General features: G+C 48.2%; 5 protein-coding genes across 16 annotated transcripts; 2 read left to right on the top strand and 3 right to left on the bottom strand.

Moving 5' to 3' along the window:
- Positions 1-911: 911 nt before the first annotated feature.
- Positions 912-36,110, bottom strand: ABTB1 (ankyrin repeat and BTB domain containing 1). The gene is made up of 12 exons (XM_068694522.1): positions 35,872-36,110; positions 34,216-34,278; positions 33,077-33,132; positions 32,105-32,249; positions 29,955-30,114; positions 28,979-29,024; positions 27,852-27,968; positions 15,754-15,869; positions 10,527-10,625; positions 9,761-9,928; positions 6,362-6,562; positions 912-4,538 (listed from the first exon to the last, which is right to left on the bottom strand). Exons 1-12 carry the CDS (start codon positions 35,925-35,927, stop codon positions 4,332-4,334), a joined length of 1,434 nt encoding a protein of 477 aa, XP_068550623.1. The 5' UTR covers positions 35,928-36,110; the 3' UTR covers positions 912-4,331.
- Positions 36,111-36,983: 873 nt separating this feature from the next.
- On the bottom strand, positions 36,984-69,018 carry PODXL2 (podocalyxin like 2). 2 transcript variants are annotated; one of them, XM_068694374.1, is made up of 8 exons: positions 68,991-69,018; positions 55,673-55,966; positions 47,857-48,752; positions 46,732-46,806; positions 43,905-44,061; positions 42,338-42,399; positions 40,683-40,862; positions 36,984-40,353 (listed from the first exon to the last, which is right to left on the bottom strand). In XM_068694374.1, the coding sequence occupies exons 1-8, from the start codon at positions 69,001-69,003 to the stop codon at positions 40,144-40,146; spliced, it is 1,887 nt and encodes a 628-aa protein (XP_068550475.1). In that variant the 5' UTR covers positions 69,004-69,018; the 3' UTR covers positions 36,984-40,143. The 2 variants fall into 2 exon arrangements, with proteins under 2 accessions (XP_068550475.1, XP_068550474.1); XM_068694373.1 differs by lacking the exon at positions 68,991-69,018 and adding an exon at positions 65,426-65,673.
- Positions 69,019-74,510: 5,492 nt separating this feature from the next.
- Positions 74,511-86,512, bottom strand: MCM2 (minichromosome maintenance complex component 2). The gene is made up of 16 exons (XM_068694111.1): positions 86,437-86,512; positions 85,810-86,000; positions 85,135-85,310; positions 84,377-84,640; positions 83,164-83,383; positions 82,650-82,857; positions 81,886-82,020; positions 81,483-81,674; positions 80,279-80,372; positions 79,382-79,632; positions 79,077-79,203; positions 78,833-78,945; positions 78,468-78,710; positions 77,510-77,692; positions 76,364-76,519; positions 74,511-75,518 (listed from the first exon to the last, which is right to left on the bottom strand). Exons 1-16 carry the CDS (start codon positions 86,440-86,442, stop codon positions 75,408-75,410), a joined length of 2,670 nt encoding a protein of 889 aa, XP_068550212.1. The 5' UTR covers positions 86,443-86,512; the 3' UTR covers positions 74,511-75,407.
- A 3,538-nt stretch (positions 86,513-90,050) lies between these two features.
- On the top strand, positions 90,051-106,751 carry TPRA1 (transmembrane protein adipocyte associated 1). 7 transcript variants are annotated; one of them, XM_068694189.1, is made up of 11 exons: positions 90,051-90,222; positions 93,470-93,672; positions 93,823-93,955; positions 96,432-96,518; positions 98,130-98,202; positions 99,209-99,288; positions 100,440-100,550; positions 100,938-100,998; positions 102,056-102,158; positions 102,771-102,851; positions 103,914-106,751. In XM_068694189.1, the coding sequence occupies exons 2-11, from the start codon at positions 93,482-93,484 to the stop codon at positions 104,146-104,148; spliced, it is 1,155 nt and encodes a 384-aa protein (XP_068550290.1). In that variant the 5' UTR covers positions 90,051-90,222; positions 93,470-93,481; the 3' UTR covers positions 104,149-106,751. The 7 variants fall into 7 exon arrangements, with proteins under 7 accessions (XP_068550290.1, XP_068550292.1, XP_068550294.1 ...); XM_068694191.1 differs by lacking the exon at positions 90,051-90,222 and adding an exon at positions 90,310-90,502; XM_068694193.1 differs by lacking the exon at positions 90,051-90,222 and adding an exon at positions 90,310-90,510 and having other exon boundaries at positions 93,477-93,672.
- A 2,136-nt stretch (positions 106,752-108,887) lies between these two features.
- CHCHD6 (coiled-coil-helix-coiled-coil-helix domain containing 6) lies at positions 108,888-231,504 on the top strand. Of its 5 annotated transcripts, none has more exons than XM_068694117.1 (9): positions 108,888-109,058; positions 110,276-110,399; positions 111,544-111,613; positions 112,866-113,010; positions 142,260-142,280; positions 147,182-147,265; positions 167,261-167,331; positions 182,767-182,902; positions 188,430-188,568. In XM_068694117.1, the coding sequence occupies exons 1-9, from the start codon at positions 108,969-108,971 to the stop codon at positions 188,505-188,507; spliced, it is 819 nt and encodes a 272-aa protein (XP_068550218.1). In that variant the 5' UTR covers positions 108,888-108,968; the 3' UTR covers positions 188,508-188,568. The 5 variants fall into 5 exon arrangements, with proteins under 5 accessions (XP_068550218.1, XP_068550216.1, XP_068550217.1 ...); XM_068694115.1 differs by lacking the exon at positions 188,430-188,568 and adding an exon at positions 231,086-231,504 and having other exon boundaries at positions 108,889-109,058; XM_068694116.1 differs by lacking the exon at positions 188,430-188,568 and adding an exon at positions 197,369-197,506 and having other exon boundaries at positions 108,889-109,058.
- The last annotated feature ends 8,074 nt before the right edge of the window (positions 231,505-239,578 follow it).

Raw genomic sequence — 239,578 nt, 5'->3', positions numbered from 1 at the left:
ACTGTACCAGCGCCGACAGCTCTGACAGATACTCGTCTGGTACTCCAGGCTCTCGCAGCACAATGACACTCCTTATAAGCACCGCTCCTCGAGTCCCAAAAGCCTGATTAGTGCTTGAACTTTGCCAAACCCCGTCCCTCCCTTCAGCAGCATTACTCACTCAGTTACTATTGCTCTCCCCCCTTGAGAGCTGCGCGTTCCTGCAGGGAGCTAGAGGGGGTGCTTGGATCCGTGCTCTCTGAAGCCAAGGCATGCTCTGGAGTCAGCAGGCTGTGCGCAGGCAGCTCGTTGTGCTCGTTGCTGCTAGAACTATCGCAGCCACACAGGCATACAAGAGGGCAGAAGGGAGAATCTGTCCTCGGAGAGGAGAGGAAACATTGCCTGGCACTCCAGCAGGCCTGAGGATTGGAGAAAACATGCTTTGAGGGCACCACGAGTGCACTGAACACGTCAGAGTTAAGCACAGGAAGAGCTTTTCACTGAGGCTGAGAAATCTCCATCCTTGGATTTAACGAGAAGCCAGCAATAACAAAGGCAGGGGGTGACGAGCAGGGAGGAACAGACAACTGACCTCCCAGAGGATCACCCCGAGATAAAAATCATCTCCCTGACACGTCACCAGCACACAGACCACATCAGCACCACGGAGCTGCTCACAAAAACAGTGCTGGCAGAAAAGTTCCGGGAGAAAGGAGTGCACAAAAACGATTTGGTGCTTCACACCGATGGCAGGACTGTCCGCACAGGTCACCAGAAGAGGAGAGCAGTCACATCTTCATTTCTCGGAAGCTTAGTACAGAGCCAGCCCTGGTTCAGGTGCAGGAAAAAGTGCCGAAGAACCCACCAAGTCCTCTCAGAAATAAAGGCACACTGATGTTAGTCGGTAACAAACAGGCTACAGCGGGAACGGATATAGTGAAATATACTATTTTATTGCTGCACACATGCTTATACATTTCTTCTTAAATATATTGTTGCTCTGATAAACTTTACAATCTCCTTAATTCGACAAGTGGCAAGTAGTAAATTAAAAGGACAGAGGCAACAGAACACAAAAAGGACGCCGGCAACAGAAGAAAAATCCTAAGTTTTTTATTTCGTGATAAAATTATATGCAGCAAGAATAAAGTGAATTCCGATCTACTTTTTGACCTGGCTCATGTTAATCAGAGAGCTTGCCTGCATGCTGACCATCTGCTTAGGCATGCTTTTTCACAGCCCTGTTTTGCCAAAAGGGGTGGGGGGGGATAAAGGACCCCGGGTAATTGGCCGATCCAGCGGGGCTCACAGAAGCGGCCGCAGACAGCCGAGGGGTTTGCTCAGCGGTCCGTGAAGAACGGGGCTGCTGGGGGAGCAGATCAAAAGGCCACGCTGACCTTTCCTCCCACGTGTCCATCCGCAGCCTCACTCGCTCCACGCTTAAGGACACGGGAATGGAATTATTTAAGAGCAGCCACATGGAAACACTTCCCAGCACTGCTGCCCCTCCTCTGCTGCCCTCCCGCCTTGCCCACTGCCAGCATCCATCCTGCTGAGGCATCTGCGGAGAAAAGAATGAGCGCATTCCTCGGTAATCCTGTGCCTACATCTTGTTCGGTACAAGCAGAAGGCAAAGGCCACGCTCTGCTCTCTGGGGCTCCGTGCGAGCCTCGTGCAGGGCTGTCACAACCGTTGCTGTGGGAAGCTGCCTACCGAGATGTCAGATGGGGAATTTATGCGGGAGAAGCAGAGGGGACGTGATCAACTAAACATCCTGCTTATGTTCAGTGTCATCTTCAGCCGTAAATGGAGGAGATGCACAGGGGAACTGAACCAGCTGGGCTAAGCTGACGGTTGTTTCTGTGCAGGCTTCATGAGCCTGATGCTTCACTGAACAAGAAAACAGGCAGTTCTGCTCTTCCACCCTTCTTTTCCCCAAATATATGGGGCTTCATATTCCAGCTTTCCAAATAGCCATTCCCCTCCTCAAATCTACTGAGATGTCTTCACCAGTTCAAGTTGTGCTGGTCTCTTTGGTGGTCTTGTCAAAGCCAAACTAAACTTGGAGAGGGACACAGACACGTTCCACGCATCACACAACACACACACAGCTCCTCTCCACGCCACCACCCCAAACAGATGCACCCCTGCTGCTCCCAAACAGCAACACGCCCTGCGCCCACACACCCATTTCCCCCACCCTTGTATGACTGCAGAAAGCAAACCACAACAACTCTGTATGTGTCCTCACGAGCTTTTTGAAACAGAACTGAAGCAGCCATGCAGCCACTATCTCCCACCACAAAGAGACTTGCTGGGCAAGAGAAACCAGTTAAACACAGATGACAAAGTGCACGGGCATCCGGGGTCCAGTTAGCGGCACTGCACCTCATTCCTGCTCTGCCAGCTCTGTCTGCAGCTTGTTAGTGCAACTCAGTCCTGACGTGATTTTGCCAAATCCCAGCTTCTCGAATACACCAGCTAAGCCCAGTGCCACCTTCTCACTGCAGCTGAACCCAGCCTGCTGAGTGCAAGCAGTGCCCAAAGTCTGCCCGCGTGAGCTGCAACATGTGCCATGTAGGGGCAGATGCTCTGGGCAGGGGCAGAGTTTGCAGTTCTCATATGGCAGGAGCATGAGTGCCTCACCAGGTGAGATTAGCGGGGAAGGGAGACCCATCCTCCCAGTATATCTGCACTTTAGCAAGTCCCTGCTAAACACTGCATCTCCAAACCCTTTCCTCATCCGTGTGTAGTGCCACCACCATTATAGGAAACAAGACCCTGGAGCTGCAGGGAATCTGTGCCCAGTTCTCACCTCAAACACTAAAAGCACACTTGACGTGGATTTTAAACTCCTGCTGCACAGCGTGACCAAAATGACAACACGTACTGGTGATGGCAGCCCACCACCTGTGCAAGATTCCCTATGTGCTTCACACAATGCTTTTTGTCCTCCCAGCTCACAGCACTGAAAGTATGCCTGGCTTAAGCCCTGGAGACCTGAGACTCTGGTAACATGCCATTCTGGAGATAAACAGCTCTCAGGGCAGCCTACTTGTGCAGGGCTATCACCTGCTGGTCGGTGCTGAGGAGAAATAACATCATTACCCTCATTAGGAGTCTAATGAGACGAAGAGATAACATGACCTAGTGCAGAACATAGATTGCAAAACATTCATTAGTACAAACAGTGAATTTCCTGGAGAACAATGAACCTACAAGGCTGAAGGCTGAGCAAAGCCAGAAGGTTGAAGAGTGGGACAGCTGCACCATGAGAGACCCAAAAGGCCCCTTCTTCTTTCTCAGAAGACTTCTGTGACCCCTCTCCCCCAGCCCAACCAGCAAGTCAGTTTTTCTCTACCACAATGGACCAAGAGAAAGAGAAAGGTGCTGTTTCCAAGAACAAGTGCTGTTTCCCTCCCCTGTTAGGGAGACAAGGGGCGCTCTCCCTTTTTTATGCATCGAAAGCTACTGCTTTCTAGGAATGGAAGGTCTCTGGTCTCTTCTGTATTACCAAAGACGTTTGTTCAGCAAAGCTTTTACATTCTTAAGTTGTGCATCCCATGCAGCACAAGGAAAACATCAAATCTTTGCTCTGTATTCCCCTCCTGATTGCATATACATTGTCCACCTGTCGGAACTCAGATATTTTAAAAATCTGAGGTTTTCCACTCCTCTGAGCGTGGAAATCCAAATGACAACACTTCAAAGCGATGAAAAGCTAGGGAAGACCTGGAAATCACTTTGGCTTTTTCCACCTAACTAGAATAGCAGGTGAAAACAGCAGCTTCCACACAGCCAAGTGCTTCTGTCCCTCTGTTAGGGAAGTGCTGCTCACCTTTGCCAATCTCATAATGCTGATAGTGAAAAAAAAGAAAGGCCATCTTCTTTCTAATATACTTATTTGAAGAGTTTAATCCAGTTTTCTTCCTCTGCTGCTGGCAGTTCAGCAAATACCCTGGCATGAACCAGTTTCAGCAGTGTATTATTGGGCAACAGAACAGGATGGATCTTAACACCAGGCATAGCAAGTCCCCCCGAGCAACTCCCTCACCCCCACGGCTTGCAGTCTCCTATCAGCATTGCATCGTACAAAGCAGCAGCTACTGAGTTAGGCTGAACTTTGGGAGCTACTTCCGAAAGGAGACACAAAACCAAAATAAAATCAAACACAAACCAGACATGCAAATGTCCAGACGTAAATAAATTAAAAAGAAACCATGCCTGGAAGTGGATGGGAAGGAGGACAAAGTAGAGGAAAAGAAACATTCAGAGACTCAGATGTTCTTGCACTCCGAGCCAACCCACTGGGGGTTACGCAGGCTGCATATGACAGGCAGGGTTTGCACACATCAGCACTCAAGCCCTATACTGGCCAGGAGGTTTTCCAGAGCTTCAAGTTTCTGGTTGGCTTCCTCGATGGCACTATAAGTCTGCACATTGCTGGTGATGTGGAAGCGAATGTCATCGACCAGGGGAATGGAGTCAGTCTCCTGCCGCTCCTCCACAGCTTCTGCATTCTCCTTCACAGCAGCCACAAACTCCTCCGACTCCACCAGCTGGATGGGGCGGACAAAAGCATCGTTAGGAAGACAAGAAGGCAGGCAAAGAGATGTTAACTGTTGGGATAATGGGCTCATCCACTTTTTAGAGATCCACTAGGAGAAGAGGGAATCCTAAGGGCCTCAAATCTTCCCGTGTCTCCTACAGGCACCACTTGGAGATGAGTCCTGCTACCCACCTGAAGGAGGCAGTAATACTCCAACAATGAGAAGCCACAGCTGTGAGTAACCTGCACCTCAAGCAGCACACTGTAATACCCACTAAGAATCCGTAGTTCTGCTATCAGGGCACATGAATATACATAATATTCCTTCCAGAAAAGCTCCCTAGCAGGAACTGGCAGCAGGAACCAGGAGATTCTGCCAGACACCTTTGGGAAACGTCTTGCAACAGGCAAGGCAGCGGGCGCTTGCGCCCAACGCAGAAGCAGGAGACCCAGCTGCCTGCTTCCACCACGGCTCTCATCCCACCACCACCAGCAGATCACAGCAGTGCAGCTGCTCTGTTCTGTGCCCATCCTGACAGAATCAGGTCACCCATGAATGATTTTGCACCGAGTTCCCCAGGAACATGTGGCGTGCTGAGGGGTGAGAGGCAGCTTCCGTCTGTCTGTGCGACACAACTGTGCCTGGGCGCAGTGGGCTGCTGAGCTCTGCTCTGTGCTAGCCACTCTGCCAAAATTTCTCCCCGTTGCTATCATCAGTGCATCTCCACGAGATGCTGGCAGCTGCTGATGTTTTAACAGCTGGGGTTGGCTTCATTTGTGCTAACACCCTTAGAAAGGCACATTGCCAGTACTGGGTCCAAGGATGCCCACTCAGGCTAGAAAAGAGGAAGAGGAACATACAAGCAAAGCCCTACCTTGCCCAGTTACTACTTGGGGTACCAATTCAGCTTTCAAAATGAATTCTCTTTTCTGAAGCCAAAATCTGGGTGCACAATGATGTGTTTATCATCCCCAAGCAACACACTGAACAAAATAACAGCCCTAAAATTACTCCCTTTACTGTTTTCACAAGCTAGAAAGAATTTCACACCTTCCAAGCTGCAGGTGAAAATGTTACATTCCCATGTGAGCTGTATAAGCCACTTAGCGAGACCTGTCTAAGGACATAAAATAAATAAATAAACCCACATGGATTCTAGTTTGTCCTTCTGTATGGCAACTTAATCCATGAGTCCTGACACTTCAGGCTATAATCACTAAGCGTAACGCTTAAATGGAGCCTCATAAAGAAAACTGCAGCATTAGATTAATTGTTTCTGGCTGCTCAACAGACAAGTTTCCCCTGTGAGAACCTCTACAGTCAGATTTGTCATCCTAAAGGAGAGAGATCATACTGATGACTCCAATCGATTGCAGTATGCCAGGAAGAACACCCTTCCCCACCCCGAGCAGGCTATGTGTGAACACTTGCATACATTTCCTGTACCAACCTCCCCTGCCAACCCCATTGGGTTCTCCAGGCTGCAGCTGATGCACTTTGACAACACTGCTGCTACTTTGGCCATGGTGGCTGAAAGCTTGGTGAAAGTCACCTGCCCACAGCACTTAAACTAGTTTTGGGGTAGGTTTTCCAGCCCCCAGGGCTGTGCTAGACAGCCCCCAGCATTTGGCTTACTGCAGTGACATTCCCAAACTCCATCCTAATACACCATGAGCATTCCTACCCAACAGCTGCTCTTCTTCAGGAAGCACATAAAACGAGAGAGGGCAACTATTTATCACAGACCAAGCACAACCATTAAGTCTACAGCTCACTGTGCATTTAAATTTATAGGCACATGTGCTAAGTGCAGCAGGGAGCGTTTCTGCTACCTTCTCGATGATCTTGGCCATGTACTCCGTGCACTGGTCCTCCAGCCGGGTCAGCTGGAACAGCTTTGCAATCCTCCAGATGCTGACAACGTTGTCCTCTTCGAGGATCTGCGCCAAGGTCCTGCCGCACAGGCGCTTGAGCCCGGGCAGCAGGTACATGTCTGCCACACACAGCACGTCGTAGGCATTTTCTGGGGACAGCTGGCAATGGAAAGAGAGAAATTACTGCCCAATAACACCCACCTCACTCGTCCCTTGCAAAATGCCTTCTGTGTCTTAGCAGAGGTTCCCTGAAATGTTACTTAGCCCAAACACTGCTTTGGAAAGAGAGGAGCTCAACCTTTCAGGGCTAGGTCTGCCACTCAGTCACTGTAGAGTTTAAAATGCCACAGAGGCAGCTTGCTCAGCGTAAAGCAAGAAGTTTGCCATCCTGCAGCTGACCCCCTAACTAAGCACAAAGCAATTTGAAACACTGAAGTGTAGCTGCATGCTGGCTGCTCAGAAATACTCAACGTGGCAACAGAAGGAGGCAGCTTGTAGCAGAGGTACTGAAAGCTCTTCAGAGAGATTGGCTGGCAGAACAGAGAATTTTGTCCATACTCGGGCTTTTCCTCCCATTTTCTACTTCTGGATTTCCATTTTGTGAAAAACATGCAAAATTCTCTTAAGTTCCTCCCTCAAACTGGCTCTGTGAAGCCAGCCAGCATATCCTTCTGCCCCCACTGCCATTCTCGTCTCTTTCAGGAACTCCCAATCTTATCAAACAACACCTGGAAGGCGCAAACCAGCCCCCGAAAAGGGGAATGAGAAGCACGATGGAAGCACTGCAGAGATCTAAGATCAAGGAACCCACAGGCAAAAGGACAGCACACGACTCATCTCGACTTCAAAGGCAGCTCTCAAAGCTAGCAGTAATCCCAGCAGGTACTGTCAGGACCGGGGCTCCTTGGAAGCATCGCAGTATCAAAAGGAGGTCAAATCACGTGGGGCTTTCAAGCCACAAGCAAGTATTTCGACATATGCATCAGAGCTAGATGAAGCACACAGAAAATTGTACCCCAAATAAATTGTATGTGAAGCCCAACTAACCGTGGAACAGACTGCACATCAAATATCACTGGAGCTTTGACAGGCATTCAAACTGAACTAAATTCATGTACCAGATGCTCAAGTTCATACTGCTGTTAATGGCCTTTAACATTTTGAGGCTCTTGAGGTAGAGAACCAGCCTCCCATTTCCCTCTTGGATACTTTTGTTCCTTGCAATAGGAGGATAAAAAAATGCCATAGGTAATGCTGGAGACACCACCTCCAGCTTCACTCAATCTATCCTCCCTGGCTGGGCAAATCCTATTTTAGTCAGCCATCTGCGTCACTAACCTGGAGCTAGAGCCACTTTCTGCACAGTTCTGTTCCTGCTAATGTGAAGTGCAAAGAGTGCACTTACCCACATGCATTTTAACAGCCAATTTGCAGGATACAGGGGAGGCTGGGGAGGAAGCAAGATCACTTGTTTCTAGAGACCAAGTCACACTGGTCTAGACTGAGGAACTACAGCTCTAGTGCAAAAATACTGCTATGCACAGCTCCACATGTGGTTGCTCACTCTGACAACTGCAAAAAGCTGATTATTTCCTCCCCTACAGCTGTCCACACCGGTGTTTGGACTGTCTACTCATAGCAAATGTCTCAGCAGTACAACACCCCGCAACAGCTGTGCAGAAGGATGTGTTAGAGGCATGTCATGAATGCTATAGTGCCACAGTGATGTAACAAAGCTTTTGGGATTGCTAATCAAGTGCTGCTTTGTCCTTTCATACAGCTCCAGGAACCTCACAAGCTGGAGGTGTTTGAGTCAGTAGTATTGATGGCAGCAGCTTCCTCCATAAACTCCCCTCGAGCCCACACAATTATTCTGATCAGCAGCTTCTCTTTCTACCTGGAACTCTTCCTGGGCTCTGTACATATTCTTCCCTCCTGCTGCAAGCTTTGTCACTACTACAGAGCAGAAAAACTTTTACATTATTTGGAGAAAGAAAAGTGGAACCAAGAGTGTTGACATCCGTCTGGAGAAATCCAGGGGCCAGGGAGAACACTCCACATATAAGTGTGGAACTTGAGCTATATTCCTGTTTTCTTGACCATTCTTTCCATGCCAGATGAACTCTCCAGAGAAACTCACAACTTGGCTGCTCAGTTTAAAATCCAAGCTAGTGCCAGTGATGGCATCATCCCGCACAGGAAACATGCAAGCAAGACCCTTTCCACTCCTACCTATTGCTATTGGTCTGCCCTGCCCCAAGTCCAGCAAGGGCAGCTGAGGCACCCCTTCGAAAGGTGCAGCTGACTGGGAAACGTCCTTCCTGTGAGCCACCAAGAAGCAGGCAGACTGCAGAGGTGCAAGGCAACAGGGTCCCACTGCAGCGTGGTCTCAAGGTCAGGCGCATCTTCACAACCACAAAACAATTCTTTGCCTCCCTTCCTGCTCCTTCAGAGCACGGCTGAGGGGAGACCACAGACAAGGGAAGCATATGCTCTCTGGCATACCAATGGCAATCCTGCAATTGCTGCCTGCTAAATACATCTCTCCCCACCGTGTATTCCTGGCTGCTGCCCTGAGGTGAACAGATCAGCAGAAACAAGGTCGCAGCTGCATGTGCTCTCTGTACATGGCACCTAACCCAGAGCATGAAAGCTGCTTTGGAAAAATTGACACTGGCAGGTGCAGCAGTCTCTGATCACTGCCCTAATGCCTGAATGTGTCCTGGCATCTTGTAGCTACATTTGTGGAAAGCATTTGCCACAAAATCAAAGCTGCTTAACTAGTGAAATTTGCAGCACCTTCCACTAGACTCAAAATTGTGTGGGTTAGAGCCCTTTTGTCCCTGCTTGCAATACTGAGCACAGCAAGGCCTTGGTCTCCCAGCGGAACCTTTGCCCACCCCAGCAATAAATAACAGTGGCAATAATTACTTACTACGAATGGAAAAGTGGGCCATGATGCCAAGGGTAAGTAAGTAGGAATCTCTTAACCTTTCCACATCTCCAAATGTGTTCGATCTGCCATCTACTGGCAGCTCCCCACCTTGCCCTTCCAGATCCCAAGGGGGAAATCTGCAAAGACCTGCATTTACCAGCCCCACGTACAGCACAAAACCTAATTTCCACACTTTTGTCATTGGATGGAAGAGTGGGGATTTATTCTGAATGTCATGCACATAAGCCATCTCCCTGCAGAGCTCACAGCAAGTCCCAGTACACGGGTTCCTAAGACAGAGATGAAGTAGCAGACTAGGGCAGTATTTATGAAACCATCCCCAGGACGCTGCAGAAAAACTCTGCTGTGCACACCTCCAGAATTAAACAGCGCAGGAGGAAAAGCTCTGTGGCTGGCCTCACCTCTGTATCATCGCTGTAGATGTAGTAGAGGACCCGGATGAAGATGTCTTCTGAGATGTTGTGGAGAGTCACCACAGGGATGCTGGGCTGTGTCTGCAGCTCCTCACTCTCACAGAAATGGTCTTCAAGTAGCGCTTTGAAGTAATCACTGCGACCACAGAAAAATGCCTAGAGAAGGAAGAAAGGCCAAAACACTAGCAATTCACCAAACAGCACTACCTGTCGGAGCAGCTCAAAGATATTTCTGAAGCTCAGACTCTAACTCCAATTCTCCCTATATTCTGAAGCTGCATTTTCACTCTTCAGGTGAGACTTCTTCCTCCCTTTATTCCATACCTTATTTCTAATCCTGCCTAACCTCAGAACCAAAAGCATTCATGAACTTAAGAGATTCACAAGTAGCATGGGACTAGGGCAGGAGCTTGAGTTGAGGTTGGATCTCAAATTCTATTCTTATTGGTGTGTACTTGTAAATCAAACATTCCCCTCTCCAGGCATTGAATTCACAAACCAGCAGCAGGATGTTTTGCAGCTGTGAATGCTGTAGCTGAATTCATAAATTTATCTCCTCACTTCTGCAAGAAAGGCAGGGTTTGCTGTTCTATTAAATGTTTTGAACACAGTTTCCAGCTGCAGCGAGACTTTTGGTTTTCCAGCTGATGAGGCAATGCTGCTTCTGCTGAGTGTATCCAACACTGGATGAGTGGGGAAGACAGCTACACTCAGGGCAAAGAACAGGAGAACGAAATATAGCACAGGCACATACCTTATGGCACAAGAAGTTGTAATCTGCCACCCGGAAACACACGTCAGAACAACTGTTGAAGTTGTCGGTGCTGTCAAACGGCAACTCCCCAAAACCAACCTGGGAAAAGAAACCAGAAAATCCTGCCTTTACTGTTCTTGCCATAAACATGGTCAGGAACCTGAGTTTGGACTTCCTGCTGTTCCCAGATGCAACCATCCATCTGTTCTCTAAGCAAAACACAGAGAACTAGAGATGCTCTGAAGAAAGATTTCAGTGGGAGGGACTGGAGTCCAGTTCTTGCACTCCTGGTAGAGATATTCCTGGTGCAAGTTAGAGCTGCTTCCCTTTTCAATGAAAACACCCTGACCCTTCCATACACCTCCAGAAAGCATTTCTGCACCACCTAGCAAGGCAGCAAACCAAGTGGAGATGACATGTATTTCACAAAGTCGGTATCACAAGCCTACGAGAGCTTAGGACTTATTGTGTAGATCTCCAGGTGGATGTAGTAAAGTATAGGTTACATAGATGTATAAACCATCTTAAAATGGTTTGGCTACAATTACCGCTTCACTTGAATAATCTAACATTTCCAAAGCACATTTTAAATTTCTCATTTGATTTGCAGCCAAAGATAGTGTTGTTGCAGTATTAATACTCCAGTGAATTATTTTAACACCAACACACCTCCTCCCAGTCCCACATGCCAACAAAGACAGCACACACACAAAAAAAAATCTGTTGGCCTTATGTTATTTTAAAGTGACACTTCCAAATATTTTCACTTCTACCTTATTCTGTGTTTGGTTGCTAAAAAAAAAAAAAAAGGTTGTATTCACAGTCACGTAAGCAAGACAATTAATCTCTGGAAATAAAAGTTCCTCCTGGTTCTTGCTTTCCAGACACATGCCCCTGTGCTGCCTGTGACAAGCAGTTTATTACCCCTGTTTCTCATCCAGGAAAGATACATCCCAAATTTGCACCTGGGAAAATCCTGGGATGACCTCAAAGACCAGTCTCCAATCACAGCCTACCTAAGCATCATTTCCAACATGCCTGCCTGGATCCTAACTGGAAGTAACACACTTTCAGCCTTACTAAGGAGCCAGATGACTCCTCCCTCCAAGACTAAACAAAGGCCCAGCCCGCAATACACTGGGGTGGTGCTCTCAGACAGCTCAGTTTGTATGCAGTGGGGTTTCTCTTACACAGGTCCTGGGATGTGGCAAGGCACCAGGCTGGCAAAAGCTCACAACACCGCCAAACGTGGCAATCTGGCCCCATCTGCTGTGCTCTTCGTCTGTCCACAGCAACATTTGGCAGCCTCTGCTTCCTAATCATATGAGAGTAAAGCCAGCAACATTCAAATTGTATGCAGGGCTGTCACAGTAATGCTTCCTCCCTTCTGTGAGCCCTCCCCTTACATCCTCACCAGGGGACTTCTCCCCTAGAACAGATGCAGCCACCAGGGAACACTCCACACCTGATCTATTACCTGCTTCTTACACAGCTCTAACACAAAGGACACCTCCAGTACCAAAGATGAGACAAACTGCCCCATCTGTAGCTTCCCCGGGCTGTTGTTTTGCTGTTATCCATGCCTTGTGTTTGGAGGCAATGAACAAACCCCAGCAGGGGTGCTCTGTGGCATCCCATTATAAAAGCTGGTAGCCATGGTGTGACTGCCTGCTCTGTTTGCCCTGCTGCTATCCTCACCGCTTCCATGTCCTCTCCTAGAAATTCTGATATGAAATTAAAAACAAAAAAAACTTCACAGGCAACTAGAAACAGGCTTTGCATGAGATGCCACTTTTTGCAGCACAAGTTAGATCGAGGCATTAATTTCCCAGCTCCTATGGTCATCCATCCTTTGCTCCTTTCATTCCCCAAATATAAATTTTGAGAAAGAATTCACCCCTCTGGGATGGACATGGGAGTTTGTTTGGCTCAGTTTGTCTCCTGAATTACAAAATCCTACTGGCTCAATTTCCAGCTCCTAGCCTCGCCTGGTCTGCACTCTAATTGCTCAGGTTTACAAGGTCATTTCCAATTCATAAATACAAAAGCAACGTCATGTCATTGTCACTCCTAGTCAGCATGAAGTGGCTCTGCAGATTTTTTCCTTTTTACTCCCCTTTTAAGTCTCTTCTACTTCTACTCTCCTCCCTTGTCACACTTCAGAAATTTCGTCTCGTCTTTTCTTCCCTGCAGAAAAACATTTTATTCCTGTGCCCCCCCATTAAGGCAACCTCTTAACATACTTCTGCTCAGTCAAAGCACAGCTGCAAAGTTAAGTATGCTGCCCAAGAGGCACAGAACAGTCTAGCCTACAAGGTGCAAACACTTTCACAATATCTCATTCACCATACAAAAATATTCTCGACACCTCTGCAGCAAAAGACAGCGCGAACACTCACAGGATCTCCCCGACATCGCAAGGATCAAGCCTTTGCTGCTATGAATTTGCTATTAGTGCTTAAATAGAAATGTTGCTGGAAGCAAAACCACGCAGAACAGCTCAGTGACAGCAATTTGTACCCTGGCCAGGAGATTAGCTCAGCAAGAAGATTCAATTGTAAATAAATGACAACACAAAATACAGGGGTTAGCGATCCAAGAGGAGATTACCAGCCCATAATCAGATGCGAGTGGACTGGATAAAAAATTTTGATGCAAGTTTTTAATAGTTCAGTTCATCTGCCTCTGCCAAACAGAGGAAGCAAAACCCAGGAATAACTACCAAATAACTCCATTACATGGCTGTAGTGACATTACTTCCAAATGTTTCTAAGCCATACAACATTCACCTTTATGCCAAAAATGACAAATGGCCACATTTTTTGTAGCCACACCAAATGTGGCTACAGATGGAAAGAACAGTATTTCTTTCACGCCATGCTGATCCTTCTAAGTCTGATTTCATCTTATGTTGGAAAATAAGATTTCAGTTAAAAAGGAATGAAAAAACAGCTGCAAGGAAGTGATGTGCCTGCAGTCCTCCGTACTGGAAGTCCTGGAGTTTCTAACTCAGAGGTCACTGGGCAGGCATGAGATGAAGAGCGAGATAAAGACATCACATGTAAATTATTTGTTCATAGTGAAATAGAAAGTGGTATACATCCCAATTCCATTTGGTACAGCATTACACAGTATGCAGCAGCTCAGAATGCCTCATCAAATTCTGGTTATTACCTGAACTGCCATCAAAAAATGCTGGATTTTACCCGGAAACCAAACACCAATTGTGTTTTGCATATGCTAGAAAACGTTTATGTTTCTCTAGAGAACATCAATACTTGAACATGACTATTCGGTTGACACTGACATTTTGAGTTAAATGGTTTGTATACTATTCCTTGTAGGATGTGAGACCCTGTAGAAGTGAGGAAGTGGGAATTCTCTGTCCAGGACAAAGATTTCTAATTCACAGAATTTACCAATTTGCAAACGTTAGGAAGAGATAAATGGGAATAGGATGATTACCTTTGTTTATATATTCTTTGTAAATTAATGAAAAAAATATGGAGAGAAACAACATGGAAATCTTTTAGAATTTGACTTTAAAGAAGCACACATATTTGTGCACAGCATACAAAATCCCTACTGAATAGGCATATGCCCATGCCTTCTTCACTTTCACAGCCCTAACAACCCTAACACTGTTGTAGCTGCTTTCTTTCTGGTTTATGAACATAGCAAGAAAGCCACAACTCACAAAGGCATTCACGGCACTGTCAGATGACTGCATTATTCCAAGTTTTGTATTTTCCTTCCAGTTCCTATTCTACATGAAAGAATTACATGCAAAGTGTTTCTAACTCTTGAGGAGAAAACCTTAACTCTGACGGGATTGTGGTATAAAGATCTAGGAACAAGAAATCAAACAGAAAGCATTAGATTTATTTGTGGAGTGACTTAAATTTTATGTAAATCTCACCGTTCTGGGGCCACAATCCATATTTTAATTCCTGGGGAGGTAATACTAGGGATTTATTTTAGTATCACCTCTCTTTATAGCCTGCAAGCATATAGGAAAGCATACTGAGAGCCACAAACAAATGCAGTTATCTGGGGGAGAGAAGTTACATAGGAACGATGCCTGAGTTGGTAGGTGGAAACCTGACAGAGAAAAACTACCTCTATAAAGAGCTCTGTACTCAAAGAAACGTGTCTGCCAAAAGCCAGCACAAAACACACCGGCATATTGCAGGTAAGACTCTGTCCATCAGGTTGATCACTCATACTCTTGCACTTGCATGCACACACACACACTGAGCAAAGGATCCTCTCTGCTTCATCAAATTCCCTGACATCTGCAGCATACAGGTCTATTACAGGTCTATTCAGCAGGAGATGAAAAGAAAAAAAAAAAAAAAAAAGAAGAAGAAAGGCAATAAACTTTGCTACAGCGCTCACTCATACAACCTCTGGGCATAGCAGCCACCAAAGATGAGTTCATGTTATTAAATTCAGTGCTTGGTATGAAAGAGAAAGAAAAAGAGGGCAGACAAAAGCCAAGTGAAACTGCTGGTACTAGAGAAAGCAACAGATGCAAGGAGAATGAAGACCTCTAATATTTAACCTATTCTCCCACAACTAGGTGCAAATATCCACATATCTGAGTCTAACTAATAATCCTGATGGTATTTTAACGTTATGATCATCAATCTGTTGTCTGTGGACCGTTTCTAGGGATCAACAAGACATAATTATGAAAAACAGATCTATTGCCAGTCAAATTAAATTTGCTTCGGAAGGACTCATTTCTGCTGAACATATTTCAGGGTTTGAAAGCAGGGTTTGAAGCTGCAGGGTGTCAGTTCCCAGCAAGTAAGCCCAGCAAGACACCTTCCATCTATGCACCCCTTGGGTAACAGTGCCCACTGATAAAGTATTCCTGGTATTCAAGAAGGGTGGTTGGGGGAAAGAAAAAGAGCTGGGGGGCCAACTCTTGTCCCATTGTAGTCAATGGGGAAATCCCCACCAAGCGCATGGCAAGGGTTTCATTTACCAAGATCCCTGCCGGGGGAGAAATCCGAGTGAAAGGCCCAGCACTGACAGCCTCATTAAATACTTTTACAGCATTTCCAAGCAATAAAATGCTTCAGCATTTATGAAATCAGCTTGGAGCATTAACACCAGCAAACAAGCAAGCATTAAACTCAAATGGAGAGAATGAGACTGAACACATGTGAACACATACCACAGCCCCAGAGAGACCAGAAGTAGGATAAATGCTCCCTACCCGCAGTTCAGCTGGCAGGGCGCAGTCTGCTAGAAGAGCCAGATCTTCCTGCAGCCGGCAGTTACCTGTGGGCTCAATCGTCAGCACTTTCACACAGGTCCCTGGCTTGGAAGAAACTGGAAGAAGCAAAAAACAAAACAGCAGAGATGCCTAAATTCCTATACGAACATTTTCTCCCATTTAGAGAAAAGAAAGAGACTGCAGGAAACATCAGCGTTATTGCTGTGTAGCTTTTACTGCACTGCACAAGTGATGGCCCTACGTGAACATGCACACAGCACCCCTCACTACAGCTCAGGAGCAGGGCAGGAAAGGGATGCCTGTATTGTCTCTCCTCAAACTTATTCCTTGCACCAAAATATGAACGGTAGCAAACACAAAGTTGCTACAGGCATATTTCAAGCTTGTTCTCTGCAATCCTTGTCATCAGGTATAGCCGAGGACTGTCCTACAGGTTGCTGATCCCTGCAAGAGTCACCCATACAGTCACTTCTCCAGCTGGCCATCCTCGCCACTGACAGCACCACCTATGGTGGAGCCCTTGACAAGGGATAAGATGGATAAAATGAAGCTGTCCCCATGCCTCTCCGCTCTGCCACGTGCTTTCATGGGTCTCGTTTCAGCTGTGCCATCCTAACTTCATTCCATGGAACAAAGGGATTTTCTCTTGTTTAGATAATAACTTCTCTGCTCCTAAGTCTGTTCTCTACTCTCTACCTATGGAGATCCCATAGCACAAAGACCCCCAAAACACCTGGTCTCGAGTAAGCCTTGGTTGTTTGCAAACATGAAATAATCACTGCCATCACCACCAAAAAGACCAAATAAACCACACACAGACTACTACTTTATTTGCCTTTTTCAGGCTTAGCGTGTCTTACTGTCTTGCCCTGTCACTAAACAGCCTGGTAAAGGAGAAGCAATACACATCCCTTAGTTTTGTGTTCTTGCTATGATCAAAATGAGGTGGAGCTCACTGAAGCCAACGGCCTTGCTGAACACTGTTAGGCCAGCAGGCTGCTGCCATGCCTTTACAGAAGGGTTTGCTTTTCTTGATGCTAAAGCACAAGGCTCCAGTTTGCTCCAACACCAGCATCTTAGAGAAGTCTGAAGTCCCTCCCAAAACTACTGAGAACTGCATGTGTCATCACATGAGAGACAAGCATTTAAACCTGCCATCCCTCAGTCAGAAGAAAAGCAGGCTGCTGTAGCACTTGTAATCAATCTCTTTTTCCACTGGAAAAGGCAATACGAGCAAGTATTTGAACTTAATCAAGCAATGCTTGTAAAATTCAAGCCATAAGAAATCTTTGCTGCTTTTGAAAGCTCAGCTTTGTGAATAACAGAGAGGAATGCTCCAACCTCAAACGAGCAGCAAACCAAAGCGGCAGTGCAATAGCTGGATGGAAACACTACTGCTGCTGGCACAGCCGCTCTTCTTCCTGGCCACCTCCCTCAGGTTTGTTTTCAAGTCAGCACATTTTGGGTGAGGACTGGAGCACGTGAGACATTCAGGAGTCCCTGGTACACAAGGAAGCATGTGAAAAACGTGACGCACCACTGGCGAATGCCAAGCTGAGGTAAGGAAGGCTTGAGATGCTGCTGGGAGCCTGTGGTGTAAATGCCTGAAGTAACTAGGAAAATAAAACTAACATTCACACTTTTAAGGAAAAGGTACAGCTTTGAAGAGGCTTTCAGGGTAGGGCATAACTGCATTATCTGAGCGTTCCCTAGGCTCCCAACCTTAGATGCTATCGCGCTGGGGAAACTTGGTGTGCTAGCTCTAAGGAACACCACGGAGCGTAGAGTGGAGTGGAGACACCACGGCTAGGCTCTGTAATCAGGTGGGGCCTCGATTGTTCTTGTGCACAAAGCAGCACTTTTTGCCACCCTAAGCCAAAGACCTGTCATGTTTTGACAAACGCTGTACCCTAGTGTACTTTTTGCTCATTATAATATCATTATAATACCAAAACACACCTCCATCCCAAAAGTTACCCGCCTCCAAGGTGCGACCACACCTAGAACACCTAGAACACACACCTAGAACACACACCTAGAACACCTAGAACACACACCTAGAACACACACCTAGAACACACCTAGAACACACACCTAGAACCCACACCTAGAACACCTAGAACCCACACCTAGAACCCACACCTAGAACACACCTAGAACCCACACCTAGAACCCACACCTAGAACACACCTAGAACCCACACCTAGAACACACCTAGAACCCACACCTAGAACACACCTAGAACCCACACCTAGAACACCTAGAACCCACACCTAGAACCCACACCTAGAACACACCTAGAACCCACACCTAGAACCCACACCTAGAACCCACACCTAGAACACCTAGAACCCACACCTAGAACACACCTAGAACCCACACCTAGAACCCACACCTAGAACCCACACCTAGAACCCACACCTAGAACCCACACCTAGAACACCTGTAACACCTGTGTATTTCATGCATACTAGCTTGCTTTTGCAGATAGTCACTATCACCGGCAATCCAAAAGAACCTGATTATCTGTTGCTGTAATAAACCATACTTGATTGCATTGTGATAGCTCTCATTAATGCAACTAGGGTGAGGGTGGTTATCCGTGATAGTTCAGTGTTCTGAATCTAACCAGACCCCCAGACGGTTAATGCATTGTTGGTGAATGTCTGAACGGACCCCCAGGTGGTTAATACGTTTTTGGTGAATGTCTGAGCAGACCCCCAGGTGGTTATTACGTTTTTGGTGAATGTCCGAACGGACCCCCAGTTTTGGTGAATGTCCGACTGGTTCAGTACTCTGAATCCAACCGGGCCCGTAATGGTTAATCAGCTACACCCCTTTAACGCGACAGTAAAATTGGCGTAGTCGGCAGGATTGCTATGGATAAACTACTGCAAAAATATAAATGTGCCCCTTCCCAGGCAGGGAAGGAGTTTTCCCAAAAGTTTTGGAAAGATGAGGAGAAAGTGGTAGAGTACATTGAGCAGTGTCAGGCTTCACGAAAGATTGGTCAAAGAAAGGGTAAAGGTGCGATTTGTGCTGTGTTAGGAGCTTGTTTGTCTTGTGCTCGGCAAAAAGCTAAGGAAACTCCTGCTCCCAAACTGATCTCTGATGCCGAACATACAGCTTTGAAATCAGAGAATGAAATATTGAAGTCATCATTGGCCTTTGAAAGGGAGACGGGAAAAACATTAGGAATCAGAGTGGATAAACTTTTGGATGAAAATAATAAACTTTCCATTGAGAATAACAAACTTGTAACTGAAAATGATAAACTTGTGAGTGAGAATAATCATCTTAAACAAATGCTGGAGAGGGTTAGTCATCTGTTAAATAAAGTACAGCCTTGCGCTCCGGTCAAGCAGATTCGTGGAGTGCTGCATAGTGCAGAACCTGAAAGCTGGGACAGTGATTTCTGGTCTGACAGTGATGATGGCGTTGAAGAGATTTCTGATTCTGAACCCCAATCCATTTCCTTGAGACCTTTGGTTAAGACTGAGACTACTGTTGATGATAATGATGAAATTCGCACTACTGTGCGAACGATTCCGTTGCCACCAGCAGAGTTGGTTAAAATACAGGAGAAGTTCTCAAGGCGATCAGGGGAATCAGAAGTTGAGTATGTGTGTCGAGTTTCTCTTAAAGGAGGAGATCGAATGATGTTGAGTGAGGAAGAGGTAGGAGGCTTTTGGAGACCTGGAGTATTTTTAACCACCACACCAGGAGCTGACCTGGCTGTAGCAGTACAGAAAGCAGCCTGCATTCAGGCGATATATGAAAGAGATGAATTTAGGAAATCCCCGATGTTAGCTCCTATTGATCCAATTCGGTTAACCCCTCTCATCTGTGGACTCCCTGATTGTCTTAAGATGTTTGTAGCAAACACCCAAGATCACATACTAGCTGCTTGTAGGGATGATGATAGTGGTTGTAGGCAAAATCCTAACTCCCCTATTCCCACCTGGAGTGAATTGGTACAAGACATAGATAAGTACGGACACCAAATGGGCTGGATTAATTCATCCAGTATTAAATCCCAAGACCACTCTCGGCGAGTCCGCCAAATCCACACTAAAAATCCCAGATATCCCAAATTCAAAGAGAGATTGAAACCTAATAGGGAACGAGGTGAGTTGTGGTGTCGGCAAAAAAACTCTTATCCCCGGGGAGGGCAATGAGCCACCCTGCTCAGCGGGTATTAACAATTCAATGGCTCTCTAATGAACATATTGACCCTATCATTGCCATTCTTGTTGAACCCCCAAAAATATTGGTAAATTTTCTTATTGACACTGGGACCCAAATATCAGTAATTACACATGAGACAGCACAAACCCTGAGCATAACACCTGGTCAACACAGGGTTAAATTCATGGGAATCAATGGTGTGGAAAAACAATGCCCCACTGCAAAAATTTCACTCTGGTTGCCAGAGGAACAAAAATTAACCAGGGTAGAAGTATTAGTTGGTGCTGCATACACTAATATTTTAGGATTTGACATACTGCATGGTTGTATGTGAAAACTCCCTGATGGAACTGTGTGGAGTTTCGCGACACATTAAAGGGTTTCAGGCACCATGAGACTGAGTCTGTTACAAACATCCATACCCTCATCCCCTGCTAAAATCATTAATGATCAGCAATGTCTGTTGTTAGCAGCAGCACTTATGGGGATTGACGGGGTGGTAAAAGAATTGGAAAAAAGAGACATTATTAAAAGGACCCATTCACCTTACAATTCACCAGTGTGGCCAGTAAAGAAACCAACCAGGCAATGGCATTTTACAGTGGAATACAGACAGTTGAATGCTAACACTACACCTTTGACTGCCACAGTTCCAAACATGGCAGAGATAGTGAAAGCCCTCTGTGTTTCTAACAGTAGCAATAGTGCTAACTACTCCCAAATATTTCTATGCATGGGAAATCAAAGATTGCTATTTCACCCTCTTTCTAACCCTGCCGGTTGAATACAACCGAGCATATTTTATTTTCTTTTGTGTTCACAGGAACCCTGAGCGAACTGTATATGGACAGCTGGAAGATGACGAATCAACAGTTTGGATTAATGATGCTATGCTTTACCCTGACCTTGATGCAATTACAGACCTTAAAGGAAATTTAGCTACTGTGGCTGTGCATGGAGCTGAGGTGTTTCACCGTGGCATTTAACCATGTATTGTCACAGTATAGCACAGTCACTGGAACATCTCAAAACAGAAAGGACCTAAATCTCTCTACTTTAGTTCTACATGGAAACAAAATATTTTCAAAAGATGAATGGAGTTGGAATGATTCTCTAAGAATGGCTGAACTTTAAGCCACGTCTGGACAAACAATACAAATTGGTTGCCAAATAACTAAAATAACTGAACCAAATTTTGATTGCTGGTACAATTTTACTTTCACCAAACCTATAATTGTGTACTGTCTTTGGGGCTACAGAGGCACAGAATTACTATTTGAATTCATGGTCAAAGGATATGAAGCCTCTGCCCCTGCAGATATTTGAAAACGAACCGACTCAGCCTCCCATTGGTCTAACTCCTTCCATCTTCAACACAGGTCCTTACATAATTAAAAATGTGGGACAACAACAAATTGTCTTTAACCCTAGTTGGTCCCTAAAAAAGGGCCACAGGATGCCACTAGGTTATTAGGGACAGGATTAGGTATATTAAATAGCATTGATGCTGAGGTCTTAATGAGTAGAGTAACTGCTACTACAGATGACCTAAGGAAATTGGAACAACAAATTGAGGAAAATGATCATCAATTAATTGTAAATGCCCTTGGAAAAACACAAGGCAATACCTCCCTTGCCTTGAGCTGTATCCAAGCGCAGTTATGGATACAATCTGTAGCAGCAGCTATTATTAGAGAGGGAGAAGGAGGAACTTTGCCCACTGAAATTCGAAAATTGATTTGGGATAATGCTTCAGAATTTGAAAAAGAATTTCAAGCTTGGTGGCAATTAGTCAACTTTACCCATTATGCAGAAAATGATAAAGTTGTTGCCTTTATACTTACTATAAGTAATGCCACCGTATACAATGTATACCCAATCATTGCATTAGGACTCAATCATAATGGAACTATACTTTATCCTAAAGAGCATAAAGTATGGGCCCATCAAAAGGGAGGAAAGTGGCAAACAATTGATGTAAATGCATGCATTGTGCGTGAACAAAAAGGTTTCATCTGTGAAAGTAACACACTGGAATCTCAAGACATTTGTCTTGACACTGAGCAAAATATTTGCCACTTTGAGATACATCCTAATGAAACCCTTGAAACTGTACTTGTATATATTGGGTGTATGAGAACTCACTGTGATTCTATAATCGTAGATGATACAGTGGTAGATACCAGTAATCTCGCTAATGTTTGTGTTTGCAATTTTACCAAAATTCTAGGATGTGATTTTAAATACTCAGTTCCTGTCACTTCTTATCAACTTATTGCATCTAATTATATTCTGCTTCATGAACTGCTGCCTACTCCTATTGGAATGAACCTCACCTTGGTGAAGAAATTGCTGGTACATGAGGACCTGAAGCAGCTGATGACACAAGTCCAAGAAAATGGACAAAAGACTGATTACTGTCCACCATGATGCACAAGAAATACATCGAGTGATGGAAAGAGTAAAGAGAGATGAGAGACACCGTTGGTGGGACACTTTGTTTGGATGATTGCCAGCTGCCAAGGGAATCTTCAACAAGATGCTTCACCCTGCTATTGTTCTGCTAATACTGTATTATGTTTTATACTGACAATTAGTTTGTATGCTAAACTCTGGTTTATGGTAAAACGTTTAGCATCACTACACAATGTACATACACTCGATAAACCTCAATCCGAGAATGTATGTGATATATCCCCGACATATTCCAACTGTCGTGAAGCTTGAGTGACTATAGTCACGGGGTGGATTATGTGGTGTAAATGCCTGAAGGAACTAGGAAAATAAAACTAACATTCACATTTTTAAGGAAAAGGTACAGCATTGAAGAGGCTTTCAGGGTAGGGCATAACTGCATTATCTGAGCGTTCCCTAGGCTCCCAACCTTAGATGCTATCGCGCTGGGGAAACTTGGTGTGCTAGCTCTAAGGAACACCACGGAGCGTAGAGTGGAGTGGAGACACCACGGCTAGGCTCTGTAATCAGGTGGGGCCTCGATTGTTCTTGTGCACAAAGCTGCACTTTTTGCCACCCTAAGCCAAAGACCTGTCATGTTTTGACAAATGCTGTACCCTAGTGTACTTTTTGCTCATTGTAATACCATTATAATACCAAAACACACCTCCATCCCAAAAGCTACCCGCCTCCAAGGTGCGACCACCCCTCACTGAGCATGCGCTCTGAATTTCTCGGAGCCTATTACTTTAAACGGAAACGGGAAAACTTTACACCAATCATAACTAAGATATGCTTGACTAGAGCCACTCAAGCTCCACCTAAAAGATAGAAAATAATATAAATTGGCCCAAGAGAGAGGGGATGTTAGGGAAGATACCATCGTCAGGGGAGATACCATCCCAAGGACATACAACATCCTTAGGACCTCCTGACTCCTGGGATCAGTCGATGGGCTGAGCCTCTTCCCCCCCCATTGGGACGCCTTTGGGTGAGATCTGAATATTTGCTTATAAATCTCTATAGAGTCTTTGATCCTTTTAACGCGTTTATTTCTAGGCTGCGCACCTAGAACACCTAGAACACCTAGAACCCACACCTAGAACCCACACCTAGAACCCACACCTAGAACCCACACCTAGAACCCACACCTAGAACCCACACCTAGAACCCACACCTAGAACCCACACCTAGAACCCGCACCTAGAACCCGCACCTAGAACCCACACCTAGAACCCACACCTAGAACCCACACCTAGAACACCTGTAACACCTGTGTATTTCATGCATACTAGCTTGCTTTTGCAGATAGTCACTATCACCGGCAATCCAAAAGAACCTGATTATCTGTTGCTGTAATAAACCATACTTGATTGCATTGTGATAGCTCTCATTAATGCAACTAGGGTGAGGGTGGTTATCCGTGATAGTTCAGTGTTCTGAATCTAACCAGACCCCCAGACGGTTAATGCATTGTTGGTGAATGTCTGAACGGACCCCCAGGTGGTTAATACGTTTTTGGTGAATGTCTGAGCGGACCCCCAGGTGGTTATTACGTTTTTGGTGAATGTCCGAACGGACCCCCAGTTTTGGTGAATGTCCACCTGGTTCAGTACTCTGAATCCAACCGGGCCTGTAACGGTTAATCAGCTACACCCCTTTAACGCGACAGAGCCACGGAGAAGCAAAGTTAATTCTCAAGGACAGAAGAGTTAAGCAGCCCCACACTGAAGCGCTCAGAATAATTTGACAGGTATGATTCACCGCATTAAAACCCCTCGCAGGTGAATCACGCCACCTTGAGACCTCATTTTTCCTGACATTTTGCGCAGCACTACGTGAGCTCCATCAGATGACTTCACGGGGCCGTGGGCGAAACAAGACCATGATGTGCCTCAAAACAAGTTCTCCGCCCCCTCCTCCGCATTACTTCTGCACCCTTCAGATACGCTACCAGCGTGCCTCAAATAGGCCGAATATCCCAGGAGGATGCTGGAAAAGGAAGGGTAATCTACACGACAGCCAAGTACCATCACTGCTACACATGGAGCTACACCACTGGGGAGATGGGCTGCTCTGTTAGCACTGAATGCCACCTTCAGATAAGGGAAGTAAGCCAAAAGGAGACCTGGCACCAACTCAAACATGTTGCTTGAAGAGCCCTGTCCACTTACAGACCGGTGTGAGAGAAGCAAATTTCTCACTGTGCAATTAGGAACTCTTTATGGCAGAGAGAATCGTTTATATCTGTGTAGTGCCTGTCGTCGCCAGATCAATCAGGCTCTGTGAGCACTAATGGACCCAGCAAGTTTTAAGCAGTAGTCAAGGGAAAGAGTTCTTCTCATGGGATCTGCGAAGCATCTGTGCACTTTCACAGAAGCATGAAAGAACGGTGATTTGTCTGAGAAGCACATCTACCAGGAGACATTTCAGACACTGTGTCTCCCAAAATCCAGGAGTACAGCGTTTGGTAGCACATGCAACTCTCTCCAAACAGAAACAATAAAAAAAAAAATCAAAGTGACATTAACAGGAAAAAGCTGTTGGCTTAAAGCAAGCAGCAGGGACCACCACCTTTAGCAAAAAGTGGGAATGAAGGGCTTTCTGGAAGAGGCAACATAAACAATGCAAAGAGCTGGAGGGAATAACCCAGCTCTGGCTGAGGAAGGAGCGATTTTGTCTTCCCTCCCAGCACAGCCCAGCTGTACAGCACTGAACATCACCTCCCAATTCATCAGCTGCCTTTGCTTCTGCTGCTCAATATGTCTTTGTATTCTTTTGTTTCAGCTGAGTCAATGCACCACAAAAAACAAACAGCAAACTTCCAAACCTTCACAAAATGGTGTCACACCCAGGTAACACCTTATGCTTCCTCTTCCCAATGCCACAGCAAACTGCAACGATTAATTCTGTATCTCCAGCGCCTCCGCCATGAAGGTGAGCATCACAGAATGATAATCCTTATTCTAAACCTTTTGTAGAAGTTGTAGAAATAACTATAGAGTGTTTATTTTCAAATACATTCACTTCTGTAGGAAGGATTATGGCTTAGTCTGGACAAACTCTGTCTGAGCTCTTCCAAACACTGCAATGTTTTTTTCTTTTTGTAGGCACCGTCCACATGCAAGCAGTCACACTGAAGTCTATCTCAGGTGCAGCAGAATGCTGTGGGTCATCCTCTCCAGGTTTTCCTAAACTACTGCCTGTGGGTGCCAAGTCACTAAGTGTTTTTGAAATGCTGATTAACCCTAGATAATGACATTGCAAAGACTGCTATTATCCACTGGAGCTGCACAGGCCTGAACTCGCATGTTTTATTAGGCATGTTTCTACTTTATAATAGAGATGCAGAACATGACCCTGCTCTGCAGACCCAAATCAGATGTCTGTTCCACTGCAAACACTTTGAACAAGCAGAGATTCCTAATGCATGAGAGAGAACAGTAATGCTTTGTCCAGTGCCAGACATGTGATCTCAGGTCTTTCCCATTTTCAACATCTATAATTCTTGCATGTATTATTTTCTGGAGAATCAACAAGTTCTCCTGGCTTCCACCTGAAATCTGATAGGAGACAAAACATTTAACAGACCTATCAGCAGTTCTGTCTATTCCATTGAATCCAACCTGTTGCAAATAAAAATTAAGCCTAGGATTTCCATCAGTGCTTTAAACACATTGATTATGTCTTCTGTCAGACCTTACACATGAAGAACAGCTCTTTCCTGCCAAAGAGCAAGGAAATTAAAAGATTTATCCTCTGCCACCCAGAAGGCTTTTATCACTTTTGCAGGCACAGCTTGCACCGGGAACTCCCAAGCACCCTGAAATGTTACTTCACCATTTTGCATTTTCTGAGCCTGCCAAGAAGTTTGGCAGTTTGCTAAATTAACCACTGGACTTTATGATCCTTAAGATGCCAATGAGTGGCTTTAGACAGCCAGAAATTTATTCACTTTACTTTCCTCCCACAATGTAATATGAGATTCTAATTTAATGTATTAAGGTGGAATGCTCATCCTCGGGGTCTCAGCTAGACCCTGGGAGGAAAAAAAAAAAAAAGAAAAAAGATCTCCTGCATTTCACTGGATTACTCTGATATCAAAAGATACCACAGGACAATTCTGTTACCTGATGCCTAAGCAATTATTATTTCCCACTTCTAGTATTCTCCACCACTCCCCTTTTCCACCAACCATGTAATACACAGATTGACATCTTACACTTAGCATTTCATAAAAAGAAACCAAGAAATACATTTCTCATCTCCGCAGATGTGTTAACATTTGTGTTTACACAGCTAAGGTAAGACTTATGACACAGCTTCCACTTGCAGCCTGGTCTATATGGGAACAGCTGCACTGTTGTAACCCAGTATCCCATCACCAACAAACAATTGCACGTGGCTAAGGGGAGACGTATACATGGTAAAATCTTCCAGGCGATCTGCAGGTGAGGAATTTCTTGAGTCAGAATATTATCTCTATCTGTTAAGCCCGGCAACTTTAGGAGGCTGAATAATCAGAATTTGTAATTCAAAATGGAAAGCTTGAATAGCTACACCCTCACCTCTTAGATCAAGGAAAAAGATGCTATTGACTTAGAAGCTACAAGCTACATTACCTTCCTGAAATAAAATTCACTTGGTTGAAGTAAAGGAGTTAACTCAGAGCACAAAATGAGAATCAGATTTTTTCAGCCTGAAGGTTTTGTTACCAGATACCTTTCTGTTATTTAATGATTAACACTGCTTTGCCCTACTTGTGCTGTTTTGATTCTTCACGTGTCCTTTTTCTTGAGCTAAAGAGATGAATGATAAACTCCAACTGTTGGCTTTCATGCAATAAGCTGATGTCATGACTAGATCACAAGCTTTCTGGATAACAAAAAGCCCTTAAATAGAGGATTGAATCATTTAACATTTGGCACAGACACGTGTTAAAAATACACACATCCTTTCAGAAATACTTCTCTGTTTTTAAAAGTATTGTATCTCTTTCTGCATCCATTTTGAACCAATTATCAAATGTTTTACTTTGGTTAGGAGTCAGCTAAATGCAGAAAAGGACTTCTAGTTCTACATATTTTATCTCCCCAGGGATTTAAATAAACTCTTTGCTGAAAGGCACTTCCCAATATACCCCATAGTGTTGCACTGAATGACTGGCAACCACAGCAAAGTTCTGCTGCCACAGCTGTTCTACTATAATGAAAACATTTTATGTAAATGATAAACATGCACATGCCAGAAACCACTTCAGCTGCCCCACAGAGAACCCATGACTGAAAACTATCATGCAAACATGGGAATTCCACAACAGAATCATGTTCTGGAAGCCCCAAGGGGGCCACCATGAAATATCCACCATCACACTTTCCTCTTTCTCCTTGAAAGGGCACTTGCACAGCAGAGACAACAGCATGTAAGATGCTTACCAAATTCATAGACTTTTTTACATTTGGTCTCCAAGTCATCTATAAGGTCTTGCAGCCGACACTGTTTGGCTAATCTCTTGCAATCATTTACATATTCTACATCAATATCGAGACGACCTGTGAAGAAGAAATGCAGACAGTTTTTTTTAACCCATATCACTTACCTGTAAAAATGGTAAATTCAAGGACTGAAGACTGGATGGCACAGAAATGCAATAATTAGAGACATCACCTCACCTTTCAGTGTCCAGTTACAGCTCATTCCAAGAAGCTAAGATCTGCTAGCCCACCCCCATCTCAGTTTGGCATCTATCTGATTCATATTCCCACTTTCCAGCGTCTATCCTAACAGCTCCATTCAAGAAGTCAAAGATGTAACAGGCTTATACAAAAATGAAGCTAGTTCTCTCAAAAAATAAAAAAGAGCAGCAAAAAAGCATCATGTATTACTGCCACCACAGACTGTCTGGTTTGGGGTGAGAAAACACTTTAGGCTCATGAACTGTAACCCCAGAATCTTTTAGCATCACTGAAAATGTCATGAGGAGTATTTCTGAAAACGCTGAACTGGGGAGACAGCCCTGAAGATAAAGTTATTTTCTGGCACCACCTCCTGGCCTGAAATAGCTCAGCACTCAACATGCGCACAATGCAACATTTGGCATTTTGACTGACGGTTTATGATCCACTGCTGCTCAGAAAAAAAATATCAGCAAGTAGTCAAAGCATTCAGCACACATTGATCAGGTCTGCCAGACTGAAAATGCCCTATGTGGAAAGCTGGGTTTTCAACAACTACAGAGATTGTTACCCCAGATGATAAATTTACCTTCTCTAAGTTAAAAATACATTCTCCCCATCCATCCAGCCAATCAGCCAAAGCTGATTTTTTTTTAATTGACTGTATAGTTATTGGCAGGACAACAACTGGCAAAAGGTACAAACAACTTGGAAGAGCTGTGGATTGCTCACATTCTCCCCTTCTGCCAGCAGAAAGGATGTGTTGGCAACTCATGTATCCAAACATGCCTGTCTGCAAGCCTGCGCCACCCAAACTATGCTATGGCAGAGGCACAGACAGCAACCCACCAGCCACGTATACATGCACTAGACAGTAAATCGTTTACCTGTGTACAGATACTGCAGCAGAGCGCCAAACGCTGCTGGATTAATCTAAAATAAAACACAAGAAAGTTACCGTTAGAATTCCCAGGAATTTAACAAGCTTGAATCTTGCCTGGATACCAACATGATCCTGAACAAGTTGGGAAAAAAAAAACACTCACACAAATGGCAACTCAGACACAGCAATCTGACTATCTAATTTCTATGTTCCTTGCATAACTGATGCTGCCACTCCACCTGGTTTACACTGCTCTTCGAATGTATCAGCTGACACTAATCCATGTGCCTAGGGGACAGGACCTGACTAATGCAAGCGCTCCAAAGACACAGTTATAATGCACACTCTGTAAAATCCCCTCTTTTACTGGTCACAAATATTTCCAAACCCTCTTCTTAATTTGACAGGACAGCTATGTTCTTGTACAAAGAGAAAGGAGAAACATTAAGTTATGTCCTGAGAAACTGGAACTGTGTTTGCCATGAGAGGTTTTGCACAGCCACAATCAAGCAATGGAAACATATGCCAGAGTATTGGTGATTAATGGATGGAATGTACTTAGGGCATGTTTAGTTCTTGCTGTAAAAGCAACAAAAGGGACTCAATTAGTACCAATTATGGAGGTGATGTCTTCACTAGAGACCACCTGTCCACCAGGAATTAGAGCGACTCAACTCACAGAGGAGTTATGACGCAGCTGGCAGATGGTAACAGCTACCTGCTACTGCAATTAATTAAGCTATGTTTGAGCCTGTGACAGAGGGAACAAAGGCAAACTATGCAGCCTTACAGCCCTTTGTTAATCCAATAAGATGCTATTTTATGCATAAAGTGCCTTTCCAAGTCCTTCTCCTTGCCTAGGGTCATTCTGAGCTCCAAGACTTCCACTGTGGAAGCTAACCCTCAGACCATCCTTCCCACTCACTTTTCTCACCCCACTGGAAAAGGAGAAGAAAGGCTGGAAGCACAGCCCTGCTCACCAGTGGATGCTTCAACACTATCATGTTCTTCCCCTTCCACTTGGTCTCAAACATTTCTGCAAAGTAGGCGCTGCGAGCACTCAGAATGCAGCGGTGGGCACAGAAGGATTTGCCGTGAACAATAAAAACGATGTCGCTTTGGTAACCCTGCTCCAGCAACCTGTAGGGAACAAAGAGAGGGGAAATCTGAGGGGAAATGAAAAAGGAGAGAATGGAGCAAAGCTAGTGGGAGACACGGTAACATTAAGCTCCAAATGAACAACAGGTCACAAAGTGCAGGGGGGAAGAGAGTAAGAGAGTTTAAAGGCAGACTGCTTTGCCTAGATGCCTTTTATCAAATCAGGCAGTTTTAATGTTTGGTGGTAAAGGTAATTTGAAAAAGTCACAAACTTATCTGAATGGTGTATGATTAATACCTAATACATGTAAAAAGCAGACTGAGGAAGAACTTTCCTGCCTCAGGTGAGCCCCTGAACGCAGGCAGAGGATTTTAACGAGGGACTAGCTGCCCCCAAACACATCTTCTAAAGGTTAATCCTACTTTTAAACTATCATATGACAACCAGCATTTGCTCATGACCCAGAGAAGCACACATTTTCATAAAAGAATTGCCCCACCACAAGATAAGGTACAACTTTTCTGCTCCCTGGCCACTGTCAGTGTGCATGCATTAACCATGCACCAAACAGGAAGGGACTTGAGATCACACACCCTTAGAAGAAGGAAGGATGTTACAGGCATGAAACACAGGCAATTACCACATCAGAGATGAAGCCCTGCTTATGTTTGCGTGCCCATATCACCCTCACTCCTGAAAAGGAGAAAAATAAGATTGCTACTTAAAAGATTTTTGGCATCCCTCACCGGTGTTTCCTAACACCCATCACCTCTTGCATTAATATCCTCACAAACATCCCTCACAAATGAGGCAGGAGAAATAAGCACCATGCTCCCTTTAGAGAGCAGGACTGATGCACAGAAAGGCGTGGGGGTCATGCAAGCAGATGATATCACAGCAGGGTCCTGAATGCTGATCTCAAGCTCCTGCCACTACATCCCTCCTACTACTTTCTTGTCCAAAATGAAATGGAAACAGTTAGGTGTTAATTTTTTGCCCCCCTACTGCTGCCCTTTGTTTCAATTTTAATGCTAAATCTGTTTGGAATGAGAAGTAGAAAACAGCACATTTTGGTTTTCATGTGTAACCTTGCATTATCTGAGCCACAAACTCATCGGGAAGTGACAGATCACCCTGCGAAACTCTACTTCCACATAAGGCAGAATCTGATTTTAGTTAGACAAATAGTTTCCTTCCTCCACTCTTTTCTCACGGCTTTAGAAATTAGGACTCTGTAGTAATGGGAAGATTTTCAGATCTTTCCAGGACTTGCTTTCTCTCCAAATCTGAAGATATAGATGCTGAAATCTGTGGTTGTGTGTTGTTTTTTTCTTTATTACTTTTTTTTAATAAAAAAAAAAAAAAGTTTGTGTAATAATCTAAGAACTTCCGGGGTAGAAAAACAGCAAGAGAGAAAGACTGACACTATTCCTCTACTTGTAGAGCAAGTTAGGCTTCTTTTTGAGCTCTAGGCTAAGACTACATGGTGTGACAGGTAACTTTCAGAAACATCTTAAAATTAACACATTTTAATTAAATGTTAATGAACAAAAAGAAAGAGCTCAGCAACCTGCCTGTAAGAGCACCTTAAGAAGCCCAAACTGAGCATCTCAGAAATAAGACACCTATTATCACTGTTGGAAACCTTGTTCGCGGGCGATAGTACTTTAGGCCAGAAACTTAATTTTAGCTGTAATTTATCCTAAATTGCTGATGTGGTTTTGGTGACCTGATTTAGATTTGACAGTCAAGGATGACAGTCTAATGCTTCTGTGCTAGGAAGTCCAACTTTCTGTTGGCTCTGGAACCTGTACCCAAAGGCTATATTTTCAATGCGTGTATACCTGGAAGTCAGCCTTAGGGTGACATAGGAATATGTGCCCCTAGGAAGCTCTACATGCACGGGAATGAGATAAGGTTCTGATCATCTGCCTTGCAAATCAGCCCTTAACAGGGAGCTTGAATATCCAGGTTAATAGCTACAGAAGGATGACAGTATGCACTGCACACAGAGCTGTCCCATCTGCTTACCGCTGTAGGAAGACATCGTAGTAGTCTCTTTTCATGCACTTCGCTGTGATCTGTTTGTACTCCTTCAGCAGACGTCGGATGGCATCACTCAAAGCTCCATACAAACAACGTTCCCCATCAAAAGTGTTTGCCTCACATTTTGCTCCTGCAAAATGACAACAGGTACATGCTGGAGGGCAGAGTTGTGTCTTTCATGTGTCCCTGAATGGTCACTAAACAAGTACAATTTTCAGCTGATGGTACATTTCGCTGTGATCTCCTGTGCTGCTGAGCACAATTATGAAAATTAAATTCCCGCTACACGTGCATAACCTAAAGCTGTACTCCCACTACATAATTCCTTTCTGAAGATGTCATGACTCATTTAAATTGACTTTGGTAATAAGCCACTCAGTATGATTCCAGCAATGTTCTGGGGAGAAGAATCTCTCTGTACAAAGAGTACAATCACTTTTTGGACTTTTAACAGGAGGACAAAAGACGCCTCTTTAGATTAGACTCTATTACAAATTTGAAGGGCACTTGCATTTTCCTATTTTAGACGTACATGAGTGGCAGATTAAAGTGCACTGAATGCAGTGAGAGAAACAAATACTCCAGATCTCACTCTGCATGCTGATTCCTCTGCCAGAATGCAGAGTGCCACCACTGTGTAAGGGAACTTAGGTGCCAAGAACCAAAGGGACAGACACTGCCTGGATGGTTTGCCTTGCTTTGATTCAGGTTAGCCAAAGTCCTTGCTTTTCACCTTCAAGTCCTGTATGTGAAGCAAGGCTATCAGAGGACTGCAAAAACATTTTATATATTATATATATATATATAATATATTATATATTTAAAAGCTTCCTTAAAGCCTGAGATTAGTGATTAGATGGTTCATTAAAGTAGAAGTTTCCACAAGGTACAGTTAGAACAACATATAAACCCTACAGACCAGTTAGGGAGCAAGATAACCAGAATAATTTTGCTCACCATTGGCTAGAAGATAGCGTACAAGCTCCTCGTGTCCACAGAGGCAAGCATAATACCTAGCAAAAACAAGAGAAAGGAAAATTAGTGATAAAATGGGAAGCAAAATTCAGTGTTTGGGCACACCACAACATGCAGACCTCAGCACTGAGCTATCCATGATAAGTTTAGAAGATGGCTCCTCATAGAAACAAGGAATTGTTCCTGAATACCATGCAAGTCTGACTCAAACAATAGAATAAACAGGATCTGTTTCCAACACTCATAGGCACTGCTGTCCTACAAGGAGATCTCAAGGTCCCAAGTCTGGGTTTTGCATCTTCTGTTGCATCACTAGCTGCCAAATCTGCTTCCTCGTTTTAATGGAGTTCATTTCATGGGCACTCAGCAATTCCGCTGAATTCTCCTTGCTCCTTGGTATGTTCATCTGACTGCTGCATGCTAGGACAATGAGGGAACAGCACCCCTAACGTATGTACAGAAAACCCATCCCTTGAAGTCTTGCTTGTGATAGGTTTTGTTTTCCTTTTCACGATCTAAACCTTTTCTAACTAATTTTCATGAGGACTTGAAATTGTCCTACAGACTAGGAGAATCCTGCATCCTGCACTGCAGCAGGCAAATGTGACTCTACTTTTACTTTGCGAAGTTATTCTATACTCCAAATATACTGCAGACATCTAAGTACACTTTGGAATTGGGATGTAGGGAGGAAAAAAGCTCATACAATCCTCCTCAACTCTGAGGATTCCTCACTACCTACTGCATGTTCACAACCTTGCCAGACAGACAGTGATCCCACAGCCACTTTGCATTTTATCAGGTCGCACCTTTACCTGAAAAGACACAGTAGGATACCATAGACTTGGAAGAAAAGCATAGCCAGGCCAAAAACAGACGGCTCAATCCAGGTCATCTGGAAGCACTAACCATGCTTCTGAGCACTAACTCCAGCAAGTGACACTCAGATGGGGAGACAAAGACACACAAAGGAGAGAAGCAGAAATACGCAGCCAAATCTCTCACAAAGCAGAACCCAGGACATTTTGTAACAGAGCTTCTAGCTGTAATGCGAAGAAAGCAAAAGCCCTCTGAATGCCCTGCCCTCCCACCCAGGCTGTGCTTTAGGTTGCAGGACTCACAGAGGCGTACTGTCCCACTTATCTCGGACATTAATTTCCACATCTCGCTGCTCAAGGAGGTATCTGGAAGAGAAGGGAGATCACAGTCATAACTTCATGTACTTGCTCACTCAGACATGTTACTCTCTTTAAAAAGATGGGACTTTGAGTTTGGGTGGTAACTTCCAAAGGCACGACAAGATCTTGCATTCAACCTAGGGATCAAGTGTCATCAGTCAAAGAACAGCATTCTTCAGGGTGGCTTGACAGCTTCCTTCAATCTTAGGTGGTGAGTAGTGGAAGAGGGCGATCAGATCAACCTCCTGCTGACCCATAACAAGGCCAGTCACAAAAGAATAATGAGCACTTCAGCAGTACCTTTTTTTTTTGTTTTTTTTTTTAAATGATCACAGCCTGGATGCTTACTAGCAAGTAGCCAAATTTACAAGAACAAGGCTAGACTTCTACCCTGTTTATGGCTTTTCTTACCATGAGTAACAACAACATCAGTATCACTCCAGACTGCCCTTAATTCCTGTCACTTCCTTGTCCTGCACATTTAGGCTATATCACAGGCTGCCAACTCTTGTCCTTTGGCACTTCTAGAAACCAGCCTTTGCCTTGCACAGGCTGTTTCTTTTCCAGCCTGGTTCTTGCCCCCAATTACAGCCCCAGCTGTCTCTCCTAGCCACAAAGGAGAGTTCCCCTCAGCCCTCACAAAGATTCTCAGTTGTTTTCCTCATCCACCACATCAGTTCCCTCTTCCACTCCTTCTGTCTTTCCTTCCTCAAACTTCAGCTTTCTGCGACTCCATCCAAACCCCAAACAACTCAGATCCTTTCTACTCAGCCCGTTTTGTCTGGCTCCATGCGGCGCTCATCTCTGCTTTGACAGCATTCTCAGCCTGATGATTTCTCCGCTATCACTTCTCCGCTGGTTATCTAAAACCTCCGCAAGGTCATGTGCAGGGCCTCTCCTTCTACAGCACGCTGCCATTTGGCGCTTGCAATAAACTAAGCTAACGTGAACACACAACTGATAAAACCGCCTCCCAGACCTCATCCACCAAGTTTCTTTTCTTTAGTTAGAAAGCTCCTTGAGACAGAGGGGCTCTGTCTGATTATCGGGGAAGATCCACGCGCTGGAAGGATCTAACAGGAGCCGAGAGGCCGTGAGAGGCAGTGGAGGTGTGCGGGGTCACCCCATGCCTTCACACCGCGGCACCGTGAGCAGGCTGAGGCTGAAATTTAGCCCCCCAGGTTCTCGGGGACACCCTCACAGCCTACTCCACGAGGTGTTTGAGCATCTCCACAAGCACTTTGCACAGACACAGCTCCCTACTGCTGCAAACGCAGCACCCAGCCACACAGACAGATCACTGAAGACGAGGGGTTTCCACAAGGACATTTTTACCCCAGACAGCACCCGCACATAACCACCCGACTGGGGAATTTTAAGAAACGAAGCAAACATTACGACAAACCCCAGGGAACAGCAAAAAACCCTGCAACCACACAAATTTTGGGGCTGTTTACACAGAAAGGAGCTCTCCCTTCCACGCCCCTTCCACCTCCCGGCTGCGGGGCAGCCCCAGCCCGCCCGAGGGCTGAGGGGGGAGCCGGGGACGAGGCGCTGGCTGCAGCCCCCCCTTGTCCCCTCCGTGTCCCTAAAGCTCACCTCACACGGCTCACGTCCCCCTTCTTGCAGCTGGTGAACAAGTCGCTGGTGTCCATGGCCGGGGACAGGCGGCGGGGCGGCGGCGCCGCATTGACCCTGCGGGCGGAGGGAGGGCGGCCGGGTTGGGTCGGATCGGGCTGGGCCGGGCCGGGGAAGGGAGAGCGGGGACCGGAGAGGACCGAGAGGGACCGGAGGGGACGGAAACGGTGCTGGATGTAAACAGGGCGGAGAAAAAAGGGAGGAGAGAGGCCCCGCCGCCGCCCTCCCGCGGCCCGGAGGAGCAACGGCCGGGGCCTGAGGGGCAGCGCGCTGAGGCGGCCCCGGGCTGAGGCGCTGAGGCACACAGTGAGCGAGGGTTGTGTGAAGGGAATAAAAACATGATTGTGGCGCTCTCAGGGCCAAATATGTGTTTCTAAGCAATCTCCAGTCGGGACTGAGGTGTTTATGAGGTGGTTATGAGGCTGAAAAAGCACGACAGCAAAGGCAGGCAGGGATGAGCCGCGACGAAGTGACCGCGGCTGGTGGGGCTGAAGGGCTGAGCTGCCTCTGACCCCAAAAGGACGGACACGGTGCTGAAACACGGAAAGGGCTGTGGGATGCAAAGCCCCAGCACATTGTACTACACATAACTGTACTATTACAGACCCTCTTCTTGACATCTCAACAATGTCTGGAAGCAAGCAGCAGCATGGCCAACCCAGACCGTGGCTGCCCCTGTCCCACTGAGGTGGCAAGCGGCTCTGCCCCAGCCGTGCATCCAACCACTGTCATCACCATGTTTCTGGGGCACAGCTCCTCACACCAGCACCCTGCTGTGCTCTTGGATGAAACACCTTCCTTTCCAGGCAGAGCCTCTGACTTCTGGCCATGTTTCATGGGAGGAGAGGGGACAAGTGGAGGAGAAAGGGGGCACACAAAATTGTGACCCTGAGCTGGCTGTCCAGGGCCTCTAGACTGGTGCCTCTGTGAAGCATCCCATCTCCTTGCTTTGCAAACAGGGACATCCTCACACAAACCATCCCTCACGTGCCTGGTGCCAGCCCCTCTGCTCACAAGCAATTCCAGCAACCTCCCGTGTCCTAGGCAAGTCGCAGCAAACAAATATCCATAGATAAGAGGGGAGGAAAAAAAAAGTTCCGTTTTATTTTTTGTCTCCAACTCCCAGCAGCCACCAGGTGTCAGTGCGGTCAAACGTTTGGCAGATGGGACTACAGTGAAGTCCTAGTAGGTGGAAAAGGGTTTTCCAGGAATTACATTGTCTTCTCTATCCGCTCTGTTGCCTGGCACACCCCTCTGAGCAGTCCAGCTTTGACAGTCTTTGTTACAAAGTTTAACTACATTAAATTGATAGAAAAGTTTCCCGTTACAAGTGATAAAACAAAAAGTTTCTCTTCCTTTTCAAATCCTCCCGGTACAGAGCTGGAAATCCAAGCACTGAACAATAAAGTGAAATGGGCTACAGACAGCCTCTCTACAGCACTTCCCAGCCCACAGGTACCAGGAGATGACCCATCTGCGGGGCTTGCAGGAGAGGACAACAGTGCAATTGACTTAACAAGATCGGCCTAGTGCAAAAAAGGATACAGAGAAAAAACAAATGGAAAAGGTATAAAAAGTATCACCAGACTACAAGGAAATTGTATTAGCCAGTAGATTTCCAGAGATAAACTGAGATCATACAGCTAAGTGCACCCAGTCAGAGACAGCAGAAGATTGTTCTCACCTTCGTGACAGCCACCCTTAGACACTCTCAAGATACCCCGGAGCACTCCAGATTCAGAAGAGTCCACTACAGTCCCTGGAATACAGTCAGGCTGTAAGAAACCAGAGCAGCAAGCCAGGAGAACTTGCTAGCTCCTTAACAAGCCCAAGTGCCCCCCAGGTGCTTTCTTCAAAGTTTGAAGACATAGACAGGATCAGGAGGTACTGAGCTCAACAAGAAGCATTACTTTATCAGCATGTTGTTGTTTGTCTGAATTAGTAATGCAGAGAGAAAATGAGGCAGCAAAGCGGCTCCTAGCAATGAAGTGCACCAAGAAAGTGTTTTGAGGGTGAGCTAATTCACATCTGATTGGTGGCTGTATCTTTTTAATAGCCACTGGGTTATAAAAACGTATTTAATGAGGATTATTGGACTTAGAAACATTTATACAGTGAAACTGCCTAAAGGCCACAGCCATGCCAGGCCCCGTTATGCTAAGTGCTATACAAACTCAAATTTTAACTCCATGCTTTAAATTTACTCACCGTATCATAACAACTTGCATTTAACCCATGAGCCCCCAGATGCCCTCAACACAGCCACTGAACCTGTGCAGTTTCACTGCACGGACCCGTCAAATTCAGCAGGAGCCATCTCCAAGGGGCGGTCAGCGAAGGGACACACGTGTGGACTGTCCCCCCTGCCAGCCACCCACTGCCAACCGCTGGGGCAGGAGAAGGAACTCCTCTGGGCATCTCTGTAACTCTACCAAGATACAGAAGGAGCTGATGGTCACCATCTCCTACACAACGCAGGGAAAGGTAAGGAGGCAGGATAAACACTGAAAATTGCAATGTGGATAGGAAACCAAAGGCTATCTCTTGAATGCGTTATAGACTGCTATCGACCTGGTCCTACATCGAGGTGGTCTGCGATTCAGTTTGTATGCAAAGCGCTATGCAAAATGAAACAACAGACTCTTTTGTACCTTGACTCTAGGCACTCACATCAGGGATGAGCATGCTAAAAATACGTATATGTACAGGGATAGATTTACAGGCTGCATATCTGGAGTCTTTCTGTACAAAGGTTCCCTTAAATACCAAACGCCAAGCTGCATCTTGCAGTAAGCAAGCAAGCAGCTCACCAAAGCAGAGACCAATACTGTTGCCTCTGACCGAAGTAAATCCCTCAATCCCTCAGTGAGAGAAAAAACAAATGTTCTGGGATTTCAGGCTTGAAAGTAGTTCTGAGTCTTGATTTAGGCAGGGCTCAGAGAACAATTATGCATATTCACGTGCCTTTTATCACACATCTTCAGGGAGCTGGGGCCTCAAAGTTGCCTGAGGCGTGCCTGAGAAATATTCATTGGGGAGCTCTTAGATCTGATTCTCATCTCATCTAAACAGGCTTTTACATTTGTTTGAATGCAGCAATTTTAAAGATGTTACCCTGATTTACACCAATGTGACATTAAACACTTCACACCCCAAGGCAAGATCCTGAAAAGGAAATAAAAGGACCAGAAAATTATCTGAGCTTTCACTTTTCTCCCTGTTAAAAGACTCCCATAGCCTTTACATTTACCTCAAAAAGATCAACTGAAACCAAACTATCCTGGAAAATGGAACAGGAGTAGAAAAGGCCTGCCAATCTAGGACTGAGACTTACACAAGGGATATTTTGCTGCTGATTTCACAGGCTGTTAGGTGAAAGAGGCAGGTAAATGTCCTTATTGAATAACTCTCCAGCCTAAAGCAAGTTTCCAGCTGAGATGCTGCACCATGGCACCAAGTTTTCTGCAATCAGTGAAGCAAGGGTAAAGTGCTCAAACTTTGCAAGCTCAGCTTGGAGCTGTGAAATGGAAAAGGGACAGAGAGAAGCTCTTTGAGGGTGTGAGGAAAAAAGAGATGACAGGAGGATGTTCTTCCCAGATATAAACATTGGCCCATCCAATTAGCAGCTGAACGCTAGAGTGCTAAAAAACAACCAAACAAAAACACCAAAAACCTCTTTTTATGTGTGGAATGCAAACTCTGCCCAGGACATCAAACAAACTGTGGCTCTCTCCATCCAGAATGGTGCACGGGTTCTACTGCACCTGCAGGGGCTGGACGCCACCTCAGCTCTACAGATACAAATCCAGATGTAGCAAGGCCAGGATCTGGCTGCCGTAATTCCAGCTGGACTCCCAAAGTGAACTTACTCCCCAGAGCTCCTGGTGGCAGACTTAGCCTCACCTCCTTGTTTCTCAAGCCCAGCCACTTTCGGCCACTACCAGAGAGCTACAGTAAGTGCCTTGAAAGGTGATGAAAGCATTGGTGCTACTGATAGGAACACACACACAGAGACCTACACACCCACCCCTCCCACTTCCCTCTGTTCGGTGATCCTCCTGGCTCCAAGCCTCAGATGCAGGCTCAGGACTTCCGTCGGGAAAACTTGCCCAAAGACTTGACCAGTCCCAAGCCTTTAAAAAGTTCCTGAGAAGCCACCTGATCCCATGGTCCACCAGTTCAGACAGGAGAGAGACAAGTGTATTTAAGGGGGTGGTTCTCTCTCTTTTCCTTCTAAAGATGCGTGTCTTCCTCAAACACATCCACATCCTCGCTCGCCTGCTTGTTGATGAGGACATCCCAGCTGTCGGGGCCGTTGATGGTGTTCCCACCGTTCACGCTGGGCTTCTTCTCCTGCATTTCTGACTGGCTGTCGCTGGCCACATCCAGGGTGGGGTTGTCATGGCAGCCGTTCTCAACAAAGCGCAGCTCCTCGCCGTGCGACTGCAGAGGAAGAGAGGAACACAAATGGAGACAAGGAAGGACAGGCCCTAGTGATGCTGAAAGGCACAATTGAATCAGGCTATGAGGGTCATGGGGACTTTGCAGATCATCCGTGGGAAAAGGTAAATTTACTCCTGGCCTCCTGGGAGACATGAGCACAGCAAGAGCCACAGGTTTGCATCTCTCTTATGCCTAAGTGGGCTTCCTTGCTGCTCCGGCAGCGTATCCAGCTACATTCAGAAGGTGCACAGGGAAAACAATCTCTCCCAGTTTTCCCCTCCATCCCAAGGAATGAGTCCAGCCACCTTCCCCACCCACCCAGCGCTCACCATGTTCTTCATCTTGGGCAGGCGTCTCTGCCAGCAGTTGTATATGAGCCCCAGCACGATGATGATGGCACAGATGGATCCGATGATCACCAGTACCACGAAGAGCTTTCCATAATCGCTGCGTGTCTGGTTGGGGTGTGACTGACAGCTTGTGGTGGTCGAGTAGTTCTGGATGCCAATCTGGAAGGAAGGAAGGGGCACACTGAAACCCCTGGCCTGCAATCAGGTGGGATCCTGTTCAGACTTTCCAGGGCCTAAGTACAGGACCGTCACTGTGGGCAGAGGAACTAAAAGCCAGGGTTAGGGAGCCAGGATGTTCGCTGTCTTGCATGATGAGAAGGAACACAACCGAATTTAACACCACCATCCTTGGGAGCTGACAAATCAGTAAATGACAGTAGGCACAACCCTGCCTTGGCTGCTTGCACAAGGCTCACACAAATGTGTGAGACAGGAGGCTTTCATGGCAGAAACCACAGAAGTTTCAGAGTTCCCTTGGGGTTGTCAGCAAAGCCCAACGCCATTCCCTGTGACTTGGTGCACTCCAGGCAGGTTACACATCAATTCAGTGACAAGTATGATGGGTGTAAGAAAATATCCTCCCGCCTCTTCCCAAGCTTGTGCTAGCACAAGGTCAAGGCAGGGAGCAGTGTTTCATTATTGATGGAGCTGGAGAGCCAGAGGCAGGCGGTGGAGCTACTGTGGTGGGATGCATGCTTAGGCAGGAGCGCTGTTGTACATAGAAGTCAAACCTTACACCAACAGGAATCTTCTTTCTGGACAGTTCTAGGTGTTGATACTTCAGTCACACTATTTCTACAGGGCTGGCTTTTAGCACTGTCTCTGGTGTAAGCCAATCAATACCGCACTGAGCACTTAATTTGCTTTGTCTAACTGCACCAGTTTGTTAGGTCAGGGAAAAACCTGGGAGCAGACATCCAGCAAGGTGGTGGCCCATTTCTGCTGCTAAAGTCAGCAGAATTACTCCAGGAATGTTAAAAAGGAGAATCAGTGCCTAAGGGGCAAACTCAGAGATCACAGGACTGTTTTGTTCTCATCTCTGCCCTCTTCCAAGCTGCCTATGGGTAAAAGTGAATATGTGAGGGCTACAGGCAGATGGCAGTGGAATCTGGCATCCATTGCCTGCCCTTGTGGAGACAGTTCTTGTCTTCATCCTAAGAAGTGAAATACAGACCCTGGAATTGCAGGAGGACTGTGCATGTGTCCCATCCAGTAAATGGACCCCTCCCACCTTCTTCAGCAAAGACTGAGCAACTGGGAGCAGCCAGCACGTGTGAACCAGCTGTAGGGTGAGCAGGGCTGAATCTGTGGCTCTGCAGCACCCACAGGCAAGAGTGTGGAAAGTATGAGACCAAGTATCCCAACAAAATGAATTTATGAAAAGCAGCTTCAAAACTAAGCCAGAAAAGCAGAGAGGGAATAACCCACAGCTACTTTCTCCCTGGGAGCAGACATTTGATGATCTGGCAACTACCAGAGAGGGCAGAAGGGAGTTTGCCAAGAGTCTGACTCATCTGTGCGCCTGCTGTGGGTTCAGCATTCGGTTAGACTGAGATGTGCTCCCAGTTTGCAAGGTGCTTATTTTAATTGTATAGCCAGTCTTGAAGGGTAGATGCAGGCAGACAGGCTCTCACCTCAGCTAAGCTCCTCTTAACGTCTCCCAGTGCCATGAGAACATCTTTTGTAGGGATGACACCTGCAAAGAAGGAGAGGGAGAGATCAGTGCTGCTTTTTCAGCTCACATTAACTCGGTTAAGATGTACTCAAAATCCCCAACAGGATGAAGGAAGAGGAACACGCATTTTTATTCATTGGTACTTTATGTTAGGAGATCAAAAGAATGCAAGGACCATAACCGAAGATACCTCCAAATGCTCCTTAAGGAAGGAAAAAAAAAACAAACAGGCATGAACTGATAGTGGAGGCACCTAGGTACCCTTCTGACAGCCACAGAAGCTCTCAGGATCTGTGTCTGCTCCGTGAGCAGCAATATCCGAAGAGTCGTGGAGGCAGGTACCTGTGCTTCCCAGTCCAGCTGCCCTGCTCTGATCCTGAGCTGCAGCACTTAGGATGATCCCACAGAGCCCTGTGCTCACCTACTGCATCCTTTAGCAGGTGTGTTTTGCTCAGCAGGGCACCCTGGCGAGGCTGCATCCCTGACACAACAGCAGAGGCTGCAGGAGGTGTGCTGGAACAGCTTCAGGGAACAGCTTTTGCCAGGGAGTCGCCAGCCCACACTGAGCCAGCCCCTCCTGGGACCCTCCTTCCCCAACAGTTCCTGGGTTGTTCTCCAAGCCAGGCGAGCATGAGCAGCCAGGGAGGATTTAGAGGCTGAGGCCCATTTCTACATTCACTTGCAAAGCAGTAAAAAGAGGGACTGAACAAAAGCACAACTCTTCAAAGCAGAAAATACTTTGGTTCCTGAGGTTTCTAAACGCAGGGATATCTCCCAGGTTGGCTGTGCTGCTGTTCAGACTTTTTTTTTTTTCCTCCAGGAAGGGGGATGTCCACTCTTACAGCTTGAAGGCTTTATTTTAGAAGACCAAATGCTTACCTAAGCCTTTTCATTGGCACATGATCCAGCCTAAGGGCTTGGGAGAGATGTAATAATTTAAGGCATCGATACAACAAGTAGCTTCTAAACATTAGCTCTACATTCCTACTACTACAGGGCATTTTAGAATACTGCTTTTTTCATATTGGCCACAATGTCAATGTTAGAGGCCTGTAGAACAGAGCAGAAGCAGTACAGGAGAAGCATGCTCCTACCAGAAGGGGATGAAGGTGTTAAAATTCCCCAGCTCAATTCACCTCTCATCGTCAGTTTTAGTTTCTCTGGGGATAAGTTACGAAGTGACCTAACAGCAGGCTGCCGTGCCCTGCCATGGCAGAGGCCTGCTCATGGAGGACAGTGCAGAAGCACGGGGAGGAAGCTGACGTGTGAAGGCAATCCAGGGAGGGAGTGAAGAAGAGCAAAGTGCAGAAGAGAGCTTGGTGCAAGCAGCGAGGGACAAGCCAGAAGGAAGATGTGAAGAAAAAGGGCCTTAAGTCCTCAGAGCCCACTCTTAACACTCAAGTCCATTTAATGCTTGGGATTGGAGGGATTGAAGGGGATGGGAGAGCAAAAGCTCCACTTAGGGGATTTGAGAGCCCCCTGAAAACAAAACCCATGACAGGAAGACTCCTTCTCCCCACACTTACCCTGTTCCCCCGCCAGTGTCATTAGCAAGTGCTTTTCGTTCTCATTGGGCTTGCTCAGGGAGATCAGCCAGCGGTCCTGCAGTCCGTCCGTCTGCCTGGAGAAGGCGTCCTCCACCAGCGCCAACAGCTGGGGACCCCTCTCCAGCCGAAACTCCTCCTGCCACGGGAAAGGGACCTTGGTGAGCAGGCGGTGGGAATGAGGCAGGTGTAGCACCGCAGGGCTGATGTGTCTGTATGGCAAAACCCCTGCACCCCAAAGCCTGTAATGCTAAACCTGGTGCAATGCTCCCCCTCACAGCTCTCAGGACACACCAACCAACCCTCCTGCCGGGCTCCTGAGGCTGCCGGACGCCCCACACCACACCAAATCCCACACACAGGGACTGTGAAGCACCACCACCACACCACCACCACCATGCAAGGCAGGAATCAGCCAGGCTTCTCCCTGCTGCCAGCGCCGGTCAGCGGGCACAGCTCAGCCTGCCGTGCTCCAGCCATCCCTCGGCGGGTTCCTTTGCTGCTTTTCCCACTCGTGTGTTTCTATTCTTATCTCCAGTTGCCATGTCAACCCGAAGGCCGCGCAGATGATTAATAAAATGGAGAGCTCTCGTTGCCACGGCAATGCGAAGCGCTCAGGGCAGGCACAGGCCTGTGCCGAAAACGGCCTAATTGGAAGAGACACCACTGGCTGGGGCCTGGCTCCAGGAGCAAAGGGACAACAGGGGTGAGATTTCTCCTCACGGGGAAAGCAGAGGTTGCAGAGCGCTGATGGATTCTTGTTTGAACACACGTGAGCCCACGTGGTGGTCACCTCCCAGCATCAGGTCAGATCCTGCAGTCCTCTCCCAGGCACAATCCCCAGGTATACCGATTGGGAGATGTGCCGAGAGGGACTGAAGCGACTGCCTTGCCCATCAGGAAGATGGAACTTCCCATTAGGAAGTCAAGCTGCCAGCTGCACCCTGCAATACAGGCATCGACCCTGCAGTGGGTGAGAGCCTGGCACTACGGAGAACACTGAAGCTCACGGTGCGACTGCAAGGGGCTGGCACCCTCCCCATCCCTCAGCTTCTCAGCAGGACTCAGCACTGCACCAGATCAGGCATCAAAACAGAGGAAATACCAGAGGAATCCCCTCATGCTAATTTAAGCTACAGCACTTGCAGCGCAGATTCTGCCCCACAGCCCCAGAAATCCAAACAGCGCAGGCCTTGGACACAGAAACCAGAAAACAAAACGGGGAGGCAGAGGACAGGTGAACTGCCCCAAGTGAGCGAATTGCCATGGGTAGGAAACAAACTGTGCCAGCAGCGGTGGGGAGGAGGAGGCTTGATTCCAGTTTCAGCCATGCAAAGTGGTAATGGGAGACAGGGAATGAAGCAATGTTCACGTTAAATACATATTCTAAGGGACACTTGTCAACATGAAGGGGAAAAAAGTACAAATGACCCATTGGGAAATATTTTTTGAAACATGAAATCAAGTAGAAAAACAGTTGAGGCCTGCCTATCCCTGGGCACTTCCTTCTTTCAGCATGACAGAACTGAGGATCCGCCAGTAAAGGCACAGTTTTGTCAAGGGACATCTCCACGCCTGCTTTTCAGCTCTCGCCCTTCCACTGGTTTAAACAACACAAGACCACAATAAGGAAGCTACCACATTTTGCAAAATTAATAAGCACTGCAACTCCACAAAGACGGCAGAAAGAGTAATGGTGGATGTGGAGGAAAAAGGACTGGTTTTCAGAGTTGCAATTGCGAACTGCAACAGAAACACTTAGGGCTCTCCAAAGGGCAAACCTGTCTGCCTGAAGTCAGGAGGAATGAGGCTTGACTTTTAATCTGCCTGTACAGCAGGCAGCATGCTTTGTGCTGTAAATCACCTGCTTGCACTGCCCCCAGAAATTTCACCTCGAGCCCCAAAAAGACACACCGCAAGCTCACCACTAGTGGAAATAGGTCAGTGCAGGAGGGTCACCCTGCAGTAACAAAACCACTCCCCCCTGCCCACGGCAGGAGCTGCAACAAGCAGGAGTGCAGACGCACAAGGACAGAGCGGGGCTCCCTGATGAAATATTTTGGTCTCAGGCTGTCAGGCTCGTAATCATTTCTGAGAATTATGAAAGGCACCTTGACCCCAGGCCTTTCACAACTGGTTTTAAAGTGCCTGCTAAAAGGCCCGGCAGAGGTGAATGAGCCCTTTTACCAGACATCCACAAGGGGCTCTGGGCTCGTGAATTAACGGCAGCTTTATGGGGCTGGATGGACAGGCAGTGGATTAGCAGAGCATGTCTAGTTAACAGTCCCAGATAACACACAAGATAACGGGGTGGGAACAAGAGGCACTTAAGGAAGATTTAGAGACAGCTGCTTGATACTGAACCATTCACACTGCAAGCGGGGAATCCTTTTTCCTCTGAGCCATCAGAGGAATGTCCCTGTATCCTGGAAGGAAAAGAAGAAAAAGGAAGACAGAGAGGAAGGGTCACACCTCAATCCTGCCACACTGCCTGTAAGCAAAAGGTGCAAAGTTAGAAGCTCTCATGTCTCCTGATAGACCCGGTGAACACGCACAAACTGGCAGCCAGGACTTAGTCAAAATGCAATCTGGAACTGACACGGTCTAGACTGAGTGAAATCCACCCACTCTTTCCCCATTTGGAGAACGGGAATATTTTTGTCCTTCTCTCCACAGCCTCTGTAGGGAGTTTGAGAATTAGTGCTTTTAAAATGTTTTGTAGTGAAAGCACACAGCAGGAGCTGTGCCTGCCTCCACACCTCTCAGCACCGTTCCTCCCATGCCAGCAAATCTCCGCGGACTGACTTACACAGTCAATGTTATCCGACATATTCAGGATGATGTAGTTTTTCCCCGCAAGGTTGCTCCAGTCTTTGCAGATCACCTGGAAAGACAAGACGTAAAGACAGCTGGGTTTGCATAGCGAATGCAGCTCTTCTGCTGAAAGCACGGGGTACGCACGGGGCTGCGCCATGCCCCAGAGAAATGCTTCTCAAAGGAAGGATCTGTATTCCCTTTGCACTTCGGAGGATTCACCCTTCCATTTGTAATGCGGGACACTGGCTGCTTTCATTGCAGTGCTAGCACATGCTGCACAAGGCTACTGTGCCAGCTTCCCACAGCCCAGCTTACCTTCCTCTCGTATCCAGAGCTTAGGATGAGTTGAGAACTCGATGCAAAGCTCTCTAGCATGCAGCCTTATTGTATATGTGATCAATTCTTAACACAAAACCTAATCAGGAGCCTCTGTAGAGCTTAAACTGGTGAGAGAGGACAGTTCTTTGCAGCCTGGGCAGGAAGCACAGAAGGACTGAGACACTCACTCAGGGTCCCAAGCACTTTGGGGGCAGAAAGAACAATTAAAAGCTTTCCCTGGTGCTTTTTCCACCAACCTGCTCGTCCTAGCTATCCTGCCTTTACCAGCTGCCCGTTTGCTGGATTCAGGAGCTGTACTTCACCTCACGCCTCCTCACCCACAGGCTCTCCTAGGCTACCATCCTCACAGCTCGCTCTGCCCTGCTCCACCTGCTCTGCATCTGGTGACTGCATCAGGCAGCAGCCACAAAAATAGCACTTCCTTCTCACTCCCTTGCCAGAAATCCTTGGGGCCGTTTTTGTCCTGACACTTCCAATAATGAAGTCTGAGAAAACAAGGAGCTCTCGCTGCCACGTGTGCCCCAGAGGGAAGGTGTTTATTAGAAGCAGGATTTTTCAGGAGGGAAGATGTGAAGGGGGCAGGGCTTTCCCCAGGGACCACGGGTACCTTAAGGAGTGCTGTGAGAAACCCTCCAAAATTCAGTTTGGGCTGCGTTGGATGAGCAGGAAAAGCTACTTCCACCAATCAGACTTAGGGGGTTGGTAAGGGTAAGGGATTAAACACCCTGCCAAATATCTCCAGTGCAACCTCCCATCCTCTGCCCCCTCCCAGCTCTACCTGTGCTGAATCCCAGGGCAGTTCTGTCGGCAGCAGGGCCATGCGGGCGTCCCCAGCCTGCGGTGACAAGCTCCCCTCTGCTGTCACAGCCTCCACGGCTGACTCTGTGTCATTCCAGACAGGATCCTGCACGGGCTCCTCAGCCCTGTCCCACGGAGTTGCAGGGGAAGCGGGGTGCTGCTCACCACCTGAATGAGTCTGGGTGTCTATGGAGCTGCCACCAGGAGAGGGTGTCCAAACGGGCGTTTCTGCTGGCTGCTCAAGCTCAGTCAGCACTGTGGGCTCCAGCATCTCCCACCCCACCGTTGTCTCCAAGAACTCCTCTCGGGCTGAATGTTCTTCTCCACCAGCCTCCACCGTGGGCTCTGCGAGCTCTGCTCTTGCGGTAGTCACAGTCTGCTCGGAATATGCTCCCCCAACAGCCCACGTGTCTCCATCTGTCACCTCAAAGGGCTCTTCCGAAATACCAGGAGACCTTGCAGCAGCAGTAGAAGAAACAGAGGACACTGGCAAGAGACTCGGCCCCATGCTGCTCCCAAGGTCTAAGCCGGGAGGAGCGGAGTCCTCTTCTTGCCCTCCCACAGCTGCCTCAGTCACAACACCTGGGCGGGCAGAAGCTGTAGAAAACACGACAGAGAGCAAGGATTCCTCTTGGCCCGCTGGTTCAGAAGATGTAACCTCTGGCCCGGAGGTCTGAAGGCTCTCCACTCCTCCTCTCGAGTGGTCTATAGGGAGCAGCCCCTCCTCTTCCTCCAGCGTGCTGGAGAAAGGCGTGTGCAAGTCAGGCTCTACAAACTCTGCCGGTGGATGGACAGTAGCTGCTTCCCAGTTGTCTTTTACCTGCGTCCCGTTCCCTTTCTGCAGGGCCTTCTGAGAGGCAGCAGGAAAGCTGTAGTCTAAAAAGAGATCCAAGAGACTTCGTGTCACACACTAAGTACCTGTGAACTCTGAACAACATAGAACTGTCCCCACTGCACATGGCTAGCCACAGATGGGATCAAACAGCAGAGATTCTGCCACTGAAAAGAACAATCCCACCTGGTAAGTGTAGCACACTGGGAAATGCACTGTCTGCTCCTGGACTCACCCAGCTCCCTGCCCCATCCCAGTGAACCCGCTTTCCCTGGGGAAGATTCTTACCTTCATTCTCCTCACTCCTTTCTGTCCTGAAGGTGTTGTCACAGACCTGCTAGCCACGAGGGCTGCAAATAGCAGCTTTGACACCCAGCGTTCTCTCAGGTGAGGTTATGAGTGTTAGGAATCAGGCTGGGACCCAGGGATTTATTCTGTGTGGGTTTTAGAAAGATACTGGGCTGTAAGAGCCCTCAGACATGAGCTCAATGGGAAATACTAGGGAAGAGAACAACAGCACAGCAAAACACGTCCTTCTCCCTGGCATGCCGAGGTTACGCCACCAAACCCTGAATCAACCTGGGCACCTCTGAAATGCAGAACCTCAGTTTGTATAGTGCTTCACAGAAGAAAAGTGATCCCACAGATATCTGCACCATGAGATTCCCATGTTGTTAAGGAGCAGTTTTGCTGCAGGGATACACAAGTCAGAAACAGGAGCCGAATACAGCTCCCCTCCCTCCAACTTCAGCCCTGAGATGTTCTGTGGCTCTGACCGTGAACACAAGGGATAGTGCTAGATAAATGTGCTTAACTCCAGCCTCAGCAGGAACCCTGCTCGCCCTGATGTGCTGGGGTGAAGTGAGAGATGCTGGTTTCGTCCTCTAACACAAGGCCCTGTCAGATGAGGCATTATTTTAAGGGATCAGTGATCCAGTGTGCCATCTCCCTTGCCTGAAGACACTGGCAGCTATTCTCGACTCCTCTGCACCTCCTCCCAGCGGGAAGAGAGCACGAACTGGCAGATGGGCACAGAATAAAAACAAACGGGGCAAAAGCAGTGTGAGGTTTGCCCCACGGGAGCTGGAAACACTCCTAGCTTCTCAGCTGGCCCCTGAAGCCACGGATCCGACCTTTCCTTAAGGTGCTGTCACAGCTCAGCTGGCTCCTGAGAGGGGAAGCCCCGCGTGGTGCAGCCGTGCTGCCCTTTCACAAACGAGATCTACAGGAGCCCAAAGTCCTGCCTCCTCTGCCATCTCTGCTGGGTGATGGAAGCCCATGAGAGCCGATTCCACTCTCCAGCAGGCTTCTGTCTTACAAAGCAGCTGAAAACTGAAACCCCGACTGCTTCTCAGGGGCAACAAACCAGCGAGGTGGAAGCAGACACAGGAGCCCTCACACTCGCTGCAAATTGATTTAACATTCCCACTTGCCACCAGCCTTTCTGCTGTCCCGTGTGCTAGGCTAGGAGCATCCTCCTCCTGTCTGCTTCAGTGAGAGCCCGCTGATTGTAACCTTAACTCCTCTCACATCTCGCAAGGACCACTAGTAGCTGCTCGCCTTGCAGCTGAGATCAGCAGGAGGTTGGAGCACGAGAGGAACTTGTGGCCACACGCAGAGATAGCGCACACCACACACCCCTACAAACCACCAACAAAAGCAGCCAAGCCACAGCAAACCAGCCCTCTCCCAGAGGGACACAGCTCAGGGGAATTGCCCGTGGGACTCTCAGCATCTTCAGCCCCAAAGCCCAGCAGGGATGGCCCAGAGGAGCGCAGCAGGCAGCCCCACCTCTGGGTCACATCCTGTGCCAGCATCCCTGCCACACCAGCCCCTCGGGAGCCCGTCTCACCGATATGAAATTCCACACCTCCACCTCACCTCCAGGCCACCGCAGCCCCCTTCGTGCTTCCTACCACGGCAGGATTACATTGCAGCGTCCAGCTGCCTTCCTCCCCCCAGACCTCCCCGGTTTTCCCCTTCCAGGCCCTCCAAAGACCCCCAGGATCACCCCTTCCCTCAGAAACCATCTGGCACAGCCCCCCTGCCCTCTGCAGCTCCCAGCAGACCCAGGGCCAGGTCGCACGGATTCGTTTCCTCTGCCTGGGGAGACGATTTGCCCTGGGAGAGGCGAACATGAGCTCCAAACCTCTGCGAAGCCACCATTGAGGTGGCGTCCTGCTTCCCCTGAAATCGATCCCAAAACTTCCCCTGACACCAGCTGGGCCAGGGCCTGGCTCTTTGCCGGAGCCTGATTTCCCAGCCAGACATTTAATTCATTACACTTCTGCTTCCCCTTCGTTCCGAAGAGCCAGGCTCCATTATTGCCCTGCGAAGTCCCCTAACCTGCATTTGCCACTATGAACTGTTTAAAGCAACCGAGACAGCTCAGAAAAAGGGTGAGCCTCATCGTTTTTAGTGCGCATAACCTGGCCATAAGGTCTTTATCGGATTAAGCTGGGAGATCACGTTAACCAGTGATTGAATTACTGATAACTAGACGGCGCTGTAATAAAGACAAGAACATTCCTGGGCTTCCATCACGACACAGCTCGAAGCACAAGGTGCGTTTTACCTGCTGCTTCCTACGCAGCCACTTCTGCCGTGGTACCTGCTTGCTGTCGTACCGTGCAGAGCAGCCAGGCTTGTTGCAAAAAGGCGTGCTACACCTGACTGGAATTGCAGGGGGATAACAAGGAGGCAAAATGCAATTATTGGGAGCGGAGCTGAAACAGTTGGGGTTAATATCCTTATCTGCCAGAAGAGGGGGGAGAAGTCACTGGCTGCCACTCCAAGGCAAGTCCAAAGAAATCATGGCTAAAAGAGAGACCCAGGGCAGCAAAGCTTTTACCTCTCCTTATGCCTGGAAGTTGCTTCATGTGGAGACAGGGAACTTTACAACACTACAGCTGTTCCCAACGAGACCCACACCTTTCTTCTGCTCCATGCCTGATCTGCAATAAGGCCGGAATAAGCCACCCTCCCCTGACCATGGAGTCGCTCAGGGATAGCTGCACTAAAATAACATTATGCACAGAGAAACCCTGTTAGTCACAGGTCAGCCTTGGCTTGGTGCAGACTGCTCGTCCCTGGGCAGCTCACCCAGAGCGTCAGCGTACGGAAAAGCAGGGCATAAACAGGAGGCATCTCGGGAGCGGAGCTCAGGCAGGGGGCTGCTCAGTGCTAAGCTTCTTACGGAGACAGCCTTTACCAGGTGCTTCATTTCATTAAGGCTTCGCTGAAGATGGTATTAACAACTGCAGCTTTGCTGTCAGTCTGGATGAAGAGGCAGCAGATTTCAGTAAGGCTGGGAGAGACTGGGATCTCTCTGGCCAGAGGCACATAATTCATCACAGAAAGAAGTGAATCTCACTATCAGAGACGAGTTGAGAGTGGAAGAGATTTTATCCCTTTAGTTCGTTGGAAAACTTATTTTTCTTTGGACACAGTGCTTCTAGCTCGTCTGTCCTGCTATTCTTTATCCTAGCTCTCATGGAAATCCCTGCTACTAATTACTATGAATAATTAAAAGATTACTTTTTTTTTTTTTTCCCTCCTCCGAAGTGCCGCACGCCACCCTGGTGAATCACCAGCTGTAAGAGTGTATTTGATAGCTCCCAGCACAGTCACGCCATGGGCTTCAAATGCACAACCAGGAGCTGGAAGTGCAGGCTCTGGCTGTAGGGAAGCGAGCCTGCTGCCAGCCCACCGCCAGGCTGGGAGGCATGGTGAGTTGTTGGGAGCCCACACTTCCCACCAGTTAATAATTAGGCTGCCAAATTCTAGAGCCTTCATTGGAAGCAGAATGTTTTGGGCACTGTGTTCTGACGGAGAACGCAAACCAGGGAGCACCTCAGGATGGATGTGACAGCACACAACGCCTTTACAAGAAACCAGGGACTGGAAGGAACCTGAAGTCCTGATGACTCCGATCTTCTACCCCTAAAGCCAGAAGAGATGGTGCATTTTTTTCCCCAGAAATCCAGCATGACAGTAGAAAACACTACAGATGGAAGCCTCCAGGAAAAACAAGATGGAAAAGGTGGAAAGGAAGGCCAGAAAAGCCTGAGGCAAAGTCCACCATGTCTTTAGGGTTGATCTGTGACTTGGGGCAATTAGATACCAAAGGCAAAGTAAAGCAGGCAAACCCAAACTACAACCTGAGCAGCTTCTGGATTTCCTGGAAGCCTGAGGGCTGTGGGATGCAGAAGCAGCAGGTTCACAGCTCCTCTGACCTGCCTTTTGGCTGAAGTACCAGTTATCCACTGCTTTTTTCTGTAAGGATATGGCATCCGTTTTCCCAACAGACCTAACTCCGTCTTTTCCAGATGCACCTCTACTGGGTAGCAGCTGTACAGGAAGAGTAAAGCCAAGAGGTAGCAATGGGTTAGCACATGTGCACGTGCGCACTTCTGTGTCTGCTCTGACAGAAAAAGACAAATTTCAGGGTCCTTCCACAGGCTGGTGTTCACTGATGTCAATAGAGATTTACCCTTCTGTAGCATACATCAGCAAAAGCGTGTTATTCAAGAGAATCAGAGCCTCAGGCTGAGCTGTGCTCTGCCAGTGGGAGTTCGTTCTCACTTTCTAATGGACTAACAGGTGGCTGTAGATGCCACATGTTTTCCAGAAATATTTTTAAAGGATGTTTGAGTGCACTTTAAAAAAAAAGAGCAGCAGCTGCAGATTGTTATTACTTTTTATCTCTCTCAGTCTCAAAGTCACACAAAGGCAGAGCAGTCTCCCCACACAGACTTCAGAAGGACAGAGAAAAGGAGAGATGACTAATACCAGTTTGAAATCTCAGGAGATCTGGCCTATCTGCAGCAAGACCACCACTTCCAGGCCCAGCATCTTTAGAGCAAACAGGGAAGGAAGCCAGCGCTCCATGTCTCCTTTCAGAGCAGTAATTTTTCTCTCTCCGGTAGTACAACAATCCTGTTTTGTGCCTTGATTGATACAGGGTCTCAAATCTGTGCCCGGGGCAGATGTATCAGCTATGCCAGGCTACACTTCACTGTCATTCTGAGAGAAATCCTACTTAAGGAGAACTTACAGTATACATTTTTTTTTTTTTTTTTTAATAGCAGCTGTTTGAAACTGTTTAATGGATTTATAGGTTGAAAATAACCTAACAGATGTCATTACACAGCTCCACAAGGTATCACATGGCATCTGTCACACATGCAGAACACAAGAACCATTGGCTATGTGTCTGTCTCATGCGCAGGCTTTGCATGACAGGAGAAGGCTGCCCAATTTAGGGATGCTATTACAATATCCTTTATAGTAAAATGACACACAGCAGGTTTCTAATTAAATTTTAAGTAGAAATGTGCTCCCAGCTCCTGAATAATTCAAACTGTTCTATTAACCAAGGTTCTGAAATGCCACTGAGACATGAGCTGTGGACATAGCAATGGCCAGGGGAAAAAAAAAAAACAGCGCTTGGACGCACTGAGGCGCTGGGCAGTGGATCGGGCAGGGTATGTGTAAAGGACAGCTGAAAGAACACATCTGTTCGTGTAGGAAAGCACTGCAGGCGAGAACGGAAGGAGAGACGAGCATGTTCTGCATACAAATGGGGCGAGGCACGTGCAAGAGGCAAGGCTGGGTTTGGTACCCGGCTCGTCTCGCTCTCAATGCACAAGCACACGCTGTTCTCCAAGTCACGTCCAGATCTGGGAGTACACGCAGGTGCCTGCTGGCACACCAATAAAAGCGCCGCTGAGCACGCTGCCAGCTCGTGAGAGCAGCTAAGCCAGAGCATGTCCCAAGGATGCACTGGTGGGAACATCCCCCGCAAGCATCGCTGCAGAGGAAGCATCTGCACGGCTTCCCCACGGCCAGCCCTGCAAGTGCCCTGGGGCCGCACGAGAGCAGGGCACGGGAGTGTGGCTGGAGGAGCTGAAGGGCAATGAAGTGAGCAGAGGGCTTCAGAGACCTCAGTTGGGATCGTCCTTGTCCTCCGAGGCACAGCGCTGCCAGTCGGGGCACTGCAGCAGACCCCAGCCCTGGGGGAGCACAGCTCTTCCTAAGGTCAGACGTGGGTGTGAAGATGAGACCAAAACAAGACTCCTGCCTTCTAACTCCAGACCTGGGAGGGAGGCAGTGACACTGGCTAAGGGAGGAGGGAGAAAGCTGAAGGCCTGGCCACTGGGTAACGTTTAATACACGCCCCACATGACACTTAAGAGCAGGAGCATGCAAAATAATCTCCTAAATTACTGGAAACCCTGCAGAGACTCCTCCTCCTTCCTCCCATCCCTCGCCAAGAACACCTCAAAGCCAACAAGGGACTCAGAGGGGAGACCACTGAGGGGACCAAGGCTCAAAAACATCCGCGGAGGAAAGCAAGCAGAAACACTAACAAAGCTCAGCATGGCCTTGGACTCTCCAGCAAGCAGACAGGACAGCAACGGGGCAGAGCTGCCCAAGGGAAAAAAAACGTTGTCTTCTGCTGGGCCAAATCCCCACTGAAGTCACAGGGTGAGGAATCCAGGATTTGGCCCAGGGGATCCAGCTGCGAGTCAAACCCTCAGATGGCCTTGATCTCTGAGTCAGGGTCTTGAGACCTTTAGATCGTAATTAATTGGTGGCAACGGAAAGAAGGGAGAGAGATGAGAGAATAAAAGGGAGAAGGAGTGAAAGAGAAAGAAGGGAGTGAGGCAAATGGGAAACTAGGTGGATGCAATGCTTTTCCCCCCCCCCCCCCCCCCAGCTCAGGGAACCTTACAGCAGCTCAGGAATAAAGGCTCAGCTGTAACTTGATTTCTAAAGCCTGTGCTTGCTCAGGGTTCACTGGGGACACATCAGGCACTGAGGTGAGAAAATAGAGCTGACGTTTAATCTCAACCCCTCTTAGCAAGAGTTGTGTCAAAGCAGGAAAACAGATCCCTGCATCCCTTCGCCTCCCCAGAGCCCTGGTGGAGAGGAGAGGAAGAACAAGGTAAAAATAGCCTACCTGTTGCTTGTCCCAGGTCCAAGCTGGAGTCGTTGAGCTCTCCCCCATCTTCCCAGAAGTACTGCGGGGGCTGTAAGATCTTGGACTCCTCGTTCTCCTCGCTGGCAAAGCCTGATCCTGGGGCAGCATGCAGAGAGCCAGGGATGAGATCAGGCTCGGTGGCCTCAGGGCTGGTTTGCTCGTGGGAATTCACGGCCTCCAGATGGGACATCATGGCAAACTCCAGCAGGGAGGTTGAAGTGAGGCCATCAGTGGTCGATTCCTCCGAGGAGGCAAGACAGAGGCACAAAGTCCCTGTACAGAGGCAACAAACCCACATCAGAGAGGACTGGCAAGCAGAAGGCCGGTCTCCAGACAACCTGCTCCTGCCAAAGCAACCTGCCTTGGGGTAACCTGCCCCTCACACGGGCTGCGCTCAGCTGACGAGGAAAATCGGGCTCTCTGGGGAAACATTCACAGCCAGACAGAGGAGCATTCACATCCCCGAGGAGCTGCTGCCAAGCAGCCGCTCAGCCCCAGGCATTCCCTTCAATGGGGCAGTGATGGGGCAGCCTTTTCGGGGCTTTTTGCCCCCCCCGAAAGGACAAGGTGCCTTGTGAGTCACCCATCCTGGAGAGGAGGTGGAAAGGCTCATACTTACAGCATAAAACCCTGGCTCTGCAGAGTCAACGCGAGTTTTTCTATTCCACTGTCACCCAGCCAAGACTTCACCCCAGTGTTCCCGACACGCAGCTGTATTATATACAGGGGGATTGATTTAAACCAAAATTATTTAAATCATCAATATTAATCAGGTTTTAAATCCGAAGGCTGGAAATCTATTTTTAAGCCATTGATCTGAACTTCATTTTGCATTCACATCTTTTGTTTTCCTGAGGACAGGCTGACTGCCACAGGTAAGAATTAAATCCAACTAACAGCAAATGCTACCTAACGCCGAGCAGGGATGCAGGTGGCATTTTTCACTTTTGTTTGAACAATTATATACTTGGTATTTCCATTTTGCATATTAGGAAGTTTGACTGACACTCCTTGATTCCTAGATGAGCCTTTAATTGTGATTTGTGTCAAGGTGCATTCACATGCATATTGAACTTCCATCAAAATGCAGGCAAACAGCATCTGGAACGTGGCTTTATTCAACCGATAAATACCACGATAAGCACGAGGACATCAAGAAAAAATGCATCTACCAAAACACACTTTGCATTTAAAGCATTTTTCTTAAGCAAGCAGAGTAGCTAATTTGGGTGAGCTGAGGGCTTCCTAGCCCTCTGTTCTTCAGTGCATTAAAATGAGAAGATCTCATCCTCTCACAGCTGATTTTTATTTGTAGATTAAAAGAAAAAAAAAAAAGGACAAGTTTTCCTGCTTTCTCAGCTTATACTCGTCTTTTTTTCAGTTTTTAATGAACTAGTCACTGAACTGAACTAATTGAATATGCTGAAATAAAGACTAATTTGGTATCTTGCTTTGATAACTGATTTTCTAGACTGGAGAAGTGCAGCAGATCTACTCCATCTGGAGTTCAGTAAAATATCAGATAATGTGCCCCACACCGAAGTACAAGAGAAGCAAGAAAAGACAGCAATTAGTTGATAAACTGTCAGACAACCATAAGGCATTGGCTACAGAAAAACTGACGGGGGGCTTGTGCTGGAGGGAGGCTATTAGTAGAAATCCTCAAGGTCTGTCCTTGGACCTGGTGGTGTTTAACATTTTCCTAAGTGACCTTGGCTCAAAAAATTAATAGCAAGATAATGAAATTAGCCAAGGAAACAAAGCTAGGAGACGTCCTCACTACAAAGAAAGACTGCAGATAAAGCCAGGTGATCCCAAGGATGGAAATAACAGAAATAATTACAAAAAGGGACACTGCAAAGTGGTTAAGTCACCACCTTGGGAAATAGCACCAAACATTCTCCGCTATAAGATAGGAAACCATCCGTTAGAAACATCTTAAGAGAAGCTCCTGTGTTGGAATTGTCTCCGAGATATCACTGGAATGCACATGTGAAAATGCTTGCAAAGTCCTGAAGCATTAGAAACAGAGATTTTACAAAGCACTGCTGAGACATCACCTGGATGCCACACGCAGATTTGGGTACACATGGCCTGGAATGATTCAGGCAGAGCTGAATCTGCCTGCAGGCAAGGGCACAGCCTGGGCGACCTCCCAAGGTTCCTTCCCACCACCACGTCCAGAAGGACAAATTCAAATCAATGCAAGTGCCAAGATGAGTTACGGCTGGCCCCCGTGCTTTCACTGAAAACATTGGCTTCTTAGCACAGAAAAATGTTTGGGACTTGCTGCTCGCTTGCCAGGCTGGTTACCAGCCCTGCCCTGGGAAGGCTGGAAGCCCAGAAATGCAATTCCTGAGCCTTGCGCGTGCTCTGACCTTCTCCGCCTACCTCTGCTCTTCTCTGAACCGAGCAAAACCCAACATTGGCTACTCTTTCCCATACACACTTGAGTCAGGCTTCTGCACTCCCCAGCCTCGATTGTTTTGCTCTATTGATCCAAGGCAAGAACCGGCTGAGGCCAGCGCAGCGGCAAAAAGCAAATGGCAAAAGAGCACCAGGGGGGCAGGAGGAGGCTGCTGCAGCATCACGGAGCTGACCGAGGCATCCCTGGGGGTAGGCCAGCTCCCTGGGAGCCACACGCAGTGAAATCCACAGCTGGGAATGAGAGTTTGAACACCTCTTGTGCAGGAGTGGGCTGGTCAGAGAGACCCAGCCAGCCGTTGTGCCACCGACTGAGTGGTGCTTACCAGGCTCTGAAGTGCTGCTGCCCAAATTGGGCTTCCCCAGCCTGCCACAGGAGAGCTGGAGTGTCTGCAGCTGTAACAGGGCACTGCTGAGCCCTGAGCAGCCCAGCTGGGGACAGCGCTCATCTTGAGGAGCTTACAGCTTGAGGAAACGTGACAGAGCAACAAGGGGTGCAAAGGGAACGTTATCTTCCAAGTTATCCAGAAAAAGGGGAGCAGGAGGATGGGGAAAGACTACAGCAGAAGTCCGAGGAGATGTGGAAAATGTGGCGTAGTTGGAGTAAAACCGCCTGGATCCTACTTATGCACAGCCCAGGTCCCCCTGCCAGTTGGGCAAAGCCTCCACACACAGCCCTGCGCCAGCTCCAGGGATGGCTCAAGCTTCTCGCTTCTACTCCCCGAGCCACGCACAGCCTGTGCTGCCTCCTGGCCACAGCCCGGCCCAACAGCCCCACAACAGACATCTTGTGGCAGACCAGGGAGCTAATCCCAGCCCTGCAGGAAGCTCAGGTCCTGGGACTTCGCTTACCCTCATGTAACTCTGAAGTGTTTACCCCGTTAAAACCCCTTAAGCTGCATTATCTTGTTTACTGGCATGCTCTGCTCTCCCCAGCCCAAGATAAAACTACACCGCCTCATCCCTGAGAGGGAGGCATTAATAGACACAGCCCGAGCAAGGCGGGTTTCTCCAGGAGTGGATGTGGGGCAGGACACCAGCCTGGGGCTGACCCACAGGCACGGGGTGCAGAGGTCAGCCTGGGGGAACTCGCTGCCCCAGCACCAGCCCAAATGTCACAAGACACCTTCTGCAGACAGCACCCTGACCTTCAAACCTTCAGCACCTGCAGCAGCACCAACCCAAAGGCTTGGGGTGCCAAACACAGATTTGTCACTTCCCCCTCTCTCTTCCAAGCATCTGATAAAGGAGCTCAATGCAGCTGTCAACTCAGAGGCAAAGAAAGAATCAAAGCCCGAGCTGAGCTGGGAGGCCGGGGAGCACAGCTGAGAAACCCAACCCAAGGAATCAGCAGCTCGCCGTCTTCCTCCTCCTAGGATGGGGAACAGGGATCAGGCGACTTCCAGTAGCCATCAGTCTCCAGTCTGGTATTTTAGAAGGCAAATCAAATGGTAGGAAAAAAAGAAACGCGAATAAAACCCTGCGAGTGGAGATGGGAGGGAGCAGGGAACGGAGCCAGGGCTCGCCAGCTGCTTCAATGGGGCGTTTGTCTCTCGTTTCTATTTTTGCGGCACCTCTGCGTAACCTGGAGGAGATGAGGCTCTGCATGCTAAAGAGGGCAGCCAGCCTTCGGGGAAACAGCAGGGATGCGAGCACGGGAGGCAACACCAGCCCCAGCTCACAGAGCGCAGGGGAAGTGGGAGAGGTAAGCGGCACGAGGAGAGGGAACAAAGGCAGGGAGCGCGTGGCAGGAACAGCGCCGGAGCTCCCGCTCTGGCTGCGAACTCTCGAGCTCTCCAGCTGGCAGCACCCGCAAACGTGACACGTGGAGGGAACACCGACCTTGCTGAAGAGGCTTCACCTCCACGAGGAGTGGAATGGGGCAGTTCCAACAACAGGGAGCACTGGTGTTACCTTGCCACAGCCACCAAAAAAGCGCCAGCCTGGTGGACACACACGTTTGGGAGTTTGCTGGTCGCTGATCCCACCGGCGCGTTGGAAAATGGCTTCAGCTCACAGCAGTGGAGCTTGCTCTGCTCAGCTCAGCAGAGGATGCGACATAAGAGCCCGAAAAGGCAGATGGAGGAGTTTTGCTCAATAGCAGAAAAAAAAATAAAAATCCGAGGAAAGAACATCTGCCGCCTATCTCCCAAACTGCTGGGAATAAAAGGAGATTCACGTTTCTGCTCAACTCTAGGAGAACCCTAAAGCGTTTTCTACCTTAGCCAACCAAGAACCACTTCGTCCCGTTGCCACAAGGCAAGCCACCTCTCCACGGGATGGGGCAGCTGCTTGAAAGCTCCCAACCGGCCTATTGAGCAGGACTAGCAGGGAAAGAGGAAATCAGTCATTTCTGGATCCAGCTGAAATGAGAGGAGGGACTTGGGGACGTGAAATGGAATCTGGCTACAACTGTGTCAAACGGCCTTTAAAATTTTCTTGCTTTTTAATTAACAACGAGCAAGCCTCAGTTTTCTCTCCAAGGAAATAACACCAACATCCTATAAGATGTCATCATACTGGCGTGACCTATAGAGGGGTTGTGTGCCCTTTCGTTGCGCATCTCCCAGCCGTATCAGCTGGTTTCACCTCTCCTTCTCCAGCGCTGGGACTGTAACACACTGCCAGGAAGGCAGGATCAGCCCTGGCTGGGGGGAAGAGCGTTTGCCTGGAGCACGTGCTCTGACTTCCTTGGCTCTCACCACCGGCTAGCAGAGCCTGCACAACACCACGGGTACCAGGGAGGGGGCCAGGGCACCTCGGTGTGGCCGACAGGGCAGCCCCAACGGTGTCCATCTGGCCCCGCTGCCGTTGACCTTCCTTTCAGGCTCAGCCCAGACCCCGGAGGTATCCCACACCGTTATTTCCTCGGAGCGCTGGGTCAGCAATGGGTCACTTGCCGATAATCGGTTGGGACAGGAGCACAATGACCAGATGAGGGAAGCATCTGCCAGGGATCTGCCCTCCCCCAGACCACCGCCTGCAGAAGCTGGGGAGCAGGGCCCGAGGGCAGGGAGGAGAGAGGCCCCTGGCAGAGCTGCCAAGGCACAAATGCTCACAGAACATAACAAAACACGGCGCTGATTTAAATAACAAAAAAAAAATCCCAGCTGCAGACAGAGGAAGAGGAGAAGCCCGATGCTGTTCAGCTGAGGGCTGGCCCAGCTGATTCCCTCACTCTCACCTGAGTCGGGCTCTCAGCAGGGTGCAGACAGGACAGCCATTTATCAGACAAGTCATTCTGCTGCTAATTCGGAGTTATGCCTGGAGCACTGCACCTCTCCCAGCCCTGCTGCTCCTCTCCCAGTGCACCAGACCCCTCACACACCCAGCCAGGTCCCTAATCCGAGAGCATCTCTAATTAGGACTTCAGCAAACAAGATCAGACTGCCATCCTCCCCGTACTGTCAGCAAGCAGGTCCCTCACCGGGTGTCCCTCGAAGCCTTCCCCCATCCCACGGCCCTGGTACGTTTTGGAAAGCAATGGGAAAAGTAATGCAGGGAGCATGTAGAGGTCCTGCACTAACTGAGGAGGTGACAAGGCACAGCTCACGAGGCCCTTGCAGTGAGGAGATCCTTCAGAAGGAGATCCTAAAGCACCCAGTAGTTGTGCCAGCATCTTGAAGCTTTCAGAGATCTTTACAGACAGCACAACCAGGGAGCTCAAACACGGGGAGCAGGACATGAATGTTGCTCACACTGAGCAGGGAACACCTCCAGCACACAGTGCAGGTACCACGACCTGCTTTTGCAGCCAGCTGCAGACATGCACCGGGGTCTGACCTGCAGGGCTGCAGGACCCTCAGCCCTCTCTGAGCAGAGCCAGTCTCCCCGCAGACCCCACAGAACCAGGCCACAGCAGCTCAGGCGAGCCCCTCTCCCCCCTTCCATCAGCCCTTCGCGCCAGGCATCACAACCGTGCCTGGTTTCAGCCTCGCAGACTGTTTCCCTTCGCTCCCTCCCCGGATCGTCTCGTAGCCTTCACACCTCCCTCCTCTGCTGCTGCCGCGTCTGCTCCTCCGCGCTCCTCGCTATCAACCGCGGCGGGTCGCAGCTCGGGGGGAGACGCAGCGCCAGGTAGGCAGTTGCACGCAGCAGAAGTGAATTTACCTCTCTCGGTTACCTTTCCTCAGCACCCTCAAAGCAGCCCGCAAGCCCCCAGGGGTTAACAGACCACAGGATGAAAGCAACTGATCTGGGGAAAAAAAAAAATAAAAACAACAAACAAAGCAAAACAAAACAACACAGCCCACGGGTTCCTTTGCCCAAAACATTTCAAGTGCCTGCCAAAAAGTCACCTTGCCAGGCCTTTGCTCCCACTGCTCGCTCTGTCTGGGCTGCACGCCCCGGTCCTGTTTCCAGCACACCAAGTAAAGGTGCGCGGCTGCTCCGCCTGCAAACCTCCCTGCCCGGGCAGGGCAAGCGCTGCTGCAGCAGGCAGGAGGGACATCCCTCCAGAAACAACCCCAGCGGAGCAGAAGCCGTTGACACCAGCTCAGCCCAAAGAACTTGAGGACTCACCGGGCACAACCCTGAGCACAGAAGGCGCGACCAGATCCTAGGAGGCACAACGGGGCTCAGTGGGGTCCGGTCGGAGCGCCAGCAGGGCGCATCTTCCTCGCCAGCATCCCGGGCCCTCTGAACAAACCAGCGCACGTGTTTGCTCTGCCTCTGTGCGACTCTGCCCGGGCTGCGTGGCTGACAAATAGCCTCTCTCCATTCTTTCGGGATTACGTGTTTCAATAGCCGGCGAGGACTGGAAGCAAGTTCACCCGACTGCCAGCTGCGGGCCACGACGCACCTTCCCCGCAGCCCCTCTCACCGCGGCCCGGCTGCCTTTGTGTCTCCTGCTCACTTATTTACCCACAAAATGCCGGAGCGTCTTCCCACGCTGAGAGAAGGGGAAAAAAAAAAAACTTTTGTGTGCTCTGATCTGCAGCTTGTCGCCTGCAGCTTCCCCTTGAGGGCTTAATGTAGTTATTTCTACCCCTGATGCCTATAATTAAATGAACATTTCCTTATGGCACTGAAGAGGCCAAGGAAAAATTGACTACAGGGAATTTTCATCCATCCTGATTTATACTCCCTCAGCTCCGGCTGTTCACACACTGCTAACAAGGAATCTTCTAAGCAGGCAGGAGGGAAAAAAATAATAAATAGCCCACATGCAGACAAGCACCTGGGGAGACAATGAGAGGGAAAAGACCGCTTCCCTGCCCTCTCCCCTGCTTTTAACCACATCATTTTCCTACTTGCAAAAGCAAAGGGGCTCAGATACCCAAGAGCCCGGAGAGATGTTTCCGTGCTCTGCCAGCAGACCTACGGGCTGCCCAGCCCACTCCTGGAACCCCGATGTGGGGCACCTTCAGCCTGTCCCGAGGGTCTGCAGAGGCTCCTGACCCCAGGAGGCAGCTGCAAGCACGCCTTTCCCTCGGCACCAGGGATGCAGACCCTGCAGCTCTCGGGTTTTAACCATGCCTGTCTTGTGGGACTGGAGGAGCGAAGCCACAGCGCAGTGAATTATGCCAGACTGGAACAGCTCCTTAACCACCAAGCAAAGCTGCTAACCAAAATGGGCTCAATTTAGAAATTCTCAGCAGTCTTTGTCTCTAATTCTGACCTTCCAGCTAGGTAGGAAAACAGGTCTCCAGGGATGCGTGGCCATCCATGTCCAGCCACCACAACGCACCAGGATTACCAGTTTCACTGGGTGAGGAACTGAGCTGCCCCTCGTCTCCCATCCCTCCGCCTCTCCCTGCTAGGACAGCAGAGAGGATCACAGGGAAATCCAAGGACCCAAATCCTCCGTATCACCACCAGCTGGACAGCAACGCTAGAAAGTTTCCCGCAGTCTGTGCAGAAGAGGAGACACCCTCCCTCAGCAGAGCAGCATCAGCTGTAGACCTTTCGGGTGCCAGATTTTAAAACCACCACGAGGTCCCTGTCCCTTCCCCGCAGAGCAAATGCAGCTTTCAAGTGTGGGGACGGGGCCAGCCTGAAATGGCAGAATGGTGGGATAGGAATAGATAGGAATAGATTAGTCCTACCCATGCTCATTGCCCTGCTCCATGGAGGAGGCAGATGTCTGGCAGAATTTGGGGGCACAGGTTTCCTGACGAGATGCAGCTAAAGGACTTCTGTGAGCTGTGCCCAAGGTTTTCCCTAATGAGGACTGCCTGCCTCAAGGGAAACACAGAGCTGGCTCCCAGCTCAGCCCAGCAAAAGCTTGGGGCTTCTGTGCCACAGAGCATTGGCACAGAACCCCAACAGGTTTTTCGATCCATTTTGCTCTTTAAGCTCACTATTGTTTGCCAACCTAAAAGCCTTTATCCCCTCTCTTTAGGGAGCCCCAGACCACAGGGGCAAGGCGCTTTGCGTACAGCTCGGGGCCGGAGCGACTCCCCAGCGCTCCCAGATGACACATTCCCCCACCAACATTTTCAGGAGATCGGGGCAATAACAGACATGCCAGGGGGCTGGATGTCACCGTATCGCAGCTCGGTCGTGCTGGAAGACAGCGACTGGTTGGGAAATCAGCCCTTCCCTCCCTGCCAGAATGACTCAAGACAAAGACTCCCCCACACTTCAGATGTCCCCGCTCCGAACTCCTGTTTCCCAGCTCCGCTCTGACCAGATTTTGGTACAAAAGAGCCGGCGGTGGGGAGGGCGAGCGCAACCGCAGCCTCATGAGTCTTGGGGAGGGGAGCCCTTTGTTGGGAAATTTCCCCAGATGATTTAAAAACAGGCGCAAAGCCCTCGCAACTATTCCTGGTACGATTATCCCTGAGCTCAATTGCCTCTCCCCAGCACCCTCCCTCCCCTCCAAATTTCAAGGGGAGGCTCTTGGAAGGGGGGGGGGGGGAACGGGGAGCAATTTGTGGTGCCCCCCGTCCTTTGTGGCAGTTTTGCGGTACTTGGTAAAATCCCCACGCCGCCAGAAGAAGCCAGAAACACAAGGGAGAGCTTTGGGGGGGGGCAGCCCTGGTGTGGGCAAGGTCCTCTGAGGCGGGCAGCTCACCTCACGGCATCATGAGAGCACTCGGCACCGGCCACAGCGTGCAGGGTCCTCACCGGGGACCCCATCACCGATGCTGGAGACCCTGTGGCGAGCAAAACCCACGGGCACCCCACAAGCGGGGGGCAACCAGCCACCACCCCGGGGCGGGGATGGATCACCCCCGGTGTTTAGGGCACGGCACCGGAGGGATGGAAGTGTGTGTGTATGTGGAGGGGGGGGGTCCCGGTGGCTGCCCCCACCCTCCCGCTGGGATGGCGGCTCCCCCCCCTTCCCCTCCAGCCCTCACTCACCGGCGGCCAGCAGCAGCAGCAGCAGCAGCGCCGGGGCCCGGTGCAGCGGCTGCATGGCGGCGGCCGCTGCCCTGCCGCGCCGCCTCTTCACGGGGAGCGGGGCCGCCCCGCCGGGCTCTGCCCCTCGCCGCCGCCGCGCCCGGCCCGGCACCGCCTCCTCCTCCTCCTCCTCTCGCCGCTACGGGGGCGGAGAGACGGGGAGGGGGCGTCCGGAGCTGCCCCCCCCCACACACACCCCAAAAAACTCCACGGGGCTGAGGGGGGGCCGTGGAGCCGCTGCTCGGTGCCCCGCTCCCTCCCCGAGCCGGCTGCAGGCCCCCGGCCCCCCGCGCCTCCGTGTGGCGGCGGTGGGGGGTGGGAGCCGGGGAGGGCCGCGGGTGCCCCTCAGGCGCTGAGGGAGCGGGGAGCCCGCAGTGGGATCCCCACGGGGATGGGATCAGACCTCGGGCCCTTTGCGCCCTGTGGTGGAAAAGCACGCAGGGTGGTGTCTCGCTTCGCACCTTGCCTCACCTGCGGGTCACAGAGCCGCGCACGGTGCGTGTATCTGCTGTGCGTGTATCTGCATCGCTTCATGAGGGAAGATTTCTCCCCCAGAGCAACTTCGTTTCTCCAACTCACATCCCACAGGCCTCCAGCCCCTGAGCAGCCACCGCTGAGGGGCTACACAGCTCCCAGTCTAGTCACGGCCTCGTGTCTGAGAGACCTACCCAAAACCCAAGCAACACAGGGCTGCAAACACCTCGTAACTCCAAGCTGAAGGAACCCCAAAAGAAATCAGCCCCTTTCCATAGGGTATCAGGCTCGTTGGGCATCAAGCTTCCCTCCACAGCAGCACCTAGGTGCCTTTTTCTTCGGTTTCGGAACAATTTTCTCATCACACTACTCTAGGAGGGCAGGCAACACCGACATCAAACATCTCAAAGCCCTGAGCGAGGCAGCAGCAGTGCTGCCATGGCCTCACCAAGTGCCTTCATGCTGGCCACTTTTGGTGCTTTCTGAGCTGTGAAGATGTCAGGAGGAGCGTTGGTTTGCAGGTCTCTCTCCACGTGCAAGCCACACACAGGGCAAAGACATGCTGGTGGCTTCTCACCGACCTCCCCATGGTCCACGAGCCATGGTGGGCCCCAGGTGCCCATGCAGCATGTGGCTGAGACAACAGCATGTCGGTCTGGAGGCGGTCAGGATTCTAGATCTAGATCTTATCCCCTAAATAAAGACTCACTAAAAATATTCCAGACTTTTTTTTTCCTTTTCCCTGCAAGTAGTGAATGTTCTTTTGTTGAAGATTGAATCTCCTGAAACAAGCACTGATGGTATTTTTTTTTTTCCTGTCATGAGCTTGATGGCTTTTTGACAGCTAGAGGAAGGTGGCATGCCAAAGGCCACCAAACCCTCCTGAGAGCCAAACAACCAGCCCTGAGTACCTGGTATAACCAGTGCTAGCCTTTGTAGCTCCTACCAGACCACCACCGCCCCCCTCTGAGCATCTGCTTGCCCTTTTTGGCCTCTTTTCCCCTCCATCACCCGCTCCCATACAGCGGTTACCCCAAACAGGGACAAGGGCAGGTGACGGGCCGGCTGCTCCAGTTCCCCAGCACAGCAAGGCAAAGCCAGCAGGCTTGAACCAAACCACTTGCTTTTGGCTTCTGTCAGACCACGTCCTCCCAGCGCTCTGAAAGTCCTTTTTATCCCAGAATCAATGCAGCCCCCAGCCCCCACTGCGCAGGAAATGCAGCAGGAACTACCGAGCTGCCTCCTACCCCTTCGCCAAGATAAAAACCCTTCAGTACACTCAGATCCTAGCCCAGGCATGGCATTTAATGAATACTCTTGTCATTTTTCACTTTTATGCTGGTAATTTGGCTGTCTCTGCATGCAGGTGGCTTACTACAAGCGGGTAACTAAGAGCCTTTCAGATCTCTTGACCCTGCCACATCCAGCCCCCAAATCTTAGAAACTGGATCCAGTGTCTGCAGCAGCCCCATGGCATCAAAGGCAGCGCAGACACCCTCATGAATTACCCGGCCCTGCATCAGAGGGGAGGAAACCACGCTGGCACGGCACTGTGCACGCTTACTGTGAGGCTCATGGTGCCGTGTGGATTTATTTTGACATCGCATATCGGTCTCCCACTGAGCAGCAAAAAAGAGGCAGTATGAAAGGAGAAGATGCATCTTAGACAAGAAAATGAGACAAAATTTGTGGCCGCATCGATCAGCCAGGTCAGCGTTGCCAGCAGAGATGGGCAACACCAGTGCTCTTTAAAAACAGCATGAACTTAAACCCAGCACAGCCCATGTCTTCGTCGTACGCTCCCTTGGATAGGCACGGCTGGCTCAGCTCTCCAGAGGTATTGGCAGCTTTACAGGCAAAGGTTTGTCATTTCTCATTTGATCTTCTCCAGCCTCCCTACCTGGGGTACGTTCTCCAACGACGTTCAGAGCACCAGTAAAAGGGGCTTTGCAATTGCACTAAATGCTTTTTATAGCTGCTTCAAAGCTATTCAGAGAAGTGATACTGGGAGGAACTTTTATCAGTATTACCATTATCTGTGCTTTGCTGTTCTTCCCCCAAATTGTTCAATTTCACAGCTATGTCTATTAGACCGAATCAAAAAGCAAGCGTGTATTTTAGGCTGGCAAAACTGAAAATCCTGCTGCCGCTTTCCCCGTAAGTTACCGTAACAGCTTTTGCCTCCAGGAAATTCAGCCAGCTTTCTGATTTCAATTTAAGGGTCACATTTTGTTCCAAGACACTTGCAAACAAATACTACTGAAGTAGAGGAATGAGGTGATAGCTAAAGGAAAGAATTTGCTGCCTAGGACTTGTTAATTAAAAGCAAATTAAATAGAAGTCTAATCTCAACAGAAATACAACTTGTTTTGAAACTCCAGTTTAGAAAAAAAAAAAAAAAAAGCAACACATTAATTTGAAATATGCTGGTAAGATGTTTTATTCTCCTAAATCCAGCAAAATTGAATTCACTTACAAAGATGAAAGTGATCTATTGCCCTTGCTCAGCAGAGCAAGAAAATAAACAATAAGCAAAACAAATAAGCAGTCAGATGTTAAGTTCTTGCAGTGTTAGAAATGGCAAGATGTCACTAGTACCAAGAAAAAGGTTTAACACTTCTTCCATTGCATGCTCACAATTATCATACAGCAGAAATGGATCCGTGGCCATTCTCAGTGCAAAGAAAACACCAAAAAACACTACTTTCAGACTATGTCCAGTTAATTCCATCTCTGACTTCTTGGGACACAGACTCAGTGACACAGCAGGCTGGTGGCACACCACGCAATTTAACCCCAACTACTGTGAAGCTGCGCAGCCTTTTGGCACCTCATCCCCCCTTGACAGGGGGACTTGAGAGTCCCCTGCCCAGCCTCTCCTTCCTCGGGCACAAGGAAGGATTTAACCTTTCCCATGTTGCAGCATTCCTAAATTTATTCCAGAGTCTCTGACAAGATTTATATAAGCTTATTTGCTGAGTAGCCTTTTTAATGCTCAAACACAAGGATTTTGACTGCACCAAGCAGGGGTAGGTACCCACTCCATTCTTACCTAGCCCAGGCATGCAGCCATTCTATGGGGAAAACGCACACCTCCTGCTCTCATCCAAAATCCTGTGGGAAAAGATGTATAATAAACACCTTGAGAGGAGTGACCTGGAGCCATTTATGCCTTCCAGCATGTGCTGTAATTAGAGGGGAGCGGGATCTGTTCCACCGAGAGCACAGGAGTGGGAGCAAGGTTTTCTGCATCACTTTGAGCCTTTCTTCATCTCTTCACACCAGCTTCCTCCCCTTAGGGAAGTGCACGCTACCCACCTGGGACACAGCGCTGTTACCAGTCCTGCCTGCTTCCCAGCCCCTGCTGTAAGGTGTGAAAGAGCACACACAAGTTGTGCTTTACTTTTACTCCCACTTTTCACATGCCCCTGCTGCTTCTCATCCCTGAAGCGCTGCATTTCTCTCCCCCTCTAAAGCAGAGCTGACTGCTGCATTAACAGCCAGGCCATTCTCCTGCAGGAGTCTCTGACAGCAAATCCCTGCGGACTCCTAGAGGGCAGAGGAAAACAAAGCTATATTGAATTTGATTAAGGGGCCAGAATAACCTTTAACAGAGCCACCTGAGGCAAGGAGGCAGACAGCTCTCCAGCTGAAAGCCAAAGCAAGTTTCCTCACAGCCATAGGGACAGGGCTTCTCCCAGAGAAGCAGCAGCCCAAGCACATTGCTGTGCTGCAGCAGGCATGCAAGGGGTGGTCACAGCCCTCTGCTCACTCAAGGGGTGACTACTGAGCTTCCAGCTAGGAAGCAGAAAGGATTTGGTCTCTTGGGGCTTATTCACATCATTTAAGCTGGGTTTCTGCACAACACAGCTTGGAGAACTCTTATCTCTGCATTGAGCACAGCAACTCAGTTCCTAGGCAGAGACCAAATGCCCTTCTGGAAAGGGTTGCAGAGTGATGGAGAAATCTGCAGAAATGCAGAACACTAGATGCCTGGAGGGCAGGCAAACCTCAGACCTCCTGAAGCTTTTTGCTGGAACAGGAGAAGAAGCAGGTTAAAGCTCAGTAGAACAAGGAGGTTAGTGACAAGGCACAGAACTGGTCTTTGCATATCTTAGAGGCATAACCTGGGTCCACATTGGCAACCACCAAATCCTTGCTATGTAGGTTTTAAGGAACATCCACTGGGGAACTGAGGGACCGCCCAGCACCTAAGCAAGCAGAGCTAGTCAGGGATAGCAGTCAGGTTCAGACAGAAGCCCACACACTGAGCAGAGCTCATGTCAGTGAAGTTAGTCTAATACCAAAGCTGGGAGCTGGTCCAGAGGCCAGCGAGGTCTGGTGAATGCAACCATCACCAGCCAGCAACCACTGGACAGGTCCACAGTGATGGGACAGAACCAGATAGCAGGTCATAGCCTGAAGCAACAAGCAGAACACAGCCAGGCATAGCTGAGCTGGACAATGCCATAATCAGTTGGGTTGGAAAGGACCTCTAAAAGCATCAGTCCTAACCATGAGCCCATCACCTACCTCATAACTCAAAGAAGCAGTAAGGGACCCCAGGCTGAGCTTAAATAGGGCCCTTGGGCCGTGGGTGTGGGGTGGTGAGCACAGGTGAGGCTGGTCAGAGCAATTCGGGCCTACCAATACCCTCAGGGCCCAGACAACATAAACCTTCCCCTTCACACAGTGAGGGGAGCTTCTATCCCTCCCTGAGCAAGGTACTGTCTTGGGAAAGAAGCTAGAGGTGGGTTATGTCTTTCCTTGGTAAATTGAAAAGCCCAATTTTGTCTTGAGAGAAACTCTTGGCTTCTTAGTAGCTGGCTAAGCTGGATGTAGACAACCCCAGGGCCTGGGGAATAGCTTGCACCTGAAGAGAGTTGATTTCTGTTGCCTCTAAGGAGGGCCATGCCCTGTCTTATAGGGCCCACTGGCACTCCTACAGCTGTATTTCTATGTGGTTTTATGGGACTAAAGCTCCTCAGTATTTCTCACACAGAGCAGTTACTTTTGGGTCCCCCTGAGCACCGGATAAGCCAGAAGAGAAACTTGGCAGCTCCCATGGGTTCCCCCCCACAGCCCCACTTTGCCTTTAGTGGGAAGTGACTTGCAAGCAGAGCAGAAAGAAGCACAGCCTGCTTGCAAGGAGCTTTTGCTCTAAAGATGCATTGCTCAGCAGCCCCTCGAGGCTCCCTGAAGATGTTTAGTTATGGCCGAGGAGCGTGCTGGATGGCTGGAGTCATTGGCAGGCCAGTGCTCCATGATAATGGAGACATTAAATCAGTCATGGCAGCATGAACTGCATAATAGATGCAAAATACAGCAGAAGTCTGATCCAATTTTGGCTCTGCGTTGTTAAGTAGTAAAGTACCTCAGGAGATGGAAAAATACCAGGGAGTTCAGAGTGCATCTCCCTGCAGCATGGCATGGGGGGTGGCTGTCTGCTCACCTGTGACTGTAGATACACATCCTCTGTAAAGGTATTCCCATCCTGTGTTCAGGGCTCAGCACTGGCATGCTGGAATTCACCTAATTAGGTCAGCCGAATTCAACAAAGACAGAGCCACAAGCGCCTGAAATGTCCCTCCTGGTTGAGCTGCAGCTGGCTGGTCTCTGGGACAGGGAGATGACACTGTCTGACACAACTGCTCCATCTGGAGCATGGTTGCATGGCAAAAGTCCTCAACCAGCTTCTGGACAGCTCTTTAGTAAGCACACAGACGAACAGGTCAAGTTCCAGCCAAGGTATGGGAGAAACTGAATCAATGGTGGTCCAGAAATGCTGCATATGCTAATTTTTCCAAGTGGCTATGGCATTAATTTGGGGGGAAATGTGGCGTAGTGAGGGTCGAACTTCCCCTGCTCAGCCAGCAGCTGCCATTTGACAAGCAGACTGGGCAACAGCTGCTAGCACACAGGATACAACCCCGGACTTGCAGACACAGTGTGGTGGTTATGATCACAGTAAAAGCAGAAGCTATTGAGACTCCAAACCCTTTCAGTAGATACAAAAGGGCTGGCAAAAAGGAGGAGTTTGTCTCCTTTTCTTCAAATACCCTCACATGAGTTAGCTGGTTATGTGCAGGCACATGCTCGTGTACGTACACATTGTGTATGTGTGTGTGTATATATATATTCAGGACTGCACTCTGTGTCGCCAGAATGCTCCATGCTGGGCTAAGGTCAGAAAGCTTTTTAGGAGCAGCAGAGAGCCATGCTGTTCTCCCAGGGGTGTGCACAGCACTTTCAAATTGAACTGCTTCAGGATCTGGCCCCTTGTGCCCCTTTCAAACCAAGGTGCTCTCCCAAGCCTGTCTGGCTCAGCATTTGCCAACAGCCACCGTCCCAAGGGGGGCAATGATGACCAGAAGGGACACTGCTGGCTTCGCAGAGCTCTGCTTTGCAGGGAGCTTCCTCATCACCTTCCCGGCTGAGCCCAGGCACAGCCTGTTCTGGACAAACCTCACCTCCCCGAGACCTCGCTGTTGCCCCAGGTTGTCAGAGCGTGCACCATTTGAATCTCAGCAGCGAGAAGTCAAGTGTTCAAGCTTGGCTAAAGCCGGGGTTGTCAGGGGAGCAGTTCCTCTTTTCACGAGAGCGTGGCTCGCCTTGCTGATCTCTGGAGCCCTGCAGTAAAATCCTTGCTACGCTCAGCTGGAACATGCCCCTGGGCAAGGCAGCCCTTGTTCAAAGCAGCGTCTGTTTTCACCCCATCTGCACCCCTGTCCGGAGCAGACACCTGATGCTGTCAACAGCCAAAGTTTGCTCCAGGGAACCTGAAAAGCTCAGTGGCCGTGAGAGGAGGAGCATGCCTTCAGACTGGCATTAACACTCCGCTGAGCGGCTGATGCCAACATTAGCAAGGGCGCAGCTGCAAGAATTCATTGCTCTGCTGGATGCTGGCAGCACAAGGTGGAAAAGGCAGAGCTGCCTCTGCAGTGAAGATTCGAGATGAGGCAGGGGGAGAGAAGTGACTCCGACAGCAGCGCCTCTCTGCTGCCACAGCTCACATCTCGCATCAAGTGAGGTGGGGCCAGAGGACGCGAGGCAGGAGTAAATCGTAGGACAAAATGGAAGGGTGGCTGTCATCAGCCCTGTCCAGCAACAGGGCAAGGAGCTGGGAAAATCATCTGCTCCTGGCTATTCTCTCATGGTTCACAGTAATGTGCTTGGCCACGTGCTTAACTCCGGGACACTGTGTGCACAGCAGAGGCTTCATAAGGCTGTAAGTGTTTAGGGAGCATTTTGTATTTCTCCAGTGCTACACACAGCCTTTCTCCTCCCACACCCAACCCTCATCCCCATGACACAAACCCTGTTGTTGGACAAGCTTGTGGCATCCCTCCTCACTGCTGGGTTTGCTGTCTCAGGGCCAGCACTTTCTCCAGCAAGGTCTGTGGGTTCCCGTGGAGCTAGACACGGCTTGCAAGTGCTCGGCGTTGTTCTCCCCAGGAACTGCCTCCGTCTGTGTCCTCTGGTTTTAGGAGGTGAGGTGCTGACAGTGCTGTGCCCAGACCTCAGGAGCCACACTGGCTTTAGGCAGGGCCTCACCCCGTGGCCCCAGGCACACAGCAGCACTGCCATCCCCAGAGCAGACCTGACCCACGCACAAATTTGGGGGGCAAAGGGCGAGCTCAGGCAGGGAGCGCATGCCAGGAAAGTGACTCTGTGGGCTGCCCGCGGAAAGCCCTGGTAGACAGAGACCCAGTGGGAAGGGAAAAAAACAGCCAAAACAGTTAAACAAATACACAGGAGGGAGCTGGCAGACAGAAAAGGCAACATGCGGAGCCAGTTTCAGGCTGAGAGTCATGTGCTAAGCCCCCAGCAGGGTTCAAGCACTGCTAGCTCCCGAGTAACAACCAGGCTGAGAGGACACACACGCACATCACCATGACAAAACTCCACAATGCTGGCAGCCGGGGACATGTCTGCTTGGCCAGCCCAGAATCGCAGCAGCCAGTTTACAAATTCTCTCCAGCAAAGGCAGGAGGAGGCTGGAGATGCTGTACAGTCCCCACGTCTAGCCAGGCAAAGCACATTCACTTCAGTAAGCCCTGGAGAGGGTTTACTGCTTCTCCCAGGCTAGAATCCAAGACATAAGATCAAGGCTTGTCTAACCCAGGACTGGGAGCTGGGAGATGGATGCTGTGATGGAGCAGTCTCAAGGTGATAGGAACATTTACTGGACAGTCCCACAGGGGGAGCAGAGCTCCAAGAGGCATGCAGGATGGGGAAGGAGCCACTGCAGGCTAGCACTGGATGGGAACAGCAGCATTCATGTGACTGTGCTGCGGACAACCGCATCCTGGTATCTCTCCACGAGGATGTGGAATAGCTGAGACCAGCCCCAGCAGGATTTCTCTCCCTCTCTTTGCACAAGCAGCTCCCACTAACTCGAGGAGCAAACAGAGGATGTGTTTGTACCCAGCCCCAAACCCAGCAGCAAACTGCTGAGCAGCTGATGCAGCCTCAGGGTGGGCAGTTGTTGTGCTCTTCCTTTCCCTGCGTGGCTGCAGGAGTTTCCCCCCCAAAAATAAATAAATAAATAAAAATGAGGAAACGCAAAAGGTATTGAGAAAAAAATGTATTAAAAATGCACACAGCAAGAAAATTGCATGTGGATACTCAGCCCATTCCACCCTCCCGGAACACCTCCAGCACACGGGTGTGAGATGCTGTTTGGTTCAGGTGCCAGCACTTGGATCCAGCTGTAAATTCGCATCTGCTGACAGCGGTACAGAGCTCACACCCTGTGAGGCAGGGGATGCCCCTTCCCTGAGGCATCTGGACACTGCCCCAGTATGCTGGGAAGGCACTTCCACTGCCTCTTCAGGTCACCCCTAACACGAGAACAGGTTATGTTTTATTTCCTATCTTCCCTGTGTCTTCCCTTTCCCTTGCACAACCCAAGCACGAGGTCAGCCCACGTGGGCACCTGGGGAAATGTCAAGTGTCAGGCACAAAGGTCTGGAGCTGAGAGGCTGACTGGTTCGTAGAGAGTTGAAAGCAGTCTCAATTATCACCCAGCAGGCTGCACAGTCGCCAGAGCTGGGAAAAGAGAATCCCCGAGGGTGCTTGAAATCCAAGGGACGTGGGCAAGGCAGACAAATGTCTTTCAAATGCTCCCGTTCGTCCCTCCTGCAGATGAGCCCATTAACAACTAGGGACAAACAAACAGCAAACACGCCGGCTATGTGGGCAGCAATTCTCTTGCTGTTGGTCTCATCTACAAGGCGGAACAGCAAACGAAGTTGCTAAACGGACTTGGCTGGGCATTTAACTACTTAACTCTGCACTATTTACAAGGGCTTCGGCAGCTCAGCAGTTCCTTAATCCATAAGGCACAAAGCAAGCAAGAGAACGTGGAGCCAAGTCCCTCTGGCTGGTGATGTCTGCAGCGTGTCCAGGGGGCAGCAGCGCAGGGGTTTCGTCCTGCAGGAGCACACGGAGGGCGCCGGTGCCGGCCTCAGAACTGCTGGAGGATCAGCTTTCGCTTCACATCCCGGCTGAACCTGTTCATCCTGAACACCTCGCTGTCGTAGAAGGTGGAGAGGTTGTGGATGTTGATCTGCCGGGCCTGGAAGGACAGAGTGAGGGAAGAGGTAAATGTTTATTCAAAAATAAATAAATAAAAAGCACTATGTGGTTTTCCACAGCAGAGTCCTCACAAAATCTGACAGTCAGCAATCTCTGCTCTGCTCAGCGGGAACCAGAACTGCAGTAGAAGGGGAGACTGCAGGTCAGGAGGAAGGAGCATTGGCAGAGCTGAGCGAAGAGAGGATGCTGGCTCAGCATCTGCCTGCTCTCAGCTCGTCCTTTTACTTCCACTAGAGGTAGAACATGACTATTATACACAGCTGTTATCCAAAACTTCCCAGTCCTCACTCAGTGGGAGACAGTCTTGTAGGATATCTCTCAGCAACAAATTGGTGGCTCTGGAAGGAGCAGTTACTCTCTTTGTTTAATGCAAGGACCAGAAAAACACCAACCCAGGAATCGAGTACTGCTTTAGTGCCAAGCAAGGTCAGTGCATTGCACAGAAAAGCACAGTCAGGAACACATCAAGGAGGAGGACAGTGAGCCTCAGGAGGGATCGGCAAAATTCATACAAGCAGATTTTTCTACTCAGTGCTTCCTCAAATGTGGGCACCAGGGAATTTGTGTCCTCGTTCACCTGCAAAGCACCAGCCTTACTGCAGGATTTACCACTCCAACCCCAAACTTCTATGGGATGGGCATGAGAAGCAAGGAGGAAGAACACGGCACTCCTAGACTAGAGACAGATGAGACCGCCCTGATTCTGGGCTGAATTAATTTAACACCATTTTTTTTCCTGGTACATTGACTCAGGAAGTTACCTGTCTGACAGCACCTCTGGTTGAGAACCACCCCCAGAGAAGGCTTGTTAGGATAAGCCCGTACCTTATCCACTAGATCCTTCTCCGGGACTTCTATGGTGTCTTGCTGGGCCCCATAGCGGTTCCTCTGGTACATCACCTGCTCTGCAACCAGCTGCTTCAGGATGAACAGCAGCAGCTCGTTGTTGTCTCGCTTGAACGAAAGGTAGCGGGAGAACGTCTGGCAGAGAAGAGGAGAGGAGAGGAGAGGAGGTGAGCCAGGAGGGTCAGGCATCGCGTGCCGCACTGCAGGTCTCCCGTGCCCGACACCAACCAACCCCCTCCTCCCACAAAGCACAAGGGGAACCAAATGACACCACTGTCACCTGCACCCTCAGAGTCTCCTTAGGGATTTCAGCCTTGCCAAGCAGCCACCTGCAAGTGCAGTTTCAACAAAGCCCTGTATCAGCCAAGGTATTTTTCCACCAGCTGCTCTGATGCCCATCCAAAATCTCAGGAGGGACCCCAGCAGCAGCCCAGGAGCCTCCCAGGGGCTGAGAGGACACGGCTGCAGAGGCGTGCTGCCCCTGGGGGAAGCAGCCCTTGAGGAAGGGTAGAGCTGCTTCTCTTAACCCAGACCACCCCGTGCCTGCCCAGCAGACGTTTGTGCCCGGCTGGCTGTCTGCAGCCACACAGAGAGGCCACGAGTCGCCCAGACTGAGGGCAGGCACTCTGGACAGATGCCAGGCTGCAGCCAGCCAAGAGCTGTTCAGAGCCAGGCCCTGCCACGCAGAGAAAAGCGCAGGCAGGCTCTTGTGCACCGAGTCACAGTGTGGGCTGCGATGGGGTTAAATGTCCCCTGAAAAGACCTAAAAAAAATGTGAAGAAACTGCCTGCCTGCTCGGCTCAATCACCTGGCAGCAGTAGCAGCAGGAGTGCTGGGCCAAAACAGGAGGGAAGTTGTCAAAGGAGGAGAGACACAACAGTGCTTTGGGCACAGGGGCTCAGGGCACAGGTCAGGACTCGTGTTCGTCCCCAGCCCTGATAAAACAGCGCTCCTGAGAGAGCCCCTGCATGCCCCACCAGCAAAGGGCGGTGCCTCCAGACTCAGGATACCCTTCACACAGACACGATGCCTGCCTGTGCAGGGCAGACCCTGCAGGGCCTGGAGGAGCCTCTCCCCGCAGCCAGCACCACCAAGGGGGCTGCAGCCGAGCCCCCAGGCGCCCACCTTGCGCATGCTCCGCATGACGCTGAACTTCTGCGTGTCGATGAAGCTCTCCAGCATCACCCTGATGGCCATGTTGACGTCGTCCTCCACCACGTAATCCCGCAGGTGCATGCGGGCGTGAGCCTCGGCCATCCGGATCATGGACTCGATGTGCCGCACCGTGATGGGGATGCTGCCGGTCGCCTGAGGAGGGGGAGGAAGGAGCAGCTCCTTACTGAAGGGTAAAAGACCTGGGGCAAGACACGCGGCTTCTGGGGCAGCAGCTGCTGCTGGTCCTTCAAGGACTGTCTCAGGCTAAGGAGGCGCTGCCACCTGCTGGCACATGCTGCTGAGTGCTGCAGGAGCCTGTGGTCAATATTTTAATTCAGCAGCATGAGGGAATGCTTCGTGGGGTCCCTCGTTGCCAGTGCTTAGTGGCCTTCCAGGCACACCAATCCCCAGCTACCTCCAGCAAGGAGAAACAAAAAGCCAGGAAGAGAAATAAAAGGCCATTCTAAAACCCATAAGTTTTCCCAAGGTTCAATAATCCTCTTCTGACCTCAAAAAAATACACTTGCACTTGCAGAGGATGAAGTGAGCCTGAAAGATCCCCCAGACAAGAAGAGGATTCTACACAGAACAGCTCCTCATGAGGTACCAGGAGCACATGGGGCTGAACAAATGCAAACATCTCCTGTGGGCCTGCCAGACTGAGTCACAACACAAGGACTTTGCCCTGGCAGGAATCAGTACATATGTCCAGCCCATCAGCCCGTGGATCACCCACAGGCAAGCCTCTGCATTTAGATGAAGAATCGTCTGTTCAGCAGACACTGCAGCGTGTGCCTGTCTCTCACAAAAAAGTGGCACAGACTCTTTTGACACGAATAGCTAGAATGTGTCAACATGTGCTGGAGCAGCCACAGGCTGATTTACAATCTAGATGCATACTTCTTCCCCCTTTTCCCAGTATTCTCACCATAGACTCTTTCCTGAGGTCACTGTACATCCGGGCCACCTTGTCCTGGTCCATCTGGTTAAGCTTGGGGTGGACCTTCTCCTTGGCATAGACGATGTATTTCCTCAGGATCTCCTGGGGAATGGGTTCGACCCCGTATGTGTTGGGAAGAATAACCTCACTGGAGTCCCCGTTCACTGCCTCCTTGCTTCCAGGGTGGTGCTTGATGTGGCTGCCAACAACAAACCGGGCCAGCATTTCATCCTACAAGGAAACAGCGGAGGAACAGAACTGAGGACGCCCACTAGGCAGCAAAACTCTGAGCAACAGCAGCTGAGCATCCCAACAGCACTGCCACAAACTCGGATTCACTGCACCGCTTGTACCTGCACAGGGTCCACCGTGTCTCTCACCACGCACAGGATATCAAAGCGAGAGATGATGGGCTCCGTCAGGTCTACGTTCTCCGAGAAAGTCAGCGATGGGTCGTATCGACCACCTGGGGCACAGAGACAAACTTTCAAGTCAAACATGGGCTTCAGGGCTGAAGCTTTGAGGCAAACATAGATCTCATGACAACAGGACTGATGCTGGAGGCCTGCGATGGGCCTGTGGTCTCTCAGCGCTTACCTATGGGATTGGCAGCAGCTATAACAGTGCAGCGGGCTTGCAAGGATGTGACAATGCCTGCTTTGGAGATGGAAATGCTTTGCTGTTCCATGGCTTCGTGGATGCTGGTCCTATCCTGGTCATTCATCTACAAGAAAGGAAGGATGATGTGAGGTGAACCAAAGTCTAATGCACCACTGCCTGACGCACCAAGGAGAATTAGCTCGTGTGGGGTGCTCTGAACAGACAGCAAACTGCACCCCAAGTTACAGTCTCCTCACCACAGAGGTTAGAGCCAGGCTCTCCACAGTACAGCCAGGACTCACCTTGTCAAACTCATCGATCAGGCAGACCCCTCTGTCAGCCAGCACGAGGGCTCCAGCTTCCAAAGTCCACTCCTTGCTGACCGGATGCCTCTGGACATAGGCTGTGAGACCCACGGCAGAAGCACCCTGGCCAGTGGTGAAGATGGCCCTGCTGGACACCTTCTCCACGTACTTTAGGAACTGTGACTTCGCAGTACCGGGGTCCCCGCACAGGAGCACGTTGATGTCACCACGGACTTTGTGTTTGCCACCTAAAACAGTAATGGGAGAGATACACAGGCAGCTGAGTGCTCTGAGCATGGCCTGATAGCAACCCTGCCCTGACCACCACAAAGCTGAGGGGATGGCAAAGTGTACTCAGGGAAACCACCTCACAGGGAAGCTGAGGGGAAAAAAGACAACCAGCTTTGGATGCTGTCATGTTTTGTTACGGTTTAGAGCACAGATAAGAACCAAAGTACTGAAGGGTCAAACATTGAGTGTTGGGAATCCAAAGCAGAGCTTCTCCCTTTCCACTGCAACAGCAGCTTTCTAAATACAAGTGTAAGGCAGTGTTTCTAAGCCTGCTGAACACATTCTTCTAAGGACATAAAGCAGGACACCAAAAGATCAAACTTTTAAAGGGGCATCCTCCTAGAGAAGGAGGGATAAAAACTTGCCCAGGTTTGCAGCAGGAGCTGGTTTTATTCTAGGCGTTTCTACTCCCACACCAGAATTTTCACTGTGATAAGAAGAGCCACTTCAGTCAGAGATACCCCTCAGCCTGTTACCCTGTCTCTCACCAAGGCACACGGACAACTCCAACCACTCTCCCTGCAACAGTGCAGACAAACCCCTTTCCATTTGCTTCCAGCTGCATGAAGCAGCCCCAAGCAACAGAACACAAGGGATGCTCACCTGGGTTTTTGGGCTCTCCACCAAACAGAGCTAAAGCCAAACCCCTCTTGATATCTTCGTGCCCATAAATAGACGGGGCAATGCTGGCAAAGATCTGAAAGGAAGAGCAGAAGAGAGTTGCCTACGGAATGCCATTTCCCAGTCTGGGCAGAAAATGGCATGAAAACCATCATGAGTTGATCTGCGGTTACCCTTACTATACAGCTGTCTTCAACGAGTCTATTATCCATGGTGAGGTAGATTTTTCAAAGGTAACTACCCACCCAGAGTCCCCTAAAATTGCCTCAAAAAACAGAGCTGCTGGAACATGGGAGATTTCATAGTTCAGGGCTGGAAGCTGCCACCACTGCCTCCACACTCGTGTTGTGCACAAAGCACACACCACAGGGGCTGTTATCAGCTGCCGTGAAGCTGGAGACCTTGACTCAGTTTGAGACTTACTCACTGCACACGACAATAACTGGATGGGCTGTGCCGTACACAAATTGTCATCATGGTCAAATACTACGAACAACTGGCTTCTTTTCTCAAGGTTATTCTGATAATAGCCTGATGCTAGACACTACTGATTTTAAAGCAGTCCTGAAGCTGCTCTACCCACCAGGAGCTGCACCATCAATGTAAGAACTACAGGACTGAGAGAACAGAGTGAAGTCCCTTTACTAGAGAACTTAAACCTGACTCAAGTGAGTTTGAACACGCACCAACCCAGCAGCTTGTTTCTTGTGAGTACTGATTCAGGCCTCAGCATGCAGAGAGAAGCAAAGCCAAGACCTCCATCACAGCTTAGCTAAGTAATAACACCTCCTTAAGGGATATGCAGGCACTGGCCCCTCAGAATACTTTCTCTTCCCGTATCCTGAAAGCAAAGTGTGAGGAAATAATGATCAGAGTCCAGCAGTGTCAGAGCCTCTCACCCTCATCTTCCAGCCCTGTTGTGACGTGGAAGGCTTAGAGGAAGGTAGCAACAGAGAATTTGACCCCCAAAAGCACAAGGGAAGTGTCATATCTGCTTCCCTCTTGTAAGTCATGCTCATCAATAGCTGTCAGAGATACAGAGGACCAGAAAAGCATTTAGAACTGGGATTTCTAAAACTTCCTCTAGCTAGTATTTAGCCAGCTGACACCTTCCCTCACTTTCTGATCCAACCAGGTAATGGCTGGCTCTCAGCAGGAAAAGAAGGGCTGTTTGAGGCAGACCCACCTTCTCCGCAATTTGCTCATCCTTGGACAGACCCACAAGCACTTTCACATCCTCGTCAGTCAGCTCCCCGATAGCCAGCTTGTTGTCCTTCTTGGTTATGTGGTTGGCCAGGATCACAGTCGCAAACACCGGGAACCCGTTGGCAGTGTTCAAGGAGCCATCGTAGTTGTTGTGGTAGATCCCTGTGAGCTCCTGGGAACCAGGAGATGGCGTATCAGTGTCTGCACGGTAAAAACCAGTTCCCCTTTTCCATTTTAAGATACCAGTCTTGAAAGTAGCTGCCCAAACATATCTAAGGACGATTTGTCCCTGCATCCCCTCTGACACAATTACTGATGTACCTATCAAAGAATTTAGAAGTGTTCTGTGCTCACCCCATACTCAAGTTCAACAACATACTCACAATTTCATCCCCTGGCTTGCAGCTGTCGACCAGATCAGCAAGGAGGATGGCATCCTTGGAGCGGGGCAGCCTGCCAGCAGCTACCTTGCCGGGGCTCTCCTGGATTTTGATGCGCTGATAGTTCTGATAGACCGTCTGCAGCAACAAAATTAAAGTTACTCAACATGTCTGGATAGCATCAGCACTGCCAATGCTTTTCAAAGGCACCTCACTAAAAAGGTCCACTCAAAAGATTTACTATATTTTGGGTAGAGAAGTATTGGAAGATGGAGGTTGTGAGGAGAAATTCTAGCCTGTGACAGACAACAATGGTGTCAGGAAAGCTTTTTTCCACCACATCTGACCACTAAGCTTCAGTTTCTGTGGTGTTTGTCCACCCCAGAGCAGTTCCTGGGAGGAAGACACTATTCTTGACAGTTGAAAATATCAAAGCAAAGAAGAGGAGCCAGAAGCTACGGGTTTTGCTACAGTCCCCTCACTTCCTTAGCCGGTAGCTCTGGAAATACTGACCTAACCTGGGAAGGAGGGGAGCTGGACAGCTTGTGTCTGCAAGAAAAATGACTTCTGACTGCTAAATCAAGCAGATTCAGGTTAACATCTCAGATAGAGAAGATCTATCTTCACAGTCCCCTGGCTATAGCAGTAGGCCCCTCTCACAGCACCAAGCCCCTTCAGAGGGTGAGATCCAAGGCAGGGCAGGGAGGGACAGGCACAGCAGCAGCCAGGGTAGGACCAGCAGACAGCCCCGTGCCCGCATCCCTTACCTCTTCCATGTTGATTTCAAAGGGGCCAAGAGACTGACACTCTGGGCAGGATCCGGGCTTCACCTCCTGGTTCTGGGACTGGAAGAAGGGTCCCAGGATGAAGCTGCACTTCATGCAGTTGTATTTGACCATGCTGAGCTGAGGCAGGACCCCTGTGCAACTCGTCACCACTCCGCTGGTCCGGATCAACTGGTTCAAGTGCAGTTGCCTGAGGAAAGAGAGATGCTGGATGCTTGCAGGGCACCGAGGGCAGAACATCCCCCAAGCACATTCTTGCTCCAAGGCACAACTGCCAAAGGCCTCCTAAGAAAAAGCTCTCAGTAGGAGCTTTCTCCCAAGGTTTGTGTTTTGCTTTTGGGGACACTGGAAGTTCATCCTTAATCTGACTTTTTCCTGTTAGAAGCTTTGTCATTCTGTTGGACTTATCCAGAACTTTAGCTTGCAGACTAGTTCTCTGAGCACCCCAAAGCCTCCTGCAGGCCCTACAGCCGCTACTGGTGGTTCTGCTGCTCACCTGAGCGACCGCAACTCTTCCACCAGCGGGAGGTGGGAGATACGGACATGGATCTCCTGAGCAATACGATCGTATTTGGGGTACATGGCCAACACCACTTCCTTGGCTGCTTCATCAAAGATCTTCAGCATTTCTGCTGGGGCCTCAGGCAGAAAGTAGGCAAGGACGTGTTCCTGGGCAGCCAGATCCTCATAGTTCACCACCAGGCTCTCTCTGTTTTCTGAAGAAAAAGAAGGGATGGAATTTATTTTCAGCCTGCTCACTCTTCAAGGAATTTTCAAAAGATAGTTTCCTGCAAAAGCTTGTTTCCTGCAAGTTGCACCTCACAGATGTCCGCACCTTCCCTGAAAAGTGTGGGGGACAACAATTTGAAAAAGTTTAAGTCATTTTTTTCTGCCAAGTTCTCTATGAGTACTAAACTGCCGATTGTTCCTCTCCAGTTCAGCACAGATATTCCTCAGGCTCAGTGCTCCCGAGATTTGTAAGCCTCAGCCCGACACAACTCTCCCACTGACCTCCAAGAAACAGAAGTTAATAGGAGAAACAACTGTGCTGACTAGTTGGCAAAACCCTTCTGCCTCTGATGTTCCTGGGAAGGGACAGGACAAATACCTCTTATTTGCAAGCTGCCTAACAGTGACCCACATCCAGTAATCAAGCTTCTGGCTCAATGTAGTGAAGAAATACGAATTGCAGCTACACAAGCTGTTCCTAGATGTGACAATTTCTGCTTCTAAAATTTATCAGTAACAGCCCTAATGATTGCTTCTGTCAGTGACTGGTTAGAATACAATGCTGCAACACTGACGTGATTTTCAAAGTCACAGGCTCAGTTTGTGTCCCCCCGCTGGACAATCCAGACTCCAGTGTGAGAAAGAAGCCGGCACAGACAGCAAGTCATTGTTGTCTCTTTCACATCGCGAGCTTGCAGACCACTGTCTGCTGCCCCACATATTTCTTGCCAGCATTTCTAGGATATGAATATTAATGAACAGCAGATGCCAGGGGCCTTCTAATTAGTCAGTCAGAATCAAAGATGACAGTCACGATGTTTCCATTATTCATTTATCTCCATCAGCATCAGTTTCTGAAAGTGCTGATTTGATGTCTGAGACAAACAGGGCAGGGAGCAAAATACCCCCTGGGGGCTGGATCACTGCAAAGTACCACAGCCCACATAAAGAGAAGCGAGCCTGTGATCCCCCAGCCCTACCTTTGCACATGTCACTGATCCTCTCCTTGAAGACATTGTGCCCGTGGTCATCCACATGGGTCTTCAGGAAGTTCTTGAAGCGGTGGTAGATCTCGAGGCGGGGAGCCGCCATGGAAACCCACTCCCTCACCGAGTGCCCCTTCATGTCCTCCAGATTCTCGATGCTCTCAATCATGTCTTCATCCTCCTCCTCGATGCCGTCGGCAGCCCGTTCTGCCAGCCGCCTCTTGCGCGAAGGACGGTCTTCGTCTTCATCGTCGCTGTCTAAGGGTCAGGAAGACAAATTGTCAGGGTTGGGATTCCCACTGCTTGGACTAGTTGCGGTCAGACTACACAGGCTGTGGAAGCAAAGAGGCTGGCGCTTGGGATACAAACCTTGGGACCTGCAAGTGCACAAAAGGCCCTCCCATCCAGCCTGCAGAAGTCTCTATAGGAACACCAACCCCAAACTCCACAGCATACACTGGGTATAATCCCAAGCCCAGGATCCTGACTTTGTTTCAGCAGCAGCATATATAACCAGGAGAACACACCAAATGAGCAACTAGGGAACCCAAGTGAAAGGGATCGTGCACAGGGGACCCCAGCCAAACCCACAGCCTCAGATTTCACAAAGATCCCAAAAACACCAGGGCTCTGGAGTCCTCCCTGCAGTATATTTCGAGGGTGACCGACCAGCTCGCCCACCAGGACCAGCTTACAGCCTGCTGAGCACACAGGGATCAGCAGCCCAGCTGCTAAAGCTCATCTCCACCTACCGTAAAGCAGCCCCCTCCTCATGCGGCCCATGCCCTGCTCCAGCTCCCGGTCTCGCTGCCTCATGACCCTCTCGGCAGCCTCCCGCTGGCTGGCGGTCAGCTCCTCCACATCTTCATCATCCAAGGCCAGGCCCTCTGCTTCGTAGACGTCCAGCTCCGGGATGGGGCGGTAGTCCCTAGCACAGACACAGCCCTGGATGAGCAGAAAGCATTTCTCCAGCCCCTCGCTGGGTACTGCTGTGCAGGCACACATGGAGAGATGCCCTGCGGTACCGAGGGCTCCAGCACCAAGGTTATGAATGCCAGCATTCGAGTCTTTGTGCTGTAAAGTTCACCAGCTCGCTGACAGCCCTAGCTGAGCAACAAAACTTTCAGATTTATGCCTGCAAGAGCAAGGAACCGCGCTGGATGTGCATCCCATATCCAGACAGATCCACGTTTCTTCCCACGGGATGATGATGGCATGTTCCTCCTGGCTTGCAATTCGCTCTGTGTTGCCAGGACTTGCCCCACACCACGTCCTACCCCTTCTCCCCTTCCAGCAGCTCTTTGAACCCCCCAGCACAGCAGAGGCACCCACCCCAGCCGCGAGCTCCCATGGTGCTGGCTACACCAAAAATGAGCAAAACCCCATCCCCACCTCCCCCAGAAGCCCTCTCCCGCCGGCTCCCTTACCTCTCCATCCCTTCCCCGATGAGCTCTTCCCCTTCTTCCTCCTCCTCCTCGGGGAGCCCCCCGGTCCCCAGGAGCCCCTCGGACTCATCCTCGAAGGGGGGCAGGTCCCGGCCGGGGCTGGAGGTGAAGGCATCACCGCGCCGAGAGCTTCGTACCGGGCTGGTGGCCGCTGCCTGCGACTCGGAGGAGTCCTGCAAGGGGACAAGGGGGGTGGTGAGGGCTGGGGGGATCGGGGGACACCCCCCTCCCAGCCACCGGGGCAGGAAAAGGGGGGCTCGGGGCTTCCAGGAGCCTCCCCGACGGGGGTTGGGGGGCAAAAGGAGGGCAGCGGGTGGGCTGATGGGGAGCGGATCCCCCTTCCCGATGGGGGGGAGATGGGAATAATTAGCACATATTAAAGGGGATACACGAGAATTTGGGGGAACCCACCCCCAGGGCGGCAGAGAAGGGCTCGCACCCACCCCCTGCCCCGAGCACCTCGGGGTGCCCGCAGCGACCACCCCCCCGCCAACCCCCAAAACCCGATCCCCGGACCCTGCAGGCCAGTAACCGGGCCGGGAGGATCGGGGATCGGGACTGGGGACTGTGGCACCCCGAGCACCCCCCGGCCCGGCCCCGGCCGCTCACCGCCATGGCTCCTTCCTGCCCCGCCGCGTTCCGCGCCAAGAAGCTCACGTGGGCGGCAAAAGCGCGCGAAACCTCATGAATAATGAATGAGCCCCGGGTCTGGCCACGCCCACTCCTTGTGAATATGCATGAGGGCACCTCCTGGGGGCGGGCGGGGTGTGTTTGGGGGGCACCGGGACAGAGAGGGAGCCCCCCTGCGCCCCCAGACCCAGCGTTGTCCTTATTGAGCTTTGCGCCGAAATTATGGGGGCTGGTTCTAGTGCTTTGTGGTTTTTTTTGTTTGTTTGTTTTTTTTGACTTTTTGGGTTTTTTTTGGTATGAGTCTGTCTGTCCTAACAGTGACTCGGCACAGGCTCTGGTTCCCTGTAGCAAGGAGGGGCACCTGTCCCACCCAAACTGCACGGGGAGCTCAGAGAGACGCAGCGTGGCCACGGGCTGCTGCTCTGCAGGGATGCGAGGGGGTAAAATGCCCCGGCCACAGGCTTTTTCACAAGTGCAGGTGGTTTGGATTCCGGAGAGTTATCTTCTCTGAAGGGCTTCGAACCAGTGTTTAGTACTTGTGCTCGGGTGTGGGTCAGAAACCCTAAGACAGGAGCCAGCAGGAGCCCAAATGACCTGGCAACCCCAGACCCAAAGGCCTCTTCCAGGAGCCGGGGGGACGATTCTGCCCCATACAGCAAAGCAGAAGCGGCACAGCAGGAGCAGGAGGGCAGCTCAGGACGGTCAGCCCACGATTGCCCCTGCCTTGGGGCAGCCGAACAGGACAGCAGCTTGAAGGCCGGTGAAGTGGCTCTGCCTGGCGAGGCCCAAGGGATGCAGCCGTGAGCTCCCTCCCCACAGGGTGCCACTGTCCCTCCAGGCACCGGACAGCCTGACAGCTTTTCTGTCTGTCCTTCCCAAAGGACCACAGCCCACCCCAGTGCTGGTGCCAGCTGTGAGAGGTCCTGTGCTGGAGCTGGGGTTGGGCAGCTAAAAGTGCTGCTAAAATCAGGCAGCAAGGGACAGGGCTCCTTACGCTGTGCTAGGGACTGCGCCCTGTTACTCCCTGCCAGCTGCCCAGTGTCCCGTGTGAGTCCCTGGGGTGAATGCAGCCAAATAACAACCTCCCGGCAAAGCACACCACGAGGATTTTGCAAACTGTCAGCTTGCAGCACAGGGGGAGCTGTGGGACTGAGCTCGGAGCAGCTGGGCAGGGATGTACAGCCCAGCGGGAACCCTCTGGTGAAAATTCAGGCCTAGCAATTTCTGGGCATTAGTAAAAAAAAAAAATTCTGGGCATCGGTAGCTCTGAAACAATGCGAGCACATCTGCCTCTGCAGTTGGTCAGCAGCTGAGCAGCAAAGCAGTTTAGGATGTCCTGTCCGGGAAGCCAATCCAACGAAATCTGAAACGTATTTTAGAGAGATGTCTGAAAAGAATGGGATTTGGTGACAATATGAGGGTGCGGTGATGTTTTGGAAACTATGCCTGCACCGTCTGTCTCTGACACCTGCGAGTTGGGTGACGCTTTGGTGCCAAAGGGCAACAGAGTGTAGCAGGTAAAGCACCAAGTGACAGGGCCATCAGGGTTATACCAAAGCATGTTAAATAACACCCTGTGTCTTGCTTCATCCTGGCAGTGCCGAGTGTCACAGCAAGGACCAACTGAGTGCGCCCTGCCACCTTTATGCTCAGGTCTGGGGAAACGTCACAGGGCAGCGGTTCTCAGCGTGCCGTCAGGAGATGGGGCAGTCTCTGAGGTGGGAAGAGCAGAGCTGTTTGCACCCCATGTGTTTGGGCTGAAGGCTCCTTAATGCAGGGAAACAAGCGTGGATTGCCCATCTCCATCTCAAGGAGGCAGCGAGGAAGGCAGGATCTAAACTGTCATGGTCCTTGGGGTGGCACCCGGCAGCCTTCTATTTGAGAGACAGCTTTTGGTGTCCCGAGGGCTGGGCTATAGCCTCAGAGTGAATCAGATGGAAAGAGCATGTGGATTGGAAGGCAAAATCTTTCCTTCTGACACAGTAATGTGGGAGGTAACACCTTCAATTAGTTGGAGCCTGAGGCTAGAAGTGAGAAGACGCATCTTTTACTCCTGGCTCTGTTGCCAAGGCACTTTTAGTCAGAAGCGCTCCACCTCTCCTAGAATAGAGGTGTCCCTTCTGTAACTCAGAGACATTGTGGCCTGCTGAGCCTTCGAGTTTGGATCCGTAAACAGAACATGCCAAGATACTGCAACATATCATTAACCCGAATGCCAATGTGAGACGGGCAAGCTGAGGACCGGCTGCTCCGGGTGTCATTCCAGTGGCATGACACCAGCATAAAAACCGGGTTCAACCCGGTAGAGAATCAGAGGAACGGGGCTGAGGCAGGCACCAGAGTCCAGGACACATCCTGTCCCCTCCATGAGGTTTGCTGCAGTGAAGCTGGAAATTTAAACCTGAGAAAGATGCAAGTGGGGGGTGGTCCCAAAATAACTCAGTGCTTGCTGTTCCCTAGAGCAGTTCATGCAAAGTTTTCCAATACAGGGATCTTCTAAAAAGGTATTGACCGTGTACAGCAAAGTTCAACACAGCCAAGGCCTTGCATTCCTGCAGGAGCAATCCCTGGAGCCCCAGGTGAACCACAGGTAGAAAAACCACGTCAGCTTAACCTCCAGCCTTTGGGGTGACTCAGGTAACAGGCATCCATCCTCCTCGGAACCGGGATCTCAGTCAGACGGCTCCTACTGCCAAGAGTCACCTGCTGATATTTAGCCAGCTATTTCCTTTAACTTCCTTGTTAAATCTTGCCTCGTTTCTCCCAGCTATGCCCCAGTTTGCCATACTGAACATCTTTTCTCACCAACTGGTGTTTGCACCTCCTAATCCCACTAATGAATTTTCCTATTCCCCTTTTGCTGCTGTTGTCCGAACTATGCCGACCTAGCTCAGCTTCAAACGTTCCTTAAAAGCCAAACTCTCCAGCTCGTTAATCATTCTCTCCTACAGCGTGTTGATTACAGCATCCGGGTCACGGAAGAAAATTATTAACTCCCCTGCTTTCAACAAACAATTCCTTTATTGAGGCAGCCTAAAATCCTCGCTCTCCCAGTCCTGGGGGCGCACACCGATTCGGGTGCTGGCTCACACAAGCACCCACGGTCACGTCCGTGCTCTTGGGAGCTGGGTTTGACGCTGCTTTGCCCGGGCTGCTGTGGAAAATTCGACTCAGTGGGTGCAGCCCAGAGCCTGCTGCGAGCACCAAGGGCACGGCCACCACCCCACGGGCTCAAGGCGGCCATTTCCCTGCCCCACCAGGGCAGCGTTGGGGCTGTGGGTGCCAGCTGGTGCTGAGGGCAGTGTGAGGGCCCTGCGGGGAGGGGATGACTGCTGGGGGTGCGGGGCAGGCTGCGGGGCGCTGCTGTCCCCTGGGGTGTTGGTGAGCGCCTGCAGCACGGCCCTGGGGAATGGGGTGTATATAGGAAGGAGATGCGCTGGGTAGACCTGGCCGCCGGAACTCGGTTCCTTTAAACCGCAGTGAGCCCGCCCCTAGAGTCCCGCCTCCCCGCGCTTCCCATTGGCTGTCCCCACCACTTCTTTCTGTCACTCCATCCTATCTGCCTCTCTATTGGTCTTCTCCCTCCCCCGCTGAGGGACCATCTCCCAATACCCCCCTCCGAGCCCAGCCGAAGAGGCTCCGGCCTGGTAGCGGCGCCTGGCTCCAGCCTCCCTTCCGCGACGCTCCCCGCCGGGGCCGGGGCCTGGTGGGGCTGGGCTGGGCCGGGCCGGGCCGGGCCGGGCCCCGCGGCTGAGGGGAGGCCGGGTAGGAGCCGGGGGGGGGGGCGGCGGGGCCTGCCCGGGGAGGGGGGGTGCGGGTGACGGGAGGGGAGCTCCTGGCAGCGAGGTTTGAAAGTCTGGCTTTAAAAAGAACAAAAAAAGGGCTTTTTTCGCTTGTTTTTAACCTTTTTTTTTTATAAAAATCTTGGGGGTGGCGGTGGGGTCGCAGCGCCGCCCGCCCGGTGCTGTGGCAGCCGCAGTTCAGGCGGGGGGGGGTCCCTGTGGTGAATCCGCGCGGGGCGCTCCTCGGGCACGGCCACCCGCAGGTAGGTGCGTGCCGGGACCTGACCCCAAATCTTCCCCACACCGTTAGGGGCAGGAGCTGGTTCCTGAGGGGCAGGCAGCAGCCCTACAGCGCCCTGCCCCAGTGACCCCACGGGCATCGCCGTGTTTTCTCTCCAGATATCACACATGCAGGTGGGGCTGGGCATAGGGGACCGCTTGGTTTTGGTTCCTGTCAGGGGGCTGTGGCTGTGGCACTGGGCTCGTTTCATGGGGCTGGGGCTGAATTCAGCCCCTGTGCGTGGGCCGGATCGCAGCAGGGTGAGGTGAGTGATCCCTGGGCTGTGCTCAGCTGACTGAGTTTATTTCAAGGGTTTGGAGTCTGCTACAGGGAGTGGAGCTGCTGGGGATCCCTGCCATCAGCTCCCAGCCCCATTGCTGTTTTATTTCCCTGGTATTTCCACCATACCGGGGCAGATCTAAGCGTGAGCACGGAGCTGTGCCTCTGTGCGTATCCCGCCGTGGGATGGGAAGAGGAGCAGGAGCCCAGCAGCAGGGCACGGCGAGCAGCCTGGCACAGCGCTGAGCTCGGTCCTGCTCTGCCCTTTGAAACTTGGGACTGGAGCTGGCTGCTGGACGTGGCCAACCCCACTCCTTATCAGCAGCTCGCTGCCGGTGCGTGATAGTGGGGATTCTAGGGGAAAGGAACTGGAGCCTGTTTGTTCGTTTTTAGAAGAACGCGTTCTTTCCCAGGTAATTCTTCTTCAGCTTTATACTTGGGCTCTTTTCAATGGGACAAGCAGGTCAAATCTTTGTCTCAGAAAAGATACGAGAGGGTGTGATGGTTCACAGCTGCTGTTATTCTGCCCACACTCTGTGGGGTTTTTTTCTACCCTTTCCAAGCCTTTTTAAAGATAGGTAGAATTTCTTCTGTGTTGACAAATGTGAATGTATTTGTCCTTGCTGCTACTGAGACGCAGAGGTCAGGGAAGTGTTCTGCAGGAGAACGGAGCAGAATTATTTAGAGAAAATAATTCTCAACAGTGTTGATTCAGAAGAGTGAGGAACTGGAGAAGGGAGAGGGGACACTTCTGGAGAGGTCTGCCCTGTGAAGGTTGTTCTAGCAGAGGTTCCAGCAAGCTAGGGTTTGTTGGCACGCATGTTGCCACCTCAGCACAAAGTTGATCTTTCCAGGTCTGTGTGTCTGTGTTTGATGTGACGTCCCTTGTGCAGCCCAGCACACGGCAGCCGCGAAAGCAAATCCCATTCCGAAGCCTCTGTCAGCAGGGGGTGAATCAAAGGGAGGGTCTGTCAGCTGGGAGTGACTCCTCGGAAGACCTTGGAAGAGCCTCAGCTCTGAAGACAGGTTTGTGGCCACAGTCCTGAGCGGTCTGTGGGGAAGGTGCTCCCGAGTTGCCCGACGGATGACGCAGGGCTGTGCTGATTCTTTCCGCCCGGTGAGTCACCCGGCATCTGCCAGGGAAGCTACCTGCTGGCTCCTGTCATTCAGGCTGCTGGGTCTGCTGTGCCAGCCAGGGCTAAATTCAAACAGGGAGAATTTTTCTGCGGTGAATCCTGGATTAACTATAGCACACAGACTGCTAGAGTGCTATCTCTGGCACCACGCATCTCTAAGAGGGCAGTTGGTCGAGGTTTTTTGGATCTGTCAGCGGTGACCACGTCTCTGGGGAGTGCCAGGAGAGGTGGCAGGACCCTGTGCTTGCGTTCAGCTCCTTGGCAGGGTGTTAACAGTGAGGGTTGCTGTTTCGGGGTATGAAGAAGAGAGGATCTGTGGAAGGTGGCACTGAATCAGGAACGGGCTTAGTAATATAAATCAGGTCAAAACTCTAATCCTGCTCTACAGTACTGTGTGCCAGCATCTGCTCGAGCTTCTGAGATGATTGTGGAACCAAGAGAGCGCTGAACTGCTGTCGCTTCTGCTGCAATAACACTTAGCAAAGCCACTGGCATGGGCACAAAGCACGTGGGATTTAATGGATAGTGGAGCAGAATAATGCAGCAGTGTAGGGCCTGGTGGGCAGACAGATAGAAGAAAACATGTGAGTGTTCTCTCAGGAAAGGCAACTCAAAAAGTTTCAGCAGGAGATGGGAAACTCTCTTACCATTTTCCCAGGTGGCTGGAGAAGTACAAGGTAGGGCAGGCAAAAGAACCAAGCTGCACAACTCCTGTGGTTCTGACTGTGTAGCTCTCTGTTTCCAGAGAGTTTGACTGTAGGAAATTCACCAGGTGGGACTGCACCCGGTCCTGGGCTGCCAGTTTGCACAGATGCTGCTCTGTTTGAGAGATTCACTGTGATCAAGATTGATGGTAAGGAAGCTGGAGAGCCTTATGCTGGTCAGGTCATTGAGAGGCACTGTCTCTTCACATCCTTGCTGTTGTGCTTTAAATCAAAATAGTTCTGGTGTCTTGTGGAGTGTTAGAAGAAAAAGTTCTGAATTTTGGCTTTTGCCGGTGTTTTCTGCAGATAGTGCAGTCCCTTTTGGTAAAAGTATGTGAGGCTCTGACTGTAGGGTTGGTAACAGCAACAGGTTTTAGGTACAGGCCTTCATATTTTCTTTGCTGTTGTTGAAATTAATTCATTGACTTCTTGGTCTTGGGAACTGGAATAATCAGTGGTACAGCAGAGTTTGCCTCTCTCTGAGGATGCCATGTGTTGCTGTTGAGTCTTGATTTCTTCTATGAAGCTGCCAAAGCTCAAATCACAAAATTACTCCAGCTTAGCATGTCACTTTGTTGAAGGTATGTGTTGCTCTCGATACAAGATCCTGGTTTTCCACTGAGTACCCGAATGGCTGTGTGCAGGGCAGGTGGCGTTTGTTCTGTTGTGTAACACTGTCCTTCTGATGATGATAATTTGCTGTAACAAGCAGGAAGCAGTTGTCCAGGGGCCTAATGGAAGGGATGTGCTTTTTGAGCTCTGACTCACAACTGATTTAATGTTCCTTTTTCTCTGCTGTCGTTGTCCTGTGCTGTGCTTGACCCGGACCAGCAAGAAGGCAGGATGCTCCAGTCCATGACGTCTGTGATGAGATTCTCCGTGTCTGACAACATCACACACTCTACTGCCCTGGTGACAGCCCTAGATAATGTGACAACTTTGTCCCCCAAAACAATGCAGGTGATCAATGACACCAACATCACTGTGCCACACAAGTGCCTGCTGTTGCTCTATGAGGACATTGGGAAATCCAGGTGAGAAAGAGAAAATAGGATCACAGTCTGACCCTGGGCCAGGGGAAAAAGCTTTCTTTCTTGGAGTTTGGGAGAGAAGAGCCTGGGGCTGGTACCTTCTAGATACTGAAGAACAGGAGGAAAAAAAACTGTTTTATTTACTTTTTGCAGAGTCCGCTACTGGGATCTGTTGCTCCTGGTTCCCAATGTGCTTTTCTTTATGTTCCTTCTCTGGAAGCTGCCCTCTGCCAGGGCCAAAATCCGGGTTACTTCCAGCCCAATCTTCACCACATTCTACATACTAGTGAGTACCACTGTGTGCTTTTGAACTGACTGAAGGAGTGTTTTTTTATTACCACTCATGAACAGTATCACCAAAACAGTGGGGAGAGAGAGAGCTAGCCTAGGCCAAGGTCTATTTATTCCTATACCCAGGAATAAAATTTATTTTTAGTTGGAGGTATATTACCAGAAGTCGACACTTTCACTATTGAACTCTATTTTTCAGATTCTGGGAGTGTCCTTGTCTGGATATGTGTGGTGTTTGTTCTATGATGACTTACTTTCCTTCATTTGTTGCCTTGTTGTCTTGGGGTCTAGCATCTTATGTTTTCCTTCCTCCTTACAGTAAGTCATGTGATGTGAAACTTGCTTCTCACTGAGGTAGTGAAAGTGAAACACTAGAGAACAATTTTTGTTTCCCTTGTTGGAAAGCTTGGTCATCTAGAGTAGCAAACAGTGATGTGACAGGGTTCTGGTTACTTTGGGAATGTGCTAACCTAACACAGTTAGTTTTTCCCATCATATCAAAGTGGCTGCTAGATGATTTTCCTGTTATTACTTAAGATGGAAACATAGGCAATACAATCCCAGTTCTCAAACATGCTAGATCTCTTCTGTTCCCTTCTCCCTGATTCAGAAAAGCTCAGGCAACTTCTGATCACGTTCAGATAGTCTCTGTAGTGATCTCTGAACATCAGTCCTACTAACTGATTCTGCTCACAGGGCATTGTAAATGCAGGTAGGAACCTGCTTGGATTTGTGTAAAGCGTTATTCAGAAGCTTGATCCTAGCTTGTCTCCAAGCAGCACGATGTGCCTGCTGTGTCTCAGGGAGATTAGTACAGGCTGCGTAAGTAAATGTGTGTTTGAACTGGATTAGAATGGAGGCATCCTTCAGGCAGCATGCGGGTACTGGTACAGCAAAACCCATAGCACATCACAACAGAATGTAAGCTGGTAGCCTCAGCTGAGTCTTTGGTGAGAAGTCTTACAGCTCTTACAGGTGTGAGGTGTGGGCACTGAGCTCGTGCAAAGTTTTGGGTAATCAGGGTCATACACGAATGCTCCAACTTTAAAAAATATTACTAGCTATTTGCAGCCTGGATTGAAGTCTTCCGTTTCCAGTAATGCAGAGGGGTCAGCAAGAAGTTCATTCCAAAGGCTTTGAAAAGTAAAACTGAGAAACCAAAGGAAAGAAAAAAGTGAACTGACTGTACGCTGTCAGCTTCTTCAGAACAGAGTGAGAAGTAGAATGTGATAAACCAGCCTCAGAGAAAAGTGCTTTTCACTCAGTTTGATCTTCTGGATTGAGGTTTTGGGAGAGGAGGATGTTAAGTGTGTCCTGTGAGGATTTCCTTTCAAATGGCTGTTTGACACATTTTGAAGGAATGCTTTCTTGTGGAGTCAGTGATTAAAGCTAAGTTAATAGCTTTAGAAGAGTCTCTACCTTCTTAGAGGAAGCAAAAGGGGTGTGTTTTCCTCTCTGAGCTGTTGCTGCTCCAGAACATGTTATATTCAGGGGCCCTTCTTTCTTTTTTAAGTGTTTTTTCCTCTTTAAACCCCAGAAGGGAATGTGACATTATTCTGTTGGGCTGTTGCATCCCCTCTTCCTCTAAGGAGGAAGCACTCTGCAGTAGGTGATGTACTGGTTGTTTGCATTCTCCATCTGTCTTGGAATCAGCTTGGACTTCCATTTTGTGGTAGATGTTGCTGCCTCATACCTTCATCATTAGTTTAAATTAGCCTTTAACTTGGAGAATTTTATCTGGAAAAATCTGCCTTCTCAGAGGGTAAGTCTGCACAGCAGAGGGTAGATCTATCCAACTGAGGTCTTAATTGCAGAGTGTGGTTGTGACAGCACCGGGGTTGGCAGATTAGCCTTGCTGTGCTCTGTGCTGCCATGCTTAAATGGTGCATGAGCTGATGTGGGTATCTTGATGCTGCTCTGTGTGCTGGGGTAGGATGCTTTAAAGCTGCTGGCTGTGTTGACTTACCTTCTGCATTCCTGAGCGTCCTCAGTGTTGAGGGAAAGAACTGTGGATTTCAGCTTTATCACGGATCTGAAGTGAGGTAGTTGGTATGAAGCGGCTTCTGTTATCTGATGCCGTTGGTTTATTCAGTCATACCAAGCACTTTAGCTTTTAACTTGGAGGGCTGTATTTTGTCTGACTTTTCTCCTGCCCTGCCCCAGCAGACTGAAGGGTGGGAAGACTTACATTATAGAAGCATGGTTGTAAAGGAGTGGATGAGAATTCTTCAGAACTGTTGAATCTGACAGTTGAGGAAACGTGCACCTTCATAAATTGTAAGCTAGTACTCACACCTGACAAGCCTGAGGAATTTTCTTCAGGAAATTAAACTGAATCTGTTATGTGAGGTTCTCAGTACACGTTATCAGGCTTCGAAGCTGACCTGGAAACAATATTCCAAAAGGGTGTCTGATCATTACTGCATGTGTGTCTTTTGACATAAGCTTATTTTTGATACCTTTTCATGTAGGTGTTTGTGGTGGCTTTGGTTGGTATCGCCCGTGCTGTTGTCTCCATGACTGTGAGTGCCTCTGATGCTGCCACAGTTGCTGATAAGGTAGGTACAGTTCGCATTCTAGAGGCTCTGCTTCATGCGGTTCTGGCCACAGCATTCTGCTACTGCTTCCCTTTTAATTGCATGCAAGAAGAATGTGTTTTTGTTTGCACTACTCACAGCTTATGTGGGCCACGGAATCCTATTCTGATAGCTGTATCTAATTGATCACAACATCCAGGGCTGTAAAACAATGGACTTCCTAAATTAGACACAAACAGTGGCAGTTAAACTTTCCTGCAGATGGAGAGCTGTGCTTTGCAAGAGCTAAACAAACAAACAAATACCTTTAGTGGATAGGCAATACCTGGCCTCTGTTACTCTTGCTATATTTGAGGGACTCTTGGAAAAATAGTGAAATCTTTTGTGTTGAAAGCAAATAAAACAGAATTCCCTTTTTGTCCTGATAGCTGAATGTCCTTGCAGTTTTCTGAGCAGAGGGTGAACCCTTAGCAAACAGGAAATAGCTTTGTACATGCTGTTCCTTTGTAATTGTTTGACTTGCAACAGAATATTACCTAAAACAACAAAAAAAAACTCTGCTGCTTGAGCTGTTGGAGGAAGAAGGGCTGCCCAGAGTACAGGTCTTCTACCTTTATTCTCTGGATTGAGTGTGATTCTCTTGCTTTCCCTGTAAAAGCATTTTAAGGCATTGCTTGTTGTGAGTAGCTGGAAGTTTGTAGCACTTCCATCCACCTCTGTTGAACAGAGGAATGTCCAGGACTCGAAAAATGAAGAAGAGGAGAGAAGGTGCTTTCACCTTGCCGAGAAGTCATGCAGGAGGACAGACATTCAGTTAGTCTTTCCTGTGGGCTCATGTTCTAATACGCCTTATGTTTGTTTGCTCTCATATGTACATACATTTTTCTCATGCATATACACAAGAGAACATCCCAGAAACTATAAATATATTTTCTGAGATGTCTTATTGTGTGCCTCTTAAAATACTGTGTATATTCAAGAGAGCACAAGTGCTCAGAGAAAAGGGATACATAAGCCAGAATCACGGTTCTTGTCCTAAGTGAGACCCTGGTTTATTATATGACTTTCCAGAAAGTCACTTCACCTGCTTTTTGTCTGAACTTGTTTCACCAAATGAAGCCTGGGAATTAGAAATGACAAGCTGGAAGCTAGTCAGTTTTAGAGTCGAATATACTCTGGATGTGGGGACCAAAATCCAGACCTCCTCCTTGGAGGAGGGCATAATACTGAATTTATTCAGTCATTACTGCAGAATTTTCTGCTTTAAGAACTGGCCCTGTTTGATGCTACACTTTCAAGATTATTGTGGATTGTTGTTTCTTGAGAGTACAGCAGAAAGTGCATTTTTATGACAAGTGACAGATTCACGAGCATGGCAAACCGTGGCCGCTCTGTCTATCTGCAGGCAAGCTGTTTGCTTTGTCACACAATTCTTCTGTTCAGACAAGATCAGGCCTTGGGACAAGCATAAAGTTAGCATCCCCACAAAGCACAAGGAAGGTTTATAGAAATGACCTGTTCCATTCAGAGGCAGCTATCCCCTGGAGCAGAGAATGGAGTTTTGCTGTATTAACTTCTAACTGGTTCCTGGCTCCTTCTAATCATGTTTGTCTGGTTTCTGTTGTTCCTCAGATCCTGTGGGAGATCACGAGGTTCTTCCTTCTGGCAATTGAGCTGAGTGTGGTGATTCTAGGCCTTGCCTTTGGTATGTGCCAGGAGTTTGAGTGCTTTGAATGTTTCCTATTCCCTTTCTTTCCACAGATGCTGTATCTGTAAGCTTGTAGAAATGCTAATCCTACAAAATCAAAGAGTTCCAGAATAAAGACAGAGGAAAAATTAGTTCGTTAGAAGTGGCTGAAAGCCTGATTACATTCACAATTCTATGGCTTGTACCATTTCAAAGTTTATTTGTGCTTTTTATTTGTCCTGCATGCATGTGGTGAAGGAGTCTTCAGCTTAGGTGAAGACCTTTATGCAGAGATTAACTCTCTGATCTTTGCTTAAAGTGCTCTTCATTTAAGAAGATGTTTACTTCTGGGGGTCCTTCTGTGTGCTTCCCACCTTGGTTAGTTTGAGTCCATCCTGGCTTCATTCAGTCCATTTAGCTGTACTTGTAATCTGTCACTCCACTTGCAGTTGTACAAGTAAAAACTGTTTGGAGCACTTCTTGCTGTGGGTGAAAGGTGGCGGAGAGGGTAGCCATCTCCATCACATCTGCCATTAAGACATCTGAGCGCTGCCTCTTTCCTCTTTGGGATTAAAGAGTAATTTAGGTTAGAAGGAGTTTATGGAGATTGACTGCTCCTATGTATTTCAATGCAAATTTTTCTAAATTATGCAAGACCTTCTCCCTTCCTCTAATCCAGTCTCCCATCAACACTTTTCATGGAAAGAAAATAAAACCTGTCCATGTAGACAACGATAAAATCATTCCTGACTTTTGTTTGTAATCCAAGTGACAGGACTTGGTTCCTCACTGTATATTAGTGTGGGCAGAAGGAAGCAATTAAAAACTTGTTATTTTACAAGTGTTTGCCTTTGAAAGGCTCAGCTCTCCAAATGGGAGCAGTTGACAGGGGTTAAGTAAGCTTTAAACTTCCCCCGAAGGCCTGTGGAAATACAAATGTTTTCTTTAATTGGTTTTGGAGAGGACTGATTTTTAGCAGGGATGGGATTGCAACCTGAGTCACTTCTTTATTCCTTAATTCCAGGTCACCTGGAGAGCAAGTCAAGTGTGAAACGTGTTCTGGCAATCACCACAGTGCTGTCTCTGGCATATTCTGTCACCCAGGTGAGTACGTTGGAGCAGAAGAGTTAGCCTTTGCAAAAGGGGTGGCTTGCCACGGAGTTTGTTAGGTGTGGGATTCCTGGAATGTGCAGAAAGTGGCAGCTTTGCTTTCTGGACAAAGTTTTTGGGGAAGACTGGATGCTTGCAGTGGAGTATGAAGTTCCTCAGGGCACATGCTAGACCCTATCACCCTGTTGCCTCCATGGCAGGAATACCTCAATCAAGCTCAAGAAATGAGATGGAAATTTAGATGGATTGCCTTGTTCAGTGAATCTTGAAACAGGAGAGAGTGTTTTTCACATCTGAGCCACAGATCTTGGGTCTAGCCTCAAGTACAATCAAAACTAGATGGAGACACCCAAAGTGCCCTTGTGCACTGTGCCTCTTGTCTCCTGTCTCTTTGAGAGATGAGAGCTCTTGCATCCCTTCAAACGAGCAGCTGGCTTGCTAGCTCAGTTATTAGCTGGGTCTCCCTCTCTCTGGACAATGCAGTGTGTGTCTGGGTTTATTTTTCTCATTGGTATGTAAGTGCTCAGCTCTGTGCCTCTATCTGGGGCGGCACCAGAACAACACACAGATCATTGTTCAGTGATCAGGCCCTGGTGTGTGGAGGCAGTGAGCTGATCATTACCACATGATATCCTGGAGGAGCCTGATTAAGTATCAAGTGTTTGAGAACCGTATCAGGCTGATAATACTTATAAATTCTTTTCTCTCTGCTGTCTGTATGGTAGCTTCTGTTCATATTTCTCAGGGATTCAAGTGAAGAAGACAGTCTCCTTTCCTAACTCCTGCACAGGTGCAGGCATTTATATTCTGGATGTTGCAGCAGGAAAGGTGTACTTTAGTGATGGAAATAGGAGTGGAACTGTTTCAAATAGCTACTCTTGTCCCTTCCTTCAGTCTCTTCTCTGGAATGTCAGTGATGTCCATTCTCTTTGGATGCTGATTCTTGCCACCTTTTTTTTTCTATCACTTCTTGTTTTCTATTTTTTCTCATTCTGGATGAACATAAATTGGTCTAAGCAAGGTAGCAGTGAGGTGTGGCAGAGACAACTGTTAACTGAGCTTTCAACAGTCTCATTTATACACACACCTACTATAGTGAGGGTGCTGACTGTCCTAGTGTAGTAACGGTGTCACTTCTCTCCTAGGGGACCTTGGAAATCCTGTACCCTGATGCCCACCTCTCAGCAGAAGACTTCAACATCTACGGTCATGGAGGGAGACACTTCTGGCTTGCCAGCTCCTGTTTCTTCTTTCTGGTAAGTACGAGGCACGTGTTATGCACTCTGACAGCCTCTTTATAATTCCTGAATGGAGTAGGGAGAATGATTTGAGCATATTAAGGCCCTAGGCCACCTCCTGCTTGATACGGTGCAGCATGGTGCTTTTCATTAGACAAGGAAGCTAAAGCAAAAAAGTTTGTGTAAGCTGTGACAGCTGAATCTGAACTGAGCTCAGATGTTATTTGCTCCCTGGTTTCTCAGTGACCACGCTTTGTGTGCTGATGGGGTGAGGTGTGGAGCCCTCACATGCGCGCTGGATTTAATGTCAGGGAGCCTGTGCCCCTGCCCTGAGACATCTAGGAAGCGTGTGACACCACTCACTGCCTCTGCAGCTGTGGGACAGGTCTTTCTTTGTCTCAACAGGTCTACTCCTTTGTGGTGATTCTTCCAAAAACTCCTCTGAAGGACCGGATTTCTCTGCCTTGTAAGTGAAAGTAGTGGGTTCCATCCTACAGGTGGGGACAGCACCAGGATGAAAACATAGGTGGGAATAAGAGGTTCCTGTATGTGACTGTGCTGCAGATTTGTCCCCCTATTTAAGGGTACAGAAACATGGCAAAGGACACAAGCTATCACTAGAAAGTAGGATGTTGTGCATTTTGGAGGGTAGGGTGAGAGGAATTACATTGCAACTTTAACAGCAAATCAGTTACATTAAGGAAACAAGATGCAGTAGCTCGATTCTTGATACAGATGTAAATATGTAATCTCCCAAGAGCAATAAGAATCCTTGCCTTAATAATGATTTCCTTTTGAAATGCACATATGATGTTGAAGTGTCCATGCTAGTCAGCCTGTGAGAAAGAGGCTGATTGAAGCTGCTTAATAAGTTTTATCTGGGCATTTACTTTAAGATGGTTTTCTGTTGTTGGTGTGTGCTGTTTTATGTGGTTGCGGAATATCTGCAGTTGAACAGGGAGAGAGGCTGCTACTGAGATACTTATATTGCACTGTACTTTCTCTGTGTAGTGTGGGTACCCAGAGGGGAGTGGGTATGTGGCACGTGGCACAAGCAGGTGATCCTGAGCCTGGTCTGCCTAGTCCAGCATACCCCACTGCTCCTGTCTGGGTCTCCTGAGCAGTTTTGCTAGTCTGTAGATCAAAAGGGCACAAGTTCTGGTTCAACTGGGGAATTTTTTTTTTCTTACGTCCAAATATGAGTGACAGTGGTCCCAAATGTTTGCTTGTAACATCTTTGCACATGTTGCCATGGCCACGTGCTTTCAAAATCTGTCTTCTGTGTGTGGCTTTGTGTATACACATGCAGGAGGGTCTGGTTTAGCCCATTATACCTCCATCAGTCCTGGCAGTATGGGACAGAAAAATGTGATCTTAACTCTTAAGAGCTCATGAAACAACCAAGATGCTGAGACGCCTAAGTTGGGTTTACCAGCTCTGTCAGACAGGGCCTGTTATTTTCACAGTGCTTGCTGGTGCTTGTGAGGTTGAGATTCATCCTTGTGTTCATGTCTTTCCCACAGCCAGGAAGAGTTTTTATGTTTATGCTGGAATCCTGGCGCTGCTGAACCTGGTGCAGGGCCTGGGCAGTGCCCTTCTCTGTGTAGATATCATCGAAGGACTGTGGTATGTATGCTGGGAGGGAGGGCTGCAGCCCAGTCTCTCACATTGTGTTTGTGTCCGTTAACACCGCCTGTCTCAAGAAAACACACTTCTATGATGTTCCTAAGGAAGAATAAAGTTGTTGGTTCGGTTTCATGCCAAAAGAGTTCTAAATCATCAGGAAGCTTGAAGCAGGGAGGTCTCTGGAGTGCATGCAGTGGTCTTGAGGTGGTGAGAGAGACCAGTCATTTGATTCCACTGATGCCTGGCCACTGGCTTGTTTCATAGATAACAAGGGAGTAAATAGCTTGTTTGCTGGGAATAGCATGGGAGTGCTCTTGGTCATATCTGGAGTCTCATTCTGCAGAGATCAGTCACTTTCCATGAGTCAAAATTAGCAGCACTGAGGCTTGGAACTGGGAACATTGCATGGTTTCCTCTTGAGCCTCTAGGAGAGGTGATGCGTTGGTGGCAGAGTCTGATTTTGCATCAGTCTGAAATTGGTTAGCAGAAGACTTCTTGTGCTTTGTTTGGATGCTGGAGGGAAGTGGGATCATATCGTCTGGGTGGATGTGGCTGGGGTTATCCAGTTGTATTGTGTTTGAATACTAAATGTTTTCATGTTCCCTTCTGCAGCTGTGTTGATGCTACCACGTTCCTTTACTTCAGCTTCTTCGCACCTCTCATCTACGTGGCGTTCCTGAAAGGCTTCTTTGGGTGAGTAGCCAGGAACAGGGATTTAGGGAATATGTATGGTTAATTGTTTGACACCTGAGTTTTTTCAGTCTGCAGAGAAAGGCAGTGACTACAATGCCAGTTAAGGAACCAATTTTTTATTTCTGGCCTTGCTGTTTTTCTTGCCTGACCCAGGGCTGGTCACTTCTTTTGTATGCAAAGTTGAGCCAATATTTGTTTTCCTCTCAAACATTTGAGGAGGGTCACTTCAGTGACTGCATCTTGTTAGTGCAGAGTTCTGTGGCTGAAGTTGGTAACTAAGCGGTGAGTGAGAGATCGAATGAAAGATTAATCGGGCTCCTGAGTGGGTTTTTGGTAAGGATCTGTGGGGTTAAGTAACCCCTTGACTGGGGATTCCTATACAACGGGGCAGTCACTAGGTGAAAGCACTCGGGAGTGTTTATTACTGGGTTGAGGGTGCCGCCGTGTGGCCACTCAGGAGATTTATCTTGATTGGAAAAGAGTGTGTTCATGTAGGCTGTGTCTTCTATTGTCCACGAGCAAGAAACATCAGACTTTTGAACCACCAAGAACAAAAAGTACTCCTAAAATATCAAAGTGTTTCTTCTGCCTTATGAAATCAGAAGGGAACAGTTTCTGGAGTTAAACCTGTAACAGAGGCATGTAATCTCTGTGAGGTGGAGACACATGTAAAGTACTTGTATTTTGATTTTCTGGATGCACACGAATGGAATGTGAAGTGGAATCCTGTTTTTACCAGTATCCAGGCCTGCTGCGGAGTCCAGTGATGTTTGGATGCTAAGGATTGCTCTCAGTGCTTCAGAACTCAGAGTTGCTTCCCACACTGAAGTCAGGACTCTGCTGTTTTTATTTCTCCCAAGTAGCCCAGTCCTAAGCTAATTTTAGCATAAATTCATGGCAGTCACTCCACTAGGTGTATTTCAGGGCTGAGTGCTCACGTGAAAGGTTCTTTAGGACCTGACTACGTGGCTTTTGGTGCTGCTGAGTTTCAGGTAAAGATAGGTGGCTGTGATGAGACCCTGCATTGCTTTAATGTGTGTTTTAAATCTTTAATAACTCCAGGTCTGAGCCGAAGATCCTTTTCTCCTACAAATGTCAGGTGGATGAGCCTGAAGATGTGGATGTGCACCTACCCCACCCGTATGCTGTTGCCAAGAAGGAGGGGATGGATTCTGGGTTCTACTCCAGCACTCAGATCGACACCACAGCGTACCTGGATGACGTAGCCTCCATGCCATATCACGTGGGCAGCATCAACAGCGTAGACAGTGACCGCTGGAAAGCCATCAACGCCTAAGGCAGGGCTGCCCCCTTCACATGATGCCTCGTTCCTTCCCTTCTAAACACCCTGATACACAGCTGTTAGGATGTCCATTGGAAGTCTGTCCTTGGCTATCTGCCGTGGCTTTCCTCTGTTCCTTAGGATTTCTGAAACCTGTCATGGAACTAAGTTGGCAGCCCAAGTCCCGTTGGAAAGAACACCGTCACTACCTGAAAACAATCTAGAACAGCTCTGTTCGTAAAGCTATGAACACCAAATCTTTGTGATCCTCCATGTTCCAGATGCCAACCTGATCCAGAAGATGGCCCCGAGTGGCACCTCCTGCCTTGCAGTGACTGACAGCACTTGTCTGCCAATTAAGGGAATGGCACTTAGGGATGATGCTATTGATCTGACTGCTGTATTCTACACATATAGAAAGAGTTTAGTGAACCAAAGATGGTCTTCCTGGGATATCTCAAGCAGCACAATTGTCTGGGCCTTGTCATAATGTAACAGCACGGGCAGCAACAGCAGCCTCTAGAGAGGGAAGCCAGTCAGCAGGGTTCATCTCTAATTTCAGCTAACGCTAATGAAAGCTATAAATTGCTAGGGTTTAAAAGGACTTTGTGAGCGTGTGGGGAGGAGAAGAGAGGTATGAAGAGAAATGAACTGTCCAGCGTGCCCTGGGACTATTTTGGGGGGCACAGGCTAGTAGCTTAGCAGCATGGATGTGAACTGACAGAGCAATGGGGAGACAGGACAGACAGCACAGCTGGGCTGAGGTGGCTGTGAAACAGCGTGGAGACTGCACTGCTGTGTGCCTGAGTTCACAGGGACAGCTAGGTAACAACACTGAGCCAGGGTGAAGTTTCAAGAATAAAACCTGTGAGGTAGGGGTGTTTTACATCTGCAGCCTGCTTTATGGCTCTGGCAGGGTCATGGAGAGGGCTGTGAGGGAAGCTGACTCTGCAGATGAAGGCTTCAGAGAAATGCAGATGCCGGAGGCAGAGCAGAAGTCCTTGATGAATCTGAGCTGTCAGTACGTAGTGACTGGGGGCTCTCAGACACCACAGGCATTCTGGAATCAAGCTGGCTGGTGTTCTGGGTTGGGAGGTGGGTGCTCTGCTACAGATTCTGTTATGTTTCAGTTCAGATCCCCAGATTTCTTCTGGTCTGAATAGGTTTTACGGCTTGTTATACTGGAAATAGTTACGTGCACATGGAGTGTGGTTCATTTAAAGACTGTCTGGGACTTATTAATCCCTTCCACACTGGAATGGGGACTGTTGTCGGAGCTGTCTGGCATGCAGTTCCAAAACATTGTGTTCTAATCCAGGGACTGTTAGCTGAAAGCTGCAGTAGGCTGGTTTCTGAGGCAGATTGTGCTCTCCAGGGATGAAGAGGTTTATTCTTCTAGCTTTTGGGGGTGCTTTCCTACCTGAGTCCTACAGGTAGGCGGAGATCTGCTCTAGTAACTTCCCACTAAAAATGGTAGAAAGAGGAAATTGGAAACACTTGAGTACTGTGTGCAGCTCTTGCCACAACTCACTGCTATTTCTGAAAAAGGATATTGATGTAAGAGTTTTTGTGAAATCATCATGCAGGGTGCAGCATGGAGGTATTGCTTTGGGTCACGAGTAGGTATGGGGAAGCATTGGCTACTCAGTGTTCCCACCATACGGGAAGAAATAGGTTGGATAAGAACACAAAGTTCGTATCAGTTGCCAAAACTATGCAGGCCCTCTGCTTATCTTTTTTTTTTTTTTTTTTCGTTAATGAGCAATGCAGCCTCTCTGTTCTGCTGCCTGTGGACCTTGCCCTGCAGGCCTTTAAGTAGCATTGACAACTTTCTTTAAAAAAAAAAAACAAAAAGGCTTCCATGTGTGAGAACTAAATTTTCCCACGTGGATCAATAGCCTTTCACATTTCCTTTCCTCATAATGACTGTGAAAGGGGTGGACAAGCAACTGGCCAAGTCAGTCCTTGCCACATGAGAGAAGTGTTTTGTGCTCCTCCCATTGCTTGCTGTGAGTCAGCCTGAGCCACACTTGCTTGCCTGTTCTAAAAGGGATGGATGGTGTGGTGCCTGAATTGCCCTCCTGCTCCTAATGCTGCTTACAACACTGATCCTGAGCTGCTGCTTGGAAGTGTGGGGAAACCTGCAGAGCTTCCCTGGAGCTGGTGGGCCTTGGACAGGTGTGAAAGATCTGAAAGTCTAAACAGTTGAGAAATAAAGGAGCAAACGCTTTTCCATCCCAAGGAGTATTCGCTGACTAACACCCTGAGTGCAAGGACTTATCTGCCCTCCTTGGTGCTGTGAAGAGCAGGTCCTGAATTTGCCTCCTCATCAGCTGAATTCAGTGCTGAAGGATCACCAGTGCAGGTGGTCAGCACGTCCATCCTGTCCTTTGCTGGCAGGGCTCCAGGATTTCTGGAGTGTCCCGTGTTCTGCTGCTGAGGAGCTCCTGCGCTGGGTCACGGACTGACCTTGCTGTTGTATATGTATATAGTGCTTCGGGCCATGCCCACAATGGTCCTCGAGCAGAAGTGTTGTGTGGGGGGTGCAAAGAGACTAAATATAGAATAAATGTATATATATTTTTTGTAAAATAAAGAAATAATATTGTTTGGCATAAGTGGTCCAATGTTCTTTTTCAAGTGATCCCTGTTATGGAGAAAAAATATTTCAGATTAAATAAAAATAAACCCTGAACAAGTTTGGCAGATAATAATGGAGTTACATGATGTCTTTTTGTCAGAGACAGACTTTTCCTTTTTGGAAGCCTATTACTAGGGCAGCACAGAGAGTGGTTTCCAGGTCTACAACAGAGTGAATTTCTCAATAACTGGGTCTTGTTCCCAGCCATGCCTGGCATCGGGGGTCTCTGCTGTAGGACAGTCTTCCCCTGTTGCTTGGGAAAAGGCTTGTGTGGGAGTAGGCACTGACTGGTGCCCAGTTCCTATTCTAGGCTTTGGGATGACTGTTTGTGGGCTTTTTCAGTACAAGAACCGTGTGCCATCAAATGAAATGAGCAGGTGGCAGGTTAGAAATAGAGGCATGCGAGGGGGGTTTTGGGAGGAATCATTATGCACTTGCCTCACTTACGCTTCTTCCTTGGTGCTGGCTGTTGGCCTTTTCCAGACATGGTTTAGCTTTACCCAGAGCTTTGCTCTTTAGCTGGATGTGTGCAGTGTTTCTGTACTGCTGTGCAAACAGCTACTGCTGCTTTGCCGTTCTGTAGTCTTAAGACCTCAAGCAATAGGAAAAGCTTCCAAAGCACAAGGCATTGCACAAATAACAGAATATTCCCCGCTCCTGGGAGCATGCTATAGAACACAGATAGTGATATCTTGCAGAGCAGCATCCTAGATACTCGTTTAGGGCTGGCCAGGGTCTTGTTGATGAGACAGCTGCGGCTCTACAGCAAAGGGCAAGTATTAAACAGTTAAAAATGTTCTGATGCAGAACTAAGACACTAAGACTTTATTAACTATTATCTATCTAGTCACATATACGCAAAATTGAATAGGTCATCATGTAGCCCGTATTTCTAGGAATCCAGAAAGTTTATTTAGAAAAGATCCTCCAAAGCTGCTGTCTCTAGCTCCAACTACTTCTGTTATATCTTTTTTTTTTTTTGCTTTAGCTTTCTCACTTGGAGCCAGGGCCCATGTCTGCAAAGGTCTGTGTGATCTGGAGCGGTGCATGAGGCTGGGCAAGGCATTCCTGGGGTGGCAGAGGGGAATGTCCCCTGTGTTTGAGCTGCTCTGCCTCAGGGAGATGTGTGGTGGAGGGGCAGGGGAGGGATGTGGGGCCACTCTTCTGCTTCATCCAATTTCCTGCAACTTGGAGGAGAGCCTTGGGGCTCAGAGAAAAGCATCGTGCCTTCATACTTCATTTTCTGTGTTGTAAAGTGTGTTGGATTTTTTTCTTTCCATAACTTTGACCCAGTAAAGAGCCTCCACGCATTTAGTGTGTCCAAGTGGAAGCCTGAGGGGGTGGTTTGGTGCTGCTCCCATGTGCCTGGTGACAGGATGAGGGGAAATGGGCTAAAACTGTGCCAGGGGACGCTTAGGTTGGATATTAAGAAGAACTTCTTTACGAAAGGGTTGTGAGGCATTGGAACAGGCTGCCCAGGGAGGTGGTGGAGTCACCACCCCTGGAGGTCTTTAAGAGACGTTTAGATGTAGAGCTCAGTGATATGGTTTAGTGGAGGACTGGTTAGTGTTAGGTCAGAGGTTGGACTCGATGATCTTGGAGGTCTCTTCCAACCTAGAAATTCTGTGATTCTGGGATTCTGCTCTGAAGGGAGGGAAGGAGGAGGCCTGGGCCTGGGGCTGAATCCACAACCCAGCTGTTCTGGTGCAGGTGCGCGCTGCAGAAAGTGGTCATAAAGAAATGTGGGGGTGCCCTGATGAAAACTTTATTTGATTTTTCATCTTTAGGGGTTTCTCTGTGGCGTTACCAGCCTTGAGGGCTGGTTACGGCGCAGCCAGGTGGTTGCGGGCGAGCGAAACCGCTCTCCTCAGCACCACAACCCAGCGCACACCCCACTGCGGTTCAGACTAACACCCCTCTACCACCCCCTGGCTACGCCGAGCAGAAACGCGTGAAAAACGGCGCTTAACGGTGCACATCGGGCAGTGAAGGATAAGGGGAAAACACCCCCAGCGCGCCTGCTGGCCGCCAAACTACAACCCCCAGCCTGCACCGCGCCGCTCCGCCAGCACCGCGCCGCGCCATTGGCTACCCGGAAGCCATCCACCAATGGCAGGCGGGCGTGTTGGCAGGCGGCGGAGAGGGAGTGTTGCCGCTGGCCTCGGAGCGGCGTCCCCGGCGGCCGCCCCTTGGCATGGGGGGCAGCGGCAGCCGGGCGGGCGGCAGGAGCGTCTCCTTCGGCCGGGACGAGCGCGACCGGGTCCGGGTGCTGCAGGGCGTCAGGGTGAGGGGACACGCAGGGGATGGGGGCTGAGGAGTCACCGGAGGGGAGGGGAGGAGGGGAGCAGCCCCCGGGGGCTGCCCGGTGCCCCCCGCTCAGCACCCGCAGGGCTGAGGGGAGCTGGAGCTGAGGGCGGCCTCCAGCTGGGCAGGGGCCCTGCAGTGACCGAGCCGGGCTTTGGACAGGCCTGTGCTGATCGAGAGGAGCAAAATGCGAGTTCCTATCAGCCCTTTTCTCGCTGTTCCTTTGGATGTTTCGCAGGGTGGGAGGCCACAAGCCCATGGGTGCTGTGGGCTCGCTGCCCGGCCGCCTGCTGTGGGTGTTCGCTCCCACAGGACGCTGATACAGGCGTCTGGCTTTCAACCACCACCAATTTCCATTAAATTAATGTAGAACTGAATTATTTTTGAGATCCCTACTGTCTAGCACCGCGTGTTACTTAACAAGACTGCTTTTCCTTAGAGAACAAGGTTAAATGCCTAAAACCAGTAGATGCTGTCCCCAGCCTTCAGCTGTACTGGAATTGATGCTGGGAGTTCTCCCATTATCGTCCCCAGCTGTGGGATGCCTTGGTGTTGCTTGGTCACTGCCCTGCTGCCCTGTTGTTTCTCTTGTGGTAGGCGTTACGTATCTGGGGTTATTTCTCACCAAATCCTATGGCAAAGGTACTGCGCACACGTGTGGTTGTAAATAGTGAGAGTGTAATGCAGGAGGGCAGAACACCCAAGAATTTGGTACGTTAATGTGGAGAAAACAAGGCTTCAAGGTGGCCTCTTTGCTCTCTGCAGCTTCTTGAGGAGGAGAAGCAGAGGGAGAGGTGCTGGTCTCTGCTCCCTGGGAACTGAAGGCAGGTTTTCAGGGGAATGGCACACAGCTGTGTCAGGGAAGGTTCAGACTGGGGAGAAAGAACAACTTCACCAGGAGGGTGGTCAGGCACTGGAACAGGCTTCCTAGAGAGGTGACCGATTCCCCAGGCTTGTCAGTGTCAAGAGATGTTTGGATAACGCCCTTATTAATATGCTTTACCTTTTTGGTTAGCCGTGACATGGTCAGGCAGTTGGAATAGATGGGCTTTGAAGATGCCCTCTGTTCTATATTTGATTCTATGTTCAGTTCTGTTCTTGTGTTAATATGAAAACTAACAAGTTGGGTACTTTTATACTGAAATATATGTACGCCAAGTGCTAAATTGATTCATTTCTCCTGTATGCATGTTTCAGCTCTCTGAAGATGTAGTAAACCGAATGAAAGAAACTCCACAAAGTAAAAGGGACAGCCAGAGATCATCCAATGGCACAGCTCCGTTTTCACCAGCTGCAGAAGGGAAACCCAAACCCCCTACAGGTACTGTCAGTCCCTGTCAGGTCTACTCTTTTCTCACACCTCTCAATAGCACTGCTGTTGGATGTTACATAGCATGTGTGTATCTTTTCAAGGCTGCCCTGTTACGAGAGGAGCTCTTTGATTAGCCTTTAACACGTTTACGTACATGTATGTAGGTATCAGCATCATTGAACATATTGGACATTGCAGTTTGGTGACATTTTACGTGTTTCTGAAAGGTGGCTGTATCATCTGGCTGTCGGAGCAGTTGAAATGCTGTCCTCCTTCTGTTGTGGTGTGACCTTAATGTGATAGCTTGTTCTTCTGGTCCTTTCCTTCTCTGGCTTCAGAATGCCACCCCTCTTAGATGCATTAATGAACTTGTATCACTTTGTGAACGTTTCTAAAAATGATTTGAAGTAAGCATGCAGTAAGCGGGGCAGAATATTTTTTATCTTTAAACTTGATTTATTGTCTCCTTTCCATGCCCAGGGAGTATGTTGTGGATGGGTGGGAAAATACTGCTTGTTCTTTGGAAATAAGTTCATGCTGTGGGGGCAGGATTGACCAAGCACAGCTTACGTGACAGTCTAAGTGGATGGTGAGAACGTGATTTCTGAGCTTGTCTTTCTTTACAAGTCACAAATTGATTTGATTTCTGTTAGTTTTCAAATATACTTTGTCGATAAACATTATTTGGATGTATTTAAGGCATCCAAAGTAACGTGAAGGTAACGAGCCAGGCCTTCGCTGTTAGAGATTTGTTACTTGTGGGATCTTCCTAATTATAAGGAAAGCAGGAGCTTGAGGGGAAGACTTAGTGGAGCTGGAAGAAGCAAATAGAAAGTAGGACTAAAACTATGCTTATGTTTCAGTATAAAACAGGGCGTGAGGAAGGGAGGTTAACATTTTTACCTAGATACTTCTATTGCATGCCTTGGTCAGTGTGCCTTGTGAAAGGCAGTGTTGTCAGGATCTTTCTTTTCTGAATTCTAACTCTACCAGATTTACATTTTCTTGAGACTTTTTTTTTTAAGTGTATTGTTTTTTCTCTTGATGGGATAACACTCACATATGAAGTGTTATCTTCTTATCAAATAATTTATGATGTGATGACAGACTGTTTTCCTTTACAGTTGTCACAGGCTTCTGTCCTTCTTTCTAGGCATCCAGCCACCAACGGCAAGTAACTCTGGTCAGAAGGCTTCAGTCGCGGAGCAGGAGTTGTACAGGAGGTGAGGTGAAGTTTGTGAAAAAGACACAGTTCAGCTCCTTTTCGACTGTATATATGATTTATTTCACTCTGAGTGCAGTGACTGTAAATGTTAGTGCCTGGGAATCCTCTTTGAAGCCGTGCTCCTGTACCTTAGCCAAAAGGAGCAACTGGGGGAGCTGTGAGCAGGTGAAGTGGTGTTTGGAAAAACAGATAGGGAGGACCAATGTAAAGAGTTGGTAACTGTAGAAAATGTGTATTATGTGCATTGCAGGACCAATTAAGCCTAAATTTGACTACAGTTGCCTTTTCTGATACAAATGAAGGAAACTAAGTGCTTGATACTAAGGGATTCTTAAATCTCAGATGTGGTCATGGTTTTGATTCAGTTTACACCTAACGTTATCAGATCCATTTTATGTATCTGACTCCTTGTCATAGACTAGACTTACTGCCAGTCAGCCAGTACTAGAGTGCTGTGAATTTTTCATTCAAGGGTATTTAAATTTATTATATTTATTTATCTTTAAAGATATTTATAAGAGCGAGGAGAAATGTACAAGAAGAATGTCCTCTATCCACGTCCTCTAACCACAGGAGTCTACTCCTAGTTCTAGGTACGCAGGGCCGTGTGAGAACTTCAGTGTCTGTGTAACTCAGAGGCTTTCTGCTACAAAACTGCTGGCTTGGTCTTTTCCTGAAGAGCAGGCCAGCAGTTTTGTAGCAGAAAGCCGCTGAGTTACACAGATGCTGAAGGTGCTTGCTTGTAGAATTCGCCAGGCTCGAATTAGACTGAATTTCCTTCATGGCAGTCTCTGAGATGCAGGTGCCTAGGCGATAGACATGACAGGATGCACTCTCGACACTGTCACTGTATTTGTTCTAAGATTTTTTTTCCCCTTGTAGAATAGAAAAAGCCCTGTCAGACTGACACCTTTTATTGTAGTACGTTTCTTGATTTTTTCCGAAGCGGTGCCTATTTATCTAGCTAACTACTTTCTATTATCACTGTTTTCAGGTGATAATTAAGCGCTTAATAGAGCTAAATATAACTGAAATATAAGCTTGTAAGGTGCTCAGTCTACTGTTGTTGTCTGTGCTGTGTGACAGTGAAGTTTGCAGGTCGTGTTTACAGTTTGTTGGACTTGGAATTCCTGCTGATAATGGAGGGGCTGTGAGCAGGCTTTGTACCAAATCGATAACGCGTTTGCGCTTTGGCTCTGGTCAGGGATGTTGCCAGAAGTCTGCTGATTGCCTTTGCTGATCTCTTACAGGTATGAGCAAGAACAGGCTCTGGTCCAAGAGGAGCTGCTCCGGCTGGCCAAAAGAGAGAGGGAAGCAGCCGGCGAGGCGCTGAGCACTGCCCTGCAGCGGGAGAGGAACAGCACCAATGAAGAAAGGCAGAGAGCGGCCCAGCTGGTGAGTAACAAAACCTCCAGTGTGCTCCCACGCAGGACAGACTGAAATCTCCCAGCTTGAAGGGATCCACAGAATACCACTGGTGTGATGAGTTTAGGACCTGACTCTGGGGGTGTGTGGAGAGGGTCTTGGTGCGGTGCCAGCAGAGCTCAGCAGCGGGCAGAGCAGTGGTGTGATGTGAGCGCTGCTCTGCAGAGCACGGCACTACATGGGCAGCTGGGGAGGAAGTTAATTCTGTCAGCCCCTCCCAGTACAGGCTGTGGTGTTGGGAGAGCTAGGCTGAGGGTAATTCTCTTTGCCTACTGCATACTGAAGGGACAGTTTAGGAAGGGGGCAGACCTGAGAAATGTTATCTTTATTTGTGTTTCTTCCATCCTACTGGAATCCTTCCATCCCGATGTGTTGCACACACTTAATTTTAGTAAAGAGCCCTTCTGTGAGCGTGTTTTCTGCCTGGTGAATAGCAACAGGCATGGCTTACCCGGGCACCTGACTGGGCTGGGAAGCAGTTTGAGGTTATAATACTGGGGGGTGAATAAATAAAAGGTAAGTGAGCATTGCTGTAAGGGTTTGGACAGAAGGTTTTTCTAGCTGTAGTCCATCTGACAGCGATCCACACCAGATGCTTATGCAGAATGTGAGAACAGGGCAGACATAGAGTGGTGCTTCTTACCTCCATACCCTGACAACTTCTGGGGTTTAAAGCCTTCTTGGACAGGAGACTGTTTTATTGCCTTGGTGCTCAACAGTCACTTACGAACATGCCTTCTGTGAGGATGTCCATTTAGGGGTTTGGACCCATTTATGCTTTGACTTTCCGGCAGTCTACTGCATGTGGCTGTGTTGGAAGGTCTCAGGTTGCTCTGCTGGGCGTATCTTGGGAATTGCTGCATTGTAGGAAGCTTCTTGGCAGCTTGTACCCTGACCATGGGAAGCGTGCGTGAGTGCTGAGCCTTAGGAGAGCCACATCTGAGGCAGGTGACTCCAGTCCTCCGAACAGCAGGTCTGGGCCAGCGGACACAAGGTTAACGCACTTCCCACTAGAGTATTATCTTTATGAATGCAATTAACGGAGCTCTGTAAAGGGGGCTGGGAGGGTGGGGGGAGCCGGTGGATTTAGTACCCAGCCTAAAGGTAAGGCCCAGCTCAGAAACAGAGCCTGCCCTCCCGCAGGGAGACGCAGGGAGTAACCTCGGAGCTGTGTGACTAGCAAAGGCAGGCAATATTTGTGGAGTGTGAGGAGGGCACCTCTAAAATGAGCAGGGACCTGACCTCTAACATACAGAAGCTGTTCTATTACCTGAATTAGCTTTTAATCCTGCAGTGTCGCATACCCAGATATTGCAAACTTGATGGTCTGCAAAAATCTGATCAGGCTCTCTCTGTGTAACCCATAAAAGATAAATAGTGGCCATGGAATGCGGTGCAAGAATGAGAAACTGTTAAATTTCATTGCTCTTTAACTATCTCTTGATCAGTCATAAATTTAAGATCCTTAAAAATGGAATAGTCTAGCCTGTCCTTCCAAAGATGAGGTCAAAGCTATTGTCTGTTGGTTTCTAGGTGTCTTCCTAAGCAGTAACTGTTCTTGCCAGCCTTTTTAAATGATTGGAGTCCCTATCAGATTTGCTTTATCTCAGCTTCAGTTTCCTTTCAGGCATGGTCACCTTATTCTACTTTCTTAATCCTACTCAAATCATATCTGTCCTTTGTCTTCCAGTATTGTTTTCTTCCTTTATTTGGAGTAGTGTTTGAATGGTTTTTGCTCACTTTTTTTGCTTTCTAGCCCTAGAATATGAGGCAAATAATGGATGTGAGCTGCTCTTTCATCTCATCTGTATCTGTCTTCTCTTTCAAACAGAAAAGAGTAGTGGAATTAGGTGTACCTGGTGGCAGTCTAGGTGCAGATGGAACTGGAAATTATCTGCTGAAGTTTATAAGGGAAAGTACTTTCAGTTTTTAGTGTGTTTTTATGGTGTTTTTTGGTTGTTTTGTTTGTTATGACCTACTATGGAAACCATCGAAAAATGGGGCAAGTCCCATGAAGGAAATAACAGATGAATGACTTGCTTCTAACAGCACTTAATTTAGTAAGTATTGAAAATGATGCCCTGTATCAGTAGTAAGGTGTTTTTTTTATTATTATTATTATTTTGATACTTGCAGCAAGATCTTGTGCTGCTCTGTGCCCTCACTGTATGGATAGCTTGGTCACTGGTAGCCTTCCCTTGTACAGTTGTCTCTAGTAGTGCTGCAGTATTCTCCTGTAACTTTACCACTTGTGGACCATAAATCCAAATACAGTAGCTGTATGTTGAAACAATTTCATTTTGCTTGTGTTGGACAAGACTTGTCATTTAATCTGTGTGGGTTTTTTTTTGTGTGTGTGATTTTTTTTTTCCTGACTTTTATTATTAACAGCATCTTTGTGAGGTACTTCTGTGACGCTGTGCAGTGTCCTGCTGAGAGCGTGGACTACAAATAACGTTTGGTAGGGAGCTTGCTGCCAGTTTCTGGGGCCAGGTACTTCATCACTGATGGGGCAGGGGAGTGCAGATTAAAACTGGTTGGTTTTATTTCTTAGTGGTTCACTGGTTACAAGAGGGTTTGAGCATTAAGAACATGGGCTCTGTTTTACATTTTTGTCTTGTTCTTTTTTTATGACTTTGAATGAGGTACTTAGCTTCTGAACAGGGTACTTAGATTCTAGATACCTTTAGGTTTGGACTAAAACTATGAAGTTTAAGAAGCTAAACACCTCTATAAGTAGAAACACTGCAGCATTCACTTCACTCTTGGAGTGAATATGGCTTTTGATTAACCACATGGGACTGGCTCAGATGGAAGCAGTCTGCTAAGCTCCTGTGGAAGAGCTCTCACCAGTTTATATTAGAGAGAACATGTTTTGTTTGTACATCGCTGCAGGATCATGGTGCTGGCTGGGTTCTTAAATAATTTAATGCCATGAGCACTTACAGTACAACAGGGATAATACGTACAGAACTTCAGAGCATTGCCTAGGATGTTTAACTGATGCTAGTAGCATAACTTAAGTCTCGTGTGAAATAAACAAGAATCAGTACAGCCATCTTTATTTATTTTTTTTAATTCTAGCACAAGAAATTTCTGAAGTTGTCATAGTCAAGTTATTTAATTGCTTGGATGTGTTGTGAGTAGTATTGCCTTTTCCTAAACTTTGAATCTTTCCTATTTAATTTCCAGTTAATCAAAACCTAATCTCTCAACTTCTTGGTTCTTCAGGGTTTCTTTTCTTTTTTTTCCCCTTTTTTACCAACAAAAGAAACTTTTTTTTCCTTTCTGCTTTTGTAATCTCCTAAGGCTGTGCAGCATATGCACCATGAGCCATCGTCTTGGAGCCAGTGACTCCCAGCCTGATGGTTTTTGCTGAAACCTTTGAAACAAATCAATGTGGAATGGGGATGGAGAAAAGCAGAAGCTGGGGGGGGAGAATAAACGCGATTAAGCGAAGACATCTCATTACTACTTTAGAAAGGGAGGATTATAACTTATAAAATAGGAGGATCTCATTTAGGGGCCATGTGTGCCTGTGTTATCAGGACAGAGGGAGAGCAAATAGAATAAATGAAATTAATACTTTGAAAAGAAGCATTACGCGGATTTCAGAATTGAACTAATATGATTTGTGCAAAGCCCTGAAGTTCTTATCTCCCCATTTAATACCCCTAGGATAATGGCTTTGTCAGAGTTATTGACCAAGAGTCGTCGTCTTCCTTACCACTTTGAAAGAATGAATTCAGAAATGGGGTGATGGCAGGACAAACTTGGCACCATAATTAGCTGTTTCAGGCAAGACTGAAGGGCATTGCTTGCTGTGCGAACCCAGCCTGGACACAACTCCTAAATTGCTGGGGAAGCCGTTTGCCAGCTGCTGCTGACAAATGGTTCACCATTCCCAGTGCTCCTGGGAATTTGGTGAGTTCTATAAATACACAAATAAATAACATGCTCTGCTTGCAGGACGGCAGCCCCTGCTTTCTGGTGGCTCCAGCTCTGCACCGATGTGGTTAGTCTGGCCTGAGATGTGTGTGGGAGGAAATCCTCACAGGAGGAAGGGTCTGTCCCATTGCTCCAGCAGCTGATCATAATTGGTCATAGGCTGCTGGGTTCATTTTGAATGATTTCTTGGCCAGAAATAACCTATTTGTTCTTCAGAGCCCTCCTGAATCAGTGAGAGAGGAAGGGGGTGTGTCGAGCAGGAGTGACTTTGATCGGGGCAGTGGGTTTTGATATCGGTGTGGTCGTGTGTGTGAGATTCTGAACTCTTGGGCTTTCCACGTGGAGTGCACTGGATGCTATCAGCCTTGGTTTAGTGTATATAGCATATATATTTAGTGCACACCATTTAAAAATGCCTGTTGCTGTTTTAACTGTTACGTTTTCTTCTCCAATTCAAAGAATGTGGAGGTAAAATTGTGTAAAATTGGTGAAAGCTACACAAATAGCCTGTACATTGCTTGCTATAGAGGAGGAGAATTTGGTGATAGTGGAAGTGATCAGCTGGAACAGTGCTGGGTTGAGGGGAAGGAAAGGAGTCAGCCAACTCATAGGAAGGAAAGGAGTCAGCCAATTGACCTATTTCTGGAAATAAGATATAAATATAGAAAGTTTTCGTTAGGTTTCTAGTCACTGATGAAGTTTTAGGCCAACCTCATGCTTTTTGCCCACTGTTGTCAACCAGTATCAGCTGTAGAGAGCTGCAGCTGAACTGGGGCTGAACACGATTTAGTTTTGTTGAGGCTTTCATTTACTTTGTGTTAAGCTGGGGATCAGCTTCATCCCGGTTGATTAACCCACAGGTAAACATCCCTGGATCAGGCTGGGCTTTTGTTGCGCGTAATCTCTCCCCATTGTGACAACAAGCAGCAGTGGCCAACCCAGGCCCAGGAGCAGCGGGGTGTTTGTGACAGCGCGGGTGAGGCTGCATTTTTAAGGTCAGGCCTCTATCACCAACACTTGGCCTTGGTTTTTGTGTTTTTCCCCTCCCTGGGTGTATGAACTGACCTAGTGAAAGCCCCAGGTACCACCCCTGTGAGCTTTGCCTTACCTTTTAGGTGCTGCTCACTTCAGGGCAGTTCTGCGGTCTGTTTGCTTTCCAGTTAAAATGTAGCAGATTGAGCTAAAACCCTTCTGTTTTAAGAGTTGCAAGTCTGTAGGTAGGAAATAGTTGGTGTTGAGGGGAGACTTTGCTAACACAAATGTTGGTTTTTAGTCTTCAGTTGTTCTTTCTGTAAATTGTTCTTGATTGAAACTTTTTTTTCATGGCTGAAGCAGAAAACACTGACTTAAGTCAGGAAATAATAGTGCAAAATGAGGAAAAAGTCTGGTTATTTTTCTTCCCATTTGATTTTTCCAGTGATGTTATCACTTGTGATTAGCAACAAGTCCCTGTGTGTGTTTACTACAGGAATGACGCCTTCTTCAGATTCACTTTTATATTTTGTTTGGAAAATGACTGGTGCATTTAGCCACTAGAACACAAATTTGTACGTGTAATTTGGGTACTGCTGGTGGTAGGAGCATTATCTCCTAGTGGTTTGGCTGTTTGCAGAGCACTCACATATCCTTAGTGTGTGCATAACCAGCTAGGAAATCTGCCTGGGTTAGCATGAGTGGCGCTGTCTTTGGCTAGAAGGTGCAATGTGGCTGTTTCTGATTGCTTTCACTGAGTGAAATTACCTTTTAAAAATGTTGATGTACATGGAAAGATGTAGTTTGTTTTTTTTTATTTAAGCCTTAGTGATTTATTACCAAAAAAAAAGGCCCTGTCATGGTCTCCTAAGGTGTATATTGAAGCAAAAATAGGGCACGTGTACATGTGACACTCCCAGATGGTTTCTCTCTGCAAAGAGCTGAGTGGAGCTGGCTGAAGGTACGGCACCTCTGCAAGGGGCTCCTGCTGGCAAAAGCCGGTCCCCTGAGGCAGTCACTGCTGCTAGCTCAGAGCTTGTGGCACACACAACGTCAGAAACAAACGCGTGCCTTGAACAACTGAAGTATTTGAACAGATCTGAGGAACTTCAGATCCTAACCTGTAGTGTCATAACTGGTGTTTATTTTTAAACAGCCCTAATTTTTTTTTAAATGCTTTTTAAAGTTCTTTTTGGGTTGGAACTTGGTAATTAACAGAGGTGTAATATTCCTTTGCCTTTACGAAAGGCTGCCTTGGCCTCTGAGCTGTGTGCTGAAGAGTCAGACAGCCCTTAGTTCTCCAAGCCTCCTGTCTTTATTTTTATATTCTAGATTATTTTTTGGCCTGAAAAAGTCTATTTAGTAGCAGCATTAATAATGTTACGCGTTCCGTTTCTCTGCATTTTTGATGCTTGATGTGGAGCCCTCCTGCTGCACACGAGGCAGAGTCAAAGCTCTTGGAAGCAGTCTGCTTTTCTTCCCCTGGTGAGGACTCCGGGCTGGGTTTTGTAGCTCCATGTGTTGTTTTCTACGTTGCAAGCCATCAATAGGGGAGTTAAATAGCTGGATTGCGAGTAGCTTCAGATCTCGTTCCTTCTATTCCTCTCACTCTCGCTCTCTGAGTTTTTTTTTTTTTTTTCTTTTCTGCACTTTGAGGAATGCATGTTAATCAGCAGAGTCTTGAAAGTTAGTGGCCTGTTAATCTATATGGCCTCCGGACAGAACATCCCTCGTTCTCCTCCACGGTTGGGTTCCTCTCTGGCTGCTGTGTTCTGTAGCAGAGGTGGGTGCACTTCTGCAGTGAAAGAATTAATTTTTTTTATGAAACCATTAAATGTTTAAGGAATCCCTGTAGAAAGTAGTCTTGCAGTATTAGATGATGGACTTTGGAAAGGTTTGCATTAAATTTAAACTTGGCATGACAAGGATCTACGTGTGTGTAACCTCCAGCAAGCTAATAACTTTTGGCCTCTGAAGCACCAGTGAGGTCTAAATTTAACTAAGACAATCATGCAGAATGTTTAATGCAACCAACCAGGATTTAAAAAGGGTAAATTCTTTCTCCATCTTCTCTTGAGGAAAGGCAAAGGTGTTATCTGGCTGGGGGTAAGATGCTGCATCTGTACTCCTTATTTTCCCTGCTACTGCTGCTATGATTTGTCAGACATTTATAGCATTTTTTTTGAACAACTTCCAATTTCTGCAGCTAGTCTTTTATCTCCTGGCTCTGAAGGTTAATTTGTGTTTGGAGAGTTTTTGCAGATTTCAGCAGCTGATGGTCGTTTGTGAGCTTCTCATTTTTGTAGTCTCTTGGGCTAAGGGACGTTATCACAAGGTTGGCCTCTTTTTAAATCCTACAGCTGCAACAAATTGAAGTTGTCTGTGGTGCTGCCTAATTCCCCTGTCTCGACTTCAATTCTCTTCTCCCCATGTTTCACTTCTTTTTGTCTACAAAGTTCATACATTCCACAGAAACTTCTTCTAGATTAATTTATTCTACTTAAGGGTTACAGTAAAGCCGTTCTGTTGTTTAAGAAGCAAAAAATAGGGAGAAAGGAAGACTAATCCTATCTGCTACGAGATATTACATTTGATAATGCATGGGGGTGTTTCAGTAGCCTTCCCTTCTGTACGAGCCAGCATGGCTTGTGGTATGAGTTGTAGGTGTAAAGTACAAAATACAGTTTGCACAAGCTTGGTTAAACTTCTTATTTTTGGATTATTGTTTTATTTTTCTGTTGTATATATTTGGGATCATCTCCCTTGTTATTGGGTTATAACTTTCCAGCGTTCATTCTGTTCTGTCTGCAGAAGGACAGTGTTTGAATCCTGAATCAATGATCCTTAGAAACAAGCTTGAAAATTTCCTTGAGATGTTTGAGAATGAAAGCGTTATTAACAAGAGAGCAAGATTACAAATTTAAAGGGCTGATATAATAGCTAGGAAATAAGTTTGCACTGAATGGTAATCAGATTGGTCTCCCACTCGGATGATGGGGACATGAGGTAGGTGACAGCTCGCTGGATGTCATCTGTCACATTCCCTAAATGCCATGAAAACTACTTTTGATGCTTCTGTTGCCTTGCCTTGGAGCCTTAGGTGCATGTCTTGAAGTGACCCTGCTGGCAGCGGAGGGGGTGGCAAGAAAATTGCTCGTACCTGAGATGGAAGGATGGATCTGCAGCAGGGCTGCTGGGAGAGAACTGGTGCAGGGTTCTTTCTGGATCCTGATACGAGGGGCTGACCAGTGGCATAGTAAGGCAGCTGTTTTAATGAAATAGAATAAAAGGAGTGCAGATAGCAAGTAAATCTGACATCCCTATGTGTGCTGGGAGCCCTGCTTTACACAGCACAGACCCTCTCCAGATCTTCCCATGGCATGCTGTACAGATCCCGTCTGCGAAGAGGTTCCTCTTTTTTGGTCAGTCAAACAATTATATTCTTATATTATAACTATTACATTCTTGTAATTCAGCTGTTTAAGAAGCAACTGTTCATAAAGGATGTTCACATGAGAGCTTCTTGCTGCGCTTTTAGATAAAGGTGCTGTAACTGCTGTTCCCGAGGGCAAGCTGCCCGCAGCTGCCTGGGTTGTGCTGAGCTGGGTGATTTTATCCTGCAGCACAGCACAGGCCTGAAGGCCACGCTGCATGAGCAGCTCTGTGCCTGCTCGGGTTTGGTCTCTTCCTCCTCAATACGCAGCGGTCTCCTGGTTAGGATCACCACGTTCCACGCCTTGACCCACAGGCAGTTACGCTGCAGGTTATCCTTGTGAGCTGTTCAGCTAGTAGGTTTCCTGACCCCCTGGACGTTTCTGTGTGTAACACCCATCTGCACACAGCACAGCCCACACGGGGTGTTCCAGCAGGTTCCCATACAGCAGCTGCTCGTGCTGGCGTGTGGGCTTCTTGAGCCCTAAATGCCAGGCCCAGCAGAGCAGTTGTGCCCTGTTCAGGATCACAGCTCCTCGAATAAAATGTCTCTGACAAAGCTCCCATTACAAATAGCCTTGCTGGATCGTACTAGGAGACGCAGCTGAGAGTACACGGTATGATGGGAAAAAGCAAAATAAGCACCGAGGTTATTTCTTTATTTGTCATCTTCAAAGAAAGTTACAGCAAGCTGATACGAAGAGCAAATTTCACGGAGGCTTTTCCCGGTTCAGTTATACCCTCTGCTACTGCTGGACATCCTACAATATGCTTCCGTTCGCTGATGAAGTTTATTTTAATTCTTGTTTGCTTCCCTCTCCCTCCCCGTCTCTCTCCGCCTTTTAGTGTCCCGATCTGCAGGACGTTTTGCTCCGGCTGCCACTCTCGGTGGTGGCGTTATCAGCCGCGTGTGCAGAGGGTGAGATTGCAAGCGCCACTGTTCTCCGCGATTCTAAGTATCAGACAATGTTTTACACGGCGTCCCATTCTCTAGCTGGCTGGTTGGACATGATGTTGGTACCTTATCTTCACGCTGACACACACTGGACATTAATAGAAATACATTGCTGAGGCACATGTGTGGAATTTCAAGCAGCCTTTCTAGCTGTGCTTTAGATAGTCTATTGTGTGCTTAACCTCTTGGAAGAGGTTTTGATGAGAAATGCATTATGTTAACTCTTGGGCAGCTGGCTGGACTCTTAGAGTTTCTTATTACAGTCAGCATAATATCTTCCTAATTGCACGGTGCTGATGTATTTTGGAGTTTCAGCAGTTTTAAACCTATCTTTCCATGAGCAGCATTCCCGCTTCCTAATGCAAATGTATAGAGAAGAAATAGCTATGCATATTGCACATGGGGGGGAGGTAGGAAAGAAATGCTTCAGAGGGGAGCGAGCTGCCAGCAGCCTTGTTTAACTTCGTCTGAAGTCTGTCTCTGTATTATTTTTGGCTCTGATTGCCTTACATCAACTAAAAACATGACCTGGATGCAACTGCTGCTATTTGCCAGGAATTCCTTCTGCTTTTGGAGCACCTCAGAATTTTTATTGTTTCCTTTGTACTATATATGTACACTTTTTCGCTTGTTTGTTATGGCCATCTGCAATTATCTGTATTATTTATGAGGGCTGAGTAAAACTTGATGGAGAGTAGCTTCTTGAAAGGGACTGTACTGAGGGAGAGGAAATGAGCTTATGATTTTCTCTTTGATTTTTAGACAATGAAAATAGAACACCTGCAAGCTTATGAGGGAGAGAAGGAATTAGAGAATTAACTGGCTTTCTTCTTCCTGTCTGCGTGTTGCGTTGGGGGGTTGGAGCCTTTTTAGCCTTGAAGACTTTGTGATAATGGGCAAACTTGAAGGATGCTGCTGTATGAGCTGAGAGTAAAAATTGATCAAACAGACAGATAGAGCAGGGCTATGCATAATTACTGTCCAAGAGAAAAAAGCTCCATGGTTTAATACCTGCTCAAATAGCACTTCAGAGTAAGGATACATTTGTTAAATAAGCACTGCTCTTGTAGTTAGGAACGAGAGCTTGCCGTGTACGTTCGCTGTATCCTCGGTCTAATGCTTTTGCCATGGAAAATGTTGTTCACTTCCAAGCAGATAACTTCAAGCCCCTTTCTTTTCCTAAACACACAGGCTCGTATCTCTTCTCTCCTTTTCCCTTCTGTCCAACTTCTGAGCAGAATGGATTCGTTTCTCAGTGTTCATCTTGCTATAGCTGTAAGTTGGCACTGTCAAAGTGAAACCAGCTCCGCTCTGTATTTTCTGAATTTCCAATACACAAATGGTTCCTTATAAAAGCTGTTCTCTTCCTTGTTGAGGACCTGAGCAATCGCTCATTTTTCTGTATTCCTATGATATGCTCTCCTTTTTCAACATCTAGATGTGGGAAAGGGGGATTGGGAATGCTTTTTTGTTTTAAACAACAAAACCATATAGTTGCAATTGAACTTTAATATTTCCTAAATCCTCTTCTCTGATTTTTTTCAGGGAAAAAAAAAAAAAAAGAAATATATATATATATTTCAGATACAAAACTTGAAAAAGCATTAGAACCTTAAACTGCAAAGCAAACTGATTTTTGTAAAGACAATGAATGTCATTCCAGCCATTCCAGTTTTCTATTATTTAAAAAGTTCAAGGCTCAGCATTTGTAGTGTATTTTTTCTAAGTTCCGTGCTACTGAAGGTTATCAGAGTTCTGTTAAAACCCTACTTTCCTGTGATTTCCTGTTACAGGGTGACCTGTAAGAGGTGGTTCTCAGCGTTCCCTTAAGAACGTGATCTGGTTCCTTTACTGGTAACAGAAGTGAAGCACATCAGCACCTCTTACTCTGCCATGTAACTAACTGCCAGGCTCCCAGGTCACTGTGGCCTTGTGCCAGGTGATGCAGAAGGTCTAAGTGCAGTCTTGAAGTTGTTAACAGCAACTAAGCTATTCTAAAGAAAAGAAAAGGCAAGGAGTAGTTTGCCAAGTTTTATGCATCTGGGGTAAAAATGAGAGTTTTCACTGTAATTAATCTAGAGTGTCAGTTGGTGCTCAAATTAAGTGAGGACCATTAGCTGTTCTCATGCTCCAATAATGTCATTCTGCTGTAGCAGGCTTATTTTCTAAGGTTAATAAGGAATGTGTTAAGGTGTCTGGAGGGAAATGAGCTCTAATGGCCTTAGCTACCAGTCTCTTCTGTAAGGTGGGACTAGCGTGGTTGGGAAATACCAGTGCTGCCTCAGGCCTTTTGCATGCTGGCTGCTCCCTTGGGAAAGCAAGCAGTTCAGGAGGTACCTTGGGTGTTCTTCAGATGGGACTGAAGCAGTTGGACAGAAGGGATTTTCTCCAGAACAGTCTTACCAACATAAATTTTACTTCCTCTTAATTTCAATGTTGTGATGTCAAATATCTCAGGGGTAGGTAATGGTAGGTGACATTTCTCTGGCTGTGTGTGCATGTAGAGTTGTGCCTTTTTGTTGTTTGCACGCCTTTAGCAGTTAGATCTGCTTTCTGCACATGAAATATGTCTTACTGGGCATTCTTAAATTGCAGTGAAAATTCACATCTTTGTTTAGAACAAAACCAAAGCCTTCCATATAATTAAACTAATCTGATATTGTTGCTCACTGGCCAGCAGATGTTGCTGTTGAGCTGGGTTAGGCTTCACTGTAGAGTTCAGCAAGTCATTTGCCTATTTTAAGAGTTAAAATGCACACTGATTTGGACCGAAATTTCGTGCTTGATAATTCCAGTCATCTACTGGCAAATCAATATACTGGTGCGTCAGGTATGCTTGTGTGTGAAGTTAAAGAACTGGCATTAGAATGGCTTTTTTTGACCTGCATTTTTAAATTTCATTACTGACTCTGAATTCTTAGGAAACTTCTCACTTTCAGTGAAGCAGTTTTTTTATTTATTTTGAGGGAGGGAGGTTTGTTGGCCGTTCAGGTGAGTCTTTAAAGTGTGTTGGTGCAAATGGAGTCAGCAGATCCTCACTAATTCCCCTTTGACTTTAGGATCTGGGAAAAAATCCATTCCCTACCTCATGCAGAATCTGGGAGATTAATTATGTATAGTATTCGGGGTCAAAACCACGGCTCAGCCTGGGCTGCTCTGTGTATTGATCTTGCAGACTGTTCTGCTGCTCACTTCTTTGGGATGGGATTCCAGATGCAGTGCTCCTGTTTTGTGATGGGCGATTTTTAATAAGCATCTCAGTTGCATGCCACTGCTGCTACCAAAGCTGAGCTCGTGTTTTTTTCCTGCTGAGAGCAGTTTGGAAGCATCGAGTATTTCCAGAAGGTGGCAGTGAAGGGACACCCGTGAAGACTTTGCCAGGAGTGGACGGGGAACTGCTGAGCTCTCAAATTGCTTGCATACCAATGAAATGTCTCAAAGTTTTTACTTATTTGTTTTCATTCTGACTCTAGCTTCTCCTGGAATTACTGTAATATTTTTCAGAATGAGTTTACCCTGTGCGTTTGCAGTCCATTGGTTCCTGTAGAAATAGATCGTTTAGAACTGCGAGGCCACTGCACGCTGGCATAATTTACAAATTGGAGATCTGTGTTGAATGAACCTGCTTCTGTCTTCTCACCGTACTTGCTGGGGCTCGCTGTCATACCTAAATTTGTGGGGTCTGGCAGCTCGTGCGGCTGCTTTGTGTTCAGCCTGCAGAGGAAAAGGGCAAGGTTGCTGTCAGGACAGTGCAGGTTTCCTCGCAAGTGATGTGGGATGTCCTCAGCCACCTCAGATTTGTCTTTGGTGCCCAGCTCTGTGGCTGGTTTCCATTAATACTTTCCGGAGGGGGAGGTAGCTGCTGCGGGCAGCGAGCTGGTGTTTGGAAGTGGTGGGAGGACAACAGCAGATGCTGCCCTGATGATGTCTTATGCTTGGTATCACGTCTGCCTCCATTCCTCAGATCCTCTTCAAGATTTGCTGTGTTGATATTATCTGTGAAACCTGGTGTGTAAAGGAAGAAAAAACCAAAAGGAAAAGAAATGGACTAGAATTGCCATGTCCCTCTGGCTGCCTGCAGTCAGACTGTGCACTAAGAAGGCCTATGCCAAGAAAACACTGAAGTTTCAGCAGAAGTTACACGTGTACATGCTGTCCTGTTGTAAAAGCAGGATCTCAGGTTGGTCTTCACTGATACTGCAGGTTTCTGATGGACCTGAATGGTTTGGAGTTTAAAACATAAAGACGATCCACATAAAGTGGCCAAAGTGAATTACTGCGCTGGGGCAGAATCTTCTCTTGAGCAAGAAGTTGGTGGCTGGCTTGAATCCCTGCAGATTCTTAGGGAGGAGATTTGTATCTTTTCATCTGTTTTCAAAAAGGAGAAACAAGAGTTATAAAAACCACTTAAAGGTTCAGTTAAGATTTATTCTGGCTGCATAACTGCCTCCTATAATAACTTTAATATGCATCATCCTGAAACTCCTAATTGGCCTCAGTGTTGGCAGGGCTTTCAGACCCCGCAGAATCTCCAATGTTCAGCAGCTTTTAGGAAGGACTGTAGCCAGAGAAGCACAAAAGATGAAATGGCTGCCTTATAAATTCTGACTGACCTTCAGAGTCCTTGTTTTAACAAGCAGGAGGACGCTGTGGAGAGCCATCTCCAGAGAGCGGCAGCGGGAGGGCGTGTGGGAGCACCCCTGGTAAGGTGAGAGGAGAGGCTGCAGGAGGCCTCGTGCACTTGGTGAGAGAAGATGGCTGTGTTTTGGGTCAGGCATCTACTTATCCCAATGTTTTTGTTGTTGATGGGAGTCTATTGGCTATGGAAGACCTGCGGGTTGAGTTAATTTGACGCAGCCATGCCATGCCTTCACTTGGGAAGTGACCCCAGGCAGTTGTCACTAGTTAGTGACTGGCTGGTCCCTAGGTGGGCGCTCACCAGACAGATCAGAGACGGGGTGACTGGGCAGGCTGAAATGTTCCCCAGCTCTCCTCCGTTCCCCTCCATGCCTGGGTGGATGGTGGCAGCCTGCTGGGTGGCGTATCAGTGCTGTGAGTGGCACAGGGCTGCCATTCTCGCTCTCCCAGGGCTGTCACTTGGGCACCTTTTGCAGACCCTGAATTCCCTTTAAAAACAAAACATTTGGCTTAGTTTATTTTATTCCATTAAGTAATTTCACTGCTAATGCATAATTATCTACAGCAGTGACACTCGTCTGTGCTTTAATTATCACAAAGCCACACAATCCCCCCTCCCCCCTGCCTGGAAGTTGTCACTTGTGCAGGGTGGTTTTGCAGAGATAAGTGTGTAATAACGCGGCGGTGCTTTGGGTCCCTCACAATACTCAGGCAGGCGCTGATTGCTAAATGTAGGCAATAGAGAAGGGAGGATTTTGGTCTCTGTCTTCTATTAGTGGCTCTCACTGATGTGGAGCGAGACGTTGGAAAGGAATAAGCTTATCAAAATGTCATAATAGGGGCTTGAAGATGAAGATGTGAGCAAGTGCTGATTGGAGGCATTACACTTCAAGGTGTTCAGAAAACTTGGAAGCACAAGTATTTGTTTTTCTTCTGAAGAAATTTAAGAAATGAGGTGACCATGATCTTGGGCAGCAGCCCAGGAGCCCTGGCTGTGTTTAAGAGAGTTTCTTTGTATTTCGCATTTTCTTTTTTCTTTTAGCCTTCAAGCTTCACTTCCAGCTCTGTTTTCTGTAAACACCCTCTCTGAGTGCAGAAGAGCCCGGCAGAAGTCTTTGATGCAGTCTGTCATAATGAGGAAATGCAACTGAGCTACAGGTTGTTTACTCCTAGGTTGGGAGAGGATACATATTTGAGTGAAATACCTGCTTTTTCCTCACTCCCTTGCTTGTTAAGGAGTGATTTTGTTAGAAGAGAGGACGTGGTCAGTCCTGTCTGAACAAAGGGCAAGTGGGCAGCATGAAAGCTGTGTCCCTGGAAGGTAAAGGTCTGCTTGGGAACAAAATGTTCTTCGAGATGTCTGAAAACCTTGCAAAATCTGAATGCGGAAGAAGATGGAGGGGACTTATAATTGCACTTGTCTAGTTCCACAAAGCTAAGAGAAGTGGGTTGTAGACACCTCATTTAACTTGCAACGATGCACTGAGGCTTGTGAATGAAGAAAACCTGGAGCATGTGTCACAGAGGTAGCAAACCGTGAGAAGGACCTGATAGAAACGAGGACAGTATGAGGAAGCAAGGTCTGTGTATTATCTTTTAATAGATGGAAATGAGGCCATTTATTGGTGTTATCTGCTGGCAGAGACGTTCTGCCAACTACCTTTGTTTGGAGCGCTGACCAAAGCGTGCAATACGTAATTGTGTTCCAGTTTCCATCCTGACGGTTCTTAGGATTGAAATTACTCTTTCATATACAATGGCACTGAAATCTTTTCCTGTATTGTTACGATGAAAGTCAATTTCTGGTTGCTGACTGGCAGGAATGAGGAGGGGAGGACTTCACAGCTTGTGTTACAACAAACGTCCTCGGTCGCCATGTATCTTCTGCACTGGGCTGGCAGCAGTCGCACCTGTTAAAGCAAGATTTCTGTGGCCTAGATGTATGTCATATATTTTCTTTGTCCCAAGGACATCGTCTTAAGTGTGTCACTTGAAGACTTCACAGCTTGCTGATTTCTAAATCTTTCCATCAGTGATACGCTTGTTTTCTGTGCTATTTATCACCACAGTGCTTTATGTACTTTGCAGATAAAGGAGGTTGGCGTACAGTGGTCAGTTTGGCTTTCTTCCTCTCAGGAAAGGACATTATATTAAGAACCATATTTTCTGCCAGAGGTTATATACTCACCCTTTGGTAATGTAGTGTCTGCAAGCTTTCTTTCCAGGAACCTAAACACCATTGCCTAACTTCCAAATGCCTCTTCTGTAAACACCACTGGTTGAAATGCCTTTCACATCTGGCAGTGGCTGTTCACATTGTAAAGGTAGCAGAACAAATCCCAGAACAGGTTCTTTGGCTTTTGTTTTTGCTTAAAGCATGCTGGAAAACCTCCCTATAAAGGCATGGAGGTAAATACTGCCTCAGTGGCTTTTTGGACTCATCTTGTGACAATCACTTGTCGGGTTTAAAGTTTTCACCAGCCTTTGTTGGTAATTTCTTTGGAGCTGCATTCATATTGAAGTGCTGTAATATACTTTCCAAATAGGAATGAAATGAGATGTCGCTTTTAAAAGTACTAGTTCATGCAAAGATAAAAATGAGGAGACAAGGAGGGCTACGTAACGCAGGGAATAGAGCTCATTGCCTCCCTTCTCTGGGCTGGCATGAGTGAGGAAACACGGGGAGAGCATTCCTTATCCACGTGGCTGCTTGGCCGACCTTGGGGGGGATCACCTGGGAAAAGCATTCATAAATGATTCAGATGGGTTGTGTGTGCTTATGGGGTAAAAGCAATAACGAAGCATAACTTGTGAAGCCTGTGGATGTGAAAGGAAAGTGGGGTAAGGAGGTGCATGGCGCGTCCAGCCTCTGCGTGCGTGTGATGTTGTTGCTTGCTGGATGTTGGCAGGTGTGGAGAGAAAGGATCCCCAGCCTGGCAAGTCAGCTGCCAGTGTGGCTGATGATTAATTGCCCTTTTTAAATTGCAATTATGTCAGTCATGGAACCCGTGAATATTAATTCCTGCTTTGCTGCTTGAAAAATGGAACAACGATGAGCCGGCTCCGTTCTCCTGCGGGCTAAGTGCTACCAAAGCGGGCTAAGTGCTACCGCCAGGAGTTAGTACTGGAAAGGAGCGGTGCTGTGACCGCATTGTGTTGTCAGCCCTGCCTCTTCTTGTTCCGTGTTTCTTTTCCTTTCCTCAGAACCCTCTCGGTGCTTACAGCAAATTTTTCCATACTGATGTTAGTGGGCGGTGGGCTGGCACCTGGAGCGAGTTAGTCACTGCAGGCAGCGCTGTTACCTGGCCGTGGTGCATGGCCTGCCTCCGCTCACGGCTGCTTCCCGAGTGCTTTGGAGACTTTGGAGTGAAACAGGGCTTGCTTTCTTGCTGCTCCAGCTCTTTCTCTTCCTCTCAGATGTGTGTAACCTTTCGTTCCATTTTACTTAAATCTTTCAAAGTAATTTTCTGGTTGTGCCAACTTGGAAGGATGTTAACAGGCGAGCATCACTTCCCTGCGACTGTTTGCCTTTCAGTAATCTGCACAAATGCATGGTTGATGAGAATACTTCTATGCTTTGGGTCTCAGTTATCAGTCATGATCATGTCTTGTATTTTCTGCGTGAACCAGGACAAATTATTGCTTGTGCTGTAGCTTCCTTGGAACAGTAGTTACCTCGAGAAGTGTTGTTGTGATGTGCTGATATTCATTCAGATCTTTAAAGGTGAACAGATTGCTTTTTGTTTTTTGTTTTAAACAAAGCAAATTGCAGCCCCCCCAGCCCTTAGAACATTTTGCTTGTTTATATCTTGGTGCTTTGCAGCATTTTAAAACTTCTTTGAATTTCTTTCAAAGCTTTTCCAAGCCTTCAGTTATAAATGACTTCAAATGCCTACATATTTCATTGTTTGCTTCTCGGGTTGCTATCTGCTGCCTTATCAAATTGACCTTTGATGTGTAAGAAACATAATTATATGGTGGAAGTTGCACAGAAATTCAGCCTTTGCTATTCGTTCGTCTTTTAGTTGTCCATTTTGCGTGGCAGGTAAAAGTTGGCTGTTCCCTGAAAAATTTTCAGAATGGGGCTGTGGACTAAAGAGCTGAAAGCGGGTGTGTAAATGGCAGGCTATTACTTGGTGTTGCTGGAAAAAGAGACTATTACTTGGTGAATGCTCTCATTTTTTCCTTTTTTCTTTTTTTTTGAAGCTGAAGTGGTGCTTCTCACTTCTACATCTCAATGTTCTGTGTATAAGAGAGGAGGTCTTGCAGGAGACACATGCAGTTTGTATTAGGGAAGATCGTTAGTTTGTTAATTTTGATCATTGTTTAGTGCTTAGCTTCATAAAACACTATCGTTTTAGTTCAGTTTAGACATCCCTCATTGCAGTTACTGTCCTGCTGCATTAAAGGCACTGAATGATTGCCCCTACAGAGAGGGATTGGACTTGAAGGCTGCTGGAGGCCACTTCTAGTTCTGTGTTCAGGCTGCTAAGCTTAGAAGAAAAATAGCTGCAGCAGGGAATAGGTTAAATAAAAATGTTTTCAGTTTTTGCTTAGTGTTGCCCTTTCCTGGAGGGAAAGCATGCAGCAAACACTTAGTTGACTGTGGTAAAGACTTCTTACCAGCCTGAAAAGGCAGCGGGGGCAGCCCTAGGACTGCAGGTTCAGCGCTTCGTTCTGACTTCTCTGTTTTTCCCCACTTTTCAGCTCCCTAATTCAATGGTAAACTGCTCGTTTTCATTGGGCCCTTTCATTTTGGAAAGCTCCAAGCAGTCCTGTGTTGCTACTGTTGCCCTTTCGGGTGAAAATGAAGCATTTCATTTTACAAAACAAGTAGACGGCTGTTTAACAACCAAGTTAGTTTTTTGTCACTGGTTCTCGTGGGTGTTACTTTTATCCTCCTTCTCATTCTTCTTGTTTCCTTGGTGCGCTTTATCTTGATTCTCTGGTGTAGGAGCAACTTTGTCTAGCGCTTAATTTAGGGCCCCTAAGCATGACTGTCAGATGAAGAAGTGGTTGCTTTTACTACAGCTCTGCAGAGATACCAGAACTGCCAGCAGCCCTGGCTCCTCAAAATGTTGTTTTATTTGTAAGGAGAACGCACTTAAAAAGTCTGTCTGCGAGATGCAAAGTTTTCAGTCGTGCCTGACTAATACAAAAGTTTCCACTGTGTGATAGGACTGGAGCAATCAAACGCTGCAGCCTTTATTTCTCTTGGAGCAGTATCTGTTTTACCCAAAAATGCTTTGAAAACTTTGTGCTGTCCTTAGGAATCGAGCTTCAGATTCACACCACTTGCCCTTGGGATAACATTTCCTAGCGAAGTGGGTACTCTAAACACAGAAATAAGCATTAAAATAGTTTTGGAGTAGATTTTTTTTTTTTAAACTTCTGTTAGTCAGATTTATTTCTGTAGTTCTCCTTAGCAGCCCCCGTTACAAGCTCTCCCTGCAGGGTGAACTGCTCGCTGTTGTAGGTGTCAGCCCGGCAGACAAGCACATAGCCTGTGTCACAGGAGCGTAAGGTGCGTTCACTCCTTCTACTGACACTGTCGCGTTAAAGGGGTGTAGCTGATTAACCGTTACGGGCCCGGTTGGATTCAGAGTACTGAACCAGTTGGACATTCACCAAAACTGGGGGTCCGTTCGGACATTCACCAAAAACGTAATAACCACCTGGGGGTCCGCTCAGACATTCACCAACAATGCATTAACCGTCTGGGGGTCTGGTTAGATTCAGAACACTGAACTATCACGGATAACCACCCTCACCCTAGTTGCATTAATGAGAGCTATCACAATGCAATCAAGTATGGTTTATTACAGCAACAGATAATCAGGTTCTTTTGGATTGCCGGTGATAGTGACTATCTGCAAAAGCAAGCTAGTATGCATGAAATACACAGGTGTTACAGGTGTTCTAGGTGTGGGTTCTAGGTGTGGGTTCTAGGTGTGGGTTCTAGGTGTGGGTTCTAGGTGTGGGTTCTAGGTGTGGGTTCTAGGTGTGGGTTCTAGGTGTGGGTTCTAGGTGTGGGTTCTAGGTGTGGGTTCTAGGTGTGGGTTCTAGGTGTGGGTTCTAGGTGTGGGTTCTAGGTGTGGGTTCTAGGTGTGGGTTCTAGGTGTGGGTTCTAGGTGTGGGTTCTAGGTGTGGGTTCTAGGTGTGGGTTCTAGGTGTGGGTTCTAGGTGTGGGTTCTAGGTGTGGGTTCTAGGTGTGGGTTCTAGGTGTGGGTTCTAGGTGTGGGTTCTAGGTGTGGGTTCTAGGTGTGGGTTCTAGGTGTGGGTTCTAGGTGTGGGTTCTAGGTGTGGGTTCTAGGTGTGGGTTCTAGGTGTGGGTTCTAGGTGTGGGTTCTAGGTGTGGGTTCTAGGTGTGGGTTCTAGGTGTGGGTTCTAGGTGTGGGTTCTAGGTGTTGTAGGTGTTGTAGGTGTTGTAGGTGTTGTAGGTGTTGTAGGTGTTGTAGGTGTTGTAGGTGTTGTAGGTGTTGTAGGTGTTGTAGGTGTTGTAGGTGTTGTAGGTGTTGTAGGTGTTGTAGGTGTTGTAGGTGTTGTAGGTGCGCAGCCTAGAAATAAACGCGTTAAAAGGATCAAAGACTCTATAGAGATTTATAAGCAAATATTCAGATCTCACCCAAAGGCGTCCCAATGGGGGGGGAAGAGAGGCTCAGCCCGTCGACTGATCCCAGGAGTCAGGAGGTCCTAAGGATGTTGTATGTCCTTGGGATGGTATCTCCCCTGACGATGGTATCTTCCCCAACATCCCCTCTCTCTTGGGCCAATTTATATTATTTTCTATCTTTTAGGTGGAGCTTGAGTGGCTCTAGTCAAGCATATCTTAGTTATGATTGGTGTAAAGTTTTCCCGTCTCCGTTTAAAGTAATAGGCTCCGAGAAATTCAGAGTGCATGCTCAGTGAGGGGTGGTCGCACCTTGGAGGCGGGTAGCTTTTGGGATGGAGGTGTGTTTTGGTATTATAATGATATTATAATGAGCAAAAAGTACACTAGGGTACAGCATTTGTCAAAACATGACAGGTCTTTGGCTTAGGGTGGCAAAAAGTGCAGCTTTGTGCACAAGAACAATTGAGGCCCCACCTGATTACAGAGCCTAGCCGTGGTGTCTCCACTCCACTCTACGCTCCGTGGTGTTCCTTAGGGCTAGCACACCAAGTTTCCCCAGCGCGATAGCATCTAAGGTTGGGAGCCTAGGGAATGCTCAGATAATGCAGTTATGCCCTACCCTGAAAGCCTCTTCAATGCTGTACCTTTTCCTTAAAAATGTGAATGTTAGTTTTATTTTCCTAGTTACTTCAGGCATTTACACCACAGACACAAGGTGCAAATACCAGCTCTTTCTCAAAAGTGCCAAGGGAACGTTGTATTTAAAGACCATGCAGGCTCCCAGGTGATCTCTGGCTTTAAAAACACGTTTAATTATCCGGCAAAGAGGGAGTGGTGTGATGCTCCAGTGCTTTACAGGAGCTGCAGGTTCCCACCAAAAAGTACCTTCACTGGTAATTCTGATTGTTAGGGATTGCAGATGGAAACCAAAACTTGAACTGGCTCTTTTTATTGTACAAAATAAAGAAATGACCAACCCATATTGTGGCTTAGGGAACAACCAATGTTGGGGAAGGCTTGGCAGGAGAAGGGAACCTGCTTTTGTGTGTTAGTGTTTTTTGTCTATGTGGATGTTTTTTATCATTTTTTCCCCTTTTTCCACCATGATGTTAATAGCCCTCGTCCTTTTCACTTGGCAATTCCAGAGCTTGTGAGTTCAAGGTAAGCTCTGCTTCCTCTGGGGCTGTGGTCTGAACAGGATCCTGCTCTCACTGCTCAAGCACTGTGACCAGCAGCAAGAGGAGGCTGGGGGCAGAGGAAGACGACTTCGGCTGCTGCCTGTCTCTCATTTCTGTCAATGCAAAGAGCTTTACAGCGACGAGTAATATTTTGCAATTGAGTTTCTCTTTTAAAGACACTCTGATGCTAATGTTGATTTAATAAGGTTCTCTCATTCTCTCTCCTTGCTTAATTTGAAACGTCTAATTTTGTGCTTCACAGTTCTGAACACAGAATTAGTGAGGGAAGAAGAGCCAGAGGCAGGGGGAGCAGAGTGCCACACCAGAAGTTGCCAGGGGAGATTGATTCAATAGAGTGAAAAGGTGCAAAAGGTTATATGACCACAGTTCAGAACAACGTGACGGTGGTACTAATGAGGAGGAAAGCTTGATCCTTTAAAATGTTTTAAGGTCTCTGTAGGTGCATAACCAACACTAAATGGAAAATGGAGCACTGGAGCATTGGCTCTTTGAATGGGTTTTTCTTTTTAATTTTATATATGTGTAATATATATGTTACACGACAGGAAAGAGAATATTATGAGATAAATAGGCTTTTAAAGGTTTTTATTTTAAAGGTTGTTTTGATAAGTGTGGCATTCGCTTTCAAAAGTGCTGAGAGGTTCTGACAGACAGGGAACGCGGTCTTGCTAATTCATTTTGTCCGCACCTGGGTGTTTTTTCCTGCTTTAGCTTTATGCTAGTGGAAAAAGATATTGTTGTTAGCCTTGGACATTTAATTCATTTGTTGATCTGGGGTTAAATTTAAACTCCGCAGTGACACAATGCAAAAAGATTATCTGAAATATTGTACAAGCAATAGTAGTAATGCATTTTTTTTCCTTTGTGTCCTGCTTTGTTTGCGTACCTTTCCTCTACCTGTTAGGAGACCACTCCTTCAGCTGGGTGACAGCTCTTCTAACGGCAGGGTGGACAGTGTAAATGAGTACAAGTTGTACTCAGCTTCGCTTGATGAAAAGCTGCCAACATGTTTCATTGAAAACCTCATTAAATCACAATTAAATCTATAGGAAAAAATAAGCTGTTACAGTGAACACTTGATTGATGAGATGTATGGTTTCCAGTAAATCAGCTCCTTGCTGTTGGAGCTTGTTGAAGGCTGTGGTGAAATCCCACCACAAAATTCCCCAAAATCTGTCTAGAGCACTGCAGCGTGCCTGTGGGAGATGACCACTGCCTGTGTTTCTGCTGTCCCATGGCCTTGGTTAGGCACAAGTCTCCCTTTCTTCTCTCAAACTCCACCCCTCTGTCCATCCTCATTGCTGTTTGGCAAGAGGAGCTCAACTTCTGCTGAATTTAGTGTTGGATTGGGCAGGGTTACCCCAAACACCTGCCTGGAGACTGCACTTGACCAAGCGGCCTGCATAGAGAATGCAGTTGTAGGGCCAGCTCGTAGCAGAGAGTCTAAAAAACCCCAAGCCTACCTTGAGAGGTGGGTTTCTTTTTCCTTTCCTTCCAGTGCCTTCAGTGACAAGTCTCCAGCAATATTTGTCAAATCACTTAGCAGTCTGCTTATTTCTAGCCTACTGCACCGGTCAACTTATTTGATCAATAAATCAATCAACGGGTTCTTAAAATTACTTTCATTGACTTTGGAGGTGTAGTGTACAAAAGGAGCTCGCAAAATAAATGATTGCATGTGCTCCAACTGTAATTAGAGAGCAAACAGTGTGGAGATATGTTTGTAAATAGTATCTAGTACAATAAATACAGCAATCTGTCTTTAGGGTTCTGCGATACTCTGCACTGGATTGACTCTTTCAATTTGCAAACTCGTGAAGCATGAATCTTGGCTCTGTCAGGTCATCCGACTGGTATAGTTAGAGCATACAGTATTTTAAAGCTACATTTCAAGCTTCTTGCTTTCGATCAAAAGGTCTAGGAGTAAATACTTTGGTTCCTTAGCATGTGGCATCATGTTCATGCTTCAGGAGCTCCACTGAGAAGGAAACAACATTTTTTTTATTTTTTTTTTCTAAATAAAATTCTTCAAACTGCTTAACTCTTCCTGCTGCACCCGCTCTATACTCTCTTCCTCACGATAGCAACAACACCTGGCTTGTGATCCTTGCTGCGAGACTAACAGTTACTGCTCCTTTGTAGAGAGAGAATGGTCTCCCCCCTGATTTTTCCAAGCCACCTGCCTAGAGCAAGAGTGTGTTGCATTACCCGGTAAATGGGCATTGAATCAGCACTGAATCCTTGTAGTTCTTACAAATGTTAAGCACTTGCACAATGTGGAAAACTGCTGTTTGCAAATTGTCCTATCAAATGGAAATCAAAATTTTGCTGGCGGTGACATAGATTTGCAAGTTGCTCTTGATACAATCATGCCCCGGAGGTTGCAATAGAAAAAATAAAGAATTCAGTTTTACAATAGCCTGAAATTCTTGTTGTTGCTGAATCTATACTCTTCTTTTTGCAAATAGTTTCATTGCGATTTACTTGGACTTCATTAAAACGTGCAACCTTGCAGCAGCATCTCCGATTTCAGCCTCGTGGGGAGCCAGGAGAACGTGTAGCTGAGAACCAGCACGTTCACTTCCTAAAACACACGGTGGGATGCAAGTGCTTTTGAAGCAAGAATCAGAGTCTCTGGTGGACATTTTGTCTGTAGCTCAAAACCACAATTTAATTGGCAGCCTTTTCATAACACTGACCACGGCCTAGGATGCGGGGAATGCTGCAGGCCAAGACAGAAATACGTTTTCAGAAGTGGTTGTAGGGAAATGTAGTGCTGCCTGCTCGTCTTTCTGTGGTAATCATGGGAATGAGGGAGTCTGCATTGAAGTCCGTGCTTTCTGTGGCTCTTTCAGTTGGGCTTTGTAACCCAGTTGATTTATTCTAAATCTTGATTACTCTTTCACGTGTATGTCCTGGCAAACTGGGATGTTGGATTTTACTCCCAGAAAGATACTGACCCTGTAATGCTGCATTAAGTGCGCTTTGTGCATGTCTAGGATGAAGGAGCAGAGAGAACAGGAAAATTCACAAAATCGAAGTGGGTAAAGACGTGTTCTGAGACGTTTGAAAGTCCTGAGTCTTCACCTACAGAAGGATTCGTAGAGACAGACAGGGAATGTGTGATCGTGACTGAAGGTTTTCAAGAATTTTCTTGCTCAAGCATGTAATTAAGACAGTCTTTGCCTGTATTAAAAAGTAGATTCAAAGTCAACTGAATTTCTCTTAAACTGTGTAGTACTTGAGATAATCTTTTTTTAAATAAAAAGAAATTAGTTTTCTAATCTCGTGGAAGGAACTCCGGATTCACTGCACTATATTAAACGTGTATCCAGTGGCTGGTGCCTATAAATATCTGTTTTGTTCAGACACAAGTAAAAATTGCATTAGTGTCTGGGAGCATGTGCGGATTGGGAATTCCTTCTCAGCTCACGTGGCTCATCGTTCTTGCTGCTTGGAGGCACGCAGGTTGGTTACTCGTGTCGTCTTGATTTCTTTCAAACTAGTGGTTGTGTTTGAAGTAATATTGGACTGTTTGACTTGGGAGCTAATGTATTTAGTATTTAAGAACCTGGCAAGAGAAAGCTATATCCCCAAATGCATGCACAGAAATGAGATTGGGATGCAAGCATGCGTAACTGTTATTTCCCCCAGTCTGCACTATCCCTAGAAAGCCATATGCCACCCTTAGGCTGGAGTAATGGGAGTCAGTATTAATGATTACGAGCTAGAAATAATCCAGGAAGAGTTGAGTGGCCTTTGATTCTAGCTTTTTGAGAAAATACCTCATTGACTCAGCAGGGTCTGAAAGACGTTCTGGGATAGAAAGTCATAATTAATGGAGAATTTCCTGATGCCCTCCCTTAAGCGTGTGTTTTTTGGGTGTGTTTTTGGTTAAATTGGTCAGGGACTAGGAGTCTGATGTCTAATAGGCAGAGCAGGGATTTCAGCGAGGGGGTAAAAATTTAGAGGGAGTTGTTGACTCACCTGCTACCAGCTCGGAGCATCTTGAGTGTGCATCTCTGGAGAGCCAGCGCTCTGCGAGATTCCTACAGGCATCGAGTGCCTTGCGTGTTGGCAGCCTGCAGAATGAAAGCTCTGTGTGTGTATACGTGTGGAGCAGTGCTGATAGGAAAAGGAGGATGTGGGAATGGGCTGCAGTATTAAAGCAAGCAACGAAAGCAGATGGTTTACTTTGGATTTTATAAAAATAGGTTTCTCTTTATTTTGTTTCAAATGAACACTATCAACTGTCAGCAACGCAAACCTATTTGCAGCAGCGCCGTAAGCATTAGAAGTGCAGTTGTCCCTGAATCATAAAAGGGCAGAGGGTTTTTCTGATACTTCCTACCTCCGTATTTATAGGATTGTGAATGCTCTGTATACATTAGTGGAGCAATTTCATCTCAGCCTTTTCTCAAAACTGATTGCTGTTCAGTTTTGTCTCTTCCTGCTTCCTTTCCTGTGTCACTTGGTTACATCTCTGACTTTCATTACATTTAATAGTGGTACTGCTTCAATTTTCCGCTAAACTGGAGGTGTTTAAGGGTCTGCAGTGGGTACCGAATGTCTAGATAGGTTCTTTAAATTCTTTAATTCCTACCATCATGGAGAAGCTTAGAGCTGGATTATTGCCTTATGGAGAAATGACTCTTTGCTCATTCAGTGATGAAGTCTGGTCATCAAGATGTTGGAATATGTGCTGCAGAGCTCTTCAGATACCGACACGAGTGCAAAGAGTTGTTGCCAGCAGCTGTCTTAGGTTTTGGGCACCTGCTGCCTCTCACTTCTCGCATCTCCCACTCTATCTTCCACTCCCAAAGTTGGCAGTGCCCCTAAAAATATTCTGAATTGAGTTCTTCAGTAGGCGAGCTCCGCTAAGCTGGCAGGCTGATTCTCAAGTCATTGGTCACACCGTAGTGAGGTTAATTATGTGACATTGTTAGTGTCCGTGGCGAGGACATGGACTTCTGGGGTGAAACTGGTTCCAGTTGGCTTACGGAGGTGTTGCCCTCCTTCAGGCCACTTCTGCACTACGCCGATCCCTTCCACCCACACGGCTGATTGCAGACAAGACTGTGTCTTGTCTTCCGTGTAAATACCGAGGACAGGGGTTGCCAGTTTGACCTTGGGTCCCGTTTCCATAACAGCCTTTTACTTCTGGTACAATCAAAGGGAATATCTTGGTTTGATTTTGCCCTCAAATGATTAAGCTCAATATTTATTCAGCTTTTGGTGATTGCTATCCAGAGGGTTATCTGGAAGGGAAGCTAACCCTTGTTTCAGCAGAAGAGTGCAGGGGTATTGACTGAGGGTGCTAAAAGATGGCTTGTGTCCACGGGAGGGCATCGTAAAACTAGCAAGCCTCGAGCTGGGAGCTGGAAGTGACTTGTGCATGGTTAGGAAGCAAAGAACCCAGATACTACTAATTTCTTGAACAGTTACTTAAACTTTGAAAATATTTGTGGACATGATGTGTCTTTATTTAGCAGGGGTGGTAAATGCGGGTCTACTAGAAGATTTTAGCACAGGCTTTAGTAGGTAGCAAAACTGAAGCCAGTAGCCCTCTTGAGATTTTATTTTTGTCATTTATTATATTTTGTTAAGTGTGTGCTTCACTCCATAAGGTTGTTTTTTTTTTTTTTTTTTTTTGGTAGGTCAGGGTTATACTCAATTGCATCTGTTGCCTTTCAGTAGAGTATATCCATCTATACTTGGGGTAATAATTTCTGTTCCTCATCAAAGGTGGCAAAATGACCACGTTTGGCAGGACCTGCAGAGTAGATGCCGTGTGCTTAGCAAGTACAATTCTCCTCTTGTGTGTTAGAGTTTACAGGGATACAAGAGGGACCACCTCCTGGTGATGGGTTCCTTCTCCCTGCCCTCTTCTCAGCAGCTGCCTGGTGCCCCGTGATTATTTTGCCATATAAGCACTTGTCCACCAGGTTCGATGGCTTAGGTGTCCCAGGAATAACATGCAAATCCAGTGGGGAGCCAGCGGCGTGCATGACCTACCTGCTGGAATAATAATGGCCACCATAAAGAGCCCGCTGTTCTTCCTGCCCATCTGCTGAGGACGGACAGCCTCACGACTGCTAAAATGTAAAAACAACTGAGCGCATCTGTCCCGACTGTAAAAATCAGTGGGAAGAAAAATGTTATTCAAATCAGGCTTTTGTCAGGACCGGTCAGTGGTGACGGGTGAACACCTGCTGTGTGCTGGCTTGCTCGGCCAACGACCTGGTGCCAGTATATCAAACCTGCCTGCGGGAGGCGGGATTGGCTTCCCCCGCTGAACTTTCGGTGTTCGGATCCACCCCTCTCAGCTGTTGCAGAGGATGAGGATGGCCGAGGCACAAAGCGGGTGTCACCTCGCCCCTCAGCTACCTGCGGTGGCCGCTCAGTGCCATGGAAGTGATAACAGATCCCATAAACATATTGCACGCCGCCGTCTGCTCCCTCTGGCACTGAACTATGACCGAGGGGAAGGTTCCTCCTGCCTTGTCAGCCCCCGTCAAATAAATAATGGGAATAAAGCAGGCCGGCCGTGCTGAAGTTCCCGCTTAGCGAGCATGCTGCTGATTGAATGGGGCCCGGGGAGGCAGGGCAGGCTCGCAGCCCTTGACAGCAAACGAGAGCTGTGCCTGCCTCGTAAATGCCTTGGCTTCGGGAGGAGGTGTTTATGGGCACGAAACGTTTATCATCCTGTACTTGCCTTGCTGCTGCTGGGTTACTGGGAGAGTAAAAAGGAGTAATAGGTAAATAAGAGGCGGTGCTGCAGCTTGCTCGATCTGCTTGTCTCTTTGCTCAGATGGGCTTGCCAGCAGGCAAAGGAGCAGTGGAAGGCAGCGTGGATTTAGCAAAGGGGTTTGGGCTGTGCATGAAGTATCTGGTTGCCTACAGAGGGGGATCTGGTTGGAAATCCCACCAGTCAAGTGAGTTGCTGTTTGGACGCACTCCTTGAAGTTGTCCAGGAAAGATCCCTTGCTAGTTGGGTAAACTAGCCTTGCAAAACGATGCTTGTTCTTGCAGGGAATGTGCAGACGGTGCTGTTGTTGTCCGCCTCCTTCCGAGTACACCCAGCACGGCCCCATTCCCTGGGGTATGCCGTGGGTCCCAGCATCCCTACCAGGGGTAGTGCCTTGCCTTGCTCCCTGGAGCAGCTGCCTCACAGCTGGCTGTGCTTAGCTTCTGCTCGGAAGGGGGATCCTGCACCCGTCTTTGGGGCTTTTGCCGTGTTTTTATTTGGGGGAACGCATGCTTTTGTTTTTGCTTTAATAGCACAGTTCCCAACAGGGGACAGCACTGCACTGTTTAAGATGCTTGTCATTTTTAAGGAACTTTTCTAAACTTGTCATACTAAAAGCTGTATTGTGCAGCAGCAGGCGGCCTCCATAAATCACTGATTTCTCTTTTTCTTCTCTTTCCCTTCTTTTCTCTCTTGCGCTCTCTTTATTCCAAGCCTGCGGATTTGGACGCCTGGGTAAGCTCTCTTTTTTGTCTGGATCTTGCTTATTCCAAGTGTCATGTTGTTACCGTGCGCATACAGATTGTTATTGCTGAGCACAGATGCAGGATTTTATTTTCTGTCATTACATTTTAAAAGGTGTTCAGCTAGAAAATTGCATATTATTTCCTCCATAAAGGTTTTCACTGGTTCCTTTTGTGTAGCTTACAGCTGCTGAAACCAAACTTGATCTGGTGATGTGTGTAGTTGGCTACGAGAGCAGCAGAAACAGGAGGAAATTAAGGTTACACCAGTCCTGCTTTCTGAGGCTGCGAGTCTGCATCTGGGGCCTAAAAACAAAACAAGCAGTCACCTGCCTTCGAGAGAGTGTGAGAGAGGACAGAAAGCAAGCGGTGCCATGGGTCCCACGGGGCTGGGATAGCGGCTGCTGACAGCTCCCTGGTAATGGTGATGTTGCTGCAAATGAAGTTGGGTGAACGCTCCCCAAGGCTGCTCGTCCGGCACCAGCTCCCTGGCAAGCTGGGCTGTTGGGTCTCAGGCACGGTGTGTGCAGGCTGCCCTGCTTGTCTCAGCGTTGCCTTTTCAGCCCTGCCCTTCTCCTTAGGCATGGTCAAGGATGAGCCCACTGTCTGGTTTTGGAGGTCATTCTGTTCTTCAGTGCCTCACAGCCAATTCCTTTGTCTGCCCTTGGAGCTTTTAATAGTGGTTGGTTTTCTTCCCTGCCACCTGGGCTGCTACCAGGACCGGAGGAGCCCTGGGGAAGCATAAGCTGGAAGAATTTGCAGATGGGAAGGTGGCAAGCGGAGGTGCCCCGTCCAAACATCCCCGCTGTGCTGCTGCAGAGGTGGAGGAAGCTGGTGACTCCTCTCAGAAAAGACAAGGCAAGGTGGAAATAAGGCATCTGCAAGAGCCTTAAGGACCTGTCTTCATCCTTGTAGCTTGTTTCCTTGGATTGCCTCTGACTGATTCTCTGGGCGTCATCTCCCTAGTTCATCTGGGACTGGTGGATGTGTTTTGCCAAGAAGATAAATATTTTTGCACTGATCTTGCCAAGAGCTGTGACTTGCTTTTGAGGAAGTTCTTTATAGCTAGAGATGTGGACCCTTCCCTCTAGCTTGACTCACCCTTTGCAGACAGAGGTTTTTTTTCCCCTAGTAGTCTTCCCAAATCCCAACAGTATTGCAGAGGGACACGTCCTGATGGCAGCCATCAGCTGTGGGCTGTGCATTTGCTGTAACCTGACCCTGCCAAGAAGCGCTTTTAAAGCAAATTTCCTTCTTAGTTTTCACGTTTAACAAAATGATGAGAAGGGCCTACGATTAAAATTAATAAAAATCTGGTGTTATTTCACAGGGGAGAACCAAAGCTCCTCTGTGAGCGAAGCAGAGCTCGGCTCTGGAAGACCCAGGTGCACAGCCTGGTGTATCGCTTAGGATGGGGCGAGGAGCATCTTGCTTTTGTTCCCAGAGAGCGAACCAATGATATTTCATTACCTAGGTTAAGAGGCTTGTAAAATATTTCTTTTGGCCTGTCTGTCAGCTAGCAGGCCGGTGCTTGAATTCCTTAGCTGAGCCAGGGTGTCATGCATGGCTTTAAAGAGGTGCCTTCACAGCGAGTTCGAAGTGGGTTACTTGATAAAGGGAGGGGAGGAGGCAGGGAGTCGCGCAGGACTGAGCCCCAGCTCTTTGTCACGGTTCAAAGCGGCACCTACATAACCTGATAAAAAATTTGGGCTCTGAAAAAAAAGAGTAAAGATTAAAAACCAGGAAGAACTTGAAAGAGCCCCCAACCAGCCCCTGTATCCACGCGTATCTATGCCCCTGGAAGCTGTAGTAGTGTGCTTGTAGCCAACCTGCACTATCCTTTTGTAAGAATGTAATGCTTTTAACTTCTGGCACCATTACCTAGAATTCTTGGGCATTCCCTAAATAGATCCTGTAGCTCGTTTTTGTACAGAGGGAAATTGCCTATTTTATTCATTCTGTTTTGCAAATACTTGGCTGTCCCAAGCTACTCTTCAAAATTTTGGGTGCGTTCCTGTATTCTACAACTAACCACGCTCTGCCTCCCTTCCCTCTTTGTTTTGTGTCTTCTCACTCCTTGACACGACACTGCTGCATTCCGCACTGCAGTTTCTTAGATGTCATCTCCAGACCTCGGTCATCTGCTGCATGTTCACGCTCAGGTGTAGTTTCAGCAGCAGGGATGAGAAATGCTGCTCTCCGAACCAGTGTGTTGTCATGCACGTCTTCCCTCTTCCTTCCGTTCCCTACTTCTGAAGGCCTTTATGCGAGACGTGTGTCTGATGCTTTGTTTGCCACCTGCAATCTCAATCCCCTGTGAAATTATTATCATCTCCATGGCAGCCAGTTCTGCCTGGGACATCACAGGCTTCTGACTTCAGGTAGGGAATAAGAGGCAGGACTAGAGGAACTCTTAATAAATATCCTGTATTCAGACAAAACGTCCCTTGTTGCCTAACCCAGTTTGGAACAGTGAATATTTCAAATGACACATGCTCTGACTGCACCATTCATACTTCAAACACCATCACAGAGTGTACTAAAGTTTCTAGTAATAACAGCTGGGGGGAGAGGGAGACAGACAGCAACTTTCAAGCAGAGATTTCGCTAAATAGAATGTTTCTCAGTGTACTTGAACAGCCTGAAACAGCAGCAGCTCTCAAAACATTTTAAATATGTTTGAGTTGCAAGTAAAAGTCTTCTCTGCTCCCTCTGGTTCATCATGCAATTTAATGGTGATAACGTGGGAGAGATTACCTAGGAAGCAGCACGGTATCTGTACCGAGCTCTTGCACACCAGCATTGTTACGTGTACTGTTTTCACGCTGCCGGAGAAGTCTGCTGCCCCCGGAGATCAGCGCTGCTGCGTAATTCATTTGTTCAGACTAAAGAGACTCTTGTGTTTTTAGGAGTTGATCCTTTGACTGTTTTCACCCCGTATTACGCTTCACGCTGAAAGCACCTTCCGCCTGAGTTGTGCCGAAGGAACAGTGCTATGTTACCCTCCTGCCTTTTCCTTAGTTGTTGGCTCCTTAAGGAGATGCAAGGCACTTGTTCAGTAATCTGATTTTATGGGTGTTATGCAGAAAAGCAGCCGGAGAATCAGGGTCCTTTGGTTATCCACCAGACCACTCTGCTGCCTTGCGTCTGTTTCATTTCAGTTGAAATTGCTTAGTCCTGTACGGAGGACGGATGGATCTTGGTGCAGAAGAACAGCTCTGTTTCTCTTAAGAGAAAAATGCTAATAATTTTGGCACTTACAAAGTGCCTACTAGCAGTGCCCCTGTTGTTGCTGGACTCTCTCTTTGGAGCTCATGGCTGCCCTGGCTTCCCCCTGGCTGCTGTTGCAGCTGCTTTGCAAGCTGGAGGATGTAGAACAGCTCTGGTTAAACCAAAGCCAGAGATTTTGCCATGGATCAAGCATCTCTGAGAGCAAGGGGATTTATCTGTGAGCCTGCAGTGATTGTGCCTTACCCTGGCCCTTTTGGCTGGGATGACAAACGTGAGAACCAAAATGATTTTTTATCCTTTAAAAACAAACTGGCCCCCCAACACCTATTTCATGCGCGCATACTTTACTCATTTACTCATCAACCATCCCTCACTGTCTAGCTTAACGTCTCTTCTTAGCCCTATTGTACAACTGCAGTTCCATCGGCAGGGGAGCAGGAAGGAGGAAACGCACGGCAGCTTGCTTTCAGATGGAATTTTTTGCATTAACAGTGGCACGGGAATGTTGCTGTCCCAGCTGCTTTATCACATCAGACCAGCATTTTCTGTGACTGTGCCATCATTTAAGGTTAGGAGCAGTGCTGCTGGGACACTGTGGGTTAGCAAGGTGTGTGTTCACATTAACACCAGCCTTATTAGTCAGTTTGAAAGGTCTTCTGTCTGGTGGTAACTTATGAGGCCCCAGAGATCTTGGGGTGGGGTAGAGGAAGAAACACAAGTGCTGTTCCTCTTGCTATTGTTGCTTTTTATTTTTAGGTTTAAAAAGCTTGGGTCAGTTCCATCAATGCCATGTTTTCTTAATGCTCGTTCAGTTTAGGGCTGGGAATGCAGCAAAGTGCTGCTGGCCTTAAAGAGCTGAAAGGCAAAAACCATTGCTAGAAACACAACTTGGTTTCTGTTTTTCTTTTAAATGGTCATTGTCTAGATGACGGCCAGGTTAGGCTTTAAGGATGTTTTCATACACCAAGTTTGCTGTTGTGTTTGCCACGCTTAAATCTTGGAAGAATGAAGAGAAATTCTGATCCCCATCTCCCCTCCAAATCTGCATCACCCAAACAGAGAAGCTCTGGTGTTCGAGCAGAGAGCACATGAAGAGAATACTTAATTGTCGCAGCAGTCTTATATCGGTGTGTAAAAGCACAAGCACGGGCTGTGAGGATGTGTTGCTTACAGAAGTGCTGCTGTAGGCTTGGGTTTGGTGTTTCCGTCGTGATCGTAGGGGTGCGTTATATCTCTAGGAGTTTGCTGACACTCCAAGGAACAAGTGTTGATGAAGTGGAGGATTCGAGGTTTATTTTTAAGGCAATGTGAGGAACGCTGAAGTGGAGCAATAAACATCACGATTTGTGTAACACGCTTTGCTAAGGTGGACTTCTGAAAAAGATGGTGGCAAAGTCCAGACAAATCACGCTTCTATAATTATAGGTTTTCAGTTAAAAAGAAGAAATAAAAACAAGGTAATGAGCTTGAGTATGATACTATTCAGAGTGTTTCAGACCCAAAGCACTGAAGGTTTGCAGTTCCACTGGCAGGGATCCCGTACACCTGGCCTGAGCAGTGTGGATTTTCTGTGTTCCTTCCAGCCTGCATCCCATGAGCTTTCCTTGCCCTCACGCTCTTTAATTGCTTCTTCTACTGATGCTTCTTTGTTCTTCTTCCCAGGCCATGGAGCTGCAAGGCAGGGAGGCAGAGCTGAAGAGGCAAGAAGCCTTCTATAAAGAGCAGTTGGCCCGCATTGAGAGGAAGGTAAGGCTACCTTGTCTGTCATTTGTGGCCTCCAAATGCTAACAGGATCAGTTGTAGATCTGAGCAGAGAAACAAGAAGCATTGTGCTGAAACCTGGAACTGTTAGCACCCATTATCTGCTCCCCTATTACATGATTAAATAATGAAAAAGCTGTTTAAACTAGATGATTTTTTTTAAAGGTTTACGGTAATTCAAACTCTTTTCTTTTTCAGCACAGGGTTTAGGTGAAAGCTAGGTTTGCTTTGTTTTTTATTCCTTTTGTTAGAAATCCTTTGCTAAATTAAAAAAAAATAATCACAAATCTTGCTATAAATATGAATTAAAGTTGTATTATTAATTTTTCTCTGGGGACCCCAACAGTTCAAACTATGTTGCTGCAGCACACTGCTGCTTGCTGGATAAGCCTCTGAAATGAACATGATTTAAAGAGACACCGTCAAGCATCTTTTAAGCCTGAAATGACCTTTGAAAATCCATTTAGGGATTTGAATCTCTCCCCTAAACGTGGGATTTGCTTCTCTGTTTAATTGTTTACCATGATGAGTTTTTAAAAATTGATGCTTTAAAAATAGGAGCAGCCATGCTGTTCCTTATGAACTAATGTGGTTTTCACTTCCTGGCAAAATGAAATAATGTTGTAAGTAGTCTTTGTTTTTTTAATAAATGTGGAAAATAATCTTCTTCAATTTGAAACAATTAGACCTCCTGACAGGGAGTTGCATACATCCGACTTGTAGTTATGTGACTAAAAAGAAATGCAAAGCAATGAACAAGGTGGATCGTAAAGAGACAGAGAAATCAATCAGCTTTACTACCAATATGTGGCATGATGGTGAATATAGAACGCCGGAAAATTACAGATTATAGAAATGGAAGCAAACTGTTGGGATATCTATTCCCCTTCTCCTTCCTTGCTACTGCATGATTGTCCATGCAGCTCTTTTTTTAAAGCCATTGATGCTAAAACATGCCCACGAGCAATTTCACGTGATACGATTTTGCAACACTTTAATCCGTACAGTTCATTAAAAAATAAACTATTAGAACTACCACTCAGCGTTGCATTCAGATTTTAAATTCTATTTCTAGATAATGGGGATTGTTCAGTGAAATTGCAAACAATCTAGCAGCTATCGTTCTAATTATCACAGTTGTCCATATGTTCATACGCAAAGGGAATTTTTGCAATTTCTTGGTCTCATGCTGTGTGCTTCTATTATATTCTTCTCTCCAGATCTGGTCCCACGAAGCAGAAACCGCAGGGAAAATTTGTATGTGTGTCTGTCCTTTATGGACAGCGGAATGGGGAGAAGTTTGTGTCCAGTCTGCATTGTCATAGTCGTGAGGTCTTTTGTTGCATTTTGCGTTTCCTTTTCAGAGCTGTATCCCTTTTACGGGTAACCTTTCAAACAAGGAGATGGATATTTTAGCGCAGGATCTTCTCGGAGGGGTCAGGTGCTCGGCCATGGTCCTGTTCAAATGGTGGAGGTGCACAGAAACTGCTTCCTAGTTCTTAGGTGTAGAAAAGCAAGGAGATATAAATTACAGGGTTTCTTTTCTCTCTTGAAACACTAGATAGTTTCTGACCCTTAAACACTAGCATTTTGCTGGTAATAAAGTGGAAGAATGCCTTCAACTGTTAGTCTGGATTGGAGTGGGAGGTGGTGGGGGCTAGGAGAGAGAGGAGAGAAATGTACTTGAAACAGTGTAATAAAGCTTAATTGTATTAGTTTTGAAAAAGGTTTTCGATCTCTGTGGATAATTTTATTCCTGTAATGGTTGGAAAGATGGAAAACACAGCGCAGAACAATCTTTTTTATTAGCTGTTGCTTTTATATAATTCTGCTTTTATTTGTTGAATACACGCAGACCTTGACATTTATTTATTTATTTATTCCTTCCACTGTGCGAAAACCTTCCAACTATTATATATAAAAATGTACATATAAACATACGGATATATTTATGATGTATTTATTAAAGAAAAACAGTACCGGGGTGAGGTGAGGAGGAGCTCAGCAGCAGCAATTCACTTTCTCTTTTCAGGGGGATGGTTATTTGGAGCACGGCTTGGAGGTGTCGGGCTAGGAGTTGATGGTTGTGATGGCTCAGTGTGGAGTTAAAAAGCCAAAATTTCTCCTAGGAGACTGTCAGAATTCCCCCTCTCCTCACCTTTTCCTAACTTTGTTTTCAAGAACAGAAGTCCCACAGATCTGTTTGGAAAGGATGCTTAGCACACTTGATGGAGACAACCAAGTACCTTCCTGGTAGGACGCTAAGAACAATAGCATTATGTCCGAGGAGCATTTTTCTTACAACCCAGTAGCTGCTGCACTGGATCAGGCAGACTGTTCTTCTTCTTCTGACAACGGTCAGTTTAAAAGACTTAGCAGGAAGATGCAAATAATCCCCAATCCCCTAAGTAAATTAAAAATAAAAAAAAATAATGCTTGGAGAATGACTTGGAGAAAAGTCTTCCGAAGTGTTGTCAGTCAGAGGCTGACACATGCCCTGCTGCAAAACAGTTTATTTTCATTCAGTATTTTGATTCATTGTAATGGAGCTTGGATTACTGCCAGCACTCTTCTATGTGTCTCAGCCACTTTTTTCTGAACTTGTTTAGCTCTCTGCCTTGATAGCACGTGGCATTATGTGCCACGGGTTAACTACGTACTCTATAAATTCTGTTACCAATTTCAAATACTTTTTGTCATTTCATATGCCTTATGTGAAAGGGATAAAAGGAATTCTCTTCATTATTCATTATCTGTAGATTTCTGTTCTTTTCCCTTCCCATTAAGCTGAGCAGTCCTCACCTTTTTTCAGCCTCTGCTTGTGTATGATTTTTTTCCAGGTTTCTCATTCTACCTGGTTGTCTTTGAGCCCTTTTCCTCTGGCAGTTCTGTCTTTGAGATGTATTGACCAGAATTGAACTCCGTAGTTCCCTAGAATGCAGCAGATTGTGTGAATATGTTATCCCTTTAGTTTGTAATCTCTAAAAGAGTACTGTAATCTACTGGACAGAGCACAGAATTGGAAGCAAAAAACTCCTCATTTTCTAATAGTTGTTTCTCTTTGGGGAGTTTGAAACAATTACTTAGCCCATCTATCTCAGTTATTCCATCTGCAAGATGGAATAGCTTATAATGGGAGGGCAAAGCGTTGTGAAACAGGAAAGCTATAGAAATGCTAAAAAGGCTTTGCCTTTAGTTTTGCATGAGGTGAACTATGGGTGTACCTTATTTCAAAGAGACCTTAAACACGGCTTCTCTAGACAGTCTTTTATTAAAGTTTTCACAGAAAAGGGCATGTATTAAGAAATGATTTCAGCGTTTCAACTTCAGAGTTTTTCCCTACATCTTCTACTAAAGCCCTGGAAAAAGTAAGACGTGGTGCTTTGTCACAGCAAAAATGCCTCTAGTTCCATGTGCTGGTCCTGAGTGGCTAAAAGAGGATGTCCAGGGACTGAGTGCAGGTGTGTGTGATACTTGTTCCTCATGCTGCTTCTGACTGTGGTCATTTGTGATTCAGATGTCTGCGTGTTCACTAATCCTAGGTGAGTTGTTTATTTTCTGTAGAGTTGCCTAGTCTCTTCTTGCTCATTCTGTAGCAAGCAGTTCCCGGCACGGCTCTGTGTTGTGTGAACAATTGCTTCCTTCTGCGTGTTTTGAACCAGAAAGCTTGACCCTGTTAATTTCATTTGATGTCCTTTCTTCATGACAGCTGGATCAGTGACAGTAAGTCCTCTTCTCCTTCCTGCCTCATGGTTTTGTAGATCTCTGCCATATCTCCTGATGCCCTCTCCAGTTGGGCTGAAAGGTTCTGGCTTCTTAGTTACTCCCTATGGAAGTCTTACCATACTTTAATCATCCTGGCTGCTCATGTATGAAACTTTTCCATGTCTACTTAATCCTTTCTGAGAGGTGGGAACCAGAACTGCATGTGTAGTGGTCAAGATACAAGTGGACCATAAATTTATACGGTAGCCTTTTGAGAATTGTTATTCTGTTCTGCTGCTTTCTTATGGGGTGCCTAATGCTTGATTTGCATTTCTGACTTCTGTTGAGTAAATGCTCAACGCTACTCGCCACTGTTCCTAGCAGCACTCAGCTCTTCTGAGTTCATGAAGCAGCTGTCCTAGGATTGAACCCGGACTGTCATTCGTTGTTGGGAGATATTGGGAGATATTCTGCTCAATCCACCTTTATTTAGGGTGGACTTTTTATGTATCAGATTGTCAGGGATTGTAGGTGTGTGAAGGGCTGTTAGATTTAGTTTTGCTTGCAGTGGATGCTTTTTAAATCTCTTTTCTCTTTTTAAAAAACAAACAAATGTGATTTTTATTGAATAAATACTTTGCAGATGATCGGGATACTGGTGTGCTCTTGATCTTCCATGGTAGTTGATTGTAGTTGTGGGTTTCAGTCTCTTGGGTTGCTTGGAAGTTTTTGTTTTGGAGTGCCCGAAGTATTTTGGTAACTGGGAAAATTGCAGGAAATGGATCCTTTGAACCGACCATTTCTTACGTGACTGTGTAATTGGCAGAGTTTGAAGCTGATGATGCAGACATTCCCTTCCAGGCTGATATTTCCAGTTTGGCTCTCTTAATCTCCAGTAAGTAATGCAGTAATGAGACCTGCGTAATTTGGTAGAAGTGGTTAAACTTCTAACTCTAATTTGTCAGAGTGATTTTACACGTCATCCATGTAATCTGGGGTTGTTTCCCAAAACGTGGGTCTTGTCTCAACTGCTCCGAAGGCGGCTTTGTACTGTGGAGTCCCTCTGGGTAGAAGTGATGAGAGCTGGGCCTGGCTCTCAGAAAGGAGAACCTTAGAGACATGCACCTGGAGAAGCTTAAGCTGACGTGGCTTCATGCCTGTATATGTTACTGAGAAGCAGGGGCAGGAAGGAGGTGAAAGGAGCTCGGTAGCACTGGTTAGCATACGTACTGCTGAGAGCTGGTGTTTGTATTCGGGATGCTGGGTATTTGTGGCTCTGCCATCTCCTAATGGTAGAAACATCCTTAAAGTACAGTCAGAAGGAAATGCAGGTACCAGGAGATTTCACTTAGCCTATTAGTTTTATGTGTTCTCCCAGATAAATACGTTTGATTTGTTTTGCTGTTTGGCCTCTTACTCGCTTTAACCTCACAAAAGGTAAGGGTGGTGCTACACTACCAAAAAACCCGGGTAGCTCTCTGGAGCCGCGTAAAACAGCAAAGAGGCTGGAGGTAATCTCAGCAGATGAAGTGGAACTCCGTGCTATAAATTGATGTCTCTTCTTTGTTTGGATTTTCCTAAGCTCCAGCTCCCACGTTATCTTTTATTATGTGGCTGTGGACTACTGTGAGCAGTGGGTACATTAATATGCAACGTTTTCTGCTCGTAGCTTTTCAGAGCAGTCCGTAGCAAAAGCATTCACAAGATGTAGTGTATTTATGCAAGGGGGAAAGGAATGCATTAAACAAATACAATTTTTTATTAATAAGGTAGACTGCACCTCTTTCTCTGCACAGCTTCACAAATCTTGTAATTTTGTCTGTAGTGCTCACCTTGTTTGTTTTGGTTAAATTAATCTCCTTTTGCCCTTGCACTTAGCATTTAATTCGCATTTGTAAGGCATTTAGCGTGCATAAAGAATGGGAGGAGGTGAATTTATCAAAATAAGCTTGTTGCTGTTGGCCTTGGTGCTTGTTCTTGGAGCTGTTTCCCACTTCAGATGCACCAGGGCCACCCCTGCGTGCGAGTCCCCTGTCACTTCTGTGCCTTTTGGCCAGTAACTCCTCTCAATAAACATCCTGCCAGAGAAAATGACAGTACCCTGAGGGGAAAAAACAAAAAAAAAAAACAAAACACAAAAACCCTTCCAGGATGATCTGTTCATGTGGGCTCTTCACAATCGATTTTCAGCCCATTCTGTGGTGCTGAACAAACTGATGGCCCTTGGCAAAGCTGGCAGTGGGGGTGTCTGTTGAAGGGCACAGGGAATCCAATCCGTTCCTCAGCTGGGATCCCTGGATGCATTTGTATCCACGAGACCTGAAGAGCACACACCTGGTTTGAAAAAGAAAGCAGCATTAAGGTGTCAGTCTTCAGCTGGGACCCTTGCCCTCTCGGTAGGAGTTGAAGATTCAGTGTCCTTTTCGAAAGGAGATGATACATCTTGGTAGGTGTCACCTGCCAAAACACCACTCATTTTCTCAATAAAATGGCCTGTAACTTCTTAGGGCTGCACGTGAGCTGTTGCTGTTTGGAAGTAGTTCTTGTCCCCTCCTTCATAACTGAGTCTTACAGAATTTACAATTTCTGCTTTTTTCTAACCCAATTTGTTGAAATTTCAACAAACCTACAAACTGTTCCCACAAACCCTTCCTCCCTCTAAAACTGTAGTTTTATGTGAACCTGCAACAGCTGCGATCCAAAAAAGCAGTTTGCCTTTCAGGCCAGTGAAGCAATGTAGCGAAGCACCCAGTTCATCGAACTGTTGATTTCATCTTCTGAGCACAAGAAGGATAATCCCCGGTAAGGTTTGCTGAAGTGGGCTGATAAGATCCTTCCTAATCATCCAGATCACTTCCCAGTGCTTGGGCTGTCCGTCCGAGGCTGTGATGTTCCCTTTCAGGTGGCGGTGGCTCTAGCAGTCTCTGCATTTCTCCTTAGAGAAAGAATATATTTGGGAGATTTTGTCCTGTTTGTGAGTTAAATTTCTGAGCAGGAACAAAATGGAAAAAAAGAACGAACCTGGAATCATCATCTGAACCGCTCCTGACCCCCATCCTCTTCCTCTCTTCACTTATTTTTTCACTTATTCACAGATATTAAATGTCATACAGGGTAGGAGGAGGGCACACAGCATCCATCCCTAATTCCCCCTTTCCCCGGCATCTGGCAGGGCTGAAGAGCACGGCGAGGAGCTGCCTCTCCATCGCTGCCTGCAGGGAGAGGTCGCTTCGCTGTCGCCACTGGCCAATGTGTGAGCTGACTTGGGTACCCTGTGCTCCATCCAGCCCTTTAATGCTTGTTTTGCTGAAAGCTTGTAAAGTTTAATAGTTAATATACCTCGGTACACCAGCTTTCAGAGATCAGATAAATTGATTGGTAATTTGATGAGCTCAAAGAACATCTATAATAGGGTAAATAAAATGTGTTAGATGTCAGCGCTGCCTCTCTGCCTTCTCTGCAGCGTGCGCGCTCTCTCTTCAATATGTGTTGACTGATGTACAGTACATTACATCAAATTACGAGCAGCCTCTATGCAAACAGCAACTAAGTGTTTGCTTCCTTTTCAGTCTCCACGATTAGTGGAGAGATGCATTTGCAGTCTGCGTGCTGAAGGGTGAACTGTCAGAGCCTCACGGGTGATTTTGTTTCCCTGGCATTTCGAGTACCTTTGCAGAGGGAGAATGATGCTTATGGGCTGCTTCATCTTGAAGGAATCCATCCTCAGGCTCGACTTGTGAAATAAATGTGGCAACGTGTGGTTTGAACTTAGTGTCTTAACACTGAATTTAGCAGCTGAATTTAGATAACAATCTGGTATCTGGTCTCATCAGTGTATCACTATGAAGACTTGTTAAAGGCAGAACAAAAAGACCTAGAATGTAATCTTGCCTCTTTGTTAGAACCGAGCACCAGAGTGTGCGTCCAGTCTGGTCCAAAAAGAGCAAAACAAGCCTTGATTTTGTCTTCTCTTTGGAAGCTTTGTCCATTACCTGACATTTCTGATACCACACCCCATTTATATTCACCCCACTTTTCCCTTCATTCATTAGTTTGCTTATTGCCTATTAACGTAGACTTCTGTTTTGTCTTTTTGCTGTTGATGAGCTTGTTTATTAGCAGAAAGGTATTTATAAATGCGTGTACATACAGGGCGCACTATTAGCAGTGAAGACAGAGCTACTTTCTGGTGGGAAGCAGGGCACACATGCGCACACACACGCGCTCTCTCAGCTATTTTTTACTGTGGTGTAGTTGTACCCTAGCACCAAGTACATTATCCTGCTGCAATAAATACCAGTGCTGCCTGTTATTTCTGTGTAATTGGCCAACCAGTGTACAATTAATTTTTGGCCCTGTTACTGCAGTATTGGCTACTTTATGAAACTGTGGAGAGTTAGCACAGTGAATTGATTAAATATGTTCCAGACCTTAGGCTGGAGTCTGTGTGTCTGCTGGGATTTGGATGATTGAAGCTTGCGTTCCTCTTGGGACATTCCGGATTTAGACTTGGTCTTGGAAATTGTTTCAGGTAGACAAAACTTCCCTGTGTGCAGAATCCGCTTGTATGAGACCCTGACTTTGGGGAATGTGAGATTTCTGTTTCAGCCCGCAGCGTGCCTTCTGCGTGTGGCAGGAAGAAAGGCATCGATATTGAGACCGAGACCCGGGTCCATTTCGAAAGTGTCCACGAAATTCTAGCTTTGCCCTTATGGAATATGCTTTTGTCATGTTGCTGGAAAACGTAGCTAATAATTAATCTGAAAATTGGGCAGACTCCACAGAACATCTCAAATTTGTGCTGAATTAAGCAGTCCAGAGATGGAGCTTTAAAAAGGGACTACTCTGCATTTACAGTGGCTTTACCTCCTGAAGTGAGGGTGTTTAGTGGTTTGCCGTGGGTGTGTTAAATACATGTTTCATGACAGCCCAGGGCCTCTTCTCCAAAGGTTTTCCCCCATCTGTCAGTCATTTTAGAGAAACATACAAATAAGAGCTATTCCAGTTTCTTGAACATATAATGCTCCTTCCCAGAATGACTCAGAAGGAGCTTGTAAATAACATGTTTTAATGTTCTGAAATATACGGGCACCGTCAGGCTCACTGTGAGGTCTTGAACCACTACAACTTGTGTTTGTTTTGCCTGTCTCAATCTCCAGACCCCAGGATGATGTCTGCTGGGTTCCTTTTGCGTGCTTGTTTCGGAGGGGGGGGGTAGCTGCTTGTTTCACTGCCTGTTCTGCTGTCCCCAAATGATTCCCATCTCCCTTCACCATTAAACACCTTGACTCTAATGAGCATTACCTTAGTCACCCATTCGCAGTCTACCCCCATTATAAATAAATCCAAACTGACGACTGATTTTGTTTTATTTTTTTGAAGATAAACATGTCTTAGACACCCATGTGCGGAGTCCAACCCTGACGAGTGCTGAGAGGGGAGCTTTGTCCCATTACGTGCCCACCAGTAGCCACCAGGTAGAAGAAGCTGCCCTGCACAGGGGGTAACCACAGGGAGAAGCGAGGGCCAGAAAATGTTGGGTGGCCACTTCTCCCCTGTCCATCTGCAAGGGGCAATGGGGGGGTGAGAGACAGGAGAAGTAAATGCAGGAGCTGAGATAAAGCCCTCAGCCCTGATTTAAGGAGACTTGTAATAAGTAGGTCATTTTACGAGAAGAGCTAGCTTTGCTTTTCCTTCCCAATTACTGCATTTCAGGTCTTTTCATAAGGAAAAAAGGCTTAATTCCTCCTCCCTCCTCTTCCCTCCCCATTCTTCTCAACAGAAGCCACATTTTTGCTTATATAACTCCAAGCTGCAATGTTGCTGGGAGCTCGCATGCCTGGGTCAGTCCTGGAGTGCCTGGATTTTCTTCCCCTGGAGATGTCTCATGATGTATTGGCTGGCATACAGAAATCATCTAATTTGCCCTGACATGCAGCAAGCCTTGAACTGGCTGGGCCGTGGTTTCTGAACCAGGGAAGAAGACTCATGTACGGCTGTATGAAACTGCTGCGTCGTGTCCCCGCCCGGGCCTGTGTATGAATCGAGAACCTTCAGCTGCTCTCCACAGCCATTATTTTTAAACTTTCATTTTCATGGCAGCTATGTATACCATAAAATTTCCTTTGGCCTCTCAGGGGATTAAGAACAGCACGGGAGGCCTTTCACCTTTAGGTCATTCCTTCAGACACTGCTCCTGTCGGCAGCAGCAAAAAGCCATTATCCTGAGGGCTAATCAGTCATTTGGGTGGCACCGAGATAATAACTCTTCTTCCAGTTAGAGGCAAGTGTTTGTTGCAGCAAGGGAAAAAAAGTGTCCTGGCTGTTCTCTGTGATAGGCAGCACATGTCCCAGTGAGGAATACCGAGGTTGTCCTTGCGAGGTGAAACTAGGACAGGGCTGGGTTGGAAGTGTGTGAGCGTTTGCTCTGTGGAGAGAGGATTTTGCTTCAGGTCTGCAGTGTTTGTCTTGGTTTCTTGTTTTCTTCCTGTCAATCTCCAGCAAAAGTATAGTTGTGTCCCCTCTTAATGTTCCTGTTACCTGATTTCTGGGCTCAAGTCACCCCCAGGTGACGGGTCAGGATGCTCTTGGTCAATAGTTATAGGGAAAAAAATGATATTTTGTTTATGAGCCTGAAAAATACACTTAGAACACCATTTCCCAAGCCTTTTGCTAATACCCTTTATCAGCTATGGCAACAAACCCCAATTAATACAGATGCTTATGCCAAAATAATTCTTTGGGAGCTTTGAGCTTCCTTTCACTGCTGCCTCATTTAGGCCCCAAGAACAAGCCCGGTGCAGTTTGCATGCGGAACACCTTGCTGTGAGAGATCCTTCAGGGCTTAGGTTTGGCGAGCAGATTTAGCTTAAGTCTGGGATACTTTTCTGGTGTCAAGTTAATAAATGATTATTCCTATGATTCTGTGCTGGGCCAAAAGTGAGAAATGCCTCGATCCCATCCCTCCGCCCGGACTCTGTACTGGGCACTTCGAGGCTGGTGGTGCCCAAATGGTGTTCGAGGCTGGAGGAGATGTTGTACCAGGGCTGTGGCAGCCTCTGGCTGGGAGGGAGCAGTCTATCAGGGGACAGAGGAACATACCCGTGTGCTCTGCCTGGGGGTGTTTGATTTCCATGTTACTATTTACTTCTCAGCAGCCCCCCTGTGAAGGTGCCTTTCAGCTCTCTGGCAGCACGCGGTCCTTCTGCTCGGAGGGGCTTCTCTTTGGAGACTTCACAAGCTCTTTGCCAGCTGCAGAGATGTCTCTTCAATGCCTTGTCCTCTTCAGAGGAGGCAAAACTACTCTGCTGAAAACCACGTGAAAGAAAAGATCACTAAAAGCAGAGAGAATGAGACTGCCAAAGATGGAAAGGAAATTGCTTACAAATACTTTCTGATTTCTTTCTTATCCCTTTCACCATCCCTCCTCCTTTGTCCTCCTTGGCTTTTTATCTCAGGATAAACATCGTGTTTATTTTCAGTTTACTGTGGGGAGGATTTCAATCCATTTTGAATAGCAAAATAAATACAAAATGATACTGGTGTTCTTTTCTCTGGAATAGCTGCTGCCTTGCGGGGAGAACAGGCGATTTTGTGACAGAGGTATTGTAAAGACAGGCCCAAAGAATCCGTGTTACTCCATTTTCTTGTTCTTGTTAGCAGCATTTTATATTGTATTTTGTTTTCCTTTTTATATAATAATCAATGTTTCTTGGTAGAAATCATCTAATAAGTTGTTTCCAACTGTAAGATTAATATATCCTTACTTTATGATGTTTGTCTATGTATTTTTTAATAAAGGGGTATGAAATCGAGTCATCCTAGTAAAACTACTTTTGAGCTGTGGAGATGGGAGCTTTTTCCAGCTATTCATTAACTAAGATTTCCATCTCGCTGAAAGATAAGTGAACATTGTCTCCATTTTTTTAAAAAAAAGTGAGACCCCAATGCTTAAGGTTAGTATTTTCTATAATGGCTTTTGTTACTTTTTGGTTGTCTGTGTGCAGCTTATTTTTTTTAGATGTGCTGATTACCAGTAACCTGAGCTTGAAGTTTTGAATAATGAGCTCCTGAGCATCTCCAGACAGAGCCACGAGCCAGCGGGCACTTCTGAAAGTATGGATTTGTCTGTGTCATTAACCATGTACAGTGACCTGTAAAGTCCTAGCGGTCTTTTTGGCTGTAATCATTAAACCAGCCTCTACTACGGGAGAAAATGGGGAGAGAAGCTGCAAGCAGAGTGAGAGAAACCTGCCTGAAAATACAAATATCTCCAGAAAATGCTCTGGGAGTAATAATAATAAAGAAAAAGTATGGTGGCAAAATAAATTGCTGCTGCTATGATTTTTCTTCCTCTCCCAAGTTTGCCTCTAGTATGGCAGTTTCTCTCCCTTCGATAAATAAATGCAAAGATGAGAATCGCTGCCAAAAACTGTCACATTTCTGGAACTTTCAGCCCCTGATTATTCACATTAAGCCTCCCCCCCCAGCAGTACAGTATTCTGAATATGTACACCCACCATTCTGTCAGATCTGTGCAGTCTGCGTCTGGTTCATCTTCTGTGTCTTTGATGTGCTCCATAACGTAGGCAAAGAGAGGTCTGATAGTCTCTCTAAAAACCTGACAGTTTGTGTGACAATCTGTCCACGAATCCACAGGCTCCTTGTCAACCAAATGAGCCTTTGAATATCAGAGGTTTTCGGAACAGTGCTTGCAGCATTGCATATGCACTGAGGGGAGAGTACAACAGGCTTCCTCGTAACCTGAGAGATGTCTGCATTTTCCTTAATCATTTCAGGGACATCTCATCATTGCTTGTTGGCTGGTTCTCAGCCCCGCACATGTCGGGGTTATTTAGCAAAGCTTGATTTACTGCAAGCTGCACATGGAGAGTGCTTTGCGATTGGGGGTAGAGGAAAGACCCTGGGAGGGGGGTGGGACTTGCAGGCTTTGGCGTGCTTCTGGCTTTGTGTTTGTTTGTTTCTTACAGTGACTCTCTTCCTTGCAGTTCCCTTTACCCGTGGATGTGATGCATTTGCTTCAGTATTTTGTAGTCCTCTTGCACGTTTCTCTGCCCTGGGTCCCTCTTCCTGCTCTGGCTTCCTCTGGGACTGCAGCGCGTTGCTTCCCTTAGCTACCCACTGTGGGAAGGGATGGAGTCCCGAATGCAACTCAGGTTCTGAGATACGGGACAGGAGCTGTTAACAGGGCCAGTTGCCTGCAGTTCGGCAACGGGCTGAGGGATATTCTCAGCAGCAAAAGCAGGGAGTTTGAGCTGCCGCCTTCCCGTCCGAGGTGGTGGGAGTTCTGCTGGAGGCTCTGTCAAACCCAGCTTTGGCGTGATGGCAGCAAACCTTAGCTACAATATTCTCCTTGTTTCTTCCCAAAATAAGCTTCCGTGATGGGTCTGACAGGGAAATGTACTTAATATATATATATTTAAATGTATGACAAGTACTTGATGACTGCCAACTTTCTATTTTTTCCCCTTTGGAGCTCTGGTCAGCCTCCTAGTGAAACTTTCACTCTGGTGCTGCTGATATTCTGGTACCTCGCTTCTTCCCCTCTCCTCCCCTTCTGTTGCCGTTGTCTCTTCCCAGACAACACCTAGCTGGTAGAGGCAGCATCCTGTGCTCCTGTACTTTGTTCCTGGTGTTGTGACAGCTCTGCAGACAGGACCCGTACATCAGTCCATGAGTGGTGGTGCATCTTTGCAGCCCAGCCTGGGCATTCGGCAGTCCTGGCTGTGCCCACGGGCTGCGGGCACTGCGTTATCTGCGCAGCTCAGCCGGGTTTCTGAGGTCTCCAAAGCAGATGCTGAAAACCCTTGATGTTTAATCGATGCCTGGGAAGCCTGTTTACCTGCACTTGTCAGGTGTAATTGATTCGGGCATTTACTGTGAATTCTTCACCTAGGACTTCTTGCTCCTATATTAAACTTTCTGCTAGGAGAGAGCGGAGCGATGCTCTCCCGGCGCGGTTTTAACATTAATCTGGGCCTTTCACATTGCTAGTGCTGTCCTTGTCAGAAAGCCTGGGTTGCCTGCTGGCATTTTATGGCCTTTCTCTTTGAAGGTGCTTTTTACCTTCCAGAGTTTGTGTTTAAAGAATTACTAATGCTATATTTGCAGTCTTTTAGAACAGTGTGCCATGAAGCAATCTCATAGAAATGCAGTGTTTAATTCTGTTTTTTTTTTTTTTTTCTTTGCTGCTTCTTTGCCTTTTAATCACTTCTATAGTAATAGTTTCTTAATGTTGTTGGCTGTCTTTCTGACGTGAAGATAATGTGAGGCTTTTCTGCACGTTTCCAGTGAGGCGCTCCCCAAGCTGGCAGCTTTTTGCAGAAGTTCTGCTATTGTCTTGCCACGAGGTACGTGTTTTACTGGGCTCCTTCCAGGGTACCTTCGTGGAGACAGTCAGGCTCTGGTGTGCAGACTTGCTCTGGGATTGTAAACCCATTCTCACCCTGATGGTGTATCTCAGCGTGGGACCCAGTTTTTGGGGTGTAGCCTTGTTGATTCACTGCGTGGTGCAGGGCCAGCAGCTTGACCTTTTTGTGTCTAGCTTGTTATCCACGCATTAAACCTGGCTGTGGCACGTCTCTCCAGATCTACCTCCTTAAACTTTCGTGAGGATTGGTATTTTGTGGGATCTTATCTTTGAGACGCTGTCTAGATATGCTACAGAGTTAATATTTCGCTTTATTGCAAGATAACATTACAGTCATGAGAAGATCTGTTCGAACAGGAACGTAGTTCTGCCCAGAACTAGTTTAACTTCCCTGTGTTGTTACTGTGGACATTGCTCTTTTTCTGGCGTCTCTGAATCTTAATCCAAAATTTATGATCTCACAGCCTATTGCCGAAGGAAAGAATAGAATGACACAAATTCAATGCTCTCATTTCATTATTGGTCTCAGCGGGAGGAGTGGATGAACCCACACATGAACAGCAAACAACAGCGCTGTGTTTAGAAGTTGGCTTTGGCTAAAAAAAAAATCTTTTCTCCTTATCAGCAAGCTGTAGTTGCTTGCATCTCTTCTTTATTACCTTTTGAGGGAAAAAAAAAACACTTGAATTCTCATAAAAGCAGTTTAACCCTTGGCTTCTGTGCTCTTCTGATGTGCTTTATATGCAATTTTCTCTTCCTTGTTAATCAGCCTCTGTGTGTACGAGCACTTGTGCTTGATAGGAATGAGAAAACGCGAGCGGTGTCTTTTAGCTAAACGCCGGCTGATCCCAGCAAATGGGCTGAGCAGGAACTCGGGAGGAGCGAGCTCAGGAGGTGAAGAGATTGCTTCTTGCAACATGTCCTGAAATTCCCGAGCTCCCCGTTCTGGACCAAGGCCGATAGCAGTGATTGATGGTGTAGGTTGATTGCAACAGATCCAAGGGGTCAGCCGGCGAAAAGATCGCTTCAGCTCATCTGCCTGCGTACCTGTGGGAGGGGTCCGAGCAGACGGGGTAATTTTTCAAACCTGTTAGGAGCCGTTTGCATGAGGCTTCGGAGAGATGAGAACGAACAGCCTGATTTATGGCATGTGTGAACCAGCGGCCCGGGCAAGTCTGGGGCCCTGGGTGTACCTTCGCTTCCCTTCGGCAGCGATGCGAGCAGATTTCCAACGCCTGCACTAACCGAGGTTTTTGGGTACCTTTCTGCTACTGCCCACAGCAGCCACCGTGTCCCAGGCACGTGCGTGTTCCCTGTCCCCAGGCAGGCGGGCAGCAGTTGTACCAGCTTATTGTGGAGATACGAGGTCTTATTTCTGCCTTCAGAAGCAGCTGGAAGGAGGAACTGGAACGTCTTCCAGCTGATGTTGGATACAGAGCAGTACCCTCTGCTTTCCTTTCCCTTTTCTCTCCCTTCCCCTGGGGCACACCGTGCCTGCCCCGTGACACAGCACTGGGCTCGTGCTCCTCCCGGCCCCACTGGGGCTCGTTCCTGGAGGTTTGCTGGAAGCTGCCGAGCAGGAGGGGGCTCGAGGCGATGTGCCTGTCAGGTGCGAGGCAGATTGCGCCGCGTAATCCCCCGGCTGTCGTCTGCAGCATTTGTCAAGGCCTCCGCTGGCCCGCTCCGTTTCACCAGAGGTATCGCTAGCAATCATCTAGGCTGGCAGCGTTTCAACAGCTGCTAATCCTCTTTGTATCTTTAAGCACTGTGACCACTGACAAGCTTCTGTACTCCGAGGTGTCAAAATATCTGAAGATAGCTGTGGTGGTTGTTCTTTCTTTCTTTATTTAATCCAAACACGCTCTGATCTATTGACCCGGCCTGAACCTGGTGGAGAAATCAGTATCCCGGTCTTGTGTTTTTTTTTGCTGTTGTTTTGATGTTCACAAAGGATTTTGCCTAAAATCTGATTCATTTCTAGTTCCTCATGCTCACGTTGCTTGGTTTTCTGTTTTACGTGTTACCGCAAGTAGTGCATGTTTTGCTGAAGTTGTAAGGAATGCGGTTTAATGTCAGTGTGAGAATGAGCTGGCAGGGTTTTCTCTTTATGCTTCAATTACTTTCCCTCCTGAAATAGCCTTGAGAACTCCTTTTGCTGTGTTGTTTTCTTGCTTCCTCTGCTGTGTGTTGTGGAAAAGACCTGGGCAATGTAGCGAGATGTAGCTGCGAGTGTCGGAGTTTCTCTGCGTGTTTGCAGCAGCGGAGGAATGCTGAATTAAAATTACTCCAAATTTAGCTTTAAGTTGTAAAATCAGTTCCCTTTGGAAAGGGAATTTTTAGTCCCAGGGTTTTTTGGGAAGAGTGGGGAGCAAGGGCATAGCAGCAAAGCTGTTGTAGGAAAGCAGCAGCGTAAAGCAAAATGGCTCTGTAGGTCTTTAGGCTCTAGTTATGTATTTTTATAACTTCTCGGTGTTTTTATTATTTGCTACGAACCATCGTTTAATAGCAGGGGAAAATCTTTCAAACGAACATTTCTTTGTTTAGGTTGTTTGTCCTCTCTGGAGAGCTCTCTCCCCATATGACAAACCTCTGATGTTCTGGAGTTGGCTCCCCTAAGGCTCAGCTTTATTGAGAGAAGTGAAACATTTTAGGTGGTTCATTCATTCTTTCTTTGTTTCTTGTTATTTGAGCCCTTATGGTGTCCTTTGGTCATGTTTTTAAACTTATTTCTGCAACTAAGACTGCCAGGAGCTTTATTTAATAATAGTTGAGGTCTCGTGTTCAACTTTTTCTTTGTGAGCTGCCACTTTATCTCAAGCATCAAATATTGCGAGAGTAAATTAAAAGCAGCGTCGGTGTCTTGTAATTTTGTGTTGAATGTTCTGTTTTACTGTGCGGCTGAATATCATTTTATGAAGCTGAAGGACTTCACTAAGATCATGGGCAGCTCAGTCTTCATTTCAAGTGCAAACACCTCCCCTCGGTGCTGCCGAGCGGCCTTTAGGAGCAGGTGGCTCTGCTCAAGTCACCAGAAGTCTAGCGGTGGTTCCTGGCGGGGCTCCTCATTTGCAACCTTATTATAAATCCTAGGTTTTTATTCAGCATTGAAACACTCTGCACGGCTGCGGCGTGATGGGGCAGAACAGTGGAACGAAGGAAATTTTGCATCTCAACTTGTGTAGGTGAGGATACCTGGAGACTTGTTCTCTGTGAGCAGATGTCCCTCATCACAGAGCCTGCCGTGGCTGGAAGCCCCCTGTCTGCTGCTCCTTTAGCCCCACTTTGGGACAAAAATCAGTGTCCCTTTCCCAAGGTAGGAAGAGGCCTGGAGGCAAAGGGAAACCTGTTCAACAAGCCCACTTGGTGAACAAACTCGGGTTTAAATGGTAAAACCTTGTTTTTCTTACTCGAGGAAGCACTTGAAGGTAATGATTCAGAGCGTTAGAAATACTGCTTCACCGGGTTTCGGGTTTCTGACGGGCAGAAGAAAGAAGCCAGGTTTGATCCAACACAAGAGGGTCACTTTGATTGCTTGCAAGGATGTTTCCTTTTTATTTTTACGACCGAGCAGCTTTGAGCTCTGGGTTGAACATGGTCTGTGCCCCTCTTTGATCTTTGCATCGTGCCGTGTTCCTCATGGTTCCTTTGAGGCCAGGGCTCCCCTCCTTCCCCACGCTGAGATTCTTGCCTCTCCGTTCAGGTTCTCACTTGCCTGCTTTTCATCAGCCTTGGGATCCAGAGCTATTCCGTACTGCTTTCTTTCCCAGCTCTTTTTGTCCCTGTGCAGTTGATTTTGTTGCAGATGGGGCTGACCATAGCACCGGGCAGGCGAGTGCTCCCTCTAATAACCCGGGCAAGGTTGTGCCACAACCACTTTAATCGGCGGTGCAACCAGCAAATGAATCTGTTGGCTAGTTTTTCTTTCCCTAGGCGGGTTAAATGCCAACCTCATGCTGGGTCTCACGTACAACATATTTGTTCCTGTTTTCCTCTCCTGCTGCTGTTTCACTGCAGAGTGCTGCAAGCTAATAGTATCTGACGGGGCTACTTCCTATTGCCTGAAAAATGTTTAATTTTACTACCTTGCTTTCTCTCTTTCCCACTTTCTCTCATTTTGATCTCTCAAATCCAGTCCCTTTGAGAAATCAGACAGTATGAAATATGAAAATTGCTTGGTTAGTAATTGGAGAACGGTGAGACTTACGAAACCCATGGAGATAGCGCTTACATCTACTTATTCATATTATTTAATTTTTAATGGCAAATTTAATTAATGGAACACAGGTCTTGTGGTTTCATGTGTGAATAAGTAACAGCAGGGATCTGAAAGTCATGAGGTCTGTTTACAGGACAGAGAAAAAGGCTCCATTAAAAGCTGAACTTTTCGTTATAGGAAGGAGTAAAATGGGTTTAACAGCATAGAAGTTTGACCATTATGTAACAAGCAAGTAAAAGAAAACATTAATGGCAATTTTGCTGGCCAAATGCATTTTGAAGTGGTTACTCATCCATGATTTTTCACTTTAAGTCTGTCTCCTAGGTCAAAGTTTGGCAGCGCAAAGCCTGCTCTGGTTGTTTTTCAGTATGTGACATAAATTCAGGCACCGGAGATAAATGCTTAAATATAGCACCTTGAAGTCTAGGCTTTGAAAACCTTTATAAACCTCCCAATTAGCTGAGCTTCACACAACTTCAGCGATACAGGCAGCTGTTATCCCTAGCTTGCAGATGGAAAACGATGACTTGCCCAAGTGGCAGAACTGCTAACAGAACTTGAGTTATATCTGTCCTTTCCTTCCTAACCACTGAGCAGTATGTGGAGTCTCATCATGTGCAGGACCACAGCTGCATTTGTGGGAAAATAAATGAAGGAAGGCAAGAATAGGAAAGGCAAGAATAGTTTTCTATATAGCATGCACAAATTTGAGGAGAGACGAGGCAGCAGCTAGGACTGGCCCTAAATGAATAGCTGTCCTTGCTTTCAATACCAGTTTGTCGCTTTTTTGATTGATCGTTGCATATTTTCTGCGTGTGCCTTTTCAGACGAAGGGCCTTGCAGATGAGCTTTGAGTGAGGCAATTGCAGCTATTTCAGGATGAAGTCCAGGGGCTTTGCCTGAAGCAGCTTGATCAGCAGTTCGGTGACACGAGCCCTCGCAGCGAAGTCGCTGGGGGTGTGCGGTGGCTCCCTCCTGCTGTCTGTGCTTGGGAGGCCTCGGTGCAGCAGAGAGAAGGAATTCATCCTCCATGCTCAGCGGCTGAGCAGCTCTGAACTAAGACTCTTTCTGTGCAAGCTCAGGAGAATTTAATGCAAACGTCTTAAGCCCTGCAGCAAGACACTCCAGACTCCGTTTGGCAGAGCCTTAACTGATACCTGATACGCCTCCCTACGTCGTTAAAAGGGAAACAGGCTGCATAATTTTCTTCTAAAGAATAAGTAACATAAGCAGAGGCACTGAAATGTAAAATGGATTTTCCCGTGCTAGCAGCCAATTTTGATACTTGCAAGTCAGTAACTTCCAACATTCTTCATGGCAATTAGTGAAAGGGAACAAAACACAGCCTAACGCGAAATAACGCGGCGCGGGAAACACCTTGTTTTGGTGGTTGCATGGAGTAATCAAAGCTGACTGTTGGTTGTTGGCGACCTTTCCCCCCCTCTTTTCCTTCACAAAGGTGAAGCTTATAACGGAGGACATGTTGCAGCCTTGATGCGTTTTCTTGGAAATAAAATGAACTTTTTGTGCTTTTTTTTGTGTGTTCTTTGAACTGAATATGCTGTTTGTTGTTGGAAATCGTTATTAATTATAGAAGATAACTACCTGACGGGATAAGATCTGAGATGCCTTTCATTTTTTGAGCTGAGCATTATGTTCTTTGTTTCAGAATGCCGAAATCTACAAGCTGACGTCTGAGCAGTACCAGGAGGCAGCCACCAAGGCAGAGGAGTGGATAAAGTGAGAAACCATTTTTGTTCTTTTCTACAGTTCTGGTTGCATTTCCTAACGTTGTGTGTGTGTGCAGCCCCTGGATATCCCTGCAACCAGAGTGCAAAGTTACCTCGTGTCAGGTAGTGAGGGGGCCGGGGAGCTGTATGCCAGCATCCTTTCTTTCTATGCCAAACTTGGCAGAATGTAGTATAAAGATGTTAGATCTTGCAAAGGGAGAGCAAGAAGGAAGATGTGGAACAGAAAATTGAAATTAAATGGGAATATTTACCAGGGTTTTCTAAGAGGCAATAGAACCTGCTTAATCTGCTCAAACTTTGACCCAATGTATTTAGCCTGCATGTTGCAGCACGGGGCTTGCATATAGGAGTATGAAAAATGTCAATTCTAAAGTTATTCATTGTCCAGAGAACAAAAAAGGTAAATAGCCTAAATCAGCCCTGTAAATTTCACTCAAAATAGAGTTGTACTTACCATAAATGTTTTCTTAGAGTGGATGCAGTGATTTTCTGACCTCTTTAACTGGCCTTGGCATTATTAGTGGACCTTTAATGCTGTCTTTTTACCAGGAGCATATTTAGTGTCTAAATTCCGTTTGTATTTGCACGTAGTGTTGCATAGCTTATTGTTCCACATGCACTAACAGCTGTCCAAGAAAAAATATTTTCTATAATTCTTTATTATTAATGAGTCCAAAGCAATTACACTGTCACGAGCAGCGCTCAGATCTCAGTTGGGTAAACAGTTGGCCAACACGCAGTAAACTGGAGTAGCAACATATGTAGTCCAGTTGGGTCCAGTCCAGATTGTATGATACTTAATTGCATAAATAGATAATATAGCAATGATGAATATATTAGTAGGGTGTGCAGTACATTGTGCTGTCTTTATTTAAAATTGTGTTTGGCTGCCAAAGCATCACATAACCTGTTGTAATTTCGCATTTTTGTTTGGACAGTCAAGTATTAAGTTGCTAAAGAAGCCAAAACAAGGCAGCTAACACATCACACGCGTTTTCATACGGTTTTCCACAGTAGAATTCTTAAGTTTTGGTTTTAAATAAAATTAAAAAAAAAATTATAGTCCATAACATTCTGAGAGTGATCAGTTCAGTTTTCTCTTGAATTTGCTTCTACAGGTGTGTGATCAGATGTCAATTCTTACAACTTTGTAAAGGAAGAGGCACAACCTTGGATTATGTTCTTTACTTGCTATTACAGACTGTAACAAATCTATATTTACAGCAGTTGTAAGTTGGGTTCCTGAGGTTTTATTTGGTGTCTTCTGATTCTTATGAGGTTGAATACTGGCAATGTAGGAAATCCTCTGGTAACAAGCGTTTCTCACCAGGAGCAGTGGCTGAGACCAATACAAATGTTAATGACTTCTTGCTTTCAAGATTCAAAAAACATGTTTATGGTTTCTTAGGGGTCCCTTCCACTTGCCTTGAAAGCAGACAAGCTGTGTGGCACCAGTGAAGCTGAGGGAGGAAGAGGAGATGTTATTTTCTATTCCTTTACAGTAGATCTTGTCGGCCATAACCAGCATTGCATTGAGCTGCATGTTGGAGCACACAGTCTAGGACTGATCATGCCCTTTGATAATTGTGTGTGAAGGAAGAACCTTTGCTTTAGCCTACCAGATCGCAGTGTGTGTGACTCTACAGCAGTACGCAGCCATTCTTTTTGGGATTGTTGCCCTGGCGTAGAACATATGGATCAAACACCGAGTGCACGTGCCTCAGGTGAGGGTTGTGATATGGGGCAGGGTTAGGGGACTTCCTTCATGCATTGGCATTCATGCTGATTTGCTAGGACTTGAATGTTGTGAATACTCGTCTGAGGCTTTGCACATTCAAGTCTTTGTGCAGCCTGTTTATGGCCATAAATTACAAGATCCTGTGAATTCAGTGGAAATAATTGTACATCTTGGTTTGCAATTTCATGTTAGACATACAAGCACAGTGAGTGCTAAGCTAGGTAAGGCTAATTTATGCAGATCTAGTAACTTGGATGACACGAATAAACTGAAACTCCAGGAAAATTACAAGAACTGGAATATAGCCAAATTAAGAACGAAGCACAGGTCCGCCTGCTCGCAGTGCTGGGTGACGACAGCTCCTGGAACAAAGGGAAATCGGGAGTGGCATTTTCTCCATCTAACGGGAAGAATGCATCTCCTTTCTGCAGTGTCACATCCCTGGCTTTACACCATTCTTGTGTTTCACTGTGAACTCCTAGCCCTGTCTCTGGCACTTGAACACGGTGAGACCAGTGAACACGGTGAGACCCTGTACTTGTTGCCATCTGCCCCTGGATCTAAGTGTAGCTGATGGAGGAAGAGGGGGCTGGAGTTGGGGCTGTTTCTGCAGGGAGTGCACTGCTTTTTCAGAGTCTGTGTTGAAGCAAAGATAAGAAATACCTGAAACAAAATTGTTTTCGTGGCATTTATTGACTTTTGCAACTCCATTATCAGTACCTACAGCTCTGCACAAATGGTCAAGCTCCGTGGACTCTTTCCTCTCCTTAGTGATTATCAAGCATTTCTGCATTGGAGGATATCGTGCAAGCTTTCTACCAGCGACCCTTTGCAGCACGCCTGTGGGGTAGGCAGGTAAACCAGCTCCAGTTTATAGGAACAGAAGTGTGGAGCTTCATGCTGCAACACTACATGGTCATCAGCTCTTGGTTCCTGCTTCAAGGAAGGATGCTAGGCTCGATGGTGTGATGCACTTCTTTCCCCATCTCTTTGCCTGAACCCAGCCTGCTCCATTCTCTGCATTCCCCCACCACAGCATCTCGTCCTTTGTTCTGGGCTCTATCCAACCTGTTTCTTTCTCCCAGGAAGAAGATCCTAGCAACAAGAAACCACTGAACACAGCTTTCAGCACCTTAAGCAACTTGCCCTTGTTGCTTACATGCTGTGGTGAATTGGACAGCTGCCACGGACATATTGTCTCTGTGATGCTATTATAATTGGTGCATTATTATTTTTCTCTTCTGTTAACCAGCAGAATTAAAGTCTAGGGACCTAGAACTTTTTTTTTTTCCTTCCTTCCTTCCCTGTTTAGCAAACTGCACATCAGTAACCACCCACAAAAGAAGCAGCGTGTAAATAAAAAGCCAGTGCTCTCCGCCCTTCACTTCGTTCCACATCCTTTTCTCGGTGTTCATAGAGCCATGACTCAGACTGGGTTTAGAGAAGACAACTTGCTAATCCCCTCCCTGCTACAGAGAATAAAATGGCATTTCATTCCAAGCTCTATTAATGCGCTCGCTCCGGGGATAAAGCAGCACTCCCAAAAGGCAGTGGCCAAATTTTTTTTCTGTTGCATTGTCTTTGTCTTCTTTTGAGTGTTACATTTAGATTAGCTTCTGAGGATTAAATGTTATTACAGTCCCTGAATCTGTTAAGGGGAAGGAAAAAAACCATCAGTAAAGAGGTTATGGCTTAGTACAGGCACTCTAGATTTATCCTCAAAATGCTTTTTTTTTTTTTTTTTAATGTGATTTATTTTCTTTTGTGAAGGCTGCCTTATCATATTTTTATTTTATTTTATTTTCGTGGCTGTTAAATTTGGATGCAAGAATTGCCGGGGGTGGGGGTGTGACTCGCTCTGCAAGGTATAGCAGCGGGAGTGGGGTGAGGGGATTAGGAAGCTGTTAAAAGATAAAATTGTTCTGAAGCTGAGTTTCCCTCCGAGATCTCCTTAGAGCTTGCTGAACCCTCCCTGAAGCTGCTTACCGACGGCCGTGTTGCTTTGCGTGTTGTGCTGAGAGAAGCGAGCGGGCTCCGTGCTGCTATCGAGGAGCGCATAAAGAACGCCGGTATCTTATCCTGATAGAGATCAGCCTTGAATCCAAGGCAGCTTTCCAGTGGAGAAACTGCCAGGGAGATTTACTCCATATGGGACTTCGTATCTGAGAGTTCCATTTAATGGTCCTGAGATCTTTAAATTTAATGGACATCAGTATTTAAGGTGATTACATTAGGAAAATTGGCAAGTCGTAAGTATCCTCCTGGGCTGAGCGTGGAGCTGAGAACCAAACTGACTCAGTGGGGGTAGGGGGAGAAAGTTCAGAGATGGACTGTCTGCTGGGAACCGGGAATTTATGGCTCCCTTTCAGTACTCACGGAAACAAAGATTTTATTGAATTGCAACAGATTTTATGAGGCTGATGGTCCCTCAAATAAAATGGCATCAGTAACTGGAACCTCACTGTTCCAGTTCCAGAAACTGCCTTTTCTTCCTTTTTTTTTTTTTTCTTTTTTTTTTTTCCCCTTTGTGTAGATCTGGAAAGTTTATAAGATACTTACGTGGTGAAACTTGAATTTATTAATCTTGAAATCTGCTCCAAGGCCCCAGCTATTTCAACAGAGGGCTGTGCCCAGGAGTCAAGCTCTAAAATAGTTATGTGGACAGCCATGAAGCCTGAGGAGAAGGGTAAAGACATCATAGTTTTCAAACAAAATTGCTCTGGGATTTCTCGTGTCATTAGATTAGATAGATGATTAATTCAATGTTGAAATTAAGAGCCTCTGCAATAGGGGTTTAAGAGTTTTCAGGAATAAAAGACTGATTAGTACTTGGAGCTCATCCTCAGCCTTATCTCAGCACAGCGCTTTTGTACGCTGCGCTGATTACACCTTCAAAAAATGTTTTGGCTCCATCCCAGTCCTGTTCTTCCCTCAGAGCTTGGTTTGTGTTGGTTGTTCCTACTTCTGTCAGTGGCGAGTCTGTTCCATGTGATCTCTAAATAAAGAGATGAGTTACTAGTCAAAGCTTTGCTGTTTTTCACGTTTATAAAGTTGGTCCTCGTAGGAGATTGGAATATTGCTGTCAGAGACAATAAGGTGCAAGCTTCCCCTGAGTTATTTCAACAGCAGGTAAAAGAGGAGGAGGGTCAGTTTTGACTTTGTGTCATTTTGTATGGTGTGAGTATTTCTGAAAGAAAACCTTCCAGGTCTTTGTGAGGCAGAACTGAAGATGATTTTGTCTCATTTACATTAGCATCTAAACATTTTCTTTACTAATTGTGGAAGGCGTGTTGTTAAGCAGCTGTGTCTACCAGTGCATTGATTTCCAGGGGCTGTATTGTTCCCCTACTACTTCAGGAATATAGTTTGTGATAACAGAGTCAAATACACATAACAGAGTTTTGTAGATGTTCCACTTGCACCAGATTATCCTTTTTTCGACTTATCTTTAATTCCTGAAAATTGATTGGATTGCATACCTCACCCAGCTGTTGCATCTTCTTTCTGAAATCCAGCTCTTGAAGATTACAAAGCTGCTGCTTTCAAACTTTTTCCTTTTGCCCACTTAGTAAAATAATGTTCTCATAAAAAATAGTGTTAAATAACGTTCTGATATAAAAAAAAAATAGCGTTCACAATATCATCTTTCCTCTTATGCGTGTAGAGAGATGACTAATAAATCAGCCCGATGACTGAGATTGCAGTTCTGTTAGTGCTGAAAAACTGGTGTAAAATATTAATACATCTTTTCAAATCTGCAAGGGTTTTTTCTTCGCAGGTACACGGGTAGAACTTGGGAGCTTATAAAATAAGACTTGAATAGCAAAGGAAGAGGTGCCAAAGACTGCATGTAGTCTATTAGGGATGTTTCTATTACTATCGATTTTTACATGGAAAGCACTTGTATTCTGCAGTAATGTTGCCATTATAAAACCCTTAGATCAGGGTTTGTTGGCAGGCCAGATGCAGATTGTTTTCAAAAGCACGGATATTTGTGCAGCTGTTAAAACAAAACCCAGCCGTGTTTTGTGCGTCGGAGTACACGAAGTATTTCGGTTCAAAGCTCTCCATCACGGTGAACGCAGGGAAAATTGAAGCAGATCGCTGCCCTCCGTTTGGGAATTGCATATGCCACTGGGTACCTTGGTGGAAGGGAGATTTCTCCAAGGTTCACAGTTTTTTATTGTGGTTTTAGATGGAATGACAGGTCCGCAGCCAAGCCCACGAGTTCTCTGTGCCTTTGCTGCATCCCTCCCCTTGGCTTCGGTTCGGAGAGGTTTTGTGAGCAGTAATTCAGGGCCCAGCCACGCTCGCTCCCGCTGTGTTTCTGTGCCTCTGTCTTCCTGCGTGTGTGTTACATCGCGTGCTGCTGGTAGTGGCACGGGGCTGATTTGTAAAGGATTGAGGTTTACAGTTGTCTGGGGAAGCTTTCCAAAAAGACTGGTGAATTAAAGATGTCAGTAGCAATAATGCCTGAGAAACCACTTGTTACCAGTGAATTAATGACTTGTTTGCTAATTAGCAGCCTAAAGCAAAGTTGAGGTAACGCTCCTACCAATCCAGTCATTAATTCACTAACAACTGATTTCAAGGGCAGTGTTGCTGTTTTGAGCAGTAATTGTGTTCCCGATTCTGGATTACACGCTCCGTGCAAAACGTCGCTGCTGCTGCTGAGCCAGGCTCCTCCCGGAGGGGTGGGGGGATGCAGGCAGAGCCCGAAGGCAAGTGTTGGAGCGGGAAGTTTGAAGAAATAGTTGGTTCTGTGGCTCAGAGCTGCTCTGCTCCACCTGCCCAGGTGATAGCCATGGCTACAGGACGGGGATGGCTGTGGTCACCCTACCCCACGGCGGTCAGCCTGAATGGAGGAAGGTGCTGGGGCTCAATATTAGAGGCTGCTGAGAGGCTGAGGTCTGTCCCAACCCTTATAAAGGGACAGAAAAACCATCCCTGCCACCACACCAGGCTTCAATGCCTTTTCTTTCTTTATTTGGTGTGCTTTTGGTAATTCCTGAGGTTACTCTGACACCACTGGTTTGTGAGCTAAGGGGCTCCGTCAGCTCTGAAGTCAAGATGAGGTGATGCTCAGCCTGCTGCCAGAGCACTTTGCTGGGGCTGTTTCCTCCTTTCCATCCTTTCCTTTTTCCTCTTTAGTCCTGGAAGCATCTCCTGCCTGCCTAAGCATCTCCCTTCTGCCTGTCTGGAGCATACGTACACCACACCAACCAGAATTGTGACTGATTCGGCCCAAAACAGCGGCATTTGGAGGACGGGAGCACTCCTTGTTCGGGGGAGATTATTGTTTCCTTGGAGAGAGCACACCGAGATGTGCTCCCGGGGGCTGAAGCTGCCCGTGAGCCCCACAGACAACGCAGTGGGGCAGCTCGATGTGGGCGCTGGTCTCATTAACACGCCCGAGACATTTCACATCATCTCGGAATTTAAAAGCACATTATCAAAATGATTTTCTATAAGGGCTTTTTCAGTTCTCTGAGGGCTTCTCGAAATTATAATATTTATTTAAAAACCAAAGAAAAAGAAAAAATCCCGACCTCTCCCCCAAACCCAAACGTGAAGGCTTTGTGCTTCCTCCGTGAGAGCGCCATTACCCCGCTCTCTGGGGGGATGAGTGGCTGCTTAATGGGGACCGTGCTGAGTCAGTGCTCGGCAAATTGCGCAGCGTGGTGCCAGGGGGCACTGCGGGTTCGGGGATTAGAGCACGCGCACGGAACCGAGGGGATGTTTTAATAAGGCGGATGTTTAGCTTCAGATCCCACCTGAACTTGAATGCTGGCAGCCGCCTCCTGCTCCCAGGATTTCTCTGCATCTCCAGCAGGTTACGCCGCTGTCGGTGCTGGGTATCCGAGCGGAGCCGTGGTTTTGGCCATCACTGGTGTCCCTTTGTGTAGCCTGCTGTAACGCCTGACGTGAAGGGACCTAGCGTAGTGCTTGGGGGCATTTTAGGGAAGTAACTGCTGGAAAATTTAGGGAAGTAACAGAGCTTCTAAAAAGAAGGGTTTTGTTAGCAGTCTGACATCATTACAAGATCTTATATAAAAAAAAAACGTACTGGACCTGTCTGTCCCTCATGTCCTGTGGTTATATGAAATTAGCGTAACAGATACCTACGGATATTTCTGGGAAGGTGTTTAATATACCAAAAAGAACACGGGTCCAGCATTCTTTCAGCAGGCAGTTCCCCAGCTAACCTGGAGATCACACCGCATTATCACAGCCTGTATGTTCCTAGGGTCACCGCTGAATGCCTTCCATAAGCTGCATGCGTTTGCTTCCTGACCTGAGATCTTAACCAGTTTTTAGATGATGTTTTTTTATCTTGAGAAAGAAAATCCCTATTCGGGTCACTTGTTGGGCTGTGTGTTGTTTTCAGATGCAGTTATTGCTTGCTATATTGCTTTTCTGCCTTGTGGGAGCTGAGCCAGCTTCCTTTCTGATTCAGAGAACTCCTTCCAGCAACAAGATTCTGACTCATTCCTGCTTGGCTTCCAGAGACCATTTTGCTGCTAACTTTAGGCTCTTCATCTCTGCTAGTCAACTTTTCGTAGCTTGGCATCTTTGGGGAAAAAATGGTGCATGGCTTTGTGGGCAGGAGATCCAGTTCTGATAACTTCTGGATCTCTTGGCAAGGCAGGGAAGAGGCTGTAGTTTTCCTTTCATCTTCCAAGCTGACAGTTTCTCATAACTCAGTATTCTGCCATCATAATCAGTAAAGAATTCACATCCAAACGCACGCTGAAATTATCCACTTGTGGGGAAAAGTCTCTCATTATTCCAAACCGCTTGCCATCTCCCGTGCGGAATACTAATAGGGCTGGGTGGTTGTTGGGTTTGCAGGTTCAGTGGGATCTTGCTCTCCCTGCCACCCACCCCAGAAGACCTGCAGCCCACCGCCAAACCCCAGGACCTGGGGCTTTCGGGGTGCTGCTGGGCAAGCCAGCTAAATCTGGCTACAACTGCACCTATACAAAGAAGTGTAAGATGTTTAGGATTATTTGGTCAAATAGGAAATAACTGCTTGTGTATGAGGTTCAGCCACGTAGGATGACAGGAGAGTTGATGCTGTGTTGGGGTAAGTGAGACACAGCTGGGACCTGCACTGGAGGGGTCACACTACCCTGTTACATCAATTTCGTCACCTTAATGGAGAGACTTGTTGCCTTCCATGGACGTTTCAAAATTACACGTTATATAGAACTGCTATTAGTTATATTCCACTTCAGTCTGTACATTTTGGAGCGGGTTTTGTTGTTTTATAAAGAAAACGTGGCTGGGTTCGGCTGTTCGCACTGACAGCCAAACCGTTTGAGCAGCACGGTGACACAACAAGTTGCTGACACTACTGAGATTGGATATTTGTTTTAGCTTTGGGTCTCGGTGATAGAATCTAATTAGTTACACGGGAGAAGATTTCAGAACAGTTTCTGAGTATCTGTGATTGGAAGGGAAGGAGTTATCTGTCCTGGAAAGGACAAGGGTGCAGCGAGTGCACAAATTGCAGCGGGGAATTGTGTGACAGCTTCAAACAAGCTGTCAGGAGAGGAAAGGAGACTGGGAAGTGCTTGAGTGACAAATTTTCTAGGATCACAGAGTCACACAGAAACAAACGGTGCTTCATGAATATGTATTCATTAGGCAGCTCCACGGACAAGGTAGGGAAAAAGAGAATCAGGTGGCCTGGTGCTGAAGTGCAGCTGTCAGGGGGGAGGGAGGGAGAGGGGAATTAGTGCACGGTGCAGTGGCGTGCTGCAGCCAGCGTGGAAGGACACGTGGGGAGGATTTAGGAATACAGCTGAAATTTGGAGATGGTGCCCCTATTACAAAAATTGTCACGAGGTTTCACCTTTCCTTTTTATCTATTCCTTTACACAATGTTACCTCCACGCGCCGTGTATTCCATCCGGACCAGTGCAAAGCCCGGTGCGCGGTGTTTTCGGTCCACGAGGCTGATCAGAGGGGCTTCCTTCCTGATCAGGTTAGGTTATTCTCACGAGGCATGCAGCTTGTTTACACATTGCTAGGTTATCTAGCTAAAACATTACTCAGTTTTTAGTAGATATTCGGGTAATCTATTAGGCATCCTCCATCTCTTACTTCTCTTGTCAAACAGCGGCAAAATGACTCTTCCCTTTTTCATTCAAGCCACGTTATCAGTCTGACGTCCAGGGTCAGGGAATTCCATCGGTTGTGGTGAGGCCATCGTGTTTGCTTTGTGACGGTGCCGCATCCTGGAGCCTGTGATGGAAGTGAGCTTTCTTGGCTGTTTGTTCTGTGCTGATGAGTTTGTTACATGTGAATGAAATGCTTCAATTGTGTTTAATTTTCTGCTGTAAATGTCAAGGATGCAATAATGAGAGAGGATGGAACCTTGCTATGTGCTGTGTACTGCATCTGTCTGGAGTTATTTCCCTGACATGTTAAAGAGGAGCCATCAGAGCCAACTGCTACCCAGGGGAGAAAGCAGTTTTACAGGTCAGTTAACCACTTAGCGGCTTTTGTGTGTGTACAGTACTGCGTGGCTGCACACCACATTTATGTGACCAAAACATCACCGAGCTTACTCGGAAACGCGTGTGGCCTACCCTGGATGCACAGACGTGCTAACCAACTCTTTGACACGTCTCTGCTTCCTTCCTGACACGCAGAAGCTGCTGCTGCCTGCCCTGGGCTTTGCTCTGTGCTGCCCGTGCACCTCGTTGCTGACCTCTGAGGTTGTCTGCGCTGTGCTAACCGTGGTGACTAATGTGGTTTGCTCGAGTTAGCTCAGACACTGCTTGCAGTCAAATAATGCAGCCGAAAGTAGCTCAGCCTGTTGTTGTGGGGTTTTGCAGCCCACAGGAAATTCCAGGTTGCTGCACCGTGTAGGCTGCTTCTTGCAGCTACGTGCCGGAGCTAGCGGCCCTCAAGTTGGCTCGTACAAGGGACCCTGTGTAGCTTTGGTTTTCACTTACTGAGTAGAGGTATCTAAATGTGTCTAGGTTTAGATACCTTCCGTCTCTATCTTGAGTTTTTTCTCAGCTTGAATAGTTTCCCAGAGTAAAAGGTAAGAAGAGGATCTTGCTCTTACCTCCATCTGGAATCGCTGTTCTACCCGGCAGAGCCAAGCGGCGGTGCGGTGCTCACCGTGGAGCTACTGATTTTGCACTAGTCTAAGGAGCTGCCAAGTCCTAACGCTTTAAAGTTGTATCTCCACTTGGCTAGGGTGATCCATCAGCAGAGTGGAAGCACTAGCAAATATATACGCATCTTCCAGCTTCCCCTTGCATTCCAATTCTGTCCCTAATTCTCCTCCCCAAAGGGAAGCTGTCAGCAGCACCAGGTAGTAGCCATCGTGCAATGCTTGAAACCTGCTTGTGGGATCTGTATCCTGGTGATACTGCCTTAATCAGCTCTTGAAATGAGTTTGTATGTTTGTCTTCGAGAGCTGTGTGGCTCCTTGATTAATCGGCGGACATTTAGACCAGCACTCTGCCTACTGTTGCAGAGCTCATGATGGAAATTCCCGAAGAACCTTGCTTTAACCTCCCAGACGCTCGGCACTTCTTCATGGGGTTTATAGCCACGTAGAAAGGAATTTGCCAAGACAAATGAATGCAGTTATTGACTGGAGCAGCAGTTACCTGCCGCTATTGAACAGGTAGGAGAGGGTTAAGAAGAAAACCTCTTCTGAGCCACTAGATTGGCCCCGACTAAGATGAATGTCTAATTCACTCCCAGCGTCCTTACTGCTGCCAGTAATAAAAAGCTTGCTTCACATATTCACCCCACTGCAGACGTTTCTCTTAAATTAAATATCAAGAGGACATATAATAGCACGATTCCACGCCAAGCCAATATTATCAGATTGATGTCAGCAGTGATAATAGAAGAAGGATAAGTTGATGAGATTTCATTTATTAAATAAAGTAAAGGGAATACGCGGTGATAGAGAGGATTTGGTAACTCTTGGTGTGTCAAAATGCAGCGAGATCACACTCGTTCTGTCGTACCTCGAGGGATAGCAGAGAGAAGGATGCCCTTTGTTTCATTTTACGAAAACCTCTTCCTTCTTTTCCAGTCAGACCTGGCTTAGCCCCCTCATTGGGAGGGGGGAGCGAGATCTGCAGTCACGGATTTCCCGTTCACCTCGCCTTCTGCCCCGCTGCAGAGCAGCAGAGGTTTTCCCCACTGTGATGGGGCAGGCACTGCTAATGAGTTTTACTCCTAGATTCATCCTTGTCTTTTTCCACCTGTCATCTTTTCTCCGTTCTTCCTTTTCTCTTCCTTTAAACAGATGAGAGCACGCATTGCATTACTGGTTTCATCTTCCCTATTCTGTATGACCTGCATTTCTTTCGGAGGTACCGTCCCCTACCTCCCCGCCTGTGCATTCCCCTACCCTTCCCACCCCAGCCCTTCTCTTTTGCCTTTTTTCCTACAAATGAGCCTCTCGCATCTGTTTTCATAATAGCAGCAGCAATTACAATGCATTTTATTTTAGACAGAGGCTAATTGCCTACCTTTCTTGGTGGGAGCATATTATGCTTAAAACCGTGCCCCGTTTTAGGAGAAGGGTCAAAGCTTGCTGCTGTTCTGCTCTTCCTGTATTCAAAGCTCATCCCTTCTCCACCGCGTTCCTTTCCCATCACTGCTTAAGAAATAATAATAAAAGATGTTTGCAGTTAGATGCTGCTGGGCTCCGCCAGGTTTTTCGTGTTCTTTTTCCTTGCAGATACAGACATGCAGAGCTGGGCAGCAACCGGTGTGTGGGGCTGTAGTTCCCACCTAAAATACAACCTAAAATTAAAAAAAGGCTTAATGGGAGCAGGAGGGGACATCCCTTTGAGTCAGTAGCTGGGACAAGAGTACTGGATGCTGTGCTGGGAGGAAAACTTCTCAAAACCGCTCACCAAAGCAGTCCAAATACCCTTTTTTGGGGGGTACAAATGGGTATAGGAACTGCTCTGTTGGATGTGGATGACTTGTGTCATGGATGAGTGGTTCCTCGTGCTGAGCTGGCTCTCACTTCTCATCCCCTCGTGTCGTAGGTCCCCCTGCATGGTGGGGCATGGTGACAGTTCTCACCGAGCAGCAGTCACGTCCCGTTTCGAAGTGAAATGTCATTCGCGGTAGGATTTAACTGGTTTTGTTGAGTTTCCAGTTCACTTACGAATGCACGCGTAAATTGGTTTGTGTGATTCGTATTGATAATTACCCCGGCTGACTTGGTGGTGCATTGATTAGTTTCTCTAAATCTCCTTTGAGAAGATGGTGCAATTGATGCAGAACTAGACTTGGAGATTTTATTCTGAAGACACGGCACCTTACTGATGCAAAGCAAATTTTGTTTGTGGCTCTGGGTACCCGCCTTACAGTCACCCAAGAAATCCTCTGCGTGGTGAGACCCATGTACCAGTGCTGATGGAGGTGCTGGCTTGGCAACCTGCCAGTGATCCCTTGCCTCTGGTAGGCTTGAGGCAGTAGCAGGTGCTTGGTGGCTTCTTTTTTATTGTTTTTTAGCTTTTAAATAGCCCTCTGGGCTGCGGGCTGGCTACCAGGGGGCTCCTAGAGCAGAGGGGCACCGACTTTGGACTCCTGTGTGTCCCCCAGCTGGCTCCTACCTCTGTTGTTACTCTACATAACGCGGACTGATGCCATAGGAGACACAGTGAATGAAAACATAGAAAACCCCTTAATTACGGTAGCTTAATTATGATAGCTCTCCGTGCTGACAGTGGCAACCTCGAGCATTCTTCTCTGTATTTCTCCAAGACATCTGTGCCGTGTTGTTCAGCTGTGATGGGTACAGAGCGTTTTGTGGCGGGCTCTCCCTTTTTCTCCCCCCCAGCTCTCTGCATGAAAATTACAAAATGCCCTTCAGTTTAACATGGCTGCGTTTAAAAAAAACTAATTTTAAAAGTCTTAACTTCTTCATTGAATGGAGGGATTTGGTGGTATTTCCTGACCTGGTATTGTTTGGTATCGTTTCCACTGTCTCGCTGATTTGATTAGAGTGATATTAAAGTTAGTGACAAAGCAAAATGCCAACATTATGAATTTCTGAAGCTCCCTCTGAGTTCTTTCCTATTCCAAAATTTGAAGATTTTTTGGAATATGGATTTTTAGGGGATTTAAAGGTGATTTGCTGTAGAACATAGAAATTACAAATGCATGCTAACCTCTAGGGGCTGTGTGCGGAATGAGTTTCTTCTGAAAGCTGTAAGGTTAGACAAGAGCTGGAGAAAGAAGTCTGTGTCATATTTTGGTGGTTTCTGATCCAAATATTGGTGTTTTAGGGTGTGGCTGTCACACTGGTATTGAGGAAGCCTCAGTCTGTCCGTGTCTGTTGGCAGAGGAGGGCTGAGGGCTGAAGAAATGTCCTTTGGAGTACGTCCCTGCCAAACTATGTGGAGGAAGCAGCGGGGTTGCTGATATGGAGAGGACAATTTCTTTTTTCTTCCTTTGCTCCTTCCACTTGCCTTCCTGAGCACCTTCCAGAAACGAGCCTGATTTGGAAACTCATATCCGCGCTCTCCCAAAAAATTTTGCAATGATCTTGCTGGAAGATTTCGTGTTTCTTAGAAATCTGTTTCACCTGAGAGAATGAGACGTGCCCAGGAACAGGTCATGTTTTCTTCCTGCCTGATTATGAGGCGCTGCTGCTGAATGAGTGCCTGTTGTTGTTCCCGGGGAAATGAATACATCATGGCATGGCATTCGTGCCTGCCTGCAGCATCAGGTGCTTTGGGAAGAAGAGCTGCATTTGATATTTGGGCACAGATCTCTTTAAGCACGTTGGGGCAGGAAATGCAAGGAATTAAATGGATTTAGGGTTTAGAAGCCAGCATCTGAGGGCTGCTGCATCTAAGCGTATGTTCTCTGCTAAAATGTACCGGGGCGATTGTGCTGCACATTCCTGCAATTTGCGTCTGTGGCTGTGCAGCTGATGCCACTGTTGTCACTCTGCTTGTGCCATTGCTGCCTGTATTGTTTTACAGTGACCTTCCCTTTATCGGTGCGGTTGCTTGTGCTGTGCCATATGCACGCAGGCACGTGACGGTGTAAGAGCATCCTCCCTAATTGTTCCTGGGTAGCTGTCGTTGCCACTTACGGGGTATGAGTACCACTTCCTTCAGAAATAAACAAACAGATATCTGCTCTCGCTATTATTCTGTGTTTTTTCTAGTCACTTGGAGAATTACAGTGCTTCCAACCATGTTGGTTTTTTTTTTTTGAAGTGTTTAAATAGATGAGGATTCGATAGGTGGAGGTGGCTCATTCAACAAGTCCATTCAGCTCCCTGTCAGCCTGTAACAGATCCAGTGCAGGCCCAGCCAGGACTCCGGAGTTCTGCCAAAGATTTCCAATGTGACTTGGGGAAATCATTGAACCTCTTGGAATTGATTTTTCCTAACTGCAGAGGAGATATGATGTTTTATCTCTGGGTAAGAGCCTTCCACACCAACCTAGAAAGAATGTGTTCCTTCTTCCTGCTTAGTACTCTGGATTTTTCAGCCGAAAGACTCTGTTGGTCATTTAACCCATTTCCGTGATCTCTGTTTTTACTGGTCTCTTTATTTCTTAGGGCTAGGTGACTCCAGCACAAGATTAGTGACTGTGCCACTAGTAATGTAGTTGTAAGTGGGTGAAAACTCCCCTTCACACATCTTTCTGTTCTTGTTTTCCCTGCAGGAGGAGGAACACCGATCCTGTCTGTGCAAGTCTGCAGTCTGAAATCCTGAAGTGCTACCAAGAAAACAAATGTGAGGTGCTCAAATGCTCAGAACTGGCTAAGGAGTATCAGCGCTGTGTTAGTGCAGCTCAGAAGGTAACAAAAGCTTCCCTGATCTGATATACTTGTGGGCTTTGCTGACTTGTTTTGCATGGTGTTTTCTTCTGGGAAATGTCTCTGAGATATGTAGTGTCCGATAGTTAAACTGTGCTGTTCATACGAGACAAATTTTCCTCGGGATCCATTTTGTGCATTCACATTCATTCCACGTTTCTCAGTCGTGCTGTGGTGTGTCCCAGCAGTGGGTCCTGAGGTACCGAGCTGCTACCAAAACATGAGCACTGATGCTCCTAGGTTTCAAAGTCAGCCACAATGATTTTCCCAAGTTTTGCCTTCTTGGATGCTGCATTCTGCAAGTGGTAGGCAAATTCATTTTGCCAGTGTTGGCAGTGTTTCAAATAGGCTCCAAACAACCTCGCTCCCATTCTGGGACCTCACAACTGGAGGTCTTGCTTCCTTTCATGGCTGCATGAGGAAAGCTGCTTTACTGGGCAGAGGTGCTGCCTCTTGAGGGAACTGCACGCTCCTGAAAGCTTTGTCTTGTGCAGAGGTCCAGCAAGGCCACGGCTCTGCCGTCAGAGCTGCAGAGCCCTACTAGCTTCTGTTGATGCCTTAGGACAGTGACTGCTCAGCACCTTGGAAAAATCTGTGGCTATTAAAGCAAGTGAAGGAGAAAGGAAAAAAAAAAAAAACAACAAAAAAACAGTAGCTGAATGTTACAACGAGGATATAGTCTTGGAAAAAGAGCATGGCAGGACAAGCTGCTGCTTGGGACGACCAAAGTGTAAAGGATGTTCTCCATGTGAGAATTCAGTCAGCTGTCCCTCAAGGGCAGACTTTTTTTTTTTTTTTAATTCTTCGAAGGGTATTGAAACTCTGTAATAAGATGGATTTGGGGAAAGGATAGAGCCTTCTGGGAATAGAGAGCTGAGATTCCTCTCCTGGGATTATTAATATGGAGGCAGGGGGTGGGGGGAGGTGGAGATCTCGTCGAAGCAGTCCTTCTCTGTCGCATTAGCATTGTGAGGGGAAGCTGTATGGCTGATTTAAGTATAACATGAAACAAGCTGCCAGCCGGCTCCCAGAAGAAGCCCGACAGAAGGAGATGGGAAAATTGTCAGGATATATTAGACCAAATGTTGTTGCTAGTCCTGGTGGAATTTTTTTCCTTCCTGTTTACAAAGAAGGTCTTTGTATGTCTGCAAATCAGCAAGGTTAAAGCTGCCAGGGAAAGGGCTTTTCTCTGATATCTTTAAAGTCCCCAGCTCCCAAAACGTGTGGTTTCTTCTTCTTTCTCAGCTTTAAAGTAAAGCAGTGCCTTTGCTGCTGCACAATCCGTGCCCTCTGTTGCTGTGTGCAGAGCGCTGGCGCATCTACTGCCAGCCTCCGTTACCTGATGCTTCCTCCTTGCCTCCTGTAAATCAGGCTTGTAGCCTTTTCGGTGGAGTATATCTTTAGCAAATGCATTTACCAATACATCTTTATTGCATGCAGTGCGGGCGGAATGTGATTACCAAAGAAGACAGATTGCATTAAACTTCAGCATATTTGCAAGCTGCGGCTCCAAGCCGCCTGAGAAAGGGGCTGGGATGCTGCCAGCCCCGAGCCCCAGCCCGACATTATTAAAGAGTAAATTGGAAGCTAAATGACTGGTAACAGCAGAGGGCAGTGAAAGATCCTATTAACTTGGAGCTTGTTTGGATTTGTGTGATTTTTTTTATTTTTTAGGGGGAGGGGGCATGCTTTCTTTGTAAACCAAAAGCTGGGGGTGGTCTGGGTTCCCAAAGTTCACTGAACTTCAGAAATTTTTTTCCACGCTCTTTTGGAAACTTCTTGGAAGGAGCAGTACACAGGACACTAAATTGCCCTGCAGATGATGGCAGTATGACAGAGAATCTCCTTGCCCTTCTTTAAGAAGGGGCAACATATACTCAGGTGCAGGTATCTAAACCTTACAGCTGGATATAGGCACTGAAGGGTTCTGCAAGTGCAAATTCCAAAAAATGTGCGAGGAAATACATCTTCTGTGGTTTCCTTTATCCCAGGACAGCTCAAGCCCTGACACTTTGCCTTACTACTCTCACCGAGTCCTCTGACTTGGGAGATATGTATGTAACGATCACAAGCTGTTGTGTTTTTTTCATGAAGGACTATAAAACTCCCTCCTCCCTTCCCCATTTAAGCTGTTATTTTTCTTTAAGTTTAAATTAGCATCTTCTACCAAATGGCTTTCTGTCTCACGCATTCCTCATTCAGGAAATTCGGGTTGGAGGAATGTGGGAAAGAAGGGTCAGAATCTCTTGATATTTTTTTCTTTTCCTTTTTTTTTTTTTTTAACATGATATGTTTGCCAGTGTAGAGGATGTTGTAATCAAAGCTGGATGCGGGACTTAGCTCACTTGCATGCTGGTGATTTGTTCTTCTGCTTCTTACTAAAGATTTTATAAGGCTTGGTGAATATTCTTTAATGAAGCATCTGGTTCTCTGCAAGTTCTTTTTGATGGCTGGTTAAATGTCTCCAAGGCATGGTATACATTAGGCTCACAGAAAGCAAGCTCTAGATTTCTAGGCTGAAAATTACAGTTTACAGCGGATTACTGTAATTCCTTGCATCTTCCCCCGAACTGTGCTGCTCCGAGACTGTTCCTTTGGGCACCCGATTCCCTTTGCCTATCGCAGTGCGCGTTTCTGGTCCGGGAGGTGAGATGCACCCTCAGTTACCTCAGCCCCACGGATGGAGAGACGAGGAAATAATTTCAGGAGTTTGGAAATTGATTTTCTGCTCCCGTTTCCTGTAGAGGCGCTCGCACTGGAGCAGGTTGCTACGTACCGTAGTGCAGGATGGAGACGTGGTGTTACCTGGTTTGTACGTGGTCATCAGGGCTTCTTCTGCAGTCACGGGAGAGAAAGAGGCACGGCTAGAGCACGGTGTGTCTGGTCCTAAAACAGGCACATAAAACAGGCCAGCTGAATTTCATCCTTGGGTGAGTAGGAGCAGCATCCTCCCTGCTGCACAGGAGCCATACCCAGCCCGTGAACTCCCAAGTTAACACGTACAGTTGGATGCTACGAGGCTTAGGGGAGCAGGATCCTCTCCTGGATGTGGCTAGCACGCTGTCGACGTGCTCTGTGTAACCTGCTCATGAGCTTTGCTGGTTTTGCTCTCCTGAATGTTAAATTTTGCTTGTGTCATCACGGGCTTGCTGCAGCAGCAGCCTGCTTGGGCTCTGGGTTGCTTTCTGCATCCTGGGCTTTGCTTATGTTGAAGCCCTCTGACTTGAGAGGACGTTGCCGTAATGTCTCCTGTTTAATTTAGGGGTGTTTTATCTTTTCTGGTGGTCTGTTTTCGTGGCTCTGCAGAACTTCAGCTACAGCCTAAGAATCGCTGGTTTTAAATCTAATAAAAGCTGGGATAATGGGACAGCTGTGGGAGGGGCAGTTCCCATTGTGTCTTTTAAAATTGCCTCTAGTTTATTGACCGCAAGTTTCACCAAGAGCTACTGCTGCCGCTAGATAATGAGAATTGAAAATTGCTGCTGCTGTTTCCCCGAGGTTTTATCTTGTGCCAATGAGAAGAGGGTGTGGAAGGAAAAAGGAGAGTGGGCAGTGGAAATCTGCGTAATTTCTTATTTTGAGCCCAGATGGAAGGGAAAAACAAATTATTTTTTTTGAAGTCAGAGCCCTACTACTGAATTGCTCCCCCACCCTGCGAAGGCGCGCTCGCATGCGAGCTTTGCCGAATATTTGTGACCCCCTTCTGCTTCCTCCGCGTCCTCTTCACACCAGAAGGCAAATCTGAATTTCCATAGGATTTCACTTCGCTAATTTGTTATGTAACTGGTGGCTGTACGAGGGAATCTCTGACCAGCTGCCACTTGAAAACTGTGGCCTCTGGTGACCACGAATTAATGCGAGGTGCGATTTGGAAGAGTGCTGCTCCTCGCAACCGCGTGCGAAGAAATGGCTGCTGGTAAGGAGCATGTAGCCCTTTTTTTTTTTTTTTTTTTCCCAGGTGTTCCCTTAATGTCTCTAGGTGCCTGTCTTTCGCAGAGGGACCAAGGTGAATTTTTTTTGTGCTCTAGCTCCTGGCCAAACCAAGTTATAAAGAGCTGCATAGTCAGACACATGTATTCCCTTGTCAGTAGGAGGGGTACACACGGAGCTGGGAGCCCTTCGTAATTCCGCGCTCTTTCTCCCTGTTCTACATCCAGCTTCTCACAAGCCTGCTATTCAGAACAGACAAAGGTAAACCCACTTCTATCAAGGCTTTAGGGCTTGTCTACATAAGGAAATTACAATGCAATAAACTGGCGAGCGAGTTTATTGTGCAGCAACTTTGCTGTACGTGAACGGTCTTGGTTGGTAATGGCAGGACGGGAGCGTTCGCCCTCGTTTGCCGTGAGTCACTCTGCTCTGCAAACAAGCCCGTGCAAAACGCTGCCCGGATTCCAGCGGAGGTAGCCTTGTAACGTAACCTTGAGTCTACTGCTTTCTCCTTTACCCTTGGCTGTAATAAAAAGCAACGTGGTCAATTTACTGCTCTTACTTTCCTGAGCGATCCCAGCGAGAGCCCGTTTAACACACGGAGCAGAGCGTTGCAGCTCTGCCTCAAGTTGACTCCTGCTCCGTGGGCAGTGACCTGGGTTGGTGTTACTGAGCAGATTCAGCAGATAGCTGTGCGGCGTCCCAGCCTGCTGGAGCAGTTCTGCTCAAGCTTTTTGGATCCTGCTGGGAAGTTTCCACATCTCAAATCTCTGCTGAAGATAAGCAGCTCCAGGAGGCGCTGGGTGCCGCGGGCTGTGCTGCGGGTATCTCTGGCCAGCAGGTATCATTAGACTCATGTCTAGAGCTGTTGCCATTCGGATGGGTTCCAGAATGCTTTACAGATTGCTTTATGTAGAGACCAGTGGTCAGCGTGCGTGGCTGGGGGAACTTCAAGCAGGTATAGTGAGAAATGCTGGGATCTGCCTCCCTCCCTGAGGTTCTGCAGAGGTAGATCTTTGCTGTCGAAGTCTCCCAGAAAAGATAAAAATACATCACACGGTATGCTGCTTTCAATACAGTATATCTAACTTGGAAGGCTCTAGGGTTGTTTGAGCTTTCTGAAATCCAACTTTGTGGTTTGAGATAAATCTGTGCTCAGATCAGGAGCATGATGCACGCAGCCATCCTCAGCCAGGTATTTGCCCACCCCGCCTCTCGTCCGTCTGTCCTTGTTCAAAGCAAACATATCAGCAAAGTGTTTTCCTTGCTTTCTCCGTCAAGTCAATTCTCTTTTTTAATCTTTCTCTCTCCCAACCTTTATTTGTGCAAATGCTGTGGTGATAACACTATCGGAGGAGTTTATGACTCAATAAATGGCCCCCACAAGGGAATCGGTGGAGAGGCCGCAAGCTGCAGGCAGCTGCTGTTTATTTAGTCGTAAACACAGAGGAGAGCGGCGCTGGATTAACTGTACCCGAGCAGCCCCTGACCTGTTATTTGCAAAAGGTGAAAATGATCCATATTTTGCTTCTATTTATAAAGGATGGAAGTGGTTATTGTTTTGATTTTTTTTTTCAAGGCTGCGATTCCTGGTTCCGGCGAGCCTTCAGTCCTTCCATGTTTCCGATCCCCAGGAGTTCATCAGTTGATAAACTAAAAATACAGAGCTGCCTGGAAGGACATAAACCGCCATCTTAATATATGAGGCATGTCCCGGAATAAAATGCTGGCCTACTTAAAATGGAAATGGCTGCTGCATATACCCGGTATTCATGAAACTGGAGGCATAAGTTCTTTATTTGCTCTGTATCTCAGCACTTCACAAAGCCCTGATGTTCCCCACAGCTTGGCATATCGTCAACACTTATTAACCCAACTACCTTCTCTCTCTGCTGTTTGCCCAAACATAAAAATAAATAAATAAATATAAATAAAGCCCAAACATGACACATTCTGGAGTTTGCCATCTTCATGGAAAACAAGAGCACAAATAAGCTTACAACTTTATTTTGCTCAGTTGGCCGTGCTTCAAGGCTCCTCTTCTAGAGATATTTTGTCCATACCCTCCAACATTTTTCTCTTGAGTTCTTGTAGCCTTTGCCTGGTCTGGAAGGAGGTCTGCCCGACCCCATTTCTCTCCTCCAAAACAATCCATTGTCTAACAATCTAATTCACAGCCCACATTTATTTATTTTGGCTCTGTCTTTTGCTTGTTTGTCTTTTTGTTTATTTTTTGACATTGTTGCAGCGAGGCAGAATTGCCTTTGGGTCTAATTTCTCACTTAATGGTTCCACTCTCAGATATACTTACAGGTAAAGTTAATCTAAATGTGCATGTTTCACAGATGGTTTTGAGGGAAGCTGTTAAAAGAGGGAAAGAAGTCAGAACATCATTACAGTTTCTGGAGTTGGACTAGATGGCATCTCATTACGTTTAAAATGTGGTCTGTGCTGCGGCTCTTTCTGATTTAAAACTTAGTTTGCCTGAATCTGTTTGAAAGCAGCCTGAAAAATACTCTGTAATAAAAGATACTGTGAGAGCTGGCCAGTGAGGAACAGAAGTCAGAGCTGACTTTACGTGGTGTGGTCTTTGGGAGGGTGGATCTGAAAATGGGCATTTAAAGTTGGGGTATCAAAATTTCAAGCAGAGTAGGGCCAACCACTACCCAAAAAGGAAGGATTTGTTTCGTTTATTGTTCTGTCTTTTAAAATTATTCCTTTATTAGCTTCAAATTAATGAGACCTACGTGGATCTACTTCGTCTAAGAGGTTTCCCAGACTCTGGGCTCTCTGTATAGCCTATTAGGCAGTGTTTTCCTGAGGACTGTAGCCTGTTTGCAGCCAGGCTTATCTACTATGGGAAATAGTTGCTCGGGGGTGCGAGAGTGTTGTGATACATCATGCTGTTTTAATGCCAGATTTTTTTCACAAAAGATTTGTAGCACTGTGTTGGCAAGTTGGAAGTGGAAATTCTTACTCAGATTAATTCCGGGAGACTGATGACCAAGCAGTCTTGGACAGAAAGAAGTTGATTTCCAATTTTTAAACGGTGTGTTCTGCTGCTGAAGTTAGATTGAAACAGATCCACAAAAATTGCTGTCGATAGCAACTGCTGGTGAGAAGCACAAGGTCAATGGTCAAATGCCTTCAGACTCCCAGGAAGTTCCCGAATTGCCCTGACTTCCATAACTTGGTGCTAACGTTAGATCCATTCCCTGACAACTTGGCCATAACTTGGGAAATTGTATCCGCGATGCCAAAGCCTTCATGACAAACTGGGGAAACCGAAGATTTGTTATGCTTGCTGTTGGTCTCAGTCCGTGCAGGAAGGTCTCCTGCTTCACGCAGCGCGCGGTTCTCACACACCATCCATCAGCTGTTTTATGAGCGGCTCTTGGGGCTGAATACCCTGAGGACTAATGGGATTTGCTGCTTTCCCCAATCCGTTGGGTTTGTCTGTGTGGATAGCACGTACAGGGGTTATTCTGGTGGCACCGGTCCTCATCAAGTGGAAAAGTTACTGCCAAGCAAGCAAGGCTGCTCCACCCAGACCTTTGCAGTGCCAAGGAGGACATGGGAAGGTAATGAGCACCCCACAAGCCCACTTACTAGCAGGATGCCAACCCTTTTTTCATCCAAGCTATGGCACGTCGAAGGAGAAGGCCTAGGGAAGTTGTCCTGATGCTGCTTGCTTGCATTTGTTCTCCCAGAGCATCTCTGCCCGAGGCCGGGGAGCATTCCTCCGTTACAAAACCTAAACTTAGTGGGGAGTGTTCCTCGGGAATCCTGCCTGCGTTAATTGTGGATTTCATCCTTTTGTGGCCCTGTCTTTGTGCCCAGCAGGTCTCCTTGCCTGGAGGTGTTACCTGCTATGCCTGGAGTGCTTCCAAAGCACTTTCAAGCCATCAGTCCTAGCTGGACTTTCTCAGGCTGGGTGAAGTAATGTTACTGGGCTTCAGGGCTGCGGGTACAGGAGCAGGACGTGTCGCAGACAGCCCCTTGCAGCAATGTGCATCTGGTAACAGGGTAGCTCTGCTGCCACTACGCTGATCTGTTGGCAAGAGACATTTCAGGTTCTAACCTCTTTTTGGGTTAGAGCCCTTTGGGGGGGCTTTAAGGGTTGGGGAAAGGCTTTTAGACCTCTGTCAGCGTTCACGGAAACTGTCCAGAAAACCAGCACCTGTTCGGGTTAGGATTTGTTATTTTTGTAATGCGAGGGAAGCAGGTAGTGAAGTCTTGAGTCAGGGTGGTGGTGCAGCATCCCATATTTCCTTGTTTCTGAAGCTGGAGAAGCGTGCTGCTCTGCTGGGTTAAGCCTGAATGTGTCCAGAAATGCCGACAAAATTATTTTGACAATGTGTTCGCTCTTTGTCCCTGCTGAATGCCTGTTTGTCCTGTGTAAGTGGATTTCAGGATCAGCCAACCTCCAGCTCCGATTTGCTCTAATAAGGTGAGGTAGGAAGGGTTTAAAGGTCATTTTGCAAGCAGCTGGCTCCCTGCATATATTATTTTAAAAATAACGCTGTTGGAAAGCTGTTGATTTAACTTTTCAAATATCCGTACTCTGTAAAATCTCAGCTCTTCTGCCTCCGTCCTTCAAGCTCTCTGCTCGCCCTCTGCCTGCTTATCTTCCTGTCGTTTCCGATTACCTCCACCCATCTGCCTCTGCATTCTCTCCCACTCGGTTTATCAGGCCGCCTTTGCTGCCCGCAAGGACTGGTTTTATTTTTCGGAGCAGATCATCTGCTGGGTTACTCCACCGAGCTGTGTAACAGAGAGATAAGGGTTACTTGGTTCAGCCTGCTGGTGAAGCATTATTGTGCTGTTCCTTTATTGGGGGACTGGGAGCTCTGAACAGCATCCGCTACATCTGCGGGCTTTCAGTGTGTTTGCATGTACCTTGCTCCCTTCTGAGAAGGAATTCAGCGTTGGTTAACGCAGATCATGAGATTTATATTCTGTTTTTTTTTTGACTCCTGAACAGGTTAGCGTGTGCACAGTGATCAATCCAGCTTTCTGTCTGGGGAGCGTGTTTCAGTCCTTACCTGGTCTGAATGCTTCATGCAGCAACGGAGAATATTTCCTTCATTTACTTGTTCCCTGGATTCCTCTTAGAGAGTGCCAGCAAGGGTGACTGCAAGCGTTCTGGTGATCTTTATGCTGTAGATGTGCTGCCCCGAGCCATGTTAGCAGGAACAGCTGAGAGCTTTTGTCTTCAGCAGTGCTAGAGGTGGCCTGCGTAGGGTTACCGTCGTTCAACAAGCTCGGTAAGGTTTCTGGGCCCTGGGATGCTGGCAGTACCAGTACATCGTGAGCCTGAGTGTGCTAGGAGTTTCCTGAGGCTCAAAAAAATCTTCTCAAGTCCTGTTAGAAATACAGAACCATTGATAAATGTATTGGACCCAGTGATTGAGGTGGGATTCATCCCAGCTGCGTGCACCATGAGCTGCTATGGGGAAGGTGCTGTGATAGGGCCGGGGTGCACCTGAGGAATTTTGTGGTGACCCTGCACTGCACCAGTGGCCACCTTCCTCTCTGCAGAAGCCAAGCACACGGGGCACCACGTTGTTCAGGAAGAATAACCACTTTGGACACTATTAAACGTGAACCTTTACTCTGCTCCAGCTTGTGCCAATGTGGGGGCTGTGCGCACACAGCTCTGTCATGGATGTGAGGTCTCAAGTTTCTTGTTCAATGCAGCATCGAATATCTGCTGCTTGGGAGATGGGCAAGAGAGGTCCCAGGCTGCCTGAGACCATTCCTCGTGCCTCATTTTGCTGAGCCTTGACATTTGCTGCAACAGAGACCCATAAAATGCGGGGAGGTCTCTCCAATCATGTAGGCATATTAGCAGGTTTCTTGCACTGATGGATTAAAGCCAGGCTGTGCTCGGTAAATGTGGATAAATAATAAAAGGTGAGATTGTGTGCAGTGATCCCAGGTCTCCTTCCTCCAGCTGCCACCTTCTGCCTGTTTGCCGGGAACCTTTGCACACACAAATGGCTTTGCTTGAGAGCACAGGCTGCGCGCTATTTCTGACACAGCCAAAGGTGCCTGATACGAAGCCAGAGGAGAGCTGCTCTCTCAGGGACTGAAATGTCAACAGAGATGTTGCGCTGCCTTACAGGGCCCTGACTTGCTTTGGTATAAAAACTGAACAGATGTTGGAAGGTCAGGAGCGTTGCCATACACAGAGCAGCGCAAAACCTGCTCGAGTGTCCCGGGTAACGTTGCTCTGAGCTTGATGTGCCGGCACGTCCCCTCACGTGGGGCTGCTCGGGCTGCTCCCCTGCAGCCACGTCTGGATTTTTACCCCAGCTAAGAAAACGGGACTCGTGTCGCGTGCCGGTGAGCGTGCTTTTCGTCCCGCTCTCCGAACCTGCTGGTGAGCTGCGGCGATGTTCCTCAGAAGGCACAAAGGCTCTGAAGTAATAAGTTCCTGTGTACCTTGTGAAAGCAGGCAATTAGGTGGAGGAAAGAGACCCCAGTGGTGCCTGCGCAGGGGGAATTGTATCGACTGACCCTTTATTAGACATCAGTTTGGTCACAGAGGAACTTAACTTTGAGAAGTGAATCTGGAAGAATCCAAGAGACATTGGTTTTGTTCATGAAAGGGCTTGTTTCAGTGTTAGGCTTTCCTAAATGTAGGGGCTCACCCGCACTCACTGCTATCAGCTTCATTGAGGGGCTCGGCAAGGGTGGCACTGTACAAATGAGGGAGCAGCCTGGTTTTTAGGGTCCTTTGAAATAAACCTTCTCTGTCTGTGTAATAATTTCCTTGCTCGCTTCTGAGAAATGGAAGCAGACTTTTTGTTGTAAGGGAGGGCTACGGAGAGGGCCCAGCCTCGGTTAATGCACATTACCAGCCTGATCCTTTAATACAGGTTCTGTTTTTTGAGGATGAGATAAAAGACAGCATTAGGTGTGAGAAAAATACTCACAGGAGCAAGACCACAAGCTGCTTTAAACCCCGCACACCTCTCTGTGCCACCCGGGCAGATGTTTCACCAGGAAATGTAAGCCCTGGACCAGACCCTAGCTGGCTGGAGCACATCTTGCACATTGCCAAGACCTGTGCTTAGTTGTCAGTTGTCAGCATCTTTTTCGGTCCCCTCTGGTGACCCTTGCCCATCTATCATTAGCCACACTTCGACGTGTCCGACGGGAGTGTGTCGCAAAGCTTCGTGGCAGCGGGGAGCAGCTTTGTGGAGCGTGGCCGTCGAGGAATTGCTGGTGGCAGCAGGTCTGCACGTGGGCTTCGGGCAGGGTAACAGGGGATCGTGTTTATGGAGTTTTCACAGCCCCTGTGACTACAATGATAGGCTTTGAAGCATGTTTTCCTCCGTGCTTCGCCTTCCCACAAAATCTTCAGGCGTGATCCATCAAGGAGTATGAAATATATTTAAAATCCCAGCGCAGCCTTTCTCTCGCAGTCAGCAGGGTTGTGCTTTCTTCTCTGGTGTGGAGTTGTTTGCTGTTGAGAATAAGCGGTCTCTTTTCTTGTGATTCCTTACCTCTCTTTGGGATGTGATACCATCAAGAAAACCAGCTGCTCCAATCTGAGAGTCTGCCTCTGCCTTCCTGCTCCCTTGTTGACTGTGTTGAATCAATGAATTGTTGCAGTACTACAGAAAAAAGGGATGCGAAGAAATGAAGAGCGAGATCACACGGCAGAATTAGAGAGGAGAGGATTCAGTTCACAGTGGCTGTGTCTGGAACCAGATCTGCTTTGACAACAGCAATCCCCTCGTAGCGTCTTGAATCTCAGATCCAGCTTCCTGCATCGGTAAGCTGTGGGGTGTGTGGGATCCCACGTGGAGGAGAGAGCAGTCTGAGCTCCTGGGGAGACCTGACAGCAAGTCCTGACTGCTCCTGCTGGGAAGATGGTGGCTTTGATAGGTGTTAGGGAAAAAATACTTAAAAAGAACAGAAGCAAGCAAGATAATTCCTGGATGGCAGCTGTGGCAGAAGGATATGGTACAAAATATTCTTCTTGTAAACACTGCAAACTGGAGCTCTGACTCTCTTAGCATCCTGAACTGCTGTCTCAAACCTTTGTCAACATGGGCTTTTTGCCTGTGACTCAGGTTCAGTGGCAGCTCTGTGCAGCCAAGAAAACTGCCAGGTTGTGCTTTGGCTTTGGTTCCAGCTGTTCAGGGCAAAAAGCTTTCACTGCTGCTATGAAAAGCTTTTCTTAGGGGACAACACAAAGCAGTAGGAGCGTTGTGCTGCTTGAAGGCTGAAGTAGACATCCTCCCCTGAGAAGTGTCTTCCAAAGCACAGCAGCCTAGTACACTGTCATGTGGATAAAAGGCCATAAGGATTCGGCATTAATCTGGAGCTCTCTGCAATTAATCTCTCTGATCGTTTTGAATCTGGCTGATGTTTGGACCCACCAGCCAGGTATGTAAAGGAATTCCTCCAGTAGCTCTGAACTGCTCCACAAGCCTCTGGGCTCTAAGTGTGCATCCGGGGCCTGCCTGCTCTTTTTCACCATCCTTGGTTCTTGCTCCCTCTTGTCCTTGCCTCACTCTGTCTGTTGTTTCTTTCCTTGGCTCTGTCAGTCTTGGTCTGTTTGACCACAGTACCTGGTTGCACTTCCATCCTGACAGCAGGTCGGTGAGTCGATGCCACGCTGCATGTTACACCTCAATCAAGCTCACATTCTTCTTGATGATTGCTTTAGAATCAACATTTGAAAGCATTTCTTTGTCTTGGCACAAATTTCTCAAGAAGTGCCCCTGAAGTTTTGACAGGCTTCTTTAATTGCAGGTTGTAGAGCTGTAAGAACCTGTCCTGATTTCTGATTTGGGATGTATTATTTGCAAGCTTACTTTCAGGTATGCACTTGCTTTTTTTTTTTTTTTTTTTTTTTTTACGGTTTTCAAAGCCATTTCCCTGAAGTTAACTACTTGGAATAACTGCCTTTAGATTAAAGCACCCAGAAATTTGCCATTCCTGTTGATCAGGATCTAGAACAGTGCGTCACTGAGGAACCCCAACTTTGACCCACTGGCACTACAATCAAGTGCTGTATAGGACTGCCAAGTTACTCTCTCCAAGTTTCTCTCTCTGCTGTTTTCGGACTGTTTTGAGGTATGCTGAATTCAGGTCTGTTAGGAATGCCACTCTACCACTGTAGGGGGTCTCCGTTAGCTCAGGACAGTGCATAGCAAATGTTTGAGCTATGGGCAGGAATAAATTGTTCTGTGATGGGAGCTCAAACCGGGGGCCTGCTTTCTATTATTTTACTCACCTCTTTCTAGAGTCTGGGCTCAGATTTTTCCTCTCCCTCTATGTTCATCTTTTTACCTGCTTCCTTCCAGTGTCTCTGCACCCTCTCCTTTCCTCCCTCCCTCCTCTCCTCTCTTCTGTCCCCTTCGTTTGAGTTCCTTTCATTTTAAAATCAGTATTGGAGCTGACACCAGCCTGCCTATTCCCTGCAGCACTGAACCGGCGGTTTGGCAAGAGGAGGCTGCAGTTCCCTTAGGGGCAAGGCAGAGTTCAGTATCTGTCTTATTTTAAATGTGCATCTTAACATGGCTGATCAGAGGAGCAGAGAAATCTTTGGGCTCTGAGTACTGGAAGCTCATAAAGACGTAGAGTAATCCTCTGCATCCCCCTGCACCCCTCAGTGAACATGAAAGCTGCTTGGCACAGGGGAGGCTGGCTCCAGGAACCGCGGGTAAGATTGAGAGACTCCCAGTCAAAGGAGGGGAGAACGGTGTGCATGCTTGTGTAAGCATCGCACCTTCTTTTTCTGCTTCAACTTCCTTCTCATCTCGTCAGATTTAAATGCATTTTTTTAACACTAAAGGATCCCAAAGTGCATTACCTAACCACATACCAACCTTGCGGGATGTTTGCCTTGGGCAGGTGATGCTCCTATGGTACGGAGACAAGCTGGGGTATCCCTCTTCTGTGTCCTTCCCACAACCAGTGCCATGGCAAGATGCAGGAGATGGGTTTGCTGCTTTCCTGGGATGAATACTAACTCTCCTAAGGCAGGCTACGTACCCAGCTGGTGTATTCCCCAAATGGTTTTGCTGTGCAGCTCTCGCTGCTGGCATCTGTTCAGGCAGCACCGCGACATACCCACCTAAAGAACAAACCAAAAAATGAGTGTGCAATGGTTCAGCAGCGCTCACCATCACATCAGGATCAGAAGGACAGTGTATTGAATTAAAGCTGCAGCCATAATTTTAGTTTGGACCAAATGCGTGTAGTTTGGCAGAATAGCAGGGTCCAGATTCTTGTAAAAACGTCCCGGTCCTGCAGGAGCATGGGAAGGTCAAGACCTCTGCTGGAAACCTTCTGCCAGCCATGGTACTTTCTGCTGCACGGACTGCTTTGGTTTAGCACAGACACAGGGGAATAAACACTTCTTTCTGCAACAGATTGGAACTTTCTGATTCTTCAGGTGGTCAAAATGGTCTGCATTACTGAGGGTGTTCAAGGAAATTGCAGCAAGAAGTGGGGGAGAGTCTGCAAGCTCATCCTTTTCATGTTTTCTTTTAGTATCATTGACTGGTGAGGAGCCTAACCCATCCGAGGAGATACCTGGCAGCATCAAGACTCAATACCAGGTGGTTGCCAACTGGAGAAATACAATGACCATGCTCAGAGTAGGTTAAATCAAGTAGGTTCTGCTCTGGAGAGAGAAGAAATATGCAGATGGAGGAGGCTACCTCTCAGTTCTTCAGAAATGCTCTAATAAATTGGAGAAAAATTACTCTTGTAGGACCTCAGTTTGTTCTGACTTCCCTTTAGTTAAGGAAAAAAAGTAGTGGCTAAAACTTCCCAGTTGGAGACTGGTTTCCATTAGCGAAAAGATGTGTGTGAGTGATAGAAGAACTGACTGCTGGGGTGGATGGATCTGGCCTCCTGTTCTGCTTCTGCCTTTTTTTGCCAGAGGATCCGTGGTTTTTGGACTGTGACGAGGTGTGTTTGGTTGCTGTCCTTGTAGCAGTTTGCTCAGTATTTGTGGAAGAGGTTGTGCATTTGAAGTGGGTGGGGAATGGAAACAAGAGCTGGCACCGTACAGCTGATTTCTTCTCTGCAGTGCTACACGCTCAGTTGTCAAATTTTCCTCTACTTTCTGAAAATTTTTAGTTTTGTGGTTTAAAATAGCAAGTGGAGAAAGAGGATTCATTGCCTGTGAGAAGAGTTGCTGGAGCCAGGTGGCAGATAGACCTTCCCCAGCTGTGTGCTTTCAGCCCCTTCCTGCCCTGAAGATGGCTCTGCTGGAGCCTTGGGCCTCCTGGAGGTGCCTGTCCATGTCCTCTGTCCTGACATAAAACTGTTGCTCACACACTGCAGTCCTGACTTGGCATTATTCTTCCTCTTAGACCCTTCCTGAACAGTGGAGCTATTCTTTACAGACTCGATTTTTCTGAAAATCGACATAACCACCACGTCCTTCCCAGCGCCGGGTCTGTACGTGGGGGAGCCGGGGTGGTAAAATTGCCAGAACTGCTCAAACGTTGCTACCGTCACTGCACCCATGGAGGCTGTGCTGGAGATAGGAGGAGTCCTTGGGGAACAAACAAACTGCTACAGCTCAGGCAGGATGGTATGCGACCTTGTGGACTGCGGGGTGGAAACGCTTCCAAAAAAGTGATAGAAAGGATACATCTAAAGTCGCTTTCACGTGTAACGTACAGCATTTGGGATTTGACACTGGATGTCCAGAGGTGAAAGGCTGCTGTATGAACCCCTCCCTCCTTCATCTCTTGCCTGGTCGGAAAATCCAGGTACTTGCGAGGAGCTGTTACTTGTATGACCTTCATGCATGAAACAGTTTCTCTTCTAAAATGTTTTTTCCCCTTTATCAGTTATTCATTGAAGAGTCTCTTTGCATCTGTAGAATTTTGAAGGGTAGCTATTATTTTACCATTTTAATTTTCCCAGCTGTTCAAATAATTGTTTTAACCTCTCAGTGTCTGGAAATGCTTTTCACATTCCCGTTTGCTCTGCATTGTGTTTCTTTGGTTTCGTGTTTTACATTACCAACAAACGTTTTTCCTTATTCCAGATGGCTCTTCTGAGACTTTCTTCTCTGTGGCTTTAGGGGTCGGTCTGAGCAAGACCCTGGGAGTAAGGAACTTGTGAACGTCCGCTGTGCGGTACTGGCCTTTCACACCCTGCTTGTCAATTCTTTTTTTTCTCCCTCTCACCCCAAGAGTGGAGCTCAGGACTTGCAGATCCCGTTAGGACCAGAACAAAGGGGGATTATTCAGAGAGACCTTGCCACTGACCTCTCCGGGTGACATTTCACGGTATGTAGGGAGGAGACAGCAAAGCATGGTGTGCCCAGCCCCGCATGGTGCTGAGAGGGCAGCACCTTTTGTTTGCTGTCTGGGGCAAAACACTTTGGGTGAACCTCGAGAGCAGCAGGGTCTCCTTTCATAGCACCGGTTTTCATGTTTGTTTCTTCTTTCCCCCAATGACCATCGCTTTTCTGAAGCGTGTCTGTAATGGCCTTGCCATAGGGACAGAGGTGGAGTTTGAAATTAAGTGATTATGTTGGGATACTTTGGACGCCTTGCCGTAGTTTCTCTCGCATGCTTTTCTCACGTGTTCAGAAAGTTCCAAGAGGTGATTTATATTTGATCAAACTAAGCGTAGAACATCTGACTGCAAAACCTATCAATCTGATCCCATCTCTTTCTAGCCCTTTAATTAGGGAAGCCCTGCTGAAAAATGTACCCATCAGCTACTGAGAAATGGTGCATTCCTGGACCCTTGGTATAAATCTTGAGTTATCCAGGTGCCAAAATGCTGTCAGAACTGACAGATCTTAGAAAATACACCCACAGGCGGAACATTATCCATTATACTAGCACTGAGCAGTGGGCAGTAAGGAAAAATCAGCAGAGGATGTGTCTTTATCAACTTTAATTGGCTTTTCCCGTTGATAAAAATCAGGGTACCTGGCAAGGAAGAGAACCTATCTAGCAGTTTGATCTTTCCATCCCCGAGCTGAAGGGTGCAGTCCATCTCCACTGACGTGTGATGTGGACTTGTCTCAGCACAGCTCCTCGCGGTGCAGCGGAGTCTGCAACCTACAGAGAAGGCTGCCAGCCTGTCTGCGGTGAGTGACCGTGCTTAAACAAGCATGAAGAACGAATTACTCTGGATAAGTTGGATTTCGTCTCTGCTCTAGTTGCTTGAAATGTACTTTGAGAGAACCAAACTTAGTTAAACTTTTCTTCGGGTCCTGGTTTAAAGAACTGCTGGGCTCTTAAGTGAAGGATGTGGGTAATGGATGTGCTGGTGTGGAAAGGAGACCCCGGACAAAGGGAAGCAGCACGTTTGCAGGAGCTACAGGATATGGCATGTGTAGAGGTCTGGGGAATAGAAGAAGCTTCTGCTGGGTCATTTAACACTGCAGGTTTATATGGGACTTCACATCAAAGACGGAGGAGTCAGCAGCTGCCTGCATTTCTCCTGGGAAAGCTCTTCTGCAGCCTTGTTGCAGCATCTTCCATTTTCTGAGCGACATAAAAATGCTTCAGTTTTTCCTTGGCACTGCTTTCGTCTATTGCTATTAGATTTATGAAAGTTTTATTAGAGTAAATAATACAGTAAAGATGATTGCAAGTCTATTACTACACTAGTCTTTTTCTAGTTGATTAATGAGAATGACTCATTTCTTTATTTATGATCAATTTGGCAGTGTATAGCACTTCTCTTGCTAAATTCTGCAGGGTTTCTCAACATGGCTTTATTTTAAGTTTCTATTCTGCTAAACCAAACTCGTCTATCCTATTTTCCATAAATAATGGAAAACAGAAGTAAGTCCATTCGAAAAAGATTGTTTACTGAGTGAACTTCATTGCGAAAGTTTCCTTTCCACCGTACCTGGTGGTCATAAGTCAGACTGTGCGACCGTCACAGGGCTTCAATCAAACAAACACCAGTTTAACCCTTGCATTTAAAACTTTTTAAAACACAATTTATGAATGTTTATTATCCAGTCAAAGGAAGGAACAACCCAGCGTCCAAAGCTGGCTGCACAGCAGTCCTGACGCCCATTGGCATGGGTGACTGCGATCTTCTGGAGCGCGTCTGCTGTGCCGTGGTGCTGAGAAGCGATGGTGCAGCAGCAGGACAAGCCGTGTGCCCGGGCTATGGATGGATCCTGTGCCCACACAGCTCCAGCACCCTTCTGGATACATGCTGCCTACCTGAGCACAGCCGCTGCCCTCGCCTGGGTGGTGCAGTGCCCGGCCCAGGAGCATCCCCGTCGGGTAACTGGAGAGCGCGCTGCTGCACAAGCTGGAAGAATATGACGGACCCTATGGAAGAAAAGTGTTGATTGTGTGGTGGTTTTTTTTTCCTTTCCCCCTTCCTTTTCCTAGCCATATGATAAGCAGCTACATAGTGACTTCTTGTGTTCAGAAGGTTTCTTTAGAAACTTGCAGCAAGTGGGAGGGAAGGATAACAAAGTCCATTCTGTTCCTCTAATTCAATCTGCCTATTTACAAGCCCAGCCCGTCAAGTGTGTTGTCACTGTTCTCTGCAGCAAGAGGAAGACTGAAGCTTTAAAAGACTTCTGGAGGATATATACAAATCCATGTGAATAGCCTAAAGCATGATAATTCACATGGTTTCCATGGATGCTGGCCATAACGCAGTGTGGGCAGTTCTGTTGTGCCCATGGAAATGCCGCAGCAGATTTACCGGGACGCAGCGGTCCTGACTGCTGGCCCCAAACTCGTCCGTGGTGTTGCTGAGCATTTTAAAACAGCTGTCCTGTACCTGGGCGAAAGAAGGGCTTCCTGGGTGTGCAGCCCAAAGAGAGGGGAAAGAGCTGTAGGGTTGATTATGCATTATGAAATAATAATTCCAGAAGAAATATAATTGAGACAAGAGATTGGGATTTTGACTTTTTCCTGCAGTGGCAAGCTAAGCACCTAGGACAGCATCACCTTAATAACTCTAGGCCACCAAAGAAGTGTTTTTGCCAAATCTGCAGTGTACGTGCCTGCCACTGGATCCTTCTCAATCATTTCCTAAATGCCTGATGGCACCTGATGACCAGCTCCCCAACCACCTCCCGCTTCGAAGCGAGGCTGCCTGATTTTTCTATTTTTCTGAACCTTTTGCTCTCTTTTAATTGAGCGCTGGGAGCCATTGTGTGCGTAGTGCCGCAGGATCCTCGTCTTGTAAGGGCCTTGATAAATATGTATTGTGTTGTCAAGTGTTTGTACCTACTCTGCAGGTAGCAGCGGAGAAGCAAGCTGCATACAGCTGAGAGTCGTCGCGTCTCCAGGGTCACTAAAAACGCGATGGCACGGGGGATTGCGGGGAGAGGAGCCGGGATAGCTGCCTTCAGCATCACCTGCTAATAAACCAGCTATTTATAGATCAGCCGAGGCTTTGTCAACTAGATTGTTAAATTAATATTTACATACTGGCTTCATTGTCTTTCACGGAAAATCTCATTTGCATCAGTGCCTGGACAGAAGCGCAGCTCTCTGCGCTCCAGCTTTGTGTGTGCTTGATAGAAGTTTCTGCTTTGCATTGCGTGTAGGAAGCCAGTCCTGATGGATTCTTGCTTTGCAAATCCTCTCCTCCCTGTAGCAGCGTTTTCCCATCTTTCTGTGCCACTCGTTTCTCGCAGGAAGGCTCACCTTTGTTCCCAAATGTCCGCAACTCATCATGAGGCTGATCTCGCTGGAGAGAGAGATGAGCAGCATTTCTGCATAGCAATTCCTAGTTAATCTCTGCCTCTCGGAGAGACTTGAGTTGTTGATGGCTTGTGGGTAATTTAATAACTAACAGACAAATAGGACGTATAGACTGTGGAAACTTAGCCCAGATGCAAAATCCCCCATCCCTATTTGCATCTGTTTGAAGGAATCTCGTTACAAAGGTTTGGTTTTTACGTTTCAGCACCAGTGAAACAGCAGCGAGAGGAGTCGCTGCTCAGTGAAGCTGCGTTGATCACAGCAGGCTCCACACCTGGCTAAGCAGTTTCAATCCCCCTGTGCGTGCGCCTGTGTGCCTTTCAAAAGGGAAGAGTAATCCACTTGCTAGACGCCTGTGCGTCTGTCTCGTAGTCCTTGGATGACCTTGAGCAGTTGTTTAACCCGTGTTTCTGGGCACCTCATTGCCCGTTTTTGGAGGAGAGCGGTGCAGCCCTGTTACCCTCTGTGCAGAGAGCGAGCTCATTTCCTCGTGTTCAAGATCTCCCCCCTGGGCTCACAAGAGGGAGAGGGGCAGGCCAACTGCGGCCACGGGGCTGGGAAACCTGGCACTGGGTTCCTCGGCCCTCCAGCTCCAGTGGCTCATCCCGTGCCCGTTTCCCCACTGCCTCTCCCTTTTTAACTTTAATTCCTGCCGGAGGCAGCACCTGATTCTTACACCTCTCAGATCTGCCGAGTTTTTTTCTGCCTTATGCTGATATTCGGGGGGAGATGGGGATGTGGTTTTCTGCAAAATGTCAAGGTCTTTTCCTAGAGAGCTGACAGGATAGGTGTTTTATATGTACACGGGCTATCGGGATTAGACATTCTTGCTCAGAAACATTGGCTGAGACAGACAGACATTCCTCCTGCCACGGAGAGGCAGGCAGGCACTCGCTGTTGCCAAGCCTTGAAGTATTTGGCATGTTTTCTTTTGCCCTAGTTTTGTAGAGTTGTTCCCGAAGTTTTACAAATATAAGAGAGCCTCAGTTCTGTTTCAAAAATAAAAACTAAGTAAAAAAAATGTATTTCTCAGCCTCCTGCCTAGAAGGCAGTGGTCTGAGAATGACTCAGGTGCTTACAAGCAGAAAGCAAGTGAAATGACCCCAGAGCATTTCTGAACAGTTTTACAAGTCAACCTTGTGGTTCTGGGGGAGTTTCTGGCTTCTCTCTTGGGTTTGGAGTATGTGAAGAGTGTGCAGCAGGGCTCATTTGCTCAGGTGAGAGAGTGTTTGCAGCTATGCAGGGGTTCCCACCGCTGCGGCGTCCCCTGCAAGCTGTAAGGAACCGACCGAAGCGATCCGTCTCCCCAAATCCGAGGAGCCCTGTGTTTCCACATCTCGTTTGCATTCTATTTTGTGCTTTTTCAGTTGTTCCGCTTCCCAAGCTTTCCCTGCAAGCGTGTGGATCTCAGGCTCTGTACTTTCCAACGGGAGCCAAGATTTCATGTAGGAACATGATTCTGGGCGCCGGAGCTTTGACATTTCCGTGGTTATGTCATAGAGCAGCAGACTTCACGCGAGCTGGCAACACCATTTACGTGGAGCTGAAGGCAGTGATTCACAGAGGGGGCCTGCTGGGCTCCGTGCCCCTCGGTGGAGCTGTGGAGAAGTCTCGGTGGCTGCTCTGGACATCGCAGACCCATGGCTTTGTCCCTCGGGAGAGGCTCCTACAGGCAGCCGCGGAGGCACGTGCCCTGGAAATTGCAGATGGATTCGTAGGCACACACTCGCACCTCTGCGCTGCCTGAGCGGAGGGGCACATGCAGCCAGCCTCCCACAACATAAAGGTTTCCAATAAAGCTGAAACACAGAGGTATTGTTTGGCCAATCGCTGGCAAATGCACAGAGCCATTGTGCGGGTCCTGAAAGCCTCAGCGCTTTATTCTCCGCAGACTGAATGGCAGCCGCGGGTAATAATAACACGAGATTAAAAAAGCCAACATTATAGGGGCATTTACAACCCGCTGCGAGAGTGAAATCGCAGCAAGGCTGAGCCGCGTCTCTAGTGATCTCCGTTGTTACCGCTTGATAAGGAAATGATGGGCAGCTCGGGAGGAACGGCCACCGCGGAGCGGCTGAAAGGGGAGCGGGTTGGCTGCTCCAACGCCGCGCTAAGAGCGGCACGAGTGGAGCAGCTCTTGCAGATCGAGGGCCCGGCCTGTCCCCCACGTGCTGGGTGGGCTGGGCTGTGTGCCTGTGCATTTTTTTGCCCTCCTGCCTCGCCTTCGTGGGGTGAAAAGCGAAGGCTGGCTGGCAGCACCGGGGCTGGGCTCGGTTTGTGCAATTCAGAGCCTGGTGCCCGCGGGGTTTTGGTCGGTGGCGTCCAAGGATGGGGCTTTGGCAGCTGGGAGTGGATCTGCTGAAGGCTGGCGGTGTGTGAGAACGAAGCTGTTGACCGATGGTGGTAAGAGACGGTGGGATTAGCCCTCCTCCTGCAGGTCTTCTCTGTTGGCTTCAGTTCCCCGGCACAAGAAGTGCTGAGCTTCCTCAGTGCAAGCCCCGGTTCTCAGTCAGCCGGCACTGACACCCACCTTCCACAAGTTAAGCTCAACTGACTGATAGCATCTAACATGTGGAATTTAATTATGTTCAAAACAAACATGCCTAGAAACCCACCCTGCCTGTGGGGAAAAGAGAAAACCCGCAGATTTGAACGGGCAGTTTCTTACGTTAGAAGTCAAGTCTTTAGTTCGGTGTTGGCTCTGGCAATTCTTTAACTCCAGCGTCTCACAAAGCTTTTAGTGCACGTATATCTACCTGAACAGCTTTAAAAGACCCAGCTTCCCTCAGCACACACGTGGAAGCTGTGTTCAGTAAACCAGGGGCAGAGGGCCAGCCTGTGGGAGCATCCTCCAGAAATGCAGAGGCTGCAGAGTGGCCATGAGATATCAGCACCAGCTCTAACCGTGCTCGCTTGGCATCACCAGCAGGCTAAACCTGGCAGTGTGGAGCCACTGGAAGATGTGCCCACCTTTTCAGACAGGTTTTGGAGCTGCCTGCTGCTCAGCAGGGCCCACAGATGTGACCTTGGTCTTTGACTGATGATGGAGCGAGTGAAGTGGTGGTAGGTATCTTAAGGCTTGATGTAATGAAACACATTTTAATAGGATCACTTGCTTACCAGCTGTGGTTAATGACCATAGGTTTTCCTTTCTAAAAACATTCTCTTCTGTTCATGTTTCTTGCTTTGCCTCCTGCCAGGCAGGGTGGCATGGAAGTTGCTGGGCCCTGGGATTACCGAATGCTGTTTGTTATGTGGGGATTCAGCAAGCCAGGCTGCTCCACAGAGTCCTTTACTTGGATTAACGAATCTGTCCCTGCCTCTGTTTCTCCCAAAGTAATGTGAAGTTACTTAGGGCACAGGGATTTGTGAGCTTCTTCCTGTACTGGGTGTTTGGGGGGGATGCAGCTCAGCTCAGAGGGCTCTGCAGCAGGGTGAAGGGTTTGAGGTGGTTCTGTTCTAATCCTGCTTGCAGAAAATTGCGAAGTTCCTGCTTTAAATCTCTTTAAACACAAAATATAAATACCCTGTGATTGCAGGGCATTTTTTTCCTTCTCTCTTTTTGTCCCTTTATCTCCTTCTACTTCCTTTGTTTGGTTTTGTTTTTAATTTTCTTTTAAGCACGACTTGTCTTAAGCTCTGAACCGTTCAGGTTGGGACCTGAGAGTTGCGCTGCGCTGGCACGGACCCGTGGAAGAAAGCTGTGGGCTTTTTGTTTGCACAGGTTGCAAGTATGAACCGAAACGCATGTTAATGGTAAGGCCTTTGTGGGAAGAGGGTGGAAAGAGGTGCTGAGTGACACTAGAAAAGAATGGCCTAGGAGGTGGGAAGAGAGGATGAAGCTAAAACTAAATGTGATGCCTGCTTTTTGCCAAATCCTTTGCAGCAGAAGCATGGCCATATTCCCAGCTGACAGCTCCTCGTCTCTCTTCCCCCCTCCTTTTTCTCTCTTCCCCCTCTGGGGCTACTCTTTTAGGATGAGTTAGTTCCAAGCAGACAATACTTTTCTAGCAGATAAATCGACACCTAAGCAGCTGTGCCGGTATCTATCATGAACAGACACGCTGCACGGTGAGGGAACTTACAGGATGGGCCTGGCATCATTTGTCATAAAGGGAAAAAAAAATAAAAATTCTCCCCCTCCACTTGAGCGGTGTCCAGAAGACAAGCAAGCAGAACACTCAGAAACTGTCATTTTCTTTTCCAGTTTCTTAATACGTTGTAAAAAGCTCCGGTTAAACATTCCACCTCAGGTCCTGTTTGTAAAGGATGTGTTTTAGACAGATGGAAGCAGGTCTCTGTCCTGACGCAGATGCAGGACTATAAATCTGGAGCGGAGAAGATGGGGAGATAATTATTTAGGAGGCTTTTGTGTTTTGTTTTTTTTTTTTCCCAGCATCTGGCATTCTACCAGGGCACCTTCTGAGGAGGGAAAGGGGCAGGAAGGAGCTAGAGAAACGCTGAGCTTGTTTATCACTTGGGAAAGGATTTTGATGTTGAAAGAAGGGTTTGGGATTCTGTGTGGGGAGACATTGATTGGGAAATAGAGACGCGGCTCCCAGCCTTCGCCATTCCCCCTTTGTTTGCTCAGATCCGTGCGTAAGGTCGTGGGGCATCTTATCTGCACTCCTCTTAACCACGTCAGCACTGTGGGACGCCGGTGGGCAGTTGCTCAGAGCAAATCCATCCTGCAGAAATCCTGGCGGGGATGGCTCCTGCGCTCAAGGCGTCGTGCGTGCTGCTGCCGGGTGTGCCTGTGGTTGGGCACCCGCAGGTAATGGCACGGCTGCGTGTCTCCACGGCCCTTAAATCTGTCCACATCCTCTCCAGTCCTGTTCGCACGCCGTGCCCGGCGGAGCGCCCGCCTGCCTGGCCCGCGGATCCTCTGCCCTGTGCCCTGGCAGCGGGGATGGCGCACGCACGTCTGGGCTCCTTGGTGTGGTGTTGTAAAAGGGGAGTGGCAGGGTGAAATATTTCGGGTTATTGAGTGACTTCTGATATCTCTGTCTAGAGGTGTGGTTGAGTCATCTGGCTGTCTCAGCGCAGGTCGTTAACATCCCAGGACGTCTCTTGGTTTTCTCTCTGGTTGCCTGAGCTTGGTGCAGGATTGTCAAATCGGTGCAGGTCAAACAACCAGATTTTTCTTCCTTGGGATCTACACAGATCTTGCAGCTCCTGCAACCAGGTATTTCAAGATATTTAAGGATTGCCAAGAGCTAGGCATATAATTAATTCTCAAAAATCTGATACTCGGATAGCATAAATGCCTGGTCAGCAACACTCAGCTGGTTGCAATGGTGAGTCAAGGGGGCTGAATCTGCTCAAAACTATTTCAGTTTCTGGGTTTGTACCTGGACAGCTGAGGAAGGCTCCCTCTGCATTTATTTATTTAATTAATTTACCTGCAGTCTCTTTACTGTGGCCCAAAACCAAGCAGAAGCTGTGACCCACAGCCACGTGCCAACAGGTGTGTGAAGTCGCAGTCCTCCCCCTGCTCCATCACAGCTGATTTTTGTCTCTTCTGCCAGAAGAAAAGGAGAGCGACGCCCACACCCATACGGGCGAGATGAATATGGCTATCACACAAATAAAATTACTGGCTGCCGAGTAGCAACAGCTTAATGAAAATGTGAACTGTTAAACAAATAAAGCCAGTCAAGCTCATAATATTTCTGCGTGGAATTTCACTGTATCGCTGAGCAGAAATAGAATTAGACACAGAAAAAGGGTATCGGCAGAAGTCATCTCTGCCTGCCTCGCCGTGCTTGGTGTATGAAGCTGGAGTAGACAGGGCTGAGTGGATGTGGACTTGCTCCCCTTGACATGGAGAGGAAATCGCTTTATCCAGTGCAGGAACCTTCTAAAGGAAGGTAGGAAGGGCCAAGTTAAAGCACTAGATTTCCTCTGAAACCGCAGTGCAAATTGTACAGAGGGGATCAATCCCTCAACGGTGTGATTTCCTTTCATTCTTTCATTTCCCGTTTCTTTAGCATCTTCTGCTCGTGTTATTGCACACTTGTGTGGTTGGTAAGTAGCATTGCTCTTACATGTACGTACAGGAAGAGAAATTCAGATGGGGATTTACCTACAGCTGCTGGGACAAGCCTGACAGCAGAGCCCAAGACTCCCGCTCACGCCCTCCAGGCAGAGATTATCTTGCTGCAGCTCGAGGGACAACTGCAAGGTTTGGTGGCACTCACAAGTGGCAGGTGAAATTCCTGGGAGAACTGAACAAACACTCCAGTTCCCATCGAGGAGGCGCGGTGCCACAGCTGAGGGCTGGGAGCTGTTCTCAGCAGCTCTTTGTGCCTCGGCCCAAGGACTGGCCTGGCCTCTGCTTTCGTGTTCATGAAAATCCCCGGAGATAAGACGTGCTCAGTGGAACCAGTGCAAGGTGGCAGGCTGTTCCAGGGCGAGATCTGGAAATGCAAAACACAGCACGTGAAGCTGGGATCAGCTCGTGCAGGTCCAGCAGAGAAGGAGCTGCTCTCACTGCCTCCAAGCCAAAGGCCATCCTCTTCTCCCAGCGGTGTGTTCATTGTGACAAGTGAGAGGCAGGAGATGAGGGGGGTGAACCCTAGGCTTTCAGAGGACAAACAGGGTTGCTCTTTCTGTCTCTGTCTCTCTCTTTTCCTTTTCTTTTTTTCCCTCTTGTCCTGGAGGCATTTCTTCACAAGAAATCACGTCTGAGCTGCGCTTTGTCTCAGACTTGCACGGAGCCACCAGTGTGTCGAAGATGTATGGTGTCTGGGGCACACGAAGCTTTAATGCACTCTGGGATTAGAAACGTTGTTGTATGAGTTTGTGTTCAAAGTGCATTTATTTTTCTGGGTGACCTTGTGAAATTTCCTTGCACCAGATCCGTATCTTGCTGTCCTGCTGCCTTCACCTAATTTGTTTTCTTGTGTGTGTTACCGACATCCAGTGAAGTGTAATTTGTTTGAGAAGTGGTGCTCATAACAAGGATCCTGCCAGTAATCCCTGCGTTGAATCCCTGCGTACACAATGTTCCAGGAGTAATTAAAGTCACAAACTTCAATCTTGAGGGATGTAGGGGGGAAACCTGTCCTGAAATGAGGCTTGGCGTATCCGACTTCTGTACTTCCAAGGCTCTTTGGAAGGATTTGCTGTTTTTGTTCTAGGACTGAAGTAGAGACAAGTCTGACATTCTGAATTTACACGTCCTAACAGCAGTGTTCATCAGTCAGTGTTGTTACCGTATCCTTTCTCTGCACTTTCTCTCTATTAATTTTCCTCAGTAGTCTGCTGGGATCATTTGCTAGCTTGATTCAAATTCCTGCACTTTCCTGGCACCTTGTTTTGTACATCTTGCATCATGTACTTTCCATTTCTGGAATTCATTCAATCTGAAGCACTGGAATGGCTTTGCAGGTATTTATTGCATCTCTTTTTTCCCCCTGATAGGAGGTAACAGGTCATTTATACAACTTAATCCAAAGTCTCTTGTTTTCTGGGATTATTTTTTTCCTTTTATTTTCCCCCTGGTTATCCTGGGGCTTGGTGGCAAGAGCAGGAATGAGTAGGGGGAAGGTGCCTTTTTTTGTGTATGCTGTTTCATTGTATTTCATTGCTCAGGGCACAGCTTGGCAGCTCTGCAGTCAAAATCCTGCAGCCAATTGTCCCCAGCAACGACGCTACTGTTGCCTGTCCTTAATTTTTGGCTACGTCGGGCGTAGGGTTTGAAATAATGAAATTCTGTTGCATCAGTGAGTGGTTTTCCATTCCTTTTGGCTCTGGCAACGGATGTTCACAGTTGGGTGAAGTTCATTTTAATTCTTACAAAACCAGAGCTGGATTTGTACAAGTTCCCGTTGTTCCGCTTTGGAAACGCGCTCCGTATCCTGGAGCCCTTCCTCCCTCCCGGGGGCTAATCCTTGAGCTTGCAAAACGCGAGGGGTGCCTCCGGCTGTGGAGCAGAGGGGTGCCCAGGGTTATCTCCCTTTCCCCATGCATTCCTGTTCCTCAGCTCATTGCAGAAGCGTGGTATTGTGCTGGCAGTGTGCACTTCTGATGGGGATAGACAGCGGGATGTAATTACCACCCCCGAGGCAGAATCGTTATGCCGGCTGTAAAGAGAGAGGGTCGCCATCCTAAAGGGAAATGATTTTAAAGCAATCTTGACCAAGTCTAGTAGAGCCATTTCAGACCACTTAAAACTCAGCTAGTCCTTCCCGGCACTTGTGCTACGTCCTCTTTATGCGGCGAGAGGCGATGGGACTAACGCTCGTCGAGGGATAAAGGAAATCTGATCAACTGCAGCACCGGCTTGGGCAAGTGCTGGGCTGCCGCGGGGGAAAGGCGCAGACGGTGCCCAGCCTCGATTGTTATTGTTCTTGAGACTGATTTGGAAAAATGCAAGGCCCTCGCAGAAGCAATAAGAGGGTAGGTGTGCAATCTGCCACCCCGGGCTCCCCGTGCTGTGCATGAGCTGTCCCCGTGCCCCGAGGCCGGGCTCCTGCAGGTGGGAGCGGGTCCTCTCCCTTCCCGAGCAGGCAGCTGTGCACAGGGTCCTGTCCCGAAATCAAAGCCAAGCTGCTTGTGCATGTGCTGCTGGTTTGCCTCGGACGTTCAGGCTTCAAACGTGCCCTGAGTTACGAGGCAAATGAGCTCAGAGGTTGTTCAGTAGCAAATACCGCTTCGTGTTTTCGTGGAAGGCAGAGTTCGACATCCTTCGGCACGCGGTGGAGCTGTGGGCGGCAGCAAGCAGAGGAGGGATGCTGTGGCTGAGCTGACAGCCGTGGCAGTCAGCAGCTGCACATCCTTCGGAGGGGCATGGGCAGGTCTGCTGGGATCAGCCCGGCCCCGAAAAGCAGGCACCGCTTCACAGAAGTGATTTTCTTAATTTCAATCCTTTACAGAGGCCGGATAGCCAGGGCTGTGCGGGTTAGCCAAGCTCTGAGCCAGTACCCAGGAGAGCAAGAACAACAAGCAGTGAAATGCTCCATGGCTGATTCTCATCCTTTGAGCTCCTGTGTAATTTTATTGGAAAACAAAAATTGTTTAAATAATGGAACAGCCCCGATGGAGTTGTGCAGCGATGCAGAAGGGGCGAGGAAGGGTTATTTCCCTTCTTGCCATTGCTTTTCTCCTCCTGCCTCGCCTCCCGAGCGTGGGTGGAATCCTCAGGGCAGGCGCCGGCAACATGAGCCCGGCCCGGTGGCTTTTCTTAACGGTGAGAACGAGATTAAACGCAATTAACACCGATCGAACAAAAACCCGTCCTCGGTTTGTACGCTGATTAATTAACAGCCGTCCTTTCAGTGGTGACCCTCCGCAGAAGGCTGTTTGTTCCTCCTGGCCCCGCTATTTTCCAGCACGTGTCCAAAATCAAAAGAGCTGAGCGTTGCCTTCCCCGCTCCCCGCTGCGAGGGCCGGGGCTCGCGGCGCAGCGGGGAGGTGCAGCCCCCGGCTGGGCTGATTTTTCCTGCAGCCTGGTGACTGCCGAGCTGCTCGGTTGGTGGCAAAACATTTCCCGTTAAGCAAGGCTAATGACGGGAGCTCTCTCCGAGTTAGAACAACGATCGGAACAATCGGCTGGAGGAAATCGATGTTATAATGCGTGAACAAACAGGTGAGTCTCCGAACTGCCAGGGACGAGCCGCGCTAGTAAATAACTTGCGATGCGGCAATGCAAAGCGATGGGAGGCGTCAGGGCAGGGCAAAGCAAACAGCGTGGCGGCTCCATGAGTCAAGAGAGAACGAGGAGGGGGAAGGCGACCAGCAAAACTGCTTCTCTTTCTTGGTTGTGAGGTATTTGGACCGGGGGACTTGCATGTGGAAGCACCCCGGGGCGTTGTGACAGCGCGTCCTGCAAGCGTTTTGGAAGGCGCCCTCTCCGCCGGTGGGCTGGCTTTGGAGGCACCATCTGGGGAAGCAGCCAAGAAGTCACGGGGTGAACTTCTCTGCTGTGCAAAGCCATTAACACCAGCACAGAGAAGAGGGAAAACAAAACTCTCTTCATAGCTTTTTGAATTAATGCTTTTTGTTGCTGCCTGGCGTCCTGCTGCCCCTTCGTTTTCCAAGCCCAAGGACAGCAAGTGTTGGGCTCTTGAAGGATGAGGGAGACGGAGCGGCTTCTGTGCGCGAGAGCTACATGGCAGGGAAGGGCTGGGATCCATCCGTCAGCACAGCTGCTCTGCAAAATGGCCAGTACCCTGCGTGCAACAGGACAAATTGCACATAACCAAAAAATACCTCCAGCATCCATCACCGCAAAGTGACTCAAATGTCCCTTGCAAGGCGTCGGGGCGCTAATAGCCACACAACAAATGCCTTCCCCAGCTGAAAGGCCTTGAACACCCGCCTTAGGACAGGTGAGGACTGTGGTACTTTGTTAGTGCCTCTTCCCAGACTAACAGAGGTGCAGAAGTCGGGCGGTCGTGTTCCTGAAGCCGCGTGCCAACGGGTGTTCTGGTTTGGAGAAAGCTCCCTGCGCACGGTGCAGCGCTGGGAGCTGTGGAGATTAATTTCTACTTTGTCACTGACACCCCGAGTGCACGGCGTCATTAATCATGGGGATCTGCCTTCTGATTTCCTCGTAGCTCCGCAGAGCCCGTATGTGCGAGCGCCCTGGTGTGACCGCCTGAAGGAGCATCAGAGCAAAGGCGCCGTGTTCGCTGGAGGAAACCTGCAGAGTTTGCCCCTGTGAGCCTGAAGGCTGAGTAAATAAATACAGCTGAGGCTTGGCAAACAGCATCCTGGAGAGCCCAGGGGGAGAAGGCTCTTCGAGGCCTGGCTTTCGGGGAGGAAGGTTCCTTCCCTGGCAGGCGAGGCCGAGAGCCAAGGCACAGGGCAAGGTGGAGAGGACACCGGGCAGCCCGAGCTGTGGCGCTGGGACGCAGGCTGACAGCAAAGGAGGAGGAACACGAGAGTGCTGCATTGACAAATCTTCTTGCTGAGGCTCGCTGGCCCTGAGGCTGCTGCTGTCCCTTGTGGGAGAAGCACAGTGCTGGGCTTTGACTGGGCTCCCTTCTCAGGGAAACAAGAAATGTGGAGCAGATGTGCTTTCTGAGCCTGACCCTTCCTCCTCACTCAGCTGGAACCAGCACTGGGAAGCTACTGGCTTCCCCTCAGCTGCTGCGCATGCCAGCTCCGACCGTGGTCAGTTCAAAACCAGGATCTCAGAGGGGTGGAGGAGCGTGGACTGGTGCCTCGGGTTCCTGCTTGCCAGGAGAGGCGTGGAGGAGGTCGCTGCCTGCCCTCCAGCTGGACTGGCTGTGGGGCTGAGCAGCGTGACAAATCGCCTCGATCCCCTTTGCACGGACACAGCTCTTGTGTGTAGAGGCGCTGGAGTTCCTCACGCCTGGAACCTGGGCTCTGCCTGGCGTTGTGTTGGCAGCAGCATGAAAAATTATCAGTCCTCCCTGTGCAAGGGCAGCGTCCCCTCTCATCGCTGAGCACAGGGCACTCTCCAAGGCTTTCTGAGGCTGCAGCAGAGCCAGCTAGCTGCCAGCTGTGGGGCAGCTGTGTGATGCATCTCTCAACTTCAGGCTGAGCCTCGACTCGATTGATTGGGAGCATCCCGCTGTGTGGGAACAGCTCCTGGTTGCAAACTGCCTGGGCTTGCTGCATGCGCAACTTGGTGCAGACCTAAAGATAAGGGCGTGTGGTGGAGGAACGGCTTCTCCTTCCCTTTCTGGGCTCCTCCTGCCCAAGGTAGGTGTTGTGGCAGTCCGGTGGCATCTTGCACGGAGGGTTCCAGGTTGGAAGGGAACCAAGGGGCACGGAATCCATCTCAGCGTGGTTGCAGAGCCAGCTGGAAATGAAACACGTGTAAACAGCTGGCTGAGCGAGGAGTTGTTCTGGTCTTGGAGCTGTGGCGTCCTCCTACGCAGCGTGCGAGGCATGAAATCAGAGCCACCGTGCTTTTCAGCAGTAAGCCACAGGTTTATGAACTGATGGCCCAGGAACAGTGAAAACAATGATGTGCATATGGTAACGAGCATATTCTTATACGATGTGCTAACAGACCACGAGGCCTTCAGAGCTTCCTCCGTGCAGCATGCAGCAGCTGTGCGACACTCGGCGGTGGCTGGCAGAGGAGACCTCTGCTCTCTCTGCCTTTGGCCCCCACGTTGTTAGCTCCAGTCCCCGAGAAGTGCCAACCTCCCCGAGCACCCTGCCCCGAGGAGGGAAGGGAAATTCATCACTCACTTCATCCAGCACAGGTTGGGCTTGGAGGCAGTTGGATCTGGCCGCTACTGGGATCGGCGCGGGCTGATTGACGGTATCGTTACCTGCATCCTTCGCTCACAGAAACTTCCCTTGGTGCGAGCTGCACGGCAGGAAATTGGTGTCTCGCCTGTCTGCCATCTCATCAGCTCTGGGGCCAGCGCTCACTGTGCGAAAGGTTTGCAGAAAGCTTAGTCATCCCCAGTGAGACGGAGCCTGGTGTTCCTGCAGGAGGAGCGCTTGCGAGCCTCCAGCTGGACGTGTCCCCAGTACGTGGATGGGCTGGGCTGGAAAGAATTGATTGAGGTTAAGTGCTGGCTCTTCGCGTTTTCTCCTGAAACACATAGAAGAATGTAGTTATGATTAAGAACATGAAATTGTGTAACTGTGCTTTTTCTTTTTCTTTTTCTTTTTTTAAATTGCCTGAAATAAAAGGCTTTATTGCCTTCTGTAAGGGTTAACGGCGGAGTGGCCACATCAGTGGCTTTGTCACAAAATGTAGCGTTCCTTGACACTTAACTGAAGTGTTACAGTGTGAATGCAGCAAATTACTGTATTGCAGAATTGATTGTGAGTTGTTGCTGCTTTGCTCATTACAATTTGTCTGAATGCTGTTGGAGTTTTTAAAATGTATTGCTCTGTGCAAAACTTGTAAGTCAGTAATGATGAGAAAAATTACCTGGGAAATTAGAGTCAGTCGAGTAATATTGATGGTTCATTTGTCAGATTTCTGGATAAGCTTTGTCTAAATAATTTGGCAAACAATTTTCTCTTAATTCTCAAATCCTTTGAAGCCTTTCCAGTTCATTGTTATTAGAGACGGGGCTGTCTGTGGAGATGCATGGTCAGTGTGGGCTGAATGCGCTGACTCTGCAGGCGTAGGGCACTGAATATCAGCCTGCTGTGCACACGTAGCCCAGATGACACCATCACCTTCTGCCGAGTGTGGTAGCAGCATTAATCTGTGATGTTCTCCTTTCTGATGCACTTTCAAGGAAGCACGGCCTCTTTCCTAAGAAAGTCTTGTTACACAAGGAGTAGAAGGAGCACCAGTCCAGCCCTAGGCAGCTGGGTGACGAAATCTCCTGCAGCTAACTGCGGTTGTCTGACTGTAGTTGGCTTTAGCAAGGTCCTCTAAATGTGGGTAGGTGCTCTCTGCCTCCTGTTTTGGAAGCATACCTAGCCAGAGCATGAGAAGAAGGTAGCAAGCTGGTGGGATCACCCCACGCGGTTCTGCTCTTAGTGTCGTTGTCACAGAGGTGTCGGTGCTGCCCCACAAGAGCTGATTACCTGGGCTTTGAGGTAGGGTCCAACGTCAATACCACAGATCCCCAGTGGGGAGAGGTGTTACAGCTGATGCCACGTGTGTGCACGTCCACAGGTGATGGGGCTATTGGATTATTTCTTTGAATTTTTAGGAATGAGAAGATAAAATAGGAAGAGAGCACAGCTAGCTCTGCAACCTCCATCTCAAAAGGTCTAAAGCCTCTTGCTTCTACCCCCACAAAGGCCACAGCTCATGAGCACATACTTGCAGGATGATCTGAGGATCTGAGGATGTATCATTTACAAAATGGTATGAGAGGTGTGTGCACATTTGGCAGCAGCTAATCAAAGTGCTCCCGTGTCTTGCTGGGGCTGGGACTTAGAGCTCTGCTTCCTCCTACCGCTTAGCAGAACCTGCAGCCTTTCCTCCTGCAGGCCATCAGATTTATAAGTCCCAATCATTTACAACTGACCATATATTCTAGTTCACAGGATCAGTCTTGTCTTTGATATCATGACCTGCTCTCTTGCTTCTGCAGTCCTCTGTCCCCGAGTGTCTTACTGTGCTTTGCAGAAGGCAATACTTGATACATTTTCTGAGGGATTCTCTGGGGTCTCACCCCAGCCAGCATCGCTCCTTTGTTCCTGAAAGAAGCAGGCCAAGGTCAACAGCCGCATAGCTAACTTGCTGCCTGTTCCTTTGTCTCCTTTTCCTTCCAGGAGCTGTTAGTTAACTCTGGGTAAACGTCAGCCGCCAAGGAGCAGAGGACAGGGACCACAGACGCCTTTGGAAGGCCCAGCACCCTTCTGGATAGACGCTGACCAAATCTGGTGCCTTCTGCCCTTTGCGGTCCAAGACAACGACGTGATTCCTCTTCTGATTGCCTGCATGTATTGGTCTCGGTGGATGCTTCTGGAGTTGGGAGGAGGGTCCTGGGAGAGGGGAACACTACTGCTTCCTTTTTTTTATTGTAATACAATGCAAAAAGTTGTCTTGACCCCAGCACAGCTTGTAGCTTGGAGGTTTGCCCTGCACAGGCCTAGTTCACCCTGTGCTAGCTTTTGTTTCACCAACCCGTGTCTGAGTTTCAAGAGCTGTTATCTTTGTCCATTTGCTCCAGAAAAAAAGGGTCTGAAGTACTTGGAAATAACCCTGACTAGCCTGTTGGGATTAACTGTTCCTAGCATGCTCCCATTGGTTACACCAGCAGGCTCGTTCCTTCCCTTCCAAGGTTCCCTCCTAAACAATAAAGTGTTTAATGGTCACTGCGTGCTGTGAGATGCTTTCAGTCCCATGAGTTTGCAGATTGCCATTTTCTGCCTCCTACCTGTGCCAACAAAAACTCCCACCAAGTGTGGGGAATAGAAGTATTTCCAGTCGTAGTTTATAAATCACAGAACTCGTTCGTTTTGGTCTCAGGCTGAATGAGTTTGGCTTATTTGAAAGTACTTGGAAGAGTGCAAAGTCCTGGCTGGTGTTGGTGAATCATACTGAAAAACCCTTTTCCTGCTGAATGCAGGGCCCTGGTTATCTTTCTTTGCACCAGCTCTTGTGCACAGCTCCTTTGTCTGCCACGAAACGCCATCCCTTTCAGCCTCGTGCTGGTTTTGTGCCCTCCTTGTGGAGCCTTGGGAGCTGTGTGTCTGACATCTCATCCCCCAAGAAGTAGGTGCAACAGATTTGCTGAAGACCTGTCAGCAAAACAGGGGAGCAGGTCTAGCTTGGTAACTTCATCCCCTTTCTCTGGCTGTGGCCTCTCCTCCATTTGGCAGTTTGCTGCTCGTGTCCTCCTTGACTGTAGCTGACAGACTCTGAAGTGTGAACGTGAAATTTTGGAGGTCATGTCAGAGTTTAGGGCAGTGTTTATGAGGATGGATGGATGGAGGATGATTAATGAATGAGGGGGGCTGAAAACTGTTTTCCCTGCTTCGTCTCTTTCCTTTAGGCATGAACTTAGAGCTTCATCTCTTCATTAAAGCAACGAAATTCCTTTCCTTCTTATGGATCGTTGATGCTCTCTCCTCCCTCAGAAGTGTTTGCCTACCCGTGGCTCGTTGTTAGTCTCAGATCTTGCAAAAACTCCAGCTTTTTATCACCGTGCAGGTCAAACTTGCTGTCCCCGGAGGAAGAAAGAGAAGTTTCCAAACCAAAGTAGGACACTTTGTACGCTCACACCTGTTTGTAGCAGCGTTGGGTGGGCTGCTGCTGTGGCTGCCGTGCTGGCTTTTGGATCCGCTTGCCATAGTCAGGTTCTGCAGAGCCGCAGGACTTCTGACACCGCGTGTGGAAATTTGGAGCAGCAAGGCCTGTCGCTGACTAGATTTTAAATTATTGTTGGTCTGAAAAGAAAAATACCTATTTTGTCTCTTCCTCATTTTCCTCTTGCCCCCATCCAGTGTTGCTTTGGCATGAGTTATTTGCATGTCATTATTTCAGCTGCCCTAAATTGGGGGGGACTATGATGCCAGGGCTGATTATGTGGCGGCGCTGGACAATTTTCTCTGTTAGGCAACTGTAATACATTTCCATGTTCTTTTATAATGAGCTTTATTTACCAAATTGGCAATTCCTCTGTTGAGAAATAACTGATTACAGCATTCAGGGAGTTGCTGTCATCTCAAGATATGCAGGTGTCTGTGGAACATAAACAGATGTGATCGTTCAGACAGTGAACTCAATTGATAGAGGGTAGGGGAAAAAAAAATCAGCCATAAAATCATAAATGTAACATCTCCAGCTAATGTTGGCCAGGTGCTCTGCGGCTGTTTTGCAGCCCAACAAGGACAGAGAGGCACTCTCAGGCCATCCAGCACCTCCAGACGAGAGACTGCTCGATTATTAGTTGAAAATACACCTCTTGCACATCATCCCCCTTCAGTACTGGCTTGCCTAACCCTTGGTCTCTGATAGCCTCTGAGGCCAGAAGTTGGTTCATCGTGTAGCCTTAGAGTTGGAAAATCTGTCTGGCCACGCTAGGTTTGATTTTGGATACTCTCTGATGAAAGTCTGCAAACCTCCTGGTGATCCTGTGCTGTGGGGATTGCAGTCTCGTCTGCCTTCCAGACAGCCCCTTCCTTTGGTGTTGCATAGGGCCCATGAGTGGATTTGTTGCTGCTGTTGCCCTGATCATCAGCTTGAATATCTGAGCCTCGGGGAAAAAAAAATGATGAGGAGAGATGTCAATAGGAAACTGCCAAAGATGAAGCTCAATTTGCAGAGCCTCAGAAGCCACCTGAGTGAAAAATCTACAGGTAGTACAGCTTTGAGTGTATTTCTTTTTTCCCTGCTACTATTCTTACTCTTTTTTTTTCCCCCTGCTACTATTCTTACTCTTTTTTTTTTTTTTCTCTGCTACCGTATTACCGAGGCCCTTGCAAAGAAGGAAGAAGCCCCGCATCTGCTCTTAGGCTCCCTCTCCTTCCGTTTCTCCTTGACTGCCTGTTGGCTATCCAGAGCATTATTATTTTTTTTCCATGCAGGATTGTGACAGCAGGTGTCAGTTACATTCCAGAGCAGCAGAGATCATTATTCCTGGAGCCTGGTGGCCGGTGTTGAATAGATGTCCTTATGACACAGCCCCCGTCGCAGTTGGCACTAATGGGAAGCTTGGACAACAAGGATAAGCACGGGCTGAGGCTTTTGTAGGAGCTGAATTGGAGGCAGTTCCCTCCAAGGCAAGTTTGAGGTAGGGTACGGGCAGCGAGCCACACTGCTGTCTGTGCTGCACGTGCGGGATGAAAAGGAGCTCTTTCGTGCCCAGGAATATCTGTGACCTTTTTCACCTACTAAAACCCAAACGGCCCAGTGCCAGATGCAGTTCGGCTCGATGCTCCATTCAGCCAAACAGCTGCATGTCCATTTTGCCTGCCTGGTTTCTGCAGTTCTGTGTGCAAATTGGGTAATTGGGTGTACGAGTGCATCCAGTAATTCAGCTGCAGCGTGCACAATTGTGGTAATTTCATGTAAAAACACAGGTTTTCGGAGAGCCTGCTTTACAAGTAGGAATTGTTTTAAAACTGGCCAGATGAATGAAGGAACAACCTTTTTATTCGTGCATCATTTCTTGGTGTTGTGGGAAGGAAAAAGAACACAAACAGCAAAGTTAGAGGAGATACAGCAAATAACAGAACTGATAGAAATTTTCCAGTCGGCTTCAGTAGCTTTTTAAATGAAACATTCAACAAGCACTTTGAGATTCCAGCGTGCAAGGACATCTCAGGCTCTCTAAGCACCAAATTTGTGATCTTGCATATAAACACAACCCATTGCCTCCTGTTGTTAATATTTCACACTTGGCTTTGCAAGATGTTTTATCTAATATCCTCTCTGCATTCAGGCTTCTACCAACTCTGCCTTGTCCACACCAAGAGAGGCTGGAGGAGGAAGGCAATTGCCAAGCGTGTCTGTAATCTATGTAGGAGGGTTTTGTGTAGCTGTAGGGGGAGAAGAGTAAGTCTCATTTCCTATTTTATAGTCTGCTGAATCCTGTGATCTCGTGCTGTGCGCTCCTTTCCTAGGCGGAATTTTTCCATTTGTCTTTCGGGTTGTTGTTATTTTTTATTTCCAAACTGGTTAAAAGTGTTTGTCTGTAGCTTGTCGCTGAATTGTTTACGTCTGATGCCCTTAAAACGCTTCATTGCCAGCCTTCTGCGCATCTCGGGACCACGTTCTTCAGTTTGCCTGGTGACTTGCTCCTTTCAGGTTAGAAGCAGTATGGATACAAGGCCTCTCCTCTCCTCCCTTCCCAGTGCCTCGCACAGCTGCTGTAATTAGATGCACCTGGTTAAAATACAGCCTACAACTGCAGCAGCTCTTCCTGCCACCCCAGGGAGCTGTCGCACCCTTTTCTCTTTTCAGCTGGCGCGGCACCCCAGGAAACTTGTGGCAGCCTTGATGGGCTGTTCAGAGCCCTGCGGGTCCGCAGCCCCACACCTGCTCTCCCTTTCAGTTTTAGATTTTCATTTTTATCGTCCTGGGAGGGGATGGATGTGATATTCCTGCACCAATTCTCACGACCTCCTTATCTGTCAGCCTTATCGCTCTGCTCTTTGTGCGCGCCTTGGCTTCCCGTCACTTCCCCGGGTCTCCTAGGCTGACGTGTGCTGGGGGACTGAAGGGTGATGTGGACTGAAGTGATTAGCCTGGACCAGCAGTTGTCTGCGTGCTGAGCTTGTTCAGGGCAGTAATGATGCCCCTCTGCCTCCTGCCCCGGTGTTAATTACGCCGGCAGAGTGGTGGTTGCACAGCCTGGGGCAAAGCTGGAGGGAGCGAACGGAGCAGCTGTTGGTCTCAGGAGGGCTCCATGTCAAAAGTGCCTTGAATTTAATGACACATGTGCTCTTTTCAGACTTTTTACACAGGTCAGCAAGCACATGGCGAAGAACTTTCCTTTGTCATCCTGCTCGGGAGAGCAGCAAACAAAGTTTAGTTTCCAAGTCAAAGATGAAATCAGCTGCTCCCTCCGGGCCATGTAACAAGCTGCACCTGAAGCTGGTTTCCCCTTGCAAATGGCCTAAATTAGATGTTCTTCCTGCTCTCCCTCGGTGGAGGAGCTTGTGCTTGATCCAGCAGTTCCTTTTTGTGCAGAGTATTATGAGATGTTTGCTGATAGTGCTCGTCTTGCTGCCCTGCGAGGCTCTTTGTGGGGGCTGTAGCATGAAGGACTTGTTGCTGAGGGATTTGGGGGGAGCTTAGGCCCTTGCCTTGCCTTCTCCTTTACTTTCAGGAAATTTGTTTAGAAATAAATACAATTTCTGCTATCTTTAGGACAGATTTACTAATAACAATAGCCCGATCAAAACCTGTTGGCGTACAAGGCTTTTTTTGGAGACTTAGGATCTGCTCACCTCCTTATGTATCCATTAAAATCAATTTTAAATTTCAAAACCCTCCTTGAATATTGAGTTAACAGGGGGTTGATAGCTGTGGAGGAAGTTGTCTTCATCTCCCATCTCCTACTGCTAACATTTATAGCAAACTGGGGCATGCAGCTAAATATGTTTCCAGTTATTTTCTGTACAGATATATTTTTTTAGAGTTATCATCACTGTTTAAGGTCTGAAAAAAACAGTGGGTCACCCAGACTGCGGAGTAGGAAAGGACCTAGGGCTTGGAGCAGCTCTAGGAAGCCTTGTTCTGCCTTGGCTTTCTGAGCATCACACTGGAAACTCGGAATCCTTTTGGGTTCTCTGCTGCTGGCCCTTTTAAATGTCTGGTTTCAGCAGTAAGGACTCGTTTCCATGGGCTGCACCTGCTCTGGGGCAGCTGCTGCCTTGCAAGAGCCCTGCGCAAGGAGCTGTGTGCGAGATCTTGGGTACACCTTGACCGATTGCATCCTTAACCTCCATACGTGCTCTGAGGTGTGTGAATGGAGAGCTCAAACCCTACAGGCAATGAGAACACCCCTGGTGCTGGGGTACCCTCAGCTCTTGTGCTGTGAGGCTGCCCGGAGCCCCGCTCCGAGGGGCTCTGTTCTGCCGCGTGGCACTGGGCACTCGCCGAGGTGCTGGAATGGCTCCATCTGCCAATTATTCTTCTTGCAGCTTTAGATGGGTTTTGTATTATTTAGTTCTTGAACTGCCTGAGCTAATTTCTATAATGGGCACCAGCTGAGGGACATGAGTGACACTCCCTCAGCAAGAATGAAAAGGGTGTTATTTTTTCCCTCCTACGACTGCTTGAACATCCTTCTGTATCCATTCTCTCGGTGATGGAGTCCATCGTCATAGCGAGTTTGATTTTTATTTTCTATGAATGGGGAGTGCCACTGTAAGTCAGGATTAGCTAAACATAACATTAAAAATAAAGCACGGCTATTAATTTAATGGGTTCCTCGTTACAACCGTCATAAAACAAGTAAACAGGAATTCTGCCAGGGCTGCCATGCATTCCCCCTCCGAGCGGCTGAACCAAGGGAGAGATTTGAGTTTTTGCCATTTGATAAAGCAGTGAGCGAGTGTGGCTTTTTAAAAATTAATTCTTTACTTTCCTTCAGTAGCCTTTCAACTGCTGAAGAAGCCTGGCTGGTGACTGTGACGAAGCTTTGCGGCTCTTAACGAGCCGGGGGGGAAATGCCAGTTCAGGACTTAGCTTAAATCATATCGGCAAAAATAAAAGCTTACAAAAGAAAGAGAAATTGCTCTTTATGGGCTGCTTCAGTGAAACAGCCTTCATAGTCCCTTTAATCCTTATTTACTTATTTTTCTTTTGCGAGCCTTCTTTGTGCTGCGAGTTTTTCCCTCTACCCCTGAGCTTCCAGCGTGCCATTGCCAACTCGTGATAATTTCTTTGGACCGCCGTTTATTGGATTAAGTGGATCAGCGCCGCACGGCTGTGATGCCCCGCGCAGCACGTAGGCTGAGCCCGGCATCCCCGTGTGTCACAGGTTTCCAAAGCCACCTTTTGCCACCAGGGATCGCATCTTGGCACTGGGACGGGGCACAGCAGAAGGCTGTTGTGGTGCTGGCAGCCTTGTAGGGCTGGGTTGTCCAACCTGAGGCTTACTTGGGGGCTTATTCCAAACCTAAATCGGGTGCTGGGGGGGTCTTTGAGATGAAGAAATTAAAGAATGAGAAAATGCTCAGCTCTTTATTTTCCTACTATGTTCTTATTGTTTTATGTAGTGACTTCTGCTCCCCTGAACTATTCATTCCCAGGCTGGGGGGGCAGTTTAGGGAATGGAATACCCACAGTAATGCCTTTAATATGCTCGGTGGCTGCTTTCCCTGCAGTCCTAATGAAACCCAGCCAAGAAAGGTGAGTGCCAGCTGTCGGTTCCACCCCGCCAGTGGTTGGCCTCGCCTCCCCTTTGCCAGGAAAATGAACTGTGCAGCCTGAAGGAAAGGGTCACAGTTGAGTCTGTGTCCAAACAGGCAGAGGAGAGAAATTCAGCTTGAGTCTAAGCCGATAATCTTCTTGGAAGCACCCTCAGACTGCAGGGTCTGGTTCTTCAGCTCGTCGAAGAACAAAACGTAATCTCTGGGTGCTGCGGGTGGTCCTGTGTTGCTCTTTGCTGATGTAAAACTCGAGTAGTTTTGTTCAAGGGTATTTTCAGCCAGTGAATGGGGATAGATCTGTATAGGTTATAGGAATCTGATGTCAAGGTGACAGTATACTTGTGTGGCATCAGGAGAGAGAGGTACATCTGCTTTTTCCTTGCGACCAACGGGTTAGTTGTTTCAAAGCATGGTTCTGTTGCTGCTGGCTAAAAATCTTTGTTTGGCAGCACAAGGAATCTTGCAGAAAAACGAGGCCCAGGTGCCCACCATAATTTTATGTCGATCTTATATCATCCCTCTGAGCACGACCATGGTCGCTGCCCAACAGCGCTTACCTTGGGCGATTGCCTGGGAGGCCCAGGCCATCACAGCTCTCTGGGAAAACCAAGGCCACCTATTAGCAGAGGAGGTTTGTAATAAGTTGTGCTTAGAGGGAACTGTGCTGTAGATCACTTCCTAGTCACCCCTGGGATTGAAAGTTGATGCTTTAACACTGCTACAGACCTTCCAGCACTCCTGGGCAAGTAGATGACAATATAATCACAGCTCATCTTGGGAGACAGAACTCTGCCATTCTTAACTTGAAAGAAAATTAAATTTTAATAAAGAGTACAAGGTAAAAGATTCTGAAACTCGGACGCCTTTAGCATTCGCTGTGAATGTAGGCAGTGCAGCAAGAAGTAGGAAACGTGGCTCAACCCCGCCACTGTCAGCCAGGGCTCCCCAGGCAAAGCTCCCAGCTCTCTGTGCTTTGGTCCAGAGGAGTTATTTCTACCCAGCCTTCTATTTTTGGTTAAGCAATTTATAAAGGGGTCTGTAACGTTTTCTCTTGTTATTCCACATCCCCATGAATCCTCTCTAAAAAAAACCCTTTCTGGGTTTTCAAGTTAGAACAGGGCTCTACCTGCAGACTGCAAGAGGAGAACCTTTCATCTCACGATGCCTCTGTGTGTGTCCAAAAGGGCCAAGCCTGGCCCAGCGCTGTCTTGTTCACGCTGAGTCTGAGTTTTTGGGAGAGGTGAGAAAGTACTTGTGGAAAAGAAGTGGCAGAAATAAACCTTTGTCTGTTACCTTGGGGAAAAATAACATCCAGGGTGCACGGGGGCTGAGGATAGCTCTGCAAACTGCTGCTGCTGTCTCTGCTTCCCTTTTTTTTTTTTCTGCCCCATGAGTAATTGAGTGTTTGTGTTTTATTGATGCCAATAACGTTCTAGCTTGAGCTGTTGGTATACAATTTGATATTTATTTGTTATATCCAGACTTTGTACTGTCTGGATTAATCCTCAAGTTAATCTGATGCTGAGCTATTATTGTGACAATTTGACATTCATGCTGTATGTTGTGTAGCTAATTTATGTAACTCAATTTATAAATTACACAAATTGGTTACATAATTTACCACATACCTTGTACACTTCACTGTAATATTCCCAGTTTGCAATTTAAACAATCCTTATACTAAGAACAATTTACACTGAAGACTCTTGAATATTTTTGCAATCTATTCCTGGACAGATAAGGAGCCAAGTTTGTTAAACAGACATGTGCTAGTGTTGGGTCTAACTTATTAATCACCCTGTCCCGCTTCCAGGCTAATCTGCATCCCGCGTGTTCATCCTCGACGGTGCCGTGCTGGCGGGGCCAGACCAGCGCTGATACCCAGCTGTTTGTCCTGCCCTTTCCGAAACTGCCGGGCTGGTAATGATGGATTTCTCCTTCCATCTCACCAGGCTTTAGCAAAGCTGACCTCCACGTGAAAAACAGCTCTGCTGCGTCCCTGGGTATCACCGCCCGTGTATGTGATGGGTGACGGTACTGTCGTGGGGCAGAGGGTGAGGAGGGGGCTCTGAATGCACCGTGGGGAGCCCTGTGGTGGTGTAGGGCTGCAGGACTTCCTTGGGTGGCAGCTGAAGGATGTTACCTGTGATGAGTCCTCGTGATGTTTCTGCTTCACTGGTTCCTGGTGCTCAAAACCCCGCGGCACCTGGGTGCAGACTGGGCTGGGCCCCTCGTTGGGCATTAATTTGGCACCCAGCTGCTTGAAACACCCATCCTACCCCCTGACTGATGCCACCAAGCACCACAGGTACCTGACCTCCAAACAGGGCCGGTGGGAGCACAGGGACGGAGATCTGGAGCCGTCCCAGGCCACCAGCCCCCTCCCCGTGCCACCCAGTGCTCCCCAGCCCCCAGGAGGGGATCTGTGCCCCCCATCAGCCGCCCAGCAGCAGGGGAACCGTGGCTCTTCCCCACTCCTCCTCCTCTTCTCCACACCGAGCGACCTTTCAGGCCCAGCAGCCGAGCTGTGTGTGCACACACGGCCCCCACACGTGCTCTGCTCGAGCCGGACCCACGCAGCTCTGACCCTGCGTGGGCAGCCCCCGACCCCGCTGGCATCTCCTGCGAGCCCGAACAATTAGGAGTCTCTGCTCTCCCTTCCCCCTGCCTCTTTATTCTTGGCAAAAAAAGGTTAATTAAACTCAGAAAATATCCCTTTTCTCCCCCCTCCGAAGCATGAGACTGTTAATTTTCTCTTTAAATTTGTATTTAATTAATTCCTGCAAAGGCTCCGACTATATTTTTTTTGGTATAATTTCTCCCTTTGTCTCTCTCTCTCATTGTTAATCCTTGCATATTCAGGTTTTTTTTTTTTTTTCCCCTCCCTTTTCCCCTAGATTTGAAATTCTATTACCATTTCAGAAGGCAGGCGTTTGAAGAGAAAATTGAATACCCGTCCAGTCTTGATAAGAAGGGACATTTGGTGCGAGCGGTAATTTGTGAGGCAGATTCCTTCCCCCCTCCCTCCCTCACCACCATCCTGACCGGGGGGGGAGGATTATGGGGTACTGGGGGGGCTCCTTTTGGGGCCCCTCTGTTTTTGGGGTACCCCAAAGCGGGGTTATGGGGACACGGGGCTGGGCTGTGGGGACATAGAGGTGACATGTGTGGGGTCTGCGCCCCTACAGCGGGATGGGGGAGCCCCCCGCAGCCGGCACCAGATGGCGCTGCCGCCCCGGCTGTGGGCCGGGACCCCGGGGCCGAGCTCCGCGGGGCTCTGAGGCGATGCTGGGGCCTCGCCGAGCCCCCTGCGGCCACCCCTGGTCCCGAGCCCGGCCTGAGGCAGGGGCAGGGCCCGGTGCTGAGGGCACGGCCCCGGGGAGGCCGCGGTGCCCGCCCCCGGCCGCGCAAATGGCGGCGGCTGGGGCTGAGGGGAAGGGCAGCGCTGCCCCTGCCGCCTCGCCCCCATCTCTCGGTTTCCCTCAAGGCCGTGTGGCATTTTTGAGTTTAAACGAGGAATTACGCTCAGGCTTTTAGTTTATGATTAGCACCAGGAGCCCGGTGCTGGCTCAACCCTGAGGAGGGGGGAGCAGGGTCAAGGTGATAGCTGGGGGTGCTGAGGGATCCCCATGCCTGTGGCAGCCGTCGGGATCCCTAATTACTCATTCCGTAATTAAAAGGTGTTTGCTGACCACCGCTGTGTCTTGCTTCTTGGCTGCGAATGGGGCAGGCGAGCGCGGGCAGCAGCTGCCTTGCACGGTGCTGAGGGGACATCGCTGGGTGTGAGGGGAGCCGTGTGGGGACGCGCGGTTCCCCCGTCCGCTCCCTGCCTGAGGTGTTGTGGCCGTGCCCTGGAAATGGCCTCAAGTAGTTTTTGTTGGGTTTCCCAGGGCAAAGAGGCACTGAGGCAGTGATCGGGTCCATTTGGTGTGACCTAACCAGTTGGTGACGCAGGAGGACACGGCCTGGTGCCCGCATCCAGCATCACATCCCTGGCTGAGGGGCACCGGGGGGCTGTGGGGTCCCCCAGCTCTGTGTGGGGCCGGCTGCCCCACAGAGCCCAGTCAGGGGCTGTGCTGCCCTTGGCCATGGGGCTTTGGGGTGCCCCGGGGCCAGCTGCCACAGCTCTGCTCCCCGGCACCTTCTCTGGAGCAGCAAGGCGAGGTATTTTTAGCATGTCGCATCTCGCAGGCGGTAATTGGTTTCTGAGGGTTTTTGCTCTCCGTGTTCCTGATTGTGCTTCGCAGCTTGCAGGGCAGGGAGACGTGCGCCCTTCCCCACTCTGCCTCCCAGTGGGTTGCTTTGGGACCCCCACACCGGGCTCTGCTCAAGCCCTGCCTGCTGAGGTTAACCACAGCCCCTCTCCCTGACAGGGAAAGGCTGGTTGCTGGTACCTGCACCAACAGCACAGGGTTGGGAAGAAAATGCAGCTCAGTGGGTTTCAAGTCCAGATTTGGGGACACATCATCCCTTGGCACCGTCCCTTGGAGTGCTGGAAGCTGCTGCCCCCCTCGCCAGCAGCATCCCGACCTCCCCACACGCAGCGCTGCACCGCCGGTTTGATCTTCCTTGAGACAGGTGCCCCGTGTGGGGCGAAGGTTTAATCCCTCTGATTTTATTCTTATTGAACAAATGTTTAAAACGCAATAAGAAGAAAATGAAAAAGCGCTCGGTGCCTGCCTTTCAGCAGCTGGTGGTGGGCTCAGGTCTGTGGTTAGCAGGGACTCGGCAAGTCCCAGTCCCTGGTCCTCAGGTGATGTCCACGGGGAGCCAGCAGCGGGACCTGGATGTCTGCGGGGTCCTGAGCGACTGGGGCTGGGCAGGAGGGAGCACACGGTGCTACTGGGGCTGCAGGGGCTTAAAGGATGGAGAAGAGGTGTTTGGGGGTCTGGGGGGAGCTCCTGGGGGCCTGGGAGGTGCCGGGGTGATGGAGGCTGGGGGATATATGGGGGATTCCCTCCCTAATTGCATAGGTTTTTACAGCCTGGAGCCCAGACGGATTGCAGCGCACGCAGCCTCGTGCTGGGCTTTATTACAAGCTGGTTAATAACTCCGTACTGGATGGTTTGTTAAAGGAGTTAATTTACCCTGGACTATTTGCTAATTTAGGCTGCGAGGCTTGGCCGAGGCTGTACAGGGCTGAGCCTTTCCAGTTTCACCACCAGCGGCAAAATTTGCCCTTTGGGATCGTGCCTGGCCACAGGGCTGGGCGAGGAGGTGCCTGGCAGGTTTGGGGTCCCCATGGGGTGCCCACTGGCATCACCCTCCTTGTGCCCCGCAGTTCCCCTTCCTGGCTACAAGTGACGGGGGCCACGTGCCCATTAACAGCCCAGCTAACGAGCGTGCCTGGCTAATGAATACCCCTGGCCACGGTGTCCTGCGTGCCCCGGTCACCCCCAGGTAGCCGAGCTCCCTCGTGGCGCCGCGCTGCCAGCCGTCTTTTAAGAACACATATTGACATTAAAAAAGGCCCCTCTGTACCTATTAATTGAAGTCATTAAATTTAATGGGATGGTTATTGCATGTTAAATAAATACCAGCTAATTATGAAAAACATATTTGCCAAGGTTTAACTATAGAAAAGATGCCTCAATTACATGGTTATTAAACCTCAAAAAATATACACTTTTAATAATGAAGTGACATTTAAATAACATACATTAACTGTCTTATTAAATGCTGCTTCTTTTCATATTTGAGGACTTTAATTTAGAGCATTTTCCCTGGCACTAACTGTACTATGCATCATTAACTGTCTTTCACTCATCGTTTTGTAAACTTTTTTTATAAATAGGCTGAAGTGTCTGTAGTCGCTTTTGTTTCCCCGGCTCCCAGCGCTCCCTTCGGGTGGCGGGGATTTGCCAGGGAAGCGAGGATGGAGAGAGGGAACTCCTGGGCTGCTGCTTCACACCACGAAAGCCCTTCCTGAGGGTGCTGAACCCCTCCCTAAATCTGCCATCCCCAAAATACGCAGGCAGCTGAGCTCTTCAGGATTTCTGGCACACGCTTGCTGGAAGGACGGCTCCGCACCTCTCCTTTTTCCAGGCCCTACAGCCCTGTGAGGACTAGCCAGGAGATGGGGAGCGGGGTGAGGGAAGTACCAGGCTGGTTCTGTCTCTGCCAGCGAGCCCTGCAGTGACCTGAAGGCATTTTGGGGAGCCTGCACCTCTGCGGGGACCCTCCTGGCACCGCTGCGGGGCCAGCAGCGAGCAGCGCAAGCCGCGGGCTCGCAGCCTCCTTCTCTTTAATGCATTTATTGATTGCAGTGAACACGTCAGGATATAATTTAGAAATCACTCTCCCAGAATCAATTAGAGGCCTTGCTAGTAATTTCGGCGCCTTTTAGTTAAAGCTCCTGCCCTTCCTCCGCTTGCACGCCCACCATCCCCGCTCTGCTTTGCGGGGACCGCTGCCTTCCCTGCCGGCTGCCGCTGGGTCCCGCTCTGTCTGGGACTGCCGGTGCCAGCGTCTCCTGCCAGCAGCTCCGCTGCTTTTCTGGGAATCCGGGCTGCCCTGGTCGCCTCCCAAACCAGCCCTCATTACAGGATGTCAGAGCGCCAGGACGCAGCGGCTCCCGGACCCGCTTGTAATGTTTCCTGCGTCCGCACCGAGGTAGATAAGCCGTGTTTGGGAGGCCCCGGCGGGCAGCGCTTGGTACAGAAGCACTTAAATTAATGAGGAAGAAATGAAGTCACCGGCAGCGGGGGCTCCCGGCCTTCCCGGCGGTGCCAGGCCCCAGCTCCGGCTCCAGAGAGGCTTCAGCTGGTGGCAGGCTCTGGTGTGGGTCCAGCAAAGCGCAGGTTTATTTTGGGGGAGAATCTGAGGTTTTGAAATGTGTCTCGTTGCACAGAGGGCTGACGGGCTTTCCCCATGAAGTTCCTGTGCGGCACGGTACGGGGCAGCCGGAGCGCTCTGCCTTGGTAAGCACCAGCCTTCCTGCTCGGATTTTTGGCATCTTTAATATTGTGGAGTTTATTTAAAAAATGGAAATGAAACAGCCTTTTAAAATGGAAATAGCAGGCTCTTCTCCGCCAAGACACGGCTCTTCAACCATGTCTAAAGAATTTTCCTGTCTCTTTTTTTTTTTTTTTTTTTCCTTACTGCGGTGATGAATGTTCATCAAAACAGTTGCAGGTTTGTGGTGTTGTTTTTTTTTAATTTATTTTATTTTATTTTGTGAAAGCCTTTAGCAAGTCACCATTTTCTGATGGAATAAAGTTGAGGGAGGGGAAAAAGTAGCTCAAGACTGGGGCGGATTGGATTTGAGCCTTTTTCTTTGCCCTTTCTTTCCTACCTGCTCTTACAGGTGCATGGCTTGAAGTGAAACGTCCCCGCTCCATCCGGGCAGCACATCACAAATGGGATAGTGATGGCCGGGACTCCTGTGGGGCCCAGCAACCCGTGGGGACCTGCCCCACTGATGCCAGGCTCGTCATTTCCCCCTGTTCGGGCAGCAGCAGAGACACGGTGACTTAAAAATCCATCCTCGGGGGCTCACGGATGGGAGCTGGAGCCCGGACACCCTGTTGTGTAGTTCACAGGGCCGGACATTTCGTCCTCGCCGAGGTGTGAGATGCTTCTCGGGGGATCTCTGTGCTGCAATAACACATCCCTGTATAGGCAAATTGTCTTAAGTAATGGTTTCTGCATTTTTTTTTAAGGTATATTTATCATATCTTTTATTGAATAAAATTAAAGCGGAATTAGAAACTAAAATAACTTTAATTACGAACTTCATGATTCAGTCTGTTGTAAATCCTTCAGCATAATATTGTGCCATAAAAATGCTATTTTGTGATAATTATTATTATTATAATTAATGTTCCTTAATTGCTAATGTCGCAGGCATGCGTTATCTCCCAGGTTTTCTTGCAGTGTCTCTGGAGGAGCTGCTCCGGGGGGGATGCGGAGGGCTCAGCCGGATGCAGGCGCCAGATCCAGGAGTGGGGATTTGGGATGGATGGGGGCTCTGGTTGGGGCTGGAAACCACCTGGGGCTCCCCCAGCTCCCCGGGGAGCCCCCTTGGGTCTGGGTTTTGGGTGCCAGGAGGTGCCCGTGCTGTGCCCCGCAGGTGGCCTGGTGGCTGTGAGGTGCCGGGGCTGCCTGGCTCCTGCAGCAAAGTGCCACCGCGTGTGCCACCCGTCCCTTCAGGAGCTTGGGGTGCCCGGGTGCTGGGCTCCTCCTGGCTCCTCCTCGCCCTGCTGCACGCAGCCCTGCTCCATTTCGGGAGCACCGGGGGTGCTTCATTTTCCGTGCCCGCCATGAGCTGTGCGACGTGTCCCTGGGATGATGATGACGAGCAAACACGATGCCGTAGCCTGCTGTTTCCGAAGGGGCCCGATTTGTCACAGCCATCCCCAGGTAGGCAGGAGGAAGCTGGAGGGAAACGGCCTCCCCAGGGGCTCAGCTCCCACCCCTCATTAACACCCTGCAGGGCGCAGGCAAGGCGGGCACACCACGGAGAGCTAAAACTGTCCAGAAGGAGGGCAGGGGGGCAGCCCCACCAGAAATGGGGCTCCCCAGCACTGAGAACACCTCTGCCCGTGCTCAGTGCTGAGCACAGGGAACCAAAGCGGCCTCTCTGCTTTGGGGTCTCCCTGCTTTGGGGTGCAGGCGATGCTCAGCGCCTCGCTGCATGCGCGGAGCAGGCCGGGAGGTGCAGTGCCAGGAGGTGGTGCTCTTTGTATTGGCTAAGCCTAGCACCTCTAAGCACCGAAGTCCTCTTACGAGAATGAGAAAGTGGAGGGATTTATGCTTCGGCCGGGCTGGGGCTCTGCCACTCAGCCCTCTCTGGCTTGGAGGATGCTGCTGGGGGCTCGGGGAGCCAGCCCTGAGTCCTGCTGCCGGCCCAGGCCCAGGTGCGAGGGAGGAGCGGGGAGCAGGGGGATGCGAAGCGCCTGGTGCCAGGCACGTGAATTTTTTATGTGACCCGGAGGCCTCGCTCGTACCAGCATGGGGCTGCCCAGGAGCAGCTGAGAGCAGGAAGGCACGAAAACAGCCACCGAGCCACCTGCTTCACAGCGGTGAGTGTGTGCGGGGTGAAGCTGAAACCAGGATGCATTTTTAATGATGCAGGCAGGGCTGGGTTTCTTTAAATAAGACTAGACAATGAATATGCACTCTATAAGCCGTGTAGTGCACAGCAACTGCATTATTTACAGCAGCTTCTTCCTTGTCCGTTTTAATTTTACATGGGCACCGGAGGAAATGAAGGGGCTCCTTGGAGTCTCGCTTGTCCCACGCGGAGGAGATGAATTTCTCAGCTCCGGAGGATTTGGTGTTCGTCTTTCTGCTGACGTGGATGGTGGAGGAGACAGCCAGCCCGGGAGACAGAGCATGGCACCTAGGGGCAGGGGCAACTGGGAACACGCTGCCCTATAACCCAAACCCACGGGTCCTTTCCCTAGGGCAAATGTCTCCTGGAAGGAGGTGATGGGGAGAACAGGGGGCTCGGTTTTATTCTCGTGCCGCATCTGGTCTTAATTGTCATTTCCTGCCTTCTCTGCACGAGGTGGAGAAAGGGCTGTGTGAAAAGGGTGTTCAGGGGGGAAATTGGGCAGGTGGGAGCCAGCAGCAGCACGGGGGCTGCAGGGGGCTCTGAATTTCCCCAGGAGGGATGCGCTGCCTGGTCCCAGCCGAAACGGTGAGCCCTGACCTACAGCCACCATCCTCAACCATTAGGTTTCAGAGTCAACATCTGCCGCAGTGAGCAGGGGGGCTCTTTACACCTCCCTTAAAGCCGTTGGGTGAACCTATCTCGCCTTTTCCTATCCCTGCAAGGCCGGCAGCAACCCCCTGCCTGCCCCTTCCCTCCCTCCTCCCCCAGGAAAATGCCAGGGAACCTGCTGCAGCCGTGACGTGCGGCTGAGTCACCAAATGCCACCAGCGCTGCGCCCTTCTGCAGGCTGCAACAAACCAAAGCAGCCGCGTGGGCTCCAGCGGGCACCTCTGCCCAGCTTCTGCTCCATCTCCTGGCAGGGTGCGAGCCCCCAAACAGGCGGTGGCACCACGTCCACGGTGCTGGGCAGGGGACGGTGCCTCTCGGGCTCTCTGCGGAGCGGTGGAGCCAGGACTTTCTCGCTTTCTTTCTTCCCTTCAAAGTTGCCCCGACTCGAAGTCAGACCTGTCTGCTTTTGGTTCCCGCTGCGCGGGGAAGCCTGGCTGTGATTCATCAAGGGATGTCTGATTTGCTTAGCAGGGAGCCCTCGGGCTGCCGGGAGGAAGCACAAAAAGTGGTTCTGCAGCGGCTGCAAAGGTGGGCTCGGAGTCCAGGAGCTGACGGACACGAGGATGCTCTCCCCGGGCCTGGGAGGGTTGAGATGGCAGCTTGACGGCTTGGAAAATAGGCTGAGATGAAGGAATATCAATACGGAGAGAGAGCTGTTCCTGCCGAGCAGCCCCGGGGCAGCTAACGTGAAATGCTGGTTGTCTCCCAGGAGCTGACAGGTGTCTGCATCAGCCTTCCTGCTAATTAAGCGCCGTCGTGAGGCACGGGCAAAGGGATGGAGGAGCCGGGAAGAAGCTCACCCGTGAAGGTATGGCTGGGGAGGGGGCTCTGCAGGGGCTCCCTCCCACCTGGGGAAGAGCAGTGGGAAGGACTGGTGCGTGTCAGGGTGCTGTCAGGTGAGGGAGAAGCAGTCACGGGGCAGGCGAGTCTTTTTAGGGAGCTTGGAGAGGAGCAGAGCTTCTTCAGGACACATCCTGCTGGGTGTCCATCCTCTCCCACCACACTGGGTGTTCTTCTTTGGGTCCCACCAGCTCCTGGAGCTCCCGCTGCAGACCTGTGGGACCTCGCAGGAGCACCCCAGCACATCTCACACCCATCCCAGCACCAAATCACTCGCAGCAGGGACCCCCTTCCCAAACCACTGGGTGCATCGCTCCCGGCCCAGCAGGCTGGAGAAATCACGGGGCTCCCAGACTTCTCTTTCTCCCAATCCCCCTTCATTCTTCGAGGTGACCTCCTGTGCCCATCCGACCTCTCCCTTCCCAGTCCCGGCCAGGGGGAGCCTCTCTCTGTAATTAACGGCAGCGCTGCCTGCCCGCCGAGGCCTCTAATAGAAAATTCCCCATTTCAAGGAACATAAGCACAGCGGGGCGGAGGAAGGGGCCGTTCATCAGCGATGCTTTGCGGGCGCCTGTGGATCCAGAGGGCGTCTGTAGCAGCAGGCATGGGATAAAAGCAGGCAGCAAAGTGCCCTCCTCGCCAGGCGGGCCGGGGAGAGGAGGAGTGACAGCCCCCGTGCCACCCCACGTCCCTTCCCCATGTGCCTCTCCAGAGCCTTTTGCCTGCTGGCCCTGCCTGCGTTTGCAGCTGTGATCCCCTGAAAAATGGCTCTATTCATTACCCATTTTAATTTCAGTCTGGATCCCCAGAGCTCTGCAGACACATTTTGTTATCCTGGCTGTCAAGAAGCCTAAAGAGCTGCTGACGCCTCCTGGAAAACTTTGACAAACCCTCTGTTCGGGCACCGTGCTGCCTCCCCAGCCTGTCTGCCCAGGCTTTCCGCTCCCTAGTTCTTTATTAGCAACGATGTCTGCGAGGACAGGAGGAGAGAAAAAGCTCCACCGCTGACATCTGTGCCGAGCCGATCTCCTCTCCAGGCCCCTTCCCTCTCAGAGGATGCCCTGGGAGCTGAGCTGCAGGGGCTGGGTGTGAATGTCCCCAAATACCAGATTTGCTCTCCGGGAAGCCAGATGTCACAGCGGAAAGGGGCACTGGCTTTATCCCATCCCCACACGTTGCTGCTCAGCCCAGAGGGTTCAAACCTGTGGTCGCAGACTCTCGGGGAACCAATTTAGGAGGTCCCCGGGAGGTGAACAGGGGAGCCGATCTGTGCCTGGAGACCTGTGTGCACCGTGCAGGAGCCTGTGTTCCCAGCGGGAAATTTTTAGCAGTCAGAAGCTGAAAATGGTTGAAAAATCACAAATTTAGCTGCTTATTTATAGCCCCTCACCACTCAGTTGGACTGGATTAACCCAGTGAGCTGCGCGGAACAGCTTTCCCATCTATTCTGGCTCTCTTTGGCGATCTAATCCTCTCCCAATTAGTTTCTTTTTACATAGTAGTTGTCAGGCTGCTTTTAGAGAACAAAATGCCCCTCGGTCTCTTTGCTAACATAGGAGAGTGCACCCGACACACCGAGAACAGATTGTCTCTAAATGTAATTTTGGTCAAAGTTCTGCGGAAGAAGTGCAGAGTCAGCCACATGCTTTTAGCATAATGAGGACGAGCCAGCCGAACTCGTAACCTCTGTGGTTTTGGTCCAGCTGAGAACGGAGTCATCTTCTGCTTCAAACCCTTCCTCCCAGCGCCCTGCTGCGCTCTGAAATGCCGAGTTGCCTTTGAGGTGCCACTCACGCCGGCTGTCCTCGGGGCACGAGGGAGCACGGCCGAGCCTGCCGCTCCCCGGAGGTTCGTCAGCTGCAGGGGGATGAGGAGGCACGAGGGCTGAGGGGGAGCAGAGCAATTAAAAAGCCATCAGAGGCAGGAGAAAAAGATGAGGCTTGCAGAGCTAACCGGGGGCCAGCTGCAGGGGTGAGGTGCCCAGACCCTGGGGAAAGGCACGAGTGAGGAGTGTCCCCGCGCTCTGGGCATGGTGCTGGAGGAGCCATGGGGGGCTGTGAGCTCTGCGGGTTGCTGCAAGCCTGCGGCTCCTCCCCACCTCCTCTGAACCCCAAAAACCTTCCTGCTGTGCACCCAGGCTCCTGGCATGGGGGCTCTTGGTTTTTCTTTCCTGTTGTTATTCCTCTTTGTGATCCCCTGCTGCTGACCTCCAGCAGCACGTTCTGCATAACCAGTGCCATTTTCTCCTGCAACGATAACCTGTGCTCGCTACTGGAAACCATGGATGACAAAAAGCTGCCCTGTTGGCTAAAATCTTCAATAAAACCCTAGGTACAACCACAGCCCCATGGCCAAATGTCATTCTGCCCAGGCCCCCCGGACAGCCCGCCTGTCCCCAGGTGACACTGTCACCCCTGGACCTCTGGAAGCTGGAGGTGTGCCAGGGTGCCAGGCCTCTTTCCTGAGCTCCTCCACCTTGGTTTCATCCCTCACCGCTCTGTCAGCCCCTCACCCTCTCCCTCAGCAAGAACAAATCGCTCGGGCTCCCTCCCCACCGGTGCTGAGCTGGGGAAGGGGAGTTGCTGGGAGCCTTGCGGGGCTGTGTGACACTGCCCTGCACGTGGAGTGAGCACAGGGCTAATCCCCCCTCTTCCCCACGCCTGCAGCACGAGATAGTGGCCGAGAGAGCAAGGTGCCCGCGCAACGCTCCCGGGGGCGAGCGGATTTACAGGCGGCGGTGGGAGCCTGCCTGAGTCTCTCTCCCTTCTTCTTTATGCGTTTAAGAGGTTTCGCTGTCTCGCTAACTCCCCTGAGAGGCCCAAGTAGCAGCCTCTTCGGATGTGAATACCTGACAAGTTTTTAATGTGAAATGAATTCACTAAATTTAGTCTCTTGGAGGGGAAGGAAAAAAAAAAAAAAAAAAAAAAAAGAGAACCGCTTCTTTCAATCTGGGGGAAGTGATCCAAACCCCAGCCGCTTCCCTGCCGTCAGAGTGAGCTGATTTGTTCTTTTCTCCTCTGTCTCAAAAGCTTTTAAGTCTGGGCCCCATGTGTGCCTGTGCACAAATAAGAGGTGGGAGAATGGCAGGCACCGACGCCGCTGTCTCAGGGGGAATCTGACAGCTCCCAGCTCCTGGCCCCCACATGACAGATGTTGACGAGGGCAGGGTGGGGAGATAGACAAAAGGAAAACCTGTGACGAGGGCTCTCTTCGGGTCGGAAGGGACCTCTGGCCCGAGTCCTAGGGATGCCGTCTTTGCTTTCAAGTGGACTTTGCACAAGACACAACTGGTGCCGAGGGCTGGAAGTAGGGAGCACCTCGCCTGGTGTACTTGTCTGAATCACCCGTTCTCCACCCCATCCTCTCTTCCTACCCTCTCTGGAGCCTCCAAGGTCCACTTTTCTTCTCTGTTCTGGCTCCTGAGGTTCACCAGGAACCTTCTCCTCTCCTTCGTTGTCCTCTCCCAAGGGCCAGAGCAGCCTCGGCACTGCTGGCTGAAGGAGGCCTCCTGGTCTCCATGGCTTCATGAAGGTTACTTCAGCCCAGGTAGGAGCTGTGTACATGCTTGTAACCATTAGCACAGGTGGAGGTAAGCACACGGGCTCGGTTTTGGAGGCTGAGGTCTCCCTGAGCACGTCTACACGTCCACACAAGGTGAGTATATGCGTTACTGCAGCAGAGCTGACGGCTGGCTGCTCCCAAAATTCAGCGGTGTGCACGAGGCTGAAGGGCAAAGCGTGTCTTGGTGATGCAGTTCGGTGGAGATGAAGATTTGGCTGGCTGCGGCCTGGGCTGTGCCTGGTGCCCTCATGGCGCTAGTGCCTGGATGCCCACCTGTCCTGCGGTCGGGGTTTGGAGGCTTCTACCTCAGTGTGCTGTGGGTTTTGTGGGCTGGAGGGCTACTAAGACTGAAGCCCCAAGCTGGGGGACATCATTCGCCCCCATGCTGCAGCGAGCCACCGCTCCATCTCCTGGCAGGAGAGCTCCACGCCATTTATATCCCGCGTCTCACCGGTGAAAGGAGTGGAGGTGCAGGCCTGATTATGAGGACTTTATTTAGTTCTGATTGCCTCTAAAAAGGTCGCTCCCCAGCTGAGAGATGCAGGAGCAGAGGGGGATGGTCACCGGTTTCTGCACCCATGCAGGGACACCGGGGCGGTGCTGTGCTGGGGACGGGGAACGTGGGCACGGGGCAGCCATACCCCGGCTTGGCGTGAAGGCGAAATGAAGAAAGGGGGATAATGAAGATGATAAAAATGGCTGGCGCCGAACGTGTTTTAAAAAGACAAATAATTAACTCAGACCACCCATTCATCTTTTTTATGGCTTTTACTATATTTCCCCTTCGTGATTTTAGCCGTAAGCGGCGCGGATGCGGTGCCAGCGGGAAGATGCTGAGCTGGCAGCCCTGCAGAACAAAGTCCTGCCCTTATCGGCGGGGTGGCCGCCGGGCTGGCGGTGCTGCCCTGCGCCGAGCTGAGCTGAGGCGGCTCCCGGCCGCCCCCGGCCCCTGCCGGGCTGGGCTGGGCTGGGGAGGCTGCGCCGGGCCCTGCCGCATGGAGAGGCCGTGAGGGAGCCGTGTGTAGGGCTGTGTGTAGGGCCGTGAGGGAGACGTGTGTCCCTACACACATGAGGGAGCCATGTGGAGGGCCGTGAGGAAGCCATGTGTAGGGCTATGTGTAGGGCCATGAGGGAACTGTGTGCAGGGCTCTGAGGGATTTGTGTAGGGCCATGAGGGAGCCGTGTGTCCCTATACACATGAGGGAGCCGTGTGTCGGGCTGTGGGGGAGCCATGTCTAGGTCCATGAGGGAGTCGTGTATATGGCTGTGGTGGAGCTGTGTGTAGGGCCGTGAGGAAGCCATGTGTAAGGCTATGTGTAGGGCCATGAAGGAACTGTGTGTAGGGCCATGAGGGAGCCATGTCTAGGTCCATGAGGGAGTCGTGTATATGGCTGTGGTGGAGCCGTGTGTAGGGCCGTGAGGAAGCCATGTGTACGGCCATGTGTAGGGCCATGAGGGAACTGTGTGTAGGGCCATGAGGGAGCCATGTCTAGGGTGGTGAGGGGTCTGTGTGTAGGGCCATGAGGGAGCTGTGTTTAGGTCTCTGATGGAGCCACGTGTAGGTCTGTGAAGGCGCCATGTCTAGGTCCATGAGGGAACTGTGTGTAGGGCCGTGAGGGAGCCACGTCTAGGTCCATGAGGGAGCTGTGTATATGGCTGTGGTGGAGCCGT

Source organism: Anas acuta, chromosome 11 (genome assembly GCF_963932015.1).
Source record: "Anas acuta chromosome 11, bAnaAcu1.1, whole genome shotgun sequence".
Classification (NCBI taxonomy): domain Eukaryota; kingdom Metazoa; phylum Chordata; class Aves; order Anseriformes; family Anatidae; genus Anas; species Anas acuta.
The sequence above is the reverse complement of the archived record's forward strand: the minus strand, read 5'-3'. Positions and strand labels throughout refer to the sequence as shown.

Excerpts from the sequence above, each read along its gene's own strand:
- ABTB1 (XM_068694522.1), bottom strand. The coding sequence starts at position 35,927 with ATGGACACCAGCGACTTGTTCACCAGCTGCAAGAAGGGGGACGTGAGC. Across the intron at positions 29,025-29,954 it reads TAGTGTTGAAGCATCCACTG|ATTAATCCAGCAGCGTTTGG; the intron begins GTGAGCAGGGCT and ends GTTTTATTTTAG. Across the intron at positions 6,563-9,760 it reads TCTACAGCGATGATACAGAG|CTGTCCCCAGAAAATGCCTA; the intron begins GTGAGGCCAGCC and ends TTCCATTGCCAG.
- PODXL2 (XM_068694373.1), bottom strand. The coding sequence starts at position 65,480 with ATGCAGCCGCTGCACCGGGCCCCGGCGCTGCTGCTGCTGCTGCTGCTG. Across the intron at positions 44,062-46,731 it reads TGTCGGATAACATTGACTGT|GAGGAGTTTCGGCTGGAGAG; the intron begins GTAAGTCAGTCC and ends TTCCCGTGGCAG. Across the intron at positions 40,354-40,682 it reads TGCCCAAGATGAAGAACATG|TCGCACGGCGAGGAGCTGCG; the intron begins GTGAGCGCTGGG and ends CTTCCTCTGCAG.
- MCM2 (XM_068694111.1), bottom strand. Across the intron at positions 77,693-78,467 it reads ACCTCAGGAAAGAGTCTATG|GCGACCGGCAGCATCCCCAT; the intron begins GTGAGAATACTG and ends CCCCCTCCTCAG. Across the intron at positions 76,520-77,509 it reads TCATGCGGAGCATGCGCAAG|ACGTTCTCCCGCTACCTTTC; the intron begins GTGGGCGCCTGG and ends CTTCTCTGCCAG.
- TPRA1 (XM_068694186.1), top strand. The coding sequence starts at position 91,883 with ATGACGCAGGGCTGTGCTGATTCTTTCCGCCCG. Across the intron at positions 98,203-99,208 it reads GATTCTAGGCCTTGCCTTTG|GTCACCTGGAGAGCAAGTCA; the intron begins GTATGTGCCAGG and ends CCTTAATTCCAG. Across the intron at positions 100,999-102,055 it reads GGACCGGATTTCTCTGCCTT|CCAGGAAGAGTTTTTATGTT; the intron begins GTAAGTGAAAGT and ends TCTTTCCCACAG.
- CHCHD6 (XM_068694117.1), top strand. The coding sequence starts at position 108,969 with ATGGGGGGCAGCGGCAGCCGGGCGGGCGGCAGGAGCGTCTCCTTCGGC. Across the intron at positions 109,059-110,275 it reads GGGTGCTGCAGGGCGTCAGG|CTCTCTGAAGATGTAGTAAA; the intron begins GTGAGGGGACAC and ends TGCATGTTTCAG. Across the intron at positions 182,903-188,429 it reads GTGTTAGTGCAGCTCAGAAG|GCTGCGATTCCTGGTTCCGG; the intron begins GTAACAAAAGCT and ends TTTTTTTTCAAG.